Source organism: Prionailurus viverrinus, chromosome B1 (genome assembly GCF_022837055.1).
Source record: "Prionailurus viverrinus isolate Anna chromosome B1, UM_Priviv_1.0, whole genome shotgun sequence".
NCBI classification, from domain to species: Eukaryota; Metazoa; Chordata; class Mammalia; order Carnivora; family Felidae; genus Prionailurus; species Prionailurus viverrinus.
Window position 1 is genome coordinate 99,444,994 of NC_062564.1, and position 288,358 is coordinate 99,733,351.

General features: G+C 35.7%; 1 protein-coding gene across 1 annotated transcript; it reads right to left on the reverse strand.

Moving 5' to 3' along the window:
* Positions 1-32,279: 32,279 nt before the first annotated feature.
* Positions 32,280-207,765, reverse strand: FAT4 (FAT atypical cadherin 4). The gene is made up of 17 exons (XM_047856786.1): positions 202,109-207,765; positions 130,815-130,946; positions 116,291-116,552; positions 114,416-114,766; positions 106,946-107,868; positions 105,697-105,871; positions 86,418-86,598; positions 75,085-75,335; positions 68,757-73,106; positions 57,644-57,748; positions 53,182-53,489; positions 48,834-48,919; positions 47,781-47,960; positions 44,737-44,861; positions 42,656-42,873; positions 38,089-38,350; positions 32,280-35,303 (listed from the first exon to the last, which is right to left on the reverse strand). Exons 1-17 carry the CDS (start codon positions 207,281-207,283, stop codon positions 33,439-33,441), a joined length of 14,949 nt encoding a protein of 4,982 aa, XP_047712742.1. The 5' UTR covers positions 207,284-207,765; the 3' UTR covers positions 32,280-33,438.
* Positions 207,766-288,358: the final 80,593 nt, after the last annotated feature.

Sequence of the window (288,358 nt, forward strand, 5' to 3'; positions counted from 1 at the left end):
GGAAAAAGACATATTGTGAAACACAAAAAAGGCAACATGTGTAGATATATTAATATAGCTCATGTAATAGACTTATAGGTAAAGCTCATTATTAGAAATACGAGAGATGCTTCATATTGAAAAATGATTCAACAGAAGCCTAAAACATCCAAATTCGTACACACCTAAAAATGTGACTTCAAGCCATGTCGAGTAAAATCTGACAAAATTAGAAGAAAAACAGAAATTTTTACACTTGCAGGAAATTTTGCAATACTTTTAGCAGTAACAGAACAAGTAGAAAAATACAAGTATTAACAGCACACAGTATTGATCAACATGATTGCAAATTTGAACTAATGGATATGTAAAGAATCTTAATCTTCTAAACTGCACTATGCACATTTTTCAAGCTTAATACATAAAACATAAACAAAACAATGACCGTATGCCAGGTGTAAAGCTTGTTTCAATAAATTTCAAAATTGAAGTTCTACAGAAGACTTAATCTGAGAACAATAAAATAAAGCATGAAATCATTAGCCAAAGGTAATTATAAAATTCCATATTTCCTTAAATAAAACAGTAAACTTCTAAGTAATTTAGAATCAAAGAAGAAATTATAATTAACATTGAAAATTATTCATGAACAAATAATAATAGCACACAAAATGCTACGTATCAACACTCCTACATGTTCAAAGAGAATTGTTGTTTTAAATGCATATATTAGTAGAGAAGAAAACTTAAAAATCAATTCGAAATTTAGAGGGGTGCTTGGGTGGCTCAGTTGGTTAAGGGTCTGACTTGAATTCAGCTCAGGTCATACTGGGTGTGAAGCCTACTTAAAAAAGAAAAAAAAAAGAAACAAACAAATAGCTATTTAAATCTTAAAAAGTAGAAGAAAAAAGATAATGAAAGAACAGAAATTAGTAAAGAGAAAAAAACATATACTAAAATAATCAGCAAAGGCAAAATTGTTTTCTTGTGAAAACACTTCAAACCTCTTAACTCTTATGAAACTATTAAAAGAATAAAAGGGGGGCACCTGGGTGGCTCAGTGGGTTGAGCGTCCGACTTCTGCTCAGGTCATGATCTCCCAGTCCATGAGTTCAAGCCCCATGTTGGGCCCTGTGCTGACAGCTCAGAGCCTGGAGCCTACTTCGGATTCTGTGTCTCCCTCTCTATCTCTGTCCCTACCATCCTCGTGCTCTGTCTCTCTCTGTCTCAAAGATAAATAAACATTTAAAATATTAAAAAAAAAAAGACGAAGAAGAAAATGGAGGGGTGCCCTGGTGGCTCAGTCGGTTAAGCATCAGACTTTTGATCTCAGCTCAGGTCATGATCTCAAGATTCATGAGTTCTAACCCATGCTCTGCTCTGACAGTGGGGAGTCTGCTTGCAATTCTGTCTCTCCCCCTCTCTGCCCATCCCTTATAAGCACGCACATGGTCTCTCTATCTCTCAAAATAAATAAACTTAAAAACAGATAAAAAATAAAAAATAAAAGAATAAAAGAGAAAGGCTTTTGGTAAAAAATAATGGTATCAGTAATGAATGGGAGGGATGACTTGTAAGTCATCCAGACAATAATATTTTATCATGGTAAGTATTATATTATGTATATATGCATTATATGTAATACGTAATAATAACATTAAGGTTAAATTCATGCAAATTAACTTGCAAATTTAAGTGAAATTGAATAATTCTAAAGACAAAAGTAACCAATATTGACAAAATATGAAATGAAAATAGGAGTACTTCTATTGAAATGCAAGTATTTGTAGGCATTATTAAAAATTTTTTTATTAAAAACTTTTCACAAAGGAGACCTGTGCTTAGATTACTTCCCCAGAAATTTCTACTAAAATCTTAAAAAAAAATAGATAATGCCATTTTTCCACAAATTTTTCCAGAACATAAAAAAGAACACTCACTATTTTTATGAAGCCAGGCTTTGGCACCCAAACTTGAAATATATTATTTTTTTTAAAATAACCTTTACACAGCAATCTATTCATTAATTAGATGCAAACATTTTAGACTAATATATTAAGTCAAATCTAGTAAATATTTTTAAAGGATACTATTGTTTTACTATCCTGTGTCTATTTTAGAAATGCAAGTTTAAGATTTGAAAAAAAACAATTGAAGAAATTCATCACATTTACATAACAGAAGAGAAAGAAAATCGTGCAATCAACAGAAGATATGGCAAAAGAATTTGATAAAATCAACAACTGTTCATGATAAATTACAAAACAAATTATGGACCAGAACTTTCTTATTATGATAAAGGATGTCACAGCATTTTACAAACATCATACTTGATAAGTTAATTTAAAATGGTATGTAGGAAAACACTAAGAATAATGAAGACGACAATTTTTAGAAAATTGGAAGAACTCACTCTAATTGATTTTTAGACATATAATAAAGTTACGGTAATTATGACATTGCACCATAAAAATAAGAATAGACAAATAATCCAACAATATATAAACAGAGAGCCCAGTCACTAATGCACACATACAGGGACAGGATGTAAAATAAATTTGACACTGTACGACAGCTGGGAAAAGGTGGTCTTTTCAATAAATGGTGCTGGGACACTTGGAAATCTGTGCGGAAGAGACATGACCATTACTTCAAACCATACACAAAAGCAACTTGAGATAAATTATAGATCTAATTGTAATCTTAAAATAAAATATAGTTTTGGGATGTCTGGGTGGCTCAGTTAAGCATCCAACTACAGCTCAGTTCATGATCTCGCAGTTGGTGGGTTCGAGCCCACAGCTCTGTGCTGACAGTGTCAGATTCTGTACTTCCCTCTCTGTCCCCTCCTGTTCACAATCTGTCTCTCTCTCTCAATAAATAAATAAATATTCAAAAGAATAAAAAAATATATAGTTGCCAAATGTACTGTACAAAACTGTCTTCATGTTATTAGAGTAGGTTATTTATTATTTTAGTTTATATTTTCATTTAAAGTGTTTTAAATGCAAGAATATTTAGTTCCCACTGAGAAAAGACATGTTGAGGAGTATCTTCAAAAATGAGGAGGGAGCCAGCAATTGAGAACAAATTTCAATGATGCCCCCAGAGGAAGAATGAGAGTGAAAGTTGACAAAGGAAATAAACCATTGTGGAGAATTTAGGAGGTAGTTTGAAACAAGTTTGATAACTGATTGAAGATGAGAAAGTGAGGCAGAGGTAGGAAGTCGTTAAGAATGATTCCTAGGTCCTGAATGTATGTCTGGACAGTATTAATTGCTAGAAATATTAATAAATAGATTACTGTTATGTGATGGCCTGAATGGAGAGAACTAGACACACAAATTCAGTAATCCTATGTTATTTGCAAACTGTTGAAAGTGAGCTTCAGGCTGAAATCATGAGACTAGAATTCCTAAACCAGAAATACCATATAGACTGGACTCCAGTAAACTAAAGGAATGGTGTGGTACCATTATTGTAGAAAGACATTCCAATTCAGCTTGCAACGTGGATCTTATCAATAATCAAGTTTCTTTACAGTATAAATAAAAAGAGAACACAAAAAGAGTAAAAATGATTCTTCTGGGAAGCAGTCGTGTTTAATTAGCTCTTTATAAGTGGTGTAATAATTGGCAGCATTCAAATTGCTGACAGCTTCTCTTTCTCACTTCTTTCTTTTACTCCCTTCTTCTTTTCTCTTGCTCCTTTTAAAGGAAGATCAAAGCCTTTATAGCCTTTATAGCTGAGTGAATGCTAATGGTGCATACATTTATTTGAAAAGCTTTAAGCCCTTGAAAATCTGCACATAACATTTTTTATTCCCAAATGTCTGTCTGTAGGTGTATTCGATACTATTAGAGGAATTATCTCTACTTTTTTTTCTCCCCTGTCCTTTTAAAAAGAAAACAAGCCTACTTTAACATCTTGGAAATGTTGATTAAAATGAGAGTTACATAACCTTTTTTGACCCTCCACAAAATAGATACTTTGAACCACAGACTTGCCATAGAGTTAATGAGTCTCTTCCTCCTGCATATGCACTTCCTTCCACATTGGACGTGGGATGGGGAGGGGCCTGAGCCCACCACACAAGCTTGGGAAAATGATTCAACCCTCTTGTTGGTGTATACATAACTCTGACAGGTGGGAGGTGTTGCTGCTGCAGTTTGTGAAGAAAGAATGGAATATTTTCAGTTGAACAAAAACATTTCCCGGATTCTTACAAGAACAAAATGCGTTTCCGCTTTTCTTGACATAGTAAGAATTATTCATGGCAACTTTGCAAGACTGGCTCAGAGTTCCTTCAGAAAATGGAAGCTGATAAATATTAGTGCTGATAGTATGGTTTTAGAGGAATCAGTTTTCTGAAATATTTATAATGTTTAATTTGGGGTTTATGGATATGGATGTTCCTTATAATGGGATACTCAGTTTTGTTGACTCTTATGCTTAGTCAAATTTCAAGGGACACTATGTGTACTTGTATACTTTGAGACACACATAGTCTTAAGTTACTAGCTGCTATTGCTGTTATTGTAGTTAATGAAGGAGAAAGGGTGGAGGTGGAGAAAATTGAGAATTTAAAATACCTATAGCACTCTGTGACTTAAGGAAGCTGTACTACCGTTCCTGGTAACATTTCACATTTTTGGTAACCTCACAGAGTGAAGAGTGGCCACATCGCATTAAATGGCACTTTATTAATTACAAAACACACAAGCAAATGTTTAGTATGGCTAACCTAAACCTTCCGCTTGTTCAAAACCTGGAGAAGCCTTAAAATACCTCGTCCTTGGGGTGTCTGGGTGGCTCAGTTGGTTAAGCATCTGCCGATTGATTTCAGCTCAGGTCTTGATCTCAGGGTTCTTGAGTTTGAGTCCCGCATGGGGCTCTGCGCTGACAGTGAAGAGATTGCTTGGGATGCTCTTTTTCCCTCTCTTTCTGCCCCTCCCCCACTCAATGCACGTGTGTGTGTGTGTGTGTGTGTGTGTGTGTTAGTTCTCCCTCCCTCCCTCCCCCCCCCCCAAAAAAAAATAAGTAAAACTTAAAACAAAACAAAACAAGCCAGGTCTTTCTCCTATGAATATACTGCACAACATACCAGTTCACACAACAGAGTATTAAAAAGGAAAAAGTCTTTCACCTGAGTCCCCACAGTATTGAAAACCAACTTCTCCCAAAATCTAATATGAGACAGATTCAAGAACACCTGTGCAGGGCAAGCAAAGGAAGGGGGCAAACTCCTTTATGGCTCTTGGCTCTTAATGCCTTCACTTTTTAAAACTATAACAGGGGATAAAATAGAAAGGGTGGGACCAATGAGAATTTGGAGGATTTCTTTAGAATAAGATTACCATGCATCTTAGATTCCACCCCTCCACCCCCCCACCCCCACCCCCACCCCCCGCCAAACGCACACACCACAAACACATACACAAAGCTAGCAGAGACCAGGAGATTTTCCTTTGAAAGGAGTGCAGAATTTTGACAGTTTTACAGTACTGAATATGTTACCATAAAAAAAAGTATACTATGATTTGAGACCGGTAGGGGGATTAAAGTCACAAAAGGCGTTTTATTATCTGAGAATATCCAGAAAAATCTCTCAATTGTATTCAAAAATAATTAATTCAGAAATTTAAGCAGGAGAGTCTCATCTTCCGTTCTATTCTTGTTGAGCAATGTTTGTTATTTAATATATGAATATTTCTAGGGGTCTCTATGGTAACAAAGAAATGTTTTGGCAGTGATTGGAGTGGTTCAGATGATTGAAAGGGTGATAAGAATTATTATTTTTAAAAATTCCAGGCCCCCTGCCAATATTTTAAAAACCTGTCCCTCTCCAAGCTTAGGATTTTATTTAACCACAAATTTTTAAAAAGGAAGAACTCCCTCGGTGGAGAAGCCTACTTTATAATGAGGACACTTCTGAAGCATTTTGCAATATGTTGGCAAAGAATTAAAGTGTTTATTCTTTGTTAAGTTTAAACTGATAACTGATTAATAAACAGTATAATAATTAATTCTCACTAAGTACTTAAAATGTGTCAAAGCTCAGAATGCAGCTCTTTATATGTGTTGTCTCATAAGCTCACAACAACAATGCCCAGTGACTTCCTGTACCGTTATCACCCTCTTCACTTAACTGAGGAAACTCGGGAATAAGAAGTTAGTTAGGTGAATTCCTTAAGGTCATACAGAATTAAAATTTTATTTAATCTAACAGAAGACCCTATGTTTTTTATTATTTTGCTGTCACTCTCTCTCATGTTTCAATGTTCCAAACATAGCCTGGTTGGAGTATCCAGGAATTCTAATAAAATAAATGTGTGCTTGTTCTGTAAATTTGTGCACATGTGGTGTGTATTTGGGTGGAGTGTGTGTATGTGTGTGTGTGTTTCCATAAATCCTACAGTTTTCTACCCATCTGAATTAATCCTTCCTGTCAAGACCCTGTAGGATCACTTTTCTTCTATATGAGTTTATCCAGAGCAAAAGCAGACATCTCAAACACCTATCTCTTAAAGGTGAAATTTGTTACTCATATATAAAAGGATAATTATTACAGAGCACCCCATAGAGCAAGATCAAGTCCCAGTCTGTGCTGTCTCAGAAAACTGTTGGTTTTGTTTGTTTGTTTGTTTAGCTCCTTTCTTTTCTTGCCATTGTTGCACGGCTCTTGTCCATTCTCCTGGCCTTTGGAGTCTGCTCGAGTATGCTGCTGAATGGGTCTAATGTCTGTGTGTGGCTGGCCAAGGCCAGGCTGGGTGTGCTATTTGTTTTGAGGCTCCACCTCTCACAGCATATAGGAGGGAGCAGGGGCACCTTCTAATGGCAAATCCAATAATCTAATCTAAAACATGAGTCTTCTGCTCCTTCCAGGTCTACCAGCATCCTGTGAAACACCTATTTACCAGTTAGGAAAAGGTCATCCTTCCTCTGGTAAGCAAAGCCCTGCATCCTGGTATAGCCAGAAGTAGGGAACACAGGTCAGATGCCATCATCGGGGGTGTGTACTTGTGTAGTAAAGATCTCGCTTGAATGTATGCAGCAGCTACATATGCAGACTAAAGCAGCTAAAAAAGATGAGAACCTCACGTCTCAGAAACTTTATATTTCTGGTTACCAACACAATCAACAGTAATACCTCATAGTTAGAGAGCGCTAGGTGGAAAATATGAAACCAGGCTGGTTGATGGAAATATTTGGGGAAAAAAATACAGTATGCTTCCTTCGATTCCTCCTGCCCATTTCTAGAAAGGGCATTCCATTTTTAGATCTTTTATTCTTCCTCTAGCTTATGGGTTCTCAACTCTGGCTGGGTATCAGAATCACCTGGGGAACTTGGAAAACAACTGATCTTCAGGTTCCACTCCAGAGCAGTTAGATCAGAAACTCGAAGGGTGGGACCTAGGCATGTATAGTTTTGTAAGTGCTTCAGGTGATTCCAAAGAGGGAAGTTGAGAATCACTGTTGATATGAATAAATAATTGAGCCGTGAAGTAGTGCAAGGATAAAACCATGCAATCTGCTCCCTTCCTTCAACCCATACCTCACTGTAATGAGTTTGCATGACTTACATTATTGAAAACATTAAAGGTTCACTTTATTATTTCAAAAATTTTAACTATGAAATTTAACTCAAGTCAATTATTATCTTCCTTCAACAAGATGATCAAAATTGTTAAGTCTAGGATATTGGTAATCAATTGAACAATGTATCTTAGCTAGCACAATTTCTTTTTCTAGAAAGTTCTAGCAAAGTAGCAGCAAATGAGCATTATTTAGATAACAAGAGCAGCTTTTCACTACATTAAGGTTCCTGAAGAAATTATTAGGCCTAGAACAGCCTCTTTTTTTAAGTTTTAATTAAAATAATTACTATAAAGAAAAACAAAGGAAGTTTAGCATCAAATCAATAAATAGTTCCCTTTGAGAAATAACTTTTTAATAATTCATAAGTGATCCATCTGCAGAAGATATAATGGTACAAATAACAATGCCATCACTAGGCCTCAGTAGTATCATAGTATATCAGCAAACCACAGTTAACAGAGCAAATATTTTTGGCTATAGAGAGGTAGGCTCTCCAAACACAAATTAATCTCCTTAATGGATTTTCCTTACCTTCATGAAAAATGCATTATGGGCTCTTAAGTCACACTCAACACATTGTTAGGGTTTTATATGATGTGGGGTTGGCACAAAGATGATTTTTCTTTCACACTGTGGGTAAAAAAAACAATGAGCTGGGTGGTTTGGAGCCAGACTATTTAATCACTAGCAAAGGCTGGTTACTAAGAGAAGCTGTATTATTCTTAAGCTCCCTCTTTCTGCAAAAGCCCCTCAAAGTTTGTTGAGAGGTTTAAAGAAAGTGTATTAATGGGCTTAACATTTGTGAAATTTTAAAAGTATCCCAAAACTTGTCCCAGTTGACCTCTTTATTAATTGTTCTAATTTTTTAAAAAGCTGAATAAAGAAAAGTTATCCCAACACAACTGCTTCTGTTCATGCCCAGCCTCTCTTTGAAAATTTTTGTTATTTCTGGGTGTCATTTCCTATGCATGCCTTTACTGGCAGAGATGTAATACGTAGATTCGCATTTATTCAGGACTGAATGGCCACATTAACCAGGTCACATGCATTAAGTAACTAAGTTTATCCTGCTTCAGATACATAAAGATGGGCAAGGAAACCTCACTGCCATGCTCCTTAGGGTGTTAATTGGATGCACAGCCACGAGAGTTTGGTAAGAACATTGAAAGGGTAGACGTGCGGCACTCAAAAGCCTAGGGCTACATTTGAGTTTTATGGCGCAATCTGCCTTGTCTTTAGTTTTCTGTTTTAGTGTGTAAAACTGTTTCCAAACTACTGACTTTTATTTTCTTTTAAGAAGAGGTCAACAATCAGCCTTCACATGGTTCAGATTAGTCAACATAGATCAGAGCTGAACTCACGCCCTGGAAGTGAACATAACTTTTCCTGGGAGAAATCACCTGGTGGGCAGAACCTTGAGATGAGAGCATTGTTACAGCTGTGCAGAACATTCCTTTTTGAAATGGCGTTCAGGAGCACACCGAGAGTGCAGCTCGAGATCTTTCAATAATCATTGCTACTGCCTGATAGTACTGTTTCTAAGGATCTGGATTTAAAAATCATTGACGGCCATGTCAAGGATTCATAGGATCCATGAATTTTAAGCAGTGTGCTTTCCAAATGTATCATACAAAGAAATGACATTACTCAGTTATTTGGGGTTGTCACCCTGTAATATGACCATTTCATCACAAAACTAAGTGAAGAAGAGTTAAGAGGGTCTTTCAATTTTGTTTAATGTTTATTCATTTTTGAGAGACAGAAAGAGAACATGAGTGAGGGAGGGGGAGAGAGAAGGAGACACAGACTTGGAAGAAGGGTTCAGGCTCTGAGCTGTCAGCACAGAGACTGATGTGGGGCTCGAATCCATGAACCGTGAGATCATGACCTGAGCTGAAGTCAGACACTCTACCAACTGAGCCACCCAGGTGCCCCTAGAAGGCCTTTTACAATTTTATGAGCATCAACTAACAGAATGAGAACAATCATGTTTGGATTATAAAGGGAATTTTAATGATGGTGAACTGCTAGGACCAGGGTTCTGAGAGTCACTGTTTTAGTGTCATCATGGCCAGAACTCATTTTTTCAGTTCACCGTGTGCAGCCACCCACACATTTTCTGAGAGTTTATTGCTGAACTCTTGACTCAAGCAAAGTCTAATGTGTGGTAGGGCCTTAATTTCCCAAATTTCACAGTTAATAACTTTTCCATTTCAGAGGCTAAACATCTCTGCTCCTTTTTACAGTGAACTAAGTTTGTAAAATACAGCATTTTATCTCACAAACACCTGCCTAGTTGTTACTTATTTCATTTTCCAAATGAATATCTGAAAATATAGAAACGAAGTAAGTCTTTAATTTTACTCCTGCTCTGTTCCAATCCGTTGTTCCCCAGAAGAGGTGACATAAATTAGACGATGCAAATTTCTTGCTTGCAAAGAAAGAAAAATTCAAGAACTCCTCACGGTGTTAATAATAAACCCAAACTTTATACAGAAGCCTGAACAACTTAGAAGAACTGATCTCTGTCTCACTGTCACCCTCTGCTTGTGCCACTGTTCACTCCTCAATCTCAGATCATTGGCTGAATAATGGTCCCCCCAAATGTCATCCACACCCTAATCCCAGGAATTTGGGAGTATATCAGTTGACATGTAAAAGGTAGTTTGAAAATGTGATAAAATTAAGGATCTTGAGATGGATGGTTATCCTGGATTATCCAGTTGGGCCCAACATAATCACATATATTTCTGGAAGAGGGAGCAAGACAACAGAATTGCAGAGAGATGTAAGGACGGAAGCAGATTTCAGCAAGGAGAGAAGATGATGTGATGCTGGCTTTGAAGGCAGAGGACGAGGCCAAAAGCCAAGGATTACAAGATGCCTCCAAAAGCTGTGAAAGGCAAGGAAATGAGTTTTCCCTTAAACACTCTAGAGGGAATTCAGGCCAGCTGACACTTTTTTTTTCTAATTTTTATTTTTTTAACGTTTATTTATTTTTGAGAGAGAGACAGAGACAAAGAGTGAGCAGGGGAGGGGCAGAGAGAGAGGGAGACACAGGATCTGAAGCAGGCTCCAGGCTCTGAGCTGTCAGCACAGAGCTTGAGGCAGGGCTCAAACTCACAGACCGTAAGATCATGACCTAAGCCAAAGTCAGATGCTTAACTGACTGAGCCACCCAGGTGCCTCAGGCCAGCTGACACCTTGATGCTAGCCCAGAGAAACTGATTTTGAATTTCTGACTTCCAAAAATGGATGCCAATAAGCTGAGGGTGTGTTAAGCCCCTACTCGTGTAGTAACTTGTTACAGCAGTAATAGGAAATGAATGCAGCCATGTTGCCTTCTTTCCTTTGAAACAAACACAAAACCTCCCTGACTCAGAGGTTTGCAGTTTCTCTAGACTCTAAAATGTATGGAGGAGAGTTTCTATCTCTTTCTTTACCTTTGTCTCCCGAATAAACAAGGCACTGAAGAAATATTTGTTAAATAAATGAGTGATTGGACGAGAATGTCAGAAGGTAAGCGTACGGACTTGGAACTGGCTCTAGTGTGTTTTTTCTTGCTCCACACAGGATTGGTTAGAAAAGTGTAAGCAAGCAACTACCAAGTACCCAGAGTATAGGATTCGCTAGACGCCTTCTAAGCTCCTATTCTCACTTCGTTTCTGTACAGAATATTCCTTACTCAAGACACATTGAGAGGAAAATGGAAACAATGAGATACGAACCATCCATCTCTCTCCAAAAGTGCTAATTCGGTTCCTGATTACTACAAACACAAGCAACCCACCCACACTACTAACCATGATATCACCAACTACTGAGTTTCCAGAGGATGCGAGTGGTCAGGTATATCTTTGACAAGGGAAAATGTTACAAGGAGGGATTACTTCATGTTTCTCAGAAACACTGCAAATAGATCTTGATTGGTTTTATGACCCACTGACCAACTCGTGCCAAGGGTCTTCTCTTATACCTACTCCTACAATTGTATTATATTCGTTAAATAACTTCCTATTGCTCAATTAGTCCCATCAGAAACATATTGGCCGTTCTATTAATTTTTCACACAAAATTCTTTGTACGAAATTTGCTAGCAAATACTATCACTATCAGAAGGTGATGAATTTGACCTTGTGTCAGTCTACAAATGATATTTTAACATATCAAGTATGAAAGCCTATATGAAAATGCATATGCTATTCCTTTCTATATATTAGGAAGAGCCAAGCTTTTGGACCTTGAAGATTTCTTTTTTTTTTTTTTAAGTTTATTTATTTTGAGAGCAAGAGAGAGAGGGTGAGAGACCATGGGAGGGGCAGAAACAGAGGGGTTCATGCTGTCAGTGCCTGGCTTAACGTGGGGCTGGATCCCATGAACTATGAGATCATAACCTGAGTCAAAATCAAGAGTTGAATGCTCAACTGACTAAGCTACCCAGGCATCCCGTATCTTGAATATTTCTTATTAAATGTCTTAAAATACAACTTTCATTTGCTATTGCTTTTTGAACTATAATGTTAAGATTCATTTATTTTTATAAATGAATTATACTTTATTTGTGCAAAGAAACAATTTTAATATTTAAATATATTTTTGAAAAATGTATGACTGGTGAAGCCACATAATTTTATTTGATGAGTAGTACTTGCGCCATATTTAAAAGTGTAGAATTTTTGGGGTGCCTGTGTGGCTCAGTCTGTCAGGCATCCAACTCTTGGTTTTGGCTCAGATCATGATCTCACAGTTTGTGGGAGGGAGCCCTGCATCAGACTCTGCACTGACAGTGCAGAGCCTGCTTTGGATTCTCTCACTCTCTCCCCTCTCTGTACTCCTCTTGATCTCTCTCTCTCTCTCTCTGTCTCAAAATAAGTAAACTTAAAAAAATTTTTTTAGCGTAGAACTTTTTTCTTTGACAATTACATCATATTTTTTTTGAAAAGGATGTTTATATCAACTTAAATTTTTATGGAAAAATACTGTTTGCTTTTATCTAGCTTGAAATCCTTTTATATTCATATTTATTAAATATATTTATTTTATATGTTTATATTAACTAAAAGTTATACTTTATATTTATTAAAGTTACACTATACTATTTCTTACTAATGAACTAAAAGTTAGGACTCATTTTCGTCAGGATTATTTATGAACACTGTCATAAAATTATTATAAGACTCCAGAACCTCTTTTTGCTTGATCTAGTCTTATGAAAATAATATCTTTACAGAGATTCCCCATTTAAAAATAAGATGCTATAGGAGTGCCTGTGTGGCTCAGTCAGTTAAACGTCTGACTTTAGCTTAGGTCATGATCTCCCGGTCCGTGAGTTCAAGCCGCACATTGGGCTCTGTGCTGACAGCTCAGAGCCTGGAGCCTGCTTTGGATTCTGTGTCTCCCTCTCTCTCTGCCCCTCCCCCACTCATGCTCTCTCTCTCTCTCTCTCTCTCTCTCTCTCTCTGTCTCACACACACACACACACACACACACTCTCTCTGTGTCTCTCAAAAATAAAATAAAATGTTAAAAAATAAAAAAAAATAAAAATAAGATATTGTAATCTTTTTAGATATATTCTATTAAGAGATCGTGGTTATTTCATATTGATTTTTTGGTAAGAGAAAATAACTATAAAACCACAACACAAAAATAAACAAACAACAAAAAACTGAAATCTAGACTTTTCTACCTAAGGAGGGTAATGATAAAGGACAGTGAACTAGTGTTTTTTTCGAGTAGCTTAATGAGAGTCATAGGAGCACAGAGAACTATTTTACTATTAAAGAAAAAGGTACTCATTCCCCCTAAAATTGTAATGGAAAAACTTGCTGAACCTTCAAGATTAGCAATGGTTATTCCTGGCATACAAAACATTTAATAGATTTTCCTTTCTGTTCTAAATTTTATTTAAAATTTTTAAAATTTTTTAACTTAAAAAAATTTAATGTTTATTTTTGAAAGACAGAGAGAGAGAGGGACACAGAGCGCAAGCAGGGGAGGGGAGGTGGGGGAGGAAGGGACACAGAATCCAAAGCAGGCTCCAGGCTCTGAGCTGTCAGCACAGAGCCCCACACTGGGCTTGAACTCAGGGACTGTGAGATCATTAACTGAGCAGAAGTCAGATGCTTGACTGGACTGAACCACCCAGGCTCCCCTAGCGACCAGCTCTTGATTTGGGCTCAGGTCATGATCCCAGGGTCATGGGCTTGAGCCCTTTGTCAGGCTTCATGCCCAGCATGCTTAAGATTGATTCTTTCTCTCCCCTTCTCCTCTCCTTCTCTCATTCTCTCTAAAATAAAATAAAATAAAATAAAATAAAATAAAATAAAAATTAAAGAAAAAATAGATCAGTAAGTTGTGGATATAACAGACTATATTTGCATTCTGTTCTACAACACGCTTTTTTTCTTTTTTTTTATTGTAGTAAAATACAACATAAAACTTATCATCTTAACCAAAGAGCCTGACGCGGGGCTCAAACTCATGAACTGCGAGATCAACACCTGAGCCAAAGTTAGACGAAGTCAGACACTCAACTGACTGAGGGCCCAGTGCCCACTAAGTTTTTTCCTATGCTACATCAGTGTTGAGAAAAATGTTATGTTTACTTCACCTTTATATTCTTTTTCCTTAGAAATTATTGGTACTTTGGGGGCGCCTGGGTGGCGCAGTCGGTTAAGCGTCCGACTTCAGCCAGGTCACGATCTCGTGGTCCGTGAGTTCGAGCCCCGCGTCAGGCTCTGGGCTGATGGCTCAGAGCCTGGAGCCTGTTTCCGATTCTGTGTCTCCCTCTCTCTCTGCCCCTCCCCCGTTCATGCTCTGTCTCTCTCTGTCCCAAAAAAAATAAATAAACGTTGAAAAAAAATTAAAAAAAAAAAAGAAATTATTGGTACTTTGTAAATTGTTCAGAAGAAGATATTACATCTCTCTACAAGAAGTCCAGTTTTGTTGAAGATACTTGAATCCAAACCTGCAAAGAATGTACTAAATGCACAACCATCCATTAAAAAATTATCCAGTTAAACTATACAACTTCAACTGACTCAAATTCTATCCGTGCCTTGGAAATAAAATAGGAGATTCATTTGCCTCTAAATGAAGGGGGAAGAAAGATTAACTGGCACCAGTATTAAATTGTATCTTTTCTTCCAAGTTTTTAAAAAGTAGGCGGAGAGCAGTTAATCAAAATATTTTGAGGTCACTATTTTTTTTTTAATATTTATTTATTTTTGACAGAGAAAGAGACAGCGCGAGCTGGGTGGGATGGCAGAGCAGAGAGAGAGCAAGACAGAGGATCCGATCCGAAGCAGGCTCTCAGTGCAGAGCTCTGCGCTGAGAGCAGAGACGCAGACATAGGCCTGGAGCTCAGGGTGAGATGGTGACCTGAGCTGAAGTCAGACACTTAACTGACTGAGCCACTCAGGCGCCAGGAAGTCACTCTTTTGGAGAAATTTTGTTTTGAGGCTTTTTTGGTACCTGAATGTCCCTGATCTTTTACATAACAAAATTAATTAGCAAATTTAAATTCTATTTGATTGAAACCACCATTATCTACTATCAGATTTTCTGGAACATTGCTGATTGTTCCACCCTTCAGTGAGAGCCACTGGGGAAATTTATATCTCAGGACAAGAAAATTATGTAATTTTGATTCTGTTATTGATTAGAAAACTGAGCAATATGAGAATTAGGAGAACACAGAACTCTCTACGGGGAATCGTAAGTCACTTGGTTTGTCTGAGTTAACTGTTAACTTCAGACAAGCACGTTGTTTTGCTTCAGCCTGAGTTTACTTACTAAATTTAGTAGTTTCAAGCATTATTACTGCATATACAACATAGACAGCTAATTAGCCTCTGTTGAATATTTTAATATGTTCCTCTGTAATACAATTTTTAATGGTAGAGAATAAATTAAACTTGTGTTGCAGGAAGAAGGAGAATCCACAAACTGGTGCTTCTTAATTGTTACCAAAGGAAAAGTAACAACAACGCATGAATTCAGAGGGAGTATTAATAATTCAATCAACAGATGGTTAAGTGTACCTCTGAAAAACACAGACAAATTAATTCTCACTTGCTCTCATCTATTGGGAGATAGAAGCAGAATTATGACTTTCTATCTTAAAATATTTACATTACTCTATGCCAAAATATTTTAGTGAAATAATCTGATATAAGCAATAAGAGAGTATAAAGGATTTTCTGCAATTTCTGCAACAATTAATATCTTTATTGCCATTTGCTTCCAAGAACATTTGACACTATTAAACTTGAAGTTCAAGGTTACTCAAGTCTTTGTTTCATGAGCTTCTCTGTATTAGTCAGGTTTCAACAGACTCTGCTACGGTAACAAATCACCTCGTATTTCAACGGCTTACAACAATAAAGGTTTATTTTTCACTCACATTAGTTAATGTCTGTTGCAGCACTGCTGCACATGCTCACCGTTCCAATACCCACGTGGAAGCGGCAGCCTCTATCTCTTATGAGCCGCTTTTTTAAAAAATATGAAATGTATTGTCAAATTGGTTTCCATACAACAGCCAGTGATCATCCCAACAGGTGCCCTCTCCTATGAGCCACTTTTAAAACTTTTGCTCAGAGGGGTTCCTGGTGGCTCAGTCAGTTGAGCGTCTGACTTCAGCTCAGGTCATGATCTCATGGTCTGTGGGTTCCAGTCCCGCTCTGAGCTGTCAGCACAGAGCATGGAGCCTGTTTCGAAATCTGTCTCCCTCTCTCTCTGCGCCTCCCCTGCTCACACTCTGTCTCTCTGTCTCTCAAAAATAAATAAACATAAAAAAAAATTTAAAAAAGCAAAAAACGCTTGCTCAGAGGGATCACGTATTACACATTCACCTTTAATCGGCAAAAGGAATTTACATGGCAAAGCCTGATGCCAGTGAGATTAAAAAATAAAATCTTCCTACCGGGGTAGTCCCTGCAAGAAGACGCAGCAAGAATTTTGTTGCTAATTCTATCAATCCCATAATTATTTTTCTAAAATCAACTTATAAAACTGATTTATAAATTTATAAAACAGTCCCAAAACCAAGTTCTTAAGACTTGCTGAAAGACTGTGAGTCCACATGACAGGAAAATGAGAAACTCTTACAACTAATTATAAAATATGCTGCAACATATTTACATATTTTTTAATCTGGCTAAAAGTCAGAACATCCTGACATTATCACTCAAATATCTTCATGAAAGGATATGTATTTTTATTAGACTATTCTTCTGCTTATAGGTCTGATCTAAGACTCACATGGCTGTATCAAAAGATTATAAAGAGAATCAGTTCACATTCTATTCTGAAATTTTAATCAGTAACGTGGATAAATGCATTGATAAATACATAAATAAGTTTATGTATCATGTATCAATGGGATGGAAAGTCTTGGAAGTAAGTTCAATAATATGGCTGGCCATTATTGCACAAAAAGAGACAGTGATAAGAAATCTTTACATTAAACCCATATTTTAACCCTGAGAGTGTGCTCCTTTAGAATTACTGGCAATAGTTTCGGAACAGCTCACAGTTTGCTAAATACCAAAGCAATGTTAGAGCCTAAAGATAGCGCTCCAACTATGAAGTCATCCATAGTGCTTACCTATTCATCACCCAAAGCAATCAAGCCAAAGAGCTGGGGTTGGACTGATTGTTTCTTAAGTCAGAATATGACCCCAGAAGCTAACTCCCAATGCCTGAGAGAAATGTTTTCTGACTCTGTAAACTCACAAGAAGAAGAATAAAATGTAATAGTGTTTTAACTGATATCACATCATATACAGCAAAATCATTTTAACATCCCAGTAAGTCTTGTTTGCCATATTATATCCAATCTCCATCTACTTTGTTTCTTGTCTCAGGATCCTAGACCTGAATCATCTCTATTCTCTAGTCAAAAGCAGAAAGGAAGGAAAATACAGTAACTACACCTCAAAATATCTTCTCCTTTCAGGACCACATGTTATGCAAACTGAAAGGTAGAATTTACTAAGAATTGTATGGTACATTTTTGTATTAGTCTCTATTCTTTAAAAAAAAAATCAAAACAGAAAGTGCCATTCATTACTTTAAAACATATTCCAATTAGATTTCTTACATTATTCTCTCTTCCATTAAGAAATTATTTGTCTAGTCTTCAAAGAGATTTAGAAGAAAGAATGCACACATGCAAGGGTGGAGTGCTAGAAAAAAAGTACCACTGAAGCAGTCCTGAACATTTTTGCATTTTGCTTTATACTCTACATATGTAGTTTCCTATATTGCATTTAATGAAACTTTTCAATCACTGGTGGGGGGGATTGAAGATACTGTCACTCAGAAAACTTGAACAATAGTGGAAATGTAATTTTTTTAAGTTTATTTTTTTGGGAGAGAGGGTGGGGGAGGAGAGAGAGAGGGAAAGAGAGAAAATTGCAAGCAGGCTCCACACATGAGCATGGAGTCTGATGCAGGGCTCGAACTCATGGAACCGTGAGGTCATGACTTGAGCCAAAACCACGAGTCAGATGCTTAACCGACTGAGCCACCCAGGCACCCCTGGAAATGTAATTTTTAAAAGAAGATGTGACATGAGAGCCAAGTTCAAGTTGAAGGTTTGCCCCCAAACCCCATCGCTTAAGAAGCTGTGTTGGGTACAGTAGAGATTCAGTAGGTGGGGTCCAAAGAGCACACCTCCAGCCTCCCTACACCTCCTGTACTGTTAGGCTCACCCAAGACAGAGCTTCAGCAGGAGGAGCTCTGGCATTTTTTGTTAACGTGTTTTGAATGTTGTGCTTCAAATATCACTTGAATCAAGTGTTTTCCTTCTTCTCCATTGGTGGGCTTCTTAGGTGTCGTTGGAAGTGACAGTGAAACACCAATGGACTAAACTGTATGCAGGAGGAAATGAGAACAAAATAAATCAACACAAGTTTACACATAATCAAATAAGGGAGAGAGGAATGAGAACTCTGGCACAACATTTTAATAGCATTATAGAAATTACAGAAGATAAATGCTGCTTTGTATTTAGAACCCAACTTCTACTGATGTTAGTCTACGGTGACTTTTTAAATTAGCAGACATTGAGCATAAGGGCACCCAGGATTTCAGAGCAACCCAGTTCCCTAAATAAGTATGCTCTATAATAAATAAAGTTTTGTTTGTTTGTTTGTTTGTTTCTAGGCCTCAGTATTTTCACTAGAATATCCTTTGTTCTTTGAGAGGAAGGAGACTATATAATGTAATTCATGTAAGCCCCAGAAACAGGAAGAAAATTTTATAAACAATAGTAGGGAGCTAATGCTATTTTAGTATTTGATCTCAGCAACCTTGTATAATGTGTCTAATGAAGAAGAGTTACTAATGTGGGTTTCATTCTGTAATTTAACATTACTTAAGTGGGAACTAAGTCAAAATAAGTACTTTTAAACAAAGTATGAAAAATGTTTAACTCTTATTAATTTTCTTTTTGTGACTTGCCTGAAAATGCTCCTTATCTTTCTTCAGCACATTTCTATTCCTTAGAACTTATTTGTAAAATCTGGAATGTTGTAAGAGGAAAATCATGTTAGAAAATGAAAATTAACTTTTCTAAGGCATTGTTATTTACCAAATTATTGTAAAGAACTTCAGGAAGACATTTCTGTCTTTCAGCATGCCACGACCTTGTTTTTATATTGTATTCTTATGGCAACATTTATGCAAAATCAGCATTCTTAAGTTTTAAAGGTAAAATTAAAAGCTAAATTTTAAAGTGATGAGCATGTTCACATAAAATACCTCAAGAGAAAGATGAAGCACTATAAATTTATGAGTGATTCATTATTTTATATTTTTTACTGTTTAGAAAAAGCCTTATAAACCATTTGGGACCTCGCATTTCAGAGAAGATTCATTTGTAGGTTTTTGTTTGTTGTACATAGGTATTATATTATTTCTTTTCCACCCCAATTTTTATCAGATATAATGGACATATAAAATTGCATGAGTTTCAGTTGTACAACATAATGGTTTGATACATGTATATATTGTGAAATGATTACCACAATAAGTTTAGTTAACATCCATCACTTCACATATTTACAAATTTGTTTCCTTGAGTTGAGAACTTTTAAGATCTACTTTCTTAGCAACTTTCAAATATACACAGTATCTATAACCATAGTCTCCATACTGTAAATTATATCCCCAGGACCTATTTACCTTATAACTGGAAGTTTGTGAATTTTGACCCCCTTCGCTCATTTCTCCCACCCCCTGGCCCCAGCCTCTGGCAAATACCACTCTTCTCTGTGTCTATGAGTTTATTTTTTTTTTCAATCCCACATGTAAATTAGATCATGCAATATTTGTCTTTCTTTTTCTGAGTTATTTCACTTGATGCTTTAAAAGTATGCTATTATTTCACAATAATAATTGATGAGCAATAATCTTATATATGCACAGTTCCCTTTCACAAGAGCAATGATTCACCCAGAGACCGTATGATGATTTATAACTCCGATATTTGAGAAAGATACTAAATTGGCTGCTCTAGAAATCATTACGTTAACTGAACTGGCGTCTCATTTATGCCTCGACTGCAACTTTCCTGGCTGCAAACTGCAAGGAAAAACCAACTCATTTCATTGTAAAAGAAATTTTTGATTTAGAAAGGTAAAACAATGTACCCACAATGGCTTTCTGATGAGAATATACTTTTGACAAGAAATATTTAAAACTTTGAACTAGGGGCATCTAGATGGCTCAGTCTGTTGAGGTCAGGCTCTTGATTTTGGTTCAGGTCATGATCTCAGGGTCGTGGAATCCACCCCCACTTCGGGCTCCATGCTGAGCGTGGAGTCTGCTTAAGATTCTCTCTCTCCCTCCCTCTACCCCTGCCCCCCGCTGGCACGCCCTCTCTCTCTCTCACTCTAAAATTAAATAAATAAATAAATAAATAAATAAATAAATAAATATGAATTCATTACCTCAAGTCTAATGAAGAGTAGTGACAGTGATATACCATAGTTGCCAATTTTGTATTCTAGATTACAAACCCCTAAGGTTGTCTACAGAGAATCCTGTCCTTGGAGGCTCATAATGATATTATTAGAAAGGTGTTTCAAATTTGTTTGCCCCTTCTGTGGAGTAAAGACCTTATACTTTCATACCAAGAATATTAAACGATTAGTTTGGTATTTTTTCTCTTCACTTGACTAGAGGCCAGATCAGATTCTACTAGTATGACAACAAAAACACCAGCCTCAGTATTAAAATCATTATGGCTGCTTACTCAAAGTTTGAAGAAAAATGATCTGCTTCATCCCCTTTATTGATGGACTTCTGATTATGTGTAGACACTTAATGTTCTAAGCACTTTGTGTAAATGAATCCATTTGCTCTTCACACCATAGTAGAAATTACTATCATCCTCATACACATAGAGGAATAACAAAGAAGAAGTAATAGCAGAAGCACATCGTTTCAGGATCAGCATCACAAGCAAAAAGACATGAGGGAAAAGAGACAGATGTATAAGCCATGTTGTAGGAAAACATGGCAAGGGCACACCATGTTAAGAACCGTAGGCAAAAGTTAAGGTTTACTAACTAGGAGTGAGCTTTGACTAATGTGCAATTTATTGGCATATTTAGTAGTAAAGTTGACTTGTAACTCAGAGGAGCCTGGGCTTAAATTCCAGTTTTACTCTCCATCAGTTATATGACTTTGTACAACACCTAGCCCTCAATTTCTGCATGTACAAGTCAGGTAATAAAATTATGGTCGTTGTGAGACAAATGAAATCAACTAATTAAATGAAATAATGTACATTAAGTTGCTTAGAACATTTTAATGAACTTCTATATACATTACTCTTTATTTTTAGCTTGTTGATGTCATATTTTCTTTATTGCTTTTTTTTTCAACATTTATTTATTTTTGGGACAGAGAGAGACAGAGCATGAACGGGGGAGGGGCAGAGAGAGAGGGAGACACAGAATCGGAACCAGGCTCCAGGCTCTGAGCCATCAGCCCAGAGCCTGATGCGGGGCTCGAACTCACGGACCGCGAGATCGTGACCTGGCTGAAGTCGGACGCTTAACCGACTGCGCCACCCAGGCGCCCCTCTTTATTGCTTTTTTAATATTGGTTCCTAATTTCCAGTAACATTAACTACTGCCAGATGCAAATTTCATCATTATTTTTAACATGACAATTCCTGGCTCAATGTTTCTCAGATGACTATAGTTTAATGCCAAAGATGATACTCTGGCATTTCACCCTTTCTGCATCATAATAAACTGGAAGAAAACATTCCAAATGGGGCTAATAAGTCTATTTAGAAAAACACTAACTCAACCAGTTATTAACTGTGACTTTGTCTCTTTGTCTCTTTGTCTCCATTTTCCTCTCAATAAAATGCAACAATCATTCTTAGTCAACCCCACAGGTGTGATATAACATTCAAATTAGCTAACTCATTTGAAGACTCTTTGAAAGCTGGAAAGGCTTATATACATATTAGGGAGTAGGAGGAGCAGAGTGAGCTTTGAAATCCAGTTCAAGTTCAGTTCAAGTCCTAGGACCTTATCTACCTGTGGCAATTAGGGCTCATTTACCCTATTTGATCCTCAGTATTTTTAACTAAATTTGGGAAGAATAATAGCCAATTTCAAAGGACTAAATCTTACTGCCAAATATTTTTTTTTGACAGAAGTGTATCTTATCTATAAATCAAATTGTCCCTAGGACTAGGACACTGTTTTGTGACTTCCTCATATGCTCCAGGCTCTGCTATGACCAGCACAAGCCAACACATAGTAAACAAAAAACAGCAACAAACAAAACAAAATAAACATAGGTAGAATTGTGATCACTATTCTCCAACCTTTTTGTCAATATCTACCTTGCGTCTAATAAGTTCCTAATGTTGAAGGAAGGAAGTTCATTGGAGTCTGAAAATCAGAATGAAAAGAAGATTCTTTTGTAGTCTGTGACGATTTAATTATGTAGCACAATTATGAAAAATGAAAATGTGTTTACCATGGCACAATTTCACTGCATTAAAGTTGTGTAGAGAATGGATGACAGCAAGGCCCAGACAGCTGTCATGAGCCCTGATGAAACGGGTGGATTGCCAGCACGGAGGGTAAGCATCAAACTCCGGCTTGGCCATGGGCTTCCAAGAAATAAAAAGAGCTGACAAGCCAGCTTGGTTTGAAGCAGGAAGACATTAGTTCACCACTTTAAACCAAAGGATTCAAAATGATGCTGAATATAAAAGGCAGGGTCACAAATGATGGTAGTAATGACTGTAATATGACAGATTGAAGAGTAATGGCTTACAATTGCATAGTAGAGAAACATCGAAGGATAAATTGTGTGAGAGTGTTACTTATATAACTATCACATTGGTGCATCTATTGCAATTATCTGGGAAGAGATTCATCTCAACTGTTAAACAAACTAAGTTACAAAGCAAATTGATATTAAATACAATTTATTAGGTATGCTTTAATTTCATGCCTGTTAGAAATTTTGCAATGGGAATCGAGCGTTGGATAGTAAGTTTTCATTAAGGCTGTGAGGTTTGATAGTGCTGTCACTTATGTGAATAAAGCACTCAATGAATATTCAGTGAGTGTGTGGAAGAAACATGCTTTCATTGAGGGTTTCCAGTGCTCATTCCTCAAAAAAGATATATGTCAATAGCTGATTCTTGAATTCCCTGCTTGTCACGTTTCTTGTAAGCCTAATACCATAAATCTGTGTTATCAAAACCTTCCCTGTATCTTCCAATGTTAAAAAAAAATGTTATTTTGAGCAACTAAAGTTAAAGCTGGGATTAAATGGTCTGTTTGCCAACATTTAACATAGCTTAGAGAGGGGGTACCTGGGTGGCTCAGTCGGTTAAGTGTCAGACTTCGGCTCAGGTCTCACAGTTTCTGAGTTTGAAGGCTGCATTGGGCTCTGTGCTGACAGCTGGGAGCCTGGAGCCTGCTTTGGATTCTGTGTCTCCCTCTATTTCTGCCCCTCCCCCTCTCATTCTCTGTCTCTGTCTCTGTCTCTGTCTGTCTCTATCTCTCTCTCTCTGTCTCTCTCTCTCTCCCTCTCTGAAAAATAAGTAATAAAAACATTAAAAATTATAAAATAGCTTAGAGAGGAGACCCATGAGCATCACCACAAGCCTTTGTGGTATTGAATGTGGCTTCTCTTCTTTCCTTCTTTGGAGCCCCTCTTGGTCCCTTGCCACAATGCACAGACCCTGGCCCTTTTCAGCTCCCAGACATGGGACTTGGCTGATGGCGAGGGCTTTGTTCCTATGCCTGCCTCTGTAAGAGGTAAGTCACTGCTTCAGTGGTCACTCTAGAGAGGCCTTCTTTAACCAACCCATCAGTAACTTCCTAGTCACATCATAGCCTTTTGGAACTAAAAGCACATTCAGCATGCTAACTGCAAAGTCATTCTCTTTAAATCTGTATTTATTAGAATATTTCCTCAAGTCTCAGTGATATCAAATTGTCAAAAATACTCAAAAGGACTCAATTTTGAAAAAGTCACAATTTGCTTCATTTAAGTATGTATAAATTTGTGTCTGCATGTGCTATCAAAGAGTTGTAGTCATAAGATATCATATTTAGATTGTTAGGTTTACTACTTTTACTTCCTTTTTAAACTAATCTTGTTCATAATCTTGATTTTTGTAACAATTTTTATATTAGAGGAATTATTAAAGTGGTAATCTTAGGTTAATGAACACTAAGTTAGTAGTTTTGTAATTGTCTTTGAATTTGCCTCAAAATTCTCAATTCTCCCAAAAGTTTTACTAGGAAACATTGTAAGAGACAACATTTTAAAGACTTTGACTTTTCTTTTTCAATGTTTGATAATAGAGGCAAAATGTTTCTTACTTCAGGTTGCTCTGGGACACCCCATTCATTATTCTGTGTGTTGTCTTTGTTACAGAGTATTATTAATAAGAATTATTATTAATTTTATTAATTGATTATTAATCTTGTTAATTATTAATAAGACTATTATTAAGAATAATAAGACTTTGTTATTGGCCTTTGCTCCTCATTAACAAAATATAGCTAAGATTTCTAGGGCCATAAAATGAAACCAAATTCTCTAATGAATACTTTCAAACTGTAGCAATCAGTTATTACTCTAAAATGTATTTGTGGTAGAATTCAATATTTAAGATTTATTTCATTTGTTTTGTAACATTAATGATAATGGCAACATTTATGCTCTGACAAAATTAAATGCTATTTTTTGATCATCTCATATGATAATTGAGTCTATAAAAAATTTTTGCTAGTTATTAAATGCAGCACCTTTTAGGGGATATGAAATTTGCTTCAATGAAAACCTTGAACTATATCATATGAAATAATGAATGCTCTAGAGAAAATTTACAGAAAAAGCAGGGCACATAGAGTTATTTTATGCAGTCTTTTCAGATTACTTAGAAAAAATAATACGGTTTAAAAAAAAAGTCAAGAAAAACATGAATCATTTGATTACTCTTTTTCCTCACAGTTTTGACTGCCTTCTTTCTACAAACATAGCCATAAATGAATCCTATTACAATTTGAAAGGGGCCAGAAAAATTAAAATGGAAAATTGAAAGGATCGGAATTGGAAAGCAAAGGAACTTTGAGATAGCTTGACAACTTGTCAGAGGTAATTTATTCAGTAATTTTACCCAAATTATACTTCAGTCCTATTTACCACAAACAGAAAAACATGCTGCATGTGGATAGCCTCACATATTTTTTACTGAGGATGACACCAAAGTTTGTGAAAAAGTACAGTTCTAAAAACAAATCAACTAGCTTCAAAATACATAGATGAAAGAACAAAGTTGATATTAGTTCAGGGCAATAGCTTTCAAATACCAAGTATATCAACTAAGTCTAACCTAAATAGGCAATGTAGGAATTGCTGAAAAATATTGGTAACTTGCCTAAAATTTTCTTTAAAAGTCACTAACCGTATTATTTTGTTACTTTTGAAGATGCAATAGATTGTCAAAGTTCAAGAAGTTATTGATTATATTGGATATCCAAGAGACTGCATGTGGAACATACATGAGTACAAATATAAATTTCTTTGAAAATATTGACATTATTCTCTGAAAGCAGAGCTATGCAGATTTTTAAGTATTTTGGAAAAGGGACAGTCTAGTCACCAGATGCAAGTTTCTTGAAGACAAAAATCACCTCGTTTGCTTAGTTCTTCCCAGTGCTGGATGCACAGAGCTGAGCAAATTAAAAACTGCATGCATCACCAAGACTCACAGGCTAATTTCCAGGGAGTAGTTATGCTTTCAATTTGATGTTCCACAAATATCTATTTATAAGTGCATTAAATGCAGAATGGCCAGGGATTGGGCCTTAATTTGTACAGAAAGCTGCCTATAAATTATAGATAATTGATTTTGCCACTTTAAAATCTGTTGAGCATTTCTTGGACTCATTCTGTTCTGATCTGAAGCTGTATAAATTAAGAAGATTTCAAATGCAAATGTACTTTTTTTCTATGCTATAATACTGACAGCCCGAACCACCCTCTATCAGAGGGCATTATTACGTACTCACTGTCTAAAAACTTAAAAGAATAAAAACTTCTGGTTTTGATTCACCTCCAGATCCAGGTATCCCTGTATGCAGCATCTGCTATCGTAAGCTTTTTGCACGGGTTAGAAGAAATATTTTTAAGACATTAATGGTTTCCTGTTATATAGCACATGACCGACAGCCAAAGTTTCTTGATGGCAGTTTTCCAAAGCAAAAGAGAGCAGGTGAGTTTTTGTTTTGTTGTTTTGTTTTTGTTGTTGTTGTTGTTGTTGTTGTTTTGTTTTCTTTTGTTTTTGTTTTTGTTTTCCATTTTCTATTTATCCAAATTTATTTCCCAAATGTATCAGGTTCCCATGAAGGGTCCATTTCATCATGTGACTTTCCGACTAGAATTACCCGTTTCAGTACATGATAGCTTTGTTTCCTTTTTACTTACAGCTGTAGAAGAATTAACCCATTTCTGGAGTAGGTTATGCTGCACTCATTGCCTTATTCATATTGCATTTCTAAAGAGATATTTCCCTAGATGTATCACTTTAGACTTCAAAGTCAGGTATATCGATAAAACTCTGTTTTTGGCGGCGCTCTGACCCAAGACCGTATGAATAATGGAAGAGAAGGGTCACCCCAGTGAACAGATCGCTCGAGCAAAATGGAATCTTATTTTAAGCAACGTCTGCACCATACACAATATGGTTTCAATTTGAAATCTGGAACTCAGCGACATTGCCAGAGAACTTAGTGCATTGTTGGTTATTTTATTTGGGCTAAAATGGCACACAGATTAAGATCCTAACTTTCTGCCAGAATACCAGGATGACTGTACTTTATACTTTGCAACCTGATTTGAGGGTTTGGTACATTGATTCATAAACTGATAAAACCAGAAGTATCCAAAATGGGCCACCTGGAAATTATCTGCCTTTATGCGTGCATTTTTTTAACTGTGCTTTTAAATATTCTGGGGGTCTTTTTTTTTTTAATTTTTTTTTTCAACGTTTATTTATTTTTGGGACAGAGAGAGACAGAGCATGAACGGGGGAGGGGCAGAGAGAGAGGGAGACACAGAATCGGAAACAGGCTTCAGGCTCTGAGCCATCAGCCCAGAGCCTGACGCGGGGCTCAAACTCCTGGACCGCGAAATCGTGACCTGGCTGAAGTCGGACGCTTAACCGACTACGCCACCCAGGCGCCCCGTCTTTTTGTTTTAATTACAGTTCTTCAGATATGGAGATTCTCTCACAAATGATTTCAGTGTATCTATCTTGAACATATCACACACTGCATGAGGGTATGAAGAGTCTGTCATTACTCAGCATATTCCATTATTATGGGCAAAGAGTCCTTAGCTTACCTATATGATGTGAGTTACACATTGGTCAGAATCGCCTACATGAATCCTAATGTAATTATGAGTCTGCATATGCACACTGCACAGTACATGAAAAGACTTCATCCAAGAGTTTTTATGGTAAATGGCAAAAGTATGACTTTAAGTCTTAATCCTAGTGCATCACACTTCACTTGAATTTGAAAAAAGTTGTATTACTGTTGCAAAGATGAAGGCTAACTTCACTTACAACAAAGACTCAGTACGAGACATTTGGACAAGCCTTAGTTAACTTGAATTCAGACACAGATTTATCACTGTGTCTTAGAGATATTTTATTTGCCATCACACTCCCCACCAATATAAGTCTTGTTTTATTTGAAAAATTTTTCTTGCAAATGAGCCACTTCACAAAAATAGAAGTCAGTTTTTAAAATTAAATTTTCTGGAATTCTAATCAGTAGATATCTCATACTTTGGATATGTTAAAGTCTCAGTAATAAGGAAGCAGACTGCCTTATTTTCAGACATCTTAACACACTTCCTGTGGATATGTCTACACATTTGGCTTCATCCCTGAGAATAGCATGAATCAATCAATGTTAGCATAGACATTTATCTCAGTTATACATGTCTCTCCTTTTGTCTTCTGGATCTTAGGCACCAGTGCAGAATGAGGTCATACACACTTTCTTAGGATCTACTTTGCATTTAGAGAGGCTCTTATTTTGCAAGATAATGCACATATACCAAGATTTGGTTCAATGGTAACCTCTCTGGGTAAACTTTCTGGGACTGTTCTGAATTATTATTCTTATTTTTGACTGTTCATCCCTAAGATTTTTGTGGTGCAGCCTTTGCTGATGTGTAGACAAACATCTGGCCCTTGACTCTCTGGCTGCTCCTCTAACATGGAATGTTCTCCTATTCTGGGCTTCCCCATGCCATTGCCCCTACCTGCAGCAGCAATATCCATGAGAACCCATGACTTGCTCTTCTGCCTCATTCAGCTTTCTGCTCAAACGTCATCTTTCCAGAAAGGTTTTCCTTGATCAACCCGACTAAAATAGCCTACACATTCCCAAGTCAGTATCTAGCCCTTTGCCTGCTTCAGTTGACCTTCTAGCACTTGTTTTCACTAGATCCCACAGTCTATAATTATTGCTGCATTTATGTATTGTCTCTCTCCTTTACTAGAATGTAAGTTCCATAGAGGAGGGTGCTTTGTCTGTTGTCTTCACTATTTTATCCCATGATTTAGAGGAGTGCCTGGCATGCAAAGGGCACTAATTACTACTTGTGATTAAATAGATTTTCCCAGGACCCTGACCTTTTATATCTCAATTAATTTCTCTGTTGAGGGAGAATATTGTACTTCACGGTCTTTAGGCCAGAATATATTTATTTGCAATGATTATCATAGATACATAGATTATGTTAGGAGAGAATTACTGGTATTTATTCATACACACCAAAATTTATTGGAACCTAATGCCTTTTCCCTCATTAACAATGAATGAAAATTTTAGGGGTGCTCACTCTGTTAAGCGTCTGCCTCTTTTTATTTAATTTCCTTTTTAATGTGTAGTTATTTTTTAGAGACAGAATGCCAGAGGGGGAGGGTCAGAGAGAGAGGAAGATATAGAATCTGAAGCAGGCTCCAGTTTCTGAGCTCAGCACAGAGACCAATACAGGGCTCAAACCCGCAGACAATGAGATCATGACCTGAGCTGAAGTCGGACACTTAACCGATTGAGCTGCCCGGGAGCCCCAAAGGTGTCTGACTCTTGATTTGGGCTCGGGTCATAAGCTCATGGTTTGTGAGTTTGAGCCCTGCATCAGTCTCTTCATTGACAGCTGCAGAGGCTGCTTAGGAGTCTCTGTCTCTCTCTCTGCCCCTCCGTACTCTCTCTCTCTCTTTCTCAAAATAAATAAATAAACTTAAAAATTTTTAATTAAAAAATAAATGAAAATATTGAACTCATGTATAACACTGGTGTATACCTTTTGGACTGATAAACTGTTAAAACTACTGGCTTGGCTCAGTAGTAGTTACCATATATATTAATGATGTGACATTTCACACAAAGTATCTTTAAGGAGTATTTACTAAATTAATTTAGACTTTTTATTTCAGACTGAAAGCTCTAATACATATATGCTAAAATATATTTTATCTCTAGTCTTGTTTTTCCTAGGGGAACGTAAATTCAGTCATCTTGAAATGTTAGTCCTTTTAAAATTAAATCTATAACAGGGGCACCTGGGTGGCTCAGTCGGTTAAGTATCTGACTTTGGCTCAGGTCATGATCTCACGGTTCGTGGGTTCCAGCCCCACGTTAGGCTCTGTGCTGACAGCTCAGAGCCTGGAACCTGCTTCAAATTCTGTGTCTCCCTCTCTCTCTGCCCCTTCCCCACACAGGTTCTATCTCTCTCCATCTCTCAAAACTAAATAAACATTAAAAAATTTTTTTTAATTAAATCTATAACATAAAATAGGGAAAAAGTGGATTGCTGCATTGCCGATTCAAAATTTTGAAGTCATTTTCACTTATTGCAGATTAATTTTACTATAATGTTGAATTCAAAAAAATAATAAAAGCATTTTAGTGAAAATAGTGCTTTATTCTTAGATGGAATGTTAAAATCACATAATGATATATTTTATTTTCCATTATAAATAAAATATTTAAAAGGGGCATAACTTTCAGTGGTTTAGGCCAGTTATATTTCTCATCAGCCTTGATGTTGGTAAACATTGTGACAATGACATGTAAGACAGAAGTGCTCCAGGCCCTTTTGATCTTTCATTTCCTTAAATTGATTTTAATTGATCTGATAAACTATTGATGATATTAGCCAATTTAGAAATTTCCAGAAACAGCCTTGAAAACAACAGCAACAGCAAGAGCTAAGTGATCAGAGACCTGGGCCGTGTTGCCACTCTAAACCCATAGGTCTTGCGCGGTCACGTGCTTTTCCTGACATGGTGCTCATGGAGGCATTTTCAGTGTGCATTTCAGCACTGAAAGAAAGTGCTGTTCTCCACAACACAGTTGCAGGAAGAGACCCAAAAACAAAGACTGTATTCCAGGCCATTCAATAAACTATTGCAGGGGCTGAATAAAATTCTGAGGTCATGATTTTTACACGTGAACGTGCAGCTCACTACTCACCGTTAATTTTAGAGGGTGTTTACCTTGTCAGTTTGCCTATAATCCCTCCCCACATTCACCACAGTGCATGTTCTGTCACTTCTGTAGTTCAGTAAAGTAAGTATTAAACTCTATTTCAAGTGAGACGTTCATTCCATTCATTTCTGATTTGTTTTGCTCCAAGTATTGTTCTTGCTTCAGTGGAAAAGATTTTTAAGCGGAACCAAAGACTAGAAGTTTTCTTATAAAAATCCTATCTTATTCCAAAATTGGGATTGATTAATCGAAGGAATAATAATTCTCTATCTCACAAAGAACTCTTAGAGAATTAGAATACAGTATCTTGGCATCATGTTCGGAGGCCTTAACCCTTAGCTATAATGATGGTTATCATTTTTGCTTTTAGCTCTGTTCTCAATTACAGCATTTATATCCTTGAGGACATCTTAAGCTGCTTCAGAGTTTCTTGAGAAAAGAAAAGTATTCTGTTTTGAGTTACTCAAAGCAATCAGCATATTCCCATATTTGGCACATAGTTGGTTCATAATACTAAAATTCATAAAAAGATACTAAAACATGTTGGCTCATCACAGGTGACAAAAAAAAAAAAGAAAGAAAATTAGATTAGTGTCTTACACTCAGTCTCTAAACTACACTGTAGGAATGTTATAATTTCGATTAAACCCACATTTTATTTCCTATTCTGAAACAAAAAAATAATCTCATCATTATTAAATGACAAAATAATTCTGGCATGTATCTCAATCTGTTGGTATTAATTTAAAAATACTGTACTTACTAAATCGTTTATGTATTTCATGCACTAAAAACTTTTACATATTGTTAAAATTTTCAATACAGAACAGCCAACGTTAGCGGATAATATTCTGAACAAATATTCGCTATGGCGCAGATATTTAATAGCAAAAAGTTCTGAGATTGTGAGGCAATTTGCAGAAATCCAATTATTTCAGATGCAACTCTTTGTACACAAATGAATCTTGTTCTGGACTAGTCCCTTCTGAATTGTTTCACTCTTGGTGACTACTTAAAAGTAGAGGTTTGTCTTGGCCAGGATAACATGTAAAAATGTGTTTAGAATTTATGCAGCAGAGTGATCAATAAATTAAACACAGGTATGTGTAGCAGAGATATCAGTGTCATTTTTCCGACCCACCATCCGACCTAGAAAATTTGGGGCTGGGTCCTTGGAGAAAATGAGAGCCAGACATTTTTCCATAATTAGCTTTAATTCATTGCTGTTCCTAAAACTCTAAGCCTGGTCTAAAGCTAGCCTTGAGTGAGCATACTCTGCTGGGGATGTCCAAACATTTATTGCCTGAAGGCTTAAACCAGGTTCATAACAAACTTAATCCCCAAAGACCCAACCTCGTCTAGACTCATTAGGCTCCAGGGAATTTCAAGAACTCTGACAGGTAGGAATGTACTAACATGACCTTAAAATATCTGCTCTGGCAATTATCCATACTCAGGTTTTTTAAAAGAAAATGATGCTTCTCGTTTGTAGTTCAACTTGCAATACCCCTGTTGACAAGTAGAGATTATTCAGGTTGGGAGTAAAAGAGTAAAGAAAGATGAAAATACACTGTGAATGCAAAGTATTTTAAATAAATATTTTAATTCTATTGTTGGCATTTACAAGTAGAAAGCATACAGTATGTTACAAATATCAAAATGTGAAAAATATGAACGTTACATAAGTAACAAATGTAAAAAAAGTATTTTCTTACCTTCCCTGAAAGTAAGAAAACTTTTCAGCATAGGAAAATATCAGTATCAAAAACACAGCTTAGGTGTAAAAAAAAGTTTTACACTGTATTAAAAAATGATCTACAAAATGACAGAAAGAAAGAAGAGTTGAAATTTGACTTTATATAAATTATAAAAACTGGGTACTTGGGGTAAACTTCAAATGGCTGAAAAGTCCAATCATAGGCTTTCTTTAGGTCAATTCTTTAAAATTTTAAAAGCATAGAACATTGTTCAATAAATAACTTCTAAAAGTGTCTCTGAGAAGCGCTGCTGAGAACATCATTCCACGGTAGGAAGGGAGCAGTGTTCTAAGGATAATAAGCAGTCATTTTGTTCCTATTGGAAGCCTGATGAAAGTCAGATGACCATAATTGTTCACAAAAAGAGAGAGAGAGAGAGAGAGCAAGAGAGAGAGAGAGAGATTCGGAAGTTTTAACACAATTTTGTAAGAAACTTCTAAAGTGCTGAACAAAATGACTTCATTTTAGTACCCACTGTCATGTAAAACCTACTCAAATATCAGACATTTCTGAGCAACATCAAATATGGAATCTACAGCTCTGGAAAGTGTTAATACTTAGTCTTTCATTCAAGAAGAGGAAGGCTCTTTCTACACTTTACAAGGATTGGTTAAACCCCAAGGATCTTGCAATGCAAAACATAAGGATGATAACACAATGGAAACAATACACATACCCCACTGTGAAAGCACAAATTCATTTCTGCAATGGCAATGGTATTCATTTCAAAAATCACAAATCAAACATTGGTAAATAAGAAAAAAACTTTCCAAACGCTGCATGCCACATGACTAGTTACAAAATACGATGCATGCAGGAAAAGAAATTCAACCAAGCATATTTAAATTAAAGACTTGTTTGGAGTCTGTTTCAGCAGCATTGTGGTTATTATTTTTTAAAGTTTCCCTCCAACACCAGTCCATACTGGCCTCTTTCGCAAATGGAATACCCCTTCGTCGGCAACCTTATAATGGTTTGAGTGTTCCTTGTTTTTCTGTTTTTCCAATGCCAGTACATAAAGTTCACACATACTGCTCTGATTCCCCATCTTTGGGGACGGGCTTAGCTGTCCCATTCTTGCCTTCTTCGTTTGCTGCTGCTTTTTCTGGGAGAGATGCCAAATCTTTAAAAACATCTACATAATGGCCAAAGCCAGGGCCCCAGTTCAAAAGGTTGTCCCAGTTGAAATTCCCTGCTTGCTGCCCAAGTTTCAAGGGCAGTGTGTTGTCAGCAACCCCTGGTGCTGCTGCCTGTGTGCCCCCAGGTCCTCCCTCAGCCCTTCGGCCATGGTATCTTCTAGGCTTCAGTCTGGCTCCATAATTATCTTCGTCATCTGCATCAGATTCATTGACTTGAGATAATTTGGGCATCCTGGAAGTATATACCATTGGCTTTTCCCTGTCATACTCCATCTCTGAGCAAGTGAAAGACTCATGTGAGTCACTATCAGAAGAAGATTCTGGAGCTGGAATGCCATCTGCTGGGTTCCTTGTTCTGGACAATGGCCTTCTGCAATCCTCTTCTGAAGAAGACCTTCCGTGATCTGCACTGCAGATACTTGGGTTTCTAGGGCGAGGGGTGTTTAGCCTCTCCACCTCTTCAATCGAGAGTCCTACCGGAGGGGAAGATTCCAAAGGAATCTGCCCAATTGGCTGCTTTAAGCGACTCCCTGGTCTAGAACCATGAGAGGTCATGGCCTGAGGACTCTTACTTCTCCTTCCCAGCCTTGTGGCATAGTTGAAAATGCCAGGTTGGCAGGTATCAGCATGCATTTCCAAAGTATTTCCATCTCTTATAGGAAGATGCAATTCCCTGGCAGGACTGTTCCTATAGAAAGTAGAGGACTTTGAGAAAGGGGCTGGGCTGTGTCGAGACAGGGGGTTGGGGGTTGGGCAAGCTGAATGGCTCAGGGAGCTGGTTCTCAAACCCTGACCGTATGAAGGTTGGTAAGTCAAACTGCTTGCTCCTAAGGGCATGGGGGATTGCCTCGCAAAGCCTAGGGGACTATGCCTCTGGATAGAAAATTTAGGTGTGTGGCTGCGGAACTGCTTGTAGTGTTGGATGATGTCCGCGTCTGAAGGGGCGATGCTGCTGGCGTTGTCGATGTCGTAATGCTCTATCTCTTGCTCCGGCGAAGCCAAAGGGGCGCTGGGGATGGTTTCTGAGCTGTGGGGAATATCAGTCTCATCGTAGATGAGGTAGGGGTTTTCCCGCTCAATGATATCTGGCTTAGGGTTCCCCTCGGGCTGCTTCCTCACAGTCATATCGTCCCCGTAGGGGGGGATATTGTCTGGGTCATCAAAAGCAACGTTCTCGCTTCCCTTCTTCTTCTTCTCCTTCGGTTTCTTCTCCTCTTTAGGGTCTTTTGTCTTCTTCCCCCTGCACTGGTTACACAGAATCAGGCTCAGGACCAGGAGGGCCAGGACTGTCGCACAGCTGCCCACGATGGCAGGCACAGCCCACAGAGGCAGGGAGATCTCTTCGGGACCCTGACTCAGAACACAGACATGCCCTCCAGGGCTTCCAGCTTTGCACACTCTCCCCTGAGGACAGAGGACCCCAAGACAAGCCACCACCGTCTCACAGGTCCTCCCTGTGTGGGACTCTGGGCAACTACATGTGAAGCCAGAGTGCAGGCCCGGCTCGCAGCTGCCCCCATTCTGGCATGGGTGGGAGGCACAATCTCCAGGGGGAACGCACTTGTAGGCATACCACTGATTAATGCACAGTAAGTCGCCCCAGCAGGGGTTGCTGGCACAGATGTTTGGGCCACGACAGCCAATCTTCACTGAGGGGTCCGTCTTAGAGATGGAGGCCAAGCTATGCTTCCCACTGAAAGGAAGACTTTCTCCACCATACAGCATAGAGGCAATGCAGCCATCAAAACCTGTAGGGGGGAGAAGGAGCAGTAAGGAATTTTAGAGAAAATGCTGCGTTTAAAACACTGCACCATTGAGCTGTGGTAAAAAGAAGCCTCCCAATCACATCACAAGAGCTAAGAAACCACAGTCTCAGAGCCATCAGCCAGTCCAAAGTCAATAACTCTGTGTGTCTTATGACATAACTTAGTAAGATATATAAGATTTCCATGACAAAAGTATGAAGAGAATTGCTCAGATACTGCTCTTTCTGAAAATTTATAAATGACTCAGACAGGCTAGATTTTCTTTTACTCCCTCTTTTATTAATTTGATTATCTATTTGTCTTATTTTTATAGTATATATATATCAAGAATTGCATACATAGAAATAAAATGTATTTAAAAAACTTATAAAGAACAAAAAATAAGTTAATAGCTTTTTTCTCAATTTTTTAAAATTAAAAAATATTTTTAAAGGGAAAGAAAGACAGTGCAAGCAGAGGAGGGGCAGAGGCAGAGAGAGAGAGAGAATCCCAAATAGGCTCCATGCCCAATGCAGAGCCTGACATGGAGCTCGACCCCATGACCCTGAGATCATGACCTGAGCCAAAATCAAGAGTCAGTTGTTTAACCCACTGAGCCGCCCAGGTGCCCCTAGGCTAATAGTTGTAATCATTAGATCATGCATTCTCAATGGAGGTGATACTGCTCCCAAGGAGTTGAACATAAGTTCTTGAAGAGCAAAGGGAAAATCTTAGGTATTACAATGGTTTGCGGTCATCTAGAGGGCGGCTATAGAGTATAACTGTGGCATGAACACTTCATGAGGTGGGACAGGCAGAGTTAGGAAAACATATCTTAAATGGCTCTTTAGAGGGTAGTAATTATTATTATTTCTTAAGGTTGAGAAACTCTTTGTTGAACTTGAGTGTGTTAATATTGCTAATGCCCCTGTCCCAGAGCCCAAGAATTGATTTTTATACTAACAAAAGAGTATGATCTACTTCGGCTTGTTTCTTAAAACATCCAAATGAATTATCATCCATATTCTAAAATAAGCTAAGTATATAAGAACAACTTGTGACCTGAACTTATACTTTTGTGCCTTAAGTCCATCACCCTCCCCTGCATTTTCCAATTATCTTCGTATTTGATATATCCTTCCACCTTAGTGACATCTCCATCCCTGATACACTTTTTCCATAAGGTTCTATAACATCTGCTTTTGTTCCTACTCTACAGATTGTTTTTCTATGACTTAGTCTCTTTCATGTTTCATTTTCTTCTCATCAACCACTGACTCCTAGAGTTGCTCAAGCTAAGGCTCCAGGCTTTCTTTTTAATCTACCCCTTCATGTTAGGTTATCACATCCATGACCAGTACATCAGTTACTTGCTTGACTCTGCTAACTCTTAACATGTATTTCCAGCTGGTGTCCATTCCTGATTATAGCCCATCTATCCAAAAGTCTTTCTCAAAGGTGGTGCAAATGCCAGGTGTCCCAAACCACCATTTTGATATTTCCCATAGACAGGCTTCTCTCTCCACTGCTCTGCAGTTTCCTCTTTCATTGGTGCTGCCCTTTTTTTAGTTGACAGGTCAGAAACCGTCTTGAATTTCACCACGATCATCAACAGTTTGATTTACTCTAATTCCTAAAAAAAATTTCTTCCCCATTTACTTCCGTCTAAACTCCTCTGCCACCACACTAGTCAGAACTCACATAATACCTTGCCTAGATCACTGCAGTATCATCCCAGCTAATTTATGCAAGCCCACTCTTGTCTCCACCAATGCATTCTCCATGTTGTAACCTGGAAGATCTTTAATATCGCTACCTGTCTAGTCTTGACACTCCTAACATAAATTTTTTATTGACTTCCCACTGTCCTGAGAGTAAACCCAAAAATGCAACATGGTCTAGGAGGCCCTGCTTCATTCTTCAACTTCCTTCATTACCTGATGACATCAGTCTCCAATGTGCTAATAGGTCATGTTCTATGATTTTTATCTACTTTTTGTTAAGTTCCTATCAATGTAAATTAATCTTTCATACTCTCCCATCTTCATCTTCACAGTTCATTTTAAGTACCAATAGTCAATTTCCCATGGAAATTTCCCTTTCTCATTTTTTGGAAATCTCTTAGAATTCTATATTCCTTCTTCACATCCTTTTTCATATTTTAAAATAATACATCTAGTTGTATAATGGTTTGATCAATGTTGCCTTCCTTACTTGGCCATGTTTTGTATGAGGAGAGTAGCTATTTATTTAGCCCACCATTGTACTCCCAATGCCAAGTACAGGGCTCAGTAATATCTGCCATGTGAATGGACACATGAATGAATGGATAAATAAATGTTTGGTGGACAAGGGAAGAACCATGGGATGAATTATGAACTTGGTAGAACAAATGTAAATGACTAAAATAAACTAAGTGATGACCAATAGTTTATTATAGACTTTTTTTTTGTTTGTTTTATTTATTTTTGAGAGAAAGAGAGAGCGAAGGAGAGAGTGAGCATGGGAGGGACAGAGAGAGAGGGAGACACAGAATCTGAATACAGGCTCCAGGCTGTGAGCTGTCAGCATAGAGCCTGACAGGGGGCTTGAACCCACAAACTGAGAGATCATGACCTGAGCCGAAGTCGGACACTTAACCGACTGAGCCACCCAGGTGCCCCTATTATAGACTTCTTAAAGATAGTTATGAGAGACTTAGAATAGTCATAATGGATATTATCAGAAGTCCAACTACTTTTATAGGAATAATTTTACCTTTCCTTTGCTCAACGCAAGCAGTTTTTACCTGTGTGGGAATCTCGATGAGCTTGATTGGGTGGAATTCCTCCAAGAGATATAGTGAGTACATCGAGGCCACCAAAATCCTGTGTAGGGTGGATGATATCTCTGTTATATATTCTGTCGATGGACAGTACTGTGGCTGTTCCATTTTTTCCGATTAGAAAAGTATGCCAGTGGCCATCTGCAACATAAACTTCAGGAATATTTCTCTCCACTTTCCCAGCAATTCCTGCATCTGATGTAAAATGTACTTTGCCATTTTTAATCTGTAAAATGTATTAAAATAATGTACAATTAAGCTATGATGTGCTTGAGTAAAAATAGAATAGAAATGAAATGAAACTTACAATATTGATCAACTGAAAGCTAACAGGCTAGCTGAAGAGTCTGGCTATATCAGAGTATACTTACCCATACCTCCCCTACAAAATTAGGTAACATATACCTTCGTATTTAATACTTTTAATAGTTTTCAAGTTGTTATTATATTTATACCTAATTTTTTAAGATGCCTAAAATTATTTTCTGGAACACAGCTGAGATAATAATGGAGTGAAAACCCATTTCAAGATAAGTAAAATATACCTTTTTGTAATTACTTATAATTTAATCACAACGGCAAGTATAGAGAATCAATCAGTTTAGTAAATGGTCCACAGTGATCAAAAAATGTTAAAACTACTTGCAAAAAAAGAAGCATCAATGCTTAGGCAAAAATGAAACATAGTTGGAAAAATAGACAAAAAGAAATTCTTTTATATGTTATCTATTATGCACTGGAATTTTAGAAGAAAACATGCCTATTGTTTATATCATTTATTCAGATGAAAATTATGAGTGAATTCTTAATAATGAGGTGTCTGGGAAAGTCTTCACTTAGACTGCCTTTTACAATTTATCTAAGGGATATTTGGTTTCTTTGACTTTGCCCAGTAGAACATTGGGTAACAGGATGCTCCTACTCCAGTTTCCAGCTACCAAGTTTCCAGTATTCTGAGGAGACACTTTAGAAAATGAAATAATTTATGAGGCAACATGAACATTTGGTTCAGAGAGCATAATCCCGTCATGCTGCCAGACAGAGCTGGTGCCTGGGCTGGGGGATGAAGTGGCACTGTGTATCAAATGACAGGAATGAATGGATGGATCAGTGATTTTGTCACTCGGATCACATGCTATTTCTACATGCAACAAACACATCTGGTAGAACTAAAAGTCAGTTCATTTTTACTCTGTGGAAAATATGCCTAACACATTTACATACGTTACTCATACTGTAAGATTTTATTTAAAGAGTCTCTCTAGATGGTAATATAATTCAGTACCAAATTCAGATGGGAAAAGAAAAGAGAGTTGTGGTTAAATGACAATAACATTTCATCAAGTGAGCAATGTCTCATCAAACACACGTTGAAAATAGCAGCCCGTCATTGGTGATACCTAGAGTCCTTTTGGAAAGAAGCCGTGAGAAGAGCCCTCTCCCGGCACTGTGTTTCCCTCCTACCTGATCAAACCCTGGCATCCTTCTATTTGACCAAATCTGATGAGAGTCTTTAGAATACGCCATAGAGTAGGGTGAACGAGAACCTAAGTGCCCATTGTAACATTCCTGATGTTCTGCTTCTCCCCACTAATACTCTACTCAGCTCTTGCATCCTTCCTAACTTCAAAACATCATGCTCACTTTTTGTGTTCATTTTTGCTTGGTTTTATTTATCCATAGATTTATTTATTTATTTATTTATTTATTTATTTTTGATCTACACCTCCGAATCCCTCATCCCAACTCTGTACAATACATTTAGCCCCACTTAAAAATAAACACAAACAAACAAACAAACAAACAAAAAACTACACATCAAGAAAACAGGATTGATTTGGAACAGAAATAGAGTCCGTAATCTTACATTATTACAGAACTCTAAATATGGAGATACACAAAATGCCATAAAAGAAGGGAGGTTGGCAGAACACTTTAAATATACCATCAGCACAGTTAGACATGAGTATGCTTCCTTCTGTTTTTCAATCTAATATTCTCTCTACCTAATGCCTTTTTTATCTGAACAGACTCTATCTATTCTACATATTCTCCTCTCTCTTCACATTGCTATTGCTACTCACTCTTGACACTCCCCCCAAACCATTGGAAATCTCATTTACCCAACTCTCTTTTCTATGTTCAAAATGATCATCTTGATTCCTTTGTGTGTGTGTGAGAGAGAGAAGAAAGATGGATTGATGCAGAGAATGAAGAACAAAAGAAAGAAAGGAAGAAATAAAGAAAGGAAGGAAGGAAGGAAGGAAGGAAGAAACTGTCAGAAAGAAACTGTCAGAAATTGAGCCAAAAGAAAGAAGGAAAAAAACCAGGGGCCTTACTCACCGATAAACTAAATGAAAAGTAACAGTTCTTTCTGACTAGCTTCCTAGCCTGTGCAAGTAGATCGTATTCCTGTCATCCGAATAATTTGCCTGCTTACTTACAATAGCCATTCTCTTTCCGTCTATTTTGTTCTCTTTATTCACTGGTTTTTTAATCTACTTACTTTACCTGCCAACCCCCTTAATCTCTGAAAAGCTGCTTTTCAAAATATTCATAGAAAAGAAATGTGCATTTTGGTCTGCATTAGTCATTATTTTTATTCATTAGCATTTACTTTTCCTTCAGGAAAAAAATCTCTTTCTAAGTGCTTGCTACCAATGTAAGAATATCTGGAGAAGTTGAATGCTGCCGTCCTGTTGGAAATGCAAGATTTTATGGTGACAAAAATGGATCCTGACATTCAGCTTCTTCCTTAAGGAAAAAAAAAATATTCTCTCTCTGATTTCTTCAACCACATTGTATTTTGTATCTCTTGGCTTAAAGAGATAATGTACAGAAATATTTCATATGTCATTTAAATGGCACGAGGACTTGGAAGCAGCTTAACAGATAATGCACAGACCTCAATGTCAAAGCCTCTCAACGCATACAAAAAGTGTTTCTTGTAGACTGTGAAGCTTTACTTCTTTCTGTACTTCCACTTTCTTTGGTTCTGATACACTTTCCAATACAAATTATAAACACCAAATAAAATCATACTATAATGACATAGATGCTTTGTTTTGCAGTAGCTTTATTAATTTTGAACTGGGCTCCTTGGTTGAATATGGAGGTAAACTTATAACGGGAAGATGTTCTTTTGTACTAGATTAGAGCGGAGTTGTTCAACTTCGGCACTATTGACATTTTGGACCAGATTCCTTCTTTGTTTTGGGGTGCTGTGTTGTGCAATGTAGGGTATTTAGTGACATATCTGATCTCTACTTACTAGATGCTGGTAGCACCCCCTCCCCATTGTGACAATAAAAAAATGCCTCCAGACATTGTCAAATGTCTCCTGGGGGGAAGAGAGGGTAAAATCATCCACAGTTGGGAATGACTGGACTGTGAGGACTAAGATTTTTAAAAATATTTTTGTACTACTTCCTAAAGATATGTACATGCAGCATAACAACCAGAGTTGACTTGGATGGAGAGAAATTTTAAGAATAAAAAGGCTGAAGTTCAGAGGTGAATGTCGGTTTTATTTTTAAATATTATATGTGAGTTAAATGGAGTAATTCTCTATGCATATTGCTTTTTTTCTTCATGAACTAAGCTTTTAGTAATGTTCAAAATATTAATTTATAGGTGAAGAGAATACAGGATGTCTGAGTTTATTTTCTTCAGAATTTACCAAAATTCATGTAAAAATTATGAGTGGAATTATAATATCAAAATGATATTAATCAAAATCAGTCAAAAGAAACTGATGATTTAAAAGGTGAAGTCTTATTTGTGGGAAAGAAAGCAGACTAATATAATAGTCTTAGAATTAAGAAGCTAAAAGCTGAAGGAAAATGCATATCCTGGGAAATTATTCACTGGGTTAGCATATCATTTATAGTTTAAAATATTATGTAAAAGCCTAATGATAAATCAATACATTGTTCTCATAAAACAGAATGTTTAAAAACAATGTTTTTAGAAATTATTTGGGGAAGTCAGGGGGAATTTAACTTACAATAATTCCAAAGATACTTAATTTCACAGGGTTTACCTAGATAGTTAATTGACTATATGCTCCAGAATAAAGCCAGATAACTTAAAAATGTTTTTTTCTTATTCTTGTCCCACCAATTAATGTAAACATATCAGTGTTTGGAATAATTTCTGGAACTTTTTTTTTCCACTTCAAAAGCACATTATCTTTTTGTTTTACTTTGTTTAAAAGTAGAGAAAGAAAAGCAATATAAATTTTTATTTGACAAAATAGATTGCAACAAATTCTTTCTATGCTGGCCTACCTAGCAGTGGTCTTTACTCTAAACCAAGACAAAAGTGTTTAGAAAGCAAACCATTCAGATCTTTGTTACTCAGGCCAATGCCTGGGGAATAGTTAAGATAGATGATATTGGAATAGTGCCCAGTATTAGTCGGAACTCTAATGGGTTGTAAAGAAAAGGACAGAAATTATGGGCGAAGTGATTTAAATCATGACACAGCAGGCGGTCTAATCAAATGAAGTCACCATTAGCTTTTATCTTACCTTCACAGTAGTGTAATTGCTGCTTTCTTGGATATGGATTAAAATGCCATTCTCGCTTCTTGTTCTGAATTTTATTTCCAGACTGTTCACACCAAAAGGCTCCAACATGGCACCTCGTATGCTCTGTCTTAACAAATATTCCCGCTTCTCATTCTGACTCATGTGGTAATCCAAGCGCCCTTTGCCTTCTAATGATAACGCAGTGTCAGGAGTAATAGCTGAAAGGCAACGAAGAAAGGGAAAAATGAATGCATCCATTTGGCTTCTGAAGAAGTTTTTATAAGTGACAAAAATTATAAAAAAGGACAATAAAATATCAGGTTTTTGGAATCCATATTCCCCAATCCTCCTCTTGGGAAAAAAAAAAATTCCATTTCTGAATTACTGTAAAAGGTAATTTCAAATGCTTAAATCAAAATCAGAATCAATCATTTGGGTAATATTCAATAAAATATTTGGTATAGCAGGGGCGCCTGAGTGGCTCAGTTGGTTAAGGGTCCGACTTTGGCTCAGGTCATGATCTCATAGTTCGTGAGTATGAGCCCCGCGACTGGCTCTGGGCTGACAGCTCAGAGTCTGGAGCCCACTTCAGATTCTGTGTCTTCCTCTGTCTGCCCCTCTGCTGCTTTCACTCTCTCTCTCATTGTCTCAAAAATAAATAAACATTAAAAAAATTTAAAAAAAAATATTTGGTATAGCATATAAATCATGAATACTTATAGAGATACCACCTGTTAAAAACATGAAGTTGCAAATGTGTTTATAATAAGTGTTACTTTATTTCCAAAATTTATAAATATGTTCAGAGTTGAATGATTTGTAATCATAAGTCTCTAGCATGTTAGAAATTTGGACAAAGAAGTGAACAAATACTTAATTTGTATTAATTTTATTATTAGCAATCATCATATAATCATGTTGAATAGTAACTGTAATGTATAATTATAATTTATCATAATTTGGTAAAATGTTCACACTACTGAACTTTAGAAGTTTGTTATCATAACAGTTAATATAGCTAAAGAAAAGACATAAAGCAAATGAGCTCAAAAGGGTTTCAGCACTGAATAGTATACTTTATAGAGCTAAATTTTATAGTATGTGCATTATATCTCAATTTAAAAAAAAGAACCTCAGACATCTCTCAAGCCGATGACTCATTTCATGTTCCAGGCATAACTGGATTCCTACTTATAAATACTCATTACGTAATGAAAAAACTATCTGATAACATATTTTTTTGTTGTTTTGATGTTATCCTAACTAATTCAATATGATTATATCTTCTGCTAGTAAGAACTTTTTGACTACAGTATATCCTTAATGTGATCATGAATTTATATTCATTCTTATAATATAATTAGGACTCCTTGGGAAGTGGTCAAATAACTGCAATGATCTGAGTATTAACCATATACTTGAAAATAAGGCAAATTTTCTAGAAGAAACTCCATTAGGGTTAGTTAGTGGGATGTACAGCTTGAAATTAGAGAATGCCATGTTCTAATGATGGCTTGAGCGCCTCTAACGTCTTATTAAAAAATAGTAGTAGGGTTTAAAAAACAAATAATTATACAAAGATTTAAAAAGTAAGACTCAAAACCAATTCTAATAATTGTAAATTAAAATGCAAATATCACCCTTAATTGTAATAGATTATACTGCCATTGTATGATGGTTTGAACTCAGTGTTTAGTCATTTATTATTTACATTTTTCTACCACATACAAAATATTTACTGGAGAAATATTCCTTAAAGGCAGACAATATTAGACCCAAACCTGAATATAGTCCTTGGCCTTGTATTTGTATAGCATTCCTATGAATTAGCTTTGCTAAATTCATAAATTCATAAAATGGAAATTAACAACTTAGTAAATAATTCTGAAAGAATATCACTCTTCCTCAGGTTAAAAAAATAAATGTAAAATGTCACTATAGTTTCTAATTGTTACCCATTTATTATTTTCAACATTTAGAATGAGAAAATTTCTTTGAATATAATTACATATTTAAGTGCATATATTTACACTTTTCATGATTACTATAATTTCCAGTGAAAGAGAAAAAAGCTTGCATACATTTTTCACAGTATTTCCCAGTTAGTCCTTCTTTGCAATGACACTGCTGCCATGACCAGTAATCCGTACATGTGCCACCATGTTGACAGGGGCTGTGAGTACAAGCACCTTCTAGTCTGGGACATCTAAAATGAAATAATAATAAAGACTCATAAGGCACAAAATAAAGTGTGGGGGATTTGTTAAAACTAGATATAAGCTTTTATTAACTTGCTTAGTTTCATGCACTCACTTCTTAGAAACTCAAGTTACAACTATATTTGGGGCATCTAGTCAAACTAGGAGCTGTAACACAGGGCTTGCCTCATTCAAAAAGGAGAAAATTAAACCAAATAACATCTTACACAATACAGAAAAAGAGGTGATAATTTATTTTTTAAATTAATTCTTATTTGAGTAGGACATCTTTGGTTAATGTAATCTAAGGCCCCCATATTTATTTGCTTATAAATCTCCTCCAGACAACTCATCAACTGATGTCTATTAAATGTCTACCATATGCCAATTACAAGCATACTATTCTAAGCATGGGGGCAAAGTGTTGAAAAATCCACATGTCATGGAGTATTTATTTTTCCTTGTGTAGGAGGCAGTCAAAAAACAAAACAAAACAAAACAAAAATTAGGTAAATATGTAATATGTTAGAACAAAGAAAGTTCTTTGGAAAATTAAGATAGACAAAGGGTATCGAGAGATTTTTTTTTAGGATGGATTCATCAGCGAAGGAAGGACATATTTTTGTAAAGACCTAAACAAATTGAGAGAATGAAGAATATTTGGTAGAAGATCACTCCAGACAGAGGAAACAGCAAGTAAGAAAGTTAAATTGTACCTAATATGTTTGAGGAACACTGAGGGGCCCAGTATGGTTGGAGCAGAGTGAACAAGAAAAAGAAGCATATGTAAATACAGTGAGAAAATGGAGAAAGAGGCTAGATCATGAAGGCCTTGTAAGTCAGGGTTAGGACGAACATCTGTTTTTAAATGTCATTCTGGTTGTTGGTAGATTGGATGTGAAGTATGTCAGAAAGAGAAGAATCAAAGGTAAGTCTAAAAGTTTTGGCTGAACAGTTTTGGCTGATTGACTTATCATTATTTAAGACAGAGAGAACTGTGGAAGAAATAGATTTAGAAGGAATCGGGAAAGAAGGCCACGAATTCAGTTTTAAACTTAAGTGTGAGATATTTGTTAGAAAGACACATAGGATATTGGGTAGTCCATTGGATAGAAGGGTCTGAAGTGCAGAAGAAAGGCCAAGTTGAAGATAACCATTTAAGAGTCACCAGTTTTAAAGTTAGTACTTAAAACCAAGGGCTATAAAACATGATTTAAAGAATGAATATATATACAAAAGAGAAGGGGTCAACCAGATGAGAAAAAGAAAACCAGGATTGTACCATATGCTGATAGAGGTATTTTTAGGGAGAGGAAGTAATGAACATTGGAATTCAAAGAAGATGAGAACTGACCATTGATTTTAGCAACACAAAGGTTATTGATCACTTTGACAAAGAACAATTTTTCAAAAAGAGAGAGGATGGTAATTAGAGAGTAAAATGGGATTAATAAAGTTTTTACAAAAATAAAATGGGAGAAATAGCAGCATGGATTTAAATGAGGAAAGACATGCCAAGGAGACAGCTGGACTATTGTTTTTAGAACATTGCAGGGGACTGAGCCTTTTACATAAAAAGGGGTTGGTCTTTATGGGAATAGGAGCAGTTCGTTCATAGTAATAGGATGCAATGTAGACCATGGGATGCACACGTGCATGGGCAAATGTGGAGGAATAAGCTTTTGGAAGTTTTCTTTTGATTGCTTCCATTTTCCAAGCAAGGTAGGAAGCAAATTCATTAGCTGGGAAAGATGGTACAGGAGTGATATTTGGGGTCTGTGAAAAGGGGAGGCTGGAAAGTCATTGAGAAAAGTGAGCAAATGATTAAACTGGGGAATAGAATATGTTGCCACGCAAAATCATGGCCACATTAGAGATTAGTAATCATGAATTTGAAGACAATGAACTCCTCCAGAGCAAGAATCTGCCTTGTTCATTTATTTGTAACTAACCTCAGTCCAAGTGCCTAGTTCAAAACTTAGCTTTGCTACTCACCAGCTTGTTGACTTTGAGAACGTTTTTAAAACACTGAGTAGCTCAGAAATTAATATTATCTATCTCATAAAATGGTTGTAAAAGTTAAAATAGACTAAAAATATTAAGAATAGTATTAACCACAGGGCTTTTAATGTATTAATAAAATTAGAAACAAGTAAAGTGTATAATAATAGTTAAAATAGGGCACATTCATATGATGGAACAGCAGGCAATCATGAACCTCACAATGAGGTTAAGAGTGTTTGTCTCTGGGTGGTGCATAGGATACTTTATATTTTTCTGAATTTTCCAATTTTCATTATGAATAAGATTTATTTTTAAAATAAAGTGTGTTATTTTCACAATTCCAAAATCATTGCAGGGAACCTTAACCAATAAGCACATAGGAAAATAAAATGTTTTACAATTAATCAAATTATTGCCTGTTAAAGGTGTACTAAGGTATATTTTGAAAATATATGTTTGTATGTAAAGCTATTTAATATCAAATGTTTTTTTGTATACATTATTGCTAACATTTATACATCATTATGTGGCAGATACTTTTCTATGTGATTCATGTACTTGTCATTATAATCTTCACAACTGTTTTGAAGCGTATATAGGCGTAAAAGCATACGTATATTTTTCTTACACTCCAGAAAATAAGAGTTAATTTTCTAAGTAAATATCACATTTTATACCAAACAGTAAATATTTAAATTTAATACGTTAATTAATTCAAATAATTTCTGTGTTAACTGTAAAAGTTAGCTGGTGGTAATTAAATTAAATAAGTAATTAAATGAAATGAATATTTAAAATTCAAAACAACGTAAAACATTTGATACTTTTAGAACTGTGGTCACAATAATTTCAGCTTTGGATGCTCAATTACCATGCATTTTGTTCGTTTTTATTTAAAATAATAAGAAATAAAATTGTCATACTGATCTAGGATGCCTTGTGCTGCCAGAGCTTGGCTGGGTTCCAGAGGCCTTCCATTGACTGCAAACTCCATTATGCACCCAACAAAATCATGGCTTTCCACATGTCCTCTCCTCTGAAGGATCGGATCTAGGGATCTGATACCTCCAACTGTGACTCGATTTGGCTGAACGTCAAGAGTCCTACATGAGAAAGCAAAGATAAGTATATTAGCTCCAACATGATAGATTTCAGTAGAATGTTTAGCTTTAAAAAGAGTGACTATAACTTTCTGGCATGTGTTATAGTGTGGTAAATTTGAATGGAAAATATTACCTATTGATGCATATTCCCTTACAGATTTCTACAGGATTATTAGGTTTTCAAGGCATGAAAAATAATAAAACTTATGGAAGTGACATTTTCAGTTAGCCAAATGGGATGTATAAAAAATGCTGAATTAGCAAGAAGCAGCATAACATCAGAGAGAAGATAAAGTGCAGCAGAAATAGTGATTATATTAATGTTAGATTAATTAATGTTAGATAATATTAATGTTAGATTATACATTTTTCTTCCCCACAAGATGATAATAATGCCAATATGTTAATTAATATCATAGATGATATGTCAATATTTATTTTTCTCTGTTATTTCTGTTAACATCACTTAGGTTTTAGATGGCATAATTCTGTGTCTCTTCCTGAGGTGCCACTGAAAAGTATCTGTGGATAATTGTGGTATACAACTTCCAAAGGAGGTAAAGACTGGGATCTTTAGTCTAGCCTTGCAGGACCCAGGTCATAGGCAACAATTTCATGATCTACTCAAAGAGTACAGGCCATGTTAGTCTTTCCTTCCTCTATTTGTCCTCATCTCTCCCATCTCGTGTCACACCATTTTTACATATTTTTTATACTCATTATTAATTTTTTATTTACAGAGTAAAAATTCCTTTGGAGAGCATAAAATATTGTAAACTCTTATAACACTTAGCATAATAAAATTATTTTTAAATGCAGAATTTCCTTTTTAAGGTCAAGTAATAATAAGATCAAACGAATAATTTCACTTACCAGTCATCTGAAACTGCCACATTACTGACAGTGCAATACCCTGGTTCTTGGTTCTCAGAACAAGAGTCCACAGTTAAGGAAGCTGCCTATAAAGTAGGAGAAGGAAACATTCATCCTGGGTTCTGCTGTGCCTATTGTCCTTTTCGGCCAACACTGCCCAGTACTTGTTTCTATGTGGACATGATTTTGAAGTTGTGATAACATTTTGGCTTAGTATATTATGACATAATACACCTATAATATCAAATTTTGGGCACATATTTCTTTTACATGTCTAAAACTGTGACATTATAAGAAGTGGGAAGTACTTTGAAAAATCTTCACCAGGCCCCTTGTGTATAAGTGAAAAACTCATAGGGCACCTGGGTGGCTCAGTGAATTGACAGTCCAGCTCTTGATTCTGGTCAGGTCACGATCTCACAGTTTGTGAGTTTGAGCCCCGTATCGGACTCCATGCTGACGGTGCAGACCTGCTTGGGATTCTCTCTCATCTAGTTGATATTTTCAACTAGAGAATATCACATAGATATTTATGAATGACTCAACTAGGAAAAAAAAAACACTTTAGACAGTGGCATAATATTTTGATAAATCTTAACATAATTTTCTGATTTTCTAAAAGCTTCATGATACAGAACGTCTGAGGGGAAGTTTTATTTGAATAACACCCTATGCAATTTAATTGTCAGAGTTAAATGTGCTTTCTCGTACTGTTGAATTTTTCTACCAGTACTGCTGTAAATTGACATGTTTGTATCCTGTCTATTCAGTGATTCAAAGCTGAGAAGTTAATGATTTTGCCAGTTTCTAACAAAATCCCTTTGAACTGTAGAAAATGACAGATTCAAAATCCAGTAGGGGCCTTCTTTTGGGTATTTTCTAAAATAGGAAGATACTTTTTTCCTCTGACTGAAGTACTAATGACAAAGTATTTTTTTCCACATTTGGTATTATTTAAAACTTGATAGCCACATACTACAAATGAACTGAAAGAATTTTTTTTCTATCACTTTTGGCATACACATAGTACCTCTTTTTTTTTTTTTTTTTTTTTTTTGCTTTCCCTCTTACTCCCAAGTTCTAAATTTAGGTAGAATTAAATGGTCATAAAATTTAAAGGGGCCTTGGAAGTCATCAGATAAAATCACCTATTCTACATAAATGGCTGTTGACAATATCTTAGCAATATAGTTATCTCCCACCTGCTATGCCCCATTAGGATGCTGTCATTATTAGGAAATCATTGTGGCTAATGTAAGCCCCAATATACAATATTGATACCAGACTCCATATGCTTGTTCTAATTCTGTCTGTTTCAATAATGCCAGAGTAAATGGATAACCAGGAATATTGGACTTTTCTAAATTTGTATTCTCCTAAAGGTCTTCCTCTGAGAATACTAGTTTGGTATTAGGCTGGTTTAAAAAAGCTCAGGCAGGAAGGTGCATACTAACTTATTACTAACCTAAAAAATTATTATTGCCAAGATTTGCTTGTTATACCCCTATTAGAATTCACTGAAGTCAGTATGATTTTTTAGGCACTACTCATAATTAAAATTTATTGAGATTAAAACATTTTTTCTAACCTCAAAAGGATGTATGGAGCCATGTTTTTGAAAACTCAGGATGACTAACATTCAACAAGCACCTATTTAATATCAAATATTTAAAAATATATAAAATATATAGATTTTTATAAAGGAAACTATATGTAAAATATATAACAACATATAAAATTTTAGATATAATTTATATTAATCCTTGCAATAATACCAAAATGTGGAGATATTATTCCCATTTATAGACCACATTTTGATTTTCTGCCCAACCCCTTTTCAAAACACAACCCATCTTGAATTATTATCAAATACAGTCTCCAAATGAGTATTTTTCAAGTAGATTTCTTTAAAAAATTATTTTTAGAATATCAATGTTTTAAATTACTGTTACTAGGGGCACCTGGGTGGCTCAGTCGGTTAAGCTTCGGACTTTGGCTCAGGACATGATCTGGTGGTTTGTGGGTTCAAGGCCCAGGCTGGACTCCTCACTGACAACTCAGACCCTGGAGCCTGCTTCAGATTCTCTGCTTCAGATTCTGTGTCTCCCTCTCTCTCTGCCCCTCCCCCCTTATGCTCTCTCTCAAAAATAAATAAATAAACATTAAAAAAAAAATAAGTTACTGTTACTAAATGTTATTCTCGTTTTGGTCTCATTTTCAGAATATTGGGGGTAATTTTTTAAGTAAACATTTTATAAATTAATATATGTTACAATAGAGTTATAGTTACAGAATATTAATACCAAGTTCATAAGAAAATGGAAGACAATATATAAAGTAATATAATATATAATTTAAATGGTTCATAAAATTTCACTAATACTTTTATTGTTTCCTCACTTATATTTTAATAAACTACAACTACTAGCCTTGTAAGACCCTGAATGTAACACAGTGGATGTCCTCATGAATATCTGAACATCTAACCTTGATGATGTTGATAAAATCATCTGGTCATCTTTATATCCATCATCATTCCTTTTTTTTTGTCCTTTGTGTTTCTGTATTTAAAAAATTGTTTAAAATCTTCTTTTCTAAGTTATATTAGAGTGGAGGAGAGAAAAGCCATTGTATCTGATGCCATTAAACACACACACACACACACACACACACACACACACACAAAACAAACAAAACAAAACCCCCAAAAATCCCACATGGATTTAAAGTACTGCTAAAAACAAATGGGGAATTTGATCCTTTGATAAAGATTGTTTGTTATTTATATTTGTCAGAAAAAAATCAATAAAATAAGATTCCTCCTGTCTTATGCCTTTATGAAATTTGTAATTAGGAAGGGCACAAAAGTTTTTCTTTTAAAACTGTGGATCACAGAAAAAATAGCAGTAATATTTTCTACGTTCTTTCTATAAATTGCTTATATGTAGTCCAACAATATAAAGTGGTCCCAAAATTTAGTGCCCAAAAATTTCTATTGTCAGACAAATATATGATTCATTTGATCAGTTTCAAAACTATATAACTCACTGTATTTTTTATATTTTTCTATATTGTCACAGAGCTGAGACATAAAACTATAATCATTTAGATCACATTTTTTCATTTAAAAAATGATTTCAGAGCATTTATTTTGTTCTTTTGGCTAATTTTTATTTTAAATATTTACTTTTGAGAGAGAGTGCCTAAGCAGGGAAGGGGCAGAGAGAGAGAGGGAATACAGGATCCAAAGTGGGCTCCCCACTGACAGCAGAGGGGCTCCAACTTATGAACTACGAGATCATGACCTGAGATGAAGTCGGATGCTTAATCTACTGAGTCACCCAGGTGCCCCAAATGTTTATTTTAATACATGACTTCAACCTTTAACTCTATTTCTATGTAGGGTAGAATGTAAATTTTAAAGAGTAGTTATCATTTTAGAAGTTTGATGATAAAATCCAAAAATATTTTAAAATAGTTTTTGTTAGCATTTACTTTTTCAAAAACCCTTGATAGTTGTTGAAAATGGGGGTGGGGGAACCATGAAGAGATAGTTGGTAAGTAAGTAAATATATATGTGTGTGTGTGTGTGTGTGTGTGTGTGTGTGTGTGTCTTTCCATTCCAGATGTATTGCTCTGTATCAAATGGTTTCAAACACTTACAGGTAAAATACATCATGCATTTTCCTTTTTAAAGAAAAAAATACTTGTTTAATGAACACAAGTACTAAATAAATACATACCATCTTACTGTAACATGAGAGCCATATAATTAAGTAGAATATAATATGGAAATCTTGAATATTACTGAGTTTATAATTCTAAAAATACTTCAGCTAGTCAGCAAACAGAACTTCATTTTATTGCAGTCTCATGTGATAGACCTCACAGATGACAGCATATTGAGGAGCTAAGTGCAGTAAGGACTACTCACGACTGTTTTGGAATATGTGTTAGCATCATCTTTTATCAGTAATTTATTTACAGAAAAGTTTTTTTCATTTGTTTTTAAATTGTTTCTTCAGTTAGGACAAGGATACTTACAAAAGTAGCCATTTTAAGTACAGTTCTGACATGGCCTTAAACATATATAGGAAATGTATAAAATGGAATATTTATGCACTAGGATGTTTTATTTACTTTGCTTCCTTTTATTATTTTTGAGGCAAGTTGTTTTTTGTGACAGGCATAGCTGTCATGAGCAAAAGAAAGATTATTACCTACTTGTGGCTATAGTTCATACCAAAACTGGTTAAATGTGAACCTTAATTCATGCTTTAACTTGAAGGCTTGATTGACTGGATGTACAACAATAAAACAAGTTTTAACATAAAATGAAATGTCTTACCATTCCTGCTCTCCGGGCAATCACAGTGTGAAAATGTCCATCTGACACTTTCTTCATAGTGGTGAGTTTATATGTACCACTGCCTAAATTATAAGAGAATCTTAATCTTTCCTCAGCAATTTCAAGGGCCAAAAACTCAGCCCGGTCCCCTGTCTGGTTGTCATAATTGTAAAGCAGTAAAGCATGACTTTTAATAGTTGCAAATTTGACATAAATATAGTTGTTATTGGGGTCCAAGCTGGGAAATTCCATGTATGACAGCTCCTCAAATCCATAACTGTTCAACTCACAGTGCTTTCCAAAGACACCTGTAGATGAAAAAATCGACAAATTGACACATCAAATTCCAGTGAAGTTTTAGTAAATGATTTTGGTTAAAATATTTTTATGTTGCAATAATGAATCAGGGTTTACCAGCCTTATTTTGTATTATTCTCCAAAGAATATTGTCTAAATTAAATTGAAATAGAACAAATCAATGATCTTTAAGGCATATGAGAGATGATGAACTACTGTACTTGCTTCTCTTTGGCCAACTAAAAACCATACCTAAGTAGGTCCCATTTCTAAAAATTAGAATTAGTGGAATGGAGTATGTCTGGAGTTCTTTCTTCCCTGGAAAACTTTCAAAATTAGTTTGTCACCATTTTAAAAGTTCTAATATGCTGTAATTTTCAACTGAGATACTTCCCTTACAATACTTAATTCTTAAAAACAATTGTAATTCAATTGATGGTAAATTTTATTTTGACCTTCAAAAAGAATTAATCACTATACTCATGGTATTTTCGAGAGCCACTAGATTAGGGAACCACTGCTTTTAGGAAAGGAAATAACTGTCTTAAGTTTTTTAATCTCTGTCTTGCTTTATACCTTCTTTGGGTATGATTTACAACAGGCTACTTTAAAATAGCTTTCTGCTTTTTTTTTTTTTTTTTTTTTTTTTCTGAAATCCAGTATCCCCACTTGTTTGTGCTGGTTCTTTTTCAAACTTGAAAAATGAGTTTTATTGAAGTTACAGTGCTACGCCAAAATTCTTTTCCCACAAATATTAGAAGACTGTAGCAAATGATTGGAAAATTAACCCATGCCAATACATCATGATTCTTATTAACTGGCAAAGGTTCCATTCCTTAATTTTGGCTGTATATCTCTTGTAAATGCGTTAAATTTAGTCAGGGAATTGTTAAGCTAGAAGAAACTAATGCCATCATTTTACAGAATATTTAAAACTCGCCTGAGGTCACAAAACCACGGGAGACAGAGCCAGAATTTGAGGCCAGATCTACTGATTGTCTAGTTGTTTTGACTACATCACATTTTATATCCAAATGTTCTTTAAATTAAAATGGCCTAGAAGTTGCTGTAAAAGCCTGTGTTGTTTATCTTTTCCTTCTCTGTCAAGGCTGAGATAATAATCATAAATATGTAGGAAATATGCATATGAGTTATTTCTAAACATTAGCCGCATGAAGGAAAAAGCAAACATATAATAGAAATTATATCTATTGTCAATATTTCATACATTTATTTATATATCATAAGTATATGATATATATCATATATTATTATATAATTAATAATGTGTATATATATAACATATATACACACATTTTTAAATTTTATTTATATTAAATGTTCATCTACTATATTACGTATAGCTTGCTTATATATACAGGAAGAGTAATGAAAGTTAAAAGAAGAAGCAGAGATGGAGCATAGAAATGAAATAGACTATTGACTAAGAAAATTGTGCTGTGTGTTCTCTTAGGCCTCTTCTAATTAAAAATATGAAATGAACACGTGCTTAAAAATTGATTTATGCAAAAAGAGTATACATACTGGACAGATGTCCTACATTTTTATTCAGATAGGCACTAGATACAAATTGATTCATGAAAATATTTGTTTATGGAATATTTTTCTTAGAGAAAGGTACATTCTTGTGTTTTTTTTTTTTCAACGTTTATTTTTGGGACAGAGAGAGACAGAGCATGAATGGGGGAGGGGCAGAGAGAGAGGCAGACAGAGAATCGGAAACAGGCTCCAGGCTCTGAGCCATCAGCCCAGAGCCTGACGTGGGGCTCGAACTCACGGACCACGAGATCGTGACCTGGCTGAAGTCAGACGCTTAACCAACTGCGCCACCCAGGCGCCCCATCTTGTTTTTAAAATAAAATAAAATTTAATGAAGATTTTGACACAGCCCTCCAAATGAAATGCTGTGAAAGAAATCTACATAAAGATCAGGTGAAATTATTAAAATTACTCTAATAAGGAATATTTTGTGTGTGGATAGTTATACATATATATACATACATAGGAAGTTATAATTATGCAGGCTTCCTTTAGAAAATCGTAAGCACTTTATGCTTTTCTAAAACAAAATCCAAAAAAATAAAAATCTGAAAAAATTTTAAAAATCCAAACAACACATCCTTCACTGATGAGAAAGTAAACAGTGCAAAATTTTTTCCCAATTTCAAAATTACAGTTAGGATGTTGTTTTATAGGATGCATGTGTAACTACCTCCAGCTATTTGTTTGAGGCATTCCATCTGTCATTTGTATTTGTATGGTTCACCCACATTCAATTTGAAAAGGAAAATACTTTATCCTTTAATTCTCTCTGGTCTCCAGTCATGTATTATTGTTTTAAGGTTTTCTGTTTTCTTTTCTTTTATAAATCTTCTATTGCCAACTGACAATGTCAAAGTTTACATAATGTTTGTTTGTTTGTTTGTTTGACACTGGAAGAAACAGTGGGAGAAATCTCCTGCCAACTGTATGTGATCTGCCTCCAATTTACACTGTTGTGCTAGTCCGCTTTCCCTGGGGAACTCAGGTAGGGTGAAGGCAAGGTCCATTTGGACCCCAAACACTTTTGCCCAATAGGCAACGATTGTTGTATCAGCTACACTGCAGCAACGACTTGTTTCTATTTGGTATCAATTATCTTAAATCTTCATATTTGCAACTGAAATGCAATGCAATCTCTAAAAATGTAAAAACCTTTTTTCAGTCACTTGAAAATTCATGTTTTCCACTTTGCATTCCAATCCCCTTATCTTTCATTCCAAATACAAGTTAAACCATGAAACCTGCTTGTGGTTATCTATAGAAAGCAGCACCCTTTAGGATTATAAGAGATTACTGAAAGAAGTTTTTAGAAGATCTAAAGTTGTGGTTATTTTGACCTTAATCTACTTTTCACTGCTTCAGAGGCATTGTTGGTGAGAATCTCAAAAAAAAAAATTTAAAAAGCAGGGATCCTGTAAATGCCACTGAACTGAAAATAATATTGTGTTCTAGTTACTATATCATCTTGGGGTAGTTTTGTTTCATTTTTATTTTTTTGACTTTAGAGAAAGTCTTCAATTTCTGGACCTCAGAACCACTGCTAAATGCATGGCTCACAATTAGATACTTATATTCTGTTTTCCTTTATCATTCTACTGATGTGCTTTGCGAAGATAAAACTAGATAGAGTCATGGAGTTATTTGAAAATGAATTAACACTACATTTTACTTTTACTAGAAATCTCAGATTCTGGTTTAAATTCTATTCTCCAATATATGTTGAGATTCACTTTTCAGAGTCCATACAGCACAATGATATGCTCAAAAGACTACAAAATATCTTTCTCTTCTCTTGTTTATGGAGAGAGATTAGGGTCTTTAATTACTGTAGGACATCTGGGGATGAATACTATATTGTGGGGTAAGGTATCTCTTAAATAAATGGAATAATCACAAAGCGCTGAAACAACCCAGGTTAAAATAAAAGCTTGCTCCAAAGCTGTTTTCATAGTCCTTGGTGGTCTCAGTGCTGGATAACATTTGAGTGAGATCTGAAAGAAATCTTTTAGTTCATTCCAGTATGGTCAATAGATACTAATGTGTTAAAAAAAAATTGTAACAACTTTCTTTTTCAAAAAAGACATTATTAGTCTGAATTTTGATTAGTTATTTGGTAGTATCTACAAAAAGCCTGTCATGAAAATTGCATGTCTAGTTATTAAATCCTTCTATTAGAAGTGGATTAATTAATGTAAAAAAAAAAAGCAAAACAAAACAAAAACCAATTCGATTAATTATCCTTAAAGATTTTAAGTAGGGAGTGACGTCATAGAGTGCTTTAAAAGATTTTTTCTTTGATATGTTCCAGGCTAAAAAGAAGTCATCCATAAATATTGAAGGGAAATGTCCTGAGGAGACAACATCAAATTCAATTATCTTGCATCAATTGCTTTTCTAGTAATAATCAAAGCAATATATTCAAGGGCATTCCATAATTAACTTTTTAAAAAAGTATCAAACCTTTGAACCTTCATTTTGCTAAAACCTCCTGTGTAAAACAACGAATATTTTCTTAATCACTCATGGCCACAATAAAATAAAACTGCTAAACTGTATGCCAAAATAGATTGATATTTTATATCAATAAATAAGCTGAACTCACCAAATGGACAATGGCAATAGTATGACTCCACACCACTTTGGCAGGAACCTCCATTAAAACAGGGGTTACATTCACAGTAATTGACTGAAGATTCACACAGTTTCCCTGAAAAGTATCAAATTCATTTTAAAAAATCTTATGCAAAAATATTGATACCATTACTGCATCACCATATGTAAAAATCTGTTCTGAGAGATCATATCTTGGAGAAAAGAAATATAAGAACATTTTACTTGCCATGAGAAAATTGGAATACCTCAGAGTTCAAAATCCTATTTACTTGTCTCAGCGTAAAGATGTGCATTAAAATAGTTGGGAAATAATTTGTATAATCATCTTGGAAGGAACTACTGTTTTCAGGAAAATCACAAATGTGAACATATTTAAATGTTTTCACTGAACTTATTTTCTCTTGTCAGTGTTGCTTCTTTTTTCAATTTTATAATGAGATTTGAAAGTTCTATAGTATAATTCTCACTGTAGAGATTTCCTTGACTCAGATTTTTTTAAAGGTAAGAATCAATTTCGTTTAGCTTATTTGTCAAACTAAAATATTTTCCCTCTCCGAAATATCCCTTCACTTAAAAATTTCTGTTGTAAAACAGAATAAGAAATCCAGAAACACATCATATATTTCAAATACTTAAGATTTACTCTTGACTACAAGTTATGGATACCTTGTCTTTTTTCTAAAACATTCATACACAACCAGCACATCATTCAGTATCCAAGAACTCCTCATAGATCTTAAATCCATTAATATTAACTATTACTGGCCATCTTCTAAGATGGGGATATGGCAGTCAAAAAAAAAAAAAGCAGGTAAGTGTCAGAACATGGCATTTCCGTTTTAATGGGGGAGATTAATCCAAACAATAGGAAACTTTTATATTTCACAGATGAAAAAGAAGAGGCTCTTGAAGTCTAATATTTTGCCTAAGAAATTGCAAAACTATGGCACAAGACCAATGTAGGTCTGTTCCCATATCTAGGTTTTGCAAAGCTATGGGTGAATACTTAACCACTTGGTAGGCCAAATTTAGAGTTTATGGTCAGTTCTATCTGTTTTTGGTTGTTCTAATGTCACTTTTCTATAATTTTAAAATACTGTAATGACTTATTTGTTAGAATAGCTTCTAGTTTTCCAATTCCCAGAAACAGTAAGATGGTATAGAGTTCTTTGTTAATTTCCACTTAATGATATGAGGGTTTAGTTACTTAATTAAATAGAGTTTTTTTGCAGAAAATTATTTTCTACTTCCTAGTATAAGAACTAGAAATGTTTCTATGAGCATAGATAATCCATTTTATCATGATTACTATGCTTAAAACATAGTCAAAATTTTGTTTAATTTAGTTCTGTTTTTGTGGCTTGATTATGTAGCCACAATTGTTCCAGTTAAAATTATAAGCATGAGTCAGAATGTATGACATTGCTAACTAAACATGTTTCTCTACATCATAGGGTCATAAACAACATTTTTTCTTTATAAATAAAATTGGGAACCTCCTTAAAAGGTAAAACAGTAACAATTTTAGAATACCTTTCCATTCTAAAGGGAAATAATGAAAATAACCAAGTTACCAATCTAGAGGCACAGAAATTGGTTTTAAGCATTATAGCAATTAGTTACATTTGAGAAACAGGCAGAAGAACTTTATTATAAGCCTGTACAATATCATAAGAGAGATGCTATGTCATAGAACTCTTTGCTGTGGCGTTTTCCAATTGGATTTCGGACAGACCATTCTAGAGAAGTGAATTTTCTTTAATAAAATATTAGTATTGCCCAATAAATAAGGCCTATGGGCTGTACTTTTAATTATTTATTTGCTATCAGGAAAGTCATATCCACTACTTGTATTTTTCTCCACTATAAGAACATACATAATTTTCACATGTGCTAGGGGACTAAATAAGGTTTCATTTTCTTTTTTTTTTCCTTTTGAAAATTTCTTTTAGAATTATGTTAAAAGTAGCATGTATTGAGTACAGTTGTTCTTGAACAATACAGGGTTTTTAAGGAAGCCGACCCCCCCTCAGTTGAAAATCCACATATAACTTTTGACTCCCCCAAGAGTTAATTACTAACAACCTGCTGTCGATCAGAAGCCTTGCCAATAACATAGTCAATTAACACGTTTTATATATGTATTAATATACTGTATTTTTATAATAAAGTAACCTTGAGAAAATAAAATGTTATTAAGAAAATGAAAAGGAAGGAGAAAATACGTTTATAATACTGTACTATATTTATCAAAAAAATATATATATATACATGTGAGGTGGACCCTGCACAGTTCAAAAGTGTATTGTTTAAGGGTCATGTGTACATAGATTAACATACTGGACAAATGCAGTCAGTAGAACACTTATATTGTGAAAAGTTAGTGGGTTCCAAAATTACAGCTTTACTTTTTGATGACTGGAAACGGGGAGCAAAGAGTAACCAATTTAGGGAGCACGGGCATGAACGATACTCAAATATTTGGACTTAAATTTCCTCCAAGAAAAATATCTGTGTATAAAAGCCCAAGTCATTGATACTATAAATCTCAAATACATCCTCTTTAGAATCCTATTGGGAAAGACTACCTTTTAAACTTGTGGTGTAAACAACAACAACAAAAGAAAATCAGGTGTTTTTTTTTTGTTTTTTTTTGTAATTTATATAAATTAGCTATCTTATTTACCCCTCACAAAATTAGAATTTAATATAGACATCTGCATTTAATTTAAATATATACTATAGGCTATTTTAGTCCAAAATTAAAAATGGAAAAAAAAACCCAAATTAGGTAGACTTACTCATGTATTAAAACATATAGCAACTATGGAAATTGCAGAAGAAACTACAAACTAAGAAAATATTAGTTTGAGAATGAATTTCTTTTAAAAGTTAAAATAAATTCTCAATGGAATCTGATTCTTTGAGTATACAACAATTTAAATAGACAGTTGTAAGAGAAAAATTCAGTCTTTCATTTTACGTTTTAATTGAAACCAGAGCTTTATTTTCTTACTTTTCCCTAGTAGATAAATATTTTTAAAAATGTGAAAAGTGACTTTGGTAGGGGTTAAATAAATGGATTTATTGTTGAGTTTGAGAAAAATAGTCTTAAATGTTGGTATTACAGTATGTAAATTATTTACCATTCAAAAATTGAGTTTGAGTACTCCATTTAATGAGGTTTTTTTTTAATACTTAGTGAATTTAAAAGAAGTTGCCATACTAGATACAAAGACATAGTTTAAAAAACTCAATGTTGAAATTTAAATTATTGTTAAAAAGACTTGTGTAATGAAGAAAGATGTCATAATTTTACGTAGAATCAAAAGAAAGCCTTCAGTTGCAAATTTCTTAGGTTTGGAAAGTTCATGCTCTATTATCCAGTTAGAAGTCAGCAGCAAGTTCTGTAAACATCTATCTACTTAAATACTCGTGTTAATGGCATAATGTTTATTAGAGAATGCAGCAGTTTGAATTACTCTAACATAGAAAATAATCTGATGTGTTGGAGAATCCATATAAAGCTAAATCTTGGGTCATTAACTTAATTAAAGCTGCAAGTCTATTAACAATATTTGCCATAGCCTTGAGGCTTTGAAGTATACTGATAAGGCTTGCACAAAGAAAAGGATCTCAAACTCAAAGATCTGGAACTCAAAAGGCCTTGTTCTATTAAGATATGTTAGTTGTGACAGCAGTTGTTTACAAGCTTAAACTGGTCTAAGTCCTTTGACATCCATCAATTAATTGTGCTGATATAAATTATTTATCATAGATAGAAGGATGTGTGCTTCAAGAAGTATAAGCTCTTAGCACCTGGAGAATAGGAATGCTGAAGATAATGCATAATTGGAGGCCAGTGTATCTACAGACTTTCCAAGATTATAGTTTAAACTTACAAAATAGATTTAGCATGTATCTTCACGTTTGGGGCAGAAGTTATGATGAATTCATAAACTGACTGTTCTGTGATCACCTATGGTCTTTTCAACAAGGATGCATATTCAAGTTTCATTCATTCCAACGGAACATTTCAGTGTTGATTATGTGGAGCAGCACACTTATTCTCATCTGCTAATTTGTCCAGCTATGAGAATATGATTTCTGATATCTGACAGTCCATGTAGGCTTCACTTTAATATCTTAGACTGTACGTAATATATTATATCACAACGAATATTATTTTTGAACCTCTTGTATTTGTACATAGGTAGAAAGGAGACTATGTGAAACTATTAAAGTCCATTTTATATCTAAATTGATTATACTATTAATAAATATAATTCTACAGGAATGCAAGCTGGTGCAGCCACTCTGGAAAACAGTATGGAGGTTCCTCAAAAAACTAAAAGTAGAACTACCCTACGACCCAGAAATTGCACTACTAGGCATTTATCCAAGGGATACAGGGGTGCTGTTTCAAAGGGACACATGCACCCCTGTGTTTATAACAGCACTATCAACAATACCCAAAGTATGGAAAGAGCCCAAATGTCCATCAATGGATGAATGGATGAAGAAGAGGTGGTATATATATACAATGGAGTATTACTTGGCAATCAAAAAGAATGAAATCTTGCCATTTGCAACTACGTGGATGGAACTGGAGGGTATTTTGCTAAGTAAAATTAGTCAGAGAAAGACAAAAATCATATGACTTCACTGATATGAAGAGACAAAACAAAAACACTGATATTTAAGAGACAAAACAGATGAACATAAGGGAAGGGAAACAAAAATAATATGAAAACAGGGAGGGGGACAAAACAGAAGAGACTCATAAATATGGAGAACAAACTGAGGGTTGCTGGAGGGGGTGTGGGAGGGGGAATGGGCTAAATGGATAAGGGGCACTAAGGAATGTACTCCTGAAATCATTGTTGCATTATATGCTAACTAATTTAGATGTAAATTTAAAAAATAAATAAAGTAAATTAAAAAAATAAATAAATCTAATTCTATGATATATATGTTATTTATTCTGAATATTTATGCTTATAAGCTTTTTTACTATTTTTGCAGAAAGTAGCTTTTATTCACACTATTAAATGTTTCCTATTATTGTGAAAAAAACTATGAAGATAGCTCATCTAAATATCCTAATCAAATAGTATTTTGTTTTATTACATCAAGAGAAAGCAAAAATATCATGTTTAAGAGCTGCTAGAAAGAAAGGCAAAGGGGAAAAATATTTTATTTTTGTATTTTAAAACATGTACAAATACAATTTCAATGAGGCTACAAGATGATGATGTATAATCACATTCATAATATCCATGACAAGTTTACAAATACATGTTTGTTTTCTGCAGAAATAAGAAGCATTTAAGCTTCTGGAAACCTCTTATTAATGCTTTTATAAGTTGCAAATCATATTTTAAAGTAAAGTAATCAAAACAAGAAATGAGCCACTCTTCCGTATCTCCCAGAAATTTTCATTTCCTATCTATTCGCTACATTTTGTTTATGTTCTATGGTTTTCTTGTCACATGATCATTGACAACATCCATGTATGACTGTTGTGATTTTGAAAGAATGACTCAGTTACAACTCCCATCTTCATGAAAGCAAATGTTTGCCAAGTTTTTCAGTAAAATTACTATGCACAACCTGTTTATAACTTTATATATGTCTGGAAAAAAATTCCTATTTATACTGTCAAATGTCATAAAAGTGATGAATGGACATATCTCATCCTCTGAAATATCAGGACTTACTTGAGAGCATAGGAAAACTTCTCCATATGGTAATACACCCTGGCACGACTCCAAATACCACACCTAAAATGCATCCAGATGTGTGAAAGTGGATGGGAAAGGTTAAAGGGGCTATGAACTAATTCTGTTAAGAGAGACCCAGATTTGGGAATAAGCTCCATCTACCTGCTGCATTTTATAACACCATCCATTCCTATGTGAATGACTTAATGCAACATTGTGCTACAAACAGTGGAAGCCTAGAGCAGGAAGACAAATGATAAGTGGTTACTGACTCTAATTGTGCTTTCTAATTAGTCTTCTTAAATGCGAGAAACTTTCATTTGTATAGGAAAAGAAATACTGGATTTGTAGTTGTTAATTTCCTCTGGAGGAGGAACTGAGGCATGTTATGAACTTCTGAGGTATGAATATATGAAAGATATTCTCTTTTGATTTACTGAGGTATATATCAACAATGATGTAATTTCTGGTATTGTTAAACCTTGCAAAAATCTAGAAATTAATTTTTCACATGTCCTGTACTATTGATTCATTCTGTCGAATAACCTGTATTATAGTGAATCAAAGTTTCACTTAGTGATATAAAAATTAAATTATAGAACAGTTTTTTAATAATGAAACATGAAGTGATTGTTACTGAATATGAAGTCTCACTATTTTTTTTTCAATTTCCTTTTGGTCATTTTTCTAGTAATTAGGAAAAAGAGATCAGAAAGACAAGTTATACAAGCAAATTCATTCCCTCTAAATCACTCATTCATTTAAAAAAATCCTTATTTCATATGTATTATGTGATGCTATGATAACCAACTGGAAAATAAAATTTAAAATATATATATGGTATATACATATATATCAGGACTATACTGGTGGCAATGTGGTAATCACTACATCCCTTCATATCTTTTTATTGTGTTTGTTCCATAATTTTCATTTTTATACTTATACCTCTAGAGGACGTTCACACAAAATCCTTGTTCAGCTAACACTTAACCACCCCCTGTAGGATTCTTAGGATAAAGTCTCTTGGTTTGTGTCAGTGCAGAAACCACTCACTCTTTCAATCGTCAGCACAGTTTCTAACTTCATATGAAATATGCAGTGGTTGTGTGTGTGTGTGTGTGTGTGTGTGTGTGTGAGAGAGAGAGAGAGAGAGAGAGAGAGAGAGATGGGGAAATATCTAAGGATTATTTTAAACATAAAGTTTAAGAAAATCTCACAGTTTCAATTTGTAATGCCACAGACTTTAAAAACCGTTAAAGGGGGGATGCCTGGGTGGCTCAGTTGGTTAAGCATCCTACTTTGGCTCAGGTCATGATCTCACGGTTCATGAGTTCAAGCCCCACGTTGGGCTCTGTGCAGACAGCTGGGGGCCTGGAGCCTGCTTCAGATTTTGTGTCTCCCTATCTCTCTGCTCCTCCCCTGCTCACACTCTGTCTCTCTCTCAAAAATAAATAAATATTAAAAAAAATTAAAACCATTAAAGAAATACAGATTAAATTACAAAACAGTAATAAATAAAAAATATAGGTGATTGGAAATAGTTCTCATGATCTGATATTGATATACACAGGCTTTGGAGAAAGCTTTACTAAAGCATTAGTACTTAATTAATATTAACAAAACTAAAGCTGACTGCAATAAATATTTTTAAAAATTCATTCTATGAGGTACACATATGCTTAAGTATCAGTCTTGTCTTATGGCTGATTAGCTCTTTAAGATGTTTTGATGGATTTACTCCATCTTCCTTAAGTCAGGTTAGCTGGTAAAGACTACCTGGAAGGAATAACTGAAAATGATCTTTCAGGCATTACCTTTACAAAGAATTAAACAGATACAGACATTTGAACAATACATTCTTCATTTAGTGTATGGAATAACAATTTGTCACTATGTTTCCTATAAAACAAAACTAAACTAAAACTATCAGACTTGAATGATCTGCTGGTTTTACTGGATGGACTGTGCATGTAGAATTTAAAACAATGAATTACATGAATTCAAAAAATAAAAGATCCATATTAATCATTCGACTTTGTTTTTTTACATCATTCTTGATCAGTTGGATTATCTCCAAGTATGCAAATGAAGACTAAAATGAGCTACGAAGAGGGACAGTATGTAAAATTACATAGTAATTGCAAACTATTTTTGTAACTTCAAATAACTTTCCTAACAGACAGAGGTTATGATCTAATCTTTGGAAGCTTTGGCTCTAGAGTCACCTGAGTGTAGGCTAAGTTTTCTACAACATAAAATAGGAGTAATAATAGTATCTTTCTATGCCAGATATTATCTCTTGACACTCAGCATCATTCCTATCCTTCTGAAGTACAGGGCCTGGGAGTCACAAAACTCTCTTTTCTAGACTCCTGTCCAGCAGGGCTCAGGTTTAGATTCTGCCAGGGGGTGAGTTGAATGATATCTGAAGAGTGAAAGCAAAGCAGGGGCTGTTTTGTGACTCTTTGCAGACTGCAGGTAGACAAGATGATCAGTTGTGGTTTCTTGCAGTATCTGCAACGTTCTTATTGCTGAAGTTGGTGGTGAATTTTCCTGACCTTCATTCTTAGGCAGTTTAACGATATTGTAAGCCATTTCCAAGTACTAAGTACCTTCCTACCTAGAAGTCTGGGAGTAATTTCAGTTCTTGACCAATCTCATTCCAATACACTATCTCATATGCTTTTTGTGAGGATCCAGTAGAAAAACGTACAAAAAGTTCTCAAAAGATATCATGGACTTGCCATAATACTCTATAGCAAATACAAACAAATGTGTGATGAAGAATTACATATAGAAATCACATATAAGAAAAAATATAAAAATTGTATACATATAAAAAAGTATGTGATGAAGAATCACATAAATAAAAAAAAGTAGAAAGAAGTCAAGTTTATAGTCAAGACTCATTTAGACCATCTTGTGTGCCATGCAAGAGGCAAGTTATTTAATCTCTTTTAACCTATCTGGGACCCAATATCCCAATATTTTTTGCCCTTAAAATAAGAATAATAATAGTGATAATACAGTTTCATTGAATTTTGAGAACTAAATGAATAACTAAGTGAATAATAATGTCTATGATGCAAAGACTTTAAGAAGTGCTTTTTTTTTTAAGTTTATTTATCTATATTGAGAGAGTAAGAGAGAGCACAAGCTGGGAAGGGACAGAGAGGGAGAGACAGAATCCCAGCCAGGCTCTGTGCTATCAGCGGAGAGCCCAATGCAGGGCTTGAACTAATGAACTGAGAGATCATGACCTGAGCCAAGATCAAGAGTGGGATGGTTAATCAACTGAACCACCCAAGCTCCCCTAAAGCAGTGCTTTAAATAGCCACCTAATAAATGATATGCATATTTCATAATGAAAAGAAAGGTTTTCCTAAAAGTTTCAACTACTACATTTAGAAAAGTAGGCAATGTACGTTTAAATCTAATGTAATGAAGAAAGAAAGAATTAATGTTAAAGAATTAGTTCTATGCCCAATCATGAAGCAACATTTATGCTGCAATCAGCATATGGTGCTTTTGCTCATACCCACGGTACTTTCCCTGTTTCCCATCTACTACCAAATGCCTTCACACATTTTTCATTTTAGGACTAAGTATAAACTCATTTTAAATCTAAATGTGAATGAGCATATTATACTAAAATGGACAAAAATAATCCTTATTGTTGAATTTTCAACAGAGGAAGTAATTTTTGGGGTTGGAGTAGGAAAGATTGAGGAAGATTTTCTAGAAATTCTGAACTGATAACTTAGATGGAGCCAAATTACTCACGATGCTAAGAATACAACTGTAGTAGGATTCACAACTTGTGCATTGAGGCTTCTGTCTTTTTAGAAATTCTGTGCTGCCCCTCTATAACACCACTACTAATACAACTAATTTACATTACTAGTTATTGAATGGTGGACACTCTGGTGGGCATTTTACAAGCATTATCTTTATTCATTACCACAAGCCTGAAAGATAAGTAAATACGATTAATCTCATTTTGCAGATGGAGAAATTGAAGGTCAGCAAGGTTAAATGACTTTCCAAAAGCTATAGTTAAATCAAATACTATCAAATTCCTGATTGTTTTCATTACACATTATTGTTGCACCTTTTCTTCATCTATACTTCAAGGATATTATTTTGTTAATAGGCAAAGCTTGTATGTTAAACCTTGACTCATTCACACTTGCTTTATGTCACTATCAAGCAATTCAATTCTTCAAATATAAAACCATTAGTATATACATAATGGCACCTATTTGAAAACACAATATCTAAATGTATTTTCTTATAAAAACTTCTTTTGAATATTATTCTGCAAGATATTTACCAAATTAAAAAAAAAAGACTATGTCCTGGTTTTATCTACTTCGCTGGTACTTTAAATTGTGTTTATAAACCCTGCAAAGCAACCCAATGTAATATATATGGACTAACAATGTATAGTGTGCAAATGACAGCAAAGAATTTTTCTCTCCTCAGACTTATTAAAAGTATAGTATTTACACACATTGAAGGTGAACCAACCACTGATCAGTTAGTAGATAGATAATAGATGATAGCTAGCTAGCTAGTTAATTAGAGACAGAAACTTATAGAGATATATGTATATTTGTACATCATACCCTGTTAAAATGCCAAAGACTAGTGAAACATATTTGCTGCTGTATGTTTTATTATGCTTCTAAAATGTCAAGGTAAATTGTGGTTCAGTTCTGTTGTGATTTTCCAGAGAAGTCAGGTATTATGCCTTCTACCTGACTAGTAGAAATACATGGCATTTTAATTTCAATCTTAACACATTTCTCTTGCTGCCCTCAAATATGGATCAAATTTCAGTAATAATGATAATGATTTTAAAAAATCATAAAAATGATGAAGATACACCAAAAAAAAAACGATGACGATAAAATAAAAGAATCAACAACCATTGTTGACATATTTAGGACATCAAATGGTCCAGGCCTTATGCCTTAGACTTGAGAACACTCTTATTTGAAGACATTATATGGTTTTTGCTCTTGTACAAGACATTTAGCAGATTGAGAGCCTAAACTCTGGAAATAACTGTGTAGGCTTACCACCTGACTCTATGACAAATCTGGGTCATCTTAGAAAACTGACTTACCTTCTCTCTCCTTCAGCTTCGCTATCTGTATAAACTGGAAAATATTTATCCCAACCTCATGGGTCTCTTGTGAAAAGTAAGTAAAATAAATACAGGTAAGGTCCTGAGAACAGTGTAGGCCAATAGTAAGTACTTAAAGCATTTGCTATGATTATGGAAAACCATTTAAAAATGACAAAACACACTGCTTTCTACTATACTTGACATGACTAAAGCCTTAGTGAAAAAGCCAAACATTGTCATACCTGTGTATCCAGTTTTGCAAACACAGTTGAAGCTTCCTGGAACATTTTGGCAGACAGCACCGTTCTTGCAGGGACCAGGCAGGCACTCATTGACATCTCTCTCACAGGCCCTGCCAGTGAAGCCATCTGGGCAGCTGCAGGAAAATCCTCCCACTAAATTGTGACAGGTCCCACCATTGTGGCAAGGGGATGGAAGGCATTCATCTATATCTATTTCACACCAGCTACCAGCATAACCTGGCAGACACTTGCATAAGAAAGGCCGCAGAGGTTCGTTTGCCACAATGATGACTGGGAGACTCTCGTGGCTCTTTAATACAGAGCTCACAGCCAGTCTTCTTATACAGCTGCCTCCATTCTGACATGGGCCGTGAACACATGAGTCATGATCCACAGATTCTACCTTCACTCCACTCTGCCGGAGAAGGATCTCTTTGATGCTTTCAAAGAAGGTGGCTACACCACTGGGATTCACATACTGATTATTGTTTCGTTTCACAGCTGCTAAAAGAAACGTTCTATTGTTCTCCTCGTATGCACCATAAAGTTGCACAGCAGTCCCTAAGCCTGTCAGTTGGGAACTGGCAATGCGTAGAAAATGAAGGTAGTGGTTAGTCAAGAAGTCCTTTACTGCTGGAATGCTGAGACGCAGTAGGATGCTGTTATCCACAGTAGCATTAGAAAATCCAGCAAAGAAAACTCGGATATTGCTCGTGACTGTGCTGTGAACTCCATCACTGCTAAGGACAGTGAGATCAAATGTGCCGTCTGTTGACCTTGGCTGTGAATTCAGATCACAAGTACCCCTTGGAATACTGAACAGGCTTGTAACTCCTGAAGTAAGGGAGCAGTGGAAGGTATCTAACACATCCGGATCCTGCGGCTTCACAGAGCCTAATATCCCACCAGGAAATAAATTGCCATAATAATTAACAAATATCTCCACAGTCCGAGACTGTGAAGGATTGTCATTTTGGTCTATAACTGTGATATGCACGGTTCCTGTGGAAGACATTTGAGGAACACCAGAATCCCTAGTAATCACAGACAGGTAGAAGTCTGCAATCTGTTCTCTGTCAATCTCTCTGGTTGTGCTCAGAACTCCAGCAGTGTTCAGACTAAAATAATTGGTGGCAGGACCTGTGCTCAGCAAGTAATAGGTAAAAGGGCCTTGATTTGGAGGGAGATCAGGATCAGTGGACTGAAGGGTCATCACCAGAGTTCCTGGGCGTTTGTTTTCCATAACTTCACCTTCACTGATGGTCAACATAGGTCCATTATCATTTATATCTTCTAGGGTAACTAACAGGGAGGCACTTCCTGTAGCGGAGGGGGTCCCTGAATCAATAGCCAACACCGTGAGATTATAGACAGGTAGGGTTTCTCTGTCTAGTTCTGCTGTGACAGTGATCTGTCCCGTCTGTGGATTAATGGAAAAGGCACCATTTTCGTTCCCTGATCCAATGAAGTAAGAAAACCTGCTCCAGCTGGGGACAGAGTCTGAGTCAAAGGCACTGACAAATGTCACATGGGTTCCAGTTGGGACCCCTTCACTGATCTGAACACTGTAGATGTTTAAACTAAAAATGGGTGGGTCATTGGCATCAAGTACAGTGATGTTTACAGTGACCTCGTCTATATCGGCACCTCTAATGCTGCCAGAATTCTTGGCCAGTACCTTCAAAGATACCCTCTCTTCTTTTTCCCTATCGAGAAGGCCAGAAACATAAATCTGCCCAGTCTTCTTATTGATCTGGAAACCCTTCTTCCTACTGTTACCAAAAATCAAATAGTGTACCTCCCCATCAGTGCCCAGATCACGGTCGCTGGCAAACACTTCTCCAACAATTGTGCCTTTGGGAGCTGCTTCTGAGATTTCAAAATAGTAAAGTTTGGAAACAAAGCGAGGCACGTACTCATTTGTCCCTTTTAATTGTATATTAACAGTGGCAAAACTGCACCTTTCTTCATCAGGGACATTGAAGGCTTTCACAGTAAGATGGTAGCTCTGCTTGGTTTCAAAATCCAAGAAGCCTTGAGTGGTGATGACTCCTGTGTTAGGGTCAATGACAAAGAGGTCACTGTCAGATGACTGGACAGTGTATGCAATGACAGCATTGGTTCCGGAATCAGCATCTGTAGCATTTAGGTGGATGACTGTTGTTCCACTTGGGGCATTTTCCAAAACAGTAGGAAAATATTCATCAGGGAAGAATACCGGAGAATTGTCATTCACATCGATCACATTTACAGTCACGCTGCAGTAACCAGTTCTTGCAACCCATCCTCCATCTGTTGCAGTAATAGTCATCTCATGTTTCTGGCACAGTTCATAATCAAGAGCTTTGGCTAGTGTTAATATACCTGTGGAGGAATTGATTGCAAAAATGCCTTCTTCGTTTCCTGAAGAAATACTGTACCTAATTAAGCCATTCATCGCTGCATCTCTGTCTCTTGCAGAAACGGTTCTGACAATGGCCCCGATACTATGGCTTTCAGGGATGGTTGCACTCATGTGACTTTGAGAGAATTCGGGCGTATGGTAGTTTTCCTCAGTGACAATTATTTGAACAGTTGCTTGGGATGAAAGCGGAGGGTTTCCTTTATCTCTCGCGGTGACAGTAATCACAAAGTTTTGATTTAAGTCAGAGATCAGGGAAGATGCTACTGAAATCCACCCTGTACTGTTGTCCAACTTGAATTTTCCGAAATGATTTTCATTAGAAATCAGATACTCCACTTCAGAATTCAGTCCAAAATCTCTATCATCTACTGCTGTAACTTTGATTAACTTCGTACCGACTTTAACATTTTTGGTGACTGGAGTAAAATATTTACCTTTAAGAAACTGTGGTGCATTGTCATTACTGTCCACTGTGTTGATGGTGACTGTTGTCTCACTGAGTAATGAAGGATTACCTCGATCTGAAGATGTCACTATAAAACTGTGTCTGTTGATGTTCACATTACTGGTGCCACTGACATTTTGGTATTTTAAGACCTGTTTATTGAAAATCTCTCCTGTGGTGGCGTTAATCCTGAAATACTCTGACTGAGATTTTATAAAATAAAAAACTTGCCCATTTGATCCCTCATCAGGATCTGTTGCAGATACCTGAGTCACTTTGGAGCCAATTTCAGTAAGTTCAGGACAATCTAAATAGTAAGAGGGTCTGCTAAATCTTGGAGCATTGTCATTGACATCTGTCACAAATATTGTGACATCGGTACTTACAGTCCACCCAGAATCATGTGCGGAAACTCGGATTCTGTAACGGTCCGTATCTTCTCTATTTAAAGGTCTGCTAATTACAATATCCCCTGTGTTGGGATTAATTGTAAATGGAAGACTTGTGTCCGTTATGGAATATCTACTGATTGCATTTACACCAATGTCTTCGTCAGAAGTTGTGACACGTGTAACTGTGTATCCTAAAGGGGAATTTTCAGGAACATAGGCACTAAATATTTGAGAGAACCTTGGGGCATTGTCATTTTCATCTAAAATGTTAATGATGACTTTTACTGAGGTACTCTGAGAAGGGGAGCCTTTGTCCGAGGACTTTATGGTGAGCACATACTGCGATATTTTTTCCCTGTCTAATGACCGAATGCTTCTAATTTCGCCAGTGGCGTGATTAATAGTGAAACTATGTTCTTTGTTGCCATTAACGATTTCATAATCTAACTGTCCATTGGGTCCACTATCCTTATCCATTGCTGAAACAGTAAGAATTTTTCGAGGGGAGAGGTTTTCCAATATTTCAGATACAAATGGATCTTCCTTAAAAACTGGGGAGTTATCATTGACATCTAATACTGTTAAGTCAAGTTTCTCATAAGAGGATAGAGGAGGGAAGCCTCCATCTCTGGCCTCTATCCATATAACATATTTTTGTATCTTTTCAAAATCTAGAGGTTGACTAATGGACACTTGCCCTGTTAACTGATCGATTTGGAATGTACTGCCGAGATTCCCACTTGCAATATAATAGGACAAAGGTTCTCCTCTCAAGGAGGACCCAGTAACGGTGGTGACAAGAGTGCCGACTGGCTGGTTTTCAGGGAACATGAAAGTCTGTTCCTTGGCTCTGACTTTAGGGAAATCTGCCTTGTTCACAAACCTAACAGTCACTGTGGTAGAATCTGTCTTTGGAAATGAGCCACCGTCTTTTACATGTACAGAAAATGTCACTTCTGAAGCCCCATTTAGTTGTCCAGCTGCCATAATAGCTCCCCTCAGTGGGTCAATGTGAAATTTTTCAGAGTTTCTGCCCGAAAGAGAATAATGCAGCTCAGAATTGGGTCCAATATCAGCATCTGTGACTGTAACCGCAAAGACGAAGGAACCTATAAAAGATGGAGCGTACAGTTATAATCACATGGAACCCAAACAAAACATTTGATAGTGGATTAATGTATACAAAGTATTATATTGCTCCCTAGTATAACTTAATTTTCTCATGATTACTGGGAAGAACAGTAACTCCTATATTATCTCTGAAGTTCCCAAGTCAAATCTACTTAATGGTAGTCTTTAGGGGCTGACCTGCCATTTTCTAACTAAAACCCATATGGTCTACTAGATTTAATACTTTCCAGTATGCCTTTGAGAAAAGTACAGTGAAGAGCAATGGCTAATCATTCAGAATTATAGTTCCTAGGAGAAAAATTGTACATAAGACAACTTTCAACAAACATGATACTATGTGAGTTCTGCTAAGAGCTACGTTTCTGCCCAATGAAAAAAGATAATTGCTCTCTTAGGTCTTAAAGTATCTTTGAATTACCATACATGTAATCAAGTCAACAATATTTTTAATACATTTTTTAAAATTACTGTGATTCTTTAATTCACCATTTTTTGGCAAAATGCTTTTATCTGTGATCTATTATCACATGGAGACAAAATATATATACATATATGAATACATATATTCATAAATCAAGTAGAACAATTATAAAGTAGTATGAAATAAGAACTGAGGAAGAATGGAGTCAATTTGGATTCCAAAAGTTAGTGCTTGGGATGAATGCCAATGAAACAGATTGTAGCAGAAATACGCAGGAAAACTGCCATAAGGACATGTTTTTGATGTACTCATTCAAAAAACCTTTTCCAAACCTGTATTCATACCCTACAGTAAAGTTTGTGACAAAAGCGAAAAGTCTTTTATTAAGGCCAGTGATTCTTATTAATTACAATAAGTCTAATGAGGAAAAGATGCTTAAGCATTACATACTCCCTTTTTATAGGGGATGCTATATTGCATCACCACACATTGGATGTAATTAGAATCATGCCTGCCGGCATCATTTCAGCTACAGGCCTTCATCAGGGATATATGACTTTGATATTGACATTTCCTTTTGATAAAAGATTGGCACAGAAATTTATGCATTTTATACTTTGAACTGGTATCAATTTGACATTCTCAAGTGAATAGGAGATCAAACACCACTGAGAGAAGAGATCCTGGATCCATTTGCTTTTTCTTCTAATTAAAAGTATTTTAAAGCAAAGCAGATCAAATTAATTTGGGCCTATATTTGTATATTTTCCTGTTTGGAAACACATCTCAAAGATTACAAATGGCAGATTATTTGTGCAGTTTTTTAGAGAGCTTGCCATTTTTTACAAACAAGCAAATAAAACCAAAGTAAATTTAAATGTAGGAAGATAAATGCATATAGTGTCATATGAAAGTGGTCACTAATGTCTTCATAAACTTACTAACAGAAAATCTTCATCCATCAAAACTGGAATAAAATATTAATAATAATAATTCATTAGAATTATTCACTCATTAAATATTTTTGAAAACCTACCTATGAAGGATTAAAATAAAATCTTTATTTTCTACCCACAAATATAGTTGAATGCTTTCTACCTCTCAGATGTTTCAGGAAATAGCATATGGCAAAAAGAAAGGAAGAAAGAAAGAGAGAAAGAAAGAAAAAGAAACAACGTCTCTCCTCTCATGGAATTTACAAACAAATTACATACATCTCTGGGCAGAACCCTTCTTGACTATGAAGTGACTATTTTAATCATTTGAAAATATTCAAATTATATTAAGAAACAGTACGAGGAAACATGTAGCAACTATAAAATCTTAAACACAATTGGTCTAAAATTAAAAAAAAATAATTTATGAAGATTCAACATTCCTTCAGTTTCGTTAGTCAAAACAAGTTGAATTTAGAGGATCTATGAAGCTAAGCTGTATCAGAAATATTCATATAAAAGTAACAAAAATATATTTATAGAAAAGGTCCAATGTATAGATTGCATTTATCCATGACACCTCAGAGTTGGCTTGATTACCTGGAGGAGTAGGAGACGGGATGTGTGTGACATATGGGTGATGTTGAAATCTTGGTGGGTTGTCATTGACATCAGTCACAGTGACAAGCACACTGGCAGAACTGGAAAGAGGCTCCGGGGATCCAGCATCACTGGAGACCACAACTAAAGTGTAATTCTCTTTTGTTTCCCTGTCTAACAATGCACTTGTGATGATTTGTCCTGTGGATGGGTTGATGGTGAACTGAGAGTTTCCACCAATGATTCTATAACTAAAGAGAACAGAGATGGGTATATTTTTTCTGGTGTTCATACTGCAGCATCTATTCACTACAATTCAAAAACTGAGGCAGAAATGTAAAAACAAATCATTAGAAGTACAATCACACAACAATTAAAGAATATGGCTAGAAGATAAATATTTCAAATTTTATGTATCACATTGACAATCTTTACTGTGAGATGTCCAGTGAGCTCAAGCAGGTCCTCACAAGATATCTGGATTTTCTGGATCATGCAAGTCCCCAAAATATACCCAGAAGACTATTGTGTTATAAATAAGTGAACCTGAAGGCATAAATCAGGGCCTCGCTCTAATATTGCGGTTAGTGGCCAGGATCACAAATGAACATCTGTTAAATGAATCTAAAAATTACTTTTCTGCTGTGTACCATAATAAACCAGAGAAGATCAGTTGAAGATCTTATTTTTTAAAGACAAAAAACACTGTATTTGACATCCACCGCCTACCCAGAACAACTAAAGAACTGATTATTTATACAGAAACATTCCTGCTTACTAATTCTCTCATTTGTCATTCCTCATATGGCTATGCTTTTCTTTCTTGTTGTCAGGAGAGGTATGACATTTTCATGGATATTCTGATGCTAACCAGATTGGTTAATAGGCAGGAGTTTCCTCTGAGAACACCTTCTCTCTTCTTTATGAAGAGAAAGCTATCTGCATATTCCTCAGAGATCAACTAGAAAAGAAGTAGCTAAGCTTGAAGGTTCAGAAACTGGCTATGGTCCATTGTTTTTAGAGTTGGAGGGTGGCAAGGAAATGGATGTCTTTAAAAGTCTTCTCCTTTAGACTAACAAAGAAATGGCCTTGTTAGAATTAAATGCATGTTTCTATAGTTTGGTTTGTGCCCATGAAAACAAAGCAACAGCAAGTATATCTAACAGTAGAAAAAGGCCTACATTGCAGTAAGTGGAATGGGCATTCCTCCTATTAAGCTCACAATTTAAAACTAACATTCAGCAATTTTATCTTTTTTAGAGAAATAATGAACTACTCGGGAGCTGATATTTTTAAAAAGTAGAAGTCCTATCAAATGATAACAAAATAGAAAAAAAAAAGGTACAGGGGCCGTTTGGCTGAGAAATGACTTCAGTATTTACAAAGTACTTGATATCACTCAGACTTTCAATACATTTTGGCATACTCACATGCCAGGATCAGCAGTAAATGAGAATAGCATTTCCTGGACCAGAAGTGACTCTTTATAAAGTATAATTACTGCCTTTATACAGTAGATATCTATTTCCTTTATCAAAATAAAAATATCACAGGTTTATAAATGAATTCTTAAAGTTATAAAATCAGGACTTATGAAATAATCAAATTATTTTACCCTTTCAATAAATTCTGTAAGAACCTGAATTATGAGAATTGTGTCATCTTATTCTGAGAAACCTTGTGTCTATCAGTAGATGTAGAAACTATCAAACAGGGAAAAAGAGCAATTCGTAACTCATAGCACCACAAACTTTTTTACAGCTTTATGACAGCAAAGTTCAGGGATTGATTAAATATTACCTCAATTATTCACAAATACAAATAAAGTTAAAATGATGAAAAATGCATGCAAATTTAGATTTGGATATTTGTCTATGACAAGACTGTGATGTATTAGGAAGAGCAACATGTTGAAAGGCAAATGATGTGAGTTCTGAAGTAGGCTCTAGGCTCTGAGCTATTTGTCAGCACAGAGCACGACGTGGAACTTGAACTCACAAACCACGATTCCATGACCCGAGCTGAAGTCGAATGCTCAGGGCGCCTGGGTGGCGCAGTCGGTTAAGCGTCCGACTTCAGCCAGGTCATGATCTCGCGGTCCGGGAGTTCGAGCCCCGCATCAGGCTCTGGGCTGATGGCTCGGAGCCTGGAGCCTGTTTCCGATTCTGTGTCTCCCTCTCTCTCTGCCCCTCCCCCATTCATGCTCTGTCTCTCTCTGTCCCAAAAATAAATAAAAAAAAAAACGTTGAAAAAAAAATTTGAAGTCAAATGCTCAACTGACTGAGCCACCCAGGAGCTTCTCTATTTAAAAGTAATTAATATCTTTATTATTTTTAAACATTAAAAAATAAACTGTCACTAGTATGTGATTTTTTTTCTAGACTTTACCTAATTCTGAGGTGTATCAAAAGTCTATTTAAATTTTTTAATGTTTATTTATTTTTGAGAGAGAGAGAAAGAGACAGAGATTGGGAGGGGCAGAGAAGAGAGGGGACACAGAATCCAAAGCAGGCTCCAGGCTCTGATCTGTCAGCACAGGGCTCGATGAGTGACCTGTGAGATCATGACCCGAGTTGAAGTTGGATGCTTAACTTACTGAGCCACCCAGGAGCCCTCCAAAAAGTCTATTTTACATATGAAGTATTCTGTAAATGCCTCATAATATCTACATTATCAGTTTTATCTGATATATACTTGTAAGTTAAAAAACACACACATATAGAAGGGACACAAGTGGCTCTATAAGTGGATAGACGTTCAAGATAATATGCCCAGGTTTGCCTTTCCTCTATCACTTGAATCCTGGTTTAGTTCTCATCCCTTCATGAAGATCTTTCCTCCTTCTCGGTCCAAAATTTCTTTTATGGATATTAACTTTATCACATTGGGTTTTGTGCTGTCCTTTCACACCTGAACATCTATGCTGGGGTTTAAAGCTCTGCAGCATCTTACTGTGTCCTTATTGTGTACTGAGCACAGGCTACAAGGCACTTTATATATGCTCTCGTTTAGGTTCAAAACAATCCTGACATTTCGGTTTTGTTTTGGATTTTTTATAGATAATGAATCTGAATCTAATAGAGACTCATTAGCAAGAGACTAATTAGCAAGAGACTAATACACTTGCACAACAAAGCACACCATCTACAACAGGTCAATCTAGACTTTGAATTTGAAAATCTAGTCTTTAGGACTCAACACCCACTTGTTCTACCATACTACAGTATAAAGAAGGTAAAACTCAGCTGGAGTGAAGGCAAGAAATGCTGCACCTGCTTGCTAAGACTAAAAGGAACTAGTGCTCAAGGTGTGTGTCAATGTAGAATTGGTTTCCATTGATTTGGCTCGGTGCAAATCAACAAATATTTATTTGCAGATTCAAGAATAAGAAATTACTGTTTCAAATTATGGGCATAGACTGACATCATTGTTACCTAAAATCTAAATCACTTTTGCACTTTTAAAGCTAAAATATCACAATTTGATTTTTTAATCTTTTTTTTTTTTTTGCCTCTTCCTGACATCTACTAGGAGCATAAAACACTGTGCTGTATGTTGCGAGAATACAATAATTCAGTTTCTGTATTAAATTGTGTGCACTTTGAAACACAATTCACTTGGACATGAATTTTTACCTCACTTCTAACACTTCAATTCATAAAATTCCTTCTTTCTAAGCCTTTTCTCTCCATTTATAAAGTGTTGATCACATATACGTTCCTTTCACTTAGTACTTTGGAGAATTAAATGTAATTTCATATGAAATGCACTTGGTATTGTAACTGGTACATGATGAGAATTAAAAGTCTAGTTTTACACACATAACAGAGCATATACACATATTCAATTATGATATAATAGCCTATCATAATCTATTATAATCCATCTACATATTTAGTCAAATGGATAGGTGGACTAATTGATAGACACTTGGAGAAGTAGGTGAAAATCCTGTCCTCAAGCTTACATCCTGAATGGAAGAAAGAGAGAAATACAAAACAAGGCAGTATATTCAAGTAGAAGTATTGCTGCTCTAGTTATCGGAAAGACAAAGAGACCACTTTTGACTGGAGTGATTAAAGGAAAGCTTTCTGTGAAGAAGGCTAAAGTTAAGCTGAGCTTTAAAGGAGCTACCCATCTTGCAATAGTGGTGAAAAGGGAGAAAGGTAGTCTAGGTCAGGAGTCAGAAAATTTTTTTCCTTAAAAGGCCATTGCTAGTCAATATGCCTCTGCAGGCCATAAAAGCTCTGTTGCAATACTCAGCTTGCTGTTGCAGGACAAAAGCAGCCGCAGACAATACATACATGAATGGGCATGGCTATATCCCAATACAACTTTACTTACAAATGCAGGTTTAGCCTATAGATTGCCATTTGCAGAACCTGGATCTAGGATACAGAAGAACTCGAACAAAGCCATAAAGCTTGGGAAAGCACAGATCCTTTTCCCAGGGGCAGAAAGTGATCCAGTGAGGCTGAAAGTTTGGCTATATGTTGAAGGTTTGTGCAGAATAAGCTCGGGAAGGCGCTGGGGCCATTTATGGAGTGACTGGAATATGGAGCCTGGGCATTATGCCACAGGCAAACTGGAAGTTGAAGGATTTTGAGGAAGGGAGTATCACTGTTAAAGCGGAGCCACTGAACGCCCAAGCTGGTTCATATTACTGCCGTTGCTCTTTCATTCACTGACTCAGGCTTTGGTTCAACCAGACTACTTCCTACAGTACTGAGAGATCAATCATCATAAAACGTAAACTAGTCGTGTGATTGCCCAGCTCAAACACTTCAGTTGTTTCTCCCATTAGACACAGAAAGGTGTGTGACTTTTTTCATATGATATACAAGGCCCATTCCTAATCCACACTGACCATACGGAACCGCTTTGCTTCTCTGATACCATGTTTCTGCAGAGCCCTTTGCCTTTGTGCCTGTTGTTGTCTTTGCCTAGAAGGTCTGTCATCCCTTATTTTGTGATAAGCTACTTCTCAGTCTTTCCAGAAATCATCAAGTACTTGAAGCTTCTACTGATTTCTTTGAACAGCATCGAGTATGCTATTCTTTCCACCCATTCTGTGCTTAAACTATACTTGTTGCAAAGTACTATAATTTCAAGATTACAAAATTATCTCCTATACTGAACTGTTCTCCTTGTGGTGGCTGGAGGTCCTAACTCCTTGGAACTTAAAGTGCCCAGGACATAGTGAGGGCTTCAAAATTATATGGTACAGGGTAGTATAGAGATTAGAAACCAGAGTCAGGGAAGAAAGTTAATTTTTATTATAATAGTCCAGGCATGATGTAATTGTGGATTGAACTAGAATCTTGGCAGGAAAAATGCACAGAAGAGAATGGGTGCCAGAGGCCTTAGTAAGAAAGAAACATGAGAACTTGTCCACTGACTGAGTATAGGGGGAGAGGGTGACCCCTGGCTATCCAACATCGATGAAAAAAGCAAGACAACACCATTAAGAGAAAGCAGAATGCCAAGATGAGAAACAGGAAAGTTAGGAGCTTCTGATATGTTGTGCCCCTGCTGCCAGCAGATCCTCCAGGTAGAGATGTCACCTACAGAGTTAGAAATACAGGAAGGGGATCTCTGGGATGGAGTCGGAATCAATACCACAGATTTAGAGGCTTCTGCATAGTTTTCTGGGTGGTTGCAGCTGTGAAAATGAAATATTCTCCCTCTCCTTCTCTCTCTAGCTCACGCTCTCTATATTTTCTTGCTCTCTCGCACTTTCGCTCTCACACACACACCAAAAAAAGAAAAAAAAAAAGGACTGAGAAAAGTATTATGGGGAATATCTAAATTACTTTGCAAAGAGAGAAAGAGGAGATTAGAAGGTAAATTAGAAAGTGTGGTCAGAGATGCAGAGCGAGAAATAAGAGATAACATTTCCATAGACACTGACGAGAAAAAAAAAGGTTAAAAAGAAAGGATGATCTGTGGTGCAAATATTGCAAAAGGTAAAGGAAAATAAAGACTCAGAAAAAGTCACTGAACTTGGTAAATTTCAGCAGAATCTTTGGATAGATTATTTTTTCATAGATCAATGGAGGAGAAAAAACAGTTGGAAGATTTTTGGGAAAAAATGGCTGGAGAAAACTGTGAGATAATGACCCAGTCTGGGTCAAAAGTGTGATATAAAAAAAAAGTGAGTGCAAATAGCAGTTCTAAGAATACTGGAATCATTCATTCAATGCATTTATTTAGGTGTCAGTCACGACTATGGTGCAGATGTTGTGAAAGGAAGACTATATTAGGAATAAAATAGATATAAGAAGATTAACAAGAAAAAAATATTAATTTAACGAGTTTTGAGTCCTGATAATTGTATGAGAGACATTTATGCATATTAACTGATTACATATATACTACTTGGCACATAGTAGGTGATCAATATATATTTAACTCTCACAAATTATATATATATTTTTTTTTAATTTTTTTTCAACGTTTATTTATTTTTGCGACAGAGAGAGACAGAGCATGAACGGGGGAGGGGCAGACAGAGAGGGAGACACAGAATCTGAAACAGGCTCCAGGCTCTGAGCCATCAGCCCAGAGCCTGACGCGGGGCTCGAACTCCCGGACCGCGAGATCGTGACCTGGCTGAAGTCGGACGCTTAACCGACTGCGCCACCCAGGCGCCCCAGCTCTCACAAATTATAAAATAACAATTCTTATCTCCACTTTTACTGATGGATATACTGAGCCTTAGAGACACAAACATGACTTTTCTAAGTCATGGTAGGTAAATAAAAAAACTAGCATTCAATACCAGATATTCTGAGGGTTTCCATAGGGATAAATACATGATTTAGGGAAGAGGGATGATTTGAAGATTTAAGAGAGAAATGCAAAAACTGTTAAATTAAAGATGTGGAGGAAGTTAAATGGGATGGCATTAAGAGCACAGAGTAAGGGACTCGCCTTTGAATTTTTTTTTTTTCAACGTTTATTTATGTTTGGGACAGAGAGAGGCAGAGCATGAACGGGGGAGGGGCAGAGAGAGAGGAAGACACAGAATCGGAAACAGGCTCCAAGCTCTGAGCCATCAGCCCAGAGCCTGACATGGGGCTCGAACTCACGGACCGCAAGATCATGACCTGGCTGAAGTCGGACACTTAACCAACTGCGCCACCCAGGCGCCCCGGGACTCGCCTTTGAATGTTGACCCTGTCAATACAATTTTGTAAGTTTCCCCACTGCTAAAATGGAGATTTGGTCCAGTTGGGATAAAAAGGGATACATTTCCTTAAAAGCTAACTTTGGAATGAGTGTCTGTCTGGGAAGCAAATATGTAAACCAGACAAAGACTAGGAATTAATGCAGTCTAGTTTACTAGAGGGGAAATACTAAAAGTGAAATGAAGGGTATAACTCACCTCCATACAAATCTATAGTTTTATCAAATGGGTAGAAAGAAAAATATAAATAAGTATTGGTTGGGCGATTGCTGTGTGTAAGATTATGGTAGACTATAAGGGAAAAGTAACAATATATGACACATAACAGGTTGTGCTATTAGAGAGCCCACAAGTAGTTGGGTAAATGACTTACACTGTAATATTTAAATAAGCAACATAAAATTAATATAAAATAGCTCTGTTAACCAGGAGAATGGGTTTGCCCCAGATTCTATGCATAGCAAGGAGCAATTAACACCTAATATAAAAGTGTATTATATTCCATTAAAAAGATATGAAGCCAGAGTAAATAAGGTTTAGGTTGGCATCACTACTTATTTTACCTATGAAAGTATTTTAAATTTAAGCTGTAATAATTGTCTGTCCTAAGTTAATTTAAAAGTGAATTTAATAATTTTACAAAATAAAAATAGCTTCAATTTTTATATTATCTGACTTATGACAGTCAATGTAGTCATTTAAAGATTTTTGCATATGCATTTTATAGATTTCAGGGCATGTAAAAGTATAAAGTTAATTCTCTCATATTAAAGGAGGAAAAATATTCAACCAGTCAACCAAACAACCAAAAATCAAAACAATCATTTCAAAGCTACCAATACAACTGTGTAAAACACTCTGGAAATATTGACAGGATTTCCTAGACCAACTTTCCATTGATCACCATTGCCCACAAACTAAGATCACATGTAGCAGTGAAACTTGGACATACGCTAGAAGAAAATAGCGTACCATCATAGCATTTTATTCTAGCACTCATTGATTTTGTAAGCACACAGCTTCACAATTGTTGCAGCAATTGAAACATCTCAGATGGGAATAGTTATGCTACTGATTTGTCATACTCTATATTTTATCTTTAGAGAAGGACTCCTTGGCATGGCAGATAAATATTTATTAGACTGTAACACTACAATGGATAGGACATCTGTTCCAAAATTGTCACAAACTTACTGAGCACTAACAGATGGCAAGAAAAGGGAAAAGTGCTTTGCATATATTGGGACAGTATGGGTTGATGGATATTGAGTAATTTTTGTTTTAACATTATTCTAAGCAGTTCACTTAGAACTGTTAAAGTATTTTATTTGTCCTCACAACAATTCCATAAAGTCACTTTTATTATGTAGTATACCTATTACGTTGATACGAAAAAAACTGATGCCCAGAAATGTTCAATAAACTGCCCCACAATTAAAAGGAGAGTCAGGATTCCATTCTACACAGCTTCATTCTCAAGGCTGTGCTCTTACCACAAAGCTAAAGACTTAGTTCTTAGGGTACAGATTCCATTATTCCTATGCTTTGGTGTAGGACAATTGAAGGAGGTTGTATTTACTGCCTTTTTGAGGTTCATGCCAGGAAGTAGTTAGGTTGTACCTGCCTTTCTCCAAGTGGTACTAAGCACAGTGAGCCAAAAGCATATAACTATGACCTTGGGCAGAAGTTTTCTCCATCCTTAATGATTTGACTGTATAAGCCTCTTAGAATTCAGCTCTTTGCCTGGAAGTAGTTACCAGCTTCTGAAAGAAGTTCATGCATAGCCTTTCCTCTTATAGTGCATGTCAGTGTCCATTCTCTTCTGGATTTCCTTCTGTATATCTCTGGTCAGAACTGCTTAGCTCCCTAGGTGACTCTTCCTTCTAAACGTGCTTATCAACTGTTAGGAGAATTCCAGAAGACTCATTCCTGCCCCCCTTTTATTTCTCTATTCTCTCTCCTAAAGTGTTCTTATTCAGTGCCTTGGTTTTACATGTGCTGTGAGCATTGATGATTCTCAAATCTGTATCTACAGCCCTGATGCAAACCTAAGCTTCACACTCGTAGTTTTAATGTCCCAACTGATATCCCCGTGTGAATGACTAGTAGTCACTTCAAATTGGATTCAAGTAAGAACTCCTGGTTTCCCCCATGCCTGTTTCTCCTCCAGTGCTACCCAGAATGGTACCACCATCTATCTGCCCAGGTGTTCAAGCCAAAAACTTAGTAGATGGCCATTCTGATTTCTCTCTTTCTTTTAGTTCCACTTACAATCTCAAATGTTTTTCCAAATACATTCATTCAATTTTCATTTTTCCACCTTAGTACAAGGACACTCCACCTTTTGTTTGAATAAGTATATTAATTAACACCTGAATGGTCTCACTGGTTTCTCTTCTAATAGCTTCTTTCTACAGTCCTGCCTCTAACCCAATCCAAACAGATCAGTTTATTTTGGCCCCTGTTTGAAATACTCCAATAGTTTATCACATAAATGATTTTAAGAATTTCAATAAATAAATAAATAAATTAATTAATTAATTAATATCTCAATTTCTTACCATGACCTAGGAGCCCTTGTATGGGCTACATGATTTGGCCCCTGCCTACCTCTCTGAGCCTGTTCTCACTCTGGTCCACACTCGCCAAACTTCCTAGTTAAATGCACCATGCTTACTTACATTCCACAGCCCAGTTCTTCAGCCTAAAGGTCACTTCCATAAAGAAGTCACCCATATTAACCATACCTGAAAGTCCCTTGTCACTCTCTTGTTATATAAGCCTATTTTATTTTCAAGGCTGCATTCACCATATTAAGTAATCTTCTTTATTTCATATTAAATTGCCTATCTACCTCACAAAGCATGCCGGCTCGAAGAAAGTGGAAACTTTGTCTTGTTACCCATACTAAAAACTCAATGCATGTTTATTAAATGAAAATAGCTTGAGGTCTTCTATATACCTCAGTCACCTCTGCCAGCAGGAAGAGACTACTTAATAGCAGTTTCCCAAAGTGATTTTATAAATAGGAAATTAGTAACAAACAAAATAAATCACTAACCAAATCATCACAGGATCAACATTCACAGGCCACCTTTTACTGATAACTACAGAACACTCAGATTCTCTTTTCTGACCCATTACACAGCCATCTGACCTACTCTAATTTACCTAACATAAGCCTACAGAGATTAGGGATGTTGTGTGGGTAAGAAATATTTATGTCTTTGAGAGTCTTCTCTGGAAAACTTAGAAATCTTCATTTCTTACTGTTGATAATAGGAAGAAGTGAAGAAGGTGACACACAACTCGATCCACCAAATGTCACAACACAACCATTTTCACATCGTCTCTGAAAAAGGTACCATATTGTTTTCTCCATTTTAAATGGGTTTCAGTAGATTAACAGAAAGTTTTTAAACTTTGAAAACACAAATATTCTTATTGAGGCTAGTGGCTGGGTTAAAAATGGCCAAAATTCTTTGATATTCCTCTTCAAGTGGTGAGGTGCATTTCTCCTCCCAGTGAATATAGGCAGGTCATGGCTGCTTTGACAAAGTATTATGGAAGTGATGCTACACCACTTCTAGGACTTTTCCTTAAGAGCACTGGCAGATTTCACCTGAGGTTCTTGGACCCCAGAGCTACCATGTAGCCCATTTCAGCTACCTGCCAAAGAACCATATTGTGAAGCCCTGAGACCACAAGATCAGAGACAGGGGGCTAGCAGAGCCCAACCTTCCAATCATCCTTGCCGAAGTACCAGACGTTGAGTGAAGACATCTTGAACCTTCAAGACTGCCCAGTTACCAGGTAAATACCATTAAGTGATACCAGTCAATCACATGAAGCAGAAGAATCTCCCTGTGAACCCAGCCCTGTAAATGAACTACATGGACTACAAATTCATGAGATAGATAAAAATATAAATAAAACTAAGTAATTAAAATTTTAGAATGACAAGTAAAATCATTGTTTAAATCCTCATTTTAGCCATAGTTAGTTATTCAACAGTACATAGACATAATAAGGCTATGGGTTAATGTTACAGAATTTCTAGCAAAATTAAGCATTATATTCAGTTAGTCCAAAGACTAATGTTTAATGAAAAAATAATCAAAGTTTACAAAGGAAAATGACTGACCTGATAACTGCATTTGTTGAGGCATCAGCATCTGAGGCATTTACCAATAAAACATCTGTTCCAGTGGGTGCATCTTCAGGAATTGTTGTGAAATACATTTTACTGGCAAAAGTAGGGACATTGTCATTGACGTCATCTACGATGACATTGATTGTTCCAGTTCCAGTCAGGGCAGGGGATCCTAGAAGGAGAAGAAAATCAAGTTTTTAATGTTTATAAATAACAAAGATAACAGCAAATTTAACATTAATTAGTTACAGATAACACTACCGGAGACAATTTAGAAAACATCTCAAAGTGAAATTTCTAAATGCTACAAGTGATTGAGTGTTTTTTTTATTTTGTTACAAGACGAGTATTTTCATTTATAAACTGGTATTTCAAATCTTTTCTGATGATATTGAACAAAAAGAGTATGTCAACCTCTTATTCTATTTGAAAGGTGCTGATTCGGCAGTGAAAAACACAACAAAATCATTTAAACACCACAAAAGAGGCACTGCTGGTTTCTCTGAAATTGCATTAAAATAGCTCACTCCAAATTTGGAGAATACCCATGGGCATTGAATATCTGGCCAACTGACAAAGCATGAAAACTAAATTCCTAGCTGTGACTATCAATGTTAATATCAAAAATTTGGGTTTCTGGGTCTTTAAATTCCCTATTCTCAACTAATATTTGTTTGTAAAGGAAAAAAAAATAAAGCTTCAAGTTATATCTCAAAACCACGATCTTCCACTTGGTGGAAATAACATTATGTGGATGAGCTGACTTGGAATTATTTTTGTTACATTTATTTAATATTTAATATAAATGTGAAACAATTATTTTTTTTTTATTTCCTGTTCCAGCTCTGTTATCAGCATATAATGAAAAGCCAACATTGAAGAAAACCTTGGCATACACTGTCCGTACTACACGGAGTACTCTTTAACAGAGTACTCTTTAACAGACTCTTTAACAGTACTCTTTAACAGTCTCTTTAACAGACTCTTTGTGGTGAAGGTCAGAAGCCATATTTGGTTACATTCTGTGGGTTGTCCCAAAACTAAAAGTCAAATCAACTGTCTTTAGATGCATGTTCAAAATCAGTTTTCAAACTTTAATCTGTCTAAATAGAAACAATAGAGATTTGTTTAACTGTATTTATCTAAAATAAAATAAAGCCCTGAATACTCTCTTTTTCTGTTTAAGATATTAAAACTTTCCATAAAATTATTCACCCTTATATGAAATTTAAATTCTACTTATTTCTAGCACTCAACGCTTCTTAATAAAAGCCATCCATTCACTCATTCATTTCTCTAAAATGTCTACGGTGTTCCCTTTTACTCCTTACAGAATGGCGTTGAGATTCACAACCTTCCAGTATTTTTTTTTCTAGTAATCCTGTGATTTGCTGATATTTCCTTTACTACTATTTAAACCTGTTCTATGTTCTTAGATTGTAACTACTGATGGCCTATAACCAATGAGCTTTTATGCTCAAATATATAGGAACCAAAATCAGACTAGAACAAACAGACTAGAAAATTATGGAATGCAATGGATTTAGTGATGTTATATCTGTGCTCTATTCAAGGAAGCTTGAATTCTACATGAGATGAAAATGCGTATGACCAGTTGAGCTAGGCCCTGTGATGAAACATGACTGCTCCCATAAATCTATGCCATTAAATTTAGGCTACATGGTGATAATTATTGCCAAATATATCTTTTTCAGTAAAGTATTTTATATTAAACATTCCATTTCCATTAACATATTTTTAAATTCATGACTCCCAAAGTCTTACCTTTTATTCTTTTTAATTTTTATTTATTTTTGACAGAGAGACAGAGCATGAGTCAGGGAGGGGCAGAGAGGGAGACACAGAATCCAAAGCAGGCTCCAGGCTCTGAGCTGTCAGCAAAGTCTGACGCAGGGCTCAAACCCACAAATCGCAAGTTCATGACCTGAGCTGAAGTTGGACACTTAACTGACTGAGCCACCCAGGCACCCCAGAGTCTTACCTTTTAGATGTTTGATTTTGTATTAAAGGAAACAAAAATTAGTCTTTACTATTGCTTACAAGTATAATTAACTATAAACTTACTAAAAGAGTATAATTGCCTTTTCACTAGTCACTTGATGCTAATAATGGTAAAATAATGTCACAAATATTTCATACACAAAATAGATTTGGAAGTATTATAAACACTGGAGAAGCACATCAAAATAAGACTTTAAAGATCTCACTCAACATATTAATAATGATCATATCCTTAGGTAGGCAAGTACTGGTTTAAGAAGTTTACATAGACTACATTGTGTAATCCTCATCAGTTAGTACCCCTGCTATCCCCAATATATGTTTAAAAAAGCTGATAATTGGATTAAATGATTTTTCAAGGCCATAGACATAGTGAGAGAGCTGGAATTTAATCCATGGGACTTGGATGTGAAGCTGTTTGCCACTGGCAAAAAGCTGAAAGGTGTTGCTAGCGACTGAACGGGTACCACTCAGTGAGATGTGCTGGGACTCTGAACAAGCTGGGCCCAGAGAACAACATAAGACACAAGTTGGAGAAAATCCCCAAGTCCATAGGTGATAGACCCTAGTTATTTGCCAGTTGAAGTTTGTGGGGCATTTGGAGACAGCACTCCTGTCAGAGACTTTCAATTTCTCATAAGGGTCATGTTAAAGCTAACTAAATACCTTCAGGGTATCATTGATGATCAATGTTTGGACTAAATCTCTTATATATGTTTAATTATGTACAATTTGGTGAAATGGAAGTTAATTATCTGCATCATGTTGGTATCTCTTCCACTAGTTACATTTAAAAAAAAAAGGTAAGTAAAGGATAACTGTGTTTTCATGTGGGCAAAAGAGGATGCCATGGGAAGGACAGTGTGCACACTAGGATGTATTGAGAGAGGGAATAACTAAATCAAGTCCCTAGAAGCAAAGGATAGGAGGATATGGAGGGCTCTTTTATATAGTTTACTGACATTGAACTCTACTCACTAAATCTCAGTTTCCTTTTCTGTAAAATGGGAATAATAAGCATAGAACATACCCCAAAGAGGTACTGAGGGAAATGTAACATGCTAAGGATAGTGACTGGTATATAGTTAAAATGTATTCCTTGTTCTTGTACTTGCTTTAGACACAAGAAAAATGAAAACTTTACATTTGGAAGGTCCATTTTCTTAATATTAAAGATTTCGATTTTATAGTTCTCAGGATTTTTATTCTCCAGTGAAACTTTTGACTCAGCTCTATGATAATATTATTCAGGAAAATATTTTGAGTCATCCTTTCTTCTTAATGATTCCCTTGTAGTGTAACAAAATGAGACACTTAGCTCTCAAACCTTTCATAACTTTGTGAAGGACATGTTGATTGGAAATTTAAAGATAAAAAATTTGGTACTTTACAGTGAGAGTTTAAAGAAGACCTAAATATTTCTGGTATGCCCATTGCTCTCTAATCAACAATACTTAAACTTGTTAAGAAGTATCCCAGTAACTGCCAAGCAAAGGTTTTATCCTTGGTATTCTAAAGTGTCTGATGACACATATATGGAAAACCACATAAAATGATGACTAACTCATTTGGTCAGGAACATGTGATTTCTTTCTTTGTCTCTAAACTACATAAATATGGTTGCTGATGTGTTTTCTGAATTAGTAAGCAAAAAGAGAAAAACATTGTTTACACAGGAAAATATTCAGCAAGTTCAATCTCAGTGTCTTCATACCAGAGAATACCTAATTTTCCAAAAGATTTTAAAAGCACACCAGTGACAACAAGATGGTCCCAGCTTGAGAAGTAGCCCCATAGGTGATCCCATATCCACATGGGAGCTCTTCTCAAGCAAAGGGTCCCCTTTGCTTCTCTTAGTAGCTGCCACAGCCCAGTTTATAAGCACTTAGGGTTCTTTTCCTATTTTCTTCAAGAATTGTCAGAATGAACCACAATTCTCCAGTGGCCTCCCCTTCTTGTTGCCCCAAAGGATGTGCATGCAGGTCTTATCTACTTTTTTCAATTTTATAAGGAAACCTTACAAACACATTGTTCTAAATTTCTAAGTCTTTTACTGAGATTTAATTAACCCTAAATTTGAATTCTGCTTCCAATATGTTTTAACTTTTATTCTTGGGAATGGGACCTAACCGCCAAACAACCAGATCCCATCTCATCCTTGTCCACCAATAGCGTGAGCTCTGGAAGTCACTGCCTCTGAACTTTAGTCAGGAAAGTGAAATCAAAGGAGAAAAATGGAATGCCCCTGATTTCACATAAATCTTATTTCTACATCACTGGTCTCAGATGAAAGACACAAGTTCCCTAGTTGATGGCCCACATAAATTTTAGCACTTCCTCTCATCTGCTAATTGAATGATGAAGCCATGTTTTCATCGTTGCTTTTCTGTGTTTGGTTGTCTTTAAACTCTCTCCCTCTTAACTATGTGAGGAAGTGGTCTAGGATCTTTATGTTCCTGTTTCCCAACAGTTTTTGTTATGTCCCTTGTGAAGTGCAGCACAATGCCTACTGTTACTTTATATTTAGTCCACACCTCTCTGTTGGCTCTAGGCTGACACATGCGACTATCTGTTGTCTCTGCTTGCAAGTTACCAAAAAGCCTCAATATTAGTATGCGAAAAACTGAAATATTAATTATTCTGTGTAAATGTAGCCCATATTTTTATCTATAAATTGAAATATAAATGTATATATACATATATATTTGTATATATATATTGTTGAACACTTACTTGAGATCATGTATATATATATATATTTATATACGTATTACTCATTTAATATACAGATTCCATAAAATAGGTATTATTTTTTTTTGATAAAGAATTTGAGACTCAAAGAATTTAAGCAATTTATTTATATTCAGCCATAGTGGAAAGAGAGAGCCAATTTTGAACTCAATGCCATTCTTACTATAGATGTTTTACTCTGTATTATTACTATCAATGTACTCTGTCATATCCTCTGTTAAGTTATAAGCTAATAGAGAGCAGGAGTAATTTTATTTAATTCATCTTTATGTCAACCCATAATGCATACCATTAGACTTTGTTCTCATTCTGCAGTCTTTTCCTCTGATTCTTTATTATTTTTTTTTTAATTTTTTTTCAACGTTTTTTTTTTATTTATTTTTGGGACAGAGAGAGACAGAGCATGAACGGGGGAGGGGCAGAGAGAGAGGGAGACACAGAATCGGAAACAGGTTCCAGGCTCCGAGCCATCAGCCCAGAGCCTGATGCGGGGCTCGAACTCACGGACGGCGAGATCATGACCTGGCTGAAGTCGGACGCTTAACCGACTGCACCACCCAGGCGCCCCTCCTCTGATTCTGTATATGGAAATCTGGTCTAGTGACTGGCTGAAAGTTCAAAGAACAGAATACTTCTAGAAATATACATCTGGGAATACAGGCCTTAGCCTAAGGCTGGGGTCAGAGAAGAAAACTGCAGACAAAGGTCAACGTTTTGGAGGTAGTCTACTACTTAAAAAACAGAGGGTCCCAATTAATACTGAATCCCAGGAGAAGAATCAGAATACTAGGGACCAATGTTTAGTTTGAATAGGTCTGCTAATGATGAATTATATAGGCAGTGGCATAATAAAGCAAGATTGTTCAATTTCATCTTGGATTGATTTATGAAAAACAGACACAATCAGAAAGAAGAGGCAGGATGTAGTGACACAGACTCCTGACAGATGACAGTGAGCCAATGAAAAGGGTTGAAGGTACAAATAAAATAAAAGGTCAAGGTCTCAGAAATTTATAATTATAGAGGCCAGGAGGTGCGGTGGACATTTGAAATATACTTATAAGTTGGAAGATAAGAAGAACTTCAAATTTCATTTTGTATAATTTTATGTATTGTATACATTCATCTTTATACATGTATATATATACATATATATATAAGTGTAAAAATAAACATGAGTAAATTGGTAAAAACCTTCTGAAATTTTTAGAGCAAATATCAAACAATGCATATGATTCTGAAAAGCATTTTTAAAAGGGTGTGAAAATAAATCACACACACAGAGACTGTTTACAACTTAATCTTCTGATAATCCATTATACTATGGTAGTTTCATGCTCTGTGTGGGTCATATTTTATATTTTTGAATTTGGAAAATGATTAAGTGGATATTGGCTTTTAACACTGGTGGTTTAATATGCTCAAATATATCAACATAAAGTTCAAGTTAATTTAAAATGAGATTTAAAAAGAAAAAAGTTTTAAGCAACTGCTCTATCAGAAAATACATTTTTAGTAAGTGTAATAAATGAGTCTAAATGAGTAATTAAAGTTCAAACTGCAGGCAGATTACATTTTTTATGTTAACCCTTATAAATTAAACATACTTTCATGAAACATAAAAAACTATTCTGCAGAAATAAAATTTTTGCTTAACTAAAATCTGTTGCTTTGCAACAAAGCCGATTTCATTCTTGACATCAAACATTTGGTGAATAGGTCCTCTGGATGTGTGTTTGTTGTAGTAAAGTATTAGCTTCTTTTTTTCCTTTCCCAAGAAGTAAACACATTTTTCTCACAGTAAGCCGTCTGCTGAAAATCTACTGAAATTTCAGCCGTTCTATATTAACATTAGACCTTGTGTGGTTAGATTTAAATTTGAATTCAGCAAATGTATAAAGCAAATAAGTATGGAACCTTTCGAATACGAACAGAAACTGTGTATTTTAAAAATAACATTTATAATGTAATTTATTATTGCTAATTAGTTTTACAAATATATTTATATAAATTAGGTATATATACTCTTAGATAACACTTGATTTTTAAATTATTGCTGTAGGAATCTTTACCAAAAACACCATATTTCCTTGATAAATTCTTTTACTAAATAGAAGTGATAAGTAAAAAAGGTAAACTATTTAATAATGTTATGAAAATGACACTGAAAAGTCACACAACTATATGAATGTACTTAATGCTACTGAATTGTGCACTTAAAATAATTAAAATGGTAATTATGTTATATATATATATATAGCCACAATTTAAAATTTTTATAAAGTAATATATAATGTTAACAAAATATTTTATCCCGCACAAAAAGCATGTCTTGAGGAATACTTTTTAGAGGGCTTTAAAAGAAAATCCTCAATACATGTTGAAACTCTGAAACATTAAAGGCTACCTCAAATGCTAAACACAACTTGCCTCCTGCCTACTTAGTTAAAATATCTAATTATATATTTATGAAATAATGATCAAAACACACTACAAAATGATTATGCTTTATCAGGATAAAATGAAAAGACTTTTTGAAAAGGTAAAAAAAAATTCTCACAGTGAGGTCAGTTTTTACGACATTTAATGTTTATTTTTTAAGTCATATAAATATTTTCCTTAATATTGCAAATAGTTTGTATCCATTTCAAAGTTGGGTCCTTTGTCCACTCGTATTTATAGCTTACATGAATAAATAAAATCTACACTGAAATTATTTTATTAAATTTTAATTCTATGCAACATAATGACAATTCTAGCTTTTACTTAACAATTTTAGAAGCTAAATCATTTGTTTTTGTATTTATATCTAGTGAATATACAAATGAAATTCTATGTAGGAAGAATTTTTCCTACTAAAGAGTACCTGGTTTTAAAAAAAAGTATTTAAATAAATAATTTATAATAATATAATGTCACTAACATACATGGTACAAAGTCTTACTAGAAATAAGAGGAAGTAAAACAATTGTTATCAACTTTGGAAATAAAATTCTCATCCTAGGACAAGTATTTTGTTAAAGTAAGCATATTTGGCCCAAGATGGACTCATTCATGTTAAGCGTCACATCAGCAAACCAGAACTTAATTAAGTGTCTGTGCTCAGTTCTCCAGAAACAAAGGTTAACCAACCAGTACTTGCCTCTTCAGCACAAATTACCTTAGCTCACTCCAAGTCTTCCTTATGCCTATAAGGAAAGTAACCTCACTTTAACCAATCAGCAAATGCCCTGTATAATGTCCTCGCTCTTCCTGTTGAAGTACTAACCAGGCCAGACCCTGCTTAGCTTCTGAGATAAGACAAGATCAGGTGTGTTCAGGGCTGTAGAGGGCTTATCTGGTCTACACAAATCTCTTGCCTTGTACAGCTCTGTGAAGGTTCTTTCTGTCTACTAGTTTGGATACTGTTTGATTCATGAATTGCTGAACAAAAGCTTATGAGATCAGTAACTTGTGGAAAAAATTTCTTTCAGCAACTCTGATGGAAATAACCAAGACTGCCTTAGACGCAAATATACAACAAGTTAAATACAATTAATTTTTTTGTAATTGAAGATAATCCTGGCTCTATCTGACTTACGGAACCACTGGTGCCTTGTGGAAAGCTTTCAAGCAATTTTCATTATTAAAAATGTTCATCATAACACACAAGGCAAGCTCTTCGTCAACATTTTCCCACAAATAATGCTGACAAAATGCCATCTTTCTGGAACATTTAAAAAACAACCATCTTCCAATGTAAAATGTCATATTCCACATTTCTGACCTCTCTTTTGATTATAGAGCCATTTGTAATGCAATGACTGTCTCAGCTTAAACAATATGACAGATAGCATTCATTCAAATGTCATCATATCTTCTCCAAGAAAATAAAGCATAGTTATCAGCCCTTTTAGCTTTTAGAATCAACTTTTGCAAAAGCATCATGTTTCCCCTCCATTAAAAAGTAATTTTCTATCCCTGCATAAGAATGAAGTTTAGGCCTTCTTTCAGTCATATGATAAATGTCCTTAATTAGAAATGCTAATAACTGAACTTTTCCCCTCAGACCTATTAGTTATGCTGACACATAGATGCTTCATAACTAAACTTTTTGGTCTAATCTATACACAGAATATCTCTATATCCCTTTGTATATTAGACCAAGAACAGATAAAGAATAATGTATTTAATTTGTGAACTGATTAATTTCCCACCTCCAAATTCAATGCCAACATACACACATAGCACAACCAATTCATTGTATGTGTACATATGTGTGTATCACACATATTGTATACTAGAAAAATATCTAATACTCGTTTTACACTTTCTAAACCCTTGGATATGCATTTCCTGATTTAAGAAGAATATCAATCCTTTGATTTCAAATTTATGAATATTCTTATTTTGCAAGCTGTTTTAATGGCTAAAAACCACTTGGTTTTTAAGGGTTTTTTTTAAAATGTAAAAATAACATTGAATCCAAAGAAAGGAAATTCTTATAAATGTGGTCTATGCAAAACATATCACAGTAGACAAGCTAATATGTGGAAGCAGTGAGTAATGGTTTAGAAATGTTTTCCCTGACAGGGTTACCAGTTTTAAATCCCATTTTCACTGAAAAACAGCTGCATGCTAAGCCAAGTTGCTTATCTTCTTGAATGTTTAGTTTTATTTTTTTTCTTTTAATTCATAAAATTGGAATAATAGTGTCTAATTTACAGTGCCATTATGAGATTAAATGAGATGATATAGTACAAATTCTGGCACATACGAGCCCTCAGAATTCACGGAATGGAAAGTTTATGACTTTTTCACGTTGTATCTACCCCAATGTCTTCTCTAAGAACTAAACTTTTATATATATCTCCCTGACATCTCCACTGGATATCTCATATCTAAAATATACCATATCCAAAAATTAGTTCTTGATAATTTATCTTAAAATTCTTCTATCCTCCTGTCTCCAAATTTCTAAGGCAAATATTCTAGGACTCCTGTTTGATTTATCTGTTTTCCTAACTTCCTACGTCTCCTATTCGATCATCGAGTCCCACTAGCTCTATCTTCAAAATGGATAAGATATTTAGCTCGTTACGTCCACACCGTCACCTTATGCCAAATACTATTATCTCCTTCAGGGATTGCTGTCATGGTCTTTTAACCACCATCTCTATTTCTGCTCTTGCTCTTTACAACCACTTCTCCATGAAACCAGATCTTTCCAAAATCTCTCGGCACTCTCTGTCCAAAACCCTAACAAGGCTTCACCTCTTTGAACAAAATTAAAATTCTTTACCCTGCCCTAAAACATTTATGTGATCTAGCTTCTGCTTCCTCCATCCTCCAAGACTGTCTTTTTTTCACCCTTGTCCAGCCATCCAGCACCTCTTGCAGTTCTCTGGGTGTGGTCAACTCCATCCTTGCCTCAGGGCTGTTTCATCTGCCAGCAACACTGTTTCCCTGGATTTCCACATTTCACTTTCTTGACTATACTATCCTCCAGTTCCTCACTCTGTGCCACTTAACCTGCTTTATTTAACTTCATAACAACACAATATCAAGATGCTTGTTACACATTAATATAGCCTATAGAAGCAGAAGAATCTCATTGACTGTAATCAGAATTTACGTATAAGGTCTATTAAATTAGCTTCATGGGGGTGCTTGGGTGGCTCAGTCAGCTAAGCATCCAACCTTGGCTCAGGTCATGATCTTGTGGCTTGTGAGTTTGGCCTTGTGCCGGGCTCTGTGCTGACAGTTCAGAACCTGGAGCCTGCTTCACATTCTGTGTCTCCCTCTCTCTCTGCCCCTTCCCCATTCATGCGCTCTCTCTCTCTCTCTCTCTCACACACACACACACACACACACACACACAAACACAAATAAATACCTTAAAAAATTAGCTTCATGGTTTGATTTTAATAAATGCAAAATGACAGCTGGCAGGGATCATTGATAATATTCTCATCTTCTACCTGGAAATTCTAATGAATTTTTTTGTATCTTCTCCTACCTAGCAATTTAGCTCGAACAATGGCTAAATTTAAGCCTATTTTCAAAAGATCAATATTGAAATTACTGATTCTAATTAATTTGGCTTCACTTAAAAATATTTTGAACTTGATTCAATGTATTTGGAAAAATAAAAATAACAGTTAAATGTCTTATTCATTAGAGTACAATGAACAACATATAAGAAGAAAAGCTTTATTAAAATTGCATTTTTGGAAATCTGTGTTATTCAGAGAGTCAGCAGATCCTAATTCATAAATACAGTATACATGAGCAAGAACTCAGTTGACAGGCAGAAATCCTTGATATTGTTCTTGACTCTGTCAGTCTCATTCTTCAAGCTCTGGCAAACTGCCTAATTATTCCAGGCCTCACTTTTCTTATCTCAAATATAAAGAAAATGGTCTGGTTCATCTCCAAGAAGTCCTCTGGCTATAAAATTATTACTTTACGTCAAATTTTTCTAATTTGAAAGTGTTTCATATATAGTTCTCTTTCAAAATCCTTCCATATTACACACTGAAATACAACAAACATCCCTCTATTGTCATATCACCTTGTTTTAATGTTTTTTCACACACTAATTCAGTTCCCTGAAAGAGTAGTGGCAGACAGTAATGGCTCACAGATTCTAAAATTTCTGGTGAGGGCAGAAAATAATCTTGCATTAAAAGAATGTATGTATATACATATATATATCAAACCTGAAAAAATTACTTGTATAAATGTATATCTATTGGAACGGTTTATCTAAACACCAAAATTCCCATGACAAAAGTCAAAACAAGTGAAAGTTTTCATATTACGTTTATATGAAGAGTCATAGGCCCTTATTATTAAGCCATGTGAAGCTAAATACCATACATGTGACATATTTCTATAGCTAAAAAGGTGCTGGGTACTTGAGTGATATGGAAGGCTCACGCTTTTTTTTGTTTTGTTTTGGGAAGCCCATGTATTAAAGAATTGCTAAATGGTAACACTTCAAATGCACATAATTTCTTCTTATGCAGATTTTGAATTAGGGAATTAAATTAAGAAAAGGTAGGGGGCACAGCACAGAGTAGAACAAGACCTACCTAGAAACATCTAATAGATAACAGAATTGAATGAGATCCAGAAGGTTCAAGGGAAAGTCATGAGAACATAGCTCAAACAGTATTTTAAGTATCTGAAACTGAATTAAAGCCATAAAATGCTTCACTGGGTCCTTACATATGACTGCAATTTATCACATCACACTAAACACTCCAGAGCCTTAAACACTTGTGCTGTTTTTTCAAAGCATAGGTCAATTTGAATGACCACAACCAATGTAGAAAAACTTCTGGAATTTCAGCCATGAGTTTACAAAGATTGGTGCTTTTCCTTTTGGTAGGACCTTTGAAAAATCTGCAAGTGATAAATATAAAACAATAAACTAAAAGTCTGGTAAATAAAATATGAAATAACAGTTGCATATTAAAATAACAAGATGGTGATGATTGATTATCATGACTTTTTACCCATTAAATCATTTTATCATTTAACAAATGTTTAGTAAGCACCTGTTATGTCACAGGTTCTGTTCTGGGTGTTTCTGGCAATTCATTTTTTTTAAGTTTATTCATTTATTTTGAGCAAGACAGAGACAGCACGAGTGGGGGAGGAGCAGAGAGAGAATCCCAAGCAGGCTTTGCGCTGTCGGCCCAGAGCCTGACATGGGGCTCAAACTCACAAAACTATGAGATCATGACCTGAGCCAAAACCAAGAGTCAGATGCTTAACCTACTGAGCCACACAGGTGCCCCTCTGGCAATTCATTTGGCACAAGACTTAGGAAGTTTACATTCTATTAGAAGGATATCTATTGATAGAGTTTGATTACTCCACACACTCATGTATGATATTAGATTTTCAGATAATAATTGGTTTTAAGACAAAATCACAACAAGGCAAAGTGATAGTAAAACTGGAGAGAGGGGATTACATTAGATTGGTGGTCAGATAAGTCCTTTCTGAGGGGCGCCTGGGTGGCTCAGTCAGTTAGGTGTCCGACTTTGGCTCATGTCAAAATCTCACGGTTTGTGAGTTCGAGCCCCACGTTGGGCTTTGTGCTGACAGTTCAGAGCCTGGAACCTGCTTCGGATTCCGTGTCTCCCTCTCTCTCTCTACCCCTCTCCTGCGTGCACTTTGTCTCTCTCTCTCTTTCTTTCTCTCAAAAATAAGTAAACATTAAAAAAAAAAAGAAAAAAAAGATAAGTCTTTTATGAGAAGTTGACATCTCACCTAGATATAATGGCAGAATAACTAAAACATGAATGTGTCTGGCCTTAAAAAAAAAGGAAAGAAAAAAGAAAAAGCCAGCTACAGGGTAGAACACTTCAGACAGAGTGAAGTACCTGAAAACGGGGGCAAATGCAGAAGAAGGCTGGCAATTTTTAAAGGCCAAATGATCTGACATTGTCAATTTGCAATAAAAGTGACAGCAACTACTCTCCAGAAGCAAGTCACCTGATTGATGACATTTACTGGTTTCTGTGTGTCAAATGTTTCCACACTGGCTGATGTCAACCCATCAACATGATGACACTGAATGCAGAGCTGGAGGTGACAGTGGCTGAGCCTGCCCAGTTCGGGAGGGCAGGTGCCTGATAAAGGTGGCAGTGGGTGGGGAAAGACCAAGTCAGAGAGGCGGACAGAGGTCAGGTCACTGAATGCTATGTGTCATGGTGAGAAGTTCAGGCTTTATTTTCAGAAACCACTGGAGGGTTTTTAAGCAAGCGATAGGGCATGATGATCTAATTTATAGTTTCAAAGTTCATGAGATGCTTGAAGAATGTACTTTGGGGAGAAGAGTTAGGCAGTTAGGGAGCTATTATATTAGTCCTGGCTTAGACCAAGGTGTTGGTAGTGGGAATTAAGAAAAGTGGAAAAATTCAGGATATTTTTCAATATCTTTTTAAGGAAGAAATCTACTTGCCAATGCAGTTGTTGAATGTGGGGATACAGAGAAAAGGGAACGAAGAAGGATAACAGCAATTGGGAAATTGTGGACAAAGAGAAATTTATGGAGGGTAGGGAGTCAAAAAATTTTATCTGGGCTTACTGAGCTTGAGATGTTCAGCAAACAAGCTGACTAATATTAAACCTAAAAGTAAATCATTCTCATATTTATTTCTGCCAGTAAGCTTTTCATGTAGAAATTGGTATATTCATTTTATCAATATGAACATGAGGGTAACTTAACCAAGGTTATGTGGCTAAGAAATGGCAGAGGTGAGATTTGAACTTCAGTTTAACTACAAAGCTATGTATTTACCTCAGGATATACTTCCATTTTGTAACTGAATTCTCTGAATTAATTTTCTAAGTTATTGCTTTGGGCTCCCTGATAATTCACTGCAACTTACTACATTAAACTCATATTATTTTATTTATTGCATATATAAGACAATGGTAAGGAAGACTCTTATAAGGAAGGCTACTTGGGAAGAGAATGCTAAATCTTGTGAAGGGCATTGACTGCCTTATAGCCAATGCCCCTCTTGAAAGCAGCCACATAGTGATGGGTTCTCTGTAGTACCTGCATTACTGTGCCAAGCTGAAGCTTTAGCCTCCTAGGAATTGGTACTTGGTACCAACTATTTCTATTTCTAGAAAAAATAACAGGAATACAGAATTAAGGGGAATATTTATATTTTTAATTATAAACAATATTATTCTGAGTTGAGTTATACTTTCAACCCATTACATTACCATTTAATAATTTAAGCCTATAGGAAAAAAAATGAGGTCGAATTATATTACTCTGTTCTGGTTTTGTTATTTAGCAATGTAACATTCAGCCCCACACACACGTGATAGTGCAGTTGTAGTTCATTTTAAGTAGTAGACAGGAGTAGAGAGTTTCCAGATGTGCTACTTTATACTCATGCAGTCAGTAAATAAAAATAAAATGAGAATGCAATGCTAATATTTTCTCTCCCAAAAATATTCAAAGATTTAAAGGTTTGCTGATAAAAACAAAAACAAAAACAGCTGATTCAAGTATTGCCATATTGCCAAAGTTAACCTATCTCTGGGCTGCCACAGGTAAGAATTTTTAAAAAGCAATGGGAAAGTAATTTGTGGGCTATAATAAAACTGTCAAACTTTTTTCTTGTTTAGAATGCTTTGATATTTCCTGATCCTTAGAACATGGCAAATTTGAGAATAACATGGCATCTGGGATCTAAAGCTGCCATATTTTTCTGAGTTTTCTCATGTCACCTACCAATTTGACTTTTAAATCAAAGAAGTGAATCTGTATTTTAAATCTTATGTCAGAAACTTCATGGTGGGAATACAAGATTAAACGGCAGATTCTTAAGCCTGATACCTCAAACTCATGTTCTCTCACAAAAATGGTTTATTTGTGATACCCAAAGTATGCAAATTAATGGCATATAAAATCATTGTCACATATGAGTTTTAATGACTTTAAAATAATTCAGTCCAACTTCCCACACAACTTCTGATTGTTTTCTACATGATCCATATTAAGTGATCTTCAGATACCTAACTAAGTACTTTTTGTCTAGGGGCCTCAGACACATGAGCTCATATCAGGGCAACTCAAAAAAACAAAAAACAAAAAACAAAAAAACACTCTCATCAAAATCTGTGCTTTCGGACAAAGTTTAAGAAATCCTCAGGGCGCCTGGGTAGCTCAGTTGGTTAGGTGTCCAACTTCAGCTCAGGTCATGATCTCAGTTCTGTGAGCTCAAGTACCACATCGGGCTCTGTGTTGATAGCTCGGAGCTTGGAGCCTGCCTTGGATTCTGTGTCTCCCTCTCTCTCTGCCCCTTGCCTGCTCACGCTCCGTCTCTCTCATTCTTAAAATTAAATAAACATAAAAAAAATTTTTTTAAAGAAATTCTCTAATTTCCAGGCTGCCAAAATGCTGAATCTCATTTACATCTCCCATCATGCTCTCTAACACCATATTTAAGGCACTAAATGACAAACTTCCAAATACCTTAATTTTACTGATAATCTGAATTTCCATAACTTATCAATACTCCTATCTCAATATTTGGCAGAATCAATACAGACATGGTCTTTCCATTTCTCATGTAGTGCCAATAATCCTTTCTAGAAATTAGAGTTATACTTCTATTATTTGTCCTGATATTAAGAATTTTAGATCCCCGATTTTCCTCTGACTCAAGGCTGATGGCATCAGTTTGACTCTCTGGAACCAGGGCTTGGTTCTTGCATAGTCTGCACATGTAGATCAATGTTTTATTGAATCTCCTCCTCGTGAAAGTTACTCCTAACAGGCTCATTCACCCATGTCTATTAGAAGAAAACACTTTTAGCTCTATCATTTCAAGGTTTTTGTTTTTTTGTTTTTTCATTTTTTGTCTTTGTTTTTGTTTTTTTTCCCCGAATGAAATGTCCCTTCCATATTGTCATTTTGTTGGAGAAATAGCACTACAAGTGATGGTTAACTTTGCTGGTCAGTCCACAAAATCCTCTTTAACTGTATTTTGGTTGAACTATAGTTTTAAAAATCTGTGGTCTTCTTGAATAGTGAAACATTTACTGTAAAATACATTCTTTGGAAGTTGAAAAGAAATATCTGCTACAAACTAAAAATTTCTAAAGTAGTAAAGTATAAAAGGAAACTTAATGTGAACTACAATTTTTAAAAAATGTTTATGAAACCAATACATTTATACATCTTTTAATAATAATACTTATGTAGTAAGGGACAGGGCAAATATTTCTAAGAATTTTACAGTATTTAAAGTGTATGAAGTACAATTCTTATTAAAATCATTATATACACTATGTTATAGGCATATTTAGCAATTTAACATAGGTTGTATCAATTAAACCTTATAATAAACTACTTTCTAGTTATTATTATCCCAATTGTACTGAAGAAGATACTGAAATTGAGAGAGATAGTACACCTTGCCTGAATCACAAAGAAAATTATGACAGAACCAGAATTCAAACCAGATTCAAAATGAAAGTTTTTATCATTTTATTATACAGATTAATACTAAGTTTTGGTTTGCAAATAAAATAATTTTGGCAATCAATATTATTCTTTTCAAATTTGACTTTGCTTACACACTAAAAATTCAGTATACTCTGAACTTGCAAGTAAGCTATGCTAAGGTCTGAATCATACTCTGCCACATAGCTGTGTGATCCTGAGCAAATTATTTAACCACACTGAGTTTGGGTTTACTGTAAGTAAAATCAAAATAACATGCAAGGTTTTGAGATGATAAAGAAAAGTGATGTATAAAAATGGGTTAATGTCTGTAAAACCTGTTATACTGCATGACACAGATGGATATAGATATAGATATAGATATAGATATAGATATAGATATGGATATATATATATATATATATATAAATTTCCTTCCTCTTCACAATATCCCCCAACCCTTGACTACATAGACATACAAAAATAATTTAAATTCCCAGAATCCCCTGGTTGAAAACAAGCACTCTTGTCTACATGGTTACATTCTTTCTCTACCATGATTTTTGACTTAGAATATTCCAAAGTACAAATCCTCTGATGGAGAACTTGTGGGCTGTGCCTGCTCATCCCAGATCACCCTGCGCTGCAACCTAACTCTTGCAATCACATCCTGCTTCCCACCCAGGGATGACTTCTCTGTGACACACATTCTGTGCACAGGTTTTATAGTGACTGATGCCTTAGCCAGCTAGATTTCTGGTCCTGGTTTCTCCTTCCCCACTTCACTTTTACAAAGGCTATGTTTTCACGCATGCATAGAACTGACCACACATTTCCAGTACTAACTGGAGAAGGAAGCTAAGACTGGGGTGTTTTAGTAATAAAACCTTGGTTGTAAATATCTGACTACCAGTGTCTACTCAATTTTTTTCTCTCTTCTATCCAAGTGACTATTGAAATACTGGATTGATATGAGCAATGTAGTAGTGACTGTATTTCTTACATAAGAATGCTTACCCTTTGTGCCTACTGATCATGAAGCACATTACTGACTATGCACATAATAAAACATGTTTCAGGTAAACTTGGTTTAAACTTTACATGGTTACCACACCATATTCTGTTCATTATTCCTCAGGATTTTATAGTTTGCAAAAATATAACATGGTCATTCACACATATTTTCAAAAAGGCAGAGACTGTGGTTTTCTCTGTAGGCAATAGTCTCAGATAATGACAATCCCAAGAGTAAATGCAAATAATATATAAGAGCCACCTGAATTAATAATCATTGGCACTATCATCTGAATACCGAATATAAATCGATCATGACCTGTAATCTCAAAATCCCCTGCTCTTTTATGAGAAGTGGTGACCGGAAACAATATATTGTATACTCCAAAATTGGTCATATATAACAAAAACTTAATGCCATGTTCATCAAAAACCTTTCAACAACAGTAAAACGAGGACTGTTGTAAACTCAAAATTGTTCTTCTGTATCAGTATCCACAAATCTACATGAATATATACTGTATTCATGAATACAAAATTATATACGTAGATATAGATATAATTTTAGTCCTTTGAGGTTCCAACAAATCTTTTTGGCTTCAAGCGATTTCAACAAAATTTTAGAAACTATGTCAACATTATCAAATTCTTTAATCCTTAAACAATAAGTTGTGTGGCTATTTGTATAAATGAATGTCACATAAGGCAATGTTTCATGATTCATTAATGCCTCTGGAATTCAACGATCAATTCATTCATTCAATCATTTATTCAACAAATATTTAAGCAATACATACTTTCTTCAAGGCATAACATTCCTTTGACAAATTTTTAATTATTTCAATTTTGAATTAGAAGTCTCAGTATTTAGAGAGTCAATATATGCAAAACAAAATGGTGGTAAATAGTAATATTATTTTTTAATAGATTGTATTTTGTACCACCTGCTATACAACTTTACACAATTACTGCTTACAGACATTAAATCCTAGCGTATACTGTTTTTCATTATTTCTATGGTAGTCCACTATGCTGCTAACTCAGTGAGGATGCCACGTTCTCACTGATACTCCTTTTGGAGCTCTGTGGGGCTTCATCAAATGCCTATTATGGCTACTTACAAAACCTAGACGACTAATGAAGAACTCTGGACCCACTTTATTACCCACTATGACCAGTTAGAACCATTGAATGTTTTAAAGCTGAAAGTGCTTGAAATGCCTCATGGCTTAATTGGTAGAGTATCAAATTACCCTCAAAAGTGATGGCTAAGTGGGCAGGGAAACATTTGGTCTTACAGGAATAGAGCCCTGTTTGTATTGTACTCAAGCCTTTATCACTTAGATATTTATACACAAATTTCACAAAGTGATATATCTGCTATAAATTATATAGATACAATTGGAGTGCCAAGAATTCATAAATTCTGCAATAAATGTTTAATTTCATGGTAGACGAATATACTTTTATTTATTTATATTGTGAAGAAATTCTTCATAACCAGACAAGGCGTACCTGAATCTGTAGCTGTGATCATCAAGACAAAGTGTTCCTTTGTCTCGCGGTCCAAACTCTGTGTTACTCGAAGTTCTCCGCTAGCCGAGAGAGTAAAAGCATTGTCTTCATTACCACCAAATAGAACATATGAGAGTTTGCTATTAGGACCTTGATCATCATCTCTTGCCACCACCTGTAGGAGAGAATAATACATGCCAGGAATGTGAATAAATCTAACACAACGTCCACCACAAAATAAAATGTATCATTAAAAATAATGAGGTAGAGGCATCTGGGTAGTCAGTTAATCGTCTGACTCTTGATTTTGGCTCAGGTCATGATCTCACAGTAGTGGGATTGGGCCCTTCATCAGGCTCCCCGCTGACAGCTTGGAGCCTGCTTGGGATTCTCCCATTTCCTCTGTCTCTGCCCCTCCCCTGCTCACACACTTTGTCTCTCAAAATAAATAAATAAATTTAAATAAAATGAGATAAAGTCATATGTACCAATATTAAAAGGTTCCTGAGACACATCTTTAAGTTTCGAGTAAAAAGTAAAAATGGTACAGAGTAGTATGTATTATTTGTGTAAAACTATATATAAAATCAACTTATAGTATCTTTGGAAAGCTTCACAAAAATTTTTAACAAAAGTTCCATCTAGGTAAGGAGGCGAGCGAGTAGAATTTTTGTAACCAAGTTTTCAAACATTTACATCATTTTATTTTCTCACTATGTTTAGATATTACTGTTATAGTGAAACAAGTCAAAATACACAAATACATAAAAGTGTGCAACATGAGTATCCACAAAAGAACATAATTGTAATGCGATATTTTAATCTATGAGGAGGAAATCAGTAAGTTCTTGGGTATAGTTTTCATAAATCTTTCCTTTTCGAGATTTCCTGTATCTGCAGGTAAGCATTTATGGAGACAATGAGGAAGAGAGTGGGTGAAGCATGAACACTGTAGGAGAGGGTTGACATTTATTTATTTTTGAAAAAGTTTTCATGTTTATTTATTTTTGAGAGAGAGACAGGGCACAAGCAGGGGAGGAGCAGACAGAGAGGGAGACACAGAACCCAAAACAGCTGTGCTGTACCGTACAGAGCCCTACGTGGGGCTCAAACCCATGAACCACGAGATCACAACCTGAGCTCAAGCCAGACACTCACCTGACTGAGCCACCCAGGTGCCCCGAGTGTTGACTTTTAAATTAGATGTCTTATGGTGAACATAGCATTTATTTTATTTAAATACACTGACCTGAAGAATTGTTCTGGGCAGTGTCCCTAAATTCTCAGGGACATTCACAGAATATGGAGATAGCTCAAACATGGGAACAAAATCATTAATATCCAGTAGAACAATGCTGACAGTGCAGGTGTCAGTTCTGGGGTTACTTCCCCGATCTGTTGCCTGAACAGTTAGTGAGTAAGTAGGAGTTTTTTCTCTATCCAAAGGCTTAGCCACAGTGATGGCACCTGTGACAGAGTCGATGCGAAATTCCTGATTGGCATTACCATCAACAATGCCATAGCGAACCTGTCCATTTGTACCTTCATCTCCATCTGCTGCGTATACTTGTATTATATCTGTTCCAGTAAGTGTGTTCTCATTAATCTCCACTTTATACAAGGCCTGCACAAAAACAGGGTTGTTGTCATTGATATCAAGCACCATGACTACAACTTCTGTAGATGAAGAGAGAGCTGGTTGACCTTTGTCTGTAGCCACCACTGTTAGAGTGTAATTAGAAACCTCTTCTCTATCCAGTTCTCCAGTGAGCCTCACTTCACCATCAATGGTCCCAATACTGAACTTGTTTCCCAAAGGGTTCAGCAGGGTGTATTCAATATAGCTGTTTGGGCCACTGTCTGGGTCAGTTGCTTGAGCTTTGAAAACAATAGTATCAATAGGTGTGTTTTCTGGAATGTATGTCAATTTAGGGGAAAGAAATGTTGGTGGGTTATCATTTACATCCAACAAAATAATGGAGACATGGGCAGTGCTTGTGAATCTGGAGGCTGGAAGTTGTGGCAGGTCATGTGCTTGAACAACCAGGTTGTAGAAGGACTGACTTTCCCGATCCAAACTTTTAAGGACTTTCAGTACACCATTCTTGTCCACTGTAAACTGACCGAGGCTATCACCTGAAGCAATGCTATAAGCCAATTGGGAGTTGATGCCTGAAATGGAAGGGAAAACATTAAATTTTCTTGAATGTGTGCTGATTACAGACCAAGTTGTACCAAACATTCTGGCATAAAACTTTGCATATTTGATATATGATGCCCCAAACACAACTTTGGATGAATTAGCCACAGTTAGTTGTTTTGTAAGTAATGCATACACATAATTCCTTGTCTGTTAACTTTTGTTCTGAAAAAGATGTTTACAATCTGGTGAACAAATGATCTATATAATGCCTACAACTTACTACGATGTTGAAATGTTAAATTACAAAATTAGAAAGGAGAAAAATATGCCAGAGAGCGAATATTTTTCTATATACTTTCTTATTTCTATCAAATGGTTCCTGAGGGTTCAACATTAACAGTGCCACAGTCTATACTATTAGCCAAACATTTAGAACTTCAGTAATTTATTGAGGTTGACACCAATTTTCAGAGAAGGGTAATAAAATTTTCTGATGTATGGCATTAGTCACGTTTTAAGCCTACTTTTACATTTCTTGTCAGAACCAATAAATACTTTTTAATTCTTATTAAGCATCTGGCTCATGCCCTTTGTGAAAATAATTCTCTCTCGGATTTTATTATGTACACTTAATGTGTTTTAAAAGTATTCTTTGAAGGAAATGTTAGCAGTAAAGTTACACATAAAAGGCTGCAAATATAAATGCTCACACTATATTATTGGGCTATATTTAGATACTATTTTATATATTTTTCTTACAACATGTGTCACTTCTTAATTATAAAAAATAATATATAATTTCCTATTTCAGAAAATGACTGCAGAGAATATTCTCACAAAAATGATGTGGGGAACGGATCGGCCAATTGTTTTCAGTAAATAATTTGAAAGTAAATAACAGAGAAGCAGTGAAAACAAAAAGAAATCAGATTTCTTGCCCCAGATTTATGTTTTCTTCACTTGCGCATAATGCTATGCACATTTTTATATCTCTTCCTAAAGATGTTGGGACACTGTAGGATATTCTAAGTATTGTTAAGAAACATTTCATGTATCTAGATAATTCATTCTCAACAAGGATTTTATACTCTCGGATTTTATGCTAGGGAAAATCTGTTGAGTTGTGTTAACTGCTGACAAATAGTTCCTATTTTTCTGAAGTTAATTTAAACTGTTTAGGCATCAGGGGTGCTTGGCTGGCTCAGTCACTAGAGCATGTGACTCTTAATCTCAGGGTTGGTTCAAGCCCCATGTTGGGTTTAGAGATTACTTAAAAAAAAAAAAACAAAAAACAAAAAACAAACAACAAACTATTCAGGTGTCAGAAATAATATCTAGTCTGTCCCAAGAGTCTTCTAAAGCAATTTGATCACTCTTTTCTTTTTTTCTTGAAAAATACTCTTTCTTAGAAGCCTATTACTACTTGAGTTAGCGCTTTTTTTTTTAAACTTTTTTTCAATGTTTATTTATTTTTGAGAGACAGAGACAGAGTCTGAGCAGGGGAGGGGCAGAGAGAGAAAGAGACACAGAATCTAAAGCAGGATCCAGGCTCTGAGCTGTCAGCACAGAGCCCAATGTGGGACTTGAACTCGCAAACCATGAGATCATGACCTGAGCCAAGGTCAGACCCTTAACCGACTGAGCCACCCAGGCGCCCCTACTTGTTACCGTTTACCGTTTTTTGAAACTTGTCATATTCCTTGGGAAGGCAAGTTTTAGTTGAGTAATGGTATTTTCTTTTCTACCAGCTAAGGATTGCCTGCTCTTTAAAAAAAAAAAAAAAAAAACATGTTAGAATTACTCTTTCCCTGTGATTTTATGGTCTCTATCTAATGTCCTTTGTCTATATGTTGATATAGAGAAGAAATTTTTATGAAAATAACTTTCAGACACTGACTTGTTCATAAAAATCTCCAGGATTGAATAGATCTTTGAAAAGGTAGATTTTCCTCCTCATTGTGAGTTGTGGCTTTTAATATTTATAGTTTATTTAAAACTATTCAGAAGTGAACAACCAGTGTAAAGTTCAGAATAATTAGGACTCTGAAGATGCGGAAAAATATGAATAAATAAAGCTAATGGGAGTCAAAGGTCAATTTACCAGGAGGAGATAAAGAGAATTTTAAGATCTGGATTGAACAAGGTCAACAGTCTACTTCAACCTTTGACTTAAAATTCAAAGGATGGGGGAAGAAAAAGTTCCATCAACTGGTGCAAAAAATTTTCCATCAATTGGTTCAATATATAGAGATTTTATATATATAATATTTTATATATTTCTTATTTCAGAAAATATATACACCTATATATCCCTAAAAAGACATTTAATTTAAAAGATGTATATTATATATTTTTAATATACTTGTAAGTCATTTTTTACTAAGGAAATTTTCTGCATTTTTTATGGCTAAACCCATCAGTAAATATTGAATTCCTATTCTTTGAGGCACAAATTCAGACACAATTATTACTGAGAAAAAGTTATGAAAACATCTGGATAAAATAATACCAACAAGCAGAGATATAAAATTTAGCTCTGTGAAAGCATATAAAATCTTTCATGCCCAAGATCAAAAGAAATTAGAAAAACTGACAAAATTACACATGGCTACAAAGTGATGGCCTAGCATTTCTACATAAATCAATTGGAATTCAAGCAATTAAATCAAGGATCTGAACACTCTGGTCCACCATGTTTGCCACTTCCTTGAGTAAACAACTACATTTCAGAGGCAAAAAGAGAATATGATACCAAGACTTTATAGCCTCCTTGTAAACAGCAGAACAGCCTCTTTTTTTAAAGGAAAAAAAGTATGGTGAGGCAGTTGGGTGGGGTAAGTAGTAAGTATTAAACTTTAACAAGAATTACAAAAAAAGAAAAATTTGATTTTATATTCAGGTTCATAATGACAAATATTGATATTAGATAATAACATTAAGAGGAACTCATGATAACAATCATCTTTGAGAAAATAAACATAAAAATGCAACAACCTTTGCACAAAATACTGCACCACTATCTGAAAAACAGCTCTCATCTCAGGAACTTCATGAATCCTTCCCGTTGCAATTACAGGCCACAAGAGCCACCCATATATTACCTTACTATAAAGAAAAGGACTTTTCCTTTCTGACAATTCTAAATGACTCTGGGCATGTGCTCTACAGCTAGAAAATAGATGTGGATAGAGAGAAGCTCAAAATTCTCCCTAACGATTTGTAGTTTCCTAAAAAAAATACAGAGCTCACATCATTTGTCTCTCTCTGTCCTTTGCATCAAATACTCAAATCACGAAACAGTACATACATTATTTTAAAATTCTGTAATTTACCCATAAGCAATGGGACTTGAGTTTAGTGGGATTTTATAGCCCACCAGGTCTTTAAACTTAAAACTGTTCATATTTCTAGCCATTTGTGTTCAATGTTCTGAAAGTGGTTTAGGCGCATGATTCTTTCTGGCAGTTTTATTGTGCATGTGTGGTTGTATTGAGTCTTTGTTTCTCTTTTTCTTTTTTTCAGTCTCGAGAATTATTTAGTTCCAGGAAATATAGCACGTAACATAGGTATATAGTTCTGTGATGAAATGTGTGTATTTATTCACAATCCCTAAACATGATTTAATTAGGCTACAATGAACTACCATTTGTCAACTTATCATACAGCTGTAAGGCACAGAACTGTTTCAGATAGTATTCAGCTTTATGAAGTGATTTCGAAAAAGGTCATCAAGTCAATGGAATATGAAACTTCTTTAATTTGAATGCCTGCAATTGTACCAAGCATATACAGGTGAACTTATTCAGTAATAATTACCATTGCTCTATTCTCAAAACAGTCTATGACTCCCAATATTTTGAAAATCATATGCATTTATTTCTAGAATAACATAATAACTACGAAAGCCACTTTATTTGCGTTAAGTTCGGTTTATAACATTTTGCCTCAATATAATACTTTTTAAACTATACACAGGGAAGCCTTGAGATTAATACATATCCTATTTGTATTGTAAAAATAGTAAAATATTTGACCTATTTTTACTAAATATTTCTGTAACCTAAAATTTTAGGTTAAACTCTGGAGAATCAGAAAATATTAACTTTATTTTTATATAAAATTTCCTCAAATGACAATACTCTCCCATCAGGAACCTTTTGATCACAGATTTAGATGAATTTGTTTTGTATTTTATTTTATTTTATTTTATTTTGTTTTGTTTTGTTTTAGTTTAGTTTAGTTTAGTTTAGTTTAGTTTAAAGTTTATTTATTTTGGGAAGAGAGAGAGAACAAGTGGAGGAGAGGCAAGGAGAGAGACAGAGGGAGAGAGAGAATCCCAAGAAGGCTCCACGCTCAGCATGGAGCCTCAGGTGGGCTTGAACTCACAAACAGCAAGACCATAACCTGAGCTAAATTCAGATGCTTAACTGAGTCACCCAGGTACCCCGAATTTGTTATTTTTTTAAAAAATGTCTAAATAATACTGCCTGTGAAATACTTTGAGAACTATTTAGTGTGATTGAGTTGGTAATTTTAAACAAAGAAGGTTACCCTGGTTCAGTCTTATCATTATCCTTGAAATTCAGAAAGAATAGGAACCATGTCCTATATTTTAGGCCAAAGTACAGGAAATTACAGTGATAAAAACATTCAAAACTAAAACAATGGAAAAATGTAGCTTGAAACTTTTACTCAACACAATTAAAGGAAAAGAAATGCATGAAGAGTAAGTTGAAGTCAATGGTTAATATATGGCTGTGAATAATATATTGCTTTAGGAATATTCCAACAGGCTTTCACAAAGAAAGTTTCTTATTTGCTATTGTTCAGTTCTCTGTATTTGAAGGTATGAGGAAAAATAAAATTTAATCCAGAGGAACACACAGTCCTGTGAAGCAACAGTCACTCTCTAGTGCATAATAAATAAATCACAAAGAAACATAGCAAAAAAATTCTTCACTACAGAAAAGCCAGGACCAGTCATAAGGACAAATAAGATATTGATATGCAGACAGCAGGTAAACTAATGAAAGTTATAATACAGACATCAACTTCCAAAATTGGGAATAAGCTCAATTGTATATAAATGCCAGTTGGAGCCAATCACAGAGCTGGGCTAGTGTAAATGAAATAGAGTGAGCAATGTTCTTAGGCCAAGACTAGTTACATGGTAAATATGCCACGAATATTGGTTATTATTAGCTATAGTAGTAGTACTAGAATTACAGATACTTCTTTTTTAGATATATACCTGCAACCAATATTAACTGTGCTTGTATATAAAAGGGGAAAACTTCAAAATGCACTTAATGAACTCTAAAGAAAGTATTTCCAATTTTGTGAATTGAAACATATATAAAATAATGTGCTTTTTGCCTGTCATATCTTTCTCAGTGACACTTCTAGACAATTCTGAAAGGAAACTAAGTATAGAGGAGAATGTTGAGATACAATGGTATTCCAAAATTACATTAATCATCCAAGTCAGTAAGAACCAGGAAATTCTAAATTAAGGTTGATATGCCTATGTTGTTAGGCATATCCTCAGGCTCGAGACCTATTTCCTCTTAAAAGTTCTGTCCCTTGTTTTCTCAAGAGATAGGACATCTAACTCATCCAATAAAAGGGGAAACAAGGTATTAACTTTCCAAACATATCAGTTAAAGACTGATAATATGCACAATGTTATCTCTAGTGCTATATTATATAATATGTGTATTTACAAAACAGGTTTTAGAATAAAGGCCAGGAGAGTTATATTTTAAAAGAAAGTTTGCCAAATGATTTTGCAATAAATAAAATTAAACACATGTAAAGTCTAGAGTTAAGGTGAAATCTCAACTTGATTATATAGCATAAGTTAAAGAGATCTGAATCATCTTTTCAGTCAAAGCATGAAAACTTGCTAAAATATTATCAGAAGCTTTCTGTTGGAAATATATAACTAATTATGCATTCTTAAGTATTTTTTTAAATGTTGGTTTTCCTTTTGCTTCCAAATTTTATCCTGTATATGTTAAAGTTATAAATGTAGACAAATATTTTTACTAATCTGACAGAAGCCTAGTAAACAATTGTTTTATGACTTCTACATTATTAAACTACAATACTGTAAAAAAGGAAGATAAAGAGGGTTTTTTTTCATGTTTATTTATTTTTGAGAGGGAGAGAGAGAGAGACAGAGCGTGAGCAAGGGAGGGGCAGAGAGAGAAGGAAACACAGAATCCGAAGCAGGCTCCAAGCTCCGAGCTGTCAGCACAGAGCCCAACGTGGAGTTCGAACTCACAAACTTCCAGATCATGACCTGAGCCTAAGTCGGATGCTTAACCAACCAAGCCACCCAGGTGCCCCAGAAGACAAAGTTTTTGAAATGATAACAATGCATGCTGTGTAACTGTTACAAGAATTTAACTTATAAAGTACTCAGATTTTTAATCCTCTATAATTAAATCATAAATCTATTCCTTTTTGGACCTATATTAAAAAAATTGTGACAGCTGAACACAGTAAATAAATATAATATAAATCTGAGGTCATATCTAGTAAAATTTTAAGTGTATAAAATAAAGTACATACCATCATCTGCGTCGGTAACATTAAACACAAGAACAGTAGATCCTAGAGGTAGATTCTCCATTAAAGATGTGCTATATGAATTTAAGCTGAAAATGGGTGGGTTATCATTTACATCTAGTACATTAAAATACACCCTAATGGTAGTAAATTGTCCCCCACCATCTTCAGCTCGAACAGTGAGGATATAATATTGCTGTGCTTCATAATCTAATGCTCGAGTCAAATTAAAGACTCCAGTAACTGGATTCAGGAAAAATATGCCATCTTCATCATCTTCATTCACAATATATGTAATTTCTCCATTCACACCAGAGTCATCATCTGTAGCTAAAATAGCTGCTACCAATGAACCTATCAAGAAATAAATTAATGGTCTAAAATTAATGAGATAAGGTATTATTCAGAGACTATATGCAGACACCAACAAATTTTATTATTACAGTAAAACATTTTAACCAGAGAATCACTATGAAAATAGAGTGAACTCAACATTCTGCAGATTTCTACATTAATGCTGATACCAACCTTCCCAAATATTAATGAAATATATAGCATATTAAATACGCAGGAAATTCTATGTTGCAGTGTAAATGTTCTGGAGAAATAATACTACTTCTGACATTATTTTTCTGCTTGGCACTAACAATTCATGAACATATTGGTGACTGCAATGACTTCTATTGGGGCCCATAGCTAGTATCAGAAAGGTGTGGGTCCCAAGCAATAATTCAGACTTATGCTCAGGGGATATCACTTGATAGCTCATGTGGTCATTGCTGTAATTAAGGCAGAAATAAACGTGATGGTAATTTCATGAAGGACGTGCACATCTCATGTTGGGAGGGAAGGGTAAACTGCAGTGAGAAGTAGTCTATAAATATTTAATTTCTTTGTCAAATGAGTTTCTGTAACATATGCCTTATTACGCAAAATCATTCCAAATGTAATTTAGAATAAAATTTCAATTTTAGATAAGAATTTCCAATAATTGAAATGAAGCGTACACACACTGAAAATATGGATATTTAGTACTCAAACTCAACAATCACAACATAATATGTTCAAAGAGGCAAGGCGACAATTCAGGATTGAGATTCCACTAACACTTATTGAGTACCTGCGATTTCCCAAGCCCCGTGTTAGCACACTATGATATATTCTCCAAATTAACCTTTACTCTAATTCCAACAGGAATTATTATTTCCATTTTATGGAACTTGAAATTAAGGCTAAGAGATATGAATTAACTTTCCCTGGGTCACACAGGTTTTAAGTGTTAGAGGCAGTATTGACAGGTTTTCATGTGTTTTTCTTTGTGCTTTGTACACATAACACTATATTAGGCACTTTTACAGTATCCATTTAATTTTTGTAATCAATTTAAAATATGTTAAAAATAAAGATGCAGTCCTGTCCTGCAAATGCATTTCTAAAGTACATTAATTCAGAATGGATGCAGGGGTAGCAAAGTACAATATATTAAATGACCAGTTTCTTAGAGGTCAGCATTTAGAAATATTAACACATAAAATGTTTAAGTGGGATGTAAAATATCACAGAGTATAAAGTGGAAAAATAGTACCAAAACGGTCATTGACAGAAAATTAACAACACATCACAAATACTTTCAGAAACAGAAATATTTGTAATTAGTAATTAGATGAATTGCTAACTTCATTTGTTCTCCAAAGTCTAGGAATTCACTTGGGAACTATATCAAAAAAGGTTAATTAAAAGACTAAAATATCTAGCACATATATTTTTATACCTAGTAGTATACAATAAAAACTAGTTACTTAAGAGCAGTCATTACATATCCCATAATTTTAGTCAAAAGTGACGTTGGCAAAATACACTTAAGGGTGTGCCGCTTACCTGGGGTTGTGTCTTCGGGGATGTCAAAAGAGTACACAGGTCTGGAGAACTTGGGTGTGTGGTCATTCACATCACTGACAGTGATGTTAATTCTCATATCTGAGGACTGAAGGCCATCATCTGCCCGAACCAGCAAAGAATATTTGGAACGGCGTTCCCTGTCCAACCGCTTGGTTGCTATCAGATCTCCAGATTCGGGGTCAATGCGGAAACTGTCATCAGCTCCACTAATGATAGTGTACGTGACCAGAGCATTCGCACCCTAAGAAAAAGACCCATATCTGAACGTGTTAGAAGTAGAAAAGTAAGAGCACCATTCTTTGTGTTGAATATGTCTTTGACAAAGTGAGGCTTTGGGCTTTCCTTTATAAGATATTAAAAGATTTCAAAAGATAACCACCCAAAGTAGTATATTACATAGTCTTTCAACACCTATCCATTAAATAACAGAAAATATCAGCCATCAGTATAAGATATATATCTTTTAACTCATAAAATATACACATAGAAAAAAGTCAAGTTGTCGCTACAGAAAATACAAATGACACTACTACTAATCGCATGACCAGAGGATTTGCTATAGACTTGCTCTGTTCCAGGTACTGTGACAGCATTATGTATGCATTATCTCACTTCAGTTCACGACTCCATGAGGTGCCATTTCACAAATGAAGACAGTGGGTTCTGAGATGCTAGGTAACTTACAGAGTCACACTGCATCAGTTAGCATGGATTTCAAATCCAACTGTGCCTGACTCTGAGCTCATGATCATTCTGATTCAGTATGAGAAGGTAATTAAATGAGGCAAGTACTAAATGGGGGAGGCTTTAAATAACCACTGTAAGAACCAAATTGATTTCTTTAAGGAAGATAATAATGGAGAATGTGTATGGACTGAACTGGGGTTTGTAGAATGGCTTCCTTCTTTCTTTCTTTTCTTTTTTTTTTTTTTTGTAAAGCAAAGTCTAAGGGAATATTTGAGTTTAAGCAAAAGTGCAGAAGAAAGGAAAATGATGTGTTTGGCTTACTCATTGTTAAACAGTTTGTTAGAAGAAAGAGTTTAAATGAAGAATAGAAGAAGGTCAAACCAAACTCTTGGTTTGGTTATGGGTATATTTTGGAGAATCTCAACTGCAACACAAATTGGTTTGAATTTTATGGCCAAGAAAACACTAATCCTGGCTTAATTGGAAGCAATCTTTCAAGGCTGTTGATAATGTAGGAGGGACTAGAGTGGGAAGAGGCCAGAGAAGGGAAAGAGTGAGGAGAGTTTGGGTCCAAAGGACTGGGGCTTCATTTCCTCAAGGTTAAACCTTCTACAATCTATATGGTTTGAAGTTCCAAGTCCATGTTCTGTAAAATGAGAGCGGGTGATTTCTTGTGTTTTCTTAGACCTTTGAGCTGTGACCCTCAAAACATGAAATCTAAACTAGAAAGTTAGTAGGGGACATGAAAAGGTTGAGAAAAACGGTACATTCATTCAGTGTTCCCTAAGTGCTAAACACTGCCCTAAGCGCATCACCTGATGGGCACTCACGGAGTTTAAAGGGCAGGTTTCAAGAAAGATTAGATATTAGCAAAGTCAAAAATAAAGAAGTTTAGAATAATTAAAATTAAAGAACCCATGTGGACTTGATGATGGGGAATGACGACCTCCTAGTATTTTAAAATATATTCTACATATATTATTTCAAAACATATTTGGTAATACAGTATTTTCAAACATATATTAAATATAAACTTGACAGTACAATGTTGAAATTATAAGCAGTTTGATTTAGATATTTCTTAATTATATTATAATTAAAATACTACATTGAATATTATATACTGCACTGGATGAGATTTGATGTTTTTGAGGTTGAATCTCTGCTCCACCTTGGTCCTTATACTTAGCCCCAATGAGCCGATGTTTCTTTACTTGGACAATCAGAATAATAACATTACCTGCCACATAGGGCTACTGTGAACATTAAATGAGTTAATACATGTAAAACACCTAGAATGATCCTTCAGAAAGCATATAACAGTGATAGCTGTTATCTTTATTCCTGTTTTTATATAATGGATTAAGTTCATTTGATGACTGAGATTCCTGTAAATGAATACTTTAAATGAAAATACAACTGAGTTGCTATATATTGCAGGGAAAAAATATGTTTTCTCATTTCCTATAATACGTATATGTTAAGTGTTGACACTGACTTATAGTGTCGGAATTGTTGACTTCAAACAATTACTTTTTTACTTAAATATACTTAAATAAAATAAATATCTTTTTTACAATTATTAAGCTCTAGAAATTTATTTATCAAAATATCCGGGATAAGAACTCCCAAGAAGGATATCGGGAAAACCTGAAATTTAGGATTTGTAGACTAGAAGTCTGGCATGCTGGGAGACCACAGCACCCACGGTTTCCATACATCTTTTCCTCCACAGATTAGATGTGTTTTATCCTTCATTACCAAACACCTAAGGGTATGATTTCTATAAGCCAAAGACAAAAATACTCTTTCAAAATACATGTTCAGTGGGATTGGCTATATTTTTCTACTGCATTCTTCAAGCCAATCTTAAAATTTAGTAAAGTGAATGCCTCAAAGCATGTTTTAATTTGGTAACGGAATAGCTGAGTTTAACACAAAACCACATGTATCTTGTATATTCAGGTGTACATGGAGTATCTAACGTATTTATTATAATTATATGGTTTAACAAAAACATTCAAATAAGAATTTTAGACTTCTAATCTGACCACATTCTGTACTATTTATTCTGTTTCACTAAGAGTTCCATTATTCTAGTAAAGCAATCCAGGTATGAAAAGAGCTACATTCAATTCTTACCTATTAAAATGGTAAGTGTTTGGAAATTAGGGGAAAGCAAAGAAAAAAAAAACAACTTAAAGCTATTACACAAATGGTTTGAAATTTAGATATGTCCTGTCTATATAGTGACAGTCATAATTAATACTCCTAAAGTTAATTCTTATGAACAGAAACAAAGGCATCAAAATATGTTGATACAACAATCTTTTTATATTCAAAATCAGCTGATGCAGTGAATTAATAGCTCTAGTGAATGTCTGAAAATGTCTGGCCAAGAGTAATGACTTAATTAGGTCTTTTGAAAAGTCTATTTATTTAATATCTAAAATATGCAGTATCAGCAATACCACAAGAAACAAATATCGTATTTCAGTTGCTGTGCAGTGGAAATAATGCTGGTTGAAAACATGCTACTCTCCTGAGGAACCACAGAGACAAAAGCACGTGGAAGGAATTCTAAAAGTAAATAGCTATAAATTGCAAATGCATTTTACAACCTTAAGTAGTATTTTCAAAAACAAGTATGGTACTCTGAAACAAAGCTTGAGTATCCTGGCCCATTACAAGCATAATAATTCTGTTTATAAAAGGAAACAAGAGACTGACAAAGTCATGTGCTTCTGAAAGATGTGTATCTTGGTCCAACATATGTTTCAAATGATATTTAAATTAAGTTCAACATGTACATGTTGCTTCCTAAAACTGATTCCTTTACCCAGGCATTATTCTCCAGTGCCCGACTAGAGTTTCTCTAACATACTAATACTTAGATGTTTGATTTAGTCATTAAGGAATTGTGTATAAATAATAATTTATTGACACATAGTTTGATAATAACTTACATAATATTAGTGTTTTAAATAATTCTATTGATCTTTTAAAACCAATCCACTGGATAATTGTGCAACAATTTAATGCTGACTGCAAAGCTAACTAAAAGAAATTCCTTGCATTCAATATTGAATTCTATTCATACTAGAGGAAGAAAAAAACAGCCATGATTTGGTGAGAGAAAACACTTCAAATATATATATATATATATATTTTTTTTTTCAAATTCAACTAAGAAGTAAAAAGCTGAGGATAGAGTAGAAAATAGAATGAAGGTTTATCTAAAAGCATTAATATTAATTTTTTGCAAGCCACTCAAAAAAGGAAACAACCAGATTCTGAATGCCATAGAAAGCTGAGGTATCCATTCCAGCTGGCACAGGGCCAAAGAAATGTTGATTCCTCATGTCATGAGTTGACAGAGTCAGCAATCATTTAAAGGCTCCTAAAATTTTTTAAGAAAAAACATATTCAAGAAGGAAAGCAACCTCATGAGCTTAATCCTTAAAAACATAATAGTCCAAGAGCAGTTTTACAGAAATATCTTCCTTTCTTTTAAAGTTGTAGGTAAGCCTCCTTCCTCCCTCCCATCTTCTCCTGCCTTTCCCTCCCCCACTCCCCATCAAGAGATTTGATTACAAAGTACTTGGTGATTTTTATGCCTTCAGGCATAAAACTCAACCTCCATTTCCCTTTTCTGTACAACCTTACACTTTCCTGTCCATTTAACTCCACACCTTGTCTCACCCCAAATGCACTTCTTACTTATCCTAGATATCATCATTTTACATTTCAGTAGCTTTTAATACTAGGATGTCTAAGTGATAACACCTACACAGTTACTTACATTTTTTTTTACTTAAAAAATAAGCTCAATAGAAATAAAACAAAGTGCATTAAAATAATTTTGATATAAATACCTAAAGACATAAGGGCCTTCCCAGCTTTCCTCAGATCTCATTGTAAATATAAACATCTCAAAAGATAAACTTGAAGGCAAGTATGCATGCATGTGCACACACAGCAAAGCTAGATGGAGAAAAATAAACAGGCAGGCAGCACTTTATTTGTAGTAAACCTTATTTGTCATAACTTGAAAAAACAGAGGGGCATATAAAATTATAATACTATGAACATCATAGTATTGTTGTCTCTTTCAAATAATCAGTTTTTAAGAGAATAGCATATCCCATTAGAATATTTTTTATCATAATTAACATGATTATTGCTTCACTCTTTGAATAAACCACTTAAAATATAGGAAGTTTGTTTATCTCATTCCTATTGAAAGAATAACCAATAAGAGTCATTACAGTTACAATTATTTAATGTGAATTGTCTTTAAAAAATTTATTAATGTTTATTCATTTTTGAGAGAGAGAGACAGAGTGCGAGTGAGGGAGAGAGAGGGAGACATAGAATCTGAAGCAGGCTCCAGGCTCTGAACTGTCAACACAGAGCAAGACGCAGAGCTCAAACCCACGAACCATGAGATCATGACCTGAGCCGAGGTCTGACATTTAACCTACTGAGACAACAGGCACCCCACGGGTGCTTTTTTTTTAATTTTTTTTTTCTTTTTCTTTTTTATTTTGTTTGATTCTTCACATATGTTTTTTTTTCTTTTTTGGTTTTTATTTAAATTCCAGTTAGTTAACATACGGTGTAATATTAGTTTCAGGTGTACAATTCAGTGGTTCAACACTTCCACAGAATACCCAGTGCTTATCACAATACGTGCCTCCTAAATTCCCATCACCTGTTTAACCCATCCTCCCACCGACCTCCCCTCTGGTAGCCATCAGTTTGTTCTGTATAGTTAAGAGTCTGTTTCTTGGTTTTCCTTCCTCTTGTTTTTCCCTATGATTATTTTTTGTTTGTTTCTTAATTCCACATATAACTGAAATCATATGTTGTTTGTCTTTCTCTGACTGACTTATTTTGCTTAGTATAATACTCTCCTGCTCTACCTATGTCATTGCAAATGGCAAGGTTTCATTCTTTTTATGGCTGGGTAATATTCCATTGTGTATGTATGTACACACACACACACACATCTTCTTTGTCCATTCATCAGTTGATAGACATTTGGGGTCTTTCCATAATTTGACTGTTGTTGATAATGCTGCTATAAACATTGGGGGGCATGTATCCCTTTGAATTATTCTTTTTCTATTCTTTGGGTAAATAGCTACTAGTGTAATTGCTGGATCATAGGTTTACTACTTTTCTAAATAAAAGTTAATCAAATTTTATGAATTGAGCTAGCCACATATATATTATCAATGAAGAGTTTTAAGAAAATGAAGTATTTACTAAATAATAGCTGATATATCATAGCTATAAATAATAATATAGTCACATAACTTTTAAGGTAGCTGGAATTAGGAAAGAAAAACTCTTAATTGTTAAAAAGTATATAGCAGGTCCAAAACAGAGTCCCTTGTGCTAAGCCCTATGTTAACAAACCAAGACTTAATACTTAATCTATTTGCAGTTTCAACAACTTGAGGAATTTAACTTTTAACCAGTCAACATGGAATTACCTGGTCAGGGCTAGTGAGATAATCCACCCAATAGACCCTTTCTGCTCCCCTCAGGAAGGTGACCTTGCCTAAAACAATACATTTGCTAATAATTTCCTGGCCTTCTCTTGGCCAGTCTGCAGTAACATCTGATTGCTGCTGGCATGTTAGGAGGCACATGTTTGTCTTGTTTTGTGTAGATAAAAGTTATTGTTAACAGGGATCTCAGAGGCCAAAAAACTGCAAAAATTGGTGGGCATGGGTCAAGCACTTGAAAGCTATTGTATATGCTTAACACCTAAATCAAAGACTCGTCTGTTAGAATAAGTTGGTCATGGAATGAGTTAGAAGGACACTAAGCCATCTGCTAATCTCAAGCAAATTTCCATGCAATGAGGTACACTGTGAAACACTGCACAGTCACCAACCCAGAGCCACATCCCTTTTAGGTATTAGTTTGGCTCCGAGAGACCCAAAAGCTTAGCTGAAAAAAGTAATTATAATAAAGTGGGATGTCTAAAATCTAAAGAGTTTCTGCTACTTTCTGGCACACCTGTTTATTCTATGTCTAATAACTATGATCCTGGAAGAAATAACCATCTACAAAAATAGCAAAATCTTCTTAAGCTTGTTTTGTGTTCTGAGAACTTGGCTTGGTATCTGTCACCCTGGGAGCCCCAAGATATGGTGGGGCAGATAAGTGGGTCACACCCAATTAGCCAGCTAGATATGGCTGGACAAAAAAATGTGGGTTAAACCCCCTTTGCAGCTAGGGTCCCGCCAAACTGCTGCCAGCCCTCAAAGTAATTATAACCTAGAATTACAGTGGCCATTATGAGGAATGTTCCAATTAGGTAAGATCATTTAAGAAGTGTATTTAAAAGCTAAGACTCCCAAATCAAAGAAACAGAATGGAATACCTATTTAATTGGCATACAAAAAACCTCCGAAAGTCTCCAAATTCCAAAATAGCTTCATTAGAAGATTTGTTGCAAAAGGTTAATGAAAAATTCAAGATACAAAAGGTACCTAAAAACAAAACAAAGCAACAACAACAAAAAATAAGGTTGATGTAAGTCTCACTGCTTCCCTCTATTCTCCTTTATTTGAGTACTCATTCTAGTAATCCTGTGTGAATTCCCTTAAGCAAAAGCAAAAGTATGCCAAGTTAATGACCCTAAAGACACCACATGTCTACTCTTGAAGGAGGGCTCTTTGCTAATGGGGATCTCCCAAAGTTGATGGAACTCTGAGGGATTTTCTGGTAAACTGCTGTTTTTCTCTTAAACAGCCAAGGGAAAACCTAAATTAAAATAATGAAAAACCTTGCCAAATTCTGGTAAAATGCTACAGATGGATCCTGGAAAAACTGGCGGAAGCCAGCTAAGGGTAAGAATTCTTGCCAGAGTCAGCTCTCCCAGATCTCTGTCTGTAGTGCCCAGTATAAGGAGGAAAACAAAATATCTTATGCATCCTCTTCGGGGATGCCTCTTCATTCCCAGGGGTTATTCAATACTGCCAGAAATATTTACTGTCTGTTCCAGCTAAAAACTACAAAGTAGTTCTGTGGTCAGAAATTGGCCAAATTGTAGGGCCTGAAAGAACTTTTTTTTAGGCCTTCTCCCCTACACTAAAATAAAACTATGAATCCAGAAGGAAAGAAAACCCTTCTAAAGCCCTTGTAAAAGAATTTATGGGTAAATCAACCTATGATGTCATTTAAGTTGCAATCCAATTCTTTGAAGAATTGAGAGCAACTGTCCTTATCTTACAAATCTTTGCAGAACTAAAAATGCAGCTCTAGAGACAGTTGAAGGTTCACTTACTCTTTTTTACCCATCCCAAAGAATCCCCTATTTATCTTAAACTCTCATTTTCACTGTGCCTTTGACATGTAAGTGCTAATGTATAAACTTCGGGGAGGTAATTCTTATCAGAATAAAAAAGGGGGAGAAGGTCATTTAGATTTTGAACTAATGGGAAATTTTAAGTATATAGAAGCTATAATGTGTCTTTTTTCTATATTTATGTGAGTATATATGTATAATATATATTAAACTTAATTTTAATAATACCATCTGGGAGTAGAGAATTCCACCACCTTTACCTCCAGATAGTATTATTAAAATTAGTTTGTGAACAAAGCTATATTTATTTGACTTAAGCAAATATGTGTTTATACAAATTTAATATTCATAAAAAATTCAAAAATACAATGAAAACTGACTCAAATGCTTTTCAAATCCATGTGATATAGGAAAATATTCAGTAATAAAGCTAATTCAAGTTTGTTGGTTAATTAAAATATACATGTCCTTAGACTTTTCAACATTGAATATAATACAGTCATGCAAATTTTATTTTACTTGGATTTATTAATCAAATAAGGTCATGTTATCTGCCTTATAAAATTTGTCAGCAATAAAAATAACTTGTCATGATGAAATTTTCATCAGTAATCTAAATGTAATTGTTAAGAAACGGTAAATAAAATAGATATAAGTAGCATAAAAACTTTTAGGTATTTTTTTTAGTTTCCTCAAATCTTTTTGGTAACCTGAAACCTTAAAGTTTTACTTGGTTAAGTTAAATGATGAGTCAAGTTATATTCGTTGAATATCCAGATCATTTCCAAATAAGGCAAAATACTAAAACATTAGTTATTGAACATGAGCTTATCCACTTTCAGCTTCCTTTTACAGAGAAACTAAAGATAATTAGGTCTATTAGTGAACATGTTTATGCTGTGTTGAGAAATTTTCTATGAGGAAGTACATGTTTCTAGAAATTATAAAAAGTGTAAATCTGCCAATCCATAGAATGCTAATGTAAAAGACAGTTTATAATTGCTTACTTCTTAGTTTCCATTAGAAATCAAAGGCTTCTAACCATTATAAATTCTAATATATGTAACTAAAACTACTAAAAACAAGGGAAAGGAATTTCATGTGTGATCAACACTGGTTAAGATTGAAATGAATTTAGTTAAGCAACTGAGTTCTAATAACAAAAGTAAGCTGGTGCAAAATTAGAATTTTGTTTTCTGGGGGCTCCTGGGTGACTCAGTTCGTTAAGCATCTAATTCTTGGTTTCAGCTCAGGTCATGATCTCACAGTTTCATGAGTTCAAGCTCCCTGTTGGGCTCACTGACAGTGAGGAGACTGCTTAGGATTCTCTATCTCCCTCTCTCTCTGCCCCATCCCCCACTTGTGCTGTATCTGTCTCTCAAAATAAATAAACTTTAAAAAAAAGAATTTTGTTTCCTGTCTGTTAAAAAGACAAAATTTTCTTGGTCCAGTGGTCTATTCTTGATAAGTGATTATAAAAAGAATTTTCCTTACTGTTCAAAGTAACATGCCTAAAAAAAACAAGAATTCTATGTTCTGTCAAAATAATTTCCCATGTTGTTTTTATCAAGTTTTTGGTTACTGAAACCTAGGACTCTCAATATTAAAAGGATTAAATTTTTCTCAGAACCATGAGGTCTTCTATATTTGCTTATGAAGTCTTCAATTGTCACTGGTTAAATAAATAACTGAATATTATTTCATAGTGACATATAGTCTTAATTGCCCAAGTATCTTAAAACCTTTTTGATATTTTTTTACAAACTTCCCCGAAATAAAATTCTAAACAAAGTCTTTTTGACCTTGAATTACTTTGGGATTTTCAAGAGGGTCCCTGAAATATCTCAAAAGATATGATCTCTCTCTTTATAAAAAGATATTAAAGTAGTTAAGTTTAATTGATATATTAAATTATTGTCAAATAAGAAATAACACTAAAGAATTTTTAATGCTATATTTGTATAGATATATAAGTGTTCCAGAAATAATATAAAATTCCTGGAAACATAATATGTCTTGGAATGTTTTCAGTCATAATGCTAGTTATTATATTAAAATTACATTTAATATTTTACACATAGAAATAAGCATATTTCTTTGTGAATTACATTGTAGTGACCTCTCACCAGATTTTAATCACAGCCATTTTTAAGTCTTTTGTGATTTATAGACAGTTATTTCATTCTGATGCTTTGGCAAAAGTGTTTAATTTTTAAGAAGACTTGTGGAAAGTATTCTAAAATACTGATTTCTGATAAATTTAAAATTAAAAAAAATGGGCAAGAATTTCCAGAGCTAATGAAAAAAAAACTGGATTCAATTAGAACAAGTATTAATTACATGGAACTAAATGAACTAAGGAGGATGATCATAATTCTTCATGACTTTTGTTTAAAACATTGCCAGTTCTTTAGTGTTTTGTTTTAATAGATATAAGAAAACTTTTTTTCTTTTCTTTTGTTTTCTTATTTTGCTTTTCTTTTTTACTATGGCCTAGAGCAGATTGGTAAAGTATACCTTTGTAACTAAAGATGAAACGTCTGCTTTTTCTCTCTACCTGATCTCTCCAGAATTCAGAAGCTATTTTTCTGGCAATATAATTGTTTCATGCAGTATTGTTATTTGTTTGCATAAATTCAATGAGGATCCACTCTCTTTTAACAGGACATAATTGGAAATAGTCATAATTGGAAATAGTCTAGTCAAGGCTTTTACTAGAATGTCATATTTGAGAGAGATGTGTGTACATTCAGATATGATCAGTTTTAAGGAACTAGGTTGACTTTATGGAGTCAAGATATCCCCTTGGAAAATTGTCTTTGTACCTTGCTTCCAAGGTTTCAGCAAATTAATCTTAAAAAAGATCTTATATGGTCAGAGCACCTGTGTGGCTCAGTTGGTTAAGCATCTGACTCTTGATATTGGCTTGGGTCATGATCTCATGGTTTGTGAGTTTGAGCCCTGCATTGGGCTCTGCGTTGACCTGCTTGGGATTATTTCTCTCTCTGTCTCTCTCTCTGCCCCTCCCCAACCTGTGTGAACTCTCTCTCTCTCTCAAAATAAATAAATAAATTTTAAAAAGAATAGCTTATAGGGGCAACCGCTATTTTGGTTGCACTTATGTAAATAATCATAAATAATGCACTTATGTAAATATGCAAACAAATTAGTTTTACTGCAATTATCTTTTAAAAATGGGAGTAACTGTAGAAAGAAAAGTATGTTTGCATTTTTGTAGATATTGGATTCTAGATTCTACTGGATTAGATTCTAGACTGTTAATTGTGTTTGAGGTTTTGTTATACACATGTAAATACTAGATCCTGCATTGTAGCTTCCTCAAATATCTGGCTACAATTTACCAAAGTAACATTTCCAATTCTCTCTCATCCTCTGATTTAGACTTGTTAAGAAATGAGACTTCCCTTCAAACTCCTTGGGAAAGACTGTATCAGGTCCTTCTCACTACCCAGATGGCAACCACACTCCAGGGACTTGCAGAAAAATAACTCACATTAAAGAAAACTCCACTTGACAACTGGTCTTGCACAAATGCAGGAGACCTCCAAAGTCAAATTGACTAGGAAGAGAAATAGCCAACATCAAGGTAGATGGCTTCTTCCCAAGATGCCAGATCAAGACTTCACATTCCAACTAAACATAAAACTCTCTCTTTTTTTCTTTCTTTCATTTAATCTGACATTAGCCTAGAAAAATAATGCCATCATCAGTATTTCCCAGGCCATTGCTAAGGAAGGGAGACTTTGCCTCTTAGGCTGCTGGATTTGTCATTAAAAGCTCTTCTGTATCCATTATTGTCCATTAACAGTGTCACCTTATCAAGAATGGTTTATGCCCCTATAATATCTGTCTTTTCTCTATGGTGGTTATCATTCTCCTTGGACCTATGAATGCCTAAGTACCTGGTGCATAGCCAGGCAATGACTCTTAGGTTATCTAACTGTGTTCCTAACTATCCACAAAGACACTTCACTGGTCGGCTCCCCTAGATTTATACTGTTGAGCTGGAAAGGAATTACCAGAAAGAATTAATGATTCAGGATTCACTTCTCTTTGCAGGGCCATACTTCTTTGGTTGGGAGCAAATATAAATGAGGCTGTGATTAGAAACCTTTCCTTGACTCTTGAAAGTACTATACAGTATGCAAAGACAATAGCTGCCCAACAAAAGTCCTTAGACTCTCTGAACAAAGTTGGTCCCTTGAATGTTTTTTAGCTGAGCAAAGTCTGCGCTGTGGCTAATATCATCTGCTGCACACTTTTGGAGAAAGGGAAACTCAGTTACATAAAATCACTGAGCAAGACACTTGCCTCTTAGAAAGGTGACTCCTTCAGCAGGGTCTTTCTTTTACTTATTTAATTTTGATTGGCTTGGTTTTGGGGACCAAGCTATGAAGTAATTTCTAAACATTAGAAATTATCTTGCATGTAATAATCATAGTAATCTCCCTGGCACATTGTATTCTCTGAAGATTTTTAAATGCATGTTTGGCACTGCTAGTAACCAAGCAAATGATCTCTCTAAGTAAGACTGGAACATCAGAAAAGGAATGAAGAGAATGAACAACTTAAAATTATAACCTGAAGTCATGGGCTTCACAGAGATTAAGCAAAAAAAAAAAAGTGTCATGACCTATGAATGCCACACAAAGGATTGACAAAAGCTGTAGGAACAACTGAGTGGGATCTGTGAATGGTGCTGATGCCTTAAATTTTGATCATATTTTGCAGTTAACTGAGAGTCAAATCAAAAGAAAGGAATTGGTAGAAAGGAGACAGCTGTCCCAAAATGGAGTTGCTTATGCTAAATCTCATGGCAATGACCTGAGACTGTAATACTTAATCTAACTGCAGTTTCAACTTCCCTAGAAATGTAACTTTTACCAAGTCCAAATGGAATTACCTGGTCAGCACTGGTGAGGTAATAGGAGCAATAGATCCCTCTGTTCCCTTTAGGAAGGTGACCTTGCTCAAAACAACGCATCCATTGCTAAGAATTTCCTTTTTCCACCCCATTCAGCCTTTAAAAACTTTTTCTTTTCTACAACTTGTTGGAGTTCCTTTCTTTTGCTAGATGAGACACTGCCTGATTCATGAATCATTGAATGAAGCCAATTTAATTCTAATTTTACTTGTTGAGTTTTTGTTGTTTAACATTTTATAAAATTGAGTAGAATATACTGAACTTAAAACACCAAATCTTTTTAAATAGAAAACTACAATTATCTAAATATTTACGGGTTTTTTTGCTTACTTTTCCTTAGATTTTGGCAAAATTTATAAAAAAAACTACATCATTACATTTCTGTATTAGCTGTTAAATTAGTCTGTTTTTTATTTATTAACCTTTTAAAGTTAAAGAAATAAATTTATGGAGATCTTACTCTTAGATCAAAAATCAAGTTTGAAGATACTTCTGAAGTTTAATTGAGGGCAAAAAAAATTGAGTCCTCTGGTTTGTGTTGGGGTTAGCTCAAGGTGAAAGGTGATACTGGTGTCTGGGAAGGTTATCTCTCTTTCCACAACACCATCACATTAATCAATTTCTTTACCTAGCAAGAAGGAGAAAGGAAGCAATGGGCTTTTTTCACAGGAAAAAGATAAATTACAAATTTTATAAGTTGTTATGCCATTTGGAGCTTGGAAATTAACTAGCTAAACTTGAAATATAAATATAGAAGACAGTAATCTAAATTGTGTTCCCAAATTTTACATTTACTACTAGATAAGAAATTTCTGTTTACTAACACATTTGAAAAATCATTAGCTTGCCTAGATAATGTCTTTAAAATGTATAAGGCTATTGTTAAATCGTATATTTTGTTTTATAGATATATGCAAATTAAGTAAAACACTACATAATAGTGTTTTTAAAATATTTTAATTTTAAATAATCAGCTTTTTGCCAAATACAAATAAAAGTTCAATCCTTAGCTGCTAGGATAGCAAATTGGAATGATAAAGGCATAAAAAATATGGCTGTTTGATATTTTTACTATTTGTGAAATTAAAATAATTTGGCTAAGAAATCTAAAGTGCAACCAGCAACTAACTGAAAAATGAATTACTGATGAAAGGAAAATTACCTCCTGGTAATTTTATATCACATATCAACAATTAATCTTTCTTATATCACATATCAACAATTAATATTCTTTGAAAAAGAGTACACGATGCTTAACCTTAATTATTAGGTATTAAAAATGGTCAATAGGGGCGCCTGGGTGGCTCAGTCGGTTAAGTATCCGTCTTCGGCTCAGGTCATGATCTCACAGGTCGTGAGTTCGAGCCCCGTGTTGGGCTCTGTGCTGACAGCTCTCTGCCCCTCCTCTGCTCACGCTCTGTCTCTCTCTCTCAAAAATAAATAAACATTAAAAAAAACTTTTTTAAAAAGTGGTCAATATATGGTAGAAACTTGATAGGTCACTGGGATACTAGATTTCAAAATGAATTCAGGCTCTGAGTTACCTCATCAGCATCCATGGCTGTCAGTTGCATGATCTTAGAGCCATCTCCGATGTTCTCCTCCACAGTAAGGTCCAGCATGTCTGTTGGAAATACTGGTGGATTATCATTAATATCTTGAAGCGTTATTTCAACCTACAAGGAGAGAAATAAATAGCGCATGAAAGCCCCACATGTCTGCAAGGTGCTAATTAAAATGTATACTAAGAGCCCACTAGCTAGGTAGTCCTTCCAAAAAGAACAGAATTTTTATACAGAACATCCAAACAATGAAAATACCCTAGAGAAAGCTATGAAATCCTTATAAAAAAATATAAAATCCAAGTGAAACTCATTTCAAAGGGTTGCCTTGGAGTTTATACTAGAAAAGGCCCACTGATCAACTGCTGATTTAATCCCGATTTGTGCACCACTGAAGAACTGCCCAGAATTTGGACCGTCTGCCATTCAACCATGAAATGTCGCCTGACACAAATGAGGTGTAGAATTTCTTCCTGAAATGTTTATATATTGGCAATGTCTGGGGGAAACAAAGAAGTTCACATTTTGTTTTAAGAAACCCTCAGCACTTTCCCCTTTAAAATCACCTCCCAACCTGTGGGGAAGAAAAATACACTCATCTTCTTTTCTCTCCCTTTCCACTACTGCCAGCACTTTTTAATGTGACTAAAGCTAAATAATCATTCCTTTCTGATGTCGTGTTTATGTAGATGGCAAATATTAACAGCTTTGTTTGAAAGATCCTAGTCAGAGTTATTTGTTTCCCTCTCTAGGAAAAAATTGTTTAGAAGCAAAGACTTGTGAAGTCTAAATAATAGCTTCAAACCATGTGTTTTCTCTTTTGAGCTAGGTGCTAAAAGCTGAATATCTGATAAGTAAGGGAAGACAGCTGCTAATAAAACTGCAAGTTTCCCCAGTTGGGTCACAAAATTAAGTCATGGAGAAAAATCCATCCATCCATTTAGCTCGGATATAACCAAGACATTTTTCTCATGGGATGAAATGTCATCTTTTATAGTTCCACGGTAAAAACTCCATCAGATCTAAGAGTGATGGAGATGAATATGAAGAGAGAGAAGAGAGCAAAATAATTTTGATTTTTTTTTCTGGGAAGAGGTAGAGATGGGGTAGAGGGAGACTGTCCTTATTCTCCGAAAAGGAATGGATGGGAAATAGAGCAGAGCTAGATGAATAAATGGATGAGCAAATGATAAAAATAACTCCCTCCCCAAGAAACAATATACAAATTAACTACTAGAGAATTATTATGCCTCTAGTTGCACCTTTTAATAGGAGAGTTTTGATCATAACAAATGGCTCAAATTAGTCCAGGGTATTGTTGAAACAGTCAGTCTCAGTGGTTAGAAATGTGGCACTTCTAGTTTGGGCTCACATCATTCTCTGTACCACTTCCTTTAAAGAAAATGTCCACAGTATGTACAACTGCATCCAAGGTCCAACTGCCTTGCACATTTGTAAATAACCTGGATTTTCAAATTAGAAAAACTGAAATTCAGATTCTGGCTCCCCAACTTATTAGTTAGTTGGATAAACCTGAGTGCTTAATTTATCTGGGTCTCAGTCTCCTCATCTTAAAACTGAGATAATATTATATATATGTCTTCGAGCATTTTATGATGACTAGACTTCAATGAGGCCAGCAAAATGCTTAGGCCAGAGGGAAGTGGTTAATAAGAAATTAATCTTGGTGCACCTGGGTGGCTCAGTTGGTTAAGCAAACAACTCACGGTTTCAGCTCAGGTCATGATCTCACAGTTCATGAGTTTGAGTCCTGCATCCAGCTCCACACCAGCACCGTGGAGCCTGCTTAGGATTCTCTCTCTCCCCCTCTCTGCCCCTCCCCTGATGCAATGTGCTCTCTCTCTGTCTCTCTCTCTCTCTCTCTCTCTCTCTCTCTCTCAAAATAAATAAATCAAGCTTAAAAATATTTTTGAAAAAGTTATTCTTGGTTTTCAAGTTGTGACCACAGACCTCAGAGTTCTGTAGAGCTAGGGAGAGACTTTGAGAAAATGACTTAATAAATCAGAATTTCAGGTCCTAAAAGCCAAATTCAAAAAATACAAGTTACTGTTCATCTCTGAAACATATTGAATATGTACAAAGTTTTCATGTAGGAAGAGCTTTGACATACATATGCATATACGTATTTCAAAAGCCTGAAAATGTGAATTTAAGAATAAATGACCCAATGGTCATCCAAAAACATAATCATCAATGTTCTTTAGAAATTAATAATTATCTTCACATTATATGTGTGCACTGTACTCAAAATACTGTAGGAAAATAAATGAAGAATAAGAGATAACTAACCAAAATACCTCATAACTTAACTCTGACTTTTTAGCTTAATAGAAATTTTTTCAATTCTAAATTGTCTTTCATCTATAATTTTATGACTGAATCTAATTGTAAACCAAGATGCCAACCTTGCATATGATTGTGCATGTGTGTGTGTGAGAGAGAGAGAGGGGGAGAGAGAGAGAGAGAGAGAGAGAGAGAGAGAAGGAGAGAGAGAGTTTTCTAAGTATATTTGTGTGAGAATGTGCATATATGAGTGTATGTTTATGTAAGTGTATATGAGTGTGTGTGTGTGTGTTTAGGGAAGAACACTAAACTGAGAGTGAGGATAATCCATATTGGCACCAATTAAATATGACATCAAACATGCATCAGGAAACAGTACCATGCACTAGAAGCATGTTGGGTGTTCCAGAAAGGTACCTTACTCATTACACTCATTATAAATGGTGAGTGCATAAATTGAACACCTTTGTATATTTTAATAGTTATTACAAAATAACTAACATATGTGCAAGACATAGTTTTAGATTATACATGTACACACACACACACACACATTTTTAAAAATCTTCGAAAGAGCCTTTGAGGAAAATACTACTATCTTCTCATTAGAGAAATTAGAGTTAAAGAGGTTAAATAATTACCCAATGACACAGAGCTAGCACATAAGTTTTCTCTACTGTTAGACAAACCTGTCTCTCTCATGTGTAGGTGTGTATGTTCAATAAACACAATGAATCATATTTGAAAAGTATGTCACAGCTATACTAATACATTTTCATAAATGTGCATATTATTTATATCTGGAATCTGAATCACTTACATATGAACTAACTAGCCATATAATCTTGGGTCAGCCAACAAATTTATCTCTGTCAAATTTTAAGAAGAAATAAGACTGTACTACTGATCCCTATATACAGCTCTAGAAGTCTTTGATCATGCATGCTCTATGAAATTTTGTCCAACTCCATCATTTCAGGTAAAGAAAGACCTTCCCCATTTTACTAGAAAGAATAAATTTAGTTCAATATTAATGAGTTCAAAATTAAACGTTTCTGAATATATCTATAATCAGCCAGTTATAAAAACAGATCTAGAACATTTCATCATTGTATTCTGATATATGCAATAGTTATTTTTTGGATATCACATAGCACCCATTTAATGAGTCAGGCTATCGTTTTTCCTAAAATCAGTGTCAGCTTGCCAACCAAAAAGGTAAGACCTCCATATTTCTTTCTCAGGCTGGGGGGTGGAAATATGGATATTTCTCTTAATTGTCCAGTATCTCTTTGCTATTCCACAATACCTTAGATATTCCTAAAAAGCTTTTGGCATGGTTTTTCTAAGCTCTCTCAATAGCCTGGGGTAATGATTTATGTAGAAAGAGAGGTATAAACTCCTTAGCTCAGGTAGGTCTTTTCCTGCAATCCGTTCACTTTTCCTGATCCCCTGTAGCATGTTTCTACCAACCAAGAATTTCAGGACTATGAACCCTGCTTGCCTATGAGACTGTCACTGATTCCAGTATTCATCCATTCTATATTTTAAAATCTATCACATAACAGACATATGTTAGTCACTAGAAATATAGAAGAAAACAAGACAGATCACATCTCTTGCAGGGAAGAAGTAGAGTTTGATAATAGAAATATGTACAAATAGAAACATTTACAGTTATCCCTGGGAAAACACACTGTTGGTATCTTGATTCCAAAAGGTTTATCTCCCGCACCTAGGATAATTCTTTGAGCTGTCTGCCATCTTGCCCTTGGCAGTTACCATCCTTCTGACGACTCCAAACTCTAACATGTGCTTGGCTCACTCTTGGGTCTGCCACCAACCTAAGAGTCTTGCCTTCTTTGGACTAAGATTCAATAAAATTTGTTTTGAAATGTTATTATACAAAACACAGGAATCAAAAATTAAAAGTTTACAGAAGATATTGGGAAACAAGATTGAAGACTTTATAATTTTTAAAAACTTCTTTCTGTGCAAACCAGATCACTTTAATAGTAGACAGTGACTATTAGTGGTTTAATTTTATTTTAAAATTCTGAGATTTTAAAATATTTTCCTAAGCTAAAAAACATGCTTATATCTTTTTTCCCCAAAGTTTATTGTTTTGTTTTGAGAGAGAGAACACAGACAGAGAGGGACAGAGAGAGAGAGTGATAGAGAGAATCCCAAGCAGGCTCTGAGCTGTCACTGCAGAGCTCCAGCCAGGGCTTAATCTCATGAACTGTGAGATCAGGACCTGAGCTGAAATCAAGAGCTGGTCACTTGGAGCGCCTGGGTGGCTCAGTCAGTTAAGTGTCCAACTTTGGCTCAGTTCATGATCTTGCTGCTCACGGGTTTGAGCCCCACATCAGGCTTTGTGCTGACAGCTCGGAGCCTGAAGCCTGCTTCGGATTCTGTGTCTCCCTCTCTCTCTGTCCCTCCCCCACTCACTCTCTGTCTCTCTATTTCAAAAATAAATCAACATTAAAAAAAAATTTTAAATAAAAAAAAGAGTTGGTCGCTTAACCATCTGAGCCACCCAGGCACCCCAAAAACATGTGTATGTTAAAAAATACATTCCATTCTCTTAAAAGACAAACCAAGAACTCCTGCACAGAAGCTAGTATTTGCCCTTTTAGTGTTTACATTTATCCTTACATTTGTTTAAACCTGAAACAATCAAAATAATTGCATTAAATATTCATTTTGCAAAAATAAAATGAAGGAAAATAAAGTAAAATAATAAATAAAGTAAAATAAAATAAAATAAAATAAAATAAAATAAAATAAAATAAGACCACATTTTGAACTCAGAAAATTCCCTTCACAAGTAACTATATTTAAAATAAAAATAAAACAAAAACTTATAACAGCTTCGATAATTTAAGTCCAGGCGGTATGTTCAAGGTATGTATTCTGAAAGTTTGTGAAAATTTATCCTTAATGATTAAAGAAACATTACACCAGGAAGATAAGGCACTTGCATATTTTATGCCTGCCTATCAAATGCTGACCTTTGTGCTTAGATAGCTGGTGTTTCAGAAACATATGTGGTTTCACCTGCTACAATTACAAGGCCAGTTGTAACTTTGTGGTTGACTTCTTCATAACAAAACATCAGCTGCAGCTAATGGTTGAACCATAGGTATTGTCTTCTGACACCACCTCTGTTCAACCATTTAAAGTCCTTCAGAATAGTGACTTTCTTGGTTGAGACACCTGATCCCTAGGAGTGAAACCCTGGTAAATGGATGATTATATTCAGAAACAAAAACATGACTGAGATCAAGGGGGCTAATGACCAATTAATTTAAAAATAGCCTGCCTTTTGGTAGCTCAATAAAGTTAAAAGTTATATAAAAATATGGCTTTAAGTATTGTCACCAAACTTCTTTATGCTAAAGGAAGAGTCCTTGATAATTCAGCTTGCTGAATAAATAGGTACTTAAAAACAAACAAAAAAAACACCTTACTGTGTAAAGAGCTGCTATGAAATGAGTACAATGCTTTCCTCTGATTTTTTTTTCTGTAGTATGCAGGCTATAATTTTATTCTACAGTGCATCAAGAATAATATTATATCTTGGGGATTCATTTTTAAGTTTTTAAGTGAATAAATCAGCATACAACTACATAATCAATGAGCAATCATTAATTAGCAATATCAATTATCAAATCATTACATATGTGGGGATATAACTACAAAACATGGCATTTCACTGATTGAAAATGATATTATGAAGATAATACGTTACGGTCAAGGCTAAGGAATTGATTAAAATAGCAAGGTCCTTTATGAACTGATTCTCCAGTTAAATCAATAATTTCACTGAGGTCACTATATCAACAACAATTAAAATTTTTTTCTTCAATTCATAACCTCTTGCAAACTAAATAAAGTGGTTATTAATGAATCAGGATGAAAACATAAAACATTTTTTTAATTCAAAACCTTCCTTCAACCTACATAAAATGGTTCTTAGTAAATAAGAATGAAAAACAATCTTTTTTTTTTTTCCTTTTGGGAAGTTGTAGAGTTCATAGTTCACTAAAAGTTCAGAAATTCACTTATTTGCAAGTAGATGTATTAAAATTTTAGGAGGAATATTAAATATCATCATGGCTCTCTCCTTTATAGAGAATCAAAAGTAAGGCATTGAAATAGTAACTCATTTATCTAAGCAAAACAAGGTCAGTCTCCTAATTCTAGCCCAGTGATTCTTCCAGAGACCTGTGGAGAGAGCCAGAACCAGAATGCAGACTGAATATGCCTTACACCAAAGCTTCTAATCTGTGCACAAAGACAGTGATCTTTCAAACAAAATATGCATTTGACAAATATCAATAAGAAAATGACTTTGAAGAAATTAATACATGATTGTCTACAAATACTATTTAATCCACATTTTTTTAATTTTTAAGTTTCTTCATATTTACGGTAAGGGAAAATATTCTGGGAAGGTTTGTTTTATCAATGCCACTGAAACTATTGATCATTGAGAAGAAAGATGGTGGGTATATATTACAAGTAAAGAAACTAGCTAAATTCTCTATAGATATCAGCAAAAGTTACTGTTGTTAAAATGTCTACAAAGAATTTGTTTCTTTTTCTTAAAAGATGCAGTCATAAATATTCATTTCCAGAAATGACTACAATCTAAACTATAAAATAGTAAAAGAAGATGTATCAAGGAAAATAGTACTTGATTAGTTGTTTTTTAGTGACAACATATTTACATTATTGTCTTTTAATCTGTGTGGGACTGACACCCCAAAATTAAACTCCTCAAGTAATACTGTTACCTAGATAGCATAAACCCTGACAAAGCATTGCACCAAAAATAATACTTAGAGTTCACATATAAGACTTCCAAAGATATTATGATAATACCATAAAGACTGCATTTCAATACACCTTTTAATTAACAGTTCTGCCAAAAAATATTATTTTAATAATCGTACTTTGTTGCTCTGATTTCTTTAATAAATGTGTGTATTAAAGAAATCGGTCATTGAAAAATCTCTTCATGTTACCAAAGATCATTTATATTGCTCAGATTAGTGCCTTTTAAACTGAGCTTTTGGGAGCAAGAATTATCTTGCTCATTTTCCATTCTTACACCTTATCCATGCGTAACAATTATCTAAGTTATTTTTACATTTTTATTAGAGTACTAAGTTCAGCATATTTAATGAAATAGGTATACTACTGGCATATGAAAGTGTATTGATCAAAGTTGTCTTCTATCACAGTGATTTTTGGAACCAATCCAATCCTATTGATTTCCTTGTTCATTAACATTTTTTTTAATGTTTATTCATTTTTGAGAGAAAGAAACAGAGTATGAGCAGGGGAGGGGCAGAGAGAGAGGGAGACAAAGGATCCGAAGCAGGCTCCAGACTCTGAGCTGTCAGCACAGAACCTGACACGGGGCTTGAACACACACACCATGAGATCATGACCTGAGCCGAAGTCGGAGGCTTAACCAACTGAGCCACCTAAGCATCCCCCAATTGATTTCCTAGTTCTTGTATGACTGTCATGCCATTATGTGTAAATTTTATGATATGAAATCCTATGGCATGATAATTCACTAACTTCACATTCAGGGTGATAAAATTAAAAGAGCCTCAGACAGACATCTTATGTATGTTTTGTTCAGAAAATCTCCCAGCTGGGAGGCTGGAATGTAAAATTTAATCAATGTTCATCACTACTTTAGAAATGCTACACTGAACTCCACACAAGTCATAAGTAACCATGAAAGAGTAACTAAAAGCTCATGCAAATGTGCATTCCCTAGGGGCGCCTGGGTGGCGCAGTCAGTTAAGCGTCCGACTTCAGCCAGGTCACGATCTCGCGGTCCGTGAGTTCAAGCCCCGCATCAGGCTCTGGGCTGATGGCTCAGAGCCTGGAGCCTGTTTCTGATTCTGTGTCTCCCTCTCTCTCTGCCCCTCCCCCGTTCATGCTCTGTCTCTCTCTGTCCCAAAAATAAATAAAAACGTTGAAAAAAAAATTAAAAAAAAAACAAATGTGCATTCCCCTTAATAGGTTATTATAATGTCACTCAAATAACACTTTACTAAATGATGTCCTAGTTTATATTATGTAGGTGCTACCTAAATTCACTGGGGAAAGAAGTCTAATCTTACACTCCAAACAATTTTTATTTCATCAGAGTGAAACAAGATGCTGAGATCTACCACTTAATTTTCTGTAGGCTCAAGTGAGGAGTTGAAGTTGAAAGCAAATTAACCAAGCTGAAATCCACACCACGACCAGTACAGCCATCACGCCTGGCCTGTCACTTCCTTTGACCCTGAAAAGGAAAACTCCACCTTTCCTGCCTGAGATGAGGCTGTGTGTGGAGTAGGAGTTTGCTCTCAGTGCAGTGACAGGCTCGGTGCTGAGGGACAACTTGCTGTCACCGCATCAGGGTGGTGTGTGGAAAGGAATACTCTGGGACTTGATATCAAACATGGGACTTGAGCACAGCATTCATTAGAGGAAAAACATCAGGATAAAAATATCAAAACCTGGCTCAAGTCAATAATCAAATATGTATTTTAAATGTTTGGCAATAGTTTCACATGTTCTGTCTTCAGTTGAAACCAAATACTACATGATTCATTTAATTCAATGGGATTGACACATTTTGCATGCTGCACAGGCTTCCAATAGCAAAGTTTTATTTAGTAAATTTATGACAAAGTCTATACTGAGATTATATAGCAGAAGTTCTAATTAAATTGCAGCAGAAAGTTTGACATTCTACATTCATTTTCTTGCTGAACTAACCACATAATTTCATTTGGTAGAACATATACCTACGCCTTTTTATTTTTTTAAATCTATTTATTTTGTGTGCCCGCGCACATGCACGAACCAGGGAGGGACAGAGAGAGAATCCCAAGATGACTTTGCACTATCAGTGCAGGGCCTAACCTGGGAGCTGCCCCCATGAACCATGAGATCATGACCTGAGCTGAAATTAAGAGTCAGACAGATTAACCAACTGAGCTACCCAGATGCCCCTATCTATACCTACTTAAAATTTCAAGTTCAGAGCAAAATTCAGTAATCAGGAAAGAGAAAACTCAACATGCACTTGTAACTATCACTCATGGGGTTAAACTCTAAGTACTTTCATTTCTTAACAACAATAAAAAGCTGTATTGCCATGAAAGGATGGTGCCAGGTTTGTTTAGTTCCTTCAGTTTGATTTTTCATTTCTTTCCCTATTTTGGGGTGACCACTGGGAATTCTGCAGCCATGAGCCTGGGTGAAAATGTCTCACTACATGCAGAACACTTCATCATGTTGCAGAGCCAAACTCTATTATGGTTTGCAACTGACTCATATTTTAGTTATGAGAAGGCCCTAGCAAAGAACAGTTTACATTTAAAAGTCCTAAATGTCCGGAATGTAATGTTTGGACTATGTAGGTATGCAAGGTCTAATCATATTCTGTGAACAATGTTTTTAGGTAGTTATTTATTTATAACGCATAATCGACCAAATTCAAAACAGTCTGTGGGAGCTGTAACAATAGCATACTCTCTCATCTTGATGGTATTTCTGAACTTTGGAAACTGAAATCTGCAAGGAAAAGGGAGAAATCAAAGTTTGGAGAAAAGACCTATGATTCCCTGCCATGAAAGACTGGCAGGGGCTAGGTGTGACCTTTTAGGGAAACCTGGCAAAGCCACCCCCCCAGCATGTACAAGTGAACCACAAACTCTTGAGGACACAGGTCTGTTGCAGCCCCAAACTCTACTGAAGTTTCAGAAACCATCAGAAAGTAAATCTATGTATTTATGTATAGTTTCTCTTTAGAATGACAAAAAATTGAAAAAACTATTGCATTTACTAGAAGATAAAAACCATCATGTTACCTAATACATACTAAATACTGTTTTACTATGTTGTTTTACAGAAAACACTTTAGTAAAACAAACGTGATGTAACGACAATATTTGAGGAAATGACACTTAATGTGGGAATTAAAAGACTCTTCTTTTTGGAATTGTAGGCCAGCAAATATTTTGTCGTTTTAAACTTTACCCCTTAAATTTAAATTATGTGTATATTTAGATACTTGTGTGTTTATTTCACACAAATTAGTACTGTTTCTATTCCATGTTTTCTGGAATATGAGGAAAGAAGGAAGCATGCACATTTTAGATTCTTTTTAGTTTACTTTTAAAAGCGAAGTAAAAATAAACATAATGAGTTTTAAAACAAAGCATATTTCTCATATAAGCTACATGTATGTAACTGTGACCGATTCTATTTCTCAAACAAAAGCAATTACATTAATCTCTCATCGCTAAAACTCTTCTAGCAGTCAGCAGCATATGTTCCTGGGATTTCAATGCATTTCTAACTAGGAAAGAAATCTGTATGAGTAACAGGCAGGCTTGGAGAGTAGCCAGAAATGACAAGAATGGCTAGAAGTGCGGACAAGACATAGTTAACTCCATTCTTGAAACAAAATGCTTTCCATAACTCTATAAATGTGTGGTGACATAATAGAAAGCTAGTTTTGTTGTGCTTTCAATATTGTTCAAATTAGAACCAAATAAGGATTTCTTTTAAGGCAGAGGCAATCATGTGTAACCACTTCAACTTTTCCTGAAATCAATACCGCATAATTTCAGAATTTTAACAGATTCTTAAGAACGCCCCAAAGTAAATGCAGAATAAAAGATCAAGTTAAAATATGTGCGGTTGCATATGAAACTTATGGAAATTTTTATACTATCCTTCAAAACAAACACCCTGCAAAAGCATCCTGTAGTACACTTTTCAATAGATGTGACTCTGAATGTGGTAGACATACATCGAAAGGGAAATGTCATATAAAACAAATAAAAATATTCCACCGTTTTTTTCTTAACTTTTGTTTTTTTTTCCCCAGTAGATAGATATCAGATCTTATAAAATATAAATCACATCTGTTCAGACTGCTGAAAAACAGAAAAGTAGTTTGATTTATATTAATGATACAAGCCATGGTAGATTGAATCACTGATCCTGATTCTTCACCCCTCCCTATATGTGACTTCACAGTCCCTTCCATTAAAGGTGGGCTTTCTCTCCCTGCCTCTTGGTTTTGAGATCATCCACGATGATCAATTGTTTTGGTCAATGGGATATTTAAAATTTGAAACATGTTTGCTCTCTTGTACCTCTGTCATGGTCACTAGAAAACAATATGTCCCTGCTAGTCCATGAGTACCAGAAGGAAAACAACATACATTGGGTTGAGAAGTCTCCGCTGAGAGACTTGGAGAGTCTGAAGCAGAGCTTCCCAGCTGAGCCCAGCCTAGATCAGCCCAACTGTAGCCAACCTTCAGGTGCACAAGAATAAATGTGTATTGCTGTAAGCCTTTGAGATTTTGTGGCTTCTTATTATGCAGCATTATTGTGTCAAAAGTTAACACATACCTAAGTCAAAACCATGAATTTATTGGAGCGCCTGGGTGGCTCAGTTGGTTATGCATCCAACTCTTGATTTGGGCTCAGGTCATGATCTTGTGGTCTGTGAGATCAAGCCCTGAGTGATGTCAGGCTCTGCACTAACAGCACAGAGCCTACTTGATATTCTCTCTCCCTCTCTCTCTCTGCCTCTCCCCAACCTGAGCATGTACGTGTTCTATCTCTCTCATTCTCAAAATAAATAAACATGAAAAAGCCCAATGTATTTATTAATTGAATATTTTATTTAATCTTCATGTTATAAATAATGGATTACTGCTTAAAAGGCAAAAAAAGAAAAAATAGATTATATACACTAATAACTGTGATATACCTTATATTATGAGATAATTTTTATTGATACGAACCTATTAATAATTTTTCTTATCCTGTAAAACTTCTCATTCTCACTTCACATGCCATACCCTCATCTTTTAGAAGGGCAACTTAGGGGTGCCTGGGTAGCTCAGTCGGTTAAGCATCTGACTTCAGCTCAGGTCATGATTTCACACCTCACAGGTTTGAGCCCCGCATCAGGCTCTGTGCTGACAGCTCAGAGCCTGGAGCCTGCATTGGATTCTGTGTCTCCCTCTCTCTCTGCCCCTCCCCTGCTTGTGCTCTTTCTCTCTCTCTCAAAAATAGACATTGAAAACAATTTTAGAAGGGCAACTCAAAACAAGATGTGACCTTCAAGTCTCCCCCACCTCCCAACCAAACCAAGGATTGGAGGAAAAGGTAGGAATACCTGAACCAAGAGGAGAAAATTATGACTGAGTTGAGTCAATCAGATTGCCTTTCTTAAGAGTAGAAAATTATCAGAAAATGGAAATACTATAGAGAACATAATAGTAGAATTACAGTACGAGAATGCAACCCCCATGAATATATACACTCCATCTTTAGTGTCTTTCTAGTACCCACAGGAGACTTGACTACACTTTTTTTTTGAATGGAATTACTGCAATGTCAAAATAATCCCTCTGTGCCATTTCGCCTTTGCACATTACTCTTCACCCTGGAAGAAATTTCTATTACTTGACATAAATGACATAAAGTTTGGACTTATAGCCAATCTATTTTATTTTAGTTGCTTTTGAGTATATTTGTTATACTTCCTTACATATTTTAAACAGCTATTTCAAAGTATAAGATTAAAATCTCATTTTAGAGTTTTGTGTTCTTTTTACTTCAACACAATAACAAGTTTAATTTATTTGAAGCAGCATTAGCTCATCAAAAATAGGGATGAATATAGTTTTTGTTTGATAGGAAATGTGACACATGTTTTCTGAAGATATTGAACTCACTGTCAAAATAAAAAAAAGTTTACAGTGCACTGTGCTTTAATTATATTTAAAAATCCTATTTCAATAAACTCAGAAGAAAGACCACTTCTCTTCTAAGTTTCGATGGAGTGTTTAGTTTCCACCACAGTATGTGTCATACAGGAGGCACTTAATATATGTTTATTCAATGGCTTAAAAGCCAATAGGCTCATTACCCTGACATCAAAACCAGATAAAGACACTGCTAAAAAAGAGAATCACAGGCCAATATCCCTAATGAACATAGATGCAAAACTCCTCAACAAAATCCAACAATACATTTAAAAAATCACCACAATCAAATGAGATTTATTCCTGGCCTGCAAGTGTGGTTCAATATTTTCAAATCCATCAACATGATACATCGCATCAATAAGAGAAAGGATAAGAACCATATGATCATTTCAACACATTCAGAAAAAGCATTTGACAAAGTACAATATCGATCCATGATAAAAACCCTCAACAAAGTTGATTTGGAGGGAACATGCTTCAACATAATAAAGGCTATATATGAAAACCCCACAGCCAAAATCATCTTTAATGGGAAAAAGCGGGGGGGCTTTTCTCCAAAGGTCAGGAATAAGACAAGGATGTGTACTCTCTTCACTTTTATTCAACATAATACTAGAAGTCCTAGCCACAGCACTCAGACAACAAAAATAAATAAATGGGATCCAAATCAGTTAAGGAAAAAGTAAAAGGTTCACTATTTGCAGATGATATGATACTATATATAGAAAACCTGAAAGACTCCACCCAAAAATTGCTAGAAGTGATAAACGAATTCAGCCAAGTTACAGGATACAAAATCAATGTACAAAAATCCACTGCATTTCTATACACCAATAATGAAGCAGTAGAAAAAGAAATTTTAAAAAATCCCATTTACAAGTGCACCCAAAATAATAAGATACCTCAGAATATACCTAACCAAAGAGGTAAAAGACCCATACTTCAAAAACTATAATACACTGATGAAAGAAATTGAGGATAACACAAAGAAATGGAAAAACAGCCCACGTTCATGGATTGGAAGAACAAATATTGTTAAAATGTTTATACTACCCAAAGCAATCTACACATTTAATGCATTCCCTATGAAAATACCAACAGCAACTTTTACAGAACTAGAACAAACAATCTTAAAATTGTATGAAACCACAAAAGACCCAAATAGCCAAGCAATCTTGAAAAAGAAAAGCCAAGCTGGAGGCATCACAATTCTGAATGGAATTCAGAACGGAATATATACTCTAGTATATATAAATAATGGAATATTATTTGGTTATAAAAAAGAATGAAATCTTGCCATATGCGATGCATGGGTGGAGCTGAAGAGTATAATGCTAAATGAAATAAGTCAGTCAGAGAAAGACAAATACCATATGATTTCACTCATATATGGAATTTAAGAAACAAAGCAAATGATCATAGGGGGAAAAGAGAGAGAGAGAGAAATCAAGAAACAGACTCTTAATTATAGAGAACAAATGGATGGTTACCAAAGGGGAGGGGGTAGAGGGATTAAACAGGTGATGAGGATTAAGGAGTGCAGTTGTCATGCTCATCATTAATAATCTGGTATGAATAATTGAACTTCTTTTTTCTTAAAAAATTATGTATGAAATGTGTTACTAAATTTGGGTAGAAGCTTGAAAATGACTGGATTTAAATCTATTATTTAGTTTTATTATAATAAAATGATATTTTTTTTAATTTTATTTTTTATTTTTTAAAATTTACATCCAAATTAGTTAGCATATAGTGAAACAATGATTTCAGGAGTAGATTCTTTAATGCCCCTTACCCATTTAGCCCATCCCCCCTCCCTGCTCATGTCCTCTGCTCTTAATTTTGCTTATAAAGCACCATTCTCTTCATTTGTGTGTATGTAACAACAAAATATGCTTCTGCAATGAGTATATTGGCTATTATTACAATAATATCAAGTAATGAAAGTCTAAGAATTATCTCCTTACAATATTCTCAAAATAATAACTAATTAGAAGGAAAACTTATTAAATGTCAAGAAAAAAATAAATGACAAATGAAAAAGATGTTTCAGTACGGAAGGCTATTTGTCTTCTATTTTTCATTGTCAAAGCCAAGTTCCCAAAGATTTTTAGCAAAATAGCAATATCAGAAGGAGCTTAGTAAGCTTTAAAAAACATTTCACTTTCAAGAAATCTTTAAGTTGCTACAGAAACGTATTCTTCCAATAGAAAGAAAAATCATGCAAAATACAAGAAAATGTCTGTTTACTTATGCAAGATATAAGACTCAAGGGTAATGAAAAAGACATGCCAATTACGAATACAAACTGACTACAACTATCTCCATGAAATACGTTTGATTATTTTGTTAGTACACTCTCACTCCTTCTCAATTCATGACAATACAACACTGAATAGGATGGCATCAATGAATGTTTTGAGTTTATTTTTCAAACCAAAGTATATTCTCTTCACTGGAAAGAAAGGAAGGAAAGAAGCAAGGAAGGGAGGAAGGAAGGAAGGAAGGGAGGAAGGAAGAAAAATATTTTGTGTGATCTCCTACCACTAATTACTTTTCTCTGCACTATTATTTAAAAACCTAATCACTTTGTCAAAGATTAGTCGACCACATAGTTGTGAGTCCATTTCTGGGTTTTCTATTCTGTTCCGTTGATCTATGTGTCTGTTTTTGTGGCCAGTACCATACTGTCTTGATGATTACAGCTTGAAATTTAAATAAAAACTTGAAACCTTAAAAAAAAAAGACTAATTGCATTTTTTAAATACCTGGTAAGTACTCAAAAATTAAACTATATCTGAGTAGGGGATTCACGGAAACCTGTTGGTACAGAATTGCAAGCATTTCAGAACTGTGAAAATAAGGAAGACAAAAGAAACATTGCATTTCTCTTGTTTAGACTAATAGAATTCTCACAATCTACTTATGTTAATAAAAGTTACATGAAATCTAGCCCTTTCCTCTAGTGATTGCATTTATATATTAGAATCTGTTATTATTTGCTCAGTTAATCAGAGACTAGTTTGTTTTTAAGTTTATTTATTTATTTGGAGAGAGAGTGTGTGTGTGAGCAATCATTTTTAATACTCTATGTATTATATGTGAAAAAGCATTGTGAAAATTTTCACATAAAATCCCCCTTAAACTACCAAAAACATCTGTATATTACATCATATAGGTCCTTCTTTTCAAAAGTATTTTCTTACAAAACCTCAATATAGACTATTGTGACAAAAATGACCTGGATTTTGCAGGTTAATAGTGTTACTTTAAATTGTTTACTCAAATTGTTTAAATTGTTTACTTAAATTATTTAATTTTTTAACTGTTACTTTAAACTGTCTCAGTAGTGTTTCAGCCAAAGTAGATCTCTTCCATTTATATATTTTAATAACCATCTTCATCACCTAACTTCCCTAAGAATAAATTCCATAAAAACATGGGAATTACAAGTTAGAAATTTGGTTATCTAATATATGAAATAAGTTCAAAATTTAAAGAGAAAGATTAAATACATCTAACTTATTTACTAGAAAATATCAACATTTCTATGGGGCGCCTGGGTGGCGCAGTCGGTTAAGCGTCCGACTTCAGCCAGGTCACGATCTCGCGGTCCGTGAGTTCGAGCCCCGCGTCAGGCTCTGGGCTGATGGCTCGGAGCCTGGAGCTTGGTTCCGATTCTGTGTCTCCCTCTCTCTCTGCCCCTCCCCCGTTCATGCTCTGTCTCTCTCTGTCCCAAAAATAAATAACGTTGAAAAAAGAAAATATCAACATTTCTTTTAGAGCTCTACAATCTATCACTTTGTTTTTCAAAAGTTAGTTTAGCATATTAATATATTCTATTCTCTCTAACAAGTTTTTAATCATGCAAATAAAAGAAATATTGTTCCCTATTTTCAAAAAGCGTATTCTTTGTCAAAACTAAGGCACAAGCATTATGCTTCCAAATAACTGCAAATGCAAAGAAATTATAATGAGCTTCTAAACATTTTTTATACTTCATTTAATCCAAGATTTTTGGTGACGATTTTGGTAGATACATTCCTTATTCATAAGATTTTTTTTTTTTTGGTACAGAATGAGAATAAACTCTCAATACAACCAATGGAGTTCAAAAATCAAGCCATTTTGATAAGCATCTTATAATAGAGGATATAATTCCATAGCCAATGAAACTATCCCTTAGAAAAACTTAATCTTTTCTGTTCAGTTTGCTTCCTACATTTAAAGGTTTGATAATAGCAATTAAGAAAGTAATTTAAGTTACATTACAATGGTAAATACGGAGCATAGAAATTTTCTTAGTTTTTTGGATAGTGCTTTGAATGTTGTTAAATTTAGAGGACATGCTCATATTTTATTGAGAAATTCCACTACATATTTTGGCGAGCAGGAATGGCAATACATATGTATTTAGTCATACAAGAAAATAAATTTGCAAAACTGAAAATTAGAAAATACGTATAAGATTCCTAGAGGCAAGAATTGATAATATCACAAAATATTATTTTGTTAAAAATAATGGTTCAATTAATGATGGTCCAGTTTGGGACCTAATCTGAAATTGTTTATGAAATTTGAATTAGTATTATGATTCATCTGTGATACAGAAAAATGTTTCTGACCCACTACCCATCTCAGCAGATAATATTAAATGACAGCTTATTTTTATATTAAAAATGGCTGATGTCAGGTATTGTTACCTTTCTGAGCAACAACTGTAATTATATTTCATTAATTTATCCAATAAATACTTATTTAGGGCCTACTATGTACCGTTCTAAGTGGTAGATGTACAACAGCAAACAACACCAAACATAATTTCTGACCTCCTATCCCTTTCTTTTATTTATTTTTAAAAATTGTTTTAAATGCTTATTTATTTTGGAGAGAAAGAGAAAGAGAGAAAGAATGAGCGGGGGAGGGGCAGAGAGAGAGGGAGACACAGAATCCGAAGCAGGCTCCAGGCTTTGAGCTAAAAGGCACAGGGCCCGACGTGGGGGTCCAAACTCAGGAACTGTGAGATCATAACCTGAGCCGAAGTAGGGTGCTCAACTGACTGAGCCACCCAGGTGCTCCTCCTATCCTTTACTTTCTAATGACATTCTGAAACCTAGCCTTTATATTGGGCTCTCAAAATTATGTTTTTCTGCGAAGAGTTTAGATTTTATGAGACTATTCCTAAATCTATTCCTCTATATGTCCAATTCAATACAATACATGCAACCAGTAATGGTCTATTAGTGTGGGGTAGAGTTTGTATACTTCTTATCTGACAACAGCTTATTCTCATGTTTATGATTTTTTTTTAATTGTGTTTGGTACAGGAGTGTCTCGCTGTGCAGGCATTGATAAGCTCTTCCAACCCAGTGTATGCCTGCAATATTCTTTTAGGTTTCATATAATTTACACTTACTTGCCTAATAGAGTAGTTGTATGAATAAATGAACAAGGTTTTCTCTACTCTAACTTATTTTTTATTTGCTAAGGTAATATGAAGATCAACTAAAATGTCCTAAGTTTGCTCTGGTTTGTGAAGGCTTGCCAACATTTTTTAGTCTGTTTATTCACGATTAGAGTAACTTTTTAATTCTTTGAAATCCAGTGCTCTGGAAAAGCAAGTTATCTATAAAAACCCGAAATTTAAAAAGTTTAATTGGGTTAATAACTCGTCTTTTCGAATGTGCACGATTACTCAAAACTATGTAACAGAAGAATAAATTACCACTCAAGTATGTATTCATCACTACTCATAAATAACATATTTAAGAATTTTTAGAGGCTTCTATTTAAGCAAATCTTAGCAAAACCAAAATTAATTTGTTTGGGTCTACTTTCAGAAATAATATTGGTAGTAAGGTAAGAAAACATAAGGATAGGAAAGAGCAACATAGCCTGGAGTGGAAACAATACATACTTAAATATGTAAAGGTACGAACTTGGTAAAAATAAGAAAACAAACAAACAAACAAACAAAAACTTTGTAAATGTACAGTTCTTGGACAAATGAGAGGCCAATAAAATCGGCAAATTAAATGCATATCCAATAGAATTCAAATTAATAGCAATAACGGATTATGACAGGTGTTGTTTTGCTGAAAATAAGTTCTTCACATCACTGTGATATTTGGCACAATCACCTGTACATTACCTGGGTCCTATCTAGTCTTGGCACCATTATCCCAACACTTGTCACCTTTTCTAAGCCTCAGCTTCCTCATATATTTAATGGGGCTCACAAATGCAATAATAATAATAATAACAACAATAATAAATTTTTACATGATGTCAGGCAAAATACAAGGTAATCATAATAATAGTTTTGCTCAGATGATTATAAATCTAAATAATTACTTACTAAAGTGAAAAGCTTAGACAATTATCACACATTAAAATTTTTTTTAGGGGCGTCTGAGTGACTCAGTCATTTAAGAGTCTGACTTTCAGCTCAGGTCATGATCTCACAGTTTGTGGGTTTGAGCCCCACATCGGGCTCTGTGCTATCAGCACAGAGTCTGCTTTGGATTCTCCGTCCCCCTCTCTCTCTGCCCCTCCCTGCCTGCACTTCTCTCTGTCTCTCTCAAAAATAAATAAATAAACTTAAAAAAAAACAAAAAAAAACTTTTTTAATAACATTTTTTGAGCAGTTAAAAGTAGGAATTAAACACTTCCTTAAAATACTTTTATGGACAGCATCAAAAGTCAAGAAAATCTTTTGAGCCAAGTTATAAAAGACAGCTACTGGATAATGAAAACTACTAAACCCAGAGCAGAAACCTAAAAGATCTTACTTACTTTGAGTGCAGTGGTTTTTAACTAGGTTTATAAATTAGACTCATCAGACAGAGCTTTCAAAATACACATTTCCAGGCCTACACCTCAGGGAACCCCACTCATTAGGGCACCTAAGTAGGTTGCCAAGGCCAGAGCAAGTATATAAAGAATGGTCATTCAGTGAAATGAACACATACACAATGCTCATTGGAACTACAGGTGAAAACGGATACTAAATAAAATCTTCAGTTTTTTTGTCATCTCTGTAGTAATAACTACCTCAACCAAGCTTATGCGTGAGCAATAATTAGTTGCTTTGCTAAATGTGTTATACCACTAAATTTTAAGACAAAAGAGATTGCCAGGGAAAACATTTTTGCTATAGTTTCAATTTAGAATCACCAAGAAGGAACCTAAAATAATGATCAAATTTTCTTCTCCTCAGTTTTATGAGTTGCTAAATCACTAAGGCCCATGGGAAAATTTCAGACATTGCCACTCAATGTTATGATGCTGTCTTCCTCAAGGAATAATCTACTTTATAAAAAATCCAAAATGTTAATTCATTTTGCTCTGAAGATGCCAAGATGTGTCCATGAATTTAAGTCCTTCATAAAAGTACTCAAGATGTATAATGGACAAATGTCATCCTTGACAAAGACTACATTGTTTTTCTAGGTGCTAATATTACGAGTAAACAGGTCCTTTTAATCATTTATTGGCATGCTTCTGGGGATCTACATCTTAATACATGATCATTCCTTGAGTTTTTACAAGTGATTTCATCTGGGTTTAGCTAGGATTATCTGGCTCTTTCTGCTATACCCCTGTAGTCATTAAGTGGTTTATTCAGCAAATATTGATAGAATGCCAGCACCACACACTTTCTGTGATAGATGCTCTTGACAAACAAGAAAAAATAAGGAACAATATGGACAGTTCTGTGAATATACTAAAACCCACTCAATTGTACCCTTTAAAAGGGTGATCTTTATGGTATATGAATTATATCTTGCTAGAGCTCTTAAAAATAGGCAAGAGGACTTCTGAAATCAGTAAGTCTAAAGAATAAGGGCATGATGTTTATATCATATAAATTATCTTGAAGCCAAGAAAGATCCTTATAGATAGCACCTACTTTTGTGAGTTCTTCCATAGACTAATTTTGGTAATCTATTATGGAATATTGTCAAGTTACAGATTTACACTGAGGTTTCATTGCTTTAAAAACAGGAGATTGTCACCAAACTCCTGGAATGCTACAAGAACTTCAAAGATAACAAAATGTGACTAAAGATTTACATTTTTTTTTCATTATGCCCAGTTTTACTTTCATAAGTAGGATGCAAGAAAAACATGGGGAGAAAACTGAAGCCATGACTACTCTTTACAACTCACAAACCATCAAGTGATAACATGAAAGGTGACAACAAAATTTTACAATTGGCAAAGAATTTAGAGATCACCTCCTCTGATTCCTGTGAATAAAGAATCTGTAGCCAAAGAGTTAAAAAGATATCCCAAATTTCAGGGTTAGTAGAGGTCTGTGACTAGGATGGAGGTTTTTCCCTAACATTTCACCCTATAACAAACATGCCATTTATTCTAATTTATTATAAGTGGAAATAGTCTAAAACTGAATGTATACAGTCCCCATTATTTTCTAACACATTTGTTATATTTTCATCTAGATGCTGTTTGAAATTAGATGTTAAACAAGGGTTGTTTCCTGCTCTCAATTAATTTCTAGAAGAAGAGATATGTACAATACTCCTGTTGGTGGGTTTAAATCCTGGCATTGTCTCGCTCACGCTCTGTATCTCAAAAATAAATAAACATTGGGGCGCCTGGGTGGCGCAGTCGGTTAAGCGTCCGACTTCAGCCAGGTCACGATCTCGCGGTCCGTGAGTTCGAGCCCCGCGTCAGGCTCTGGGCTGATGGCTCAGAGCCTGGAGCCTGGTTCCGATTCTGTGTCTCCCTCTCTCTCTGCCCCTCCCCCGTTCATGCTCTGTCTCTCTCTGTCCCAAAAATAAATAAACGTTGAAAAAAAAATTAAAAAAAAATAAATAAACATTAAAAAAAAGTTTTTAAAGGGGACACCTGGGTGGCTCAGTAGGTTAAGTGACCAACTTCGCCCAAGGTCATGATTTCACAATTCATGAATTTGAGCTCCACATTAAGCTCTGAGCTGACAGCTCGGAGCCTGGATCCTGCTTCAGATTCTATGTCTCTGTCTCTCTTGGCCCCCCACCTGCTTGCACTCTCTCTCTCTCAATAATAAATAAACATTAAAAATGTTTTAATTAAAAAAATAAATCCTGGCTTTGTCATTTTCACCTGCATGACATTAGAAAATGATTTAACCTGCATGTGTCCCTGTTTCTTCATTAGTAACCTTGATAATAATAAAAATACCTTGTTCACAGAGTTGTTGTGGTGATTAAATGAGGTAAAGGGTGTAAAGTACATGGAATACTGTATGGCACAAAGTGCTCACGAAAAGAGGACTGATATTAATACTAGTATTACTGAATTGTGTATTGCTGAAGTGTTTTTGTAAGCAACAGAACACATATATTCAACATACACACCTTTAGATTCTAGTTACAGAAATAAAGCCTCATTTATCAGAAGGAACATTTTTTAGGCACAGAATAATAAATGTCAAACTTTTTTTTAACTTATGACCCTTATTCTTACCTCTACACCTCTTTTTGGAAAAAACCATATTTTTGTTAGAACAATTAAGATAAAATCAAGATAGGGGCGCCTGGGTGGCTCAGTCAGTTAAGCTCCAACTCTTGATATCGACTGAGGTTGTGATCTCAAGGTTCGTGGGATCGAGCCCCACGTTGGGCTGTGCTGACAGTGTGGAGCCTGCTTGGGATTCTGACTCCCTTTCTCTCTGCCACTTCCCTGCTCATGCTTGCTCTTTCTCAAAACTAAATAAATAAACATAAAAAAAAGATAAAATCAAGATAAAAAGGAAAGTAAAGGGAAATATTCTTATGCTGATTTGCTTTATATATGTGAAACTGCATCCATGGCAATTCTGATTCAAACATTCATTAAATTATCATCGTTTCATGGGAATGCAAGCTGGTGCAGCCACTTTGGAAAACAGTATGGAGGTTCCTCAAAAACCTAAAACTAGAACTACCCTGTGACCCAGCAATTGCACTACTAGGCATTAATCCAATTGATATAGGTGTGCTATTTCGAAGGGACATATGCACCCCCATGTTTATAGCAGCACTATCAACAATAGCCAAGTATGGAAAGAGTCCAAATGTCCATCAACGGATGAATAAAGAAAATGTGGTGTGTATACACACACACACACACACACACACACACACACACACACACACACACTGGAGTATTACTTGGCAATCAAAAAGAATGAAATCTTGCCATTTGCAACTATGTGGATGGAACTGGAGAGTATCATGCTAGGTGAAATTAGTCAGTCAGAGAAAGACAAAAATCATATGACTTCACTCATATGAGAACTTTAAGATACAAAACAGATGAACATAAAGGAAGGGAAACAAAAATAATATAAAAACGGGGGGGGGGACAAAACAGAAGAGACTCATAAATATGGAGAACAAACTGAGGGTTGCTGGAGGGGTTGTGGGAGGGGGGATGGGCTAAATGGGTAAGGGGCATTAAAGAATCTACTCCTGAAATCATTGTTTCACTATATGCTAACTAATTTGGATGTAAATTTTAAAAAATAAAAAATAAAGTTTAAAAAAATATCATTTTATTATAATAAAACTAAATAATAGATTTAAATCCAGTCATTTTCAAGCTTCTACCCAAATTTAGTAACACATTTCATACATAATTTTTTAAGAAAAAAGAAGTTCAATTATTCATACCAGATTATTAATGATGATCATTTTTGTTTTTTCTTTTGTGTATTTTCTAAATCTGTTCCAATAAAAAGCTAACATTTCATAAAAAGGAAAAACCAACATATATTATTTTTAAAAATAAAGATATTAGGTTTAGAACTTTTTAAGAAATATTTTGACCACATAAAGAAATCCACAAGAACATAAATTCCTATATGAAACGCTTGAGTTTTCCACCTGCTATAGTACATGACATTGATCAAGACAACTTTTTTCAACTTCTCTTTCTGTGCCTATAAACACAAATATGAAAATGTTGTCTTTCTCACTGGACCACTGTAAGCATGCAAGCATATATCAAAACACTTTGAAGTCAATCTACTTACTATTATGTAAATGAATGTGATTTGCATCTTATAAAATCTCCAGACTCAACCTAACAACACGATTAATCATGAATCATTGTGTCATATATGTAGGATGAGGACTGTTTGAGAAGCCCTGTTTCCCTTTTTAAACGTCAGCTCCTCCCTTCACTAGCTGCATAATCTAAGTATCTCAAACTCATCAACTCATCCTACTGCCTCAGGTAGTTCTAAAGACGAAATAAAATGATTTCTATTGAATTATTTTTAAAATGACTTGCACTTATAAAGCATCATCACACTGTATTTTGATATCAGCGTCATCACTATATCACTTTTGTTAAGCCATCATTCTTTTTTTCCCCCCTTAATACAGTATTTGTCTTCCCTCTGTCACATCCTGACCAATCACTCTCCGTAGCCTACCTGGAGAGGTGTGGAAAAGGATATGTGGGGCAGATGAGATATGGGAGGTGGAGGGAGCTCCTTCACATGGTAAAGACCTGTTTCCACTTCACTCTTCTTACATTCAACAGATATTTAGTGAATGCCTATCAAGTGCCAGGCTCTGGGCTAGGCACTGCAGATATACTAGCCAACATGGAAAACATGGTCCTCACCCTCCTGGAGCAGACAGTTGAATGGTTGTCATTTCAGATGCCTCATCCTCAGAGAGGCATTTCCTAAATGGCCCTATCCAAATGGTATTCTCCATGTACCTCCATCATGCCCCATTGCATCACTATGTTTAGTTTTATTCATAAAATATTTCACTATCAAAATTTTCCAACTTATATATTTGTCCAATTATCTTCCATCTCTCCCTAGAGATGATCTTCCCAAAAGAAATACATTATTCACCTTATTTAGTCTTACCTTTTCAGCCCCCCTTTTTCAGGATCATATAATATAATGCACACAACAGTAAAAGATGGAAGCAACTCAAGTGTCCATTGGACAAATGAATAGATAAATAAAATGTATATATGCATACAGTGAAGTATTACCCTTAAAAAGAAAGGAAATTCTTACACAGCTTTCATACACATGAACTTTAAAGACATTATGTTAAGTGAAAGAATCCAGTCACTAAAGACAAAAATTGTACGATTCTGTTTATTTTTTTTAATGTTTTTCAATGTTTACTTATTTTTGAGAGACACAGAGCATGAGCGGAGGAGAGGAAGAGAGAGAGAGGGAGACACAGAATCTGAAGCAGGTTCCAGGCTCTGAGCTATCAGCACAGAGCCCGAGGCAGGGATCCAACTCCTGAACCACAAGATCATGACCTGAGCCAAAGTCAGATGCTTAACCAACTGAGCCACCTAAGTGCTCCTGTACGATTCTGTTTATGTAAGACACCTAGAGTAATCAAATTCATAGAGACAGAAATCAGAATGGTGGATGTCAGGAGCTAGAGGTTGGGGGAAATGGAGAGTTTGTGTTCCATGGGTACAGAGTTTCAGTGTGGGAAGATGAACACTTCTGGAAGTGAATGGTGGCAAAAGACCTAAGCACTTAAAAATGGTTACATGGTAAATTTTATGTTATGTATAATTTATCAGAATTTTTAAAAACCCAATGCTATGGGCACATCTGTACCATCTATATTAAACAATAGAACGAATTAATTAATACAAAGGAGAGTGATAGTAATCTTCCAAATTGTTGCTGGAAAGGCAGTTTTCTTCTTGGCCATTTCTGACTATCGACAGTTGTCCCCTCTCCCTTAAAAGCTATGTTGATAGGATTTAAAACTTTCAGTTCAGATGAGAGTTCTGCTGATTTTACATTATTTACCTGAAATCATATCTGACTTCTGCCCTCCAACCATTGCATCTGCATATCAGATATCTGGTGTCAATTTATTTTAATGGGAAAGCAAAAGGGTGATACAGATTTGTCTAACATAAGGAGACATACATATCATACATGAACAATATAACTCAAGCTAAAAAATATAACTCTCTTCTGGCATATTTATTCTCAAAGTCTCTAAGATTGTGTAGTGCCAAACACAATATATTTTTTTTGTCACCTCGCCAAAGTGAAACTTGGCCACTGAAGTCTAAAGGATGTACAACAACAAGGCACAAATTGATGAGACTTTAAATTCACTCAAGTAACATTTGGGGCCATGCAAGCATGGAGAACATGATTACCTTAAAAAGTACACTTTCCAGAAATTCTCATATGAATTCCTCAGCAGGCATTTGGCTAGAATCCAACTTTCTCTTTTTCTCAAAAAAAAAAAAAAAGGGGGGGGTGTTTGGATATTTTCCTATCTTGACATTTTAGAGAGGTCTAAGGCATTGCCAAGTGTCATGTATGCACTGGTATTTTTTTAATCATACTCAAAAAAACCTTAATTTGCATTCAGTTTTGAGTTTCAGAATCAGGAAAGTCTCCAATTCAATGGAAAGAGTTAACATTTTTTATCCAATACCATATATATATATATATATATATATATATATATATATATATCCTAACTAGAGAAATATCACAGACTTCCTGGCTTCCCTCCAAAGACTCTACCAGTCAGGCTTATTGGCTCAATTCCCATTCTACTCTAAAACGTCTTTTTAGTTTGCTTTTCTTTGTCTTTTTCATATTTCAGCTGCATAAATTGTTTACTACAAAATGCTATGGAGCTTCCCTCCAAGCAATTCCTATAAAACACACAACTATTTAATAATCACTAAGTCACACTGGAAAAACCAGCTTTCTCAATCATACACGTTATTTCCACAAACCCACACCACTCTCTACAAATCTGGATTTGCACTTGAATCTGCACAAGCTCATCTGCCACAGTGAAAGGCCATTTCAAGATTCTCTGTATTCTTTGCCAAAGTTTCTGTCTATAAATACTTAACACTTCATACTGGCTTCAGAAAAATAATTTCCAAACTAGTAACAAATACTAAATTGACTATTTAGAAAGTCTCATAAAACCTAAAACAGAATAGAAAAAGAACTGGACTGGCATATTTAGAGAGTTCCACACCATCAGGTAGGAAATTGCCTTTTTCCCTTTTGTTCATAGTATCTACCTACCTAAGACAGGGTGGGATTTACAAACACACACACGCATGCCCACACGCACCCTTTACTCTTATTTTAAAACTATGGTAGATATGCTGGCAAAATCACCGAACCGATTTTTGCATATACTAGTTTACGTGCTACTTAAGGAAAGGTGAATGTTGTGTATATCTGAGTATAAATGATAAGGGTCACTCTTAAATTTCAACCAACTCTCATTGAACTCAATTCACTTTGAACAACCGGATAACTTCTTTTTTTATTTAAAAAATGTTTATTTATTTATTTTGAGAGAAAGAGTGCACGTGCACATGGAGGAGGGGAGAGAGAGAGAGGGAGAGAGAATCCCAAGAAGGTTCCACACTGTTAGTGAAGAGCCTGGTGCAGAGCTTGAACTCACAAACCAAACCTTGAGATCATGACCTGGGTGCTTATCAAGAAGCAGACGATTAACTGACCGAGCCACCCAAGTGCCGCATGAACAACTAAATAGCTTCTTAACTTTCTATCATATGTGGCTCAAAACTAATTAGAGTATGTTCTTTTATACCCCAACCTGTTATTTAAGCTGTGAGTATGTATTGATTTGTGTATGTATGGGTTTTTATTTCAGTTTTACTGAGGTATAATAAACATATAAAATTTTAAGATATGTTCAAAGTGTACATTGTGGAATTTGATATATGTGTACGTTGTGAAAGGAGTCTCCCCATCTAGTTAATTAACACGTCTATCACCTCACATATTTATTTTTCTCTTTCTTTCTTTTTTTGGTGAGAACATTTATGTTCTACTCTCTTAGCAAATTTCAGTTGTACAATACCATGTTACCAACTATAGTCACCATGTTTTACATTAGATCCTCAGACCTTATTCATCTTACAGTTGAGAGTTTGTACTATTTCACCAATTTTTTCCTACTTCCCCCATTACCAGTGGTCCCCCGGCACCACTTTTCTGCTTTCTGTTCCTATGAGTTTTTAAATATTACATGTATTTTAATGGATATTTAATGTATATTTTAAATATCATGTGCATTTAAATGCTAAGTCATGCATTTCTCATATACCCCATTGTTCTCCACACATTAATAAGTGCTTAAAATGTATGCAATCCCCTATTTTCCTGGATACAAATATAGTCTCTGGAAACAGAACATCTAGACTCAAATCTGTTTTTGTTGAAAACTTATGATCTAGGGATACATACACCACAACATTTCTGTTCTTCAATTTCCTTATTTGTTAGATGTAATAATATGTGTTCCATAGAATTTTTATAAATATTAAATGACTTAATATATACGAAATATTTGGAAAAAAGTGTCTGTAAAATACTTATTGCAAGCTATATTAAAATTTATTCCAAATCAATTTTACCTGAATTATTATTGCTAGATAAGGCTTTGTAGAGGGGTGGGATAAAATACATTGATATCCTTTGATGCATATTCATTATGTAAAAAATGAAAGGGAAAAATGTTCTAGCATGCACATATGTGGAAGTATTTATAATGTCCTCTCCCCAGCTACTAGTTTTAATTAAATATTCATTTTCCATTCCCTCTTTCCATATCCTATATATCTTAATCCATCCATTTTCCTCTTTCCCCATAGCTGATACCCTTGTTCAAATAACAGTCATAATTTTCCTAGTTTACTGTAATAGTCTGTTAATCTCCTGACAACCAGTCTTGCTACCTTTAAATATGTAATAGTTCTGGTGATAAATAACAAGAACCTAATTAGACCACTAGAAATAGAAATGGCAGTATGAACAAGAAATAAAATAGATAGAGACCCAAACTGGTAAGACTCAACAATGGTTTACACATATGGAACAAGAAAGAGGAACAAGGAGTCAAAGCATAAAGTTGAAGTTTTGAGTTTGCCGTGATGTTGTTTAGCATCAAAAGAGAGCCCACTCTCCTTCGGATGACACATCTGCTCTCATGGTTCCTTTTACTAATACTAAACTCCAGATTTAAATTTTAACCTAGACTGCTCATGTGGAACTCCAGATGCAAATATCCTCCACGTGCTTGATATTGCCACTGGATGTCTCAGAATAACCTCACATTTAACAGATTACATTCATCGCCTTCCTGTTATTGTCTGTCCTCCAGTGCTCCCTAACTCACCATTCATTTAGCTGTGTTCAAGGCCAAAACCTATCATCTTGCCACTTTCATCATCTTCCACATGTACATCCAATTCATCACTAAGAACCAACCACTCAGCACCACCTCATCAACACATCTCAAATCAATGCCTGTATCTCTAACCTCACTGCCACCTCCTAATCAAGGACCCCATGTTCTCTATGTTCAACCACTAAAGTCTGTCATGGCCCCAACCTCTAACTAGTCTGGCTCCATTCAGCTAGAAGTCTTTTTATCAAACACAAGTATGGTCAAATCAAGAATTTGATGAAAACTCTTCAATGGCTTCTCCATTCGGCATGAGGAATACCAAGCTTTTAACCTGATTCTGGACGTCTTCACACTCCTACCCAGACTCACTCTTCCTACTCACTTGCCACTTCTTTCCTTTCAGCACTCCATGTGCCAGCTTGGTAGACTCCTCCTTTTCCAGTTTCTCAGAGTTGTATACTTTCCCACCTCAGGGCATTTAGGCATGCTATTCTTTCTTCTTGGAACACTGCCTCCTGACCATTGAATTTTGCCTAATTAATTTCAAGTGATCCTTCAAGCCGCAGTGTAAATATCATTTCTATAGTGATTCCTTTAGTGACCCACCAGCACATTTGTAAAGTGCCCAGTTTTTCTGTCATATACTCATCGTAATGTATTGAAATACTTTCTAACAATTGTTTTTCTCAACATACAGAGTAAACTTGATGAAGGTTGAGGGTTGAATTTCCAGGTAGAAATTTCCAGCAAATAGTCAGAATGTGATGCTCTTGATGTAAAGTGAAAGAGATAAAAAGTGGTCACCATAAATGTGACAGTTGATACTATGGGGATTGCTAAGGAGAAAAGAGAGAGAAGACGAGAAGCCCAAGGAAATATCTTTGAAAGTCCATTTAATCTCTAGCAAGAGGAAGATTAAGAAAGAAGAGGATAGAGGGAGAAGGAGAAAGAGATTATAAATGAAAACCCTCAGAGAAGTAACCAAAGAAGAAGCGAGTTTCAATTTAATTATATAAAGTGATATGATGACCCTAAAACTGAAGTGTAATTTTAGGATCCCACTCCTAGCACATAACTCTAAAACAAGAACAAGCAAGAAATTAGAGTTGAATGTGAATATTACAAAAGTGTTTAGATATGTGCTTCTATTTTATTCTCTTGAACCAAAGAGAGAGGGGAATTTCGTAACAGCTTGGTATCAGAAAACTGCAAATGTCCTTCAGTGAGAAAGTCTGATCCCAAAGTTCACCCATGGTTAGTCAGGAATAAGACAGAATGTAAAATTTCAAATAAACCGGGCAACATGCCACCCAGGCAGCTGAAGTTTGATTTGAACCAATAATCCTTTTCTCCCACTGTGTTTCATGGGCAACTAAAGCCCATGACCGTGAGTCTGAGACTTGCACATGAGGAGAAATGGATGGAGCTTCTGACTAATGTAGGACATAGATGGATGGAGCATTGGCAGTAATTACAGGGGAGAAAATGATCACTTTTCTTGCTTCCTATGACATCTCGCCTACTTCATTTCCCTCTTCTATGTCTCAAAACTCAGGTTAGATGTGACGTCCTTGTCAGATCCTGTTCTACCAACCGAGTGAGTAGCCTCTTCTCTATGTGGTTCACAATATCTCAAAGTTTGCAATGGGGAGGGGCGGGGGGGGGGGGGAGACACAGAATCCGAAGCAGGCTCCAGGCTCTGACCCATCAGCACAGAGCCCGACGCGGGGCTGGAACACACGGAGTGTGAGATCATGACCCGAGCTGAAGTCGGACGCTCAACCGACTGAGCTACCCAGGGGCCCCTGCAAACATCACAACTTTAAAATAAATTGTTTGGCTGCCTGCCCTCCCTATTCGGGCAAATTTATGTCTTCTTTTATCATCTAACATAGTCCCTGTTCAAGGTAGCAAGTTTCAAATGAACATTTGTGAGCTCACCTGTCAGCATTACTGCCTGCACACCATCCTAGATTTAAAACAAATAGAATGATGCTATTTCCCGAACCTCTCACAGGCATGTGGGTCCCTGCTTCCATCACTATCAGAAATGCATCATCTTTTGTTTACCATGTCAAATGCCATCTCCCTCATGATTCCTTCCAGACTGCCACCACCTGATGGGTCACATTTGCTTTATTCCCATTGCAACTTGTTAGGTTTCTTTCCTTGTACATGTTAGACTGAACCGCTTCATATGTATAACTGCTTTATATGCTTAGCTAATAATTGACCCAAATCCCAAAGAACAGAGACACTTTTTTTTTACATTTGAATTCGTTCCAACATCTATCACAGTACCTCTCTGAGAGAATTAAGATCTAATACATATTCATGGAAGCTAATTAAATTGAACTTTGCCCCACAGGGAAAAAATGCAATATTTAGCCATAAAGTAACTAGCAATTTGACACTGAATTTAACAAAGAGTACTTGAAACAATATGCATTAGTGTACTCATGTCCATAAATATTTATCCCAGAATTAAGTAAAACCATATTTTATATGTTTATGATTTTTACTTTAGTCAATTAAAACTTTAATGAAGTAAAGATGTCTATGCTTCCCATATTATGTCTGTAATCCATCCTCCTCCCTAAAGGTATGTTAAATTTTATAAGAAAATTCAAGGGGACAGCTACAATTAAGTGCATACATATTGAAGTTAAATGGAAATAGTATAGGTACATTACAATTATCCCTGATCTGTTCAGCTTCCCCTACCAGACTGTGAGCTCCTTGAGGACAGTACCTGTTTACTTGGGTCCTGGGACATAATAGGCTTGATTAAATAGTTCCTGAATTATTTAATTATGTAAGAAATATGACTTAACAGTGGGGTTGTACTGTGGGAGCAATAATAATAATAATAATAATAGCTAATATGAAATCCAGCACCCGGCTCTCTGCTAAGAACTTTGCATTATTACATAATTTTATCTTCCCTACAAGCCTAAGTGGGGAACATTGTTATCCATGAAGAAGAAATGGAAGCTTAATGAAATTAACTGACTTGCTAAGTTAACTCACAAAGCCAGTAAACTATAAACACAGGATGTGAATCCAGACATTATGACTCCAGACCTCTTTACCGTTTTTGGAAAGAGGAAGGAGGGAATAATTCCCAGGGTGGTGGGAATGTTAGCACTACAAATGTGTGAGGAAGCAACACTGTGGAGGAACATGGGTGCTTCAGAATGTCAATGGGTTAACAGAGAATAAAAGATGAGCTGAGTTAGAGTGAAGAAACTGAGGGAAAGCTAATGACCGGAGGGGGAAAAGAGAGGAGGTTAAGATACTTCAACTTGGGTTACTGTTTTCCAAGAACCATCTATCTAGGGAATACAGGTGAGTGGACTCCAGTGGAGAGTCAGTAAGTAGTGTTTCTGGAGTAAGGTTAAGGAGGGTAAACTTTGGAATTATTTCTATCCAGAGATCCAGACTATAGCCTGTAAGTAAAAGAAAGATAAACAGGCAAAAAACTAAACATATAAATAAAATAAAAACTAAAAACAAAACACACACAAAAACAGGCAAAGCATAAGGGCATTCATACTAAATGCCGGTATTGCAGTATTGCCTCAGTGTTAATTTATATGCATGTATGATGTTCCTCTGGTGGTTCCTTTCCACTATTTCAGTTTTCTCTTCGAAGCTTCTATTTTCTTTTGGGTTACTAAACTCATACCAAGAAGAAGGTATATGTTTTTGGTTTAAAGGAAAATTAGACAGTAATAGGATTATAAATAATGATCTTCTCAATAATTATGTTTTCAAGAATGATAAATCTTATCCTACTAATCATTAGTCAATTTATTGAATGGCAGTATGCAAGCCACCATGAAATAAATTATTTGCATTTGAATATATAAGCAGTGTATTGTCTAACAATATCCCATTTGGCAAAGATGGATGAGCATAGTGTATTTGAGGGATATATTGTCACGTTCAGCATGTACAGCCAGTTTAGCATGCACATATAGTTAACTCACTTACTAGGAAAACAATAAGAGCCCCCAAATCAAAGATATTTAACAAATAACCTAATTCCCTACAGTAGGAAGATTTTTTCATTTGGCCTTAATGACCTTGGGTGAATTACCTCCACCTATCAATGACACTTTTCTCATGGAGAGAGTAGCGGTCCCTACCTCAGAGGACAGTTAGGGACATTAAATATGCACCTATATTGCGTCAACATGCTAGGGCAAAACCTGGCAAATGCTACGTAGCTGTTTGTGCTGCTGCTTCTTTCATTTGTTGAACACTTAGCTACTAAGCCTGATCATAAATTTAATAAAGGCAAATCAACAATGGTAATTATGACTCATGCACAGTTAACTACTTTCTAAATCAGCCATGGTAAAATACTCAATCATGCTTCATCTAGCAAACAAGATTCTATAATTTACACCTAGAATGTGGGTTCTAAAGAAAGTACAATGTAAATGGCTGTACTTTCCACTTCCAGTTTCATTCTTTCTTCTAACAGATATAATTTTTGGCTTCTAAATATATTGCCCCATACCAAATCCTCACAAAAGACTGAAAGTGTGGACATAAATGGTAATAAAAAATCATTTCATCTCACAACATAACAGGAAATTTGTTCATAATAAGTCCCAATTATTTCAAAAATAGAGACTTAAAATTAAACATGATTCTTTTAAAGAAAAAAAATGGCTAATATCCATCACTGAAATTCCATTTAGTGTTTTTTTTTCTAACTATACAGTCATAATAATAGTGCTCTCCCCACCCCTGCCCCTTGCTGGCTTCCTTAAAGGAACTCCAGTTGGATGTATGTATTTAAAGATTAAATAACTACAAAAGAAACTAATACCAAAGGGCAAAAGGAAATAATCTTCTAGCTCTATGAATTAGTTAGCTATTCCTTTCATAAGTGAAGGGGAAGGGATATATGGCCCAGTTCATTCATCTATAGGATTTGACAACGTTGAGAGGTTCTCAGAGGCTGTTCCCCACAATGCAAAAGAGTGTCTATGGCAAATGACAGCCCCCTAGGAAGAAGGTCTGAGCCCTTGATAAAAGCCCTTGATTCAAACATCCTTAGAGCACATGCCAGCAGTGTTCAACAATTTATGCCCTAGTTGTTACACTTTAAATCTGAGCTGCAGTGAGGAGAGAAAATATTTTGTTTCCCCTTGGTGAAAGGAGTAAAATCCACAAGAATGACCAGTAAAATAAAATTTCCTGTGTCTTTGTGTGAAAATCTAATACTACCAAATATAGACGGAATACTGAATATATTTTGTTCAGTTAATACTAGTGGGCATAGTAGTAAAATAATTTCTATTAAAATTACATTTGACTCATCTCTTTTGTTATTATTATTTAAATGTCTGGGTTAAAATATAAATATATCCTGGATCTTGTTTTATAGGTCTTTTTTACTCTAAAGAATCTGCATCAATTTAAGTAAGCAAGTAACAGTGTTTATTACAGATGGAGAGACTGCATACTGGCCTAAATTCATCATAAAAACTGGAATCAAGAGTCTCTTATCCAGACATGTATCCACTAGAAATAAGTCAAGCATTTTACTCTAAGTTCACTTGTGACACCTGAGAAGTTTTAATGTTTCTTTTTATTTACAGATGCTTAGAAACACAGACTTTTACAATTGAACTTGCTGATGATCAATTATTCTATCTACTTGAATGTAGCTTCTTATTGCATTTTATATAACACATAGGATATATTCACTCTTTATTTTATTCATTCATCATTACTGCCAGGCGCTCTGTATGATAGTGGGCAATGGGACATATTGGGGTAGGGGTGGTGGTGAGATTATAAAAGAGAAGAAATGCAAAGACATAGTGACACCCTCAGGGGATTTAATTTCCATAGTTTTAGATTCATGACTATTCAACATAGAACTACTGGAGGTTTAATGCAATGTCCCATCATCTATCTATTGATGAATGACTTTCATTTCTATGTGCATTGTACAAAACATTCTCTAACTCAACTATTCATCTGGTCTTTTCACTTGTATTATATAGTCATTTTTGAAAATAATTCTCTTATAGGACATTTCCAAATATGTAAATATGGCTTGTGAGTTATAAAATGGCAAAAAGTTAGACCTAAAATTTTAAGGTAGAATATTATTAGTATAATAATCTCCTGCATGAATGGAAGACTTCTTTTCATATTTCCTTCATCAAATAAAAAAAAACCCTCCAGATTGCATATATAAACACCAATCTGTTACATATTAGTTCAAGTATCTGTATAAAATAAATATTGATTCAGACATGCAATAAATCCACAAACAGCACTTCTCCACATTTACTTTGAAGACAAATTACCCAGGGAGGTAAAGATGTCATTCCCTTTATCACAGATCCAATTTTAAGACATGTCAAGGAATAAAAATGTATGACTCTTCGGCGACTTTGCTCGAGCTGAGGAATGCAAGCCAGGGTGTACTATTATTGTTAGACTACAAAGATAAGACCACCCTGAGTGGCTCGTGTGAACACTGTCACAGCTGCTTCTTTTCTCTTTGAAATCATTCAAAGTGATGCCTGAAGACGAGGCTGCTTTTATCGCCCTCCCACTCGGGGTCTGTTTAGCCCACTGAGGAAAATACTTGTGATACACTGCTGACAGAAAACAAAACATGATCCAAACAGCAGGGCTGCAACTCACAGGATATTATTATGTCAATCAAGGGATGCAGCTGTGATAGAGAAAATCTTCTAACACAAACATATTAGGGGGAGGGGGAGGAAGAGACTATTTGTGCTTCTATATGTCAGTGTTGGGCAAATTGGCAATGGCCCTGGAGCAGGATGATCTGTTGAAAAGAAAAAAAAAGAAAAGAAAAAAGAAAAGAAAAGGAAAGGAAAGAAAAGAAAAGAAAAGAAAAGAAAAGAAAAGAAAAGGAAAAGAAAAGAAAAGAAAAGAAAAGAAAAGAAAAGAAAAGAAAAGAGAAAAGAAAAGAAAAAAGAAAAGAAAGGATCCTAAAAATCACTTTCATCATCATTACCATTATTATCACAAAATTTTCTCTCCCCACAAAACACCACCCATCTCAATGCACTTGGGTCCATTGATGGATGGAGAACAAAACAAAAAGACTGAACCACCATCTCCACATCACCAGAAACAAATGAGATAAAGATGTAAGATACTTTACCTGTAATAACATACAAGGCATTGTTACATGTGCAATACACAAACTACATTCTTTAATATTTATAAAACCCTAAACGTAGGTATTTTCCCCATTTCACAGATAAGAAAATCAAACTTCACACAAGTTAAGTAACTTGACAAGAACAGAAAACTGTAAAAAGAGTTGAGATTCAAACCACATCTCTGATCATTTTTCCATCATATCACTACAACACTAGGATCATTTTTTTTTCTTTCCATTTACCTAAATGTATTTGGAATCAGATCAGGACTTTATCCTTTAATGGATAGATTAATAAAATAATTTATTTTTGTTATATTTTGTTATATTAATATATGTAGAGGCTATTGATTTACTAGGAGTACCCTTTCAATATTCTGTTATAGCTAGTCAACTCTAATAGATATCTTAGAACCTATTTAATTTTACTGTAGAGAATTAAGTATGTTTTAGGTTTAAAGAAAATTAATACATGTATTAATAAATCATTTGCTTGGAAATAAACGTTTTTCTGAAAAGGTCTTTAACTCTCTTGTCAGTACTGATATAGCATATGAAAGTCCTCTAAAACTAAATGGGCTAAAAATATAAACCATTAATAATATGCAAGAATTTTTTTAGAAAAGCAAAGTATCAAAATTATTAGTAAGTAGAGACTATACTAAATTTCTTTATATGCATATCCGAATGCAAAAATATGTGGGTCATGGGAAAGGCCACCATGATATAAATTTACAGCGCTAAACTATTATGATTTTTCTCCAACATTCTTGAACCCCAAAAAATTACAAAGTCTCAGAAACAATTCTAAGAATACTTCTTCGAACAGTTCTTTTAGGATACCAAGTTTGATCCAAGATTCTGATCAAGTTAAAAACTAAACTGTGGATTTATTTTCCCTCATATTCAATAGTTCAACTTCTTTCATTGAAGTCTTCATGGCTAGTTCACTACTCGACCATCTACTAATCATTCTTTAATTTCTATTTTTCTGTTAGATTTGAGGCTTGACATTTATCCCAGTCAGAGCTTATGACCCTCTCAACTGTAGTTTAAATTTCTCTTCCTGAACTGGCTTCTTGGGACTAAGAAGGGTAAACTTCATCACTGTTTAAATTGGCCTGAGACTCTCTGTTCTTACTTAACATACACTATTTACATATGGTGGATAAGAAAAGGGAGGGATCATTTGTTCAACATTCTACCAGCAAAGACATAATCAAAAATTCACTGATAGATGGCCATAATAAAAAGAGTCTATGTGTAGAATTTTGAAAGTTGAGTCTATCTACATGCTACCCGAAAGTATCTTAGTTATTTTTTTTCTCTGCATTTGGATCAGAAACTCTATGGAAAGCAAATAAAATATACATTGAAGTTTACAAATAGAAATGTTCACTAAATTTAAAAAATCCTTTATGAAGAAAAAGTTTCCATTAATTTTAGCAACACCTGATTTGAGACTTTAATTTATTTTTTTGCTAGGTAATCTATGAAAAAACTGGGCAAAATCTTTCAGAACCACCTTAGTGGTTTGTAGAATTTTTCTAAAATATTGTAAAATGCAATGTCGTTTCTGACCTTTGTTTTGAAATAGACATAACATTCTATTTTTTTGATGTAGCATATTTTCAATATTTACTTTGTACTTTATAAATTATGCTCACTTTGGAAATATGTGTTTAATAACAGCATATATATCTATCTTTCCATGATGATTAAAATCTAGTTCAGTCTGCAGAAAGGATGGTTGATTATATAACATTTCGGAGACCTTTAGATCAATTCTATAGTGATGACTTTGCAAATTCTCACATACCACAGCATTCAACCAAAGCATATTTTACTTTGTGTTCACTTGGGATTTTTTAGCCATTGAATATTTTACTTTAAGAATAAAAATTTGTACCAAATGTTGATTTAAAAGTACAGTTGTGTGTAAGTAAGTCATATCACAAACCAGCAGACCTGTTTTATAACACAATACCATTACTGAGACTTTTTGCTTAGATATATATATAATTTGACCCATGTCCTTCCAAATCTATGTGACCACAAGCTTTGCTACAGCACTATTTTATTCTAAATATAAATATTAATATATGTTTTTAAAGATAGTTTCAAGTCTTAGACAAACTAATAGATTGACATAGAATAGTAAACATATTATGAAAATTGTTTACTTTAAAAAAATATTTATCTCACTTTGGGCCAACTCCAGTGGGTCAAAAGACAATTTTAAAGTAAAAAGAAAACAATGAAAATTTTAATTTACATCATATTCTTAAACAATATAAAAATGGACAAGTCAATAGTGGACAGATGTTGAGATGATGCCCAACAGGCAATGAATAGTTCCTTTGTTTGTGATGAAGTAATGTTTTGGTGAAATTTGTGTCGACTATCATCACTAAATACTGGCTGGTTTTCATTTTCAAATTATTGTAAAACTGCTTGAATAAAGAAGTCTTTCTAACTGAATGCCAAACTTCCTATGTAGCTGAACATTTCTTGAAAAATAAGATCTGGTTTGGGTCATTTAAAATCTTTATTAGTTGTTAAGAATGCACCTTTTGTATCTTCTAAAATTTCAGAAAGATTTGAAAACATCTTCAAGTTAGAGTAGAGTTATATTTTAACATTACCATACAGAAGAAGAAGAATTATAATTAGAAACATTCATCAAGGGCCTATTACATGCAAAGTGCTCTGCTGGGGACAGAGGAATGTGGAAATTCATCATTTTCTAATATTACCACTGCATCCAATAGAATTTAGTATAGTCTTGTGGCCTATACAGTTGATGCTAGATTTTTGTCCCTCTAAGGCCAAGACTGTAGTGTGCTGGAGAAGCATAGGAAAGCCACTGTTTCATTTCATCAAAGGACAACTTTTATGTGTTGAACTTGCAAAGGAGAAGACTGGCAGCATTCATTGAGGAAAGTGTCCCTATCATCAGTTACCCAGATGGGGAAGCGGTCTGAAGAACCACACTTCGAAATCAGGAACCTCAAAGTCCCACTATAAAAATACCCTTACTCTAGGGGCACCTGGGTGGCTCAGTCAGTTAAGCATCTGACTACATCTCAGGTCATGATCTCCCAGTTCATTGGTTCGAGCCCTGCATTGGGCTCCAAGCTGACATCTTGGGGCCTGGAGCCTGCTTCAGATTCTGTGTCTCCCTCTCTCTCTGCCCCTTCCTCCACTTGTGGTCTCTCTCTCTGTCTTAAAAATAAATAAATAAGCATTAAAGAAAATATCCATATTCCAGGGGTGCCTGGGTGGCACAGTATTTTAAGCGTCCAACTCTTGATCTCTGCTCAGGTCATAGTCTCACAGTTAGTGAGTTCAAGCCCTACATTGGGCTCTGTGATAATGGTGCCGAACCTGCTTGGGATTCTGTCTCTCCTCTCTCTGACCCTCCCCCAGGTCTCTCAGAGTAAAGAAACAAACATAAAAATAATAATCCTTACTCTAACATGTACAGTGTACTTGAAAATATTGACAGGCTCAAAAAGTAGCAATTAAAAATAACTAAGAGGAATAGTCAAGCATAGGAGACATTTCCCAAATCTGTTGGCAATCTACATGTCTGGTAGGTTTTCAAAAAAAAAAAAAAATGAAAAAGAAAAAAAGAAAAAACTTAGTAATTGCCTATTCTACTCAAACTTTTTTTTTAGTCTTGAAAAATTAATTGTTATATTAAAAGTAAATGTTAGGTGGAAAAAACACATTTAAAATAGTTAAACTTGGAACTACTCTGCTTGAAATATTGAAAAGGGGGAGAAATACTGGTGACAGTTTCCCCTGGCCCTTGAGGCCTCTTCAACCCTCGTTCGAAAAATCACTATATTAGGTGACCAAAAACCTTCCAGAATATTTTAATTGCCCTTCGTATAATCACTTAGAATTATACTGTATTTAAGCACTTCACTTCAATGTCTTAATATTCACAATATCTATTTTATATGTTGCAAAAATCATAAAAATTAAAATAACAATGATTTGCAACAACCTCAATTACTTTATAAAAATGTGTTTGTTGGGGCGCCTGGGTGGCTCAGTCGGTTAAGCGGCCGACTTCGGCTCAGGTCATGATCTTGCAGTCCGTGAGTTCGAGCCCCACGTCGGGCTCTGTGCTGACAGCTCAGAGCCTGGAGCTTGTTTCAGATTCTGTGTCTCCCTCTCTCTGACCCTCCCCTGTTCATGCTCTGTCTCCCTGTGTCAAAAATAAATTAAAAAAAAAAGTTAAAAAATTAAAATAAATAAAATAAAAATGTGTTTGTTAAAGAAAATAAGAGTTAAACTATAATGAAGCTAAAAGCTTAATATATCTACTTGTCTGTTGAAATTTCAGTATCAAATGCTTCAGTAGGGGGTATCTCTCTTTCTGAAGTGACTTGAATCACTTCACCAAGTCCTGTGCCTCAAGTAGGGAATCCCTCATAAGCAAGTTCAACCTGAGTTAGGAAGAGTCTAGAATTCTGTAGGAAGTGGGGGAATTCTGAAGAATTCATTTTTCTCAGAATGAAGCTTATCTCATGGTAGGAAGAATTGTGAATACAAAAACTTAGTCACAGGTCATGATCAGGAGGAGACTTGTAGAAATATCTGTAATGTTCATTGACAATTTTGAAAAGTTTTAACAAAATTCTGCTCCCTAGCTCATTATGCATTTATTTCCTAACTTTGTACGTAGTTTAGTTCCATACATCAGGCCAATAAATTTACCATCTGAAACAGCCAAAAAGCTGTGGTATGAACAGGAACTCTTGTGTATACAATGAAATTGAATTTATTCTGATAAAAAAAAGAGAAATGATATGATTCATAGTATTGCAGACAAGCTGATACAAATAATATGATCATAAAAAATAGTTTCTTATAAGACAGCAGAGGAAAACAAAAGAAAAGGTATCATGTTATTCATGGTTTCTCAAAAATGTGAAACTCTGTTTTGCTCATTCATTTATGACTAATACTGCTGGAATTAAAATTGTAAAACTAAATTTAAAAAAAAGTGCATTGACCAAAATCAACATGAATATGAAATTTGTCAAATGCTTCCAAGTCATCACTGTATCAGCAAAGGCTCTTGTGTTTGTCTTTATATTTTAATTCCAAACTGGCTGCACCAAGCTTATGTTCATAAATACTTTAGTCCTAAAATTAGAAATTCATATGATTCATTGCCTTTGAATGTAAGTTCATTAAATAAAGATGAAATAAAACAGAACTACAAGAACAAAAAAACAAACTTTAGTCCAATCTGACCAGTCAAGTGCATCATATGACCATATGCAAGTCCACTAAGTGCTGGCTCTGGTTGAGGGCTGAGTGGTGCAAGGCCAGGAATCAGTAACCTTCTACTGAGAAACCTCAGTCACCATCCCCATGCCTCTAATCTGATAGTGAAAATAATAATTTAAAAGACTTTTCATGACCAATTGCCAGAATGGGAAATAGGATGAACCACCCTGCTTTAAAGTGTCAGGCATTCTTCTTCAAATTTAATGGACTGCCTGACTGGGAAAAATGAATAGATACCTCAGAAATCTTTCTGCCTAGTGTCTGTCCCTAGTAACATTAAATGGCTTACTGCAGTGCAGGAGGGGCAAGAACTTTCAAGGAAATCAGCAGGAGTTCTATAAACTAGTTCTGTTTTCCTATGGATGACAGCCAGTACCCATTTCTCCAAACTTGCAAGGATCCAAGCCTTCCTGGAGGCCAGCCCTGGGGACAAAGGTGCTTCTCCAAAGCTGTTACAGATAGGGACATTTGGGCTGAATGCGAAGCACAGTAAACAAAAGCAAAAACTACTAACTTGAAACACTGGCTATACAACTCATACTTCCTTCCTAGTCTTTCACTCCTTACAAAGACCCAACTGGATTCTTTCTGTGGCATTCAAAAAACTAAGTAATTGAAACTGATTTTTAAAAAAATAATCAACGTTAAGGAACAGGGCTTTGGAAGATCATCTAAATAAAGTAGGATGAGGCTTGACTTTTGTACTTGGAAAATAGTGATAAAATTACGGCAAATATAGGGAAAGCCCCCAAATGCATGATTTTTCTCAATTTCTTTGAATTTACATGGCCCAAGTAGAGAGAAAGTTTCAAATCTCTCTACTTGTTTGGAATAAAGAAAGAAAACACTGACTGTGACCAAAGATAAACACAATCAATTTACTTCCACATTCAACTGTCTGTAAAGTGCATGAATTGCTGGAATCAAAATTTACTGTACCTTTGTGTTCCTTCAAGAAGCTGTCCTACCCAAGAGAAATCAATATAAATTATTCAGTCATTATGTGAAACGTGCATTTTTGTGAAGTACTAAATAACCAAGCTTTACTGGAGAGAAATTTACTGAATCCAAATTTAATTGAAAGTAATGGATCCACACATGAAAACCTGACCACAGTTACAAAATAAATTTAATAGAATCAAAATTGTAAATTCGATATGCATGTCTGAAATTTCTCACTGAGGTTAGGGGCCTATGAAATCACTCTGAATTGTATTAAACCAAATTTTAATCAGTTTTTATTGTCCTTCACCTTTGTAAAAGTTAATCACAGTTATTTTTTTTTTATTTCAATAAGGCTTTGTGCATCTTTACATAATTTGAAACTAGTTTGTGACATCTGAGTGTCAAGCAAAATGACAATATTATAAATAAATTCATTACTATATTTAAAAATGTACTACTGGTATATTTAAAAGTTTAAAAGTAGGCATTACATTAAATCATGCCATGGTATCTATTACATATATAAATCTACATGTGTTATTTGCCTGTGTCAAATAACAAATAATAATAATAAGTCAAATAACAAACAATAAGTCCCTGTAAATCTTTCTAGGTATGACCTTTAACCTGAAATGCAAAAATGTCAATGCATTAGATCCAATATTCCCTCTCAGACTATGGAAGCCCAGGGCCATCTGTGGAAGGGTGTGAAAAGCATTCACAAATTAATTTAAATGTCTTGTAAAGTTTCAACCCACTTCATCTCTTGTGATATTGGTATAATTCAATCCGTAACACATGTGTTAATATAATATGTATAATAGAACACTGGATATTACATTATTTTCCCAAATACATCTCTTTCAAGCTACAAATGTTAGCCATTATCTTTAATATACTGGGAAATTCTGAAAATATGCCAGTTTCAGCAATATTTTATATTACTTTATAAGTTTCAACAAAAAATGCCTTCTTCATTTTCTCCCTTATACTTGGGAGCCCTAATTTTTAAAATTTTTATTATGCTTTTCTAAACCTCTCTGGATAATTTATGTCCTCTTTTTACTTTCATTCTCAATTGCAACAACCAAAACTATATACAATATTCCTAGCACATAGATTATTTCTTATTTATTTATTTGTTTATTTGTTATTTTTAAGTAGGCTCCACACCCAGCATGGAGCTCACTGCTGGGCTGGAACTCATGACCCAAAGATCAAGACCTGAGCTAAGATCAAGAGTCAGAAGCTCAACCGACTGAGCCACTCAGGTGTCTCTATTTTAGTTTTAGTCTTCTTCCCAGATGTGGCTGGCATTTTGGAAAATAACTATAGTTTTCCAAGAATTATCTACACAGAATTTCCAGATTCTTCCATATTCCTCAGCATCATAAGATATGTCTACAATTTTCTCTGCAATATGATAATTTTAATATAAGCTATCCTTAATTTTATAATAAACTTAGCACCCTGTCTTAGGGAAAGAAATGCCTTGTTTCAATCATAAGTAAAATATAGCATTGTCAACATCATTTTTTGCTGAGATTATCCAGGTAGCTAGCACTATATGGTTCCCGGTTTTAATATTTGCTTGGATTACTTATATGTGTTCTCCAGGATTATTACTTTATGTATTCATAGAGTTAAAAAGCCTCTCTAGTGTGCAATGTAGGTTAAGTACAATTTTCACATTAATTAATTTTCACCCAATCTAATCCTGTGGTGTTTATTCACTTTATCGAGAAATAATTATTGATTAAACTTCAGCTGTCAGACATTTGGTTCAATGCAGGAGATACAATGATGAATAGCACAAATGAGGACAGGAAGAATACCTCAGCTTTCCAAAGTGTACACCCAGACATAATGTTCCATTCTATTATAGATGTGAGCACTCTGATATTTTGTTGTGATGTTCTTTGGCCTTTGAAGTTCTTTTTATTGGACCATCTTATAATATCAAAGGATATGCTCAAGTTTATGTGATAAACAATTATCTCCTTAAGCATGTTCCTTACAATAAGGAAACTACTATATTAGATGCGCTGCTGTATTAACTAATTAGGATGCACAGTAACTGAATAAGGTAGGTACTGACATAATTATTTTAGGATCCAAAAAAACAGGGCCAGAAATATTTAATAAGTTTCTCAGTATCACAGAGCTAGTTCAGGGGCTAAGTGATGCAAAATTTGAACCCTGAGCCCCCTGACTCCAAAATTTATTATCTTTCTAGCTCTTTTTATATCATTGTGTTGTAATTCTTGTCAATTCTAAAACTCCCAAGTAGTAGATGCAAAGGTTTTTATATATTAGTATGATTATTATGATAAAATTGTTAACTCTTAGCAACTGGTATATCCCATTTAAAAGGGCTAAGTGAATTGGTTATATATCCAAATCCGAAAGTCAATTAATTTTCTGTCATGCATCTCTCAGGTCTAATGAGTATAAAGTCTTAGGGCTTTTCAAAATGTTAAGAAATATATATTAACATTTTAAGTAAGCTATATTAATTTTTAAAAATAAATTTGATTATCAGGATGCTGGGTCGCTCAGTTGGTTAAGTGTCTGACTCTTGATTTAGGCTCCAGTCATGATCTCAAGGTTTGTAAGATCGAGCCCTAAGTGGGGCTTCCTGCTGACAGTGCAGAGTCTTCGTGGGATTCTCTCTCTCCCTCTCTGCTCCTCATCCACTTAAAATTTCTCTCAAAATAAATAAATAAGTATATTTTTAAATAAATAAATAAATAAATAAATAAATAAATAAATAAATTTGATTATTATTTTAATGTGGCAAATAGTGGATTCAAACCCCAATGAAAATATAACAAAGTGAGAATTCTTACAAATTCCCATTAGTAGTTATTTATTATCTATTAATGTTATAGATTTTACAAATATGTTCAAATTATATATCAAATGTACATCCAAACCTGCACATTAATTTTTCTTTTCCAAAATGAATGTTTTTGGTTACATGTTAGCAGTGAGTCACCTTCTTAAATATCAACAAAATGAAGCATTCCTGTTTAAAGAGAGTAGTTGTGGAGAATTGACTATTTTTCCACTGGAAGTATAATTAAAATTTGCTTTTATTTCCAAAAATATCTTTAAATGTTACTCTACTGTATTTATTTACCTTTCTTCTTTTATTTTTGTTGTATCATTTTTAGTTACTACTACTACTGGGCTGGTCTTTCTACCTATGTGTTTTTATCTCTACATATAAAATAAGTAATATAATTGAAATATATGTAGAGTGAGATAATATATATTATGTGTATTATAAATGTACATGACATAAACTATGTATTACATGCATAATTGGTAATATGTATTTACGATTCATTTCTGTTAATTAAAGCTATAGGAAATTAAAGCATTTTTATTAGTTATTTTCATAAAATATCAATTCAAAGAAAGCCTTTGCCCTTTTATTCACTTTCAGAAGACTGCTTCGTTACAAATAAATATTAATTTTCATCATTGCACAATACACTTTATTACTCATTAAAAATGCAAAAAAGCTTTACATTCACTGTTAGTCACTAGTTTCTCCTTTACCTTGTCATAATTTATTGATGTTCTCACTTGTTAAACACAAGCATTTATTAAGTTCCTTGTGAATGAATGAATGTCATTGGTATTAGATTCTGCCCATACCCTAACATTTCTGTTGAGTTTCCATAAAATTAATTCATATAAAATATCCATGGATCAAGTAATTAAATATAAAAAAATACCTTGTAAAAGTCACTGTCACTAGTTAAATGATGAGCTATATTTCCTATATTATTGAATACATAACACAAATATTTAAATTTATTAATTTGAGATTTAGAAATACAAAAAAAAATTCAATGCTACTAATTCATTTGATTTGGAAAAATGGACCTCTTAGTATTAATATGTTTATATACGTTTTGACTAGCACTGAGCCTACATCTCAGGCTCATGCTTTTTTATGGTATTTGCAAATTAATTGCTCCCACCTTATTTCTTTAAAGAGTGTATGTAAGTGCTTACACTCCTGAGAGACACTGGATTATAACGTAAACATTTTTCTTAGCACAGTCTAGACCTTATTTAGAGAAGGGTAACACTTTCACGAAGCATTACAGAGAAAAGTCAGTCAGCTTCAAGACACAAGGACTACTGTTTCTATTCACAGCTTTGTTTTAAATCTTCCCTTGTTTTTTCTCAACAAACCATGGCACAATGCTACTGCATGGTCCCCTCCCAAACTGTGGCTGTCAATACCAGGTTGTTCGGCCCCTGAATATGCGAGCAGGCTAGAGTCGGTCTTCCCATGAAAATCAAGTCAATGACCTGCCTCCTTGGCTTCTTGTGAACTAAAAGACAACCATAATTTTTCATCCTCTCCATTCTCACGTGTTGTAAATGTTCACTCAAGTCCACAATCCAATACAAAATGCATTAATTCCTCCAAAGTGAGTTCACCATGCATGATTTAATTATAGCCAATGGATATACTTTTCCTTTACTTTAAAAAAAAAAATCATTCAGGGATCTATCTCTAAGAAAATTTATATTCGATAGCTTTGCATTGCCCTTATCTAATCATGTGGAAGAATATGAGGTCTTGTCCTATTGGTTTATCAAAATATATATAAATATATATATGGATAGCCTTAGAACTTTATCCACAAATTTTTTCTCCTCAAAGACTCAAGTTTAGCCAAGTGACACCTTTTTTATTTCCCACCACTTACTGTACCCCAACTTGAAAAACAAGAAAGAAGGAACACTGCCGCTGTTTTTATTCTAATCCCTCACATTTTGCAGTCAGCACTGGAGTCAGATACACAAAATTACACAGTTTTCCAAGATTTGCATTTAAAAGATTGTACACAAGCTTCAATACAGGTTGCTTTTCCGTGACCATAGAAACATCAGAAAAGTTGGAAAATTCAGTCCACTGAACTTCAAATGACTTTATTAAAGTGTCACTAATCAGAGTTAAAAGACACAAAGTTTTAGTGTTTGGGCTAACAAAGTGAATAACTCTCAAAGTCTAATGACCTACTAAGAGCATTACTTAAAATTTAAAAAAAAAAGTCTAGTTGAAAGCAAATTAAATAAGAAAACTTTCATTGCCTTCTCCAAAAGATTGATCCTATGTGGATAAGGGCAGCTCAGCCTAACTGTGATAATAAATATTGTGCTCTGGCTGGCCAGCTGGGAAAATCTGCCTGTTAACATTTAAAGCACTATTTATACTATATTATATTATTATGTATAGATATACTTGAAATAAAAATGTTATATATATATATAATTTATATACATAACATATATATATATATACTACCAACTATAAAATATAAATACAAGATATATACGTAAACTACAACCCTCTGGAACTGGGTGTACTCTAATTTAATTACAAGCCAATAAGAAATTCCAATGTGCAAAGGCAAATCAAAGTTCATTAATAATGCATGCCGGACAATATTTAGGAGAAAGAAAAATCATTAAGTGCTACTAAAAAAATCTATACAATTGCTATAGGTTTGAGAGATAAGACTTTTTTTTTTTCAACGTTTATTTTATTTTGGGACAGAGAGAGACAGAGCATGAACGGGGGAGGGGCAGAGAGAGAGGGAGACACAGAATCGGAAACAGGCTCCAGGCTTTGAGCCATCAGCCCAGAGCCTGACGCGGGGCTCGAACTCTCGGACCGCGAGATCGTGACCTGGCTGAAGTCGGACGCTTAACCGACTGCGCCACCCAGGCGCCCCAAGACGTTTTCTTTTTTAATTATGCTTCTGCTACTAATAGGAAAGTGAAGGAAAAATAACACATAATTTAAGTATCATTTTTGTGATATTAAAGGCAGTCTCTAAGATTAGCTATATTTAAATCTGTATAATAACAATATGAAAAAAAATGCCAGAGAAAAAATTAAAGGAAAATCATTTACTAAAAGGAAATTTTTATTTATTTGTTTGTTTGTTTATGAGAGAGCACATATTTATGTGGGAGGGGCAGAGAGAGGCGGGCAGAGGATCCTAAGCAAGCTCTTTGCTGACAAGTTGACATCAGCTAGCCTGACACGGGGCTTGAACTCACGAACCACGAGATCATAACCTCAGCTGAAGTTGGATGCTCAACCAACTGGGCCACCCAGCGGCCCCTAAAATATTATATATTATTAGTACCCCTTTTCCCTTTCTTTTCCAGTGGTTCTTAAGAGATCCTTAGACATTTCTCTTTGTCTTAAGCAGAAGGTTAATAGTAGAAGAAACCTGAAGTTTACTGATATCACTTCAAACTCAGAATCTCCAAGTCAAAAACACAGAAAAGGCAGAGTTAGCACCTTCACTGTCCAATATTCCTCTTTTACAGTTTCTTCTCACTGCTTACTCCAATGTAAACAATACACAGTGTGATTAGGCAGGACAATGACCTGCTCCATTCACTGTTTCCTCCAGGAGACATCTGGACATTCACCTTGTTCAACAAGCTCACAAACTTTTCAATCACCCATAATGTGTACAAGAGCGGCAACTCTAGGACATTGATTAGCTCATGATGTTTGTTTCTTTTAGCAATTCAAATATGACCTAATCATAAAGGTACCTCCTAAAGGAGGTAAAATCATCTGAAAGCAACAGCTATGATAGCACCAAAGAAGCTAAACCAGGTTATTCATACAATTCATTTCAATGAATTCATTTTTTTCAACTTTTGTTGATCATTAATGTGCCAGGCACCACAATAGACACTGAAAATGTGCTGTTCAAAATCCATACTCAATATCTCTTGGATATGCTCTGGTAAAAGTTACAGCCCTGGCTCATCATCCACCAGGAATTTTCTTTTACTGAATTATAATTGACATACAGTGTTATATTAGTTTCAGGTGTACAACATATCGATTCAACAATTCCACATATTACCTAATGTTCACCATGAGAAGTGTTGTCACCATCTGTCACCGAACATTATTACAATATTACTGCTTATATTCCCAATTGTGTACTTTTCACCTTTGTGACTATCTTATAACTAGAAGTTCATACCTCTTAATCCCTTCACCTATTTCACCCACATCCCCACCCAGGAGCCAGTTTATTCTTTGCATTTAAGAATCCATTTTTGTTTGTTCGTTTGTTTAGATTCCACATATATATGAATTCAAATGGAAAGATATACCATGCTAATTTGTTAAAATGTCCATATTACCCAAAACAATCTACAGATTCAACGCAATCCTTATCAAAATACCAACAATATTTTTCAAAGAACTAGAACAAACAATCCTAAAATCTGCATGGAACTACAAAAGACCTCGGATAGCCAAAGCAATTTTGAAAAAGAAGAACAAATCTGGAGGCATAACAATCCCAGATTTCAGTATATACTACAAAGCTGTAGTATAATTAAAATACTCTGGTACCGGCATAAAAAAAGACATAGATCAATGGAACAAGAACAAAAGCCCAGAAATAAACTCACTGATATATAGTCAACTAATCTGTGACAGAGGAACCAAGAATATACAATGGGGAAAAGATAGTCTTTTCAATAAATGGTGTTAGGAAAACTGGATAGTTACGCGCAAAAGAATAATCACTTTTTTACACCATGCACAAAAATAAACTCAAAAAGAATAAAGACCTAAATGTGAGACATGAGGAACTTTTTTCATTGTACTAATTGAGTTATGAGAGGTCCCTGCAATTTAAAAATATATGTAATTGCTTAATAGATCAAGAAAATCTCTCTGTCCTAATGCACATCTCCAGCTCACATCCTGCAGCTCCCATCAAAACCCAAATCTGTATCAGTTCATCTATTAAAACACAACATGGTCTTGTGACCAGCTCACAAACTGTTCTTGATACTTATTTTACACAATCTTGGGTTGAAGTTGCCTTTGGAAGATGCCTGGTGTTTTCTCCCTCCCCCCTATATTTAGCAATTCACATAAGTCCAAGATCAAACTTCTCATCAGGAAGCACTTTCAAATTAACATAGCTAATAATGTTAACTGATTGACTTTGTCTACTCTCACAAAGCTTTTGCTACATTCTTTTTTTTTTTTTCTAGAGTGTGGCTTCTCAAATTTTCTATCAAAGAAGGGCCAGTATTTCTTTTTTTAATTTAATTCTTAAGCAGTGAAGGTCTTCCTATACTAGGTAGCCGCTATGCAAACTCAGATTTTTTTTTTAAATATGTTCAGAAGTCTGAGGTAAATAAAATCATTAAGAACTGCTATTCATACTATATTAAGAAATAAAATTAAAGTTTCATCATTTTTTAACCAAATGGAATTCTAAATTAGGTACAAGTTCTTGTTTGATTTAGGGGCTCCGTTAGGACAGCAAGTGCATGGTAACACGTACTGGTGTAAAAGTGGGAGGAGTCTGGTCCTGTGGCTGTGGATTCCAGCCCTGAAGCTGAAAAGCAACCAGTCCCATGAACTGAAGCTGCTTCGTTCATCATTGTTTTTAAACCAATGAAGATATAGTGCAACATTCCTGGAATTAAATACTGACTTGCTTCTGAAATATCTATACTGACTGAAGGACAGTAAACTATCAGTATGCAGAAGAGTAAATGTAGAGAATTTAAATATATACCTTAGCTTTTACAGAAAAATATAGAGCCCTTAATACAAGAACCACAGGTGTTTTTCAAAGGACTCACTGGATTGGATTTAAAACTGCAAAATGAGGGGTACCTGGGTGGCTCAGTCGGTTAAGTGTCTGACTTCAGCTCAAGTCATGATCTCAAGGCTCTTGAGTTCCAGTCCCACCTCGTACTCTGTGATGACAGCTCAGAGCCTGGAGCTTGTTTTGGGTTCTGTGTCTCCCTCTCTCTCTGTCCCTCTCTCGCTCATGCTCTGTCACTCTCTCTCAAAAATAAGTAACATTAAAATTTATTTTTAAACCTGCAAAATAATCGATTCCTTTAAAAGCTTAAATAGCTTCTACACGAAATTAGTTAAAATGCACCAGAACATTTACTATCTAGGAACTAAAACACTCCTACAATTAATATTAGCCAATGTAGTTCATTATAACCCAATGGATAACAGTTTTGAAATGATATAGCATTGATTTATTTGCTTTAGTTATTTATTCAAAAGAATTGTACATGGGTGAAACATTCTCTCTTTCAAAACTCTGATTTAATATAATAACTAAGAAATTAAAAAAGCAGTGAAATGAATGAACAAAGTTTTACACAGTGGAATTTTTTATTTCATTTTAATTTTCTTAGCTAGGAGTAATATAACATTTTCTCTCTTCAACCAATTGTTTTTATTATAAAGAATAAAATTATATGCTTACGATGACATTTACAAAATATTTAAGTACTAGCCATAATCACATTAAATTGTGACAAATACACTATTTTAGGAATTTTTAATATTTAAAAGTATATTCATAGTAAATAAGAAAATAAGAGAGAAAAATCTTTAAAAATTATCTTTCTAACTCAGAAGGCTAAATTAAAATAAAATGCAATGGCAAACACATGATTATTTGGTTTATAATATGAACTATGAACATAGAACTCACCAATATTTTTCAGATTAATGGATATATATGTATATGTATACATATATGTTATGAAACATAACAATATAGCTATTAAACTATATATAAAACAGTTATGAAACAATTTGACTAACAAATCTTGGCCACTGACCTTGTTCTTTGTAGTGGCAGCCTAAATAAATTTCTTAAGAAAAGAAATATTTTGCAAGTGTATTAAGATGATTTATAATACAGATTGAAATGTGCTGCCTGGTACAGAAAGTAGAAATCCAAAGAATATGGCCATCATTCAGTAATGATAATCTAAACAGTGAGACTGAGCAGACTGAGCAGTCAGGAATATAAAAGGAGCCCTAAAAAGTAAAAATATAAATATCTGAATTTTTAAATATAAAAACAAACTAGGAGAAACCTTTTGCACATTAAATAAAAAGTCATGTTAAAAAAATACTCTTTTAAATACATATATCTCAAGCTCTCAATTTTAAAAATTCTATTTTTAGTTTGTTTTTTAAATATGAAATTCAACATACACTATAAAATTAAGTAAAATATATCATATAATAATTAATAAATTGGCAAATATTATTTTGATTAGAAGTCTACCCTTAGAATACATTTACATTAAGTAAGAAACAAAAAACTATAAAAGTATATTTTAATTATTTACTTTAAAAATAATTTAGTTATTAATTTTTCTAAGTCAATGTATTCCTCATGCAAACACATAGTGAAAGAGATAACTCAGCAATTCTCACATAACCTTGTTTTAGAATGATAAATCAAGTAACTATAAAATTTCAAATCACTACAATTATACTTATTGGCAAATTTAATGAATCTCTTTTGTAGGATAAATTAGTTATTAATAATTTCAGACACTGTAAGACAGGCTTATGTACACAAAATTAGACATTTTTATGTGTTTTTTTAATTCAGAAAAATAAATGTCTGTAAGTGAAACAGTTCTGACCAGTCAATAAAGAGCTAATTGATTAAATTTATTCATGTTCCAGTGAGTTTTCAGGTTTTCCCTCATGGTCCTAAAATTTGTTTTCCTATTTTTGTTGGTATAATACTTTGCCCAACCCTGTATACATGTAAATATACAAAAAAACATTTAATTTACTTGATTATGAAGATTTGTGTGTGTCCTGAACAAGAAACAACAAAAATCCGTCTCTTTGGTAACCACCCCACACGAACATCTTATATTAAATTGTCCACTGAAGAAGGAACTCGGATTCTTATTTTAACTGTAAATAATAAATATGTAACTTCAGCTACAGGATCTCAATAAAAATTAAAAATAATATTCAAATTAGAATACCAAAAGCTACCATAACAACAGCAATTTCAATTTCATATTTTATAAAATAAAAGCTATTTGTTTAATACTTGAACTATAAGATTTAGAATTGAGTTTAATAAAAATTTTAGTCTCAAAAACATCTTTTTATACAGTATTTCATATTGGTACCATCTACTTGGTGCTTTATCAACATCAATTACCATGTTGAAAATTTAGAAGTTTATAGATGATAAGTTAGAATGATTTTATAGTACTATTTAATGTGCTTCATATAAAACACTCATATGTAATATTAAGATAATCATGTCTTTACTCCATTCATTCATTCAACCACAGTTTAATAATGCCAAGATCATTATTTACTTCAAAAAAATTATACTTTGTTACCATTTGATGAACTTTTTAGACAAAATACTTCGGAATATTTCCTGTCACCTTTGTTCACAGAACCTCAAAGATTTCATTTTGCTTAACTTTATGTATTCATTTTATAAAATGAAAGAATGAAAGGACATTTAGGAAATCATTAATCTTTTATATATGAGGGAAAGCCACACATAGTCTCAATAAATCAATGTCTTTGGAAGACACAAAAGATTTCTGGTTTAATTCAAAATCCTTTATTTAAAATGCCAAATGTCTCTATATTATGCAGAAGTGTTCCAGATGGCTAGGCACGTGTTTCAATTAAGCTAAATTACAATTTTTTCAACTGTTCTCTTACTCTGTTATGTATAGAATGTGACATGTATAGCTACTGATTGTATCTTGGTTGCTGCAGGTAAAAATTCTTATTCGTGAATATAAATGCTTTTTAGATAAGGGTGAATATACACAAATTTAAAAACATTACACAACATATAAGTCGAAACTTTAAAAAGATCTTGACGGAATGATGGATCTTATTTGAGTATATGATGGATCCTATTTTTTTTAATAGTTCTATTAATGATTAATCAATTTTCTCATACCTGGACATTTCTATAGTTCCCATGATTTCACTTCTCAGAAAACTTCAGAAATAGGAAATACTTTAAGACTCCACACTGATAGCAAATGTATAACCATTGGACTATAATATGAAAACTAAGAGGTCTTCCTCAGATAAGTCAGTAAAGTCTGTAATACATCATTTACTATTAGATCTAATTAATGTAACTGCTTGTATAAAACCTAACCTAGTAAAGAATAACGGTATCTTATAATGAGGTCTGTGGCCATTTGCATCAGAATCACTTGCGGGACTTGTTAAAATGACAGGTTCCAAGGATCTCTCTTGAATCTTATGAAAAACAATCTACATTTCAAATAATTATCTACATAAGGGATTCTGGTGTGCATTAAGTTTTGAAAAGTCATCAAACTACAAGATATCACTGTGTGAAAATTAAGTATTTTAAAAAGTTTAAATTTTGCTTCAGTTGAATATTTCCAAGTAGAAAAAATAAACGCTCTGAAAAACCATGTTGAAGAAAATGCTCTTTTTGTACATTCCCATATTTTGTATGAGTCAGTGACACCAGTGATATTTAAAAAAAATATTTTCCAGGTTATTTGCTTGAAGTCCTGGATCAACATTTGGACAATTTTTTAGATTTATGACTCATTCCAAAAAAAAGACTTAAAGTGTTAGCTTAAAAAGCATCTATGCAATTATATACATATGTATGTATGTAATTTACAAATAATATGCCATTACAATGAAAATATTAATGACTTTTTTTAAAGGTTCCCAAACTGATAAATTTGTTAACAACTTCAGCTGAATTGTGCTATTGGCTCGGATGAGTTCTGCAGTTCATGCCTGGGTTCCAGTCCCTGCTCTTTTTCTTTCTAATTGTATGACTCAAAGTGATCAAATTTGTCCTTCCTAAGCCTAAGTTTTCTCATCTGTAAAATGCTAATAGCAGCATCTGTTTCATAGAATTATTTTGAGATTTGAATTAAAAAGCATAGGTAGCCATCAGTTCTCAAGAAATAGTTCATATTGTTTAAGGCACAGTTGCTATTATTGTTTAATAATTATTATTTAATAACCATGGTGTTATTGTTTAATAGCTATTAGCAGAGATGGAAATAATGTTGAAGACAGATGAATGAACATAGTTGCTGAGCAAGATGTACAAATATGTCATCAAATGTCGTCATGTGCCGAGGCATTTAAGGCAAAGATGGATCTTATGGGCAGAGATGAGAGCAGCACACAATGGACCTGTGTCCTGCTGTAAGGAAGGAGCACACATGAGGACTGAGAAGCAGCCTTACATCAGCTACACTACAGTATCACTGGGATGAGGCCAATAGTGGGCATACCTTAAATCAAACTCCGTTCACTTACATAGGGATTTATAGAATATAAATGAAAATAATTTTACTTCAAGTAGTTCAAATTATGCAGACAGCCTTAGAAAGCCAGTCACTGAATGCTTACGTAGGATAAATAATCTCAATTGTGTAAAAGCAGATGCTACAATTAACTGGTAAAACTTTTTTCATCATAGCAGCCTTTATGTTTTCAGATAATGGTTTAGGTGACCTTTGTCTTCCTACCATGCTGTTGTCTCTTGAAAGTGTGCATCTGGAAAATGCAAATGTCAATCTCTAGTACTGAACAGTATGCCTGGCCTATTGAATACTGGAATGGAAGTTGAGAATGGGAAGGCAATACAAAGGCAAATACATTGTTTAAAATAAAAAATAAGAACAAGGTCATAACCAAAAAAAAACAAACTTATGATTGCCAGAGAGGAGGTGGGCGGGGGGAATGGGTGAAACAGGTGACAGGGACTAAGGGGTGCACTTGTTGTGATGAGCACCCAGTGTTGAATGAAAGTGTTGAATCACTATATTGTAAACCTGAAACTAATATTATACTGTATGTTTACTAATTGGAATTTCAATACAAATTTTAAAAAATCATAACAATGTCCTAATTTAGAAGTCCTTGGTTATCGCCTAAGCGGCAACGTGCAGAAACAAGACTTAGCAAGGTGAACATAGACATTTGGGCAAATGGCCAGGAAAAAGACTAATATCTCTTCATCCTATGTCTATCTTTCATCTTAGAAGAAAACTGGAAATCCTAAGCAGGTTGAATTCTCTACTGGGAAAAACTGCAAGAAAGCTCTCAAATTTGTTCTCATTTGAAGGCAGGAAGAAAAAGATGAGGTATCATTTATGCAGTTCTCAACGTTACATCTTTGAGATATCTTTGATATCTTGCCTGATCAAAGACAAAATTACCATCTATGTAAATGAAAAGGTGACCTAATACTTTGGGGGAATATCCTGTGTACATTTACTCATTTTATCTCTCTAAGCAGCTCTGTGAAATAGGTATCAAAGCATCAGTGTCCTTTTTTGTGAATCTGTGTCAGAAAGTTGTTTTGAGATGCTCCAAATATTGAGAAAATGACTTTAATATTTGAAACTCTTATCAGAACACAGTGTATAAATTGGATAATGCTCATCTGGCTCCGTATTACATTAAAACTTTAAGAAGAATCCTGCAATTTACTTAAATCATAGGCAAACTTGAGATTTTGAAAACTATGTCACTTCCCTGTCATAGCTAATAATCTTTATTTCCTTAGTTATATATTTCAGCTCAGTAATCATTGTTACTTAAAAATTAGTTTTCAACCTGATATATTATAATGAAGAAAATTACCACAGAGGTAATTTTTAATGTGCTTCCTTTAATAATTTTCCTAAAACTAGGAAATAGAACATATAAGTTTGGTTTTGTTTCCTGTATGCATGGTATCATTAGAAATGTCATCACAATTCTCCTATAAACAGTAGCTATTTACATACCAGTAGCTGTTTACATTTTTTTTTTTTTTAATCATTGCCTTCTGGACCACACAAGGAGCAACTGAACACAGCATCAATAAAAGTAAACCAAAGTCTTAGGAAAGTCTGCACTGCTATGTGTACTGGATATTTTTGTCCCAACCCTTAATAAGTAAAGTGGTTAGAACTCCATTCCTTTAACAGATGAAGACGCTGTAACTCAGAGAAGTTTAGCGTCTGCTTCAAGGTCACACAGCATGAAAGGGTAAAGCCAAGATTTGATCAAAATTATTCTGACTCCTAAATTTATGTTTATTTTTGTGTTTAACCATGCATGCACAACTGCACTCAATATTAAGAATAACACGGGACTCCCTCAGAAAGTAAAGTACATGTTAAATTCTTTAATCAAATTAGAAGAAAAATAAATTTAGAAAAACTTAAGTTACGAAAATAAAATTTAAATCATAGTTTTACTTCTTCAAATGTTTGCCTTGTGATTAAAACTTACACTGTTTACTAATATAATACATTTACTTAGGCCGTTTCTTTCAAATACTATGTGAGGTAGAAGGTAGAGACAAGCTAAGAAGTAAAATGTACAATGTGATTTATTTAAATTTAGATAATGTGTAACAAACACTTGTCTCCCAGAAGATCTCCTGGAAATACTGTTCAATAGCAATGCTGCTCCACTATATAATATTTACCACATCATTTTTTTAAACAAAAATGGATTCTTTGAATGTATTTTCTCTTAGTTGCTGAGCAACAAAATATTCTTCATCTCAGTACAAACACACTGATACCCACAAAGAAAAAGTGCTGAGAAGAAATTACAATCATAGACACCTCTATCAGCTCCAGCCATCTGTGTTCGGTTTGACCCAAATTTTTGGCAAGCTTATGTTGTCCCTCCCATCCCAAACCATCTTGTCCTATAAAGAAAATTTTTACTCCTACTTCCTTCATTGTCCAGCAAGTCAGAGGTCAAGTGGTGTTCTAAATCTGCCAGGCTCAGACTTCAAATACTAAGGATTCATTGTATTTAACTTACTTGTAATTAATTACAACCTCAGTGGATAAACAAATAACTTTCCCTATTTTATTATGCAAAGTAATAAAATACTAAGTTGCCATTACAATACGTGCAGTTGTGCCCTACTTAGTCATACACATGAAATAGTATTTTAATCTTCTTAGTGAAGAATGTAAGGTAGCATCTTAAAAACTAGCCTATGAATTAACTCTTTGCAGCAATTAAAGGACATAGGCTCTTGCTAATGAGAAATGCTACAATATAGCAATACAGTCAATTCAAATAACATTTAGTAACTGAATCTGTTTCTTAGAAATGATCTAAGGCACAGATTGCTAGATATGTGCCAAGTGTTTTAAAGAATTGCCTTAAATTTACCAATTATGCCTTTAAAAATACAAGTCTCCTGATACATTAAGCTAAAACTATACTGAAAACCCCTGTAAGTCAGGATTTCCCTGTGATGTGCTGCAGATATGTTAATGTGAAAACCCCAACAGGAATGCTCTTTGTTTGACTATAAAATATTAACCTACCACATGAAATAAAGCCAAACATAAGCACTTTACCAATAGGGAATCTCTTCTGACCCAGACATAAATAATTTGTCAAGATCACACTTTTACAATTTGCCATAAACCCACAGTGAAAGACATTGCAATAAAGAGATGTTGAAAATCTGTCATTGTACTAGTGAGAGTACCACTGACAAAGAAAATAAGATCTCTTTTTAAGAATCTGTGAGACAAATTCCCCTTAGGTCCTGAGGTTTAGAAAAATCTATATACATTTTGTTTGTTAGTTTAAATCTATATATTTTTTTGTTAACACTTATGCATGTATGTGTTTGTTTAGTCTTACAACACTATGACTTACATACTTCATCTCATTTCTTTGATTTGGCCTTTAGAAAGCAAACATAAACTCAGTGGGCTACCTAAGCCATACATTTCTGTAAACTAATCATATACTCCAGGATTCTTTAGCGATCGCTTATTTTTACTTCCTAGAGATTCATTAAATTATTTTTCTTTTATTGTAATCCGTTTCATGTCCTCTGTAGAATGAAGTGAATGCGTATATAAATGTAAACTCTAATTATTTTGACTAAAGCTCAAAGAGTTATATGCTATAGAACACTACCCCAAGCAAGAGGGAAGGCCATTGTCTCTGGGTATACGCTTATTTTGAAATTTTCAGTTAAGTAACAGAACAGTTTTCTTTCCAGGGAAATGTTTTAACTATGAATTAGATAACTCTCACTTAAGAAATTGCCAGAAGTTTTGTGTTTGTAAAAATCAAGGTAATTTTGAAGAAAAGATAATTCTATCTTTGTTTGATGAAGACAATTGGACTTCCATTAAGAGAACTGCATCAAGTAGTTGACAAAAAATATTTTCAAAATAAGTTCATGAATAAACACACAATTTTGTGTTAGTTGATATGTCACTACCATTACTGAAAACTGGAGAGATGAAAATGCCCCATGTAAATCAAAGACAAGGCTTCAAAATGATATGGACAATGTCTCATAAGCATCTAAGCTTCTAAACAAAGTTTCTGGATTAATAAATTGCTCCATTTAAGGGACTATAACTATTATTGAATTATGTCAAAAACAATAAAATGGCGCATGGATAAATAGCATTAATTTAACCACAGATTGGACAATGTGGTTTCATGTCAAGCACATCGACCAAAGGTCAGAAAGACCCAGATGTGGTCTAGATTTGTGACCACAGCAAAATCATAAAATTCTCTGTGCCTTGTCTTTAAAATGAAGAGAACACCTGACTTACCTCCTTACAGACTTGTTAGGGAAGTCAAGGGGAAAGGGGGATAGTGCTCCACGACACTTTAGAATAGAAAGTATTCTTTAATGTTAATAGTTCTGTGCATATCTGTATTTTGGAAAAAAAGAGGAGGAATTTACAGATTTTACTGAGTACTTCTTTTTTTCCCCTTGCATTAAGCTATGAAATGGGTATTGTCATTCAAATTTTATACAGGAGGAACATGAGAGTAGCTGTGACAACCTTTGAATTGAGATTTTTCCAAATCAAAAGCATACATTCTGCCCACTATACCTCAGTCACGATGAATTACTAAGCAACATATTCTCTGCTGTATTTTATTAATCAGATTTACTAACATTATTGATGTGAAATGTTGATCAAGGACAGTAAATTTGAAAAAAAAAAGAATGGCAATACCTACATTTACTAATATTGAAAGTACTAATAAAAAAAAACAGTCTATGTATTCATCCTTCTGCTCAAGAGCTACATAATTTACGGCAAGTTAAGATTTGCTCTCTAAAGCAAAACTAGGTAAGTTCCAAGAAAATGAGAAGACCTGCTCATAGTGTAGCTATGTTGCAATATATATTTTAGAATGTTCCACTTCATCAAAATATCTATAAAATAAGAGTTAGTGATCTCACTGTACTTCAGACACTAATGATTTCTGGACTTTGGGTTACAAGGTTTCTTTTTTTTTTTTTTGCCAGTCTAGTTTTACAGCCTCTGTCATTGTATCCAGGAAAATCAATCCATGCCAATTAGCTAGCTTCACTAATTTCAGAAGAAGCTCCATAGCTTGGCTTGAGATATGAAAAATGACTCCTTTACTCCAGCATGCATCTCTGACTTGAGCTCCTGGCATTTAAGCAGCCTATTAGCCATGTGTTCAACAGTAATTCCTGAGTTTATCAAAGATTTACTGAATGTCTGAATAGGGCCAGCCCTATTGTAGGTGCTGGGAATTCAACAGTAATAAACAGATAAAAATTTTCCCCCGTATGGAATATATATTTTGGAGAGAAGACATGTCATAAACAAAATAAAGAAGTAACATATGTGTTATGGTGGGTGATGATAGAGTCTAAGGAGAAACAAAAAGAAGAAAACAGAAAAAGGAAGGTTGAGGGAAGGAGAACTTTGCAAGGTGACTTTGAGAAAAGATGTGAGATAAATTCAAGGCAAGCAGTCCAAGCAGAGGGCACAGCTAGCACTGAGGCTGGAGCACCGGAGGCTGGGGCCTGGAGCCCTCACTGTGGTTGCTGAGCAAGCTCAGTAAGAACAGCCAGGAGAAAAAAAAAGCCAGAAAAGTAAACAACAAGAGCTGGTCACATAGGGCCTTATGAATTACTGTAAGGATTTGACTTTCATTATGAGTGAAATGGAAAGTCATGGGCTTTTGAGCAAATGAGTGAAATAATCTGACCTGCAACTTATTTTTTTTATTTTTTCAAGTTTGTTGGTTTGTTTGTTTGTTTATTTATTTATTTATTTATTTATTTAGAGAGAAAGCATGGAATGCATGAGTGGGAGAGGGGCAGAAAGACGGAGATAGAGAGTCCCAAGTGGGAATCTGATCTCATGAACAGTGAGATCATGACCTAAACCAAAATCAGGAGTCAGATGCTCAACTGACTGAGCCACCCAAACACCCCTGATCTACATTTGAAGGATCATTCTAACTGCTACACTCAATTAAAGTGTCAAGGACAGAAGTAGGAAGCTCATTTAATTCATTCATTTATTCACTCATTCATGTATTCATTCATTCATTCATTCATTCATTCATTCTACAAAAACTTATTATGTGCCTACTATGTTCCAAGTAATTTTTTAGTCTCTTGAGGTACATCAGTAAACATAGCAGATAAATATACCTGTCCTTGTGGAACTTCATTCTAGTGGGAAAAAGACATAATCAAAATTATAGATCGGTAACTTATATCACACACACACTTAAGCATGTAGATAGATATATGGATGGATGGATGGATAGATAGATAGATAGATAGATAGATAATTGAAAGTAATGAGATGGATTGACTTCTCATTGGAATAGTATAGATTAGAAAGGGAAACATTTCAAGAACTGATTCCAGGGGCATTCCAACATTTAGCATTTGGGAGATAAGAAGAAGTGGTGAGGGTAAATCCTATAGGGGAAGAATGTGAAAAACTACAGTGGAGAAGGCAGGATGAGGAGGTGGCTACAGTGATGTTAGTAAAGGAAGATTAATTCTCAGTTATGTGAGATATAAGCAAATACTGGAAGAGAGGAAATTATCCAAATGAGAGGAAATTATCCGAACAGATATCTAGAGGAAAGAATGTTCTATGTGGAAGGAAGGGCCAGGAGCAAAGGCTCCAAGGCAGATGTGTACCTAGAAAGTCCTGGGAATAACAAGACACCAGTGTGGGTAAAGCAGATAAGCAAGGGAAGAGAATAGTAGGAATGGATTTTGGAAATTAATGAGAAAATGTCTTCAATAATCTAATAAAAGGATGATAGGGTCTTAGACCAAGGTAGTAAATGGTAGAAGTGCTGAGAAATGATCCAGTTTCTGGACATATTTTTAAAAGATCCAAGATTAGTTAAACAGATGGTATGTAAGGTGGTGAGGAGTCAAAGATGATTCCAAGATTTTTGGCCTGAACAATTAGAAGATTGCAATTGCCATTAATTGAGAAGGAGATGGCTAAGAGTAAAGCAGACTTTTACTGGGGAAGATATCAGGAGGTCAGATTTGGAAATCTTAATTTAAAATAGCTAATAAGAACCCAATCAAACATGATGAATAAGTAGTTGGTTATGTAAAAAATGGGATTCAGGAGAAATACATACGGTAGAAACAAAATTTTGGAGTCATCAATGTATATATGTTATTTGAAACCATAAGACTGAGATCCTCAAGGAAATAAGTGTACATTGAAATGAGAAGAGTTTCAAGAACTGATTCCAGCGATATTACAACATTTAGAATTTAAGAACATAGAGAGAAGCTGGTAAAGATAATTGAGAAGAAATTGGTCAAAGAAATAGGATTAAAAATCCACAGTATGATTATTTAGAAGTATGTATACAATAAGCACTGGGAACTGACTATTGGATGTAGAAATGTGGCTATCATGGTGGCCACATGGTAAGAACAATTTTCATTGGAGTGGCAGCAGGGAAGCCTGATGAGGTGAATTTAGAGATAGTAAGAAGAGAGAAGGCAGGTATAGGCAACTTTTTGAAATTTTGCTGAAAAGGGAAGAAAATAATAAATGAGGCAGTAACTGGAAGAATGGGAAATCAAAATGAAGAACGTACAGATTATAGGTCCATTTGTTCAAGCCTAACTGAAATAAAGATTAATAGGGAGCTAAAGTAATCCTACCACTAGATAATTACTTAAATTTAAATTTACCCTGTATTTCTTCAGCCACTGGTATGAAGAAATATCAAAATACAAAAACAACTTTTTACACAGTAAATATTGTATGCAGATGAGACTACAGAAAGTATCAACCACTCTTACAGTACATAGTGTTCGTCAGTGCTGAGGAGTCAGACTGCTGGGCTCAAATCCTGCTTCCAGTGTAAACCAGATACATAAACTTAACCTCCACTAGCCTCAGAATTGTCATTTGTCAAGTGATGAGACGTTGTCATATGAGTCTCCAACAGTATTGTGAAGGCAAGACAATGCCCAGTGCTTACCACTGTCTGACATAATGTAAGCACTTTACATATGTTAAAATCTATAAATGACAAAACATTTCAGAAAAATATCAAATAATCTGAAACAAATAATCAGTAATAACCCCATTGGTTCCCAACTGCCAGTTGTCAAACAGGGTTTGTAAATGTTCCTCAATTAGTGTTCTTTAATTGTTCCTTAAAGTCTAATTTTTACTCACTGATTGTTTCTTAAATATGGATATCTGTCTGGAAATTGAAAAAGACTGTGTGCCTATAGTCAATTCTTGATTACCACATATTTATTATCGGCCAATTAGATTATATTTCTTCCTTATGACTTTACTGTCCATTTTGTCTCAGGATCTTAACACAAGGGAAAATCCAACAGTCTTTGCATAATGGTTGCATACATACTCACATATATTATATATGGTAATATATAATATATTACATGTGTGTACTTCATAAAGAATATTTGTCTAATAGAATTTTTTCATTTGTCTCCATTCCTTATACTCTCTCCTTCTTATTTAATCTACTAAAACAGGCCACTGGTGTCACAGACTGCTTAAAGCCTGAAAGCATTAGAAAGTATTTACCATAGTTTATATCGAGGACACTTTAAGGGACTTTTAAACTCATCTTGGCCCAAATCATTTGCCAGTTATTTTTTTCCTATATCTACTCACAAGCTCCTAATTCTAAATACTACCTACTTTCATGGTTATTATAAAAAGCTCAACTTTAGATTTATTAATTCTTGGAATAGGGGACCCACCTTGGGGCCTGTGGAATCCTTTATAGTCACTAATTCAACAGTCCCTCACAGCTAATGAGGCTCCTAGGTAGTTTTTCATTGTAATGATGACAAAGTGCAAGCTGTAGACAATACAATGAAAAATCGATTCCACAAAACGCTAAGTACATAAATACTTTTCCAAAATATTCTTAGACAAGTCGTCTCAAAATCTATTGGAACAAAAAGGAATTAAAATGATTAGGGTTTTAATAAAGGCACAAAAAAAGACATTATAAATTAATCAGAAGATAAATTATGTCTATGGAAATCTATTACCAAAACAGAGAGACCAAATCAAGCATCCTGAAGCCATGTATAAATATGGAGCATGAGCTTAATTGGCCATCAGTACTCCTGTCTGTAATACACATTTGCCCATGTCTTGAAAATTTAATTACAATATCTTGTTTAAAAACGTATCAATAAGAAAAAAATAAAATCGAAAAAATCACAGGTTGTTTTTTTAAAAGAACACTCTGGAGATCAAAGGCAGAAAAGCAATAAAATGTTTTCTTCCTTTTAATATAAGCCTCACAGTCCATCCATTCCAACATCATCATATTCTGTGGAGTGTAAGATTTGTCATCTGTTAATCCAAAAACGGATTCTCCACCTTAGTAAATCACAGCAACTACTTCCAAACTGTACAGTACTGTGTATTAGGAGAGGCACTAGCAACACCTGTGCCCTTCATTTGTCTCCAGGTCCCCTCTCCTGTTCTGACCCTTCCTGCCTGCTCCAGAGGCACCTCCATATGTCCCGATTTGGGCTTGCTACCACCACTAACTGACCCATAACGATGTACAGAGTCTGCTGATGGCCATGACTAAAGCAGGCGAAAACCAGGTTTCCCTTAGTTCAGACAATATATACTACTACTTTTCAAAAACTGTTTAACAATAAATAAGGGCATGAAAACAAGATTACTAAAAACATTATATATATATATGTATATATATATACTCAAATATACAGTATATACAGTGTATATATACAGTGTATATACAGTGTATACAGTATATATACAGTGTATATACAGTATATACAGTGTGTGTGTATATATATATATATATATATATATACTCAAATCTACAGAGTAAAGCACCCTTCTTTTAACTAAACCCACAGATTGCCCTGGCTTTACAGAATAGTAGGTGTGCGTACAAATAATGGACTTAGCAAGTCCGGATGTGATTTTCCTTTCTATCTATCTGAATTAAAGCAAATTATTTAACTTTTCTGAGACTGTTTCTACAGCTGTGAAGTGGGAATGATATTACCAGTGTTACGAGGCTCAAATAATACATTCTCAAAGCACTTAGCACAATGACTGAACATAGCAATACTCAATGCATGTTATTATAATTGTTACTATTGTTATTACTTTAATATTATTATTTACCCAGTTCTGTTGCTTACATTTTCCCTGTAAGGGATGATACACAAGATATATAGATATTTAATCTAAGGGTCACTAACTCTGTTTCTAAAGCCTCTAGAAGACAACCATTTCTTTTTTTATTTTTTAAGCTTATTTATTTACTTTGAGAGACAGTGAGAGAGAGAGAGATCGTGAACTGGGGCAGTGCTGTCTCTACAGAAGGAGAGAGAGAGAATCCCAAGCAGGGTTCTCACTATCAGCAGGAGCCTGACGTGGGGCTGGATCTCACAAACCGGAAGATCATGACCTGAGCCAAAATCAAGTCACACACTTAACCAACGGAGCCACCCCTGTGACCTGAAGACAATCATTTCTAAACTTGGGTCTTCAGCACTAAACTTACATATGTCCCATCATTCCTCTTAGAAATCTCGATGGTGTTCATTGTGAAAATAAATTAATTTATCCAATAATAAATAAATTAAATAAAAAATAAATTAATTAAGTATCCAATTGCTGAAACTCATTTCTAATTGGTAATGTCATAATCCGTTCACCTAATATCCTAAACACGCTCTTAATAGACTATTTCTGGTGGCCTTTGTTAAATGGAAATGTAAAAATCTCATTACCTAGGCCAATGGTTCTCCCTTGGTGCAAATGGGGCTTAAGGCATACCAGAAACCCATTAGAGAGGCCTGGGAAGTCAAAACTGTCTTTGTAATAATGCCAAACAGTGCTCGCCTTTTTCTCTGTATTGACATGTATACTAGAGATGCAAAAGCAACGATGGGCAAAACCGCTGGTGCCTTGGCGCAAATTAAAGCAGTAGCTCTAGAGTATTCCAGCAGCGATTGTATTCTTCACTGCGAGGCACTGACAGAAAAAATGCAGTGCCAGTTTCACCTAGAAACCGAAGAAAAATTTTTGAAGAAGTATCAAAATTATTAAATGTATTAAATCTAGGCCCTCAAAACTCCATGTTTTCAACATTTTGTATGACAAATAGTAGAATGTGCACAAAGAATCATGAATCTGTACCTCAGTACTGGAGTTGTCTCAAAGAAAAGCAGGTGTATGATGCACTGCAAGCTAAGCGAGCTGCTTTATATATGGAATACAGGTTTTACTTAAGAGAACAAATGACAGGGAAACTATACATTTTTAGACCTGGATATGTGTGGCAGACATTTGTTCATTAGCAGATGAACGAAGGGAACCCAACACCTCATGGAAAACAAGAATATAAGTTGCTGATAAAGAAAATTTGAGCTTTCAAGTAAAAATTCAAATGCTGAAAAACTTCTAAGCATTGTCAGGATGTTGAGAGTCCATATTCAAAGATCTTCTTGATAAGATTCTTACCGGTTATACCAATATTTTCCAAATGATCAATTCCTGATATTTCTAAGTCATACATAGGTAAAAAAAGATCCATTCAAAATGCAAGGTCAGACAGGTATTTTTATGCAACAAAGTATGAAAAGTTCACTAAGAGGGTTTGAAATTCCATGCTGTAAGTAAGTTTTAGGAAGCTGCCACTTGTGGACTTCTGGTGTAGTATCAAAAGAAAATTGACAATCATCTGAAAATAACGTATGTCTCCCTTATCCAACTTCATAGACCTGAGTGAGATGGGCTCTTTTCATATACTTTAATCAGAACAATGTAATACAATGGAATGAATGAGAAGATTTGAGAATCCAGCTGTGTTCTCTTAAGCCAGACATTAAAGGGATTTCTGAAAATGTAAAACAAAAAAATAATGTCTCTTTTTCCATTATCTTGTAAGTTTGCGGAAACATTTTCAATAAAATAAGACTATGTGTTTAACATGATTTTTAAACAAACTAATAAATATTAAAAAACTTTCTCAGTCTTAATGTTCAAAATGGCAAAGATCAGTAGATAAGACACACCTAAACAAAAGCCCTATGAAGTCCTTGACAATTACTAAGAGCAGAAAGGGGTCTTGAGACTAACAAATTTGATAACTTTGAGCTGGACACATACACAGTCTCTCCTTCCATTTAAACCCTTATTCCATGTGACACCACCCACCTAAGTTTCCCTTTCCTCTTTGAGTGTTCTGACAATCCTCAATACGCTAGTAGAAGAGAGATGATTGGCACGTCCTTACGTTCTCAATTCAATTCATTGTCAAGATCGAGTTTACTAACTTCCTCCATTTCCCCAGCTTCTCTCTGTCAAGTTATTCTTGAGGCAAAAGAAAACATATTCTGGTCTTAATTCTTCTATAATCTCATTTAACAACCATGTACTGAGCACCTATTACACCTCAGGTATATACTACACTCTGAGATAATAAAGATCAATGAAACAAAACCTCTGACATGGTTGAGGTCCAACCAAGTCCCTAAGTTCTATGTTTCCATACAATATGTATTTAAAAAGAAATGTTCATTGAAGTACTACATCCCTATTTTTTTGTTGAACCTAGAAAAACAATACAACCTTTATATCAGTTGTTCTAACATAATCAAGATTTTCTAAGAATACTAAGACCCAAAAGTATAATAAACCTTGTATCTGCGACTCAGAAGCCAGTCTTTAAAGACTCCTATTTATATCAAAGTTTTAGATGTGAAAAGTAGAGTAAGTGAAGGTTTACAACTGGACAGAAATCTGGAATGAACAAGATCAGAGCCAGAGTCCCCTGCCTCTCTCCGCAAGTGTCAGAGATTAAAAAAAAGAATGCAGATTAAATCATTTCTCTTTTACCCACTGACCCTCTGCTTGCCAATGGAATGTGATCAGCCATGACTCTAGCCAGAAACCTGAGTAAGCAACCCAGGCTCCTATCAGTGCACATGAATCTTTTTTTTTTTTTTTTTAATGTATTAGAGCAAAGTTTGCACTTGAGAACAACTGAAAAATCATCTCTGACAACCAGAGGTAACTTATAACTTATTTCTGCACAATCATGGTAAATTAATTGAGCAGAAGGGAAAAAGAACTTTATTATATATACTCGAATGATACAACCAACAATAATATGAAACTCTAGCTTCCAACTACTGCTTTCAATATTCTTTGGAGAAACACATTTGCTTTTAATTATAGGAGTGGTTGGAGCTTTGGAAACTCAAACTTGGTTTACAATTTCAGCACTTTAGTTCACAGAAAATACCCTGAAAGTTTTTTTTTTTCTTCTAAAAAATCACCATAATGAGTTACCTCAGATTTTTAAATAAATAGGGTGCAGTTAATATGAACAACTTTTTATATTGGTGTTATTTGATATTAAAAAAGTAACAGACATACTATTCCCTATTACTAGCAAAATGACTTATAATTATTACTTTTTAATTCTCATACCTATTGCAGAGACAGTAGTATTTAATAAACTTAAGCTAAGTCATTCTTTGCATATTTAATGAATAAATAACAAGACAAAATAAATCTAATGATACCAGTGAGCATTTAGTCTCATTCTCCATGTTGTTCTAATAAACTGTAATGCATTGAACCAAACAACAACAGCCAGTAACATAATTTGTTTTACAGTTTAATAAATTCATCTAAAGTCTAAAATGACTTAATTGCCCATCTTGAATAAATATTTCAGTTTTCAAACTACTTAAATCTCCTTACCTAGTAAATAATCCCTGAGAAGGAAGGTGGAAATAGAGGGTCAGTTAATGTGAGGGATGACCTGAAATTAATATAAAATTACATGTAAATCATGGGCTAAGTTACATCAAATAGTTCACCATATAAGCCATGTGTTAAGATCTTTAAAAAGCTAATTAGGTAAAAGAGGACATTTGGGTTACAAGTCCCTTCAGGGCTATGTATGTAAGATAAAACTGAATTGCACTTAGAATTATAACTCTAAGAATTATATCTCTATTAAGAATTATATCTCTAATTATATCTCTAATATCCTCTAGGACATGAAGATGCTGCTCTATGTGCAGAATAGATACAGCTAGCTATTACAAAAAAATCACAAGGGATTAAAAAGATAGTAATAATAAAAGAACATTTTAAATGAAGAAAACCCCTCACCTCTTCCCAGCCCCCCAAGAAAGAAAGCAAGAAAACAAATATGTAAGCCTCAATTTTACTAGTATATTGTGTCTGGGTTACTGCCAAGTATCACAAACCACACTTGATATTTTGTGTTTTTGGCTGAGTGACACTAGAATGTCTTTGAGGGGAGTGGAGGAAAAGAAGAAACTTAGAAAACAGCGAACAAGAGCTTTCCAGAGGATAGCTGTGTGATTTCTAGTTGATTATCAAAACAACTTTGGAAGTAATTTAATTAAAATACAAATCAGTAATACATAGAGGTAGTAGCCTAAAATACACCCCAGGGAAGACCAGGCTTCAAATTCTCTTGGCATATGCCAGAGACCCTAACTTCTTACCCATCAGCAGACAGAACAACATGTGCCTATAGCATAGTGCTGAACACATATTTGTATCAAGAAGCACCTTCTAATCTCTGATAATTCACAGTACATTACACGCTTTCATTCAAGAGGGAAGAGAAAGGATTACCCTAAGTCAGAAGATAGTGCCTCCAGTGTAAAAGCAGATGAAATCAGGAATCTCCCCAAACTTGGCTCAGCACATTAAAATTAGTCACTGTCTATAAAGAAGCTGCCAAGACTGCTGAGGATGTGAAAGTTAATACTGTCCTGATGTAAACTGCCAGTCTGTACTGTGTTTGCGTTACACCCCTCCCAAAAAACTATGCTTATAATGCTGATTTCTACCAAACTTCTTCAGTTTGGAATAGAAATTTAAGCCTGAAATTGCCCATTCTCTACTAGACTTCCTTACTGAGAGGTGTCTAATTAGTGCACTGATTTAATTTAGATACATGTTTTCTGTTTTTTTTTTTTTGTTTGTTTTGTTTCTTTGTTTTGCACTTATGAAATGGCTAGATTTCTCCTTGGCCTTATACATATGATTGCAATGAGGTAAAGTATAAGATAAAAACTGTTCACTGTTTGGTTTTGACCAAGATTAAAGCTAAATTTTATGTGATTCTTGTTAGTTTTTGTAACAGAACACTTTATATGCTCCTGCCAGTATTATTAACAGTAAACATTGAAGGTAAATAATTGTAGAAAGCAAACAGAAAGAGAACAATCTTTCTAAAAAGCACATCAATAAATAGTTCATAAATGACTACAAAATCATTACCTCTGCTCTCTGTGTTCTGGGAAAAGCAGTTGACTTTTCTATGGCATAAACATCCACCAGGTAAAGACATGCTCCTTGCTCCCGGTCCAGAATGGCTGCAGTCTGAATTATGCCAGTTTGTCGTCCAATAGTAAAGAGACGTCCAACAGTTTTTTCTTCACAACGAACTGAAACAATATAATACTCCACTGGGGCTTCAGATCCTCTAGGGCTAGCTGCTTCTATTGATATTACATTGGTACCAATGGGCTCACCTTCCTTCAAAATAGTTATATATTTGGGTTGAGTAAAAACAGGTCCATCAAGGCCTTGAAGAATGATGGTCAATTCAGTGGTTGATTTCCTCCTTTCAGGGCCAAGGTCTGTTGCTGAAACTATGAGGTTATAGATCAGCTGTGAAGGCACCAGTGCTGAAGCCACTCTCAAGTCTCCACTGTAACGATCCACAATGAAGGTGTCTGTGTCCCCATTGATGATCTCATACTCCACTTCTCCATTAGCCCCTTCATCTGGGTCCGCAGCCATTATTGTTGTCAGGACAGAACCAATCACAGCTGAAGGGTCTGCAGCAAGGGCATTTTGTGATATAAACATTGGAACGTTGTCATTGAGGTCTGTGACCAAAATGGTCACGTTTTTCAAAGCATACCGTCTAGTTTCTATAGGCACAGCTTGATCATTGGCTTTTACAGTTAACTCAAAGAGATTAGCAAATTCCCGATCTATTTCAGCATTGGTATATATAGTGCCTTTGACTTCATCTATGCCAAAGTGGTTGCCCCTGGGCATCTGTTGAATGATCGTATAGGATAGTTGCCCATTAATGTCTGCATCAGGGTCATGTGCAGTCACTGAAATGACAGACGTTCCAATGGGAATGTTCTCAACAATAGACTTGAAAATATCCCCAGGAGGAAAGCTAGGAGGATTGTCATTAAAGTCCCTCACATGTATAACTACTGACATTGTAGATGAACGAGGAGGCCTTCCTTGGTCTTTTGCTGTTATATTTAATTTGTACAAAGACTGTGTTTCAAAGTCCAATTTTTTGGCAAGAAAAATACTGCCAGTGTTTGGGCTTATGCTAAAAGTTCCATGGTTGTTAGTTCCAGTAATACTATAATGTAAATCAGCATTGTCACCTGAATCTGAGTCAGTTGCAGTAACAGAAGACACGAGTTCACCAATTCTCATGTTTTCCAAAACATCAACAAACAGCGTTGATTTAGGGAAAGAAGGGGTATTGTCATTTTCATCTAAAATATCAATATTTAAGGTACAGGTTGAATTGAGGGAGATTGCACCTGAATCCACTGCTTGAATTACAAGGGAATAGGCAGGTGTTGCTTCATAGTCTAATTTGCCAATTAGCGTCACCTGACCAGAGGTACTGTCTATAGCAAATTGTCTTTCTTCATTTCCTTTCATTACAGAGTAATGAATAAGTCCATTATTACCTTCATCAACGTCTGAGGCAGATACTCTTAAAACTTGTGTCAGGTTGGCTGCTGACTCTGATATTGTAGCTTGGTAAAAGTCTTTTAAAAACTTGGGAGCATTATCATTTATATCCTTCATGTAAACATGTACTGTAGCCTGATCCTTGAGAGGCTGAGGGAGCCCCTGATCTGTTGCAATGACTGTAAAGCTGAACACTGCAGTCCCTCTCTGCCTCATGAGAGACTCCCTGTCAAACTGACGAGTATTAGTAATTTCCCCACTAATAGCATGCAACTCAAAATCTGGCTGCACCATTTCAAAAGAATACCTTACTTCTCCATTTGGCCCAAAGTCTTTATCTATAGCATTTACTTTGCCCACAAATGACCCGGCTCTCTGTTCCTCTTCAAAGTAAAATGTGTAATTCGTACTGTTAAAAAGAGGTCTGTTATCATTTACATCTTCTAAAATTACAGTAACATTCACAGTAGCACTAAGGGGTTCCACTGCTCTGTCAGAAGCAACAACCAGTAAAACATATCTGTCTTGAAGTTCACGGTCCAGTTCACTCTTTATATACAATTGACCATCTGGGAATATGCCAAAAGCATCCCCTGTATTTCCTTCAGCAATGCTGTAGGCAATTTCACCATTCGCTCCTGAATCCTTATCAAAAGCTTGTACTTTAAAGAATCGAGAATTCACAGGTTCTGACTCAGAAAGGGTGACCTCATAAGAGAGTTGGTCAAACACGGGTGGGTTGTCATTTACATCATGAACATAAACCGTTAAGATGAAACTAGAGGAGAGCTGTGGGACACCCATATCAGATGCCACGATCTCTATTTGGTAGGAACCAGCATGAACATCCAGGGGACCTAGCAGACTAATATTACCATTCTTTTCATTGATAGTAAACAGGTTCTTGGGGTTCTGCTTCAGGCTATAGAGTACCATGCCATTGACACCTTCATCAGGGTCCACGGCTTTGGCTTGGAAAATGCTGTGACCTGCCTGCCAATTCTCCACCACGTTTACACTCTCTACTGCCTGGAGGAAATGGGGAGAGTTGTCATTCAAATCCTTAACTGTTATATTAACCATAGTGTCTCCAGTCACTGTGCCCCCACTGGCCACTACTTTCAGCTGATAAAAGGATTGCTCTTCTCTGTCAATCACACTTGCTGTGGTAAGCTGCCCAGTGACCTGGTTGATAGCAAACATACCTTTCTGATCCCCAGTAGTAATGAGATAACTGATGTTGGCATTGAGATCCATGGTAGATGCAGACACACTACCCACATGATATCCCAGAGCCACATTCTCAAAGACCACGAAGCTGTAGGCAGCCTGGCTGAATACAGGCGGGTTGTCTTGAGTGTCCAGTACAGTGATGGTTACTATTGCCTGGTTGGGAGACTGCAAATTGCCACCATCAGTAGCCACTATTTGCAACTGGTAAGCTGTTTTTTCTTCTCTGTCTAGGGCCATTCTTGTAGAAATAACCCCACTCTGAGCATTGACTTGAAACCGAGACCTGTCCCCGGCTGATATACTATATTTGACAGTTCCATTGAGACCCAAGTCTGGGTCAGTGGCAGACACTGTAGTGATGTAACTTCCTCCAGGCTCATTCTCCTGGATATGAGCAAAGTACTGGACTGGGTAAAACACAGGGCTGTTGTCATTCATATCCAGGAGACTCACGTTTATTCGAGCCATTGAGGACTGGGGAGGGGAGCCCAGATCCGTGGCCAGGACCAATAGGGAGTAGAAAGCTTGCTCCTCTCTGTCCAAGGAGGCGACAGTGCTCAACCTCCCAGACACAGGATCCAGGCGGAAGGATCTCTGGTCAGTCTCGGCCTCTTGCAGGGAGAAGCGCACTGTCCCGTTGTCACCCAGGTCCCTATCAGTTGCCCTGAGCACCAGTAGCTCTGTCCCTGTTGGGGCATTCTCAACCACAGACACATCATACCCTTCTGGCTGGCTAAATACTGGCTTTTCATCATTCACATCCAGGAGAGTCACTACAAGTTGGGCATAGGAAAACTTGGGGTGAACCCCCTGGTCCCGAGCACTGATATTCAGTACAATCTGGGAAGCGAGTTCACGGTCCAAGCCCCCAGCAACCCCAGTGGTCACCAGGCCACTATGTTCACTGATATGGAACCAACCTAGTCCATTGCCAGAGACGATGCTGTAACGAAGATTAGCATTGAGACCAGAGTCGCCATCAGTGGCAGATACTCCACTCACATAGCTTCCCGGGGGCGCCTCCTCGCTCAGGTTCACTCTGTACACCTGCTGCGCAAAGACAGGAGGGTGGTCATTGATGTCATTTACGAAAATCACCAGGCTTGCCACAGAAGAACGCGCCTGGACCGCTGCGCCAGGGGGCGCCCCGTAGTTATCTGAGACCGAAACTGTCAGGTTGTAAGACGGAATGCGCTCTCGGTCTAGGGCGCTGGCCACTTTGATGAGGCTCAGGTTAGGCACTTTGCTGCTCTGCACCTCAAAGTGGCGCTGCTCATTGCCCCCTAGAATCTGCACGGAAATGTTCCCGTTGGCCGCGGGCGAGTCTGCGTCCGTCACGGTGAGCAGAGCCACCACAGTGCCCACTTGAGCGTTCTCATCTACCGAGGCGTAGCGCGAGGTGGCGGGGAAGTAGCGGAATTTCACCACCGGGTCATTGTCGTTGACATCCAGCAGCTGAATGAGCGCCTCGGCACGCCCAGTGAGGGAAGGCACGCCTCGGTCCATAGCTTGCACGGTAAGCGAGTACTGGCGCCTGGCCTCAAAGTCCAGGGGCTCCCGCACCGTGATAAGCCCCGTTTCGGGGTCCATTTGGAAGGGAGTTCCCTCGTCCTGCAGCCGATAGCGGATGTCCGCATTGGTGCCCTCGTCCGCGTCCGCCGCCGCCACCTGGAGGACGCTGGAGCCCACGGCCGCGTCCTCAGGCACCCCCGCCTGGTAGTGGGAACTGCCAAAAACTGGGGGGTTGTCATTTATGTCTTGCACAGTCACGTTTACCTGGAGGTAGCCCCGTCGCTTCGGCTCGCCCTTGTCCTCCACTTCCACCAATAGCTGGTACTGCGGTGTGACCTCGCGGTCCAGCCCGCCCTTGGACACGAGATGCAGAAACGCACCCTCGCCGCTCGGGTTCAGGGTGATGTCCAGGCGGAAGCGCCCCGCCTCGTTGCCCTGGATGATGCGGTAAGAGCGATGGTCCACACCGTTGGAGCCGATGTCCGAGTCGGTGGCCGTATCCAAGATGACTTGGCGCCCGCTGCTACTGTCCTCCTTGAAAGTGACCACGATGGAGGGGTCGGGGAAGACGGGGGCGTTGTCGTTGAGGTCCCGCACCAGCACTCGCACTTCGGTGGGGTAGGTGGGAGAGCTGGAAAGGACCACCAGGTTGATCACGTCGCTGGGCAAGCTCTCGCGGTCGATGGTGGCGGTGGTGTAGAGGGCCCCGGTGCTACTGTTTATGGCAAACAGGGCGTGGCTTTCGCTGAGCCGGTAGGTGAAGCCGGGGCGCGTCTGGATGGTGCCCACCAGCGTGCCGGGAGGCTGCTCCTCCAGCACTTGGAACACCTGGCGCTGCTCGGCCCCGCTGACCCGGGCCGGCCCAGGGAGCTGTGAGAGCAGCCAAAAGACCCGGAGGAGCTGAAATACCGACAGAGTGGGCAGCTGGAGCCACGGGCGTCCAGGAGCCCCGTCTGCTGCCAAGTCCATGGTCCTGGCTCCCTGGAACGGTGTGATGAAGAGAAGGAAGAAACGAAGCGAAAAGAATAAGAGCAGGGATTAGGTAGCCCCAGCAAATACTGAGGCCGATAGCTCTGCGAGCTCTATTTCAAAGACCCTCCAGCCCAGCAAGAGCAAATCGCGTCAGAGAAAGGCTCCAGGTAGCCATCTGGACTTGTAGGACGAGAGAGATGCCCTGACGAAAAAGCGTCCAGGCATTCCGCGGGACACTCCAGTGCGCTGATGAATTCCCAGAAAAGTTTCTCAACCCCCCTACATTCTTCCCCGCCTTTCACTTTGTGTTAGAATCCAGACAGTCTGAGCGTTTTCGCCCGGGTATGGACGTGGATCGGGAGAGGTTGCTTGTATTCAAGGTATATGAGGAATCATTGCAAACAATTGTCTTCAGAAACTTTAGAACTTACCCGGGGCGACGAAACCGAAGAGGCAAGGAAGAACAAACGTCGGTAGCGGTAGCGACGTGTGGAAAGAACAATTGCGCACGGGGGAGGGGGCGGTGGGGCACCAGGAGATTATCGAATTCCTTTCCCCAAAGCTGGAGACGAAGGGTTTCCTCGAGTCCCCACTCCTCAACAGCAGGGCTGCAAGGCCCCTCCAACAGGGCTGCACAAGTGGCCGCTGCGAGCCCCGGCGCCGGCGTCGGCGCTCCTGCAGCCGGAGATTGCGTTCGGAGCGCTGGCGTTGGAGCTAGGGCTCCGGTACCCGGGAGCGCTCAGCTCCGTCCCTTCGCCTCCAGCCGCCGCCGCCGCCGCCCCTGCTGCGGCTTCGAGCCGGTGGTCGCGCGCAGGCAACATCCACTGCTCCCCACCATTTTTTTTTTTTTTTACCTCTGCCGAGGTGCCTGCCGACTCATTATTTGTACATCCAAATCGAGTGCAGGTTCGTCCCCCTTTCTTCTGGGCCTCGCAGGGGTCGGGCAGGAGCAGCGCGCGGCCCCCGGGTCCCCTCCCCTCACCATGCCAGGGGGATCGGTTCTCCGGCGGCCCGGGTCAGACGCCCACTCTAGCGCGCCTCGACCCTGCCCGCGTTATCTTTGCTTTTATTGTCCCGTGTCAGTTTCACTTTGTAATCCACGAGCCTTTTTGTTTGGGGCGGGGGGGGAGGGGGGTGGCTGGTCCCTCTTTCTCCTTCACCGCTGGCGGTGGAGGCGGGGAAGTCGGCGCTGGGCTGTGGCGGCGCCCGTGGCAGCTCCGGACGGCGCCTGTCAGCGCTCTCCTTCTCGCCCGCCCGGGATGAAGGTGGAACCGCTGTGGAGCTGGAGCTCAGCGAGCCGCTCGCCACCTCCGGCTGGTCCCTCACGCTCTCCCCGCCTCTTCCCCGCTGCGCGCACACAACCGCGCGCGCACACACACACACACACACACACACGCACGCAGCGACCGTCGCTGAAACACAAACAGAGGGGGAGGGCAGACCGCGAGCTGGAGCAGCACTCCGAAACTTTGCTCGCCGCTCATTGATCCCCGCACTTTAGTTCGCGCTGACTCCCCCTAGCTCCGGGTCCTGTCACCTACTGCCCCTCCCTCACCCCAGCCCCATTGGGCCGGAGCTCAGGCAGCCCCGCCTGGCACTCCTACCGCGAGCGCTCGCCGGCTCTTTGGGCCTCCGACTGGCTTCTCAGGATGCTAATCACTCCAGCCTCCCGGAGGACTGTAGGCGGTCGGGGGTGGGAGCCCGGCGAGTCGGAGGCGCTGAGAAGGGGGATGATTTTTTTTTTTTCCTTTTTTTTTCTTCCTTTCTTTTTGGTCAAATCTTGGCCGGCGTCAGAGCAATAACAGCAAAAAGCTGCCGCAGGATAGATGGGGGTGGGGTCAGGTTTGCAGATAAATAACTTTAGTGGCGGGGTCTGAGGGAAGACCGTTATGTTGTTATGCTAGTAATAACTCAGGGGTAAGGGGGTCGAGAGAAATAAAAGAAAGGCGGGGGGTGAGGGTCTGTTAGAGCGGGGAGGAAGGATTAAGCAAAGCCTGTCTGGGAATGCACAGTGCAGATTTGCTTTAACCATTTCCTGCCTCCTCTCTTTCGATGGGAGGGGAGAGAGCTGCTGTGCAACGTGACCCTCCAGAAGCCAAACCAAGTCGTCCCCGTTTTTCCTCTGTCTACAGAACGAACTCCCTGAAGTCCAGGGCTAGCCAGACCCTAACCCTGCACCCACTGGCCCCCTCCCCTCCCTTCCAGGTGACGAGGGGCATCAAGGCCTTAGTACCAATGGCACTTTGGACTTCCTATAGGAAAAGCCAAGGGAACTCAGTGTTTGTTTTGTTTCCCTTCCCAAATGGATCCCAGGTGCCAGTAGCTAAACCTTGCAGTTTCAACAATAACAATGATAGCCCTTTGGAAAGATGGAGATCTTTTCCTGTTGCAAAGTTTGGAATTTTGATCTCTGTTGGAGTATTTCCCCCTTGACATTTTGTAACCAAAGGAATCCTGATGAAGTTTTGTTTCCTTTCGTGTTTTTTTTTTCTTTTTGTCTGGGGAAAGGATAGATATGAGAAAAATAGAAATAAATAGAATGAAATCAAACTTTAAGAATGCCCATGTGCCACGTACTGCACTCCAATTAATTCCTGTGCTATCTACTGTGGCTAATTTTTGTAGTGGCATGAATTGCTTCATTAAAAAAGAAAAGTGACTGTTCATCAGGTGAGTATTCTTTCCCCTTTAAGGGAAACCATATAAAAAATACGAATTTAAGCCAAGGAATGCAAATATAGGGCATATGTCATACATTTCTGCCACAGTGACCCCACCAAATTTAAAACTTTTCTGAGCCCTGACATGATTCAGCTATGAGTAAATACTGCCCTCTGCTGTTCTCTGTCAGCCTGACATCCTTAGTCTCCTGGTTTCTTGCTGAAAATTAAATGCAGAGGCTAGAGAGATCTGGTTACAAGGCTAATTCCTCCTTCTTGCCTAGGGATAGTGGCAAAGAAAAAAAGACCTTTAGGAATCTCCTAATGCCTTTCCTTATTTAAGGGGAAAAATAAGGTTAAGAGCAATAGAGCAGACAGAAAATTCAGGTCTTCTGATGTAGACAGAAGAAAACTGTAAGACTAATGGAAATCTGAATACTAACAATGCTTTGAGCAATTCCTTTGTTTAGGTTAGAACATTCACTTTTGCATATACATATATGTATAATGGCATATACAGAGTATATAATGAGTGAATTGGAAACAAAGTTAAATTTCAACATTTCTGTATTTTTAGGACTTGAAAACTTTTAAAAACTTTTTAAAACATTGGAAGGTTTTATTTTATTTTATTTTACTTTACTTTTTAAGTTTATTTATCTTGAGAGAGAGAGAGAGAGAGAGCGCGCGCGCGCACACATGTGTGCAGGCGCTTAAGGGGCAGAGAGAGGAAATGAGAGAATTTCAAGAAGGCTTTGTGCTGTCAGCATAAAGCCAGACACTGGGCTCCTTCTCACAAACCATGAAATCATGACCTGAGCTGAAACTAAGAGTCAAGAGTCAGATACTTAACTGACTGAGCAACCCAAGTACCCCGGAAAGCTTTTATTTTGAAAGAGAGACATTTTTAAGTCTTTTCTCAAACTCATACCTCTGCCGACAAGTTACAATCTTAATAACATTATTTTGGTGTAATTTAGCCAACAAACATTTGTAAATTAACTGCAGTGGAACTAAAACTTTTTTATCCTTTTTTTAAGTTTAAGTATTAGTTATATTAGTTATATTATATTAGTTATATTATGTTATATTAGTTTCAGGTATACAATAAAATGCTTCAACAGTTCTGTACATTACTCAGTGTTCATCATGATAAGTGTACTCTTAATCCCCTTCACCTATTTCATCCGTCCCTCAGTCATCTGCCTTCTGGTAACCATCTGTTTGTTCTCTATAGTTAAGAGCCTATTTCATTGTTTGTCTCTTTTTTTTCTTTGTGAAACCAAAACATTTGACAAACCATGGCTATGATGTATGATTTTAAATAATATGAGGGGGTTTTATTTGTTGTTGTTTTTGCTCGTGCACAGTTCAGTAACTCAGATAGGCATGAATGGAAACATTTAGATATTTGTTGTAAGAGATCAGGTACTTTTGTTTGTTTCCTTGTTTGTTTAGAAAACCTGGGGAGTAATCTTCATATTCCATCTCTGTAGTATTAAATTTGTATCATTTATAAATGGATTTGATTTGGGAGAACAGGTGAAAATCATCCATTTTGTGGGATGAGGTGTTAATTTTGTATAATATATATTGTTTGAATTTTTAAAAAATGAGATATGGTAAAATTAAGTAATACACAAAATGTGTATATATTCAGTACATAAAATAACTTTTTGAGCAATTTTGAAAGAGGATTATCAAAAATGATTTATACTATGGTAGGGATATTTGAATAGCTTTCCATGATAGTTACTTTCAAGTAACACATTCATTTATAGACAAACACTATGCATAAAATTACAATCTATGTATACATAATTTATGATGTAAAGAAAGGTTTTACAAAAAGACAAGGGATGAAACCTTTATTATATTTTATTTTTTCTCTTGGGTTTCAAAATTGTGATAATACAATAAAATGTGATTTTCAAAATTGTGATAAAATGTAAGGATTCCCCCCTAAAAGTTAAGTAAAAGAAAATAAAGACATATAGAGATGATATGCCTAAAAAAACAAAGTTTACTTTATCTCTGCTGTTCCACCAAAAGCTTAATTATTTTAAGAAAAGGATTACTTAATGAAAGCTTTCAAGAAAGATGAAAATAGATGCTCCTAAGAGAGAAAATATTTATCAATTTTTTAAAAATGTTTATTTATTTTTGAGACAGAGAGAGAGAGAGAGCAGGGAAGGGGCAGAGAGAGGGGAACAGAGGATCTGAAACAGGATCTCTCCACGCTGAGAGCAGAAAATCCTATGCGGGGCTTGAACTCACAAACTGTGAGAACATGACCTGAGCTGAAGTCAGACACTTAACCAACTGAGTCACTCGGGTATATGTTCATTACTTTTAATAGACTCTAGGGGAAATTGCATGTTTATGTCCAGGCATGAAAAAAACTAGAGAATACAGCTCATTTGAGCTTTGGACTGTACATTAAAACAAATAGCTTAAGGGGCACCTGGGTGGTTCAGTCGATTAAGCATCTGACTTCAGCTCAGGTCATGATCTCACAGTTCATGATTCGAGCCCCGCATTGGGCTCTGTGCTGACAGCTCAGAGCCTGGAGACTGCTTTGGATTCTGTGTCTTCCTCTCTTTCTGCCCCTCTCTTGCTCTCATTCTGTCTCTCTTTCTCTCTCTAAAAAAAAAAAAAAAAAAAGAATAAACATAAAAAAATAGCTTTGTAAAAATTTGTTACTCTGATCTGTACACATTTGCCATCATTACTTCATTAAGTGTCTGAAGTTATTTGTTTCTTCATGTTTTAGACCCCAGTTGAAGAAGCTAAGGTTAATCATACCCTGTCCAGAAAAGGATTCTCCTTCCTACTTCATTTTCTTCCCTCTTCTCCCCTCTCTCCCTCGCTCTTCTCTCCCTATTTTCCTCTTTCCCTTTCTTTCCCTTTCTTCCTTCTGCTCCTCTCCTTTCTTTTCTCTTCCCTTCCAATTCCCTCTGCTCTCTTCCTGTCTCTCCTCTAGGTTTTCTGTTCTCCCCTCCTCTCCCTTCCTATCCCGTTTGCTTCCTTCCCTTTACTCTCCAACTATACTTGGCTCACTTTATTTTACTCTATTCTACCTTACTCTCATCTCCTTATCATTTTTCACTACCATTACAGGACTCAGAGGCAAGCATTCTCATGAGTGGAACGTGTATCTTTTTGTTTCCATGTTTTTGTGAAATATGTATTATATAGTTTTCCTGTATTTTTAACTGAAATAAATGATTTGGGTTATATTGTGTATGTGTCTCATCCTATTTATTATCTTTTTGGTTTTTTTTTCTTTACCAAGCACTATGTTTTAAAGACTTATACGTGTTGCTATGTGTACATCTAGAGTATTGTTTCTGACTTTTGCCTTTTACTGTAAAGAATGTATCCATTATTCTTAACCCATATCTACTTACACAGTTGTAGACATCCAGTTTGCTTCCAACTCCCTGACATCACAAATTAGTATGCAATGAATACCCTTGTAATTGTCCCCATATGGAAATGAATGTCTTTGGGATATATAATGTCAAAGGAAGAGGTCTCGACTCCATACCTGAAATGAACAGCTGATTGCTTGCTAAACAAGAAAGAGCTGTGTTTATAGGACACAGTATTTCTGAGCAAAGAAGAGAACTGATCTTAGGTTTGGGGAAGCATGGCCGTCAGAGATGGCAAACTTTCAGAAATGTGAGGAGTTAGAGACTGGTTAACTTTTAGCTGTGGAATTGAATCTACTAGACTATAATTTTTGCAGATAGGCTGAATTTCAGATATGTGGGTACTGTTGCGAATTTAACATTAATCTGGGATAGGTTTAACACTGGGTCTCATAAACAGGTTCTTGATACATTGAAACAAGTGGATAGAATTTTTGTCCTTACCTATGTTATTTCTCACTCATTTCTTTCTTTGGCTCTGTTGTCTTCCAACTTTTTGCACTAAATATTTAATTCAGTATTTTAGATATTTTTATTTCCTAGTAAAAATAGTTAAAGCTATAAACTTCCTCAAAGTACTAGATTAGCCTTACTCCACACAAAAAAAGTTTAATTATAAAATATTATGTGTAGTGATTTCATTATCTTTCACCTTTAAATATTCAGTAATTTATTTTATGGCTTCCTCTGTAGCACAAGATTATTTATTATTTATAATTTATAAATTATATAAGTATATATAAATTATATTTATAAATTATTTATAATTTAAAAATATGTGAAAACTAATCAAGAGGTCTCTCCTTCAGCAAACACTGCTGCTTTTCACCATCTTCTGTGGTACACAGAATCTATATTCGTTTGTTATTATTTAGTCACTGTGTTATATTCAAAGACAATAGACTGTGATAGAAATCTTTAGTTTCTCTCCTCCCATCTTTTCTTAACCTACTCCAAAGCAATCTACTGAAATGTTTCATATCAGGGTAGCAGCTGAATGGCACCTCTTTCTCCCTTATTAACTTTTCTCATCTGCCTTCCAGAACTCCATTTCTGCCTCATGGACCACTACTTTTCAGACTCAGATATTTTACTAGTTAGCACCCCAGAATTGAAGAAACAAACTGTTCCCTTCTCTTTCTTACGTTCTCAATTCCTTGGTAATTTCATCTTGTCTCAAAACTTCAAACAAGCTGATAACACTCAGAAAAGATTGTGAATTCTATGGTTCTTGGGTGCAGGGTTCTATCCACAACCATTTAGTTTATTAATTATGCTATTCAAATCTTATTTACCATTACTGATTTTCTTTTGGTTTCATGTATTGATACTAAAAAAGGCATATTAAATCTGCTTTATGATTGCTGATTTAAATCTCTTTATGGTTACACAGGCATTCTTATTTTGTATTTCAAGACATTATATAAATATGCATAACTTATAGATATATATCATATTATATAGCATTTTAGAAATTTTATATAATTTTTATACGTTTTTCATCAATTAAATGTTTTCTAATTAAGATGTGACTCTCTTTATTCCAAATAATGTACTTTCCTTTAAAGTCAAGTTTTGTCTAATATATGCACAGGTAACCAGTATTCTTTGGTATTATCATGGTAAATTATTTTCTATTTTTTCACCTCCTATTCTGTACTCTAATGTTTTAAAAATGTCTTTTGACACAGCATTATTTTTGAAAATGCATTCATTGTTTTTTAAAACAACATTCTACTTATTGTCTCTTAACTGGAGCTTTTTGACTAGTTATACTTAATGCAATTGCTCTCATATTTCTATCTTCTTATTTTGTGTTTTGCTTTTTTTTTTCTCTAGTTTTACGGTTTTGTTTATTTCTATGTTTCTTACCTGCTTTAATTTGTTAGATATTTCTTTCACTTTCTCCTACTCCTTTAGATGAAATATGCTCTGTTTGGGCCATTTTAGTTTTATCTCTAGAAATTACAAAATGTGTTCTTCTCAAAGTTTATAATAATTTAATACCTTAAGGAAAAAAAGAGGCTTCTTCTTGAACAATACATTTTATATACATTCATTTACTTTCCAACTTACATCTTGATTTGGTGTTGTTTTTTAATTATTTTATTTTAAGCTTGCACATATTTTTGTTTTTAATTTTTGCTTTTAAAAAGTCAATAATGTATTTCACAGCTTTTTTTTTTGCTTTTCAATCCGTCTTCTAACACAAGCATTCTATCCTGAATTACTTGCATTTCTGCTTGAAATATATTTTTTTTGAATTTCCTTTACAATAACAGCTGCTGGTAGAAATACTTTGTAGTGTCCCTGTTCCTGAAAGATTTTTTCTTTAAAAATAAAATTCAAAATTTAAAATTCAAAATTATTTTAGAGTCACTTTGACATAGACTTTTTGTCATATGCCATTTTAGTGCAAATATGAATAAAACAATAAAGAGTATTTCTAATACTTCATATTGATAGTTCATTTCACATGAATCTTTTTTTCTCAAAATCATTATTATTCATATATATCAGCACAGTTTAGTTACACAAAAGTTTGACTTTCATTTCGATGTCAATCTAGTTCTAATTTTCTTTTATCTCTTGCGTCAGAGATACTTTACACAGACTACTGTTAAAATGCCTCTTTATTTTTGATATTTTGCATTTTATTTTGGTATATGTATAGATGTAAAGGTGATTTGTAATTCTGCTTAGAAATTGAAGTCTTCATGATATAAATTATTCTTTCATCATTTCTGGGAACTTGCATTATTTCTGCCATTATATTTGCAGATACTACTCTTCCACCTTGCTTTTCCTCCTTTAACTCTAATTAGATATATATGAGTAATTCTCATATCTTCTATGTCTTGTAATATCACTTCAATATTTTTCTTTCATTTTCTCTATGCTTAATTCTGAAAAATTTTTCTGACTTGTCTTCTAGTTCACTAATTCTCTTTTCAGCTGTGTCTAACCTACTTCTAAACTCATCCATTTATTTTTCAGTGTAATTACTGAATTCTCATACCTTCATATCCTACTGTGTTTTGTAGTCAACTATATCCCACAGATATTTTCCAGCTTGTTTTCTATTTATTTAAACAGGTTAAACATAGTTTTGATATTGTTTTGAATGTGTGTCTGACAATTCTAATATCAGAAATATGTAATCATCTGTTTCTGCCTTCCATTGTTATTGGTAGTTTTTGTTCATAGTAAATTGTTTCTTTGTTTAACTAGTTAAGTTTAAAACTTAACTGTTAATTTTAATTAGCAAATTATTTGTGATGTTCTATGAGGCTTAGGATGGGTGTTCTTCTGTGAAGATCTTATTATGCGTCAGTTAGGTACATGTAGGTTACATAGTCTGCAACCACTAGTGTTTTCACTGAAGCTAAGGTACAAAGAATAAAACATTAAAAACAATAAAAAGCAATAGTATTTTATAAATCACTAAGTAATGTTGCCGAGTAAACCACAAAAAAAACCTTTCTCATAACTAGATTTTTATTTAAAGACTTCTTTTAAACTAATTTAGATTGTTGTTATGTGTCGTTCTTTTGTATGTATAAAAAGGAAGCTATAAGCCGGATAAATTGGACAAAGTACACTTAAGATTTTTTTCACATTGAAAATCCAGCTCAAAGTGGTATAGTATTTATTGGAAAAGTGCTTCATCACCCTGTATTTTATTTTATTTTTTCCTAACATACTGCATATTTGATGTTCATGTACAGTCAATGATAATTAAGTCACAATTGCTGCTGGGCCTTTAGCAAATATAATACATATCCTGACTGCTGCATGTTAAATGAGAACCCCCTCCTCAAAGAAAAAGTGAATCTTGGAACAAAGAAACATGGTTAATTCACAAGTTGAGCTTTGTTTTGTTGGTTTGTTGGTTTGTTTGATTGGTTGGTTTGTTGGTTTTTGTACTACACTACCTCACTAACATGATTTTGAGAGCTGCCTTGTGGCTTCAACTTCTTAGGGATGGGTTGCCCTTTCTCCATTGCTAGTCTAATCAGTGCCAAGGTAACTTTATTTTCAGTGTTTTGGAGAAAGCAGGATGACTAGGTATTTATACGGTTATCTTAACCGAGAACTTGTGATTTGGGGCCTATATCTTTAATAGGAGAGATTATCAATTAGTCTCCACCCTCTCAGAGAAGTCTGAGCTTTTTCTTAGTTTTCACACCCTACCATACCTTAAAAGTCAAAATTTGTATTTATAAATTTTTGCAAATGTCCTCATGACAAGAGCTACTTTAATTTTGGAATTAGCTCTGTGGGTTTTCATCTTTTTCTAAACTGTATATGGTAATTCCTGACTATCCTATAATGTCAGTGTTTTAAAATTTGATAATTTTAGTAGTTTTTAGTGGTAAATAATAGCCTGGCATATTACTAGAATTAAAAAAAAAACTCCTTTATGTTTTGAAATATTTTTCTCTTTCCAGTTTTTTTTTTTTCCTCCTTTGGGAAATCTTATTTTTTGGTACTTATCTGTAAGCCTGTTATCTTTAGCTTTTCTTGCTGTCTTCTGGGAAATTCCTTAATCTGATGTTCCAACTCACTAATTCACTGTTCAAATATATCCATCTAATCTACCATTGATTAACCTTTTGTTCTCTTTATATCAACTCATACTTTTTCATACCTAATATGTTGACTTCATTTTAAATACATTTTTATTCTTGTCTTATATTGACAATATCTACTATCCATCAATCAACTTTCTATCTTTAACATACTTATTTTAGATTCTTGCTCCATCTGTCAAAATTCTCTCCTTATTATGACCCATTGTCCAGTTTGACTTTCTCTGAAGTACTGCTTTTCTTATAGTTTAGTTATTTCTGCTTAGGAGCTCTTGCTCTGGTGGGTGTTGACTGTGCTGGCAATGTGTAATGTGTGCCAAGAAGGCATCAAAAGCCAGACAACAGTCTGTGAGTTAAGAGCAGGGGTTGGCAAAAGTTTTATAAAGGCAAGATAGTTAATATTTCAGGTGTTGAGGGCCAGACAGTTTCTGTCACACCACTTATTAACCTTGCCCTTGTAATGTAAAAGCAGCTGTAGATAATATAGAAAGTATTGGGTATGGCTGTGTTCCAATAAAACTTTATTTACAAAAACAAGAGGCAGGCCCAATTTGCCCTGCAGGCTCTCATTTGCTGACCACTGTTTTAGAGCATGGAACATTAGAATTGCACTGAAAACTCTACTAGATGACAGCTGTTGATTGTTCCCATTTGTAATCTTTTTTTATACATATGTGTGTGTGTACGTATGTGTATGTATATATATATATATGTATATATATAGTCAATATTTTAAATATGATTCAAAATTTCTATGTCTGTTTTATATCAACTGCACTTTTTTCTTTTTACCTTCTGACCTTTTGTAGTCTTGAATTTTAAGCTGTGAGGTGTAGTATGATTGGGAAGAGACAATCTCCCTAAACTACAATCCACAGCACTGTGGATTTTTAGAGAGAGGAGAGGATATTCAGTGCCTACAGGCAAGTGGTCAATCTGTACTTATTTCATGAGGACCCTGATGCCTAGGCTGTTGCTGCCAATTTCTGTAGAGAAATAGACAGTAATTGTCTCTAGGCAACACAGGGTAAAGACAAAAGTTATTTTTTTCCTAAACATTTATCCTCTTTAGTCTTTTATAAAACTTTTTTGGCCCGTATTATTTGGTACTTAGGTTTCTTTTTCCATTATCTGTATGTCATTAATTTACACACACGTGTGCGCACACACACACACATATATAATATATATGTTTATTCATCATTTTTTAAAATTCTGGCCAGTGTTCAATTTCCAAAGATTATGTGGAACCACTGTGTATGTAAATAAATCTGAAACTACATGATGGAAACTAAAATCATATTTTTTAACATCACACTTATGGGAGAAACAAAATGAAGGGTTAGCTTTAAAATCCTTCATAATATAGTACATGTGAGTTTGTGAGCAAACCCACTGGAATGGAAATTGCTTATACTAAATGTGAGACTAGGTTTCTCAATATTGTGGCATTTGCCACAAACTAGTAATTACATACCATAATTTGGAGAAACTGCTCAGTCCAACAACTGCTTGTGACAATTTACCCTTCTGTTGAAATATATAATATGTCAAGTGTTGGTCATATTTTACCTTCACAGGTATAAATATCAATTTATCTCAAACTAAAAATATATGAATATGGGCAATAATCAAAACATTGTATCAATACTTAAATGAATCTGGCATTGAATTTCATGCTAGAATATAATGAGAATAAAGAGAATGGATGTCTTTAACTTATATATAATTTATATATTTGTCATGCCAAAGAAATGTTAAGTGGAATGATATGATAATCACTCTAGGTCTCCTAGATTTTTAACGTATGAAATATTTTGAAAATACTAAACAACACTGAATTAACAGGTGAATGGAGAATTAGGAGAGTCCCTTCAGAGGAGCGGATTCTTTTTTTTTTAATTTTTAATTGTTTTTATATATTAATTTTGAGAGAGAGGAAGAGACAGAGCATGAGCTGGGGAGGGGCAGAGAGAGAGGGAGACACAGAGTCCGAAGAAGGCTCTGGGCTCTGAGCTGTCAGCACGTTGCCCGACGCAGGGCCCAAACCCACAAACCACAAGATCATGACTTGAGTCAAAGTCCCACGCTCAACCGATTGAGCCACCCAAGCACCCCCGGAAGACGATTCTAAGAACACAAGTAACCTTGAACCACAGCTAACATATTAGCATATTTTCTATTTTAAATTGATTTGTGGGGTGCCTGGGTGGCTCAGCCATTAAGCATGGGACTCTTGATACCAACTCAGGTTATGATCTCGTGGTTTGTGTGTTTGAGCTCTGGGTAGGGCTCGTTGCTAACAGTACGGAGCCTGCTGGGGATTCTTTCTCTCCCTCTCTCTGCCCCTCTCCCACTTGTGCTCAAGCTCTCTCTCTCTCTCTCTCTCAAAATAAATAAATAAATTTAAAAAATTATTTGAGAAAATGAAATGTCGACTACTATAAGACTACTTTATGTTATATGATTGCTTGATGAGCATTCCCTTGCCATTATAATAATTTTATACACATGTTATTTTATTGGATGAATAACATTTTGCCATATGAATAGGCCAGAAATTATTAGTTGTTCCTTTAATATTGATATTCAGGATTTTTTAGGTTATTTTGCTATTAAAATTTATGCTTTGATAATTGTCATTCATTCATCCAGAAAAATTTATTGAAAAATAACTGTATGTCAAATACTTCACGAGCTATACAGAATGCAGAGGTGAGTAAAATAGATACAACCTCTACCATGTTTAGTCAAATTAAAGAAATTTTAAAAGAATCTAAACTTATTACTTATTGCCAAGTTGCTTTCCAAAATGATGTACCAGTTTATAATCAAAACCAAAGTATATCAGAATTCTCCTTCCACCAAACAAGAAACAAATACATTTGAATATAACACACCTTAAATCCTGACCCATTTAAGGGGTAAAAAGGGGTGTTTTCCTGTAACATGTATTTTATTACATTTTATTTTATTATTTTTTAAATGTTTCAATGTTTATTTATTTTTGAGAGAGAGACAGACAGAGCGCAAGCAGGAGAGGGGCAGAGACAGAGACACAGAATCTAAAGCAGGCTCCAGGCTCTGAACCGTCAGCATAGAGCCCAACGTGGGGCTCAATCCCACGGACCTGAACTGAAGTTGGACGCTTAACCAACTGAGCCACCCAGGCACTGCTATTAAATTTTAAATATTAGCTATTTGTTTCCCTTTTGTTGACATTATTCATGTTTGTTGCATTAATCAACAAGGGTCTCATTTTTTTTGGTTGTTACTGCTATAGTTGTTTAATCTATTTGTTTTTCTTTATAAACACCTACCTTTCTTTTAAATTTGTAATTCTTTCCTTTAAGCAGAGACTAAATAAGTGCTCATAAAACTTTAATTCTAGTTTCTTCTTTCTGCTCTTCCTTCTACATCTGTGTCTTCATTATGTTGTATCAATTGGAATAATACCGAAGGGCCAAGGAAAATAAATAATTTTGTTTTCTCTGAATCTAGCATGATGCCTAGAATTCATATAGTATCCAACGAATGTCTGTTCTGTTAAATTCCATCCCATGTAGGATGTCTAAAAGTTAAAATAAATAAAATTTCAAAAAGCAATAATAAATTGTTTTAATGTTACAGTCTAAAATGTTGTTTTCTAAAATGTGGTAAAGGGTGGTATTCACAGATAAACCCAGGGGTCTCAGAAGAGGATATTGAACAGTATGACAAATAAGAAAAAACAAAAACTCAAAACTCTATGATGGGTGTTATAACTTAACATTCACCTTCCATTCAAACTGTCCAGCCTACCTTTAGTATGCATTTCCAGAAGCCTTTTTTCAGATACTGTCTTACCCATGGTCCTTCACACAGTGTTCCTCTATTTAAATACATACACATGGAATTTGTTAGGTAAACATATACAACAGCCATCTTCATTTTGCTTTAGCTCTTTCTTTGCCAGCCAGCACAGCCATGGATGCATATCCACACTGGTATGCCAGTGTCTAATTTGTGTGTATTGAGAAGCAACACTCATATCATTTGTAGCTGCCACTAATTCCTAACCCCTGAATCACATGTACTTTGGTGTTCTGGTGAAGTTAATTGTTCCACATGGCCAGCTATTTTTCCACCTTGCTAATTCATGTGGCAGAAGTCATAATGCCTATGGTGGGACATTTCTGTTTCTATCACCATCACAATAATTCTGAAAGGAACTCATTCTTTAAATGTCTTTCTTGAAACAGCTAGACTGCCTAACAGTTCCTACAACTGGGACTTGACTGATACAATCACAGGTGATGATAACTATTTCACTTTCATTTCTTTTCAAAATAAAAGAAAAATTCTATGGTATCAGAATATTTACCTCCTATTTAACATCACATATCTTCCTTTTGAATGAAGAGTGGTCTACGTGAATAGTTGTAACTAAGGACAAGCATAACTAATTCATCAAGATTTGATTAACATGATATTGTTTAAACACAACAAAGATTCTCTTTAATAAAGAAGATTCAAATCTCATGAGTCAGAAGTAGTGAACACAATACACATTGGAATAGAGAAAAAACTCAGAACTTGGCATAAACTAGAAGACAAAAGAAGCATAATGCAGTAATACTTAAGCATTTTGATATTTTATGGTACTCAAAGCTCTTATTAAAAGAAACAGTGTATTATCTGTACTATTGAGTTGGAATATTCCAGATGTCTCTAGTCTTTATAAACATATCACAACATCTTAATTCTTTGTTTATTTGAACTGCTCCTTAGTCATGTCTCCTTTTCATTCCATTCTTAATCACTGAGTCTGTGATTAAAAATGGCAAACATGTGTTTTGAGAAGAAACTAAGCTATGATTTTGATTGTGGGTAGTAATTTTGGAGTGGAAGAACATATTAACCTCTTCCTTTCCACCCCACCCATGAACTCACAACAAGACACAAGGAAATAGTAAATACAAAGTAAACAAAGCATGGAAAGTAAACTACTTCTCAGTTCTAATACTTACATATGGTTATACTAAGGAAAGGTTTCTGAAAAAGCAAACAAAGAAAAAGTGAGAGTTTAATATTTATAAAACAATGTTAAGCCAAAATGATATAAATAATCACAAATAAGATATTGTTGTAGCTAAGATTCTGAACTTTTGCTCTTAAGTAAAGGTGAATTTTAAGAATCTCACAATCTTTGGACCTAATCTTGACTCTGATTCCTACTGTCTATAGGGTCAAGTGTCAGTCATTTAAATGTTCCACAACTGACTTCTTTATTTTTAAAATAACAGAAATCAGCTCATGTGGTAACTGTAAGTTGATTACCATCTGCCAAGAGTATGAGATATACTTCAATTAAATTAGAAAAGCTTCTAGATAAAAATTAAATACTGTTAAACCTTCCTATAAAAGGGAAAAGTTGAAAATATAATTCCAATTTTTATAGAATGGGGAACAGTTTCATTCATTTAAAAATAGCACCACATATTTTCATAAGTAGAATTTCAAAATTTATAGTAAATTTCCATAAAAATTGGAGCAAAACAAGAAAAAATAATATAAAATAAATGCATTGAAATATTTACAGGTAAATAAATTCAAACACCATAATATGGTTGTGTGAAATGAAATATTAATGACATATCTTTTTAAATAAATTTGAATAAATCCCAATGAGGTAGATTCAGACAGGATAACATATTAATAAAATTTAGTTCCAAGGAAACAATAAACCATGTAAAGTTGAACAGAAGCCTATGTATGTAGTCATAGCAAAGCATAAGCAAATATTCGGAAAAATTAAAAGTTTTGTTGTCTCCAAATAAAAAAAATACATTTGAAGAAATTCTAACGTTAACACTTTCAGTAAAAGCAAATAAGTCACTGAATATTAATATATTGCAAGCAACCAAAATACTACTCTACAGTTTTATCACCAGGTTCTTTGGGTAATCTATATATTAAATATGAATAATATTTTATGAAAATGTTTTGTTGCTTTTTAGTCTGGAGATAGATAGCAATAAGTTTGTATCAAATATATTAAAGGGATGGTCCAAACTCTCTGATCCACAGTATGTCTGTGATGTGTTGATTTTTTCTTTCTTTTTTAAAGGATTTTCCTAAAAGAACACTATGATTTGAAATAAGTATCTTTGCTTCAATAACTTGTGCTTCACCTTTTCCTCTTGCTGGATGCATTATTACCTTATTGTAGACTAAGTCATGCAAATGGTAAAATCTGTCTCTTTGTTTTTCATCCCTTTTTGTTGATTACACTTATCATATAATTTCATAACTGAAGATATCACATTGATGCTATTAAGAAGGCTAAATGAGGGGCACCTGGGTGGCTCAGTTAGTTAAGCATCTGACTTTGGCTCAGGTCTTGATCTCGCGGTTGGTGGGTTTGAACTCTTGTGTTGCGCTCTGTGCTGCCAGACCAGAGTCTGGAGCCTGCTTCGGATTCTATGTCTCCCTCTCTCGCTGCCTCTCGCCCATTCCCGCTCTGTCTCTCTCCCTCTCAAAAATGAATAAATGTTAAAAAAAATTAATAAAAATAAAAATAACATAAAACTCAGTGTGTTATTTATCTACTGCTGTTTAATAATAGTGCTGAAAACTTAGTGGCTTAAAATAGCACACGTGTATTACCTCACAGTTTCTCTGGATCCGGAGTCTGGGCACGGCTTAGCTTAGGGTCTCACAAAGCTACAGTTGAAGTGTCAGCCAGTGGTGATTTCATCTGAGGCTCGACTGTGAGAGGACCAACTTCTAACTTACAGTATCGTTGGTAGAATTCAGTCCCTTCTAGTTTGCCAGATGGGGGCCAGAGGCCATGTTCAGCTTCTTGCCACGTGTCCTCCGCATGGCAGCTCACAGTATGGTTGCTTGCTTCAAATGCAGCAAGAGAGAATCTCCTAGTAAAATGGGTCAGAGTATTTGTAATATATACACCCAGTCTAGTAAGTACGTCATGTCACCTTTGCCACATTCTATTAATGAAAAACAATTCAAAAGTCCCACCCACACTAGAGGGAAACGTATCAGACAAAACACCAGGGATCATGGATAATGGGGGCCACCCTAGAGTCTGCCAACAACATTCCATGAGAACAAAACTCACAAAGAAGTAGCTGTATTTCATTGTTTAAACTCATGAATATCTTTTTTCTCTGCTTTTTGCAATGAGGAATATTTTTTTTCTAATTAAAACATTTGAGAAAGAAAAAAGCTCTGTTGTAAGTTTTTTTAAGTACTAAAGCGTTGGAAGAGGATAATATCCTGGGTTTGCATGGCACTTTAGAGTTAACGGTACAGTAATATTTATGAGTATTATTATTTCAGGCTAGAAAGCAGAGAGTAGAAGTAATATCAATTTCAATATTGTAACACAGTCTTTAGGCTCCAAGTAAAGACTTAATTACAACATCCTGTTGCATATTTGTTGATGAATTCAATACGTCCTTCCCTCAACTTTGTTCATTTTTTTAAAATAATTTTGTTAATTAAAAGTAATTCATATCAAATGGGATGGCAGTAGAAAGTGGGTGGAAACCAAGCCTGCCCAGCAGCCAAACAAGCTGTTAGGCCAGGATAGTCCAGTGCCAACATCTCTGTATTAACGGCATCAAGATGAGGTGTACCATAGGTCAACTGGAAAAACGGATGCTAAGGATGAATGAAATTGGTGACACAGATCATTTAATTTCTTTGTTGGAAATACATGTTTTGAACTATTTTCTGGAGCTTGTCTACAAGTTCTGTGTGCAAATGATCTGGCAGTCAAGAGAATATCGTAACAGAGGACATGAAAACCAGAACTCCACACACAGCTCCAAAAATAGAGCTGCCCTCTATTCTCAAAATTGCTTGCCTTGTAACGAAGACTGCATCTTTGCTCTAGCAGTAAACAAATGTCACACATACTTCTTACAGACACTTCTATCTGGAATACTCTCTTTTTGCAGAGACGTTACCTGGCATCTATGTGTAGCCATTTTGTAGCTCTTCTTTAATGTGGTTTGGAATAACATTCATATGGACTTTATCAAAATGGCATATTTCAGTTTACATGTAGAGTGATAATTACCCATCTGGGATAATGTTCATGACAGGGTTTGATATTTCTGTCTTTCACCAACAATTGGTTGATCCTAACTCAGGTCAACTAGGTATGTACAGAACATTTGCAAAATGCAGATGGAACCATAAACATAGTTGTTAAGTATTTATTTATCCATGGAGAGTTGAAACAGCACAGCTCCTAAACCTAGAGGCTACAGTACTATATGAAAAGATATTCAGCTTTTTGAAATTAAAATGCTTCACAGTAATGGGATGTGCACGCTCGTTTGTTTGACAAACTTAAATTAGAAGACCCTATGCAGTTAGCTTTTCTCCATGGAAACCTTCTATATGTGATAAACTCATAGAGAAGATGCTGTCTTGTAAAAAGAAAAGTGATGAGCACCATAGTAAATGCATTGCTGCTACAGAATTCCAGTGGAAACTCCAATGTATAAAGAGCTTGTAAGTTGTCAGTCCTGTGACTACAAGAAAAGGGAGAACAGACTGAAAATCAATGACTTTTATTGGATGCATCAGAGACTAAGACTGCAAGGAGACTTGTCCTGAAATCTGGAGACTGGCAAATCTAGAGCCACATCCAAATTCTGTTTACCTGTAGCAGAAGCTGCAGAAGCCTTAAACTAATAAGGATGCTTAACCGGTAATTATGAAGAATCGCTTGCGGCTGAGTGAGGACCAGTGCGAGAGTAAGAAGCTCTGGGAGGCTGCAGTCTTAGATGACCTCCATATTTTCACAGGTTTTATTTCCAGGTTCTTGCAGGGAACATATAAGATCTCTGACCTTGTGACTTTGGCTAGAAGGGGGGAAGAGAAATCACTGTGAAATCTTCCTAGATTATTCTCCATAACAAAGGCCTGCTTTTCAAGAGGAAAAGATTTTACCCAAAGCCTTATTCCAGATAGAGGAAGGGAATTTTTCCAACTCCAGCAAACTCTTGCCTTCCTGTCTAACCTAAGGTGATGGGGGGATGCTAAACAACTATAGAAAAACCATTAAGGTCTTATCCCAGAGTTAGAGGCTCACTAAAAGATCAAGATTTAATCATAAGATGATAAGATCGTTCCCCTGTCTCACATCTTATCACCACCCACCAGATTCCAGTATAATGACAGCAGAATATAGTTGAAAAAGCTATAAGATGTAGAGGTAACCTAAAGAGGGAGTACTTAGGAAAGCCCAAAGTGAAGAAGGGGGACAAAAATAATAACATCAGAGGAATTTAAAGCCACTGGCACCTATAGCCACAGCAGACATTAATCACTTCCCAGCTTCTACCCAGATTAGCATACATGCTCACACTAAAGACCTATTTAACTCAGTTTCAATTCCCCAATACAAGATGACTCACATTCAACACAAAACTACAAGACATGCCAAAAGTCAAGAAAAAAATACAAAGAGATAAAGCAAGCATCAATACCAGACTCAGATATGACACAAATTTTGGAATTATCAGAAAGAGAATATAAGGTAACTATGAATTACACACTAAGTGATCAAATTGAAAAATATGTCCATATTAAAGAAGAGATAATTAAAGTAAACAGACAGGTGGAAATTCTAAGAAAGTTCAAAAGTAAATGCCAGAAATAAAAAACATTGTAACACAAATGAAGAATATCTTTAAATCTCTCATCACTATGGACACAATTTGAGGAGAATTCAGTGAGCTTAAAGATAGGTCAATAGAAACCTCCCAAACTTAAATGCAAAGCATAAAAAGAAAAAAAAAGAACAGAAACTCCAAGAACTTGGCACATTCTAAAAATTAATATATATGTATTAGAAATACCAGAAGAAGAGAGACAATATGGAATAGAAGAAATAATTTGAAGTAATAATGGACAAAACATCTTCAAAATTAATACCAGACACCAGACTACAGATCCAGGAATCTCAGAGAATAACACAGGATAAACACAAAGCAAACAAATCAACAAACTAAAACCATACCTACATATATATTCACACTATAGAAAACCAAAGAAAAGGAAGCAAATCTTTAAAGAAGCCAAAGGGAAGAAGGACACATAACTCACCTATTAAGGGGGGAAAAAAAAGAATTACTATGGACTTCACATCAGAAATCACATAAACAAGAGGAGGAGAGTGAAGTACTAAAATTATTGAAAGAAAGAAAGAAAGAAAGAAAGAAAGAAAGAAAGAAGCATATAGAATTCTAAACCCAGTGAAATTATTCTTCAGAAAGATATCCTTAAAAAGAGCATAAAGACTTTCCATTTCTGAGTCTCTCTTATGTATATACACCACACACACACACACACACACACACACACACACACACCCCACAACTGAAGAAATTTACCCCCAGCAGGCCTGCCCTGCAGGAAATATTAAAAGAAGTTCTTTAAGGAGAGAGAAAATAATGTAAGTCAGGAACACAGATCTACATAGAGAAAAATGTTGGAGAAGGAAAGAATGAATGAAAATAAAACATTTTATTTTTCTTATTTAATAGATCTAAATATAACTGTTTATAGTAATAATACTAACAATTTATTCGGTGATTATAGCGTATAGATAATGAAATGAGTGACAGAAATGTCACAAGGGAAGGAGGGAGAAACTGTGAACACCCATGTTACACATAGAGTGGTATAGTATTACTTGGAAGTACTTAGATTAATTTAAAATATATATTTCAAACTCTAAGGAAATTTAAACATGTTTCAAAGTGGTACAGTCAGTATGCTAAGAAAGGAGAGAAAACTCGAATAATTAACATATTCAATAAAATCCAGGGAAAGCAGAAAAAAGAGGGGGGAAATAAACAAAGAACAAATGTAAGGAATATTAAAAAGTTACATACCTGGTAGATATTACTCCAACTATATCAGTAATCACTTTAAGTGATAATGGTCTAAATGTGCCAATTAAGAGACATAGGTTGTCACAGTGAATAAAATGATATGCTGTGTACAGGAAACCCATTCTAAATATAAAAACTCAGAAGGATTAAAGTTAAAGGATGGAGAAAAAGTATATACTATGTTAACACTGATTATAAGAAAACCAGAATACCTATATTATTCCAGAAAGAGCAGACCTCAGAACAAGGAAAATTAGTAGGGATGATGACAAGCACAACCCAAGGAGATATCACAGTCTTAAACATGTGTGTACTTAACAACAAAGCATCAAACTCTGTGAAGCAACAACTAATATAACTGAAGGGGAAACAGACGAACAAATATTGTGGTTGGTGTCTTCACCACTCCTCTCTGAGTGATTGGTAGATCCCAGAAGCATAAAAACATGAATGACGTAGTTTACCTGGACAGCATTATCAGTCAATGTCATCAAATTGACATTTACAGAATCCTCCATCCAATGACAGTTGAAAAACCTCAAGCTCACATGGCATTTACTAAAGTATACCATACTCTTGGTCATAAAGCACCTCTTAACAAATTTAAAAGAATAGAAGTCATACAAAATATGCTATCAGACCACAGTGCAATTAAATGAGAAATCAAAAACCAAAAGGTTGCTAGAAAACCGTCAAATATTTGGAATTAAACAACACACTTTGAAATAAGACATTGGTCAAAGAAATGTCTCAAGAAAATTTTAAAATATTTTGATATGAGGTGCCTGGGTGGCTCAATTGGTTAAGCATCTGATGTTGGCTCAGGTCATGATGATATGGTTCATGAACTCCAGCCCCACTTTGGGTGAGCCCACTTCTCTCTCTCGCTCTCGCTCTCGCTCTCGCTCTCCCTCCCAATCTATCTACCCCTCATGGGATTCTCTCTCTCTTTTTCCCTCTCTCTCTTGCTGCCCCTTGTTCATTTGTGCCCTAAATAAATAAAATATTTTGATATGAATGTTAGTGAAAATATAATATCAAAATATGTAGAACTCAATACAATCAGCGCTTAGAGGAAAATTTATATTGTGTTATATAACAAATAATTTAACATTAAATTCATGTACTAGAAAAGAATACACAAAGTCAATAACCTAAATTTCCACTTTAAGAAGCTAGGGAAAGAATAACAGTTGAAGACTAAAAGAGACAGAAGAAAAATAATAAAATTTGATACAGACATCAGTAAACCTGAAAAGAAAAAGACAGTAGAGAATATCAACATAACCAAAAGCTGTTTCTCTGAAAAAAATTAATGAAATTGATAAATACCAGGCTGAAGCAATTACCAATATAAGAAATGAAATAGGATTTATCTATCACTACTGGTTTTGTGAAATGCCAAAAAAATAATGAAAGAATACCAAATAACTTTATGTCCATTAACTTATTAGCTAGATACAATGGACCAACTCATTGAAAGATACAAATTGCCAGAATTCATACAGAGAAATAATCTAAATTGGCCTATATCTATTAAAGAAATGGAATCAATAATTAATAACTTTCCATAAAAGAAAACCCCAGAGTCCTATGTTTTCACTGGTGAATTCTGTCAAATATTTAAGGAAGAAATGATACTAATTCTACAAAGTGTCTTCCAAAAATAAAAGCAGATGGAACACTTTCTAGCCTAACAGCTATCCAGTAAAGAGTTAACTCAGCAGGCCAACGTAGCTCAAACCCTGCATATTCCAAAAAAAAGCTTGTCTCCAGGAGGACTGGTTGTTGCCCAGCTACTGAGAGATAACCTCTGAGAGCTTATGATACCCTATCTGATAATAGTGATTTTGTATGCTTGAAGTCTTGGACCACACTGTATCAGTTTGATCAGATAGTTTATGCTAACAATGCCATTTATTGTGAGAGCCTGTTTTTGCATGCCTGAAGTCATGGGTCATGCTCTATCAGGTTGCCCTCCGGGGGACGGCAGACTAACTAAGGTTAGTTATACAGGTGTTTCATGCCGGCTTGACTTACCTCCCAATAAAATCCTTGGACTTCAAGGATCAGGTGAGCTTCCCCAATTGACAATATTTCACACATGTTGTCACACATCATTCCTGGGAGAATTCAATATTGACTTCATCGGGAGGGGATACATGGAAGTTTGTACCTGGTTTCTCCCGGACTTCACTTATGCACATTGTTCCTTTGCTGATTTTAATCTTTTTTTTTTTTTTTATGGAAGTTTGGAATTCTGAGCTAAAGATTCTCCCCTAGTCAGCTCTTAATGACAGCTACCTTCTATGTCTACACATGGCCTATTTTTGGTGTGTGTACACACACACACACACACACACACACACACATATAGAGTTCACTCTTACTCTTAAGGCACTAATTCTGTTAGATGAGACTCTATCCTTATGACCCCACTTAACCTTATTTACTTTCTAAAATCCCATTGGGGATTACAGCTTCAACATAGGAATTGGGGGGGGGGACAAAATTCAGTTCATAACACTGTCCCTGGCTTTCTAAAATTCATGTCTTTATCACATATAAAGTATATTCATTCCATTTCAGCAGCCCGGAAAGTCTTAACTCATTCCAGCATCAACAACAGAGACTAAACTCCAATGTCTCATGCCATCTATTCTAAATATCATCTAAATCAGGCATAGCTGAGACTTGAGGTATAATTTATCCTGAATCTATGTTTTCAAAATACAATAGTAGGACAGGCACAGGGTAGACATTCCCACCCAAAAGAGAGAAAAATGGGGCTCCTGGATGACTCAGTCCATTAAGCACCCAACTCTTGGTTTCAGCTCAGGACATAATCTCATGATACATGGGTTTGAACCTTACACTGGACTCTCCATTGACAGCACAGAACATGTTTGGGATTTTCTCTCTCTCTCCCCCTTTCTTCACCTCCCGTGCACATGCTCTCTCTCTCTCAAAATAAATGAATAAACATCTTTTAAAAGGGGAGAAATATGAATTAAAGGGGTGACTGGTACCAAGCAACTTTAACACCTAGCAAGACAAATTTCATTAGGTATTAAGGATTGAAAGTAATCTTCTTTGGTTTGATGCTCTGCACTCCCGGCCCACTGGGATGGCAGTATTATCCTCATGGCTTTAAGAGACAGTTCTGCCCCTGCAGCTCTGCCAGGCCATCCTGACCCCAAGACTCCAGGCAATTCCATCCCCATGTTTCTTCCAGACATTCGCACCCCCAAGTATCTGTAGAGTGGTCCCATTACCAAGGTTTCAGGTGGAGGCCATCTGGCTTTTTGAAATCAAGGTGGTTTTCCTGATGATCTTTCCTGGTGATCCTGATTCTTTCAGGGTCCTCTTCCTTCTTCTTGAAGAATAGAGAGCACTTTCTCACCCAAATAATCCTATCATACGATCCTTTCAAATCTAAGAAGTTTAACAGTTTTGCTTCATTTTGTCCTGTTTCCATCTCCTTCAGTTCAAACTGGCAGTACTTCTGTGGTATAACACCATTCTTTACAGAGTGATAGTCCAGCCATACTCTTGGTGTTCTCTTCAAAACATGCTTTTTCATTTTTTTGCAATATAAGTAGACTGTGAAGTTTCCAAATCTTCAAGTTCTCATTCCTTTTTGCCTTCCATTTTCTTTTTTAAGTTCCCTCTTTCTTCTTCCATTTTACTATAAATAGTCATGAGGAACCAAGTCACCCCTTCAACACTTAGACTTGCCCTCAGCTAAATATCCAATTTAATTGCTCCCAAATTCTACCTGTTACAAAATGCTAGGACCAGAACATAAATTAGCCAAGTTCTTTGTCACTCAACAAGAATCACCTTTCCTTTCCTCAGTTTCCAATAACATGTTCTTCATTTTTGTCTGACACCTCATAATGACCTTTTATATCCATATTGTCACCAACATTCTATTATAGTTATCATAGAATAAGAATATGTAAGCTTTCTCTCCAGCTCTCCTCTTTTCTTTCTGAGCCCTTACTGGAATCTCTCAGTGTCTATATTTGTAGCATATGCCTCAAAACTCTTCCAGCCTTCATTCATTACCCTGTTCCAGAGCCACCTCCACATATTAGGTATTTGTTACAGCAGCACCCCACTTCTTGGTACTAAAAGCTATCTTAATCTGCTCAGGCTACCAAAACAAAATACCATATACTGGGTGGCTTAAGTAACAGAAATTTATTTCTCTTAGTTCTAGAGGCTGAGAAACCCAAGATCGGAGTGCAGGCTGATTTGGTTCCTGGTGAGAATTCTTTTTCTTTTTCTTTTTTAATTTTTTAATTTTATTTTTGAGAGAGACAGAGCCCGAGTAGGGGAGTAGCAGAGAGAGAGAGAGGAAGACACAGAATCTGAAGCAGTCTCCTGGCTCCAAGCTGTGAGCTGTCAGCACAGAGCCTGAGGTGGAGCTCGAACCCACGAGCTGTGAGATCATGACCTGAGCCAAAGTCTGCTGCTTAACCAACTAAGCCACCAGCCACCCAGAGGGTTCTTTTTCTATCTTGCAAATGGCTGTCTTTTGTTGTCTTCCCATGTCCGTTCCTTGGTGCATGCACATGGAGAGAGAGCTCTCTCTTTCCTCTTCTACTCATAAAACCAACAATCCTATGGAATTAGAACCTATCTTAGTCTGTTAAGAGTGCTACAACAAAAATACCATAGATTGGAAGGCTTCTAAACAGAAATTTATTTCCCACAGTCTGGAGGTTGGAAAGTTCAAGATGTGTGTGTTCACATGGCAGAAGGTGGAAAGGAGCTCCCTGGGGCCTCTTTTATAAGGGCATTAATCTCATTGATGAGGACTCCATCCTCATGCTCTAATCACCTCCCAAAAGCCCTACCTCTAAGTCCCCCAAATGGGGATTAGGTTTCCATGTATGAATTTTGGGAGGATACAAGTATTCAGCTTATAGTAGGACCTAACCCATAGGACCTCATTTAACCTAATTACCTTCTAAAAGTCTTATCTCCAAATATAATGACATTGGAGATTAGGGCTTCAACATATGAATTTTAGAAGAACCCCATTAAATCCGTTACAGATAGTTAGAAAGGGCTGGAGTTGAGTATGTCCTCATTCCTGTTCAGTTAGGCTATGAAAAAAACACAGTGGTTAGGCTCTGGTAAAATAGTTTATCTTGAGGGCAGGCCTTGTTAAGAGGAACCAAATGCTTTGGTGTATTTTAAAAAATGGTTACTTTTCCACTCTCCCGGCCAAAATAGAAAAGAGATTTTTCTCCAGTATTCACTGTGAGAACCAGGTCAAGCCCTGAAGGTAAAATTCATAAGTGGGTGGGGACCTCCCTATGACGGGGAATCCCTGGAGTTTTTAACTGTCAAACTTGTCCACACTAAGCCTCTGGCAATTCCTCAATTAGTTTAGGTATTTTTATCCTGGCACTGGCTCCCATGGAAATTTCTGCTCCTTAGTGTCTGCCCAGGTAAGGTCTGATTCTCTGTATCTGCAAGCCTTTCTCTCTCTCCAATTTTGAGGACTCTTATTTGTCCCATGGCCTCAAATTTCTGATGGATCTAAGCGGAGTTGTTGCCTTTTCAGTTTGTTCATCTTCTTTTTGTTGTTGTTACAATGAAGTGGCAACTTCCAAGCTCCTTACATGCTTAGACTAAACCAGGAGTCTCAAGTTACTGACTATATAGAGACTAGACCACTTGTCTTTTGTGATTTTTCTGATGTGTTTATTGTCATGTTGATGTTGTTAGCCATTTCTCTATGTCTTTATTTTACCTACACTGGAAATAGGTTAAATGCTTCATTAATTTCAGATTGTTTCATCATATCGCATCACGGTAGGAGGCACATAATATCTGATATTTCTCAGTATTAGTCATGCTAAATTTGGTTACTTAGTTAAGGTGTTGACCACCAGATTCCTCCTTATAAAGGTTAGTTATAAAAACAAGTTAATTGTCCTTTTGAATTAGAATGTAATATTTGAAGTAATGTTTTGGAAATATTTCAGCATCCATAGATGATCCTTGCCTAAACTGATTATTTCACTGAGTGCTGGTAGAAGTGATTTTTTTCTAAATCTATTGCTCCTTTCACATTTATTATTGAGAATACTTCTAGAAGAAACACTTTCCTTCACCAACTTGATATGTGCTACATTTTCTCCAAAAGGCAGAATAAGTGTTAGTCCTTAATCATTAATTAAGAATTTTTATATTAAGGTATTGTAATAGCCCCGTTAGGTGGTGGAAAAATAGATTTCTCTTTCCTCCCCTCCCCTCCTCTTCTCTCCTCTTCTTTCCTATCCTCCCCCACTTTCTCCTATGTCTACAAGTATCATTATGAACATATGCATTTAATTAGTAGAATATTTTACTACCAAATACACTTACTATTCTTTTCTATGCTTAAAATGTCCCAAATTTGGTCAGGGGGAGCCCATTAAACTGGTTTCTTTGTCCTTTTGACATTCTTCCTTTAGTGCTTTCTTAGTTTCTGGCACAGAATGTCAGGGCTCACCTTAAACTCTCCCTGCTGATGCCCCAAATCAGCTATTTCCCCATTGACCTCTGGATCCCTTTAATGTGATAGTGTATTTAGAAATTAATGTCTCCATGTACATATGCTCATTGTTTCTGAGTGTTACTGTCCCCAGGTTCTTTCCAAGGTCAGATTCAGGATCTGTATTTTAAAAAATAAAATGAATCAGATTTTTTTTCTCAAACACAAAGAACTTTGTTTGTAAGCAAAAGTAGGAAACCGTATATATATTATCAAATTTTAAATAAAATTTTTAGTAAATTTAAGTTAATGTTAAAGAGTTCAATTTTGGACATTATCTTCAATCTTACAGAGATTTCATTTCTGCTCTTACTCTCCATAAAATGAGTAAATGCTAGAATTATTCAATTTTAGCTTGCAGAATACATTTTGCATAATTGTTAATTGAAGTTTTAAAGCATACACAAAAATATAGATAATATTACCTGATGCTCAGCTTAAGAAATCATCAAAATTTTGCTAATCTTATTTAAACTATCTCTCTTCAAAAAAAATTTTGTTAAGTTTTGTCAGGTAGAAGTGTCAAGTATATCATTTCACCCATAAGATTCAATACACAAACATCTCTGCTCTTTTTTTTTTCAAAGTTTATTTATTTATTTTTGAGAGAGACAGAGGGTACTCACGTGTGAGTGGTGGAAGGGCAGAGAGAAAGGGAGAGAAAATCCCAAGCAGGCTCCACCCTGATAGCGTGGCTCAATCTCATGACCCTGAGATCTTGACCTAAGCTGAAATCAAGAGTAGGATGCTTAACCAACTGAGCCACCCCAGGAACGCCAACATCTCTAACTCTTAAAGGCTAATTGAATTTTACATATCCAGGATGTCATCACCACACCCAACAAAATTACAAATCATTCTTTAATATCTTCAAATACCCAATACCCAATAATGACCTAATACTATTTCTGCACTTACTTTGTGCGGGACAGTATATCGATAACTTTACTTAGATCATGCCACTTAATCCTTACTTAAGATTTATGGAATACTGGTATTTTCTTCATTTATTGGTGAGAATACCAAGAGAGTAGTCAGAGAGATTAAGTAGCCTTTATATACTTAATATGGCTCATAAGTTTGTTTGCTTCTAAAATCCATGTTCTTATTAATTCTCCTGTGTTCTTCTTATTATTCATTATTATGATTATTAATCTTATCATTCTTATTAATCTTATTAGTCTTATTATTAATCTTATTAATCTTATTATTCCATGTTCTTATTAATTCTCCTGTGTTATCTCTAGACTGTGAAGTCCTTAAGGGCAAGAGTCACCTAGCAATATTGAGTAGATATTCTATAAATATTATTTTGATGAATATTCAATGGTTTCTTCATATTATTGCTAAATGCCTCTGAAAATAAATGTCAGAGATAAAAAGAATAGTAGAGTTTATGTTGTTCAATTTTGTGCTCTCCACAACACTATACATGGACTATCTTTATCAGAATCACTTGGAATTCTTTGTTAAAATACAAATTTCTATACCTGATGGAAACAGGAACTCAGAAGTCAGAAGTCCAAATCTTCACCTTTAACAAGTGCACATAAAAGATTTAACTTTCTAATTCTTTCTGGCTTAATGCTCTTCTCTCAAATTCTTGTATGACTCACTCTTTCTTACATTTAAGCCTCTAACTAGGTACTCCTTACTCAGAAATCCCTATATAATTTCTATAATTAATGTTGCCTTCCAACAGCCACTCACTATTAGTGCTGGCTTAGTATTCTTTAATGCACTTGTCACTACCTGAAGTTATGTTATTTTTTTTATTTGTTGGCCATCTGTCTGCTCCACTAGAATGTAAATTTCATGTGGATCAGAACCTTGACAAAATGAAGTTCTCTCCCTAGTACTTAGAATTATCAATACTAACAGAAAGTCAATATTTAGCAAACATATGTCAAATGAATAAATACAAAGTATATTATTACTAGTTCTATGTTCTCCACCTGGATTGTGGAAAAATTCCGTTACCTGCAATGTGAGCACCTCTCAAGATCGCTTTCCATGATGGTTGTAGACAGTTATAGAAGATTGTAGTATAAATTGAATACTACAACGATGGATCTTTTAATACAACAAAGTGCAACAACAATGGATCTTTTAATATAAAAAAGTGAGGGTAGTTGATGGCTCTAGTGTCGAGTCAACTTAAATCCTGAGTATAACAAATATAACAGCATTGTACATTAAGTTTTAGAGCACAGGCTTAAAAATGTGAAAAATCAAATCAGAACATAAAGTCTCAAATTTGGTGATTATTTGTTGTGACTTATAAAAACAAAGTACTCAAATTTCCCAGAAGGAAGAGAAGAAAAAAAGGAAAAGCATTTGAAATAGTACATTATCTTTTCTTTGACTGTTCCTTTACCTAAATTATGCAATAATTGAAATGATTTTAAAATAAAAACAAAGCATATATAATTAGATCTTGTAGAAATAGAATTTTCAATTACGTGATTCTATGAAATGTAAGGAACCATTGTGGTTCATGGGTTAGATAATTCTCAGGATAAGAAATAGGTAACGTCATCTTATAAAATTTATTCTGAGGTCCAAAATATAAATCTTAACACTTAGCAACAATCCTTAATTAAGGTAGATCACTGTAGATTTCTCTTATATCAAATTATTGAAATTGCATACTGAAAAGAATTTCTTACTTTAGTAGGAAGTTCACAAAACAAGCATAGTATATGTATTTATCGATACCACGCTCATATGGTATATGGGTGTTATGTTATTGGCTTTGTTGTGGTTTTAGCGTAATGTGAAAAAAAACTTTGATACTAATTCTTTTTAAAAATATTTATTTATTATTTTTTAGAAGAGTGCAAATGGGGAGGGGCAGAGAGGAGGACAGACGATCTGAAGCGGGCTCTGTGCTGACAGGCTGACAGCTGCAAGCCTGATGTGGGGCTCCAACTCACACACCGCGAGATCACGACATGAGCCTAAGTCGGAAGCTCAACCTACCGAGCCCTCCAGGTGCCCCAATACTGATCCTTAATAAGATGATATTTGTCCTCCCACTATTAATACTATACCATTCTAAAAATAGTACTTCTACTAATTTTATGTCAACCTAGTAAGAAAGTAAAGCTTAGATATTTTGGTTATTTGACAAGTATATTTAATATACTAAAAAATGCCTAGAAACTTAAAGACATGGAGAGGAAAAAAGGTTAGGCCCTGATATATCTAGTTCCAGTGTGACACAGAAGTGAGTTAAAGTCCAGTTCTGCCATGCAGTAGTCATGTGATGCTACAGATAACAGTTTGTTGACATTAGAAAGCAAGTTGGAATCTAAAGATCCCTGTCTAGGAACTGTCAGTACTTGATGAGGGATGCAGGAAATACGACTGGCAAACCACAGACAAGTCATAGGTATTACCTCAAAAGCTGAATAGCAAGCAATAAATCATGCTTTGCACAGTAATGTTTTCACAAACAGGTTCTCTACATATATTAAATTAGGTTAACAATGATGGAAGCTCACAATGTATGTTGCACATTGGAACATGCGCTGTCTTCCCTTCTAAACCTGAATATGTGAAGAAAAAGAACTTCTAAAAATGTTTTCCAAAGTAGCCACATGGTGGCAGACTTTAACCAGAAAGGGGCTGTTTCTAAAAAGCCATTTGCAATACCATCTTTTCCTTTAGATGATTTGTAAAAGCCAGAAGTTTATAAAATTAAACCCAGAACAGGCACTATATCTTTAATCATATTTATAGTTTAGAACCGTGAAAAGTGAATATCAGGTATTGAGGAGAATTCTGTTTTGGTATCATATGGGGTGGGAAAGGGGGTTCTTTCTCATGTCTCAGAGATGTTGCTCTGTAGGGTAGAAGATGTGCATTTCCTTTCACTGTATAGTTTTTCTCCTCCAAACCTTTTTTTTTTCACCAGGTAGACATAAGTTCTGTCTAGTAGAAAAAAATTGTATTAGAAGAGTTTAAGAGCATGAATATTAGAATCAAAATCATAAAAGTTAGTAAGTCTTTATTCTGGCTTCACTCGGTACATTTTCCAGTGACCTCCCGCAAGTTTCTTAATGTTCCTTGCCTCAATTTTCTTATCTGTAAAATGGGAGTAATAAAGACAATTGCCTCAAAGGTTTGTTGTGAGAGCTGACTGCATGTGGAGCACTGGGAAGAGGACTTGCACAAAGCAAATGCACCATGCATGCTGTTAATAACATTAATATTAGTTATCATTTACAAAAGGAAGGAAAGGAATGAGGGGCTATTAAGCTCATCATCCAACTGAAAATTAGAAAAATGTCACAGAGTGAATTTGATTTGCAGAATTGTGGAATAGCTCAATGTCTGGAAACCTTACACCAGCACATATTCCCTTTTCCTTCCCTAGTATCCTTCTGCTTTTCTATTCCAGGTTCATGCCACCCTCCACCCCCACCCCCGGCAGTGACTCTCCCCAGGGACGCGCAGACACGCATGAGCACACACACCAGCTTAAAGAAGAGTGATGCAAGGTATTGCATCTGGAAACATCAAAGAATGAGGATGCTGTGGTAAGAATTTAAAAACAAAGGCAGTTGTGGCAAAAGTGATACTGAATAAAAGAGGGTTGAAAAAATGCCACTAGAGCAAATCCCCTTTTCTCAACTTTTACTCAGTGCTCAGGCGAGGGAGAGACATAGAGGAATATGTAAATATGGAACCAAGAATTTTCTGTTTTTCTTAGAACTCACTCTATCTGGTAAAATCAGATAGTTGTTGGGTCCAGAAATTATGGTAAGAAAAACCACAAAAAGAATAGCCATTAAGGAACAGAGAGAATGCCGATTGAAATTATAAAATTTTTTCGATATTTCTTATCCTCCTTGAGAAGGACATGAACAAAGTTCCAAGAATTTAAATGAGAATGGCCTTTAGCTTATGGAGAGAGTTAAATACAAAGAATATTGTTCATTTCTTCCTTCATTCATTCATTTACTCATCCGTCTGGTTATACAAAAAACATTTACGAGACCCTGTCATGACTTAGAAGGTAGTGGGTGCTCTGAGTGTACGTCTGTGTGCATCGTTTGAGTGAACGTGAACGTGATGGTTTAGCGATGGGAGAGCTACGGGAAAAGATGGGAAAACTGAAAGCTGGGATAGGATGAGAGTTAACTAAGCACAATGCATATGTCAAGTACAAAACAATAAAACAAAATTTAGAAATTCTTATAATGGAAACAATTTTATAAAATAAGAAAACATTTTCTACCATGGAAAACTTACAAACTGATTATGTGGCACAAGTATTAAGTTGCATTTATAAGGACCATAGCATTCTCTATGGTTCCAGCATTTAATAAGTGATCACAAAAAAACTAGAAAAAATTCTCCAGAGTATAAAATATTTACCTTCTTTGCCTTCATGCATTTTATTAAAAACTCACTGTTATCTATTTAAAAATGTCTTCTTTTTATTAAAATTTTCTTCAAATGCTCAACTCACATGACTCTGTTATCACAATATATTAGTAGTCTACCACTAGTCTAGATTTTACCTTTTTCTGAATCAAAGTAATTTTCCCTACTGTTGATTCTTCCTTTCATATGTATCCTCCTTTTAGAGCACATAAATCAAGTTCTCCCTCTGGCTTAGCCTAAGGTGAAAAGGCATACCACCCTTCTCTCCACAGTAGAGAGGGTTGTATACTGGGAAAGGCATGACAAATGAGCTTTTCAAAACACAACTTCCAGGGGCGCCTGGGTGGCTCATTTGGTTGAGTGTCTGACTCTTGGTTTTGACTCAGGTGGTAATCCCAGGTTCATGGGATCGAGCCCCATATCAGGTTCCACACTCAGCTTAAGATTCTCTCTCTTTCTCCCTTTGCCCCTCTCCCTTGCTCATGCTCTCCCTCTCTCTTAAAAAGAAGAAGAAGAAGAAGAAGAAGAAGAAGAAGAAAATCAACTTCAGATCTTCAAATCTAGTTTTACTCTTCTCTTCTGTGTGCTGGGTATGGGTGATAGGCTGATGCTGACAGAAATAAATTCACAATGTTCTGAGTAGGTGGTCTATTACCTCACTTTAGAATATGAAGGTTTTTGAGAGTTTATTATATTGACCTCATCATTTGGAACTTTTGCACAACTATAATACAATGGAAATTTCATATTTAAATCTTATGCTATACATATTTGGATTTTATTAAACTGAAAAGGTGTGCAATAAAAATTTTTTAGACAGCATTAGTAGTTAACATAGGAGCTTGATAGTCGGTTTAGGTTTGAATGCAGGGTGAGATTATTATTAGCTGTGTAGACTTGGGCAAGTTTCTTACTTCAGAGTCTCATTCTCTTTATGTTTAAGAGGGAATAATAAAAAAATTGTTATTGTATTGAATTAAATGATATAATGCATAAAAATGCTTAACAGTTTCTATCATATGAAACTCATATAATAAACAGTTTCTATCATATGAAACTCATAGAATATGAAACTCATAGAATATGAAACTCATATCATATGAAACTCATATAATAAACAGTTTCTAGCATATGAAACTCATAGAATAAATGGTAGGTTTTAAGGGGCACCTGGGTGGCTCAGTTGGTTAAGCGTCCAACTTCAGCTCAGGTCATGATTTCACGGTTAGTGATTTCGAGTGCCACATCAGGCTCTGTGCTGACAGCTCAGAGCCTGGAGCCTGCTTCGGATCCTGTGTCTCCTCTCTCTAACCCTTCCCTGTTTGCGCTTTCTCTCCCTGTCTCTCTCTCTCTCTCTCTCTGTCTCTCTAAAAAATAAAATAAACATTTCAAAAAAAATTTGAATAAATAAATGGTAGCTTTTAAGACATCTCCATTTCATTGTTCTTCTGCAACCATGCTTTCACTCCTCAAATTGCTCCTGTACACTACTATCAAATTGATGTTCTAAATATCCCACATCCATCACATGCTTAATTTACTTATGGATGAACAATGTTTCCTTGGCTGAAATCAAATGTAAATGTTTTAACCTGACAGTCAATCCTGTCTGACCTCTTCACCAAACCCTCTGTGGAGTCGTATCTTTATTCCCAATTTTCTCTCTACCTTACTCAGTCTGTTTATAATGTTCCATGTAAATTCTTTACTTTCCTACTTTGTTTATAGTGTTTTCCCTATCAGAACATTCCCCCTTTTTAAAAATTACCAAATTTTACCCATTCCAAAGCCTACAAGTTTTCCCTGACCTTTCAAGCCTGTTCTATTCTCAAACTTATTTCATAAATTTCCTTTTTTTTCCTCTTAATTAGCATGCGATCCAATCTGAGTTGCTCTTTCTTGCAGAGGGGGTTGACATCTAGGGGCTTGGGATACTGAGAACTGAGCAGACTTTCAGGGACCCCATTATGGAAGCCAGAAATGTGAGGCGTTGGCTCCCCGTGGAGTAAACCTTCACTGGTGGGAAATATGTGATAAATTCCATCCCCTTTCTCTCTCCTGTGGACCCCTCCGAGAGTAATCCCCCCTCAGTCATTGTGTAAACATGGCTGCCAGTGACCTGCTATATCTCAGAGATTATCTTAAAGAAGTAGGCAGTACTGTCATATCTCTTATCACACATATAGCATTTCATCTTTCTGAGCCTTGTTCTGTTTTCTTCCCTTATTTTTCCATCATCCTAGTCTGACTTTATATCTCTCAGATAAAGGGTTAATAATCTAAAAATCAGGGTCTGTTCTCTAAAAGACCTAGGCCAAGACAACTGTGAGAAGTCCTTTTCTCAATGCCTATAATTATGTATCTACGATATACATTGAGCACTTAATAATTTTCTGTTCTGTAATTTCATATGCATTATTATTTCCCTTTTTTTTATGCTAACATCAACCAGCCAGATTATGCCTTCTTTATGAGAAGAGTTCATACTGTTTTATTTTTCTTTAGCACAGTGTTCAGTAACTTTATGTCCCCCAAAGAAGCTTGCTATCTATTTTTATAAGAAATATGTTACTAGTAGAAGCTATTTATAGCTACTCAGTTATACCAATTACACAAGTATTTTCTATTAGAAATAGAAATTTTTATAGAAAATTCACTGCACTGAAAAGGATTTATTTCTATGTGTTTATAGACCCAAAATATTTACAGATTTTGAAGGTTAAAATATTTTTAAAGACAAAGGCAAACCATCTTCATTTAAACCACACTTTGTAGTTCTCTAATTCTTACTTAACTTCAGACCCCCAAATGAACCAATATTTTAAAAGCAATATTTAGCAGGTAGTGATACTAAACCAGGAATAGAGTGCAGAGGATTTGTCTATAATAAAATGGAAAAGTGAGACTCTTCACAAGACAAATAAAGACAAACAGACAAGCCAAGGAAGAAAATTGCTCCATTAAAAAACATTTTAAAAGTTTCTCTGGCATTGTTTCTACATTGCCTTAGGCCAAATTTGTTAATTCTGGAATGTTACAGAAGACAAAAAAAAAATGACTTTTGTAAGAACTTTGGGATAATTAAACCTAGTGAATATGCATCATTATGTTGGGTTGATGGTATTTTGACATAGTTCGAAGATTAGTATTTAGAAATGTCAATTCTCTTGAGCTGGAATAGCTGAGCATTAGCATTGAGAAGAACTTTGGAAATAACCTATTCCAATCCAACACATGAAGGACCTCAGACAGAAGAAGGTAAAATGATGCACCTGAACTATACAGCTAGGAAATGGAAGAACCAGTTTTAGAATTCATGCATCCTGAGGGTTGGTACAGTGCCCTGTAAAGTAAATTGTTATTTCTCAGTTGTTTAATTAAAATAAAATAAGTCAAAGTGTTCTATTATGACTATTATATCACTTAGAACTAGAGCTATCTTTAAAAAGCATATAACCGAACCTTGGAGTTGGTGATGTAAAATTTTAGAAATGAGACCTGGAAAACTTAAACAAAAACCTCCTTGGAGGTTGTTTTAAAGAAATAAGAAGATCTAAGTGGTGCCTGGGTGGCTCAGTTGGTTAAACATGAGACTTTGGCTCAGGTCATGATCTCGTAGTTTGTGGGTTCAAGCCCCGCATCAGGCTCTGTACTGACAACTCAGAGCCTGGAGCCTACTTCAGAGTCTGTCTCCATCTCTCTCTGTGCTTCCCCTTCCCACTCTGTCTGTCTGTCTGTCTTTCTCTCTCTCTCTCTCTCCCTCAAAAATAAATAAGCATTAAAAAAAATAAGAGCTTTGGATAACTGCATTGTACTAGTGAAAATTTATTTTTAAATCTAATATTTTAAAATGTAGTTTGTAAGGTAAGGCTATCACAATATAGAATACATGTGAGTATTAACTTATAATTCAGTATCAAGCAATGGAACTAGTGATCACATTGTATATATCAGTGTCTTATAAACTCAATCAATAGTTAATAAATATCGACTGTTTAAATTACCAGGCTATATACAACATCGATTAAAAAAATTGGAAAAAGTATGGAGAAAATTGATTGATTCTACATATAAGACTCCTATCAATATTCTAAAAGGCTGTATCAGAGGCTTAGAATGAATTCTAGTTTCCTGGAATGGGAAATGAAGAAATGAAAATAAAATAACAAATAGGGAATAATTTTTAGAGCAGAGTCACTATTTGAATCTAAAATAAAGATACTTCTGTTGATGGCTTCCTCGTAGTCTCTCTCTCTCTCTCTCTCTCTCTCTCAATGAATAAAAAGAGCAGTTTTAGGTAGCCAACAAAATTGAGAGAAAAGTGCAGAGATATACCTTCCACCTCCATACGAGTGCAACCTCCCTCATAATCAACATTCCACACCGCAGTGGTATATTTGTTACAATTGATGAGCCTACATTGATAAATCATAATCACTCAAAGTCTGTAGTTTGCATTAAGGTTTACTATTGGTTTTATACACTTTATGGGATTGGGCAAATATATAATGACATGCATCTATCATTGGAGTGTCATACACAATAGTTTGGTCACCTGTGCTCTGCCTATTCATCTCCCCCTCCCTCATAACTAACCCCTGGCAATCATAGGTCTTTTTACTGTCTCCATAATTTTGTCTTTTCCAGAATGCCATATAGTTAGAATCATACACTATGTAGCCTTTCCGGATTGGCTTCTTTCACTTAGTAATATGTTTTTAAGATACTTCATGTCTTTCCATGGCTTGATAGCTCATTTCTTTTAATGCTGAATAATATTCCATTGTCTGGATATACTACAGTTTCTTTATCCACTTGCCTACTGAAGGACCTCTTGGTTGCTTCTAAGTTTTGGCAATTATGAATAAAACTGCTATCAACAGCTGTGAAAAGAATTTTGGGTGGACATAAGTTTTCCAATTGTTTAGGCAAATTATACCAAGAAGTGCAAATGCTGAATCACATAGTAAAAATATGTTAAGCTTTGTAAGAAACTGCCAAACTGTCTACCAAAATGCATGTATCATTTCATATTTCCAACAGCAATGATTGAGAGTATCTGTTACTCTCTATCTTTGCCAGCATTTAGTATTATCAGTATTTTGGATTTTGTCCATTCAAATAGTATCTTATTGTTGTTTTAATTTGTAATTTCCTAGTGAGATAAGATGATGAACATCTTTTTATATGCTTATTCACTATCTGTATATCTTCTTTGGGAAAATGTCTGTGCAGGTCTTTGGCCCATTTTTTAATTAAGTATTCATTTTCTTATTATCAGATTTAAAATATTTATATATTTAATTACAGTCATTTAGCAAACATGTCTTTTGCAAATATTTTTTCCCAGTCTGTGGTTTGTCTTCTCACTCTTTTGACATTGTCTCTCACAGAACAGAAGCTTTTCATTTTAACAAGGTATAGCTTATCAACTATTTCTTTCATTGACCATAACTTTGGTGTTGTATCTGAAAAGTAACTACCATACTCAAGATCATTTGGGTGTTCTCCTACATTATCTGCAAGAGTTTTATAATTTAGCATTTACTTTTAGGTATATGATCCATTTTGAGTTAGTTTTTGTGAAGAGTATAAGATCTGTGTCTAGATTCATTCCCCTCCCCCAATGTGGATATCTAGTTTTTTCAGCACTATTTTTTGAAAAGACTATCTTTGTTCCATTGTATTGCCTTATTTTGTTGTTAAAAATCAGTTGAGTATATTTGGATGGGTGTATTTCTAGATTCTTTATTCTGTTCTATTGACCAATTTGTCTATTTATTTATTGTTATACCACCCTCTCTTGATTACTTTTAGTAAATCATCTTTTAGTAAATCATCTAGTTGGGGAGTGTTAGTCCTCAACTTGGTTTTTATCCTTCAACAATGAGTTGGATGTTCTGGGTCTTTTTCCTCTCCATATAAACTTTAGAGTAAGTATTACATCTTCCTACTCATACACATGGAATTATCTCTCCATTCATTTGGTTCTTCGTTGATATCTGTCATCAGGGTTTTGTAGTTTTCCTCAAAGTTCTTGTACACATTTTATTAGTTTTATATCAAAATATTTCATTTTTGTGGGGCTATTGTAAATTGTAATGTGTTTCAAATTCCAGTGTTCATTAATGTTATATAGGAAGCCATTGGCGTTTGTATATTAACCTTGTATCCTACAACCTTGCTATAATCACTTATTCTAAGATTTTTGTTGTTGTTGATTCTTTTGGATTTCCTACTTAGATTATTATGTCATCTGTGAGCAAAGGTAATTTTATTTCTTCCTTCCCAATCAGGATGCCATTTGTTTCTTTTTCTTGTTTTATTGCATTGGCTGGAACTTCCATTATGAAATTAAAAAGCAGAGGTGAGAGGGAAAAATTCTTACCTTGCTCCTTGTTTTAAGCAGGAAAGCTTCAAGTTTGTCACCATTAAGTATGATATTAGTTATATTTTTTTTGTAGATTCTTCTTATCATGTTGAGGAAGTCTTCTATTCTTAGTTCTGAGAGTTGTTATCATGAAAAGGTGTTGGCTTTTATTAAATATTTTTTCTTCATCTATTAATATAATCATTTGATATTTCTTCTTTAGACTATGTGTAGGATTACATTAATTAGTTTCATACAATAACATCTTCATTATTGTTCTTAAGTTTCTATATTGTTGAAATGTCTGTCATTTGTTGTATACAATTTTGTACATAGCTTCTTATGTAGCACACATCTGCCACATGGAGGAGTCATTCTTTTATTCAATATTTGTTGAACATCTACTTGGTGTCAATCATCATTCTCATGACTAGGCCTATAGCAATAAAGAAAACAGAATAGGTTTAGGTAGCTATAAATATTGTGTATTGCCACTCCTCCACTAAAATTTATGTATCTATCTAATATTTATTTTATATGTAAGCACATAGTATATAGAGTATATTATATGCTGATAAAGATTGAGGAGAAAAAAAAGCAGCAAATGTAGGGGTTACAATTAGATCAGTTTTTGGTTAGTCTCTTGGAATATTAAATAGAAGAATCAGGGAAGGCCTTAGTATAAAAGTGCTATTTGAATAAAAACCTGAAGATATTGAAAGAGTTTCTCCTATAAGCATCTAGTAGACAATCAGATACCGGATCCATGAATACCTGGTGGAGGTGGTCCTGAAGCAATATTATGTCTGGCATATTCAAGGAACAAGAAAGCCAATGCGGCTGTAGTGAAAAAAATGAGAAAAAAAGAGAGACAGATAGCTAACAGGGTGGTAGGGGATGAATCATGTAGGGACTTTGAATTTAATCTTCATTTTAATCTTTTGCATTGATTTTCTTCAAATGAAATGAATTAAATAATATATTACATTCTTGAGATAAACAGAACCAGATTGTGTGTGTGTGTGTGTGTGTGTATATATATATATATATATGTGTGTGTGTGCACATATGTATATAATGTATAATTATATGTATATATATTAAAAGGAATTGGCTTAGGCAGTTATGCAGGCTGGCAAGTCCAAAGATTTTCTATCGGCAAACTGGAGACCCAGAAGACCAGATTTATCAGTTTAAATGCAAAGGCAGGAAAAGCCAAGTCAGGCTCTAAGACAGTCAGGCAAAAGTAATTCACTTTTACTCAGTCTTTTGTTCTCCATTGGATGAGGTCTACCTAAATTAGGGTGGACATTCTGCTTTATTCAGTCCACTGATTCATATGTTATCCTCATTCAGAAATACCCTCAAAGACACACCCAGAATAATGTTTGACCTAATGACCTAATATATGGCCCAGTCAAGTCAACACACAAAATTCATCATCATGAGTGTTATTCCTTATGAATATTTCTATAACTAAATTACTATTTAGAAGAAATTAGGTACTGATTTTGCCACCTCATAAGTGACTTCTGGATAAAGGCATTCTATTTTCCATGTATATTATTAACAATAATATGTCAATTATCTTGAAAATTTTACCAGGATTCCAAAATTCATGACTCTTCCTATACCATTTTAAAGATTCAAGCAATTATATCTTTAAGTAGTCCACACGACAGTCAACATTTCTTTTCTTCCCTAACCTTCTCATTCACTGTCTAAATGGACTTTAAATGTTCATTATGGAGAAACTAGGCGACATTCTTCAGAGCTTTATAAGCAATAGCCTAAGAAGTCAGAGGTTTGAAACTTGCTCTTCAAATGATATGGTGTCCATGTGCTCACTCCTTAATACTGTGACTCAATGTGCATTGTGTTACCTCAAAAAAACCCCACTTCTTATGGGTGCCTGGGTGACTCAGTTGGTTGAGTGTCCAACTTTGACTCAGGCCCTGATCTCATGGATCGTGGGTTCCAGCATTGCATTGGGCTCTCTGCTGTCAGCACAGAGTCCACTTCAGATCCTCTGTCTCCTTCTCTCTGTCCCTTCCCTGCTTATGTGTATTCTCTCTCTCTCTCTCTCTCAAAAATAAATAAACATTAAAAAATTAAAAAATAACCCACTTCTTAAAACTACTTACATAGGTAATTATGTTGACTTTTCAAATAGATGCAATTATATTCAATAATTATAGCTACTTATTTGTCTTCAAAAAACTCTGGTCTAAAAATTATATTTGTATATTAAAAATGCAATGAACTTAATTAGAATAATCTTGCTTGTGTTTGTTTGCTTTGTTTTACTCATATTTTTATTTCTTCTTTAATGAAAACATCTAAAACATTTTAGTTCAGACATTTGTATTTCTGTTTTAAAATTAACTTTATCATCTTGGGGTTACTGAATTATCCTCCAAAGGGTCACCAGAGACAGCTTGCACTGAGTTTTAAGAGCAATTATAGGCCCTTTCGGAATATGGCGGTATAGGAGGACGCTGGGCTCACCGCGTCCTGCAGATCACTTAGATTCCACCCACACCTGCCTAAATAACCCAGAAAACCGCCAGAAGACTAGCAGAATGGATTCTCCAGAGCCAAGAGTAGACAAGAGGCCCACAGAAGAGGGTAGGAAGGGCGAAGAGGCAGTGCGCACTACACAGACTGGCGGGAGGGAGTCTGGGGCAGAAGAGCAGCCCACGGGCAAAGCAAAGCAGAGCCCCCAAGTCTGGCTTGCAAAAGCAGAGGAGCAGAGGGAGTGTGTTCTGACAGCAAGCGGGACTTAACATCTGTAAGGTTATAAGTTAACAGCTCTGCTCGGAGAGCAGGAGGGCTGGAGGACAACGGGAGGGAGAGACTTTGAGCCCCCGACAACAGCGCTCACGTGGCCGGGAACAAAGGCGCTTGGTAGCTCCATCTCCCTCACCCATTCCCCAAGCCAAATTCCCAAAGGGAATCAGTTCCTTTCAGGGAACTTGCTTGCACCACGCAAACACCCAACACTGTGCTTCTGCGGATCTATCCCTCCAGCGGCAGGTCTGACTCCCTCCCAGTGCTGCAGGTCCCCTTCTGAAGTGGATCACCAAAGGATAAGCGAGCTGAGACTGCCCCTCCCACCCCTGTGCACCTTGCCGAACCACCCCAGCTAATACACCAGATCCCCAGCACCACAAGCCTGGCAGTGTGCAAGTAGCCCAGACGGGCCATGCCACCCCACAGTGAATCCTGCCCCTAGGAGAGGGGAAGAGAAGGCACACACCAGTCTGACTGTGGCCCAGCGGTGAGCTGGGGGCAGATATCAGGTCTGACTGTGGCCCCGCCCACCAACGCAAGTTATTCCAGACAGTACAGCGGAAGTGCCCTGCAGTTTCGCACCACTAGAGGGACTATCCAAAATGACAAAACGGAAGAATTCCCCTCAAAAAAACCTCCAGGAAATAATGACAGCTAACAAACTGATCAAAAACGATTTAAACAATATAACAGAAAGTGAATGTAGAATAATAGTCATAAAATTAATCGCTGGGCTTGAAAACAGTATAGAGGACAGCAGAGAATCTCTTGCTACAGAGATCAAGGGACTAAGGAACAACCAGGAGGAGCTAAAAAAATGCTATTAATGAGCTGCAAAATAAAATGGAGATGACCACAACTCGGATCGAAGAGGCAAAGGACAGAATAGTTGAACTAGAAGATAAAATTATGGAAAAAGAAGAAGCTGAGAAAAAGAGAGATAAAAAAAATCCAGGAGTATGAGGGGAAAATTAGAACTACGTGATGCACTAAAGAGAAATAATCTACGCATAATTGGTATTCCAGAGGAGGAAGAGAGAGGGAAAGGTGCTGAAGGTGTACTTCAAGAAATCATACCTGAGAACTTCCCTGATCTGGAGAAGGAAAAAGGCATTGAAATCCAAGAGGCACAGAGAACTCCTTTCAGACGTAACTTGAATCGATCTGCACAATGTATCATAGTGAAACTGGCAAAATACAAGGATAAAGAGAAAATTCTGAAAGCAGCTAGGCATAAACGTGCTGTAACACATAAAGGGTATATATAACCGATAAGACTTGTGACAGATCTCTCTACTGAAACCTGGCAGGCCAGAAAGGAATGGCAGGAAACCTTCAATGTGATTAACAGAAAAAATATGCAGCCGAGAAACCTTTATCCAGTAAATCTGTCATTTAGAATAGAAGGAGAGATAAAGGTCTTTCCAAACAAACAAAAACTGAAGGAATTCGTCACCACTTAACCAGCCCTACAAGAGATCCTAAGGGGGATCCTGTGAGACAAAGTACGAGGCATCGCTACAAGCATGAAACCTACAGACATCACAATGACTCTAAACCCGTATCTTTTATAATAACACTGAATGTAAATGGACTAACTGCACAACCAAAAGACATAGAGTATCAGAATAGATTAAAAAAAACAAGACCCATCTATTTGCTGTCTGCAAGAGACTCATTTTAGACCTGAGGACACCTTCATTGAAAGTGAGGGGATGGAGAACTATTTATCATGCTACTGGAAGTCAAAAGAAAGCTGGAGTAGCCATACTTATATCAGACAAACTAGACTTTAAATTAAAGGTTGTAACAAGAGATGAATAAGGGCATTATATAATAATGACAGGGTCTATCCATCAAGAAGAACTAACAATTACAAATGTCTATGCGCCGAATACGGGAGCCCCCAAATTTATAAAACAATTACTCACAAACATAAGCAACCTTACTGACAAGAATGTGGTAATTGCAGGGGACTTTAACACTCCACTTACAACAATGGATAGATCATCTAGACACACGGTCAATAGAGAAAAAAGGGCCCTGAATGATACATTGGATCAGATGGACTTGACCAGATATATTTAGAACTCTGCATCCCAAAGCAAAAGAATATACTTTCTTCTCGAGTGCACATGGAACATTCTCCAAGAAAGATCACATACTGGGTCACAAAACAGCCCTTCATAAGTATAGAAGAATTGAGATCATACCATGCATACTTTCAGACCACAATGCTATGAAGCTTGAAATCAACCACAGGAAAAAGGCTGGAAAACCTCCAAAAGCATGGAGGATAAAGAACACCCTACTAAAGAATGAATGGGTCAACCAGGCAATTAGAGAAGAAATTAAAAAAATATATGGAAACAAACGAAAATGAAAATACAACAATCCAAATGCTTTGGGATGCAGCGAAGGAAGTCCTGAGAGGAAAATACATTGCAATCCAGGCCTATCTCAAGAAACAAGAAAAATCCCAAATACAAAATCTAATAGCACACCTAAAGGAACTAGAAGCAGAGCAGCAAAGACACCCCAAACCCAGCAGAAGAAGAGAAATAATAAAGATCAGAGCAGAAATAAAAAATATAGAATCTAAAAAACTGTAGAGCAGATCAATGAAACCAAGAGTTGTTTTTTTGAAAAAATAAACAAAATTGATAAACCTCTAGCCAGGCTTCTCAAAAAGAAAAGGGAGATGACCCAAATTGATAAAATCATGAATGAAAATGGAATTATTACAACTAATCCCTCAGAAATACAAGCAGTTATCTGGGAATACTATGAAAAATTATATGCCAACAAACTGGACAACCGGGAAGAAATGGACAAATTCCTAAGCACCCACACACTTCCAAAACTCAATCAGGAGGCAATAGAAAGCTTGAAGAGACCCATAACCAGCGAAGAAATTGAATCAGTTATCACAAAATCCCAACACATAAGAGTCCAGGACCAGATGGCTTCCCTGGGGAATTCTACCAGACATTTAAAGCAGAGATAGTACCTATCCTTCTTAAGCTATTCCAAAAAATAGAAAGGGAGGGAAAACTTCCAGACTCATTCTATGAAGTCAGTATTACTTTGATTCCTAAACCAGACACAGACCCAGTAAAAAAAGAGAACTACAGGCCAATATCCCTGATGAATATGGACGCAAAAATTCTCAATAAGATACTAGCAAATCGAATTCAACAGCATGTAAAAAGAATTACTCACCATGATCAAGTGGGATTCATTCCTGGGATGCAGGGCTGGTTCAACATTCGCAAATCAATCAATGTGATACATCACATTAATAAAAGAAAAGATAAGAACCATATGATCCTATCAATCGATGCAGAAAAGGCCTTTGACAAAATTCAGCACCCTTTCTTAATAAAAACCCTTGAGAAAGTCGGAATAGAAGGAACATACTTAAATATCATAAAAGCCATTTATGAAAAGCCCACAGCTAACATCATCCTCAATGGGGAAAAACTGAGAGCTTTTTCCCTGAGATCAGGAACACGACAGGGATGCCCACTCTCACTGTTGTTGTTTAACATAGTGTTGGAAGTTCTAGCATCAGCAATCAGACAACAAAAGGAAATCAAAGGCATCAAAATTGGCAAAGATGAAGTCAAGCTTTCACTTTTTGCAGATGACATGATATTATACATGGAAAATCCAACAGACTCCACCAAAAGTCTGCTAGAACTGATACATGAATTCAGCAAAATTGCAAGATACAAAATCAATGTACAGAAATCAGTTGCATTCTTATACACTAATAATGAAGCAACAGAAAGACAAATAAAGAAACTGATCCCATTCACAATTGCACCAAGAAGCATAAAATACCTAGGAATAAATCTAACCAAAGATGTAAAAGATCTGTATGCTGAAAACTATAGAAAGCTTATGAAGGAAATTGAAGAAGATATAAAGAAATAGAAAAACATTCCATGCTCATGGATTGGAAGAATAAATATTGTTAAAATGTCAATACTACCCAAAACTATCTACACACTCAATGCAATCCCAATCAGAACTGCACCAGTATTTTTCTTGAAGCTAGAACAAGCGATCCTAAAATTCAGATGGAACCACAAAAGGCCGCGAATAGCCAAAGTAATTTTGAAGAAGACCAAAGCAGGAGGCATCACAATCCCAGACTTTAGCCTATACCACAAAGCTGTAATCATCAAGACAGCATAGTATTGGCACAAAAACAGACACATAGACCAGTGGAATAGAATAGAAACCCCAGAACTAGACCCACAAAAAGTATGGCCAACTAATCTTTGACAAAGCAGGAAAGAATATCCAATGGAAAAAAGACAGTCTCTTTAACAAATGGTGCTGGGAGAACTGGACAGCAACATGCAGAAGAATGAAACTAGACCACTTTCTTACACCATTCACAAAAATAAACTCAAAATGGATAAAGGACCTGAATGTGAGACAGGAAACCATCAAAACCCTAGAGGAGAAAGCAGGAAAAGACCTCTCTGACCTCAGCTATAGCAATTTCTTACTTGACACAACACCAAAGGCAAGAGAATTAAAAGCAAAAATGAACTTGGGACCTCATGAAGATAAAAAGCTTCTGCACAGCAAAGAAAACAATCAACAAAACTAAAAGGCAACCAACGGAATGGGAAAAGATATTTGCAAATGACATATCGGACAAACGGCTAGTATCCAAAATCTATAAAGAACTCAGCAAACTCCACACCTGAAAAACAATCCAGTGAAGAAATGGGCAGAAAACATGAATAGACACTTCTGTAAAGAAGACATCCGGATGGCCAACAGGCACATGAAAAGATGCTCAAATCGCTCCTCATCAGGGAAATACAAATCAAAACCACACTCAGGTATCACCTCACGCCAGTCAGAGTGGCCAAAATGAACATAACAGGAGACCATAGATGCTGGAGAGGATGTGGAGAAACGGGAACCCTCTTGCACTGTTGGTGGGAATGCTAACTGGTGCAGCCACTCTGGAAAACAGTGTGGAGGTTCCTCAAAAAATTAAAAATAGACCTACCCTGTGACCCAGCAATAGCACTGCTAAGAATTTACCCAAGGGATACAGGAGGGCTGATGCATAGGGGCACTTGTACCCCAATGTTTATAGCAGCACTCTCAACAATAGCCAAATTATGGAAAGAGCCTAAATGTCCATCAACTGATGAGTGGATAAAGAAATTGTGGTTTATATACACAATGGAGTATTACGTGGCAATGAGAAAGAATGAAATATGGCCCTTTGTAGCAACGTGGATGGAACTGGAGAGTGTGATGCTAAGTGAAATAAGCCATACAGAGAAAGACAGATACCATATGTTTCACTTTTATGTGGATCCTGAGAAACTTATCAGAAACTCATGGGGGAGGGGAAGGAAAAAAAAAAAAGAGGTTAGAGTGAGAGAGAGCCAAAGCATAAGAGACTCTTAAAAAATGAGAACAAACTGAGGGTTGATGGGGGTGGGAGGGAGGGGAGGGTTGGTGATGGGTATTGAGGAGGGCACTTTTGGGATGAGCACTGGGTGTTGTATGGAAACCAATTTGATAATAAATTTCATATATTAAAAAATTAAAAAAAAAATTTTAAAAACTGAAAAAAATAAGAGCAATTATATATATGTATATATGCATATGTATATATATGTATATATATATGTATATATATATGTATATATACTTATGTGTATATATACATTCATTGCTACCCCACGTTCATGTTGTCATGTTGGAGTAGCTTGAAATCAACAATGATGAGAATATATATACTATATAAATGGACAAAAACAACATATCAGGCTCTTCTTTCTTTCTGTCCTCCCATCCCACATCCTATAAGCTGGTTGTTGAACATTACCACTTATTAGTCTTATTGACGGATATTTTTTGAATGAATATACAGATGACAATTTATTACATTTAAAACACTGATTATCTTTTTAATGAAACCTAAAATAATTAACAAATTTTATAATGTTATGTAGTCAAATGGAAATCTTTGCCATTTTTTAGGTGCTAAGTTTTTGGTCACCTTTTAAATATTCAGAGTAGAAAGTATATTAAATTAAATAAATGTAATAAATGTAAATGATATTACCTATTCCAAATAATTTTATTAAATATTGAATAATTATGCAAATGCTTATTTCAATATCTCCCATATATTAATGCTTAATATATGTTTTTGCTAATACTAGCAGGATTAGAAATAATTACATTTATAGTAAAAGAATATGATGCAACTGTCTCCTCCCCCCATGCACCCCATCCCCATATATTCCAACTGATCAAAGAAAATTTATGGAGTTGCATGTGAAGACATTGATTTGTATGTATAAAACAATATCAGAATTTACACTAGAATAGCATAAACTTCTAGTCATCTCTTACATAAACTTACATGCAAACACGCATCGTATGCACACAAATATAAATGTACTTATTTTTAATGGGATTATGCCATGCTTTTAAATTTTTTATTATGTTTTATTATCGTTTAAATGTTTGCTTTACTTTTGAGAGACAGAGAGAAAGAGAGAAAGATAGAGAGCAGGAGCAGGGAGGGGAAGAAAGAGAGAGGGACAGAGGATCCAAAGCAGGCTCTGTGCTGACAGCAGTGAGCCTGATGTGGGGTTTGAACTTACTAACTGTGAGATCACGACTTGAGCCGAAGTCAGCCACTCTACTGACTGAGCCACCCAGGTACCCCTTAAAATGTTTTGAAAACCTAATATAACATGGAATATTTCCAGCCTGGTGCGTTGATGTAACTTAGCATATATTTATAAGTCCATACTCCCTTACTGCAAACCCTTGGGTCTAGATGTGTGTTGAAATACAGTTTGATTGTTTTTTTAATTTTGGAAAGGTAATAGGACATGCATACTGTATGCTATTATAGCACTTCCAGTTATGTCTTGAATGGCACCCCATAATCATACACATTAATATTCTGTAGGGACCTGAATACATAGTCACACTAAATAGGATAAATAAAGATTAGGAATAACTTCATGTCTAGTCAGGTTAGGTTTTATCTCCAAAAAGGTCATGCTAGGTTTACAAAGAGATTATGGATCTTTATAATTCTCTGCCTTTTCAAAAGATTGTTAGTAAGCAATATATCTTTTAAAATGCACTGAGAAATGATGGTCTGGATGAAGCACAGGGGAAGTCCGTTCAAAAGGCCAGAGAGTTCTCTGGAACCCCTGTGTTCTCAGAAGCGGCAGGATGCTCCAGACAAGTAAAAGATCTGCAGAATGATGGTTTCGCCCAATGTCTTTTCTGACCATAAAATAGAAACCAGGCGCAGAGCCATATTCAGCTTCTTGATCAAATCCTGACACGTGTGCTCCACAGGCACGTGCTCTGTACAGTGTGGGAAGGGGTGGTGTGCAGAGAGCTTTACTCATGAGCTGAAAGCTTACTGAGCTATCTGAAGAAAACCAGCGTGGGGAAATTTTATCTGGCCAAGAAGCAGGAAGGAAGAACTGGTTAATGAATATGCTGCAGTGTGTTCCCACAGGCAGAAACAGGCAGTCATATCTGCTGCTCACACACTTTCAGGAATATTATGAAATAGGGAAATGTTTCATCCTTGGATTGATTTTGACCTCTTTGAATTCAAAGAAGTGATTATGATTAATGTGTATTAGTCATGAAATACAGCAATACTTTTTTGTAATTTCATGCTGCATACAATAAAATATATTCTCTTCGAAAAATCAAATCCATCTACTTCTGTCCACATTATCACTGAATACTATGTGGTCAGACCACTACCCAAGGCATCATGTTCTGCCCTGGAGGGCTCTGCCATTGTTTTTGATTTCCAGTGAAAATGGTTGTAAGTAAAAAAAAAAAAATGAGAAAGCATAATCACAGTCATACATTTGTCTACTATCTATTTATACATTATAATGTAATTTTAACCGTTTCACATTCATTGTTCACTCTCAGTTGACTAGTCTATTTAGTGTTCAACATGGTTTTATGTTTTTTACAATACTTTTTAGCCACAGCACAAAAAAATCAAAGTGAATTAGATAAGGGGTCATCAGTTAAAATTGACATGATGAAATAGAGATATTGATTTAAAACCAGAAAACTTGATTTTATTCCTGATTCTGCCACATTTGAGCCTTATTCCCTCTTAAAAGCTGCTTAACTTCTTTGAAATGATACCGCCCTTATCAAAGAATTATATTTATTGTTGGATGCTATGTCTTGTACAATGACTGTGAAAATATTTTTATAGAAATTTAAAGCACTATTGTTTTGTATTCGTGCATTTACCACATATTTCTTGAGTCTGTTAAAGGCCGGCATTGCTAACTCCTGGAATATATAAGATGTAAAACAGGCATTGTGAGAAGGCAGAGAGTGAAGGAAAGGTGGGGTACGAAGTAGAGTATGTAGCACACATATTGTACTTCACAGTCTGTAGCAAGATGTGCGTGAAACAGGGAGAAGATTTTAGTGTAAAGAAATAAATGTGGGATTATTGGCTCCAAACTAGAGTAGGTAAAAATGCTCACAGAGGTAAAACATGGAGGAAGCAAAAAGGGAACATCAAAAGTGTAAGTGTACTTGGAAGAAGACTGATCTCCAATGAAACTGAAATAAAAAGGAGAGAAGTATGAGGGAAAAGAGAAAAACAGATTAATGTGTGTTATTATTAATTTTATAGTTGACTGACAATAGCATCAAAAGAATGGTAATCCAGGAAATAAAAATAAATGAAGTGAGGTAACAATTAGATGTTGGAAATGATTACAAGAAAGTTCTTTGTAACATAATTACATCAAGTGACCTTTTATGCTTTACACCTCCTGAGTCACCTCTTTGAAATTGTCTGCTGGGTATCAGGATTATTTATCAAATTTTGTGAATATAAATCCTAGTATAGCAGATTCACCATGGGAAATATCAGTATAGAAATTAAGGTGGAGATCACTTGGAACACTCAGGAAATTGATCTACAGACTGGCAGAAGGATCTCCCTGGTTGGAAGGAGACAGTGTGACAGGAGTGAGACTTATTTTAACAAACAAATCAAAGCACACCTATTTAAAGTTCTAAACACTCCCCACTGCACACAAGGAGGAGCTCTGCAGAGCACTGACCAGTGGGAAAGAGCAGCCAAAATGTAACAGGAGAGTGCACACAGCATATGCTAGAAACACTTCCTTAAGTGCCAGGTTATGGACAGTGTAGGACCCTTTTTTAATACAGCATTACTCTCAGGTGCAGCAAACATAGCAAGCTTTCAAAATATGCAAAAACAGAAACTTAGACAAAATGGAAAAACAGAAGAATTCTCCCCAAAAGAAGGGTCAAGAAGAAATTACAGCCAGGGACATGCTCAAAACAGATATAAGCAATATACCTCAACAAGAATTTAGAACAACAGTCAAAGGACTACTATCTGGGCTTTGAAAAAAGCATAGAAGACACCAGAGAAACGCTTGCTGCAAAGATAGAAGATTTAAAAACTATAAAAATATTTTTTAAATGCTCTAACTAGGATGTAAAACCAACTGAATACAGTCACAATGAAGATTGAGGAAACAAAGTAGAGAATAGTTGATATAGAAGATAAAATTATGGAAAACAATGAAGCTGAAAGGAAGAGGAAAAGAAAACTATTAGATCACGAGGGGAGATTTTGGGAACTCAATGATTTCATAAAGCAAAACCATCTGTATCATAGCACACCCAGAAAACGAAGAGCAGAAAAAAGAGGAAGAAGGTTTATTTGAATAAATTTTAGCTGAGAGCTTTCCTAATCTTCCCTAATCTGGCATTCAAGTCCAAGAAGCACAGAGAACTCCCTGAAAACCAACAAAAGCAGGTCAACACCATGACATTAGCATAGTGAAACTTGCAAATATAAAGATAAAGAAAGAATTTTTACAGTGGCTAGGTACAAAAGGTCCTTAACATACAAGGGTAGACACATAAGGTTAGCAGCAGACCTGTCTGCTGAAACTTGTCAGGGCAGAAGGGAGTGCTGCCTGCACATTCAACGTGCTGAATAGGAATAATATGCAGCCAAGAATTCTTTACCCAGCAAGGCTGTCATTCGGAGAGATTAAGAGTTTCCCAGACAAACAAAACCTAAAGGAGTTCATGACCACTAAACCAGTCCTGCAAGAAATTTTAAGGGTACTGTTTGAGTGGAGAAAAAACAAAAACAAAAACAAAAAAAACCAAAAAAACAAAGCAACAAAGATTAGAAAGAACAAGAGAACAACACCTACTCTAAAGGTAACACAATGGTACTAATTTCATATCTTTCAATAATCACTCTGAATGTAAGTGGACAAAATGCTTTACTCAAAAGATATAGGGTATCTGAATGAATGAACAAACAAATCCATCTATATGCTGCCTACAAGAGACTCATTTTAGACCTAGAGACAGATGCAGATTGACAGTGAGGAGATGGAGAACTATCTATCATGCTAATGAACGTCAAAAGAAAGCCATAGTGGCCATACTTATATCAAACACACTAGGTTTTTTTTTTTAATTTTTTTATGTTTATTTATTTTTAAGAGTGAGAGAGACAGAGCACGAGCAAGGGAGGGGCAGAGAGAGAGGGAGACACAGAATCCAAAGCGGGCTCCAAGCTCTGAGCTGTCAGCACAGACCCCGACGTGGGGCTCAAACTCACAGAATGTGAGATCATGACCTGAGTTGAAGTCAGAAACCTAACTGACTGAGCCACCCAGGAACCCCCAGACAAACTAGATTTTAAAACAAACACTGTAACAAGATATGAAGTAGGGCATTGTATCATAATTAAAGGGTCTATCCACTAAGAAGATCTAACTATTATAAATACTTATGCCCCCAACTTGAAATAACCAAACATATAAAACAATTAATAACAAACATAAAGAAACTCATTGATAATAATACAATAATAGTGAGGGTTTTAACACCCCACCATTAGCAATGAACAGATCATCTAAGCAGAAAATCAACAAGGAAAGGATGGCTTTGAACGACACACTGGACCAGATGGACTTAACAGATATATTCAGAACATTTCATCCTAAAGCAGCAGAATATTCTTCTCAAGTGCACATGGAATGTTTTCCAGAATAGATCACATACTGGGTCACAAATCAAATCTCAGTCCTCAACATATACAAAAAGATTGAGATCATGCCATACATATTTTTGGATCACAATGCTACAAAACTTAAAGTTGACCACAAGAAAAAATTTGGAAATCCCTCAAATACATGGAGGTTAATGAACATTCTACTAAAGAATGAATGAGTTAACCAGGAACTTAAAGAAGAAATAAAAAAAAGAAATACATGAAAGCAAATGAAAATGAAAACACAATAGTCCAGGTACACCTGGGAGGCTCAGTCAGTTAAGTATCTGACTTTGGCTCAGGTCATGATCTCATGATCATTCGTTTGAGCCTCACATCTGTGCTGTCAGCAGACAGCCTGCTTCAGATCTTCTGTACCCACCCCCCTTTCTCTCCCTCCCCTGTTCAGGCTCTCTCTCTCTCTCTTTCTCTCTAAAAAATAAATAAACACCAAAAAAATTTTAAAAAGGAAAGGAAGGGAAAGAAAGGAAAGAGAAAAGAAAAGAAAAGAAAAGAAAAGAAAAGAAAAGAAAAGAAAAGAAAAGGAAAGGAAAGATGGTAGTCCAAACCCTTTGGGAAGCAGCAAAGACAGTCCCAGGGGGAAAGTATATTGGAATCCAGGCCTATCTCAAGAACCAGGAAAGATCCCAAATATACAATCTAACCTTACACCTAAAAAAGCTAGAAAAGGAACAGCAAATAAAGCCTAAAGCCAGAATAAGAAGAGAAATAATAAAGATAAGAGCAGAAACAAACTAACAAAATCCAACAGAACAGATCAACAAAAGTAATAGCTGGTTCTTTGAAAGACTAAACAAAATTGATAAACCCCTAGCCAGACTGATAAAAAAGAAAAGAGAGAGGAAAACCGAATAGATAGAATCATGAATGAAAGAGCGGAGATAATAACCAACACCACAGAAATACAAACAATTATAAAGAGAATACTATGAAAAATTATATGCCAACAAACTGGGAAATCTGGAAGAAATGGACAAATTCCTAGAGACTCATAAACTACCAAAACTGAAATAGGAAGAAATAGAAAATGTGAACAGGCCCATAACCAGCAAAGAAATTGAATCAGTGATCAAAAATCTCTCAGATGGCTTCCCAGAGGAATTTTATCAGATGTTTAAAGAAGAGTTAATACCTGTGCTTCTCAAACTTTTCCAAAAAATAAAAATGGAAGGAAAACTTCTGAACTCATTCTACAAGGCTAGCATTACCTTAATTCCAAAACCAGACAAAGACCCCGCTAAAAAGGAGAATCACAGGCCACCATCCCTGATGAACATGGATGCAAAAACTCTCAACAAAATACTGGCAAGTCGAATTCAACAGTACATTAAAGGATTATCCACTATAACCAAGTGAAATTTATTCCTGGGCTGCAGGGCTGGCTCGATATTACCAAATCAATCAGCATGATACATCATTTTAATTAAAAAAAGGGTAATAATCATATGATCTTGTCAATAGATGCAGAAAAAGTATTTGACAAAACACAGCATCCATTCTTGATCAAAATCCTCCCCAAAGTAGGGATAGATGGAATATACCTCAACATAAGAAATTAAGGTGGTCTCTGTAGTTACCAAAGTTGGTCTAAATATTTTTCTGGTGAAACCATGAGAAATAGAAACATATTAACCCATATGTTTTTAAAATTTTGAGTTACATTATTTCTGAAAGCAATTTAGAATTGAAGAAGTGAATCTTCTGTCATCCAGTAATTTCACTTCTAGAAATCTGGTTTATAAAAACAAAAGTTCCAGTCTTTTTTTGCATAGGTTAGAGGATATTTATTGCAACATTCTTTATACAGAACTACACACCATTAACTAAAACCCTTGGGGCCAGATGTGTTTAAGAATTCTGATGTTTTGGTATTCTTAAAACAATAATATTAAGCATACCCCATATATTATTAATACCACTAGGGGGCCTGGGGCAGCGCCACATAATCAAACACATTCACATATCTGCAGCAAGATGTATGAGTATTCAAATTAAGTACGTTAAATAAAGATTATACATAACCTCACACAGCTTCAGGTCAGTATTTCCATTTGAATTAGAAAAAAAATTTAATTTTGAAATTGCAAATAAGATATTACAGACCTGTAATTAAATTATTTTTAAAAAAGGAATAATCAGAATGTCCACAGAAAATGTTATACTTCCATTTAAAATATTAGGTTAGCTTTATAAATGTTGACCTGGAAGAATGACTGTGATAAGTTGGGAAATGGGAAAAAATAATACTTCAGATTAGGGTGGATGATGTAATACATTTCTATAAAAAATACACATCTCTGTTTTTACTTGAATTTTCTTATAGGCATGAGGAAAAGTATTGAATTATATTTGCACAGAAAACGACTATGCAGTGTACTTTTTAAACAAAACAATATACCAGAAAAACTAAAACACAAAGCAGGACCTACTGAGTGTATCATAAAATGACCTCACATTCTTGGCTTATAGCAATTTGGCTATTTATAGTTTGCAGCGATATGTATAAATAGTGTTGCTTTACATTGGTGAGGTAAATAAATAAATAGATTAATTAATTAATTAATAAAATCTGGTGAGGCAAGCAAATCACCAATGTCTGGTTAACATTAAGATGCAAAAATGTACTAACTCAATTAACATTGCAAAGAAAGCAATTAAAATGTACAAGAAATATGCATCTATTTTTCCTGACAAGATCAGTTCTCTTCACTAATTAGGGAAATGATATTTAGATCAAGGAAATTGTAGCCTATAAAGAATCAATCCTCCTCTAAAATCATTAAAATCACAGTGTATAGTAGTGTATTAAAATTATAAATATTAATTATATATAATGTATAATAGCATAGAGTGGAATAAATTAAACTAAATACATTATTTAGTATAGGACCCCAATTTTGTTAAGTGACTGATGAATTTAAAAATTAGTAATTTTGAGGGGTGCCTGGGTGGCTCAGTTAAGCGACCAACTCTTGGTTTCAGCTCAGGTCATGATCTCACAGTTCATGAGTTCGAGCTCCGCCTTGGGGCTCTGTGCTGACATCGTGGAGCCTGCTTGGGATTTTCCTTCTCTCACTCTCTGTTCCTCCCCACTCACACTGTTTCTGTCTCTCTCTCAACATAAATAAATAAGCTTAAAAATATCAGTAATTTTGAGAAGCGCCTGGGTGGCTCAGTCAGTTAAACATTCCACTAGTGATTTCAGTTTATGTCATGATTTCACATTTCCTGAGATTGAGCCCCGCATCGGGCTCTGTGCTGAGGGTGGAGTCTACATGGGATTCTCTTTCTCCCTCTCCCTCTGCCCCTCCCCTGCTTGTTCTTCTTTTCTTTCTAAACTTAAAAAAAATTAGTAATTTTGCTAAATGCCTTGCTTTTGATATGAATTTATTTTTTTAGCATTTACGAGCATGTAAACTTCTAGATATTATAAAATTGTTTTGGAAGCTCAATTTTATGCAATTGACTGAAGTTGACTATACTTTAATAAATATTATAGAATAGGAGCTCCAACCTCTTTTGTTTAGGAGTTCATACATTGTACATATCCCTATTCAGCCTAGTAGGGCTGGTGTTCACCTTATTTGTATGGGCAGGCTCTATTAGGTAATTGACTGGTGACTCTTAACAGTTGGTAAGACTCTGACTTACTCATCCTTAAATATTTTGAGTATTCTTTCACCAAGGATTTTGAAAAATAATATCCTTTCCAAGCAGTTGTTATTAGAATTAAATAAAGTGAATTATATAAAGTTTAAATTATTGTAGTAGTTTTCATATTCATCTTTGTGGTTATAACCACTGTCCTAAAGTAAGTTTTTCCCAAAGTTATTCTGTTAAAAGAGAAGTCAAATAATGACTTTCTTTGGCTCAAAACCCTCCAATGGTTTACTATAAAAATGAAAGGATTCTCAATAACCCTATGTGACCTGGCTCTCATCTAATTCACTAGTCTCATTTCCTCATTTTCCCACTTCTCTAGTCATACTGACTTCCTTGCTGTTTCAGGATCATATATGGCCCACTCTTGACTCAGAATGTTTGCACTAAGTATTTCTTCCAGCTGGAACTTCTTTTTCCTATAAAGTTACATGCTCCAATCTTTCACATCTTTCAAGTCTTTACTAAGTTGTTACCTTCTTGGTGAAGATTTCCATGGTATCTGATTTCAAATTTCAAATTGTACCCATAGCACACTTTCTCTCCCACCCTTGTTAACTTTTCAACATACTACTGGTAACATTATAAAATACTATGTAGTTTGCAATTTTATTTTGTTTATTGTCTGACTTTTTCAACTAGTATGTATGCTCTATGAGACCAGGATTTTTGGTCTACTTTGTTCACTGTTGTACCTCCAGCACATAGAAGAATATTTAGCACTTTAGAATCCATAAAATACACATTTTTTTTAAATAAAAAAAATACAGAGAGGAGTCAAAGATGACTTTAAAATTTTGTTGACTGAGCAACACGAAGGAGTGAGTTGATTTTAAATGAAATGGGATAGGCTAAAAAAGGAGTAGATCTTAAAGGTGAGAGGCATCAGCAGATAAATTTTTGATGTTACAAATGAGACACCTAACCAAGTGAAGATACTGACTAAGCAATTGGATACATGAGCCTGGAGTTCAGGGCACCATTACACTTAGAAGATACAGGGTTGGGAGTTGGGAGTTGGGAGCCATTATATTAGAAAAGAGGATGAGATTGTGAAGGAGTTGAGTGTAGATAGAAGAGAGAAGAGGCCTAAGATGGAGGCATGAACAATTTCAACACTAACAGGTAAGGGAGAGAAGTTATTCATTGAAGAGAATAAATACAGCTAGAGATGAAAGGAAATTCATGAGGGGGTCATGTCCTGGAAAAGAAGAGAGGAAAGTGTTTCAAAGGAGGAGATAGTGACCAACTCTGTTTAATCCTGCTGACAGATCAAGGAAGATAAGGGTGAGAACTGACAGGTGGATTGGCAGTGTGAAGGGTTACTCAAGGCTTTCACGTAAGACAGGTAATAGTAAAAGTCTGGCTCAAGTGTTTCAAGAAGAAGGGGAGGTGAAGAATTGGAAATGATGAACATAGACAATGGTTTCAAATAATTTTATGAAAAGCAATGAGAGAATTGAAGCGGTATTTGAAGAGGGAAAGGAAGTTAAGGGGATATGTTTTTGTGTTGTTTAGTTTTCTCCTTTTAAAGATAGAAGGAATTATGACATATTATAGAGAAATTCAAGAGAGAAGGAAAATCTCATAATGTAGGAGAAAGTGTGATTTTCAGAATCAATGTCCTTGAATGGTGAGAGTTAATGGAACAGAATTTACATGAGAAGGTTTTGCTATAAACTGGAACATCAGTAGACAATATACAGCAACAAGAGAAATGGCAAGTGTATGTGGCTGGGTGTGGGTAGGTGAAAAGAGTGGATGGTTGTAGTTCTCTTCTGAGGATTCGGATAGTTTCAACAAAACCAAGGTCATATGGTGAAAATGAGATATGGGGAGTAAATATGAAATGCTTGTTTAGGGGAGCAGAAAAGTAAGTTTATTTGGAAAACTTAATTTGATTACCATATTGTTAGGAAACAATCTGAGTTAGTGATCATAAATTTGAAGTGGGACTGGTCAGCATATTTGTGTGTTTCCTTTATCCCATACACCATAGGTATAGGTATGGAGTAAACTGAACATGAATTTGGGGTGTATCTAAGATAGTGGTTGTAATGCCTGATCATGAGCCTTAAATTGGGGAAAGGAGTACATAAGAACATGAAAAGGAAGAGAAACAGGGAAAGATGGCCCTGTCAAAGCCCCAGGGAGGCTAAAAATTATTGGAATCAGGAGACCATGGAAAATGAGCTGAAGTTTGGGTTGAAGTTTAGGATACTTGAAATTGTGGCTATGGAGAGGTTCCAGCTACTAAAAATGACACAATCTAGGTCATAACTAAGGGTGTATGTGACTGAGATGGGAGAGCAAGATCGTTAGTGGACAAAAGACAGTAACTCAGAGATCAAGCATTGAGGGATTACCCACCTGGATTATGAGTGTGGAATGTAGAAGGAAACAGAACATTAAATCTCTAAGGAAAGAGGGAGAATGGACCAGGAGTTGGTAGATGACTACAAAGAGAAAGGACATTGTATTCATTGTTACACTAATCCTATATCATAAAATTCTCAGGTGATTGTTCTTAGGGGAGAATAAAAGAGAAGGGTCTGGAGGCATCAATGAGAACCAAGAAGGATGCCTTCAACACCATACCAGTGGAAAGGTATGGATGGGATTAAAATAACCCTTACATGCAAAGACTTTAGTGGAAATACATACTCAAGGGAGAGCCTGGTTGCAATTAGATCAAGAAGGGGAAAGGCATATTCAGAGAAAGGTTTGAGATGATTTTTCAGGTAACATACATTGGTTAAACCAGAAGGTATTGAGGGAGGGTTGAGAGTTTGGGAGGCTTGGGAAATTAGGCCAGAAATGTGATTTAGAGGGCCTTATAGGTAGTAAGACCTATAATTTATTATCAAAACCTAAAAGAGGCCCCAATAATAATTACACCAAGATAAAAAAGCATACACTGGGACTGTCCCAGGCAAATTCTGTTAAATGGTCATCCTACCCATCAGATTTGAAAATTATGAGGTTAATTGTAACAATAACAGGAGAAAAGTGAATAAAGATGTTGGTCTTGATGGTTCCGAGATAGACTGCCCGAAAGCAGAGAGTTGTAATTGTAGTGGCAATAGGGATAGGTAAAGGGCCAAATTTTCTCTGCAGGAATATATAGTGTTTTCAACTATTACTTGAATCCATTTTTATAGCGCTGTGGCTATTAACACTGGAACTGTATTCTTTCCAGCTAATGGTGAATCTAAAACTTTTGTCACACTGTACTCAATGGATGTAGTTCTCTTTTTTTTTTTTTTTCCATTGTTTAAGAGTTTCATCCCTGGTATTTGTTATCTTCGCCTGGAGTTTTCTCTCTTCAACTACATGGTGGTATGCAAATACTACTGTTTTCCTAGGCAGGCTGAAATATCATGGCCTTCATGAACCTGTTCTTGACTCTTTCATCTGGGCATTAGCTGTCCCTCCTCTCAATTCTCCCAGCATTTTATCAATACTTCTATTGATTTATTTATTAGTTTTTGCCTTTTACAGTACTAAATTACTTATGTATCTTACCTTTCCTTTTAATTTTTTTTTAATGTTTATTCATTTTTGAAAGAGAGAGAGAGAGAGAGCGCGCGAGCAAGGGAGGGGCAGAAAGAGAGGGAGACACAGAATCTGAAGCAGGCTCCAGGCTCTGAGCTGCCAGCACAGAGCCGGATGCAGGGCTGAAACCCACAAACCTCGAGATCAGGACTGAGCCGAAGTCCCACGCTTAACCCACTAAGCCACCCAGGCACCCAACCTTTCCTTTTCAATGAGTAAGTTCCTTGGGCACAGAGTTTATATATGCAAACCTCCATTATCCTACCACTATGTGTTATAAGATAGGCTTTCAATAAGTGTATAGATAAATAATGGAATACATGAATTTTGAAGAGAATCCACAACAGTATTTATATCTGTTAAATACTGGAAAATAAGAAGAGCTTCTCAGAAATCAAGCTGGCATACAGCAAAGAATAAAATATTAGAAATCAAGAGAGCCGCACAAACAGTAAGATACTATATAAATAACAATAGTTACAACTCCACAAACTTGATGTTTGCTGTGAAATATACAAATGCTATTCTGCATTATATTTCCCTGGAGTTTTAAGCAAGTATGATTTTAATAACCTTAAAAAATTACTAAAGTTTTTTTTTTAATCAAGCTATGTATACATATTGATTTGCTATATTCTGTAAAGAAACTAAATGCAACTTGTATGTTAGCATATCGTGTCTAAATTGCAGACTTGGAGAAACTGAAGCAAAATATTCCCTCTTGCTTTCTCGTATTGATGTGTAAAATAACAGATTGTTCACTTTTTAATAGGTAAGGATTCATATGCAGATACGATTTTTAAAAATCATTGTTAGTTATTTTTCTTAGGTATTAAAAAAATGTGCTTCCTGGAGATTAGAGCAAAAGGTTATAACAATTCTTGAGACAATAGTTTATGAATAATGACTAAACATTTGCTTGTTCAAGTTTTCAGACAAAACGTGTCTTAATAAAACACTGAGTCAAATCAGACCATGTTTCGATATTATGAACGTGTGTATGCATATGTATATTTTTGCCTACTCTAAATTCTTTTAGATTAGTTATTAGGTATTTAAAAAGGTTAATACTTGAAGAAACTGTAAAGTGGCTGTAGAATTCTCAAGAGTATCTTTTAGGAAGAAGGTTACTTTGCTATCACACTAGATTTGCTCAGTTAAAAGAAGGAATATATAGGCCTTAACTTTTTAAAGAATATTCTTTTCGTAACATTTTTATTCCAGACATACTTCAAATGAATCAGTGGACATTTCCTCCAAAATTTTAAACTAATTTTTATATAAAAATTTTTAAAAATGCAGCAGATCAAGCATCTCAAAATACCCAATAAAGTGAGGATTATTAGATATTAATTAGTAGATGTTAACCATGGGTATTTATGTCACACATTACCCTATTCAATTATTCATTTGTTCAGGTTTATAAACAAGTCATGCCAAAACATTTCATTTTGTTTGTCTTTGGTGTAGTTTGTCCAGAACCATTCCAATAATTGAGAAATTTTAGTTTTGCCTAAGAAATCTGAGATGTTGACTATAAAATATACTCCCTTTATATTTTTATATATAAAAGAAAATCCCTTTAATATCCTCCATATAATTATATCTTTTTATTAATAAAAAGAATGTTTATATAAAAATTATGTAGGGAATTTTATGGGTAATTTAAGAATAAAAATGTATGATTGAGAGAAATTAGAAAAGTTGTGATTGATCAAATCAGACACTAAATGTTGGATACAAATGTAAAGGGTGACTGCAAGTTCCCTCTGATATAGAAAATCCCCTGGGCTGTTGTTCAAATTTAGTGCCTGGGCTTGTTTGTCTTTGGGAAGTTGTCGTTTTGAAACTCAGAATTAGATACTATAAGTCAGTGAGAATAATAAGGTAAGGATTCTGCACACAATTCTGATGTGTAGAGAGGGGGTTCCCACACCACCAAGCAATCCTCCAGTCCCCAGCTGGCTATCTTACAATTTAATTCAATTCTGACACTACCTGGATATCGTTTCAGATCCCACAGGTTAAGGGTTCTGTCCCACAAGTCTGCTCCCCACGCCCGCCCCCTGACCCCCGCCACACACACTTCAGATACCAATGTCAAGCCCAGTTTTTTATTGTGTACTTCTGGCCATCTGGCTGTAAATCAGAGGTTCCCACAAAACTCTCCTTGGGTTTAATTAATCTGCTAGAGTGGCTCACACAACTCAGGGAAATATTTTACTTACTAGATCACTGGTTTATTATAAAAGACATATCTAAGAAATAGCCAGATTGAAGAAATGCATAGGGCAAGGTATGGGGAAAGGTTTCCATGCCCTCTCTAAGTTCACTCTTCTCACCAAATTTTCACATGTTCACCAACCTGGAAGCTCTTAAAACCTCATTCTTCTGTGTTCGAATGGATGCTTCATTACAAAGGTATGATTGACTAGATCATTGGCCATTGACCATGGATACAACTCCAGCCCGGCTACCCAATCCCAGGGGTGGAACTAAAAGTTCTAACCCTCTAATCACAGGTTGGTTCTCGGCAATCAGCTTCCTCTCCTTAAGGGCAGCCAAAGTCAGTCATTAACATAACAAAAGACAGCTTTCTGTTCTCATCATAGGAATTTAATGGTTTAGGAGCTCTGTTCCAGGAACAGATTTCTAAGAAATTTACTAAATAACTTTGTCAATCTTGATTCTTTTCTTTGTTATTCCTGGCCATTAGGTATCTTTACATTTGCTTTTATATTGCTCCTATCTATATTGCCTTGATGACTTGTACACATACTACTCATTGTATTGCTCAAACATATGGAAAAATGATTGACTTAATAATACTGTGTTGACCATTGTCTTTGTTTAAGGAAACAGAATAAATCATTGTTAAGAGGCATAAAAGCATCCTCTTTTAAGGTCAAATTTCTATTTAAGTATCTTGTTTAGTCCTTTCTTTTAGCCCCTTTGGGACTATAAGTCTCAGAAAAAGTTAAGTATTAAGTTTTCTTTGAGAACAAAATTACCCCAGCTTAGTTAAATCTTATGAGGTCAGATTTCTATTTATGTCTATCAGGCATTCTTTTACCTTATTGAAACTACTGCTGTCAGAAAAGTGTAAATGCTACTCTTCTTAAGTAAATAAAATTCCCAGCTCAGTGGAAGGCTTGGTTTGGTCCGGATTAGTAGGCTATTAAAGTTTAGCTAACAACAGGGCTCCTGCAATAGTAAAATTAGCCTAGTTTTCACCTGGCTTTGTTCACCATTCTTGAAGAGTCAGTATTCAGGTACCAGTCCTTTGGGGATTCTTCCCTAACTTCTCCTCCAAATCTGAGTTAGGGTCCAGTTTACAGCATCCTTCCTAAGCCCCAACAGTATAATGCACTTAATCAGTTGTTCTCAAAGTGTCTTCCTAAGAACAGCAAAATCAACATTACACAAGAACCTGCTAGTGATATAAAATAAGGTCATGGGTCCCCTTCCCTCACTTCTTGAAGCAGAAATTCTGGGGTTGGTGCTCAGCAGTCTGTATGTTCAAGCATTCTAGGTGATTGAAATCCACTGGATTTCATATTCCATTTAATCTTTTATTTACCTATTTAGCTCCTAGCCTGGTAAGGGCCCTTAGAATGTGTCCAATAAATGTCTATTATATTAATTATCAAAATGAAATTCAGGCTATGTAATAAACCTCTTAGATCTGGCTAGAGGGCAAATTCAGTCAATTTCACTTTGCTGTTTTAAAAGATGAAGAGTGACAAAAAATGGAAGAGTTACTTTTTGAAAAAAACGTGAGTGGAAAAATTTGGAACACATAAAAGGAAAGTGCAAAATATTAATGAGCCTAATTTATTGTTTAGTCTAATTATTTTCTAAGAAATTGTAGATACATGTTCCTTTTGATCTTTTTCTCATAATCTTATTGATAATCATAGCTAATATTTTTGTAGGCTGATTCTTTTACGAACTCTTCTAATCCCCATTATTTCTACCCTCGTTTTACAGATGGAAAATGTGAGGCAAAAGAGGTAAGATAACAAAACTATCACCTGCTAGAGCAATGACTCGAAATCAGACAGTCTGGGTTCAGAGTCCGTCTCCCAGTTAGTACTAATCACTTTGCTTATATTGCCTTTTTTTTTTAAAGCTATATGATGATTGTTATATCTCCAGAAATCCTTTCTATTCCATAAAAATTTCTCTGACTATTCAAAGATTACAGTATCCTTCAACTTTAACCTTGAATTTCATAGAGTTCCTGTCTAGTAATTCATATTACTTTTTAGGGTAACATTCTGTGATGGTTATTTGTACTTATTCATAGAAAATTACTTAGCTTTTCATTACTGCATTGGCAGTTTTGATTTCTTTAAGTTAAAAAGTCCAATTTCCTTCTTAGGTAAGAATTGATTTCCCTCTCCAAATAGTAAATTAGACTTTTTTTTGTTTTTAATTCTGAAGATTAAACAGATTCCCATCTTGCTTCAAATTTTTTGATAAATTAAGGCCACAAAACAATTGGATTAAATGTTTGAAAGTCAGAATTCACGTATCTGATAGCTAAGAATAAGAACTTTGATTTGCTAACTCAGTATAGGGATGAGGGAAGAAAATAGAAGGTTTAAAGACAAAAACATTCATAAAAGTTAAAAACATGAAATGACCTATTCATGAGAATTTTAATTAATATTGGATACAACCACAAATAGAAATATATGAAGACAGAAAGTGAAGAATTAACCAACAAAATGGAAGAATTGGTTTTTGAAACAATGAATGGAAATTCAATTTAGGAATAGATAATAAAAAAATTTAATTTATAATACTGATTTATTGTTTAATTGAATTATTGTTTTGGTAGTTATTGAGTAGGTATACGTCAAATATTTATTCTCTTCTATAAGGTTTTATTTATTTTTTTCATTTAGAAACTCTCCAGCTGAAGGACTGGATGTTGACTTCAGCTATTTTATAGGATAATTCTTCAAAAACCTGGAAGTTTTTTTCTAACTGTCACAAGACAATTTATAGAGATCATGAAATCGTTGTATCCATGTGGGGTTATGTATACATATGATATATGTCAATACTTATACAGTATACAGTATGTAAACATTTGATTCTTATTTGTATACATGCATGATGCATGTATGTATAAACACCTATGATAAAATCATAATAATTTTTTTTTATTCTAAAATCTATTTAAACATTTAATTTAGTTAATGATTGGATCTCCAGGACATCGTTCTTTTTTTGAACAAGTATAACAGATTGGAGTTTAGGTGAGTTTCCAAATCCTAGTGTGATACTAATAATTACAAGCAAGTTTTAAATCACTGCTTTTCAAATGTGTTTGATAAATAAATTAGTATTCCTGTGATTATGTATGATTTGCCTATGAATCTACAATACCTTATAAACAGTAGAAGTGAAGAGGCCAGTTTCTATTCCAGTTAGAAAGTTTGTATGCCGCTTTATCAGCGTGTACAGAGGAGTTTTTGGAGGGAGAGGACTTTCTGTGAACTGTATTAATCCTTCATCAATTAGATGAAACATTTCAGTAAATCATTTAAATTTATTTTCCTTTGAATGGCTTTGATTTCCATCCCGTTATTTTAGTGTCTGCGTCACTAGAGGCCACTGTTGCCTTTTCGATATATTTCATAACTCGAAGCCTTGAAGTAGTATGTCTGAATAATTTCAAAAGCTATCAATTTTAGAAAGAGAAGAAAACTTGTATTATCTTTTGTGCAGTCAGCCTACTTGAAATATTAAAAAGAAAAGATTTTCCATACTTTCAAAGCAAAATGTGAAATTTCATTTAAAAATCGAATCACTTCATTTATATTTAAGTATACATGTTATATGTAAATATAGATGTTACTTCTCATATGGCATGTATTTTCCCCACATTCTGTGTTCCTCGGTGGTTATAGAAGCATCAGAAACCTACTTTCAGTGAAATGTCTTTGTAAAATCATTGACTCTAAAAGACACTAATAGAAATCAAAGGTAAAGTAGAATGGCTAAAGTTATTGAGTGCCAAACATTATCCTAAGAATGTTATGTTCATTACACCAGTTAATTCTTATAACAGTCTTGTGAGTTCTCTACCAATGCTATGCTCAACGTATAGTTGAGGAAACTAGGGGACAGAGAATTTTTAAAAAATGGCCCAAGATTGTATGCTATGAACAGTATGTTATAAGGACTACCAAACAGAAAAGTAGATATGGAGTATAGATGTACGTGTGTGTGTGAATCTATGTGAAGTTATATCTATAAAATTATGCATTACATCTGTATATATACATGCACACGCACATGCACACACTTACAATTTTGATAGTGATGCCATTGTTTAGAGTCATGCCCTGTCTGAGATTTTTCTCTACTTACTAGAAAATTAGCCTATTACTGTTTTATAGACGCTGACAGAAAACACAAAACTCCTAGGTCGGAGACAAAGGACTTGATTACTCACAACTAAAACAGTAGCCAGAGCTTCATATTTATGCCTGTTCACCTATGGCTTCCAGATCTCAAAGATGCCTGCACATGTAGTAGATTGCATTACAGCAGAGGGTCACTTGACTTGGGGATTTGCTGATTTTATAGCAAGAAAAAGCTTGCTCCCTGTCCAGAGAGAGATGCTAACTCATCTCTCAGGGTTGCTCACTTCAGTCACAACCTTGAGAAACTGCTCAGGTGAAGAGCTATCAGAGTTTTGAATTCTTAGACTATCCAATGAGAACATGCAAAGACCCATGGCTGATTTCCTCTCCAAACGGCCATCATCATATCTCATCTTATCTAATCTTATCTTGTCTTACTTATCTTATGCTTTCTCTGTGTGTGGCTCACTCCATGATTTTCAAAGGACAGAGGAATGGGTGATATATGTAATGTAGCATTGTACTAGCAAGACAAAGACAAATCTATTGCCCTCAATTGCATTTTTGTCCCTTCTTGTAGTTTGTATTAATTTCTCTGGGCAGTTCCATCTTATTCTCCCCCCCCACCCCCATTCTGTCCTGTTACATTCTCATTCATTCATTAAACACTTATTCAATCCTTACTTTGTATAGATAATATTGCTGTATGAAAACATGTTCATACCCTGAAAACACAAATTGTATTTGATATAATTACTTAAGGCTGTGGTAGTCTTTTTAAAAGTCTAATATAATGAGAAAGTAATGATATTTTTTAACATTATATCAAATACCATGTATCAAAGACAAACTGCATTTACCAACTCTTGATTATGTGGATATCGACAGCTAAAACTTTTATTTTGTAAAATATCTATAATTTTTGTAACTATCCATTTGTTGAAATTGAGCAACATTTTATTAAAACAACTTTATTCTCAATACTTTAAAAAGTGTTTTTCAATATAAAATAACTTGAAATCATTATAATAATTTTTAAAAGAAAGAATGTTTTATACATTACCTTTTCTTATATTCTGCTTTAGTATTTATAACATCATTCTTTACTGAAAATCACAGAATAAAAAAACTGACATCACAAATGGATTTCTAAGTGTCCTCTAAATGCAAAAGTCAGACTATAATTAAAAAATAAATTTTGGATTGTGGCAACTTAACATTGGAATTGATAACATACATACAATATCTAAATCCATACTAATTTATCATTCTTTCTAGTGAGAATGTATGCTAGGATCTAATTTCAAATTTCAAATATAACACATATTGGTAAAGAGAATATTTTCTTTATTATGAAAATTTTATCAATACACACTTGTCCAAAGAAAGAGTTTGTAGTTTTAATCAAAATTCCAATATTATACTTCTTGAATTATTGAATGTCAACTTTCAAACTTGATTTTTTGAGAAACTATAGAATTTCATAATTGGCGGGAGCCTTGAAAATGTGCTATTTCACTTGTGCCATCATTCAGAGAGGAAGATGTACCTGCAAATACACTTATGAGGTAGCTGTCCACCCTTTGCATGAACATGGTCTATATACTGACTCAGATATATGCACCCAAATTTATTTTTCATATAATACAAGTAGACTGATACTTGCTCATTTGAAATGTTTTTAAACATTTTTTGAAGTTTAATTCGGTAGGGAAAAATCTGTTATAAGATGGCCAACAGGACTGACAGGGTAATTCCAGTCCCTGTCTGAAGATTCACCTTCTGGGCTCTTATTCCCACCCGGCTTGCTGCTCCATCAAGTTACTACTAATGAGAAATGCGTGAGTAACAGATCATGAATTGTCCCCTCTCCTTATGCTCAGAACTCAAACCTCTGGAGAATGATATTCTCTGAGTCCACCAGTGCTTTCCAAGATCCCCAAGTGCCACTTGGTTCTTCTGCCGGGTGATACAGACCAGTTTCCGTAACAATTTATTTATTTTAAAAGAGAGAGAAAGAGACAGTGCGGGGAGGGGCAGAGAGAAAGAGAGAGAGAGATCAAGAGGGAGAGAGAGAGAGTATATCCCAAGCAGGCTCTGCACTGTTATCACAGAGACCCACATGGGGCTCGATTCCATAAGCCGTGAGATCATGACCTGAGTCAAAATCAAGAAACGGACACTTAACTAACTGAGCCACCGAGATGCCCCACTCATTTGAAATTAAAAAAAATAATAATAATAACAATAATAATATTTTTTATTCTTTTTTTAATAATTTTTTTTAACGTTTATTTTTGAGACAGAGAGAGACAGAGCATGAACGGGGGAGGGTCAGAGAGAGGGAGACACAGAATCTGAAACAGGCTCACGGACCGCGAGATCATGACCTGAGCCGAAGTCGGCTGCTTAACCGACAGAGCCACCCAGGCGCCCCAATATTTTTTTTATTCTTGAGAGAGACAGACAGACAGACAGAGCATGAGGGGTGGGGGGCAGAGAGAGAGAAAGACAGAATCTGAAACAGGCTCCAGGCTCTGAGCTGTCAGCACAGAGACCTACACGGGGCTTGAACTCATGAATTGTGAGATCATGACCTGAGCTGAAGTTGGACGCTTAACCGACTGAGCCACCCAGGCACCCCATGTGAAATTTTTTAATTAGAGTAACACCATGCTATGGAAAAAAGAATATGGCTTTTAGAATTAGACAAGTTGTAACATTAGCTGTGCCATTCGCTAACCAAAAATATTGTTATTTATTCTTTCTGAATCTCAATTCTCTAAATTTCTCTCATTCTTAAAATGTCAGAGTGAAGGTGTATGACAGATAAAATTGTCTTCATCACGTGAAACAACACTGGTTAAGAACCTAGAAGTCAGTCTAGAAATCAGTCCATGAGACCTACATTTTTGGTTTTTTTTGCTATCCCCCTATATCAATTGCTATGCCTTTATAGCCCAGTATAATTAAATAGCATTCTTATACACTATCTTCTGCACAGAGAGCACATAGACCCTTAAGTAATACAATTAATAGCAGTACTCTAAGTGATGAAAGAAATAAATATAACCATATTAAGTTATTCTAAAATATTTGTGAAAAGCTAATTTATTTTTGTTAGTAAACATAATTCAAAAATATATCACCAGATATTTTTCTTTGAAAGAACAGAGGGTCAACTGTAGACCTATTATTTTTCAGGCACGGATTTTTCACCTATTACTTAATGATTATGAAAGTATAATTATTTTAGTTCCATGAAGTTTTTTGTCAATTGCATACCGATAGGAAATAAGATTAAATAATGTTAGACATGTACATTCATTTGAAAACAAAGGGGGGATTTATTTTTCCTTGTATACTTTTTATCAAAAAACGTTACTTTAAAATTGAATAGGAAGTTGATGGAACACCCGGGAGGTTTTATCAGTGCTATGCAAATAGCTAATTACTAGGAGAAGGAAGAAGAATTTACTTTACTTGATAGACTTCCTGGGAATGTGAGGAGATTTTGAGTGTAGTTCATAAAAGGGCTATTTCCTGACAATCATATTTTACAACTAGAATCTATAGGGTCCAATTAACATGAGCAAATGTATTCAACCAAAAGTATTTGAATACATCCTCAAGTATTTTTTTTATCTTTATAGGTAAGACACCTCAAAGCCATTGGGAGTTTATTTATTTATTTATTTTTGTTAAGTATTTATTCATTACACAAGGTCAGCATGGAGCCCCATTCGGGGCTCAAACTCACAAACCCCTGAGATCATGACCTAAGTCGAAACCAAGTGTTGGGCACTTAACTGAACCACCCAGGCACCCCACCATTGCGAGTTTTAAGAGAAATGAATCCTTCTAAGGTGTTCTACTGATACACTAACCTTATTGAATATTTCTCTAGCACACTTAATACAGATATGCCCCATTTTTCAAAAGTTTGAGTTACACCACTTATGTAGTACCTGTTTTTGCTAACTAAGACAAATCTAGAAGATTTTTACTTTTATGAAAAATGGTAAGAAGCGAAAATAAGAACTCAGCATTTGTTTTGCAGTGAGCTATTATAGAGAGGCAGCACAAACCTGGACCAGCAAGAGTGGCGCCACCAAGCTCCTTCCCTAAGAACTACTCAGTATCCCAGCTTCAAGCCGCCATTGCTTTGCCCTGTGTCTGTGCTTTATCTCAAGTGATTTGTGCCACCTTTAGCAGGATGTATCTTAAGGTATCAGAAAAGCCTGATAGGTTATTTTTGGGATCTGGGAACACTCAAAATATTTTCCATGTAAATTAATGGTAATTCCTTCTTTGCTTTAAGCCATTTGGCTAATAAAAGGTTTCATAGGAATGCTCTACTTATGGATATCATGGAGAAAATTGTACAATGATTATAATAAGTAGGAGTTATCATGTCAGTAATGGTTTGTGTCTGTACCTGAATGGAAGAATTATAAAATTGGTGAAGATATATCACAGATTTATGTAGGATTGATGACATGGTGGTGTATTTGGGAGAGAATTACAAGCAATTTAATGCAGCAATAATTGCATTGAATAAAGGCTCTTGAACAAACTGGTTCAATTAACAAAATTTCAGTTAACAAAACCTGTGAATTCCTTTTGCTTTCACACATGCAGATTGTATTTTGTTTTATTTTTTTAAAAAGTTTTTAATGTTTATTCATTTTTGAAAGACAGAGAGAGAGCATAAGAAGGGGTGGGGTGGAGAGAGAGGGGGACACAGAATCCGAAGCAGCCTCCAGGCTCTGAGCTGTCAGCACAGAGCCCAACGCAGGGCTCAAACTCATGAACCTCGAGATCATGATCTGAGCCGAAGTTGAACCCTCAACCGACTAAGCCACCCCAGCTCCCCCGTGCAGATGGTATTTTAAACAGCTGACTAAAACAAGCAGTTACTGTTATTCAATTACTGATATGAACACATAGACTGGATGTCAGCAAGCTTTTTCTGTAAGGACTAGAAAGCAACCATTTTCAGCTTCGTGGGTCAAAAGATTTCTATCCCAAGTAGTCAGCTCTGCCACTGTAGCACATAAACTGTCAGAGACAATATGGGCATGGCTGTGTTCCAACAAGTTAGTTATTTACCAAAAACCAGTTAACAGGTTGTACTTGGAATGTGAGCTGTAGTTCGCAAATTAATCACAACATTTTAGCTTATGAATTAGACCAATCACAATATTTTAGCTTAAGCTCGCCAACTGAAGTGTCATGAGGACAGAGACCTCATCTGTCCTGCTTACCCGTTGAACTTCAGAGCTTTGTGTAGCATCTGGAAGACAGGAGGAGTTAATAAAATGTATTTAATTAAAAGTAAATGTGTATATACTATACAATAATTTCTAATAATTCAATAAGTGGTTACTTTATCCCAAACTTGACTTGTATCAATTAGCTATGCTTTAGAAACATACTAATACATTTTAGTGAATTTTATTATCGTTCTCAGAAGGATACAGGTCCTAACATTCGACATGATTTCTAGGTTATTATAGCAGTATATACCTTAGATCATCCTGTCTTTCTTATAAACAATTTTAAGGAATTTCTAAGATAAGAGACTACAACAATGCTTCTAAATTATGTGCTACCCACCAAAGAAAGGTCTTTGATGGACAAGAGCATTCTCCTCAGTGTAATTACACTCCAACCAGTCTTAAGAGTTAACTTCTTCAAGCTTATTCACTCCTTCCTTGCTGGCCTAAGCCCCTTGATCTTTAGCTGAATTCACCTCCTTTCCTTGAGATTTGCAGACCACTAGCTTTGAGGAACGCAGGACCAGACTTTCACATAAGATAAGTCCTGACTACATTGGAAAATAGCTGCTGCTGATGCCAGCAAGTCTGTTCAGGGTTATGTTGACATTCTACGAACCGTCTGGGCACCAGCTTCTCCTGCACATAAGCCTTCTCCCCCTCGCCCCTATTTTCCCCTTTAAAACCCTCTGGCTTCACCTGGAAGGGGAAGATGGTCTTTGGAAGATTAGTCCACCACCTTCCCGGGTCGCTGGTTTCCTGAATAAAGCAACCTTCCTTTCCCACCATTGCTTGTGTCTCAAGTACTCATTTTCGAGCTTCTAAGAGCCGAACCTGAGTTCAGAACTGATTCTCTGTCCAATAACATCAGTACATAAGCCATGGGGAATGTTCATGTACATTTTGCTTGTCTATTTTCTTAAAACACAACATATGTAACAAGGATAGTCCAAAATGTTAACTTGAAAAATGTGACCATATATGCAGATGATCAGAGTCAAATAGTCGCCTCATTTCAAAGGAAGATGAGAACATAGATGACAGTTACACAGGGAGGAAATAGCAATATAGGATGATAGGAGCCAAAGATTATAACTGTTGGAAATAAATCACAAGGAAATAGAAGTAAAAACTATATGAGTAATTTCATGATTTGGATCAAGAGTAAGTTGAGTTGCTGAACAAATCAAATGCATTTGTGAGGTATAATACTTAATAGAATAAGAAAGTGTTATGGAAACTGGTCTGGATCACCCAGCAGAAGAACCAAGTGGCACTGGGAGATATTGGAAAGAAGGAGGTGTATTTTACACTGGTGGGGCCCAGAGATTTGAGCCCAGAGTATCAACAGAGGGGACAATTTATAGTCTGTTACTTCTGCATTCCTCATTAGTGGTAATTGGGCGCCTGAGGCAAGCAGGGTGGGAACAAGAACCCAGAAGGGAAGTCTTCAGGCAGGGACTGAAATTCCCTTATCAGTCCTGTGGCAATCATATAACAGATTTTTCCCTAACATTCCCCCCTTTGATGCTCCTTTAAACAGACCTACTCTGTATTAGAGGGCATCATCTTCATTTGTTATGGGCTGGTTCTTTTTCTTAGTTCCCTGACTTTGGTTGTGACTATTCCTGACTGGTTTACAAAGTAACAACAGCATTTTTCAAGGAAGATGCAGGTTCCCCCTTTCTGGGCCATGACGAGTTCAAGTGCCCATCTGTTCTAGAGGGCAACTCCTGCCAGGGAACTTATTTGGCTCTGTAAACACACTAGGGAGTCAGCCAGTTGTTAGTCCCACAGAAGAGCCTATGTCTCCTAGGCCAGTCTTTTCCCCATGGCTATTCCTGCCCCAGGCGAACGGGTAGTAACACTGCTCATTTAGCCTAGGCCTTAAGGCTGAAGGTTATTCTAAGCATCAACTTTTATCGTGAGAATTATTTAAGCTCCTTTTCCTGAGGCACACATATAAGTGTAAACCCTTCCCCAAAATGGCCCTGGCAGCCTCCTTACTGGCAAGCAAACTAGCAGACCAAAAGAGGTTACAACACATTTATGCTTTTAAACCCCCCAGAGTCTTCCACTTAAAGTGCCCCACACTTACAAAGGGGGCCCAGATTAGAGGAAATCAATACCAACAAAATGTCGTATCCATAAGCGGAAGGTGAGTGTTAACAGGAACCTCTCACTATTTCCCCAGCTTTCTGGGGCAGCCTCTGCCAACCTGATGACAAGGAGTAAAGACAGTCTATTTATTTTATCAGACTGGCAATTCCTTAAGCTTCTGCCATGTGTAGACCAGCCTGCTTCCAGGGTGTGGCTGGAGCAGGGCTAAAGATTGGACTTGGGTCAGCCTTCCAAGTCTAGGGCTCCTCAGGCTTGGCCCTCTTGACTCTGGAGTGGTGGACCCATGGAATGAGACCTGTATGAGGCCCTGTCCACTGTGGTTTGAAAGGGTCTTTTTCCAGTCTTTGATCTTGAACAAGTCCCCTGGTGAGAGGGGATATAGACGTGCAGGCAGCCCCACAGCACAAAGTGCAGGCTTACAACCTGGTCTCCTTGGTGGGTGATGATGGTGCCAGTTTTGGCACGATGGGGCAAGACCTGGTGGTTTAGGAGGGAGTGGTCACTGGTTCCCCTGCAGGTCCAGGTAGTGGGGCCCCAGTGAGGTCAGGTTGTTGGCCAAGAGTCTCCCTTGGCTCCTCGATAGCTGAGGCGCTGACCACCCACTTGGAGACACACACGGGGCTGGTGTGGCCCAGGAGGCCAGGGCCAGGGAAGAAGCACAGGGGCTGGATCTCATGGCTGATGGTCCCACTGCAGCCTCACCATGATGATCTTCACCACCTGTACCAAGCTCTCGGGGTACTTGGTGAACATGGTCGAGAAGGCCTCCACTGGCAGCTGCAGCACTGTGGAGTCTTGGGCCACCCAGGCAGACACAGTGCTCCTGGGGGTGCTGGTGGCCGGTGATGATGTCCAAGATACTCAGGAGGCTGTTGACACTGTTCCCAAGGACCACTTCCTTCACCACACATTTCTTCCCCTCAGATCCCGGCAGAGAGAGCTCCAGCAGCCCATCCTGCACCACACAGATACTGGCATCTGGCTGGCCTGGCCAGAAGACAGTCAACCTGGCTGAGCTGCTGGAAGACCATGTGTCGGCAGAGCTCCAGGAAGAGCAGCTTCTTGAAATGGCCCAGTACCCGGACATTCTTGAGCATGTAGAGCACCTTGGAGGGCAGGTGGGAGTTACCAAGGTCATCCTCATCAAGTCAGCTTCAAGCACCGTGGGCAGGGGCTCCTTCCGTTGTAGTGTTGGTGCCTCTTTCTGGATGCACGGGATCTTCAATGCCTGGGGCCATCTGGGCCTGGAGTTTTCTGTACTCAGTCTTAGTCTGCATACTCGCAGGAGGATGAATACGGCTGTGACCAGCACTGCGACTCCAGCCCTAATCATCATGCCCAGCACCCCCTTATTAGCTGCTATCTTGGCTGCTTTGTCAGCTAGACGATTTCCTCATGCTGTAGGATTGTAAGCCATACAGCCTCGAGGAGTTTTCTTCCCTGCTGCGGTGAGGTCCCTCTCTTTGTAGATTGCCCCCATATACTTGTACAGTAGCAAAGGTGTACTGGGAGTCGGTTGGCTTGCTTGTCCTTGCGAATGGTGAGGGCTCAGATTAAGGCATGTCACTACATGCCCTGCCTTTCAAATGCCCTCTGTGATGAAACTGCTACCATCACTGAACAAGGTGAGGTCTAAGTTCTGTCCAGACTGGTCACACAGATCTGGGCAACTTGCAAATGCTTTATCAGTCACCTTATAACAGTCATGATCTGGTTTCCCTTCCTCAGAAGGTAGGAAAGTTGCAGGGTTCAGCATTTGCACTGCTTTAAGAGTGACCAGTGGATTCTTACAGAGGAGCCCCTGGTATTGTGCTAGCTGAGAGTTGGAGAGGCAGGAAAGTTTCTTCTCATGCACAAAGAGATTCCACAGTGAAACAGTCTGTGGCCAGCCAAAATTTGCTGGAAGGGACCATCAAGGATGCACAGTGATACATCAACCTTATCACTTGGAATCCAAAAGAAGTAAGCCCCCCATCAACCTAGCTGAGCTTCTAGCTGAGGAGGGTGTACGGGTTCAGGACCACTGAGTGCCAGGCTTGAATTGGTTGGCACTGTCCTCCTGGCTTCCTGACTGGCAAGAGCAGGGTGTTACAGGGTGACTGGCATTCAACAAGAATGCCTGATTTCTTGGATGCTTGCCCTTGCCTCTTGTGGGAGGGGGCATTTCTGCCTGCGGTTGAACCCCTGGGATTAACTTTACAATGACAGGTTGTGGGCAAGTCTGGGGAGGGGCGGGTTGTCCTCAGCCCATACAGTGGGGAAGGCAGTCCTGAATTGGGGCAGGCCGCTTGGTTGGGCCTGGGGACAGAATAGCCTCCATTTGGATCTGATCAGAGATTGGTGCACCCCCTTGGCTCAAAGGTTATTTGGGCCCCCAGCTTTGAGAGTATATTTGGGCCAAGTAGAGGGATAGGGCACTCAGGTAGGTAGAGGAATTCATGCCATACCAGTGGCCTCCGAATTCACATAAAAGTCATAGTTTGGCCCCCTACTTTTATTTTGACTGTGGGCTCATGGGGGCCAAGAAGAAGTGAGCCTGGTCCCCCTCAATCTGAATCTATTCCTGCTTTAATGTCTTTTCTCTTTGTATCAGGCACATTGTTTTTTTGCTAGGAGGTTTTGGGCCTCCCCCTTTTGGGGGGCTGGAACTTCCCCATCCTTTTGTTGTGGCTCTCTTTTGCCTCGGGGTCAAGCAGTGTGTAAGCCTCGCATAGTTTCTCATAATAATCCCTGGGGGATTCCCCTTGGACTGGGCATATTCATGGCCTTCTTTGCCCCTGCTCAAATACCCCAAGAGGAGAGCCTCTTGGTACCGGTGGCTGTGGACCAGCATTTGGAGAGCACCTGCACCTGGTGTGGAGGGCGCAATCTGGCCACTGGTCCAGGGGAGAGAGAATCTACCAAGCCCCAAGAATCTGCCAAGACCAGAGGTGGCAGAGTATCAGGAACTGGGAGGTTCATACAGCAGGGAAATATTGGTTCTTCCTCCAGTTCACCGGTGAGAATTTGTGGAGGTTGGGACTTATACAGGAACTGATCAGGGTAACCTGGGTCTCTGGCGACAACATACCAGATGCAGCGGACCATTGGAACATCTAAGGTTGCCTCTGAGAGCCCTCCTACACCAAAAGTGGGTCATTCTAACTCACATAGGGTCCTTAACTTGCCAGGGGTTATCTTAATTCCATAGTCTCCCAAAAACCCCTTCTTTGCTTTGTCCCGACTCCATAATGTTCCCGTGAGGTGGAGTAGCAAAGACAGACAGAGGGATGGGGTGCCCCCTCTAAAGAGGAGACCAGTCAGATGCCTGTCCGGCCATGTCCTGAAGGAATTTAGGTGACGCTTAGCTGTAGTGGTCTCAGCTTTGTGCCTTACAATTGGAAACTATTCTGATGCCACCATAGACTGTATGTCATTCACCATGGAATCGCAGTCGGGCCCACTGAGACTCTGTGAGCTTTTGGGGACCTTAAGGGTGCCCACCCATGGAGCCACAGAATTGAACTCGACAGGCAAGCCAGACCGAGTTGCACATTCACACTCACATACACATCAGAAGTTATTACATTCCTTCCCACAGAATGTCTGCAGATGAGACCACTAAGGTCTCCGGGGAGTGATCAGGTCCCCCCTTCCACCACTACAGGTAGGCTGATGGGGCACCGTAACAGATTTCCTGTCAGTGGGACCACTGAGGTCTCCAGGGAGTGATCAGGTCACCCTTCCACCACTACGGGTGGGCAGGACAGGACAGAATTATTTCCCAGGCCTTACCGATATCTGATGTCATGTCCAAATCTTCCATTGCCAAGTCTCCTCGAGTCTGGTGGGAAAACGGCGGAGCAGGGCTGGCCCAAGGTGACCAAGCAGGAGACTGCCAAAATCCAGGCAGGGCGCACCTTCTCCATTGTGATTCCTTGTTCCCTCACCATCTCACCATTTTCCCAAACCAGTGGCAACAATGGGCCAGTGCGGTTGGGTTTCCAGGTCAGGGAACCAAATGTTACAGAAACTGGTCTGGATCACCCAGCTGAAGAACCAAGCGACACTGAGAAATCCTGGAAAGAAGGAGGTATATTTTATACTGGTGGGACCCAGAGATCTGAGTCCAGAGTATCAACAGAGGGGACAATTTATAGGCTGATACTTCCGCATTCCTCATAGTAGTAAATTTGGCGCCTGAGGCAAGCAGGGTGGGAATAAGAACCCAGAAGGGAAGTCTTCAGGCAGGGACTGAAATTCCCTTATCAGTCCTGTTGGCCATCATATAACAGATTTTTCCCTAACAAAAGTACTAGATAACTGAAGGTGTAATAAATTATGGGACAATTTGTTCCTCAAGGAAACAGGTATAGTATTGGGCACACATGTAAATAAAATAGTAATTCTCCTACTGAAATTCTTGGGTAAGATAATTAGAAATTTTAACATAAATATTGAATGAAAGAAAAATACAAGAAATAATAGAAGAGTAACTAACAGATAAAGACAGGAAAAATTCTAGAGAGATAAACAGCTGGGTGGCTCAGTCAGTTAAGTGGCTAATTTCAGCTCAGCCGAAGCAATTTAGGCTCCTGATTCTTTGTTCCTCTAAATCCAACCATGTAAAAAAAAAATTTTTTTTACTCTTGGAAAAAAAAAAAATTACTTTGCCTTTAAAGCAAGGGGCTCCCAGAATAGTAAAGTTTGGGAGTCTAGATTCAGTGAGGTTTGTGAATAATTCTTATTCTGCATATTCTTACTGTACTTGTATCTGGTAGGTAGGTAGTTGAAGAAAGTCTGCATAATTAGAAAATACTCATTTAGCTAAAGTGGAAAACTTGCTTGGAGAGGTGAAGGTGCACAGGTACCAGCTAATATTGGTATATAATTAGCACCAGGCATGTCTAGAATGGGGGTGTGGAGTGAAAGCACAAGGAAAGCATGTAAGTAATGTCCATACGTGTGTGGAAATGGTAATGATAATGGCATGGAAATCTCTGTGTAACAAAAGAAGGACAGAGAAGGGAGCTGCAGATCTCTTCCCCTAAGAGCACAGGGCACATATTGAACAAAAGCAAAGCCATATGTATGCAGAAATCTTTTCAGCAATGTTTTCATTTAAATTCATGGTTATTTAAACATTTCAAAAGATGTGATGTTTTAAGTTCTATTGATTATCTTAAGCATGTTTAATGTATTTTATAACAATAAATCTTTAGTACAGCACACATATCACATATACATACAGGTGGACAGAGATGAGCAGTCCTCAACACTAACCTAATTCTTGAAAAATTATTCACAAGAATTCCTACTATACTACAAGAGTGCAGTGAATACTTTCTTCTTCCTTTTTCTTGTTTATCATGACTTTTCATCTTTTTATGTGGCTAGGATTATATGTCTCATATAATTGTTCCTTTTTCAAAAGTTTTACTAATATTGAAAGAGTGATACTTAAAGGGATGCAGTAGGGGCTCCTGGGGGCCTCAGTCAGTTGAGTGTCCGACTTCAGCTCAGGTCATGATCTCATGGTTCATGGGTTCGAACCCTATGTCGGGTTTTGCACTGACAGTGCGGAGTCCACTTCAATGTGGAGTCTGCTCCTTTCCTGCTCATGCTCTCTCTCTCAAAAATAAATAAACACTAAAAAAATAAAGGGATGCCACTAAAGTTATGGTAAAAAATTACATTAAAAAATGGTCTTGCATTGTATCCAGGTCCCTTTTATATATGGCTTTCTAACTTATTCCAGATCAGTTTATAAAAACCATGCTTATTATATAGGTTTCATGTTGTAATGCACAGTCTCGATCTTATTTATGTTGTGAACAGGAATATTGATTGAGTTTCTTAGCAAGCAAACATGTATTAGTTTCAATCTTGTAATTCCTCTATCAGTTGTCTGTTTCAGCATAGTCATTCTGAAGAGAAAAAAAAATTATAACTACCATACTTATTCGACTACCAGAAATTCCTAGATGCTATCAAGCGGTATCAGCAGACAGGAGTCTGGCTTGGTTTGCTGAAACCTTAGAGCCCACCTGGGTCATAGCTACTTTTGTAGCACTTAAACTTGAATCCTCTCCAGCACTACAATGCATGATCTGGCAATAATCTGGAATCAGTCACTTTTGTGTTTTTTTGTGGTGAGATTGTTTCTCAACCAAGTTGATGCCTAGCAGCTGTGAATATCAAATTTTGCATGAGCTTCTGAAAACAAAAGAA

Coding starts and splice junctions, on each gene's coding strand:
- FAT4 (XM_047856786.1), bottom strand. CDS start 207,283: ATGGACTTGGCAGCAGACGGGGCTCCTGGACGCCCGTGGCTCCAGCTG. Junction 48,920..53,181: donor TTGCCCGGAGAGCAGGAATG/GTAAGACATTTC, acceptor CCTACTTTATAG/GCAGCTTCCTTAACTGTGGA. Junction 44,862..47,780: donor GCACAAGGCATCCTAGATCA/GTATGACAATTT, acceptor ATTTCATTTTAG/ATGTCCCAGACTAGAAGGTG.